Here is a 239,988-nt window from a genome sequence, read left to right on the forward strand (position 1 = left end):
GCAAGGGCTCTCTGGGTATGTATGGTGGGCTTGGTGTTAGGGTTAGAGGTAGGGTTGGATTCTGGGTTGGAGTCAGTATTTGAATGCATAGGGAAGTCTCTGTCGTGAATTGAAAGGGGTTCCTTTTGGCATGTACTGAGGGCTTTCTGAGGTGAGTAGATGGGCTTTCTGTGGAATTTAGAGAGTACTTAAAATGAAGTATAGTTAATAAAGAGAACTTTTAAAGGAGTCTTCTTTGTACTTGCTGAGGTGTGCAGGGAAGACTCTCTGAGCTGTGTAAAGACTGCTGTTGAGGTAAGTAGGGAGGGCTTTCTTTGATGTGAATGAATGTTACTTTGAGGTGTGTAGAGAGAACTCTGAGGTTGGTAGCTTGCTGTCTCTGATCTGTTTAGAGGAACTTCTATAAGGTCTTTAGAAGAGATCTTTGATGTGTGTCAGAGGTCTATGATGTTTTTGGGTGGTCCTTCCGAGATGATTTGGGAGGGGTCACTCAGCTGTTTAAAGAATGTGTACTGAGGAGAATAGAGTGGACTCAGTGAGTTGGTTCTGGAGGTCCTCTTTAGCTGAATAGTGAAAGTTCTGTAAGAGAAGTAGAAAAAACTGATGTAGAAGAGAGAACATTATGAAGTATGAAGGAGGAATCTATGTCATGTGTAGGTCAGACTTGCTGAGATGCATAGGGAAGACTCTCTGAGCTTTGTAGTGTAGGTTCTCTGAGGTGTATAGTGAGGGTTCATTTAAATGCTTAAGGATGGCATTCTGATGTGTGAATGAGGTCTCTCACAGTTTCATAGGGAGTTTTCTATTAGATATGCCAAGGGATTTGAGGGGTGTAAGTGGGCCTTATGTAAGTGGGCCTACTCAGTGTAGCGATGTTAACACAGTTGTGGAGGGAATACTCCCTGAAGTGAATAGTGAGATCTTTCTGATATGTATAGGGAGAACACACTGTGTTTTGATGGGAGCAATTTTTGAGGATAGCATAAAAAATCTCTGAAGTGTTTGTGAAGACTTTCAATGGAGAATGTTAGGGGCTGTCTTAGGTGTGTACATGCAGCACCCAGAGATGAGTAGGGAGAGTTTTGCATAGAAGTGAAATATATCTGTGTTGTGTTTGTAGCACTGGTGAGGTGTGTAGCATGGGCATTTCTGAGGTTTGAATTACATCTCTCTGGTGTTTATAGGGAGTGGTTTCTGGGATGTATATGGAGGGCTATCAGAGTTGTTTGGGTGTTGCTCAATGAAGTGTGGAGAAAGCATCCATAAACTGTGTATGGATGGCACTTTGGTGTGTAGGAATGGTTCTTGATGTAATTAGGTTGGGATTACTTAGATGTGTAGGGGAATGATTTCTGTGGTGTTTAAAACAGGTTATCATTGTTTTAGGGAAGATTTCTAATGTATATAGGGAGGGCCTTCTGAAAGGTGTAGGGGAGATTTATAAGGTTTGTCAGTGAATTCTTGCTACAAGAGGGATGGCTCACATAACTGAATAAGTAGGGCTTTTGCAGTGTATAGGAAAGACGTCTGAGGTTAATGGAAAGAGCTCTCTAAGATGTGTAGTGAGTACGCTCTGAGATGAGTAGAAATTCTCTCTGAGGTGTTTGAAGAGCACCACATAGAAGTATAGTTAGTAAAAATATCTTCCATAGGAATATAATTTGTACTCAGTAAGGTATATATGTATATCTACCTGAGGTTGTCTACACAAGTAGGTACTACTCTTGATATAATGATGTGATACATTGATGTTTATGGGCATAATATGATGTGTGTAGAGAGGGGTCTCTAAGATTGGTAGTGTGCAGCTGCTGTGCTGTGTAAGGAGGTGTGTATGAATTTTGTAAGAGGGCTATATAATGCTTGTCCTAGGGCTCCTTTTTGTGTGTGAGAGAGCCCCCTGAATTGAGTTGGGATGGCTCACAGAGTTGCACAGAATGTGTACACTGGAATTCAGTAAGCTGTGTTTGGAGGGCCATTTGAGGTGAGTAGTAAGAGTTTGGTGAGATGAGAAGGGAGAAAAACAAATTTAGAAGGCAGAGTACTATGAGATTAGGGTTAGGATAGGCCTAAGATTAGGGTTTAGGGTCAGGGTCAAGTCATTGTCAGTTTCAGGGTCAGGGAGGACTCTTTGGCATGTAGAGAGGACTTAGGTTTATGCTTAGGGTTAGGTTAGGTTCAGAGTAAGAGTCAGCATTTATGGTGTGTAGGGAAGGCCATGGCGAAGAGTCAAACTTGTTTTCTGAGTTGTGTATATTGAGGCCTCTGTGAGTTGAGTATACAGGCTCTTTGAGGTGTTTATAGAGGGTTTGCAAATAAGCATTTTTTCTTCTTCCAAAGAAGTATGGTTTTACTCACTGAGTTATGTAGAGACTTCTGTGATATGTGTAGGAATTGCTTTAGATTTGAGTATGGAGAGTACACTTTGTTGTATGAAGGTTAAACTGAGGTGTTTAGAGAAGTCTCTCTGAAGTTGGTAGCATGTGGCCTCGTAGTTGTGTTTTGTGGACTGTATTAGTTGTGCAGGATGGTTCTGCGATGTGTGTTGGAGAGCTAAAAGAAGTGTGTGTGTGAGGGTCCTTTCAGTTGAGTTTGGAGGGCTCACTCTGGTGTACAGATAGGGTGCAGTGAGATTAATAGAAAGGGTTTACTTAGTTGTATTTTTATGGGTTTTGTGTGAGTAGTGAGAGCTCTGTTAGATGAGTAAGGAGGACATAGAAGGGAGAGTCCCATGATGTTTGGAAGGGAGATCTATATGGTCTGAAGTTAGGAATCATGGAGATGAATAGGCTGGACTCTGAGCTTTGTCATGTATGTTAACTGAGGTGTGCAGAGAGGGTGAGTGGATATTCAGAAGGATAGCACTCTGATATGTGTTTGGAGGGCTCTAAGAGTGTGTGGGGAGGTCTATATTAGGTGGGCAGTTGGATCTATAAGGGGTGTAGGAGGCCTGTTTGGCATAGGAGAAATGGTATCTCAGTTATGTAGGGAGGGACTTCTACAGTGAATAGTGAGAACTCTGATATGAGTAGCAAGAATAAACTCAGGTGTGGTGAGAGGAATATTTGAGGATAGAAGAAATAACCTGTGAAGAGTATTGGTAGGACACTCAGAAGAGTATTTTGGGGTTCTTTTATGTTTGTATTTTTGACCCTTGGAGGTAAATATGGAGGGCTTTTTGGCTAGTTTTGATGGATACAAGAGATGTGCAGATAGGGTTCTTAAAGGTTTGTTGAAAGGGCATTCTGAGGTTTGTATAGGAGTCTCTCTGAGATTTGTAGGGAGGACTATTAAATGAGGTGTATAAGGTGGGTGATCATTGGTAAAAATTAAGAGATAACTGAGGTGTGCATTTGTGGACATCTGTGGTGAGAAAGAAGAGATCTCTGGGATAAATGAGTACAAATTGAAATTTGTACTCAATTTTATAGAATACATGAGGTGTGTAACAGGGCCCTCTAATAGTGAAATTATGCCATTCTGAGGTGTGTAGAGACATGGTGTGTGGTATACAGCAGCAATTTTCTGGTCCCAACATCGATACAGTGATTGATAAATAAAGTGTGCAGGAAATGTGTCTAAGGTGTGTATGGATGGCCCTATGGATTCTGTAGAAATGGCACTTGATATGAGTAGGTAGGGCTATGAACTGTGTGGAGAGGTGACTGCTATGTGTGTAGAAAGTGTTCAGTGAAGTGTGAAGGGAAGGTTCTCTGAGATTTCTAGTGCAGATAATTTGACGCATGTAGGGAGGCCTCTATTAAGTGTTCAGTAGGAATCTATGAGGGGTATATAAGGGTTTTTGTCTGCCTAGGAGTGCTCTCTGTTGTGTAGTTAGGGCCCTCAGAAATGAATAATGAAATTTATCTGATCTGACTAGGTAGAACACAACGAGGTGTAATGGGAGTGTTCTTTAAGTATAATAGGGGGAAATCCTACATTGTTCAGGGAGATCACTCAACAGTGTATCCAGAGTCTTCTCTGAGATGTGTCAGGCCAACCCTCAGAGGTGAGTAGAAAGGGCATTTTGGTGAGATTAAGTTGTATCCAAGTTGTTTAGTAAAGTGTGTTGTTATTTGTAGCGTGGGAATTCTGAGGTTTGAATTAACATCTCACTGCAATTTATAGGAAGTACTCTCTGGGTGTATAGGAAAGGCTTTCTGAGTTTTTAAAGTGTTGCTCAATAAAATGTGGAGGCAATGACCCTATATGGTATATGAATGGGAATTTGAGGTGTGTAGAAAAATTTCTTGGTATTAGTAGGGAGGCATTATTTAGACATGTATGGAAGTGAGTTTGAGGTGTGAAGGAAAGATTCTCTGAGGTGTTAAGTGGGTTCTCAATTTTATGTAGGGTGGGCTCTCTAATATGTAGAAAGGGCCCTCTGAAAGGTGTAGGAGGGCCTTATGAGGTTTGTAGGAAGGCTTATTGATGAGAGTGTAAGTGTTCACTGAAAAAAAGGGCTGAAAAAAGGGCTATTTTCTGTGTATAGGAAAAGTCTCTGTGTTGAGTCAAAAGTTTTCTCTGAGGTGTGTATTGCAGGTTCTCTGAGGTGAGTAGAAAGGCTCTCTTAGGTGTTTAGAGAAAACTCGCTAAGAAGTATAGTTACCAGGGCTTGTGAAGTACTAGTTTACACTCACTCAAATATGCAGTTATGTCTCTCTGAGGTGTGGAGGGAATGATGTAAGGTGGCACTCTTGAAGGATAGTATCACAGCTTGATCAACATCAAATTCAATTAGTCACAAATATGAGACACAAATATAAACACACATAGACAAATCTTTGAGGGTCTGGTGCTATCTAAGTGGGAATCTGAGTGGAGGGCTAGACTCTATTCACTTTCAATGGCCTGTCTTCTTTCATCTCTGGTCTTCTTGGTAAATATGACCAGAGTTGTTGGTCCCAACATTGATACAGTGCTTCCAATCTTGGAAAAGCCCCCTAAAAGGGACTGTTCTGAAAAAGAAGCATCCAAATGTGAGTAGACAATAAGAACTCATGGCTCTGGTCTTGCTATCTCAACACAAGTGAGCAGAATGGGAGTTTATCTGGAATGTGGTTGCCTAGCTACTAGAGTTCCAAGTTCAGTGTGTTCTACTGCCAAGGAAGTGAGGTCACTTCCTTGGGTACCCCATGCTCAGAGCCCTTTCTCAAACAAGATGGTTCTAATGACCCACTGTGATGCTGATTCCTCCCATCTTTCCTTGACATATACACAAGTGTTAAATGGTTACACCAAAACACCCTGGATCTTGTTCCCAGACTGTCCTGGGTGTAGCCAACTCACCTGGTTTGGAAAGACAGTTTGAATCAGACCCATTTCCTCCTTCTGGCCATGTGGGTGGTCCTAAAGAAGTAATTATGCCTTACTAGGCCTAAATACTTTTGTCATTTATTCCCTTGGGATTATTCTAGTGTAAGCTTTTGAAGTTGTCATCAGGTAAAGGCCATTTATATTTGCACTCCTTGGAAACCCTAATGTTTGAGCTATGTGTCTATAATGCACCAACATACAGAAAACACAACACAGAAAGGAGAGGAACAGAGGATGACATACAAATCTACCAATGTGAGTCCAACAGTGAAAGAGGGTAAATCATTTTCTACTTTGTCCTTGTTTCCACTCTGCCCCACTGGAAGTTTGTCATGACTGATTTTCAGAAATAGACTCCCTGTGCCATAGACCTTCCAATGGTGAAATTTAGAATTGTTTCAACATTTCTTCTCATTGTATGATGTGGGTACACTACAAGGGATCCCTGGCACCAGAGAATTCTATTGTCCAAAACCTGTAGCTTCCGAATCTATGTGAATCCACATCAGCTTCTGGTTTCAAAGAAAAATAAATCAGAAAGAGCCATGGTATTTTACTTCCAAAGTGTAATCATCAGAAGTCTCATTTCTCTGTCTCCATAGTTCCATAGCAGTGGCACTGCTTAAATTCCAGAGATTTTTTTGTAAAAGTTTGTGTGGCAGCAGGCAAAGTTCCAAGGACCCCGTTAACTATTAAGGAACTGCCATTTCTGTTTCCATTTCTAAATGCCTCACATAGATTAAAATACTTTGTTTATAAAATTCATGAACACAATTTTTATCAAGAATAAATAATGATGTGAAATTGCCAAAACTTTGTTCATTACCATGTTCATAACCATAGGAGTGAAATTCTCTTTCTCTGTTTCTTTAGGAAATGTCTGCATTGCTTCTTTCAATGTCATAGCAGGTCACTTATTTTGTGTGTATGTTGTTGAAGACAGTTTCTTTCTATTCTTTTAACTAAAATTTGGAAAGAAGATCCCAATAGAAGAACAAACAACCAACTCAGAAGACAATATTTCTCTCTGTGCCCTGTGCCTAGTTTTGAGTAAACACGAGAAGCTGATCTCCTTCTCTCCTGTTAAAAAACATAAAAAAATAGCAAACTATCTCAAAGACTTAGAACCATCTTGCTTGTGCATGCAGAACAAATTGGTTTTTATTACCTTTCCACAAAGATGAGACTCTGATGATAGACTACTGGCTAGGAAATACTTGAATATCAATACTTATATGTGCAAACACCCCTGAGGGAGGATACCTGTCCAGAGCCAGCAGGTCATGTGCCCTGTCTTGCTTCATGGTCACGCCCCCTGCCTCACCTCATGCTGAGCTAAGATGGCACCTGCAGGATGCTGGCGGGGTGTGCTTCTACCTGCACACACAACTGTCAGACTATACCAGGTGCATCAGACTAGATTGCATGGTGCTTCATGATTGGCCAACTACACTTCCTTATTCGAGTTCTGGCTCAAGACTAGTCTTGCCTTCGCATGTTTTCCCCTGATTGGTTTTTGTACTTTATATTAACTGTTTTTATTCCCCTAATAAATGAGACTTGATCAGGCTTTTGTCTTATCTCCATTTCTCGTGTCTCTTGTCTCTCCCAATCCCCACTCCCCCCTCCAGGTTCCCATTGTAGTCCTGCAGGTCGGGACAGATTCCCAGGGTAGGGCACTGCCGAATGCTTCTGTGTTCCTTAAAATTTACTGGGGAAATACAAATGGGGAGGATCAGCACAAGAAGGACCTGCGACAGTGAATGATGCTGAGTTTGGTAAGTACTTAGGCATCAGTGAATTTGAAAAATGGAAATAGCCCCTGTTTCTTAAACTGGTAATAATCAAAGTCATGGAAGTATATCCCCTCTTATCTCCTGTGCATTTTGAACATCACTCTGCTGGGTAGAATTTTGCAAAGTAATATGACAAAGGGAAAATAGAAAAGAAAATGATCAAGGAAGGTGTCAGTAGATTGTAAATGTAATGTCTGGGGACGCAATGGTGAATGATCCACAAAATCTCATTTCATATTAACAACCTAAGAATATTCTAATACTCACATAGACCAGACTCTCCTCTTGCCCTGTCCTCCATGAATCACTGATATCATTTTCTGCTCAGGAATCAGCTACAACCGGTTTCCTCCTTAGTAAAGATGGGATAATTCTTTTTCTCAATACACACCCTTAGATGGTGGGTCTTGAGATGCAAAATGTTTATTTGCAAAATTGTTATGAAAAAGAGAATTAAGAATTCCTTAGTCATTGATTGGCTTTGTCTAGGTTTCTGTCTTGCATAGACCTCCACACACACAGAACCTGAGTGGATCAATTCATGTACCTTAAAGGAGCTCTTCCTGTGCTGAGGATATTGCACATCCCATAGTGCAATGGCTTTGCAAAAGGGAAGATCGGGGTTCAAATCCCCAACACCATGGAATTGGGAAAAATAAAAAAAAAAAAACAAGAAAAAACACTTCTTTGTGTGCAAACATTGTATCATCTCAATTGTTTTCTTTTTCTTCTCTGTTACTCAATGGAATAAACACTTTTCAAGAACTAGCATTTTCAGCTACAGGCAATATCCATTAACTCCTTTCAGACTGGAGCTGCAATCAATGGGAGCAGTGCATCACCAGTTACCTGCATTGCTTCACAGTACGTGTTCCTTTACATCTTTCAACTCTCATTATTCAGACATTATATCTCAATCATGAGTATGCTGTGTCCATCATTTTCCAGCAAATTCTCCTGATAGGCAATGTACACCAGGTGCAGTGATACAAAATTCAAATTGACACCTCACTGGTGCTTGCCAATTTCGACGCTTTTTGAACACACTCCCAGATTCCCAATGAAGTTGACTTCCATACCAGAGCATTTGCCATGTGAACCACAAGGTCAACTGGAAAACCAACAAGTGAAGACAAAGGACAGTCGCCCCTGGTCCTGATTTCCTTGTCAGATTTATTTTGTGTTGTCTTTTTTATGACTTGATGAAACATGGTAGGAAATGACACTGAATCCATGTTAATTTGTGCTGATAGCATTCAGGAGGAATGGAAAATTTTTCACCTACTCTCCCAGTATTTTTGGAGCTCCAGTGTCAAAATTAACAGAGCACTTGTAGAGACTCTTGCTAATTTTGAGGGAAGTCCTCAATAGATGCACTGTAGAAGAGAAAAAAGCATATGTTTTTCTCACAATTTTCACGGATCTAGGAATTACTCATTTGGAATTGGTAGGGAACCAGGAAAAAAAAAAAAACACTAATTGCAAGAGCTCATACTGAAAGAAGGAACCCAGAGACAACAGGCAAGTTGAAGATTTGTGATGGATAGCAGCAGTCAAGAAATAAAAAGCATTTGACAATTTGCAAATGCCTGTGGTACAAGTTTCCTGCTCAGTAAGTCTGATACCACATTTGGATATTCTTGAACCACTCCTGTTTTGATGTTCAGTTTTGGGTCTTCACTTTTGCATTTTACACAGCTGTTTCTGTTTACATGTGTGATGTTGAGGTTCAGTCTTTATTTCGAGAGCTGAGTTCAGTGCTGCATATTCCAAATTCAACTCATTTTAATTGAAGTTCATGGGTGTAATGCTGTGTTTACAAGAAAGCCTTTTCTCCTGGTTCCTGTGCCAGAAAAAGTATGAATAAGCATATGTATAATCAACTGTCCCTTGAGAGCAACAAGAAAGAGCCATGATTTTCAAGGTCTTTGAGGTCCTTGCAAGGGGAATTAGGGTCTGTAATGATGGTTGCTTACAGAATAAACTGGCAGGTACTACCTCCTGTATTTGTAGAGTATGTTGAAAGTGAAGACATGTTTGGATTTTGAGGGTGAACGATGATGGCTGAATAGTTTTAGAGTGTCTCTTCATTGAAGTAGGCTTTCAGCACTAACAGCGTTCTGCTTAGTGTGCCAACAAAATGTCCTTGTTCTCCCTCTTTGAATATTCATCTTGGAAGCTTTTCATCATAGCCCTTTAAGCACAGTGCATTTTCCAATCTGGAGTTATGCCATGTGCTGCTATGTTACTCTTGCCATCAGCAGACTCTTCTATTATCCACTGGCTTGTATTCAGCATCCTCCTGGGGTTGCTATCAGGACTGCTGGAATGTTTCCAAAATGCCTTTTGCCAGCCTGGCACTAGTCTGGTGAAGAGAAAGAACACATGTGTGAACAAAGAGATTCCAGATATTTCTGCATCTCGAGGTGAGTTGAGGTGGTCCTGGAATTTCCCAGCAGGTAAATTTCTGAGTGCAGTTTAGTTTTAAGGCCACAGCCAAGGAGGTGTGGCCTTGCAGTTGTAGTGAGCACAGAATATCTCTCCTGGTATGTCAGCACCATCCTATCCTCCGTACAACATCCTGAGTGAATGACTCCCAGGACACAATATAAGCCTTCAGAAGATGCATCCACCTTCATCTTGAAGACCCACTTGCCAGGTTCAGCTGTCACCTGGCTGAACTTTCTCAGAAAAAAAGGAGGAACCCGCATGATTGGGTGTGAAGTGTCCCAAATCATAGATCACTTAACCCACCATGCTCACTGCATGCTCCACTGCCATGAGTTCTCAGCAGCCATCATTGGGTGCGGTTGCTAGGGCCCTAAGCTAATTTCCTGACTAGGATATTCCGGGTGTGCCCAGTCAAGGAGAAGTAGGTTAGAAAGGAAATAGTGCTGGAGCCAGTGCTCAGCTTGGTGATCCACGTGTCCCCAAGCACATCCACCCAAGCAGGCCCACTGGAACTGGTGCGGGATAACTGCCTGCTGTCATGTTACCTGGTGCAGCAAAAGGAGTATAGCAACACCTAGTGGACCTGAAGTTTAGTGTGAGCTGTCAGGCTTCAGAGGAGTTTCTTGTCCCACCTGGTCCTAGAGGAATCCATGGGCCATGGGGCTGTACTCTCCTGGCTGAAGAGGTTAGAATCACTTTTTGGAAAACTTCAGTTCCCTAGCACTTGCTCCCGTCTTCTTTCCTCCGACCATTGCAACTGAGCAGGTGCTTATTTTCAATCTTGGTCTCTGGCAGACAGGAGCGGAAGATTCTCTGTTTGCCATGGGAACCGTGACACCATCATGCTGTCACGCTTTCCTCTGTGACCTCAGGCGGATTCTGAGGTGTGGGCGCCATGTCACAGGAGCAACTCCTCAATCTCCATGTTGCTCAAGGCTCAGAAAAAACCTCTGGGGAGAGAAACCAACTGTTCTCCAACCAGAGCCGGAATCTCTTAGCCATTCACACCTGACCTTCCCGATGCCTGCCCTTTTCACCTGGATAGAAGAACGCTCCCATTTTTGCTCTCATATCACAGGAGCATTGGTTACCAAGTGAGTCGTTGCCCTGAATATAACTCTAAGCAACTGAATAATTGAGAAATCAGGGATATGAATTTCAGAGCTTATCTCATGGTAACAGATCTTGAGAGTAATAGCTACAAACATACCAAGAGGAAGATTGAAATTGGATTGAGGAATGTTTCCTTACTGCCAGTATATATGGCTCCTGAGAACCCAGACCCCAAGAGCCATCACCACTTGCCTGCTTTTAATTCCTGACATCGTCTGGTTTATTTGATGTGGCATTTCCTTGTTGAAGGAAACTGGCCTTTCCCAGATGAAACACCTTCCTCTACCTCACCCCTACGTGAGATAATAGGCAAGATCCAGAGCCAGCACTGCCTTGTGCATTTTGCAAAGCACAATCCTGGTTAGAATTTTCTAAAGTAAAATGCCAAAAAGAAAAAAAAAAAAAAAAAAAAAATAGATGAAGGATGGTGTCAGTAGATTGTGAATGTAATGACTGGGGTTGCAATGGCAAATGATCCCCCAAATCTCCCTTTGTTCTAATAACCTGAGCATATTCTAATAACCACATTGTCTTGCCTCTCCTCGTGCCATGTCCTCCATGGATCACTGATATCACTTTCTGCTCAGGGATCAGCTACAACTGTTTTCCTCCTTAACTAAAGATGGGATAATTCCCTCAGGACATACCATAGACTGTGGGTCTTGAGATACAAAAAGGTTTCTTACAAGATTGTTGAGAAGAGGAGAATTAAGAATTCCTTAGTCATTGATTGGCTTTGTCTAGGGTTGCTTCCCTGTCTAGAACTTCACAGACACAGAACCTGAGGTGATCAAGTCATGTAACTTATTGGAGCTGTTCCTGTGCTGAGGATATGGCCCATCCCATAGGGGGCTGGCTTTGCAAGCGGAAATGCGTGGTTCAAATCCCCAGCACCAAGGGATGGAAAAAACAAGAAAAAAAAAAAACTTCTGAGGGTGCAAACCTTCTATGATCTTGACCTTTTTCTTTTTCTACTCAATTATTCAACAGAATCAACACAGTTCAAGAACTACCAGTTACATGTGCAAGCTATTTCCATTGACTCCTTTCAGCCTGGAGCTGCACTCAAAGGCAGCACTGTATTCCCAGCTACTGCATTTCTTCTGTGTACATGTTCTTTCATATCTTTCAAGTCTCATTAGTTCAGACATTACATCTCACTCATGAGTATGCTATGACCACCTTTTTCCAGCAAATTCTCCTCATAGGCAAAGTGCACCAGGTTGTAGTGCCACAAAATTCAAATTGACACCTCACTGGCTCTTGCTCTTTTGAGACTCTTTTTACACACTCCCAGACTGCCAATGAAGGGGACTTCCACACCTGAGAATTTTGCATGTGAACCACAATATGAACTGGATACCCAACATGTGAAGACAAAGACAGCCACACCTGGCCCTGATTTTCTTGTCATTTTAATTCTGTATTGGCTTGCTTATGAGTTGATGAAAAATTGTAGGTTTCAAGTCTGAATCCTTGTTAGTTTGAGCTGATAGCACTCAGGAGAAAGGGGGAATTTACCACCTAGACTCCCACTATCATTGGAGCTCCAGTGTCAAAAGGAATGGAGCACTTGTAGAGACTCTTTAATTTTGATGGATGAACTCAATAGATGCACTGTAGAAGTGGGAAAAGCATATGTTGTTCTCATGTTTACCACTGATCTGGGGATTTTTGGATTGTGCTTTGTAGGGTAAAGGAAAAAAAATTCATTGCAAGAACTCACACCAAAAGAAGGAAACCAGAGACATTAGGTATGTTACAGGTTGGTAGTGGGTAGCAGCAAGTTAAAAAATAAAAAGCATTTGACAATTTTCACTTGACTGTGGTATAAGCTTCCTGCTCATTAAGTCCAATCCCACATTCGGATATTCTTGAAACACTCCTATTTTGATATTTAGTTTTGGGTCTTCACAATTACAGAACTATTTCTGTTTACATTTGTGATACTGTGGTGCAGACTCTATTTTGAGAGCTGGGTTCGGTGATTCATTTTCCAAACTCCACTCATTCAAGTCGTAGTTCATGGGTATATGTGCTGTGTTTTATAGAAAGCTTTTTCTCATGGTTCTTGTGCCATGAAAACTATAAATCAGCATGTGTATGATCAGCTGTCCCTTGAGAGCAACAGAAGGAGCCATAAGTTGTCAAAGACTTGAGGTCTTTGAAAGGGGAATTAGGTTCTGTAATGATGGTTGCTTGCAGAATGAACTGGCATGTACTACTTCCTGTATTTGTACACTATGTTGAACCTGAGAATTGTCGTGGAATTTGAGGTTAGACAATGATTCCTGAATCACTTTAGAATGTCTCCTCATTGAAGTAGGCTTTCAGCACCAAGAGTCTTCTGCTTTCGGTGCCAACAAAATGTTCTTGCTCTCCTTCTTTGAATATTCATCTTGGAAGCTTTTCATCATAGCTCTTTCAGCTCAGTGCATGTTGAATCTGGAGTTATGCCATGTGATGCTGTGTTCCTCATGCCACCAGCAGGCTCTTCTATCATCCACTGACTTGTAGTCGGCATCATCTTGGGGCTGTTAAGAGGACTGGTGGAAATTTTCCACAGGGTCTTGTGCCTGGCTGGCACTAGTCTGGTCAAGGGAAAGAACACATGTGTGAACACAGAGAGGCTCGATATTTCTGCATCTTGAGGTGACTTGAGGTGGCCCTGGAATTTCCCAGCAAGTAAATTTCTGAGTGCAGCTTAGTTATAAGGCCACAGCCAAGGAGGTGTGGCCTTGCATGTTTAGTGAGCACAGAATATTTGTCCTGGCATGTCAGCACCATCCTATCCTCCCTACAATATCCTGAGTGAATGATTCCAATGACTCCAAATGAGCCTTCAGAAGATGCATCCACCTTCACCTAGAATACCCACTTCCCAGGTTCCAGTTGTCACCTGGCTAAACTTTCTCAGAGAAAAGGAGCCACCTGCAAGATTTGGCATGAAGTGTCCCAATTCAAAGTTCACTTCAACCACCATGATCACTGCACGCTCTACTGCCATGAGCTCTCACCAGTCATCATTTGGTGTGGTTGCTAAGGCCCTGGGCTAGTTTCCTGACTAGGATATTCTGGGTGTGCCCAGTCCTGATGGAGCGAGGTTAGGAATGAAGTAGCGCTGGAGCCAGTGCTCAGCTTGGTGATCCACTGGTCCCCAAGCACACCTCCACCCAACGAGGCCCACTGGAACTGGCGAGGATAATTGCCTGCTGTCTTGATGTCCAGTGTGGCCAAATGAGTGCAGCGACATTTAGCGGACCTGAAGTTTAGTGTGAGCTATCAGGCTTTAGAGGAGTTTCTTGTTCTGCCTGGTCCTGGAGGGATCCACAGACCACAGGGCTGTGCTCTCCTGGCCGAACAGGTTAGAATCACATTTTGGAAAACCTCAGTTCTCTGGCACTTGCTCCCATCTTCTTTCCTCTGACCATTACAACTGAGCAGGTTCTTGTTTTCAATCTTGGTCTCTGGCAGACAGGAGTGGAAGCTTCTCCAGTCACCATGGGAACCGTGTCACCATCATGCTGTCACGCCTTTCCTCTGTGACCTCAGGCAGAATCTGCGGTGCAGGCACCACGTCATGGGAGCAACTTCTCAATCTCCATGTTGCTCAAGGCTCAGAAAAACCCTTTGGGGAGAGAAACCAACTATTCTCCAACCAGAGCCTGGAATCCCTGAGCCATTCACACCCGACCTTCCTGATGCCTGCCCTTTTTACCTGGATAGAGGAGTGATCCCATTTTTGCTCTCATGTCACAGGAACACTGGTTACCAAGTGAGTCATTGCCCTGAATATAACTGAAGGCAACTGAATCATTGAGAGATTGGGGATATGAATTTCAGAGCTTATCTCACGGTAACAAATCTTGAGTAATAGCTGCAAACATAACGAGAGGAAGATTGAAATTGGATGAGAAATGTTTCCTTTCTGCCAGTAAATATGGCTCCTGGGAACCCAAACCCCAAGAGCCATCACCACTTGACTTTGTCTGTTTATATTTCCTGACAACATCTGGTTCATTTGATGAGGCATTTCCTCATTGAAGTAAACTGGCCTTTCCCAGGAGAAACACCTTCCTATACCTCACCCCTACGTGAGATAAGAGGCAAGATCCAGCAACAGCATTGGCTTGTGCATTTTCACATCACTTTTCAGGTTAGAATTTTTGAAAGTAAAATGACAATAGGAAAAGTAAGAAAAAATAGAACAAGTAAGGTGTCAGTGAATTGTGAATGTAATGGCTAGGGATGCAACAGTGAATGATCCCCAACTTCTCCTTTCATGCTAACAAGATGAGCATATTCTAATTCCCACATAGGCCTGCCTCTCCTCATGCCCTGGCCTCCATGGATCACTGATATATTTTTCTGCTCAGATATCTGCTACAACCTGTTTCCTCCTTAAGTGAAGGTGGGATAATTTATTCCCACAGTACACACCCCTTGACTGTGTGTCTTGAAATGCACAAAAGGTTATTTTCAAGATTATTGTGAAAAGGAGAATTAAGAATTCCTTAGACATTGTTTGGTTTTGTCTAGGGTTTCTTCTCTGCAGAGAACTTCAAAGACACAGGATTTGAGTGGGTCAAGTCAGGTACCTTAAAGGAACTCTTCTTGTGCTGGGGATATAGTCCATCCCATAGAGCATTTGCTTTGCAGTTTAAAAGACTGGGGTTCAAATTCCCAGTATGATAGAATGGAAAAAAAAAGAAAGTCAAGGAACTACTAAGGATGCCAGCCTTCCATCATCATAACCTAGTTTTTTCCTCCACTGTTAATCAATGAAAACAACACTGTTCAACAAGTACCAATTTCACATGCAGCAATTTCCTTTGAAACCTTTCAGCAGGGAGCTGCACTCAAAGGGAGAATTGTATCCCCAGTCACCTTTGTTTCTTCAGAGTACTTGTTCCTTCACATCTATCAACTCTCATTAGTTCATGCATTACATCTCACTTATGAATATGCCAGGCACATATTTTTCTAGCAACTTCTCAAATAGGCAATGTGCATCATGTTGCAGTGGCAGGAACTTCAAAATGACACCTCACTGGCCCTTGGCAATATCGAGGACTTTTGGACACTGTCCCATACTGCCAATGAAGGGGATTTCCACACCTGAGCACTTTCCCTGTGAACCACAATATCAACTGGAAAACCAACAGGTGAACACAAAAGACAGCCACCTTTGGACCTGAGTTTCCTAGTCAATTTTACTTTGCATTGGCTTGCTTATGACTTGATGAAAAATGGTCAAATTTGGGGCTGAATTCATGTTACTTTTCTGCTGATAGCATTCTAGAGAAATGGGGGAATTTATGACCTATTCTCCCACTATCATTGGAGCTTCAGTGTCCAAAGAACTGAGCACTCGTATAGACTCTTGTTAATTTTGATGGATGTCCTCAAGAGATGCACTGTGAGGGTGGGTAAACATATGTTGTTCTCATGTTTACCACGGATTGAAAATTATTTGATTGTGCTTTGTAGGGTAAGAGATGACCAAAGGGCCATTCATTACAAGAACTCCCACCAAAAGAAATAATCCAGAGACATTAGGCCTGTGGCAGGTTGGTGGTGGGTAGAAGCAAGTCAAGAAATAAAAAGGAGGCCTGGGGATATAGCTCAGTTGGTAGAGTGCTTGTTTTGCAAGCACAAAGCCCTGGGTTCAAATCCCCACCCAGCACCATAAAAAAAATGAAATAAAAAGGATTTGACTATTTGCAAGTGCGTGTTGTACAATATTAATGCTCACCAAGTCTGATCCAACATTCTGATATTCCTTAAACACTCCTGTTTTGATATTCAGGTTTTGCCCATGTTGGGTCTTCACTTTTGCTTTTTAGCAGAGCTGTTTGTGTTTACATTTGTGATATTGTGGTGCAGTGTTTGTTTTGAGAGCTGGATTTGTACAGTATATTCCAAATTCAACTCATTTAAATTGTAGTTTGCAGGTAAAAGTGCTGTTTTAAAGAAAGCCTTTCCTCATGGTTCTTGTGCCAGAAAAACTACAAATAAGCATGTGGGCAATCAGCTGTCTCTTAAAAGCAACAAGAAAGAGCCACAAATTTGCAAGGGAATTGAGGTCCTTTCAAGCAGAATTAGGGCCCATAATAATGGTTGCTTACAGAATGAACAGGCAAGTACTACTTCCTGTATTTGTAGACTATGTTGAACCTGAAGAGGTGCCATGGAATTCGTGGGTAGACCATGAAGGCTGAGTAGTTCTAGAGTGTCTCTTCTACTGAAGTAGGCTTTCAGCACCAGCACCCTTTTGCTTTCTGTGCCCCAAAATGTCCTTACTCTCCCTCTTTGAATATTCAGCTTGGAAGCTTTGCACCATTGCTCTTTCTTCACGTTGCATGTTCCAATATAGTGTTATGCCCTGTGATGCTGTGCTCCTCATGCCATAAGCAGGCTCCTATATCATCAACTGGCTTGTAGCCTACATCCTCCTGGGGCTGGTAAGATGACTCATGTCAATATCACTCAGGGCCTTGTGCCAGGCAGACATTAGTCTGGATACAAAAATGAACAGTGTTGTGAACACAGATAGGCCAGACAATTCTTCATCTCTAGATGAGCATCACCTACCTGGAAATTCCCAGCATGTAAATTTCATGCAGCCTAGTTGTAAGGCAGCAGCCAAGGAGATGTAGCCTTGCAGGTCGAGTGAGCTCAGAACATCTCCCCTTGCATGTCAGAACTGTCCTGTCCTCCGTCCAACATGCTGAGTGAATGACTCACTTCTCTCCACATTAGCCTTCAGAGGAGCCACCCACCTTCACTTAGAAGACCCACTTTCCAGGTTCCAGCTGTCTCCTGTCCAAACTTTCTAGGAAAGGAGGGACAACCACTCAAATTGGGTTGAAATGTCCCAATTGAAATATCACCTATATCACCATGCTCACTGCATGCTCTACTGCCCTGAGCTCTCACAAGCCATCATTGAATGTGGTTTCTAGAGCCCTAGGCTAGTTTCCTGACTGGATGTGCCCAGTCCTTGAGGAGTAGTTTCAGAAGAAATTACCGGTTCAGCTGGTGATCAGCTTGGTGATCCATGTGCCCACAAGCACACCTTCACCCAATGTAACCTACTGGACCTGATGGAGGATAATTGCCTGCTGTCATGATGCCCATTGTGGCCAAACAAGAGCAGCGTCACCTAGCAAGCCTGGTCTTTAGTGCGAGCTGTCAGGCTTCAGAGGGTTTCTTTGTCCTGCCTGGACTGGAGAGATCCACCAACCATGGGGCTGTGCCCTGCACACTGCCTTCATTCTGGTCTCCTGGCTGATGAGGTTAGAATCACATTTCTTGGAAATTGCAGATCCTTGGCACTCGCTCCCTTCATCTTTCCTGTTACCATCAAAATGGTGCTGGTGCTTGTTTTCAATCTTTGTCTGAGGCAGCCAGGAGCTAATTGTCTCTGGTTGCCATGGGAACCATGATGCCATCATGCTGTTATGCCTTTCCTCTGTGACCTCATGTGGTATATTGGTGCAGGTGACATGTCACAGGAGCCACTCCTCACAATCCATGTGGCCCAAGGATGGAAAAATCCCTTGTAGATAGAAATCAAGTGTATCCTCCAACTGGAGCCTGGAATCCCAGAGCCATTCACACCTGAAAGGCCTGATGCCTGCCCCTTCCACCTGGTTTAGAGGAGCTCTCCCATATTTGGCTCTCATGTAACAGGAGCACTGGTAACCAAGTGAGACTTTGTTCTGAGTGGAATTGAATGCAACTGAATAATTGAGAAATCATAGATATGAATTTCAGCCCTTATCTCAATGTAATGAATCTTTAGAGTAATTGTTGCAAACATACCCAGTGGAAGATTGAAATTGGTTGAGGAATGTTTCTTTCTGCCAGCAAATATCTTGGCTAGGAACCCAGACACCAAGAACCATCACCACTTGCCTTTGCCTATTTATATTTCCTGACATCATCTGGCTAAGTTGCTGAGGCATTCCCTCATGGCAGGAAACTGGCCTTTCCCAGGAGTAACACCTTCCTCTACCTCACCCATCCCTGAGATGATAGGCAAGATCCACTACCAGAACTGGCTTGTGCATTTTGCACAGCACTCTCCTTGGTAGAATTTTTCAAAGTAAAATTACAAAGGAAAAGTAAGAAATACAAAGGTCGAGGAAGTTGTCAGTAGATTCTGAAGGTAATGACCAGGGATGCAATGGTGAATGATCCCCAACATCTCATTTCATAGTAACAACTTGAGCATATTCTAATTCCCACATAGACCTGCCTCTCCTCATGCCCTGGCCTCCAGATATCACTGATATAATTTTCTGCTCAGGGATCAGCTACAACCGGTTTCCTCCTTAAGTAAAGATGGGATAATTTTTTCCCTCAGGACCCACCCAGAGACTGTGGGACTTGACATGCAAAAATGGTTATTTGCAAGATTGTTGTAAAAGGGAGAATTAAGAATTCCTTAGACATTATTTGGCTTTGTCTAGGGTTGCTTCTCTGCAGAGAATTTCACAGACACAGAAACTGAGGAGATCAAGTCATGTATCTTAAAGCAGTTGTTTCTCTCATAGGGCACATACCTCGCATGTGGAAGGACAGGGTTTTGAATCTCCAGCACTGCAGGATGGGCGGGGAAACAAGACCAAAGACTTCTGAGCATGCAAACCTTCCATGCTCTCAACCTCTTTTTCCTCCTCTGTTAATCAATGGAATCAACACTGTTGAAGAAGTACCAGTTTCATATGCAAGCCATTTCCATTGCCACATTTGAGAAGGGATCTGCACTCAAAGGGAGCAGTGCTTCACCAGTGTTCTGAAGAGTACTGAAACCACACATCATTTCAACTCTCTTTAGTTCATATGTTACATCTCACTTATGAGTATGTTCTTGCTGATATTTCTTCTGCAACTTCCTGTACTAGGCAATATGCACCAGGTTACAGTGGCAGAAAATTCAAAATGACAACTGAACTGGTCCTTGGCAATTTTGAGACTTCTTGGACACACTCCCAGACTCTGCCAATGAAGGGGACTTGCACACCTGAGCACTTTCCATGTCAACCACAATGTCAACTGGAAAACTAACAGGTGAACACAAAAGACAGCTGCCCTTGGCCCTGGAGTTTTCTAGTCAGTTTTCCTTTGCATGGTCTTGCTTATGTCTTGATGAAAAATCTTAGGATTTGGGGCTGAATCCATGTTAGTTTCTGCTGAGAGCACTCGAGAGAAACGGGGGAATTTATGACTTACTCTCCCACTAACATTGGAGCTCCAATGTCAAAAGGTGTGGAGCGCTTGTATAGACTTGTTTATTTTGAAGGATGTCCTCAACAGATGTACTGTAGAAGTTGGTAAAGCATATGTTGTTCTCATGTTTACCATGAATCTGTGAATTACTGGATTGTGCTTTGTAGGGTAATAGATGACACAAGGAACCTACTTTACAAGAACTCACACCAAAAAAAAAAATAATAATAATAATAGACATTAGGCATGTGGCAGGATGGTAGTGTGTAGAAGCTAGGCAAGAAACAAAAATGATTTAACAACATGCAAATGCCTGTGGTACATTTTTCTGCTGAGTAAGTCTGATTCCACTTTGGAATATTCTTGAACCACTCCTCTTCTGATATTCAGGTTATGCCCATGTTGGGTCTTCACTTTTGCCTTTTAACAGAGCTGTTTGTGTTTACATTTGTGATATTGTGGTGCAGTCTTTATATAAAGAGCTCAGTTTAGGAATCCAAGATGGCGGTCTAGAGGGAGGCTGCCTTCCTTGTCGCTCCACAATGCGGGATTCAAGCAGAGGATATCTGTTTCTCAGTGAGGCAGTTTTTGCTGCTCATCGATCCCCTGCTCTTGACCCCATTTGTCTGCTGTGATCACCTGCAATTTGCCAGCATATTGACGCCTTTTTTGAGAGCAGATTGCTCACTGTCAGGCGTCTATCATCCGCCATTTGCCTGCCTCTCGCCTGTCCATTGCCTGCCTTACCCCTATCCATCACCCAACGCTCGAGGTTCACCTCCCGATCATCCGTCAGCTGCCAGCAGATTGACCACAGACCACCAGTGGAGAACCAGCTGCCTGCTGCTGCCTGGAAGTTCACTGTTACAGTACCTGCAGGTTTGATTACACGTGGCTGCCGCCATTTTGAGACAACAGCCAGGCCCTGTAGGACTCCTGGCCGGACTGACTGAGTCCCGTCTCCAGGATCCTTCAGCCCAACCGATCACGCCCTGCCTCTGTGGCCCTCACATTGACTGACTGCTCCCTGCCACCAGGACCCCCAGACCAACTGACTGTGCCCTATCACCGGGAACCCAGACCAACTGATTGCAACCAGCCTCCTGGATCCCACAACCACACCAAACACACCCGACCTCCAAGACCACTGCTGGACCAACTGCATCCTGTCTCCAGGACCTCCAGCTGACCATGTCCACCCCTGAGCTGCAGCTCCCCATTTGCCAACACATTTGGAAGCCAGAGCAGCCATCTTGGATAATCCTGGAAGCTGGAGCTCTGATCTTCGGGTGGGGCAAATTTCATCCTGAGACGCCTGCTGGAGGCTTGAAGCTCATTGTCAGGTACCTCTCATACATCAGGCTACTGAACACTGGGAGGTTCCATTAGTATATGACTATTATACAGTAGATTTTATTTTTTCTCCTTTTTTAAAAAATGTTTAAGTTTTTATTTCTTTACATTTCTTGCTTTCTTTTCCTTCTGTTTACCTGTTCCCTCAGAGTCGCTTTCTCCCTTATTTACTTGATGTTATTGTCCCCAAAGGGGCTATTTGGTCTAGGATTGCATAGTGTCTGATTTGGGCACTGCTAATATTGCTCTCCCTTAAAGAAAGGGTTTTGGAAACCTATAGGGCCACTATAAGCCTATAGGGGGAAATCTGCAATACCCCAGATCTGCAGTGCTAGAGGGGAAGATACATGAACAACATGAAAAAAACAAGGAAAGAAAATGATCCAAACAAATCTAGATTCTATAGTAATAGAATCCAATGACAGCATGTTAGAAGAAATGTCAGAAAAGGACTTCAGATTATACATGATTAAGATGATTAGTGAAGCAAAGGATGAGATAAGAGAGCAAATGCAGGCAATGAATGATAATACCAATAAGCTGAAAGAGCACCTGCAGGAAGCAAAAGATCATTTCAACAAAGAGATAGGGATTCTCAAAAAAAAAAAAAAAAAAAAAAACAAAAGGAAATCCTTGAAATGAAGGAGCCAATAAACCAAATAAAAAACTCAATGGAAAGCATCACCAACAGACTAGACCACATGGAAGACAGAACCTCAGACAATGAAGACAAAATATTTAATCTTGAAAATAAAGTGGCCCAAACAGAGAAGATGGTAAGAAATCATGAACAGAATCTCCAAGAACTATGGGACATCATGAAAAGACCAAATTTAAGAATTATTGGGATTGAGGAAGGCACAGAGATACAAACCAAATGAATGAACAACTTATTCAATGAAATAATAGCAGAAAATTTCCCAAATCTGAAGAATGAAATGGAAAATCAAATACAAGAGACTTACAGAACACCAAATGCACAGAATCACAACAGATCCACACCAAGGCACATTATAATGAAAATGCCTAACATTCAAAATAAAGATAGGATTTTGAAGGCTGCGAGAGAAAAGCATCAGATTACATATAGGGGGAGACCAATAAGGATAGCAGCATACTTCTCAACCCAGACTCTAAAAGCTAGAAGGGCCTGGAACAACATATTTCAAGCTCTGAAGGAACATGGTTGCCAACCAAGAATCCTATACCCAGCAAAACTAACCTTCAGATTTGAAGATGAAATAAAATCCTTCCATGATAAACAAAAGTTAAAAGAAATTACAAATAGAAAGCCTGCACTACAGAATGTTCTCAACAAAATATTCCATGAGGAGGAAATGAAAAACAACAATGGCGGTCAGCAAAGGGAGGAACTACCTTAGAGAAAAACCACTCAAAGGAGAAACCAAGCCAACTTAAAAACCAAAAATAAGCCAAATGACTGGGAATACAAATCATTTATCAATAATAACCCTGAACATTAATGGCCTAAACTCATCAATCAAAATACATAGACTGGCAGAATGGATTAAAAAGAAAGACCCAACAATATGCTGCCTGCAAGAGACTCATCTCATAGAAAAAGACATCCACAGACTAAAGGTGAAAGGATGGGAAAAAACCTACCACACACATGGACCCAGTAAAAAAGTGGGGGTTTCCATCCTTATATCAGATAAAGTGGACTTTTAGCCAAAGTTAGTTAGAAGGGATAAAAAAGGACAATTCATACTGCTTAAGGGAACCATAAATCAGGAAGACATAACGATAGTAAATATTTATGCCCCAAACAATGGTGCATCCCTGTACATCAAACAAATCCTTCTTAATTTCAAGAATCACATAGACTACAACACAATAATTCTGGGTGACTTTAACGCACTGCTCTCACCACTAGATAGATCTCCAAACAAAATCCAACCAAAGAAACCATAGAACTCAATAACACAATCAATACCCTAGACTTAATAGACATATATGGAATATTCCATCCATCAACGAGTGGATATACTTTCTTCTCAGCAGCACATGGAACCTTCTCGAAAATAGACCATATGTTATGCCACAAAGCAGCCCTTAGGAAATGCAAAAAAATAGAGATACTGCCTTGTGTTCTATCAGATCATAATGGACTGAGAATAGAAATCAATGACAAAGTAAAAAAAAGGAAATTATTCCAGCACTTGGAGACTGAATAATATGCTATTGAATGAAACATGGATAACAAAAAACATCAGGGAAGAGATTCAAAAAAGTCTTAGAGGTCAATGAGAATGATGATACAACATATCAAAATCTCTGGGGCACTATGAAAGCGGTACTAAGAGGAAAATTCATTGCATGGAGCACATTACAGAAAAGAATGAAAAGTCAACAATTAAATGACCTAACATTACAGCACAAAGCCCTGAGAAAAAGAAGAACAGAATAACAGTAAAAGTAGTAGAAGGCAGGAAATAATTAAAATCAGAGCTGAAATCAATGAAATTGAAACAAAAGAAACTATTCAAAAAATTGACATAACAAAAAGTTGGTTCTTTGAGAAAGTAAACAAAATAGATAAACCCTTAGCCACACTAACAAAGAGAAGGAGAGAGAAGACTCAAATTACTAAAATACATGATGCAAAAGGAAACATCACAACAGACACCACTGAGATACAGAATATAATGAGAAGCTACTTTGAAAATCTGTATTCCAACAAAATAGAAAGTACCGAAGACATTGACAAATTTCTAGAGACATATGCTCCTCCCAAACTGAACCAGGCAGACATACACGATTTAAGCAGATCAATATCAAGCAATGAAATGGAAGAAGCCATTAAAAATCTACCATCCAAGAAAATCCCAGGACCAGACGGATTCTCAGCTGAGTTCTACAAGACCTTCAAAGAAGAACTCATTCCAATACTTCTCAAAGTATTCCAGGAAATAGAAGAGGAGGGTACCCTACCAAACTCATTCTATGAAGCTAATATCACCCTCATACCCAAACCAGGAAAAGACACATCAAGGAAAGAAAATTTTAGACCAGTATTGTTGATGAATATAGATGGTAAGATCCTTAACAAAATATTGGCAAACCGTATCCAAAAACATTAAGAAAATTGTGCACCACGATCAAGTGGGGTTCATTGCTGGAATGCAAGAATGGTTTAACATCCATAAATCAATAAACGTAATCCATCATGTCACTAGACTTAAGGATAAGAATCATATGGTTATTTCAATTGATGCAGAAAAAGCATTTGACAATATACAACAGCACTTCATGCTGAAAACATTAGAAAAAATAGGGATAGTAGGAACATACCTCAACATTGTAAAGGTTATTTATGCTAAGCCCATGGCCAACATCTTTCTTAATGGAGAAAAACTGAAACCATTCCCTTTAAAAACAGTAACAAGACAGGGATGTCCTCTTTCACCACTTCTATTCAATATTGTCCTTGAAACTCTAGCCAGAGCAATTAGGCAGACTAAAGAAATTAAAGGGATATGAATAGGAAAAGAGGAACTTAAGCTGTCACTATTTGCGGATGACATGATTCTATATTTAAAGGATCCAAAAACCTCCTCCAGAAAATTTCTAGACCTCATCAATTAATTCAGTAAAATAGCAGGCTATAAAATCAACACACATAAATCTACAGCATTTTTATATGCAAGCGATGAAACAGCTGAAAGGGAAATGAGGAAAACAACTCCATTTGCAATAGCGTCAAAAAAAAAATACTTGGGTATCAATGTAACCAATGAGGTAAAAGATCTCTACAATGAAAACTACAAATATTGAAGAATGAAATTAAGGAAGACCTTAGAAGGTGGAAAGATCTCCCATGTTCTTGGATAGGCAGAATTAATATTGTCAAAATGGCCATACTACCAAAAGTGCTATACACATTCAATGTAATTCCAATTAAAATCCCAATGACGTACCTCACAGAAATAGAGCAAGCAATCATGAAATTCATCTGGAAGAATAAGAAACCCAGAATAGCTAAATCAATACTTAGCAGGAAGAATGAAACAGGGATATCGCAATACCAGAACTTCAACTATACTACACAGCAATAGTAACAAAAACAGCATAGTATTGGCAGCAAAATAGACAGGTAGATCAATGGTACAGAATAGAGGACATGGACACAAACCCAAATAAATACAATTTTCTAATACTAGACAAAGGTGCCAAAAATATGCAATGGAGAAAAGATAGCCTCTTCAACAAATGGTGCTGGGAAAACTGGAAATCCATATGCAACAGAATGAAACTAAACCCCTATCTCTCACCCTGCACAAAACTCAACTCACAATGGATCAAGGACCTTGAAATCAGACCAGAGACCCTGCATCTTATAGAGGAAAAAGTAGGTCCAAATCTTCACCTTGTTGGCTTAGGATCAGACTTCCTTAACAGGACTCCCATAGCACAAGAAATAAAAGCAAGAATCAATAATTGGGATAGATTCAAACTAAATAACTTTCTCTCAGCAAAGGAAACTATCAGCAATGCGATGAGAGGGCCTACAGATTGGGGGAATATCTTTGCCTCTCATACTTCATATAGAGCACTAATTTCCAGAATATATAAAGAACTCAAAAAACTCTACACCAAGAATACAAATAACCCAATCAACAAATGGGCTAAGGAAATGAACAGACACTTCACAGAAGAAGATGTACAAGCAATCAACAGATATATGAAAAAATGTTCAACATCTTTAGTAATAAGAGAAATGCAAATCAAAACTACCCTAAGATTCCATCTCACCCCAATTATAATGGCGATTATCAAGAACGCAAGCAACAATAGGTGTTGGAGAGGATGTGGGGAAAAAGGTACACTCATACATTGCTGGTGGGATTGCAAATTATTGCAGCCACTCTGGAAAGCAGTGTGGAGATTCCTTAGAAAACTTGGAATGGACCTACCATTTAACCCAGCTATCCCACTTCTTGGCCTATATCCAAAGTACTTATAATCAGCACACTACAGAGATACAGCCATATCAATGTTCATAGCGGCTCAATTCACAATAGCCAGACTATGGAACCAACCTAGATGCCCTTCAATTGATGAATGGATAAAGAAATTGTGGTATATATATATACAATGGAATATTACTCAGCTATAAAGAATAATAAAATTATGGCATTTGCAGGCAAATGGATGAAATTGGAGAATATCATGTTAAGTGAGATAAGCCAATCTCAAAAATCCAAAAGAGGAATGATCTCACTGATAAGCGGATGATGACACTTAATGGGGGTTGGGAGTGGGACAAGAATGGAGGAAGGAGGGACTGTATAGAGGGAAAAGAGAGGTGGGAGGGGTGGGGAGGAAGGAAAAAATAATGTAATGAATCAAACATCATTACTGTATGTAAATTTATGAATATGCAAATGGTATGCTGTTACTCCATGTACAAACAGAAACAACATGTATCCCATTTGTTTACAATAAAAATAAATTTAAAAAAAGAGAGCTCAGTTTATTGCTGCATATTCCAAATACAACTTGATCAAATTGTAGTTTGTGGGTGCAAGTGCTCACCTGTAAGGAAAGCCTTTCCTTATGGTTCTTGTGCCAGAAAAGATACGAATCAGCATATGTATAATCAGCTGTCCCTTGAGAGCAAAAAAAAGAGCCACAAATTTGCAAGGGCATTGAGGTCCTTGCAAGAAGAATTAGGGTCTAGAATGATGGTTGCTTATAGAATAAACTGGCAAGTACTACTTCCTTTATTTGTAGACTATGTTGAACCTGAGGACATGTCATGGAATTCGTGGGTAGACCATGAAAGCTGAGTAGTTCTAGAGTGTCTCTTCACTGAAGTAGGCTTTCAGCACCAGCACCCTTCTGCTTTCTGTGCCCACAAAATGTCCTTACTCTCCCTCTTTGAATATTCAGCTTGGAAGCTTTGCACCATTGCACTTTCTTCATGGTGCATGTTCCAATCTGGTGTTATGCCCTGTGATGCTGTGCTCCTCATGCCACCAGCAGTCTTCTATATCACTGCTCGTAATCTACATCCTCCTGGGGCTGGTAAGATGACTCATGTCAAAATCCCTCAGGGCCTCGTGCCAGGCAGGCACTAGACTGGTCACAAAAATGAACAGTTGTGTGAACAGAGATAGGCTAGACATTTCTGCATCTCGAGGTGAGTTGAGGTGTCCCTGGAAATTCCCAGCATGTAAATTTCATGCAGCCGAGTTGTAAGGTAGCAGCCAAGGAGGTGCAGCTTTACAGGTGGAGTGAGCACAGAACATCTCTCCTTGCTTTTCAGCATGATCCTGTCTGCAGAAGAACAAGCTGAGTGAATGACTCCCACATCTCCACATTAGCCATCAGAGGAGACACCCATCTTCACTTAGAAGACTCACTTTCCAGGTTCCAACTGTCTCCTGTCTGAACTTTCTAGGAAAGTAGGGGCAACTCTCTGCATTGAGTGTGTAGTGTCCCAATTGAAAGATTACCTACGCCACCATGATCAGAGCATGCTCCATGCCCTTGAGCTCTCAGCAGCCATCATTCCATGTGGTTGCTAGGGCCCTAGGCTAGTTTTCTGACTAGAAAATTCTGGGTGTGCCCAGTCCTTGTGGAGCAGATTTGGAAGGAAATATCGGTCCAGACAGTAATCAGTTTGGTGATCCACATGCCTCCAAGTACACTTCCACCCATCCTGGCCTACTGGACCTGATGGGGGATGTTGCCTGCTGTCATGATGCCCGGTGTGGCCAAATGAGAGCAGCGTCACCTAGCGGACCTGGAGTTTAGTGTGAGCTGTCAGAATTCAGACAGTTTCCTTGTACTGCCTGGACCTGGAGAGATCCACTGACCATGGGGCTGCACCTTGCACACTGCCTGGCTCCTTGTCTCATGGCTGACAAGGTTAGAATCACATTTCTTGAAAATCACAGGTCCCTTGCACTCACTCCAATTTTCTTTCCTTTGATCATCACAAGTGAGCTGGTGCTTGTTTTCAATCTTGGTCTGAAGCAGCCAGGAGTGGAAGCCTCTCTGGTTGCCATGGAAACCGTTATGCCATCTTGCTGTCATGCCTTTCCTCTGTGACCTCAGGCTGTATCTGTGGTGCACACACCATGTCACGGGAGCCACTCCTCAAATTCCATGTGGCCTAAGGCTCAAGAAAACTCTCTGGGGAGAGAAACCAATTGCATTCTTCAACTGGAGCCTGGAATCCCGGAGTCATTCAGACCCGATCTTCTGGATGCCTGCCCCATCCACCTGGATTACAGGAGCTCTCCCATCTTTGACTCTCATATTACAGGGGCACTGGTAAACAAGTGAGGGGTTGTTCTGACTGAAATTGAATGCTATTGAAATCAGGAATATGAATTTCAGCCCTTATCTCACTGTAATGAATCTTGAGAGTAAAAATTGCAAACATACCCAGCGGAAGATTGAAATTGGTTGAGGAATGTTTCTTTTCTGCCAGCAAATATTTCTCCTGGGAACCCACACACCGAGAGCCATCACCACTTGCCTTTGCCTGTTTATATTTCCTGACATTGTCTGGCTAAGTTGCTGAGGCATTCCCTCATTGAATAAAACTGGCCTTTCCCAGGAGTAACACCTTCCTCTACCTCACCCATACCCGAGATGATAGGCATAATGATTTCTCTGAGTGAGTCCCATTCTGGCTAATATGAGTATACCATCTCTGGCCTTACCTATGTATCAAACCAACACTATTGTGGACACTTGGAGAGATGTGGATACTTCATCTTTTAAAAATCCATAATAGTAGTTTGGTGCTGCCATGCAGACAGGTTCTTCACCAATTTCTGAAAACCAAAATCAATTAAAATACATGTCAATTTCCAAAACACTGAGGACCTCAAACTACCACTCATCATCCATCATTTCCACACCTTTTCACAAGAGTCTGAGTTCTTATGGGTGATGTAGGAGGTCCAGGATTTCTGACATGTTTCTGAGCAGCGCATGGGAAGCACATACATAAGTTGTTCAGATTCTTCTCTGATATGTCATTGGCTGCTGTCTTTTGACAAGAGAGAAAACCTCCTAGGACAATTGAATCAGGTGCAATCCATACATTCAAGGGACTTTGTAAAATACATCCAAGGATAATTTCTCATCATTATAGAGGACTTCTTTAGACCTTTTATGGAAGCATTCTAGACATACCTGAGGTCAGTGAAACTTTGGCTCTAGGGTTACTCAAAAAGTTTCCAAAACCTTTGAGCCCAATATGTGAGAACCCCTCTCAAAAAGACCTCCAACATTTCTAGTTTCTGTAGTCAAGCTACCACTTCTATGTTTTCTCTTTTTTCTCTGGGTTCTGCCATGAACCTCATCTCAACCCCCATTGCCCAGGATCTTCTGAGTCCTCTGGTTGAGCAACCCTCACACACAAGTGCTCTGCATCTGCTGGGTCTTCTTGATGATAGAACTTCTCCTAATATTGACCAGGCTTCTTTGTTAAAGCTATAAATTTCACCTAGCATATGCTTAGTCAGTCCCCTTTTGTTCTTGTTTGAGAGCTCCCCTCACCTAGTAGTGGTCAGTTTTTTCTGTTTATTTTTTTCTGAGTTCCCTAACCATTCTTTCTTCATTCCTCTCTGTGTCTTTTTAATGAGTGCCACTCACATTATTGTGCTCAATTTTTTCTCTATCCTATTCCAGGTTCCTCAATGTAATTCTTACTCAGTTTCCTCTTGGTACTTTGGTTGAGAGACATTCACTGACAGTGTTCCATCTTTTCTCAGTCCTGTCATTAATATTTTTTCAGACTACATTGCTAAAGGTCATCTTAGTCCTTTCCTGAGTGTCACTCAAACAAAATTTCTTCAGTTCCTGATAGCTGTCTCATCTCCAGGAAGTCCTATTTCTAGGCAATCCAGATAACAGGGAAAGAACTCCTGGTTTCTACCACAGTGTCATGCTTAAAATTTTCATTGGATTAAACTTTCACTTAAAATTTCTGCTTTTCCAACTGCATTGATTTAACACAGGAGAAAATGTTGAGGAATTGGAGAGTTGTCATTATCTGAACAGACTGCTTATGGTAAGTAACTGGATCCTCTTTCAGTCTGACTCTGAAATACTTCACTGGAAAACCAATGCAAGTCAACACCAAAGAAATTCTAATGAATTTTTAATTTCACATTTAAAATAATATTCTCAAAACCCTTAGTTGATTAGAAAGGCCCACAGTCTTCAAAGGTTGGTGCCATGGGAAAAATATTTAACTCTGCCTATGTAAGAAGGTAAAGCATAGTAGATGAACACTGAGCACACAATCTTCCAAATGGTCTGTGGTGTTCTAGAGAAAAGGAGAGGAAGGCACCTGTGGGAAAATTTATGTGCTCAGGACATAATTATATAAGGAGAATTTGGGGTTCATGCAAACCTGAACCCCAATCTTAGAAGCACAATTAATTCCTATTTTCTCCACACGGCCTCCTCCTCCTGGAATTTCCCTTTCAAAATTTCTAACCAGCAGATATCTAGGCAAAAATATGTCCCAGTGGAGGTGATGGATCTTTCCTATTATTTCAGTTACGTGGGTGGCTGAGGAAGTAGATACTCCAGGGCAAAGCCAGTTTTCCTAAATTAGGAAAGGCCTAATCAACTTAGAAAAATGATGTCTGTAAATATAAACATACAAACAGAAGTGGTGATGGCTCATGGCATCAGTGATCCCAGGAACAATATGCATTGGCAGAATAAAAAAATAGTGAAATTTAATTTTATACTCCCTGTGGTTGTATTTGCAACAAATCTTTTTACTAATCACTGCACTGAGCTTAGGTCTACAAAGTTACATCCACTGAACTCCCCATCATTCAAAATACTTCTACTGTAATTTTAAAAACCTTAGAAATGCCTAAGGTTTTTAACAGCAAACCTGTGAAATGAGAGTAGTAAAAGTCCAAAGGACTGGCATCCAGTAACTTGGGATTGAAGGGTAGGAGAGTTCACTTTGTTTTTCACCCCAGGGTGTGTTTCTAGGCCTGGGGCATCATGGGTTCATATGAGTGCCTCCTGTGACATCCTGGCTGCTCTGCAGATATCTCTTGATGTCACAGAAAGGCAGAATTCAGCATGATGTCACTGTTCCCATGGTTACCAGAAAATCTTCCCCTCCTAACTGCTTGAGACAATGATTCAAGTAAAGTGGCAGTTCAGCAGTGATGTTAACAGGGAAAAGGAAGGGGAAGAGTTCCAGAGTCTACTGCTTTCAACCAATGTGATCCTAACTTCTCCACCAAATTGCTGAAAAGCATGGTTATGTTGTTGGCTCAACCCTGCAGGCCTATGGGCAATCCAGATATGTCCAGGGCTATTCATCAACCTGAAGACTGACAGCCTGCACCAACCTGCAATCCCACTAGATAATGCTAAACACGTTTGGCCACACCAGACATTTTTGCCACATGGCCACCTTCTCCTGCTGCAGGCATATGACCACCAGGACAAGTTGACCTGGGAGGGTTGGATGGGTTCAGGAGGTCGTGAGGATCACTCAGCCTAGCACTGACCCCAGTGGCTTTGCCATCCCTGTCTGTTCCTCCCAGTCTGGGCTCCCATGGAATTTTTCCAGGTGACAGAACTGATGTAGGGCCAATCCAGAGAAAAGGAATGATGGCTGTTGACAGCTGAGGGCAGGGGAGCATCCAGTGCAACTCAGTGGATTCAGTGATGACTGAATTGGGAAACATCCACAAAATCTGGTGGGGTTCCCTTCATTTTCCTCAAGTGTCCAAACACATGAGAGCCAGACATTTGAAATTTGACCTGTAAGTGGAGGGTGGTTATCCCTGTGATACATTGTGAGAAGAGGGAGTGCATCATTGAGCACATGTAATGGAGGCAAGAAAACAGCTAGAAAGTGAGGAGAGATGTCCTGTGCACTCACCACCTGCCAGTTCACAATTGCTTTGATGCTGGTCCACAACTAGACTGCACTCTGAAATTCTCTTGATGAGAGTTTCTATGAGGCCCTTGAACTCACCTTTTTAGGGCAGAAATATTTGGCCAATGTGTCTTGATAGAAGTGTTCAACCTCTTGTGCTTACTATGCCAAGGGTCCTTTAAGCAGGCCCTGGGGATAGTAGACTACAGCCCAATACCCCAGAACCTGGCAAAAATATGCTCCTATAATGTGATGTTATGGATGTTAAAAGGGAATGATAGTGAGTTGATGAGCACAATTTTTCCAAGCATATCATCTTCTAACATGCATCATGATGAAAGAAAGGATTGTTACAAATATTAAAAGGTGAATATGTAAAAAGAGATGAGGTAAGAGTAGTGCGTGATGCACTAAAACACAGGATGGTTGGAGTACAGGAGTAGTTGGATGTACAACAACTAGAGTGTACAGATCCTTAAAAATTGTCAGTTTTAATTGTCTCCCCAAAAATACAAGGACATTTCCTCAGCTTCAAACTAGTATAGGAATGCAACAGGAAGAAACTGCAAGATCATTCAGTAAGCAAAGGTAATTACTGACAATAACCCAACTGTAAAGTATACAAATGATCTTGCAGATGCTTGCAAAAGACTGCTGTTTACACTTATGCTGATTTGGCTTTTCTGCCATAAGATCTCTGAGGAAAGGTTTTCCTTACTCCACAGAACTTACACACAACCACCTAAACTTAAGCAAAGAGACATTTGGAAGTTCAGTACTGAATGATGTTTCTTAAAGTAAAAAGCACACCTCAACCTCAGGGATGTAAAGAAAAAAAAAATCTCTGCTCAAGTACAAAAATAAAAATCCAAAATGGGCAAATCCTGAATATCAAAAGTAGAAAATTTTAAAGAGTAACTGAAGATGTGAAAGACATTAACTACCAGAAAAAAATGGAATGTAAAGCATTTTGTATAAAAATACAAAATCCATTTTTATTGGAATTTTCTTATATCCACCACAAACATGCCACATACTCATTCTCTCTGATTTTATCATTTATGTGAGTTATTTACAAAAAGTGTATTTTTTAAATTATTCCTTACCCTGCAAAGCACAATCAATATTCCAGAACCATGGTAGAGATGAGAACACCACAACCTTCACCCAAATCTACACAGCATGGCTCCTAAAAATCCACAAAGTCAATAAAAGTCTGTAAAATAGCTTCATTTATGAGTCTGGATCTTCAGTGATACAAGGAAACCAGTTTTTAAACTCACTGTGCCACCTGTTTGACATCAGCAGAAACTAAGAAATGTATTCAGCACCAATTTACTCAATTTTTAAAGGAATAATTTCTTCCCAATGCACAGAAAAACAGATTTAGAAAATGTAGTGCCAAAAAACAGCCGTTTGTGTCATCACCTACAAATATCAGAGCTGATATTTAGGTTGACCTGGATCTGGTCCAGGTAACAAATGCAATTTATTTTGATAGAGCCTGGGAGTGTTCCCCAGAATTCTACTGCTTCCCAAACATTATTGCAGTTGACAATTGGAATCATACCATTTAATAGAAGTGAGCACCTTCAATCTTTATGAACTTGCTAATTAAATTTCCACTTCAGCATTTTCCTGAGTATCATATAACCTATCAGCTTTTGATAGTTGTCTCATCATGAGTAATGCCTACTCTAAGGCAAACCTAGTCATGGAGGGCGCACTGCTGATTTATAAAACAGTGTTATGATGAAAACTCATTGTAATTAACTTTCATGTAAAAGTGATACTTTTCCAACTGTGTTCTATTCACTTGATTCAACAGGGGAGAAAATGTTGAGGAATTGAAGTACTTACATTATCTGAAGACACTGACTATGGTAGGTGACCAGATACTCTTCTGGTATGACCTGTGAAATGCTTGACAGAAAACAAAACCAAGACAAAGCCAAGCACAGTCCAAAGAATTTTTAATTTTATATTAAAATAATCCTTTCAGAATCCTTAGTTGTGTAAAAAGTCCCACTGTCATCATTCATTGGAATCAGAGTAATATTCATTCCTTTCTATTTAAGTAGAAAAATGGATTCAGCAGAATCTTTTGCCCTGCACAGAACAGGATTGCCCACAAGCCCCTGGGGCTGTGCCTCCAATATATACTGGCTCCTCTGCTCATGGATAGAGATGTGAGGATCACATTTGTTGAAAGCACTAGACTCTGTGTCTTGTCTTCCTCCTCTTCCCTCTTACCATAACTGCTGAGCCAGGACATGACTTGAATCATTGACCCCAGTGTCCAAGAGGGGAAGCTTCTCTGGTTGACATGATAATCATGATGGCATTGCTATGACTCTGCCTTTCTGAAATGTCAGGAAGTATCTGGAAAGCAGCCAGGATGTCTCAGCAGGCATGCATTTGGGCCCTTTTTGAGGCAGTTCAGAAACACCACCAAGGGTGAAAAACAAAATGCACTCTTACCTGAGCCTGGAATCTCCTTGCCCTTCAATCCCTAGTTGCTGGAAACAAGCCCTTTTGATTTTGATCATCTTACCTGTCTCTTCTTTTATTCCCATTTCACAGGATCATTGTTAAGAAACCAGGCAATTATTTGAGAAAGATAGAAACCAGGATAGCAAGATTTTGAATGATGGACAGTTCAATGGAAGTAACATTCTAGACCTAAGTTCTGTGCAATGATTCTTGAAAATATTTCTTGCAAAACAAACAATAGGGAGAATAAAAATTAGGTGTTGCACTTTTTATGCTGCATCATATATTGTACCTGGTGTTACTGATGCAGTAAGCCTTCACTGCTTCGCTTTTCATTTTTATATTTACAGACATCATCTGAGCAAGTAAAATAGGCCTTCCTTATTTAGAAAAACTGACTTTGCCCTGGAGTACCTACTTCCTCAGTCTTCACATTAATTGAAATAATTGGGATATTCCATAACATACACTGTGCTGTTTGTTTTGCTCAGATATCAACTGGTTACAAATTTTGAAAGGAAATTTCCAGGAGGAGAAGGCAGTGAGGGACAAGTAGAAATTGATTGTGGTTGAAAAGTCTTGGGGTTCAAGATTGCCTGAACCCTAAAATCTCCTTGAATAATAACATTCTTAGCACATAAGTTTTTACACATTTGTTGTTCTCTGACTTGCCCAGGCCACCACAGACCATTGGAAAAATTGTCTGCCCAGTGTTCAGTTATAACCATATTCCTCCTTAAATAGATGGTGTTGATTCTTTCCCCTTGAAACCAACACTTGATGACAGTGGGACTTTCCATGAAAATAAGGATTCTGAGATGATTATTTTAATGTGAAATTAAAAATTTAGGGGTTTTCAAGATGGCGGACTAGAGGATGGCTGCATTTCATGTTGCTCCAGGACTCAAGATTCAAAAGAGGAGATATTGAGAGACTTGGGACCAACTCAAAGCAGCCCAGTGAGTCTCTCCCATTGGGGAGGCATCCCGGATGGGATGGTAGTCCCAGAACGCAGGGAACTTTGTGAAGTAGAGCTGCCCGGCGAGACACCCCTCCCGGGGGCTGGAGCAGTGAACTGGGACAACTGGGAGTATCCTAGAGGAGGCCGCTCAGCACAGCGCTTGGACTCAGAGCAACCACTGGGGCTCTGGGAGGCTGCTCAGAGGAGGAGCTGCAAGGAGAGCTGTTTGGACTCATGGCAACCACTCCTGAACACTGGACCTTCCAGGAGACTGGGACCTTCCCAGAGGAGGAGGAGCACGGCGAGTCGCTTGGACTCAGAGCGACTTGCACCAGAACTACAGGTGGTTGCTAGAGGAGAAGCTGTGAAGAGAGCTATTTCGACTCACAGCGACTGCTACTGAACACCGGGGCCTGCCTTGAAGAGGAGGAGGAGGAGTGCGGTGGGTCATTTAGATTCAGAGTGATTGCACCAGAGCTACAGGTGGTTGTCAGAGGAGGAGCTGTGCAGTGAGCTTTTTGGACTCAGAGTGACCACTCCTGAACAGTGGGGTGCTGCCTGGAGGAGGAGCACGGTGGGCCACATGGTCTCAGAGTGGCCACACCAGAGCTCTGGGTGACTACCAGAGGAGGCATGCTTGGGCTCAGAATGACTCAGAGCCACCGCTTATGAACACCTGGGTGGCTACTCAGAGGAGGAGGAGGAGGAATGGGGCAGGTCACTTGGACTTGGAGTGACTGAACAGGGCTACAGGCAGTTAGCAGGAGGAGGAGGCATGCAGTGAGTTGCTTGGACTCCTAGTGACAGCTCCGGAACACCGGGTGTCTGTCCAGAGGAAGAGGCGTGTGGTGGGTCACTGGGATTCAGAGCGATTGTACAGGATCAAGGTGGCTGCTCAGAGGAGGGGCCACATAGTCAGGCGATTAGGTGCATAGCAGGGTTCCAGGACCTAGGAGGCTTCTTGGTGGAAGAGCCCCACAGAGACACACTTAGGGGCAGAGCAAAGGTTCCAGGACTGTGGGCAGATTCTCTGAGGAGAGGCAGCCTAAGGAGACTCGTCTGCAAAGGGTGAGGCTCCCAGTCCCAGGAGGAAGGTCCAGGCCCCTGAGAACATTGCAGAGTAAGGTAGCCCAGCCAAAGAAGTAGTTTTAGATTGAGGGGAACCTCTAAAAGGGGAACTGACCAGCAAGACCTCCCCACCGGTGAGTCTTCCCTGCGGGTGAGGTTTTCCCACAAGGACGGTAAAACAAGAGACACAGGCCCAAACAGGCCTTGCCTCAGCCCACAGCCTAGTTCCCCTTTGGATGACCATTGGTCAACAAGTGGAGGCACCACTGCCCACTAACAGGGAATATATTCCACCTGAAGGCCACCACCCCTAGAGAGGCAGCTTCCTTGTGGAGCACCACACTATCAACTTCCTCCAAGACTTCAGCCTACTGAAGGCTAAGAGGGGATATACTAGAAATATTCAGGGATATTATAAGTCAATAGAGGAAATCTGCAATATCTCAGTGATCCACTGATAACTGAACAATATGAGAAAACAAGGGGAAAAAAGGCCCCAAACAAATCTAGAGGTTACATCAATAAAACCCAATGACAGCATGGCAGAAGAAATGACAGAAAAGGAGTTCAGAATGTACATAGTTAAAATGATCAGGAAGCAAACGATGAGATGAAAGAGCAAATGCAGGCACTGAATGATGAGATGAAAGAGCAAATGCAGGCATTGAATGATCGCACCAAGCGAGAGTTAAAAGAGAAATACAGGAAGCAAAACACTATTTCAAAAAAGAGTTAGAGATATTGAAAAAAAAAACAAACAGAAATCCATGAAATGAAGGAAACAATAAACCAAATTAAGAACCCCATAGAAAGCATATTCAATAGGATAGAACACCTGGAAGACACAACCTGAGACATTGAAGACAAAATATTTAACCTTGAAAACAAAGTTGAACAAACAGATGGTAAGAAATGATAAACAAAAGCTACAAGAATTTACAAAAAGAAAACCAGCATTACAGAATATGCTCAGCAAAATATTCCATGATGAAGAGATGAAAAACAAAGTAGCAAATCAGCAAAGGGAGGAATTATCCTAAAGGAATTGTCAAATATAGGAGGAACCAAGTCGTGTCAAATCAATCAATCAATCAATCAATCAATCAATAAGTAAATAAATAAATAAAATAATAAAAGAACCAAATGACCGGGAATACAAATCATATCTCAATAATAACCCTGAATATTAATGGCCTGAATTCATTAATCAAAAGACGTAGACTGGCAGATTGGATTAAAAAGAAAGATCCAATAATATGTTGCCTGCAAGAGACTCACCTCATAGAAAAAAGATACCCATAGACTAAAGGTGAAAGAATGGGGAAAAACATACCATGCATATGGACTCAGCAAAAAAGCTGGAGTATTCATCCTCATTTCAGATAATGAGAACTTCAAGCCAAATTTACTCAGAAGGGATAAAGAAAGACATTTCATTCTGCTTAAGGGAAGCATAAATCAGCAAGATATAACAATCATAAACATCTATGCCCCAAACAGTGGCTCATCCATGTATGTCAAACAAATCTTTCTCAATTTCAGAAACCAAATAGACAATAACACAATAATACTAGGTGACTTTAACACGCCTCTCTCACCACTGGAGAGATATTACAAACAAAAGTTGAACAAAGAAACCATAGATCTCAATAACATAATCAATAATTTAAACTTATCAGACATTTATAGAGTATACCATCCAACCAAGAGCGAATACACTTTCTTCTCAGCAGCACATGGATCCTTCTCTAAAATAGACCATATTTTATGCAACAAAGCTAATGTAAGCAAATACAGGAAGATAGAGACACTACCATGTATTCAATCAGATCATAATGGATTGAAGTTAGAAATGAATGAAAGAATAAGAAACAGAAACTACTCCAACACCTGGAGATTAAACAATATGCTATTATATGATGAATGGATAACAGAAGATATTAGGAAGGAAATTAAAAAAATCTTAGGGGTAATTGAGAACAAAGAAACATCATATCAAATCTCTAGGACACTATGAAAGCAGTATTTAGAGGAGAATTTATTTCATGGAGCACATTTAATAAAAGAAGTAAAACTCAACAAATAAACGACCTAAAACTACAGCTCAAAGCCCTAGAAAAAGAAGAACAGAACAGAACCAAAACTAGAAGACAAGAAAGAGTTAAACTCAGAGCTGAAATCAACGAAATTGAAACAAAAGAAACAGTACAAAACATTGACAAAATAAATAGTTGGTTCTTTGAAAAAATAAACAAAATTGATAAACCTTTAGCCACACTAAAAAAGAGAAAAAAATAGAAAACCCAAACACTAAAATTTGGAATAAACAAGGAAATATGACAACAGACACGATTGAAATACAAAACATAATTAGAACCTATTTTGAAAATCTATACTCCAACAAAATAGAAAATTTCAAAGACATCTACAGGTTTCTAGAGATATATGAATTGCCTAAACTGTACAAAGAGGACACACACAATTTAAATAGACCAAATTCAAGTAATGAAATAGAAGAAGTCATCAAAAGCCTACCAACAAAGAAAAGTCTGGGACCAGATGGGTTCTCAGCCGAGTTCTAAAAAAAATTAAAGAAGAGCTCATTCCAATACTTCTCAAAGTATTCCATAAAATAGAAGAGGAGGAAACCCTCTTAAACTAATTCTATGAAGCCAATATCACCCTGATACCTAATCCAGACAGAGACAAATCGAGGAAAGAAAATTTCAGACCAATATCCTTAATGAACATCGATGCAAAAATTCTCAACAAAATTTTAGCAAATCGCATTCAAAAACATATTTAAAAGATAGTACACCATGATCAAGTGGGTTTCATCCCAGGGATGCAAGGTTAGTTCAACGTCAGGATACCAATAAATGTAATTCACCATAGCAATAGACTTAAAGTCAAGAACCACATGATTATTTCAACAGATGCAGTAAAAGCATTTCGTAAAATACAGCACCCCTTTATGCTCAAAACACAAGAGAAAATAGGGATAGTGGGAATAGTCTTTAACATTGTAAAGGCCGTCTATGCTAAGCCCATGGCTAATATCATTCTAAATGGTGAAAAACTGAAAACATTCCCCCTAAAAACTGGAACAAGGTAGGGATGCCCTCTTTCACCACTTCTATTCAATATCGTCCTTGAAACTCTAGCCAGAGCAATTCAACAGACCAATGAAATTAAAGGGAATTGGAATAGAAGAACTCAAACTATCCCTATTTGCCGATGATATGATTATATGCTTAGAGGAACCAGGAAATTCCACCAGAAAACTTTTAGAACTCATAAGTGAATTCAGTAAAGTAGTGGGATATAAGATCAATGCACAAAAATCTAATGCATTTTTATACATAAGTGATGAATCTTTGGAAAGAACAATTAGGAAAACTACCCCATTCACAATAGCCTCAAAAAAAATAAAATACTTGGGAATGAATCTCACAAAAGAGGTGAAAGACCTCTACAATGAGAACTACAGAACACTAAAGAAAGAAATTGGAGAAAACCTTAGAAGATGGAACGATCTCCCATGTTCTTGGATAGAAATAATTAATATTGTCAAAATGGCCACACTACCTAAAGTGCTATACAGATTCAATGCAATTCCAATTAAAATCCCAATGATGTACCTTACAGAAATAGAGCAAGCAATTTTGAAATTCATTTGGAAGAATAAGAAACCCAGAATAGTTAAAGCAATCCTTAGCAGAAAAAGTGAAGCAGGGGGTATCGCAATACCAGATCTTCAACTCTACTACAAAGCAATAGTAACCAAAATGCATGGTATTGGTAACAAATCAACAGGTAGATCAATGATACAGAATAGAGGACATGAACACAAACCCAAATAAATACAATTTTCTCATACTAGACAAAGGTGCCAAAAATATGCAATGGAGAAAAGATAGCCTCTTCAACAAATGGTGCTGGGAGAATTGGAAATCCATATGCAACAGAATGAAACTAAACTCATATCTCTCACCATGCAGGAAAGTAAACTCAAAATGGATTAAGGACCTCGGAATCAGACCAGAGACCCTGCAGATTATAGAAGAAAAAGTAGGTCCAAATCTTCACCTTGTTGGTCTAGGACCAGACTTCCTTAACAGGACTCCCATAGCACAAGAAATAAAAGCTAGAATCAACCACTGGGATAGATTCAAACTAAAAAGCTTTCTCTCAGCAATGGAAACTATCAGCAATGTGAATAAAGAGCCCACAGAGTGGGAGAAAATCTTTGCCAATCATACTTCAGATAGAGCACTAATCTCCAGAATCTATAAAGAACTCAAAAAACTCTACACCAAGAATACAAATAACCGAATAGACAAATGGGCTAAGAAAATGAATAGACACTTCACAGAAGATCTACAAGCAATCAACAAACATATGGAAAAATGTTCAATATCTCTAGTCATAAGATAAATGCAAATCAAAACCACCCTGATTCCATCTCACCCCAATTAGAATGGCAATTATCAAGAATACAAGCAACAATATGTGTTGGCGAGGATGTGGGGACAAAGGTACACTCATACATTGCTGGTGGGGCTGCAAATTAGTGCAGCTAGTCTGGAAAGTAGTGTGGAGATTCCTTAGAAAACTTGGAATGGATCCACCATTTGACCCAGCTATCGCACTCCTTGGGCTATACCCAAAGGACTTAAAATCAGCATACTACAGAGATACAGCCACATCAATGTTCATAGCTGCTCAATTCACCATAGCCATATTGTGAAACCAACCTAGATGTCCTTCAATTGTTGAATAGATAAAGAAACTGTGATATATATATATATATATATATATATATATACATGAATATTACTCAGCCATAAAGAATGATAAAATTATGGCATTTGCAGGCAAATGGATGAAATTGGAGAATATCATGCTAAGTGAGATAAGCCAATCAAAAAACCAAAGGATGAATGATATCACTAGTAAGTGGATGATGACACATAATGGGGGATGGGAGGGTTAAGTGTTAGGGTTAGAATTAGGGTTGGGGGGAGCAAGAATGGTGCAAGGAAGGACTCTATAGAGGGAAAAGAGTGGTGGGTGGGGTGGGGGGAAGGGAAAATATAACAGAATGAATCAAACAACATTACCCTATGTAAATTTATGATTACACAAATGGTATGCCTTTAAGCCATGTACAAACAGAGAAACAACATGTATCCCACTTGTTCACAATAAAAAAAAAATTATTAGAGTATGTTTGGTTTTATCTTGACTTGGTTTACAAGCCAAGAATTTTTTTTTCATTGCTGGGAATTGAACCTGGGGCCTTGTTTTGGCAAGGCAAACACTCTACCCACTGAGCTATATCCCCAGTCCCGAGAACATATTTTTGAAACAACTCACATTTAAAGAATAAGATCAGAGACAATGGGTATGTGATATTTTTGTAGGGGATATAAGATCATAACAATAAAAAAAGGATTTTGTGTTTTGGAAATGCATTAGATTCTGTTTTTTATGGTAGGTAAATTCTCTCACATCTTTTTTATTTTTAAATATTATCTGCTTTTGAAAATCAGGTTTTGCCCATTTGGGGGTTACATTTTTGTATTTTACATCTTGGACATTGTGTGGTGTTTGTGTGATAGTTAAGAAGGTTTGTGTGCACGTGGTGTGTGCTGTGTGTTTTGTCTCTCAATTCCAGGTATCTGGAATTACATAGTCCTCTGTTTGCCATGGGCAGTTTTCATGATGACATGATCCCTGTATGCACAGGAAAGCTGGGGACAGACAAGGAAGCCCTGAGCCTGACATATAAAAAGAGGCCCAAGCTTCCTCCACAGAATTCCAGTGACCAGATGGCAGTGGGCTGGTGGGACTAGTTCCCAGCAGAAGCCTGCCTACCTTTGCCCAGGGGAGAACAGGCTGGAAGCTCACTTCCTTCACTGTGGCAGCACCAGGAAAGCTGCCCGTGGCTGTGCTCATGCCATGCTCATGGACCCCAGAAGTCAGCTCATGTGGCACTGGGAAGGCCAAAAGGATGAAGACCATACCATGCACTCAGTGGTCATATTTGTAGTGTGTGGATTCTGAGGGTGAAAACTCTAAAATCAAGGCACAGGTGAGAAGGCTGAACTGGGTATTCAGGTTACTTGCTGCTAGACAGTGGCTCTGACAGAGGCCCTGCACAGACCAGAAGATGCTTTCCACATCCTCCCTCTCTTGGTCCACTCCTAAATCCTCCAAGCTAAAACAGAGGGCAGTCCTGGTCAAGGTGTCAGGAAGGCATCACTGGATCCTGTGCAGTCTGGGGGTTTCCTCAACAGTGTCTGGGGTAACACCTGTTCAAGAGAATGTTACTGACCTGGACAGGGCTACAGGGTCCCTTCTCTAGTCTGGTGGGGCAAGGTGTTCTCTACTGAAAGGAATTCATTCTTTCTTAATGTTTATTCTTGGTGTCCCATGGGTAGTCCCAGAACACCTACATGTTAGGATTATCACGGGGTTTGAAGAAGAGATGGGATCATGACTCCACACTGATGCTCAATCACCCACCTGCTCTGCATACTTCCCTGTGCCCTTTCCTATTACCTCCAAGGCCTGCAGTATTCTAGGGACCTTGACAGTGAGGGTGCCCTGACTGAGGGTGAGGCCCTGCCACTGCTCAGAGGAGAGACTGAGCCCCCATCCAGGTGGCAGGGTGGGCACTGTCCCAGAGATCAGGGCATCTTCCCAGGGGAAGCTAGGGAATGGAAAGAGCAGATGGAAAGTCATAGGCCTTGCCACAACCAAGAGGCCTCTTTTCCACTCCTTAGATCCACTCTCCCCCTGAAGTGGTGGCCTCATGCTTGGCCCTATGATGAAACCAGGGTACCAGATAGATAGCCCTGCACCTTCCTTGAAAACTGGGGATTGGTCAGACTGGGTGTCAGGAAAGCTTATTTATTGTCTCAGTATGGGTGTGCAAAGTGAAGTGAAGCCCAGCAGGACAGCCTGCAGGTCAGAGTGCTCACAGGCCACTTGTTCAAGCTTACTGAACCTGAAGGGTGCTAGTGGGAAGAGGAGCAACATAGGAGATGGGACCTGGTGGGGCTCAGGGCACTGAGGTGTGTCCTTAAGGAGGACTGTGGGACTTCAGTCTCATCCTGCTTTTCTCTTGCATTGCAGACAGGATGTGGGGAGTTGGCCCTGCTACACACTCATCCATGATGGACTGCCTCACCCCAGGACCCAAGAAGGCCTGGACTGAGGCCTCTAAAACTCAGAGTCAAAGCAAACCCTTTGTCCTGCAGACCTCTGTCATTTTGTTACCACTTGGGAAGTGGGCTCTCACCCTCCACAGCAACCTCTCTGTGTCCAGCACTTTCTGTCTCAGACACACAGTCAGGAAGCAGGAAAGGACCTTGGGGACTCTTGAAGATGGGTCATGCCCAATTTGTCCATCAACAGGAAAGAGGATGAGCCTCTGTGACACACTTATCATGAGCAGATGATTCAGCATCACAGAGCAGAGTGTGGACAGGCTCTCAATGGAGATGCATAGCAGTGAGCACACCCTGGTTCAAAGAAGTGCCCACTCCTGATTCTACTCATGGAAGTTTCCAGAAAGGAGAAGATGTGGGCTGGTGCTAGATTGTGAGAAGGAATTACCAGGCAGGGGCATCACTAGGACTTCAGGAGAGTGTTGCAGGGTGTATCCTAATAAAGGTCCAGGGTGCCCTTATTGGAGGGTTTTTCACTATTTCCCATTCCTGTCATAGTTTCTTCTCAGTGGTGAGAAGTAGAAGCCATGGTAGCATTGAGAGAATTGTCCAGAGATGAGGGAAGCAGGGATAGGGTTTTTGAGGGGCTGGGAGCTGGGACAGAGAAATGGGAGTTAGGCCTCTTTCTTGTGAGTGGCAGGAGCCCCCTCTGGAGGACCACCTGTAGCAGAGTTGGGCAGTGGCATGGTGAGAGGTGCCCTGCAATGGAATCAGGAGTGTGAAGGGAGGACAGAGAGCAAGTGACTGGAACTTTGGTCATGGCAATGGTATAGATTGCTGGACAGGAGTGAGTTTAGGTGTGTTAGAACCAGTCTACCTTTGGGAGATTATGGGGCTGTAGCACCAGAGGACTGCTTTTAAAGTCCAGTCCATTGGTAAGTAAGTGGGCTCAGAGAACAGCAGGCTTGCAACAGGAGAAAGTCAGATGTTTTGTAGAGTTGGTAGGGCTACAGGAAGGTGGGGAGGATCACGGGACCACTTGGGAGGACCTAGAGGACAAGGGGCAGATGAAAAGGCCAAATGGGGAGGGGAGAGGGCAGGGACTCAGAGGGCAGTAGAACCTGTTCAGCAGGGAGCCTGAAAAGAGAGGGAGGGAGTGGCAGTGAGGAGGGAGGAGCCAGGCAGGAGTGGGAGGAGAGGGAGGACATTCACCTTCACCGGCAGCTCTGTGCATCCTGAAAGAGAGAAGATGCCCAAGATTTGAACTAGACACATTCTCTGCAGGATTCCTGCTTCTCCAGACTGCCTGGCCTCCAAGATGTTGTGTCACTTCTAGTTTGCAGGAGAGACAGCACAGACTCCAAGAACATGAGAGCAGTTGACTGTCCAGGATGGGATCCTGGGTGGCCCACAGTGTATGCTGCTTGCCTCTGGGATATTCTTGTCCAGGAGGTGAGGCTGGAGTGTTAAGTGTGTGCAGCAGCTCTGGGATGGCCTGAGGACTCTGCTGTCCTGGAAGGGGCTGTGCTGTTGTGCATTGGAAGATTCAGGGCCTGCAGTATCTGGGATGATTTTTGAGCCTCATGCCTCATCTCCAGAGAGAGGGAGTATTCCCAACCCATGGACAGCCCCACTGCTTGATGTACCTTCAGCAGACTCAGGTGTGTTGAGTTTCTTATGGCACTACCCACATCCAGAGTCCTCTTGGCCTGTGCTCAGCAGTGGCAAGGGAAGAATGGCAAGGAAGCAGAGGAAAAGGGAGGGTTCCTGGGGTAGCTGACCTGAAGTCCTGCCCTAGAATTTGAGAGGCAATGCCACCCAAGCAGATGGAATGACTCAGAGATCAGAGGTGCATGTGAAGATGCTCCATGAATTGTTGGATGCTGCTGGGCATGCAGGGTGGAAGACTGTGGTGTGGCATGCTGCAGACACCCCTCCAGGGAGAGGGCTTTGCTGGGCCCAGAGCCTCAGGTGGCCTGTCCAGTGTCTGTGCTCATCACATCAACAATGTGCCACACAGGGTCACAGCAGAGCAACAAGCCCACATGGACTGGGCAACAGGGGGTCCAGGAATACACTTGCAACCCTCACAGATAGTGAGTCTGCAGCAGACCATCTCCATCAGAATTTTGGAGATGGTAATGCTGTGATTCTAGAACTGCAGACTTGTTCAGGACACTGTCCATGGGACAATGACACCCTATGAGGATTTGTGTGCATCAGATGTACTTCCCAAACCCTAGGAAGTATTTGCTGTGCTCTGATGAGACCCCACTTACACATAAGTGCATTATTATGTCCCCAGAAAGTTCAAAAACCAACTGGAGTTCACACAGTTAATAAGTGGCAGAGCTGGGTTGACCCAGGAATCCTGGATCTGGGTTTACATCTCCACATCATGATCAAGAAACCAGGATCTCGAGCATGCAGAAGAATGGGTGGGCCCTATGCCCTGGGTGGGGTATGGTAGGCTCTGCACCTGTGTGACTGAGGGCATGGGTCAGCAGTGAAGAAAGGGGTGGAGGCACAGAGACAAGCAAGAGGGACCCTGCCACACCAGAGGTGCTCTGAGCAAATCCAACAGCAAAGTGTGGAGGTGAGCATATGGGTGGAGGATCTTTGGGACTAAGTTGATGTACAGACAAACAGGCCTGGGCATCTCTCTTTGGTGTGGGCTTCCTGTCCTCAACATCCTGAAGACACAAGTGTGAGAAGGACAATCTTCGGGCAAGGACAGCAGCTAACTGGTCTATCTCTGACCCCTGGCTTCTTGCTTTCATCTGGTAAGAACCTGGGTTGACACCAGGGACCCTGGGCCTCTTGGATCACCTCCCCTTATCCAAAACCTTAGCTTCCACCCATCTGCAACATCCCTTTGTGGTGCCAGGTGATGTATTCCAGTTCCCCATGATAAAAACCAGGATGTCACTGGGCCTATTTTCTGTTTCACAACTGTGAACTGCTGCTGTACTGTGCAGATGATGTGGGGTGAAGCTAAGTTACACAAAGACAACAAGCAGAACTTGTGGACTGTTCACCATGATGAGTCCAACTCCTGTGTGGACTCCCTTACAGGAGTGTGCTGCTCCTCCTGGCAGACCCTGGTCATTCCCACAGCCCATAAACATGAAGAGGTGGTTGCAATTCCCTTTCTGGGAAGGCAGTGTGCCTCCTCCTGGTATACTGGAAGGACTCAGGGAGATAGGGTAGTGCTGGGAGCTGGTCTGGCCATCTGACCACCACTAAGCCTGCCTGCTGGCCAACGTCAAGGTTCCATTATATGGGGCACTCTGAGGCTGATCCCAAAAGTTTTTATGAGTACATCAGCACATGTCAGACTGGGTTGGGCTCTGAGGCCATCAGTGTTCCTATTGCAGGTGGTATCCAGAATGGTGGTGATTATCCCCACACAAAGCATATGTGAGCCCACAACACCAAGGAAGTCTGTATCTTCATAGACTTGAGGATTAAGTGCCCTGATTTGAGAGCAGATCTCACCCTGGGAGTGACCTGGCTTGTCACATTTCCCAGGTCCTGGAAATGGGGCCATTACTCCAATGGGCAACACTGGTAGTTGGGAAGAAAGACCAAATTCCTACTCTGCACCTGGAATATTGATTTGATAGACAGGAACATAACCCAGTCAGGTCACACAGGGTTGGTGGAAACTGAGTCCATTCCAGGGTCTTTTGTTCCAGCACCCAAGCCAAGGCTGCCCCTCACTCCTTTTTACCCTCTAGTTGTGGATGCCATATGTTCCTGGACTGATCATCAGCCTCTCACTGGCCAGGGGAAATAGCCTTACCAACTATGTTGCAGGAACTGAGTACATGGATTACACCAGACCACACATCTCTGTCAGTTGCATGCTCTAGGGCAGGGTCTGGATCTATGGGGTACTTGGTAAGGTGTGTGCACCCAGGGCTGAGGACTCCTGGCTAGTCATCATGAGGTCCAAATGGAACCCTGAGTGAAAGGAAAAAAAAAAAACCTTCAGTAGTGTAGACAGGGACTTCTTCACAGTCCTATGGCATGAAAAAGAATGCACCTCAGGTCCCAGTTAGCCTGGATAGTCTGGGCAGGACCCAGTGGTGTAGAACTGCCCAAGGTTATATAGAGGAAAAGCAGTGCTGTGGAATTCATTCTCAGTGCCCCCAAATTGGGTGGGGGTTCCTGGAGGGTCAGAGTGGGCTCACTGAAAGCCTCTATACTCAGGAGCAGGCAAGCCAACTTTTTCCTCTGGTCTCTGGAGGTGGACAGGATATGGCCAGTAGTGATCAACAGGGTCCCCTCACAACCTTTGGAATCCAGGTAAATTCCAGATGTGTTCATCATACATCCATGACTTTGGACCATAAATTTCATAGTCAGGAGTGAGCTGGGACCCTGGCCCCACACACCAGTCCTGGGGGCCCTGTGAAAATCAGCTGGCCTCACACAGGGCAGACATCTGCTATGCATACCCACCTACCTGCCTGTCCAGACCAGAGTTGAGAAGCCTACTTTGGTTGCTGCATCTGTTCCAGCTTGCAGGGCCAGCTGAGCCCATGTGGCCAGGGCCTCTGGTGAGTACGGCTTCCATGCAAGTTTCTGCATTGACCTAGGTGGACATATGTCCAGAATGACATGCATCTGCTGGCCAAGGGAGGAGCACTGCACAGAGAAGGTCTTGCTCAGAACCTCAGTTTCCTGACCTGGAGAGAGAGGGTGGTTTGCAGTGACTGTGACTGGTGGGCTCCCAGAACCATCAGTAGTCTGTTTGTCAGGTGGGCAGGTATGTGGGTGGCCAGGACCAGTTGGAGGGTTGGAGGACTTGGTACATTTGTTTTTCCAAACAGCAGGGTACATGCCTGTGGATAGATGACTGTGGAGTGGAAATTTTTATCCTTGAACCCAGGCACACCTCCCCAGCCATGGACCAAGGTGTCAAGAACTGCTTGGCATCACATAATCAATTGCACCTGCATTGTCTTGCCAGCCTTTTGTGTGATATTTCCTGAGTACCTGAGAAAGTGAGAACCTGCCTTCCTTGAGGGTGGGGACATATGATATGGGATAAAATTTGTATCTGGCACCAGGTCCTCAAGCAGCAGTTTGGGCCCAGGAAGATGCCTGTTTCCACTGAGATACTGAGATAGGCCATAACTGTTCACCAAACACTGTGACTGCTATGGCCCTGTACCCACCCTGCAACATGGAAACAGCAGGACTGTCTTCTTTCAGAGAGCCTCAGAAGATAGATGGATATTCTCTCAACTCCACACACTGCCTGGGAAATGCTGGACTCAGATTGCTCCCAAGAACATGAGCTACTCAAAAAGGAAGGCGGGGAAAAAAGATTAGCAAGTAGAAGCCCTGGTGGTGCACACAGGTGGGCCCTGATCTGGTTACAACTGGGTCATGCCTGGTGTAACACGTAACCGTGTTTGAATTCTGACATTGTCAAACACAAAGCCTTGACCTGATCACAACTGGGCCATGACGTAATCACACATTGGACTTAGCCTCAATTTGCCCTGACTCTGGTCACAAACTTGGTGCTGATCTGGTCACACACTGTATCCTGACCATCATCATACCCAAGGTCCTAGCTTTTGTCATACTCTGAGCCCTTACCAAGGTTACATAATGAGCTTGACCCTGGTCATACTCTAAGTATTGAACCTGTTCACATTCTTTTCATTCACCTGATCACATTTGGACCCTGACCTGGGCACAACTTGGTCCTCAGTTGGTCATACTCTATGCCCTGACCTGGTCAAGCAAAAGGCCCTGAGTTGTCACAACTAAGCCCTGTACTGGTCACAACAGAGTTCCACAGTGGACAGACACTGGGCCCTAACCCTGGTCACACACTATGCCCTTACCTTAGTCACATGCTGGACCCTGACTCTGGTCACATTCTCGGCCCTGATCCTTGTCACATTCTGGGTTTTGACCTAGGAAATACTCTGGGTCCTCATCTTAGTCACCCTCTGGATCCTGGTCCAGGTCACACTCTGGACACTGACCCTGTTCATCCTCTATGCTGTGGCTTTTGTTAAATTGTGGGCCTGGATCCAGGTTAAACAATTGGCCTTAACTATGGTCACCCTCTTGGCCCCAACCCTGGTCAAACACTGGGCCTGTACCTGGGTTAAATTCTGGGGCCTGACACTTGTCACCATTTTTCCTGGCATTGATCACACTCAGCACACTGACCATGGTCACACACTGGTCTCTGACATTTATAACACTCTATACACTGATAATGGTCACACTCTGTGACCCTGGTCACAATCTGTGCCCTGTTCCTAGTCACATTCTGTGTTCTGACCTTGGTCATACTCTAGGCTGTCATAAGGCTCACATACTGGACCCTGGCCCTGGTCACATTCTGGGCACTGGCCATGGTCACACTCTGGGCCTTAACCTTGTCACAATCTGGGCCTTTACCTTGGTCATACTCTGTCCCTGGCATTGGTCACATTCTGGGTCTTGGCTCTGGTCACATTCTGTATCCTTATCATGGTCACAATCTGCATCCTGGCCTTGGTCACACTATGGGCCCTGGCACTGTTCACCCTTGCTGCACTTCCCCTTGGGGTAGGAGATAGAAAAGGAAGCATCAGGAAGCCTGTCAAGTGGCCAGAGTGTGCTGAGAGTGTGGGAGTGCATTCCACAGGCCTCAATAATCAACTGTCTTGTCTCTTTCAGGTCCCCCAGGAGAGCAAGTGCTTGTCATGAAGTCCTTGCTTTAACATGCACTGGTGTCCACAGGAGCCTGGCTAACTCCAGAGCCCCCTATTGCTACACAGTTCTCTGTAACAGTGCCAAAAGACTCAGTATCACCTAGAGTGCTTACCCTCACAATCTGGGTGACTGTCTCAGCAGACAGTGGTGGGGCTCAAGCCAAGACATTCTCCAGAGTGCAGGACTAGGAGGCTGGAGTCAGGATCCCCTGGTGGCCAAAATGCTTTGTGGACTTGGTGTGGCACTATCACACTTCCAACAACAAGGGTTCCAGCAGAGGATGGACACCTATGTGGGACTTCCAGGACACTAGACAGAATGAGCAAGGTCATGGTCGATGTCCATGGTGCTGTGACTTCTCACCAGCTGAGATTGGGCCCCTCCAGTTCAGCCTCCAGGAGCCACACCAAAAGGTGGTACTGGTTGTAGATATGTTACCAAGCCAGTTGAGGCAGGAGCCTCTGGGGGTCCCAGCCAGTGCTCCTCTTGACTGATATTCTAGGACTCAAGAAGAGAGCAGTCTCAGAAAACATGGGCTATGACATCACATCAGGCGAGCATGATACTGGGTAGACACAAGTGCTGTGTGGCCAGCACTTGAGGGAGCTGGGGTGAGGTGGGATAGATAACATCAAGGATCACCACACCTTCCAGTGTCTGGGGAAGTTAGTCACTCACATGGGAATGGATGCATCCTAATTGTCATGGGGATGAGCTGGTGGCTTCAGAAGCAGCAGATTTTGCACATTCATCACTGACATCCCCTCCACACCATGCTGGACCTGCCCAACCCTACCAGAATCTCAGTTGCCAGTACTCCTTTACACACTGGATACAAAGATTCTGTTATAAGGAAAATAAGAGTTGGGCCTCACCTGGTGGAGAGACCCCTTCAGAGAGACTCTGATTCCTCCCTCCTTCTCCTTTGCAGGTGTGGTGATGCCTGGGCCACCTTGTCCACTCTCAGGTACCATTCATTCTTTATTCCACTGTGGCTACTACCCAGCAGGTCATGAAGGCACATTCATCACTGACATCCCCTCCACACCAGGCTGGACCCCACCAGAATCTCAGTTGCCAGTACTCCTTTACACACTGCATACAAAGATTCTGTTTGTATCCCCACCAGAATCTCAGTTGCCAGTACTCCTTTACACACTGGATACAAAGATTCTGTCTGCAGGTCATGAAGGCCCAGACAGCACCTACCTTGATCCCCGCAGTAGGGATTCCAGAGGTGCTGCCCAGAACAGCAGCCTAGGGAGGGAGTTATGGATGTCCCCCAGCCTGCCTGGTGTTCCCTAGCTTCTCACTGTTCCACCTCAACATACCTCCCCTCTTCCTCCTCTTGGGGATAAAAGGGAGCATAGCCTCTCCACTTGCTGCTACCCTGGGTGTAGCTTGGGGTCCTGCTGACACTGAGCACTTACCAGCATGTTGTTCCAAGCAATGTTGGGCTCTTTTGCAACAAGGCACTTCACTTCACCCATGCTGGGGACCTAGCCTGGGAAGATTGGAATCCCCAACCACCTCTCAAACCCAGTTGTCCCTCATCCAAGGACAGAACACAAGTTTGCCTTTGTTCCATCATTCTAGAGGTGGAATATCTATAAAAATTTAAATTGAGTAAGAAATATATCCCTTGTGATATATCCCTTGTGATGAATTCAAAATATCATTTGAGTTTTTATGTTTACAGAATTGGAAACTTCTTGGGTTAAAGGGACTTTCCAATGTTCAGTGCCTGGGGAGTAATGAGTGTCCAGCTCAGCCTTCTCCCAATATGCATTCCTCTTCTCCCCAAAAGCTGGGGGATTCTCTGGTGATGAGCACCAACCAGCAGGGCACTTCAGTATTTGTGAGCAATACTATCACTTGTGTCCAGTGTGCCCATAGGTGGTGAGAGCAGAAAGTCACCCCTAGTGCATAGACTGTGAGTGTTCAGGTCCCTGGCTTCATCCACGTGAATGTAGCTGCTTGGTGAGAATGGGTGGGCTCGCCTGTGTACTGGCGTCTGCTGAACTCACCTCCCAGGAGACAGGACTTTCTGGGCAGTTGAGACCAGATTCCTTCGGATGACTTCCCATTGTACCCAGCCAGAGGCAAAGTCCCATCTAATCTAGCCCCAGCAGGGAGTCAGAAGCCATGCCCAGGCTAAGAAACAGCCTGTAATGCATAATTCTCTCTGTCCTGGATTAGAAGTGGTCCTTGGTTATTCTTTCACCAGGTATGAGATCCCAGTAGCCTATGACCCAGCACTAAGTTCAGAGTAGGGGTCAGCAATTCATACAGAATGCTGTGGATTTATTTATCATAATCCTGTGGGCACATAGGGAGTGTCCAGGACTTGGGGGCTGAGCCAGTGGCATGATGACCTATTCTGGGATCAGCTAGGACTCTCTAGGAGACTGAGACTAACAATGGGCAGCATTTTTGGACACTATGTTTCAAGGGGTTTAGTCTCAGTGGTGTATTTAGGAGCCCAGCGAGGAGTTTCTGTCACTGATCTTGCTTTAGAACCACAGGAGAGAGGGACACAACCTCAAAAACTGCAAATTGTCTGCTACTACATGTGCAGGGCTATGTTTTCTGGACAGGTGCAGGTGAATCCAAAGTCACCCTATGCCCAGCAGGTCTGGTGACTGGCATCCTCTCCACATCCCACAAAGAAAATATAATATGCAAAGAGTAGCTGAGCAAATGAGAAACAGAAACAAATTAAACACTAGAAGTAAATCAAAATGGAAGGATTTAATACACATCTTTTTACATTACAATGGAAGGTAAACAGTCTCGACCCTTCAATTAAAAGAGCATGCTGGCAGAATGCACTAGAAAATAAGATCCAACTATATATTGTTTGCAAGAAATGCACTTTACAGGCAATGAGAGTCACAGGCTGAAAATGAAAGGATGGAAATTGATAGCATATGAAGGGAACCCCAAAGAAGCAAGAGTAACTACTGTCAAATCTGAGAAGCAGACCTCAAAGCAAAATTAAACAGAAGAGGCATGGAAGGTCAGTTCATACAATACAGGGAACAACTCAGGAAACGGATGTAATAATAAGAAGTATTTATGGCCCACAGGTGCAACTAGTTATCTAAAAGAGACACTGCTTGAATCAGAACCTGACAGACTGCAGTACAAAATCACTGGGCGATTTCACTACACTTCTCTCACCAATAGGTAGATCATCCTGAATAATACAGCAAAGACTCATTGAACCTGAAAAATATTTTAAATCAAGTGGATTTAACATACACTGATAGAATATTTTATTTAATAAGAGCTGAATACACTTTCTTCTCAGAAACTCAAGGAAATTTGTCCAAAATAGACCATATTTTAAGTCACAAGGAAATATTTAGAAAATATAAAAATACTGATGTAATATCTTGCATGTTGTCAAATCATAATGGTATGAAATTAGAATTTAACATTAACAAACACTTTGGAACACACTTTACACTAATCAGTGGGCAATATAAGAAATCAAAGAAGAAATTTTAAAATTCTTAGACTCAATTTAGACTACTTACACAACATATCAGTACCTCTGGTACACTCTGGGTGCAGTTCCAAAAGGAAATTTCATAGCCCTGAGTGTCTACATAAGAAATCAAAAAGGTTTTATATAAATTAGCTAATCTTACATTTCAAAGTCCTTGAAAAACAAAAACAAACCAGTCCAAATCCAACAGAAGGAAATAAATAAGATCAAACCAAAATCAATCAAATTGGGAATAAAAAATTAAAGAATTGATAAAACAAAGAGTTAATTTTTTTTGTTGAGATAGAATTGATAAGCTCTTCAACGATCTAACCAAAAGAAAATGAGAGAAGACAGGTGTCAATGAAAATAGAGATAGAAAAAGAGAAATGACCAAGAACATCAAAGAAACAAGGGAATCATTGGGGATTTTTTGTAAACTTATACTCCAAAACCTTGGAAAACCTAGGAGAAAAAGAACCATTTCTAGACACATAGAACCTGCCAGGAGTGAATCAAGAGGCAATAGAAATCTGAAGAAACCACCCAACACGCAATGTGAGAGAAGCAGTAATGAGAAGCCATTCAAGAAAGGAAAATCCAGGACCAGAAGGACTCTCACATGAATTCTACCAGAGCTTTGAAGAACTATTCACCATGCTCCTCAAATTATTTCCTTAACTAGCAAGGGTTGGGAGACTTCCAAATTAGTCTATGCAGCCAATGCCACACTCATATCCAAATCAAATAAGTAAATATCAAGGAAGGAAAATCATGGAACAATATTCCTAATAAAGTTAGGTGCAAAAGTCATTACTAAAGTATTAGCAAAGCACATTTAACAACATATTAAAAGTACTGTACACCATTACCAAGGTGGTTGGATCCCAAGGTTGCCAGGATGGTTCAACATAAAAAAATCAATAAATGCAATTCATCACATAAATAGAATTAAGAACAAAATTTCCATATTCACCTCAATAATATGCAGAGAAACACTTCAACCAATGTCAGCATTTATTTATGATAAAAACTATAAAAACCTAGGCATGAAGAAACTTCTTTCAACTAATTCAAAGCCAAACTCATAGTAAATGGGGAAAAACTGAAAGATTTTCTTTCAAATTCAGAACAAGACAAAAATTTCAAATCTCACCACTCCATTTAAATATAGTGTTAGGAATTCTATCCAGAACAAGTAGGCAAGGCAAGGAAAGAAAAGGAATAAAGATATGCAAGAAAGACATTAAATTACCACTGCTTGCCAAAGACTGCTGAAGCTAAAGATGAGAAAGTTCAGCATAGTATCCATTTTTAAAATCAACATACAAAAATTAACAGCTTTTCTGTCTACCAATAATGACTCTGCTGATAAAGAAAGTAGAAAAATGGTCACATTCACAGTTCATTCAAAAAAAGAAATGAAGGATCCACAAATGTCAGGTACAGGCTGCTGATCATTTCCCCATTTGGGAACACCCAGGTTATTCTCTAGCAAGAAACTCTGTGCACATATGAAGAATGTCTGTATCCAGATAAAATGGATCATGTGTCTGAGGTTTTTACTGAGAGAGAATCTCATAGAGGCATCATGCTACATGACACCCAGGATTGCTAAAACTTAGGCTTTCAATGATGAACCCAGACATCCATCAAGCATATCTGATATATGTGCACAGCAGTCCTAGCAGGCTGCAATGACCCAGTTCATTGGCCACGTGTACAAGTCATGACCATCAACTATAACCATCAGACCACTCTGAGGGCCATATTTACTGGGGTGACCAAAAGGTCAGTTCTGGTTCAAGTTTCCCTTGAAGACATGCAAGGATCACACAGGAAGACCTACTCAGGGAACATTTTCCTGAAGTTCCACATGTGCTATTTAGAACTCAACAGTGCCCATTAGATGGGGCATAGAGTGTGTAATTCTAACACAGATCAAGACCACATCTAGTCGTGGTTGAACTGAGATTTGATTTTTGGTGAGTTTATTCTCCCCTGTACTGTGCTGCCCTCACTAACAGCTACTGGGGTGAAGAGTATTCACAGACCACCCATCCACTGGTGTAAGCAAACCCCTACTTGGCTGAAAATTAGTCTGAGTCACCTCCCACTCTACTGGGGGCATACAAAGATATCTTTGCTCATTAATATCCTGCCTCCCCATGGCCTCTGTCTTTGTTCAGGTAGTTTCCCCAGGTGTGTGTCTATAAGTTTGTCATATCATTTACAGGTGTTACAATCCTCCTTCTTTTGCATAAAAGTGTTAAAAAGCAGTATATTCAGAGGGGTATGGAGCAACTTGTGCCAGGCATAGTTGCACACACCTTTGATCCCAGCCACTCACAAGGTGGAGGTAGGAGCATCACAAGTTTGAGGCAAGTGTAGGTAACTTATCAACATCCTGTCTCATAATAATATTCTAAGGAACAGCTCAGTGGTAGAGCAGTTACTGAGTATGTGTGAAATCTGGGTTCAATTTTCCCCACAAACACACACACAAAAAAATATTTTGGAAGTTTTAGACTTGAATTTCCTACTGGTATGACCTATTTTAAAAGTAAAACTGTGAAGAAATATGTTGCAAATTATCAGGGTTAGAAAACCCTGATATTTTAAGAAACCCTTAAAAAAAACAGAAGTTGTGATCAAATTTCAAATTATCAAGAAAAAACTTTATGCACAAAATTCTGTCAGGTAATATACTAAAGTCCCATATATTTATTACTCAGATTAAAGAGTTATACTCCATTATCAATTATGTTTCAATTAGATTTTATTAATTATCCATTTGTATCCCAAAAGATAAGCACTGTTCCATTTGTATCCTAAAAGAGAAGCAGTGTATAAAATTCACTAAAACTACCAGTATTTCATCTAGAGTAAAAGATCAGCCTGAACTTGGGATCCTCTTTCCTCAGGCTCCCTGGGGCTTTGATGAGAAGCATGTCCAGATGCTTTGATGAGGCCACCCTGTCTGCATCCCTTGATGACTGTGACATACCTCTAGCCCCAGCCTATAGTTGAAGACTGGTGGGCACACAGACAGCCTCCACAGTCTCCTAATTGGAGCCATTAACCTGCAACTCCCTTTGCCTGTGCCCACCCTTGATGGTTTAGGAAGGAAACCTCGCTGGTCAGGGTGGTTTCACCAAGGCAAGTAGTGGATTTATTTTTAGTGAAGTTTATTTAATATAATTTGAAATGTTAAATAAGAGGATTTGAAAAGACCTACTTGTTTGACCAAACTGTGACCTTTAAGTCAGTATGAGAGACTGAGAATTTTTTAAAAAGCCATGACTCTGCAGATGGTACAGACCTGTATTCCCTGAGCCCAGGGAGGCTGATGCAGGAGGATGCAAGTTTGAGTGTAGCCTCTGCAATGTCAAGAACTTGTGCCAAAATAAAATAAAAATAGGTCTGTCACTCAGCAGTAAAGATTCCTGAGTTCAATTTCAGTACAAATTGATTAATCAAATAAATTAAATAAATGTAAATCAAGTGAAGGACTTTCTGGAGCTGAATTGGAGGCAGTGCCACCAAAGAGAATGCTGAGCTCAAGGATGGGTGCAGGACTCTGGTGGGCCTAGGAGGATTTTAAGGACCTGTGATAGTTGAGGCAGGGAGCTGAGGCCTTGGGTAGGCATGGTGGATGTACATGCACTTGAGAAGCCTCACCAGAGTCTGGAAATGCAAAGGGGTTCTCAGGCAGGAGAGAAGATGCTGTTTTGAGCACTGGTTGTTGCAGAAGCTCCAGACACTCAAATGACTCCAGTGTGTGGTCTCCTGCCAGGGATACCCCTGTTTGCCAGAAGTTCAGGGGAGAGTGACACTGGGACAGGAGGAATCCCCTGGTGACCAAGGAGTCTTTCATGGCTCAAGACCTGGATGCTTGTCAGGAAGAAGTGCCTGGTAGCTATATGGACAGGCACAGAAGAGCACAACTGTCTGTCAGGTCTAGAGGGAGATTGATGGAGAATGATAAGTTGTGAGTAGCCTCTGGACTCTGGAGAGATAGAAGAATATGCTGAAAGCAGGTGCCCCTAAACCAGGTTCCAGGTTAAACCACAGGAATATTTGTGTGAAGCAAAAAGAACTGAGGGTATTTCTGTTTCCTGTGCATTGAGGGGTGCATTGGGGATTGACTTCTTGGCACTTTCTCTGTCCATCAGAAAGGTAAACCCCATTTCTACCAGTGCTGGATCCCCAGAAGGAAAGAATGGGAATGAGTGCATGTGGTCTTGCAGGGTCTTCTGTGAGTGGTGGCTTGCTCTGCAGGATAGCTCCATGTGGAGGTGGGTATATTTGGAGCTAGTCTTAGTGACCCCATTAAGAGGGTGCTCTGGGCCTCTGGGTGTTCCTCAGGGAGAGTTGTTAAATAGTCCAGAGCCTGCCTGCACCACTTGTGGATGGATTGCTGGCTTCACACACTCTGCTGTTGTGGACCGCATTGGCAGATAATGAGACCCTCACCAGAACTGAACTGAGGCAGGTTCCATGGCTTAGACATGCTAAATATGAGAGAAATAAGTTCTTCTCCTAGAGTCAGCTGCCCTGGGCAGTTCCTTGCAGAAATGCAGGACTGACCTGCAGGCATCTCACCTTCTTGCTCAGTTCTGCAAGACTGTAAACCAAGATCATGGCACTGGCAGTGTTCATGTCTAAACAGGGCCACTTTCTGTGTCCTGGAGAATCGTTCTGCTGTTTTTCACATGGCAGAGCCTGTGTTCCTTAGGCCTGTTTCATGAGAGCACCAATGCCACACAGAAGGTCTTTATCCACTGACCTAATCCATCTCAATGATCCTTGGAGTTTGACATTAAACATGGGGGAGGTTTCACAAGCATTAAGGCCACACAGTTCCTCCCAAAATACACATCCTTCTAAGACATGTTGAATACATTCATTCCTTTACAAGAGCCCCCAAAGTCTATGTTTGCAACTAAGTTCTTAGTCTCCAGTGAACATGTCCTTCACAGCAGGTTGAGGTCAGGTACCATTCATGCTGAGTCCACCTGGTCTCACTGTGTGAGTGCAGGGTCCCACCAAGCCTGTACTTCCAAAGCCAATGAGGAAAAGACTCTGGCAGTCATTTCTATTCAGAGAGGGAAATAGAAAAGCAGGAAGGCATTTTTTGCAAGCTCAAAACCCACCAGAGCATTGGGGATGAAGTTAAGGAATAATCCTTTCTGCTGGGCAGGGTGGTATACATCTGCAATTCCAGTGAGTTGGGAGGCTGAAGTAGGAGAATTGCAAGTGTGAGGTCAGCCCTGTCAAGTTAATGAGACCCTGTCAAAGGACCTGTACAAAGGACTGGGGATGCAGTTAAGTGGCAAAGCATATTTGGGTATTATCTTCAATAACAAAAACAATAAAAACCAACAAAAACATACAATGTTTGGTTTGACCTGCACCCATAATCCTTCAGGGCTGGACCCTCTTCCACACAGGGTGGATGTCAGTATCCTGTTCAGTACTGGCAGAGGTGGTAGCCCTAGCCATGTTGCTCTGTGCCTGAGCCATGCACTATGGGTGTTCTGCAGTGCCTCTCTGCCTAAGTCATGAGCAGTCCCAATCCAGGTTGGAATTGGACAACAGTGTCAGTGCTGGTTTGGGTAGTGTGGTACAGTTGTGCTTCTGTGGTTCAGCTAGTGGGACTCTGTGCTGGTCTTGCCCACAATGATTCTCTGCCCGGGCATCATAGCTTGTAGTCCAGGTGGGGTGACCAGTTATGCATAGAGCTGAGGAATAAGAGTGAGTGGAATCAGCTGGCAAGGGGATCTGGTAGCAGCTGCTGCTTGGGATCACTGTCCTCCAGGCCTGTGGTGGGAGGGGCAGCCTATCTCTGTCCAGGACCTTGGGACTACTCTTGTGTCATCCCAGGGTCACCTATCCTCATGTCCTTAAGAAATGGTCAACCACATTCTCCTTCTCTCCCAAGAACACTCTAATTCCTCTAAAGAATAGATAGAAAAATTTCCAATTTTTAGGATATGCTTGCTTGTGGGTAAAATTCTATCCCCTTTAAATGTCCTCTACTGGTTTATGAGAAGCACTCAGCAGTGCCAAACCAACCCTCAGCATCCTGCTCAGACATTTCTTCAGTTAACATTTCTCTCTTTGTTACCAGGTTATACCTGCCATGAAGCCCTGGGGTGGAGCAGTTGGATCAGTTCCTGGCTGTCCTGTAGGAAGGCTGGCCTTTCCTCCAGTGTCTATTTCCTCAATCCAGTCTCATGCCTGCCAAACTGGTCCCCTGAAGATCATTCCTGATGACAGAGGTGACCTGCAGCAGGTTGAGGCTTTCTGCAAGTCTTTTCTTCCTGATTGTGGACAGAGTTCACCAGAGGATGACCATGGTGCACTGTAGTCAGACTGAAGAACCTTCCCCTGTGCCTAGCTGTGGATCTCCTGTATTATGCTTTTAGCATAAGCTCTACTACATCCATTCAGAAGAAACCCACCCTCAATGTCTGATGAGCCTGGTGATTTGATGGAGTCCCAAGTGATGACTGGTTACCCTGACTTGCTTATTGTAAGACTCCTGGTAGGCCAAATAGTAAGAGTCCCTCTCATTTCTGGGGTTTACTGGTCATTGTGCTAGTAAGTTTCTGACTACTCTGATCAAAATGCCTATGAACAATGTAGACGAGTACAGTTTTATTTGTCTCCAGGTTTCAGAGGTTCAGACCATAGCTGGTCAACACCATTTCTCTGAGCCCAAGGTGACAGCATGGTTGCAGAAGCTCCTATCCAGCTGAGGAAAGCTTCTCAGCTCTGTGAAGTCAGTGATTTGGGAGATGAGAGTGGCTGGCCAAGGGGAGAAACTATAGTCCCAAGTTCTTTGCTCCTCTGACCTACTCCCTCCAGACACAGCCCTGCCTACAGTGACCACCTAGCAATCCATTCACTTATTAATCCATCAAGTGGATTAGTGTCCTAATTATTTCTGAGCTATTGTGATCTCATCACTTCACCCCTGAAGGTCCTACACAGTTCCACAGGTAAGGTTGGTGGCCACTTCATGTCCACACCATGCCAGTTATTTTCTACTCATAGACTCCACCTGTCCCTTGGCTACAGATCTGCTCATCCAGGCAGTATTGAGGAATGCATTCAATCTCTCTTTCTTCTGCAAACCTGGTATCAGGTCCCAGTATCTGTCATGCCCTGAATTGTCCATCTTGAGACACTTTAATACCTATCATTGATTATTTTCTCTTCCATTCCTGGTTGCCATTTCTCTTGGCACCAAAGCCTGAATCCAGGAAGCTCCACCACAAAGCCCTGTTTATTTTTCACTTTGAGAAATGGCCTTGCTAATTTGCTGATGCTGGTCTTGAACTGGCAATCCTCCTGCTCCAGCCTTCAGAGTCCCTGCACTGTTGTACTAGAATTTACCTAGCAAATGTCTGTGTGTAAAAATAAGCTTTCTCCAGCATTCACTACAGACATCCTTGGGTCCCTACCCTCTACTCAGCTTCAAACTCACCTCTACATTTCTCATGTTTCTACATCCAGTCCATGCCCAGTGCCAGATGTCTTAGTTCATTCAGACTTCCACAAAAAAAAAAAAAAAAAAAAAAAAAAAAAAAAAACCAGTTAACTCATAAACAACAGATATTCATGCCCAGTGTTCTGGAGGTTGGAGCCTAAGAACAAGGTACAGCAGGTAGGGAGTCTGTTCTCCTGACTGTGCCTCAACTGTGGTTGGGGCAGGGAACTCACTGGATCCTACTATGAGGCATTCAGTAAATGTCTTTCTCCTGACCTAGGACATTCCAAAGGTCCTCCTGATAACATTACATTGTGTTTGCAGTCTCAACATGAATTTGAGGCATCACACATTCAGAGTGTAATAGGGCAGGGGAGGGGTTCAGGTGGGGTGACCCAACCCCAACACTGTGTCAGATGGGTTGTGCTGCAAGGTCTCTCTGGGTTGAAGGGTATCTGATCCTGTTATCTAGTAAGAAATCAGTGCCTGCCAGCACCCCTATTTACTGAAAACATCTAGAAAACCACTCTGGTTGTGGGAATTCACAGAAGAGATTTTATTCAGCAGATGAGGAAGGTATATGCCCTGAAGTATGGATGAGAGAGAGAGAGAGAAAGAGACAGAGAAAAAGATAGAAAGAAAGAGAGAGGGAAAGAGAGAATTGCTGGGGTGGTATTCTCAATAAATGGAATCATATAGGCTAATAACAATGCCACTAATGACTGTTGAGAAATATTGTGGGCTAATGATCTAGGTTGTAAAATGGTTTGTGTGGGGGTGAAGAATAGTAACAGCAGCAAGATAGCAGGGAGAGATGACTACAGACTTGTTAACCCTTTGTCCCTTTATTGACCACAACTGAGCCTCTGAAGTTGCACACCCTGCTTCAGGAGGCTCTCTATGCCCTGCTGAAGTACAGAGGAGTGTCCACCAAGAGGCCAATGTGTTGAAGTTGGTCCCCAGTTGCTGGTGCTGTTGGGAGAGGTGGAACCCTTAAGAGGCAGGGCCTGGTGGGAGGAAACCAGAGCTTGGGTACCTGGGCCTGCCCATGTCTTTACATCTCAGCTGCCATGAGGGACTTAGGCCTCCTCTGCAACACATTCCCACCGTGATGTGCTCTGCTGCCACAGGCCAGAGCTGCAGGGTCAGTTATCCATGATTGAAACTTCTGAAATATTTTCTCCTGGTGAACAGTTCATCTCAGGAATTTATTCACAGCAATGGAAAGCAGACAGTCTTTAACCTGCAATAGTCTAAGTCCTAGCTAGTCCATTAAGGACCATAACCCACAAGAGAATACAGGAGCAGGACAAAGAGGCCTTGGAGGCCTCCTGCTGCAGGTCTTGATGCAGTAACCTCAACAGTGTGTTTGTGTGCTGGGGGGAATGCTGGGCACAGGACAGGGAGCAAGATTCCCAGGCAGTCTCCAAGCAGATGACTGTGATGCTCAGTTGTACTGGTTCAATGCTTATTCACAACTAAAACTGTCTTCTTTCCCTTCTTTTGTGGAAGGTACTTTTGGGCTTGCAGGAGATTTTGGTTTAACTATTTCTCAGCAGAGATGTTTGCTTCCAGGTTTGAGTAGGGCTTGGGATGGGGCTAGGTGCCTTCCTGTTGCCCAGACACCTTCATACTCCTATACACCTTCCTGGACCCTGTGCCCAGGGCCCCACCTCCAAGACTCCTGAAGGCTTCTCCTTCTACCTGGACACTCTGCCCCAGGACCCCACCTCCCAGAGTCATACAGATCTTCCTCCATTCTGGACACCATGCCCCAGATCCCCAACTTTTGTCCTTAATCAGAACCGTCCTCCTGCCTTGACCCTGTGCCCCTGGTCCCCAACTCCCAGATTCCTTAAGACCCCTCCTTATTCTTGTACCCTGTGCCCCACACTCCATCTCCCAGACTCCTTCAGAGTCTCCTCCTGCCTGGACCCTATGTCCCAGGTCTCTAATTCCCTGACACTTTCAGACCCCTCCTCCTGCCTGGACACTCTGAGACAGGTCCACAATTCCCAGAGTCTTTCAGAGCCCTCCACACCTGCCTGGTTCTCATTCACCTTGTCTCCATATGCCAGACCTGCTTTTTCTTTCCCTGTGCTCCTCTTCAGCTGAGCCTGAAGCCCTGTCATGGAAACTCTCCCATGTCTGGAGGCTCCTCACCAGGCCCCACCTGCATCCTCCTGGAGACCCAGAGATCCTGGGGCTGTTATTCACTGTGGAAGAGAAGAGTAAGTAAGAAATGGGCAACCTAGAGGGTCTGAGTGATGCCCAGGCTCCCTGCCGACCTGGGATGACCCAGTTATTTTTTCCAGAAACCTCTTTCCACTTCACACAGAGATTGCCTCACCTTTTCCTAGGAAGCAGCTCCCTGCCACTTGGCCCAAGGGGATTTCATTGAAAAGTAGGGAGGGTGCTGTCAGGGTTTCTGACTTGGTGGAGTTGGGGCCAGTGCTCCCCACCCCCCCTGCCTGATGTGGCATCTCAGAAAATGTCCAGAAGCTAACAGCCTCCCCTCCATGACCCCACCCATCCTGGACATTTGGCCAACAATGCCTGGAACTCTGCCTTTCCTGCACATGTAGGTCTGGCCTCCATAACCATGGTCAGATGGGAGGCAGTGAGAGACCGAGTGTGGAAGATGATCAGAGACTCCAAAGCACAAAAGAGTAGTTCTGGGACAAAATAGAGAGGGGAGTGTCCAGGAATGCACACTGCACCACCAGGCAGCATGCCCCCAGAACTCTTCTCATGAACATGGACATCAACAGGCTCGCTCATTGCTCGTGGTCACCTTCACACACATACTCACTGTTCATGCACACTGAACATGCACACTCCTTATACACTCCCCCACACACTATCCTCTTGCACACTGCACATACACACTCACCCCTCCACATAGACACTCACTCCTCATGCACTCTCCACATGGCACTCAATCCTCACACAGTTTCTCATGTATGCCTTACATGCACACTCACTCATCAGTGCTCTATATGCATACTAAATTCTCATTTATACCTCACATGCACTTTCCACATGCACACTCACACCTTATGCACTGTCCACATGGACACTCACTCTCCATGCATACGCCACATGAACACTCACTCCTCATGCATACTCCACATAGGAACTCACTCCATATGCACACTCCACATGCACACTCACTCCTCATACACATTCCATATGCACAATCACTCCTCATGCAAACTGCATGCAGACACATACTCTTAGTGCACAATCCATGTGTACACTCTCATACACATTACACATTCACACTCATTCCTCATAAATACTCTCGATGAACACTCATTCCACGTGCGTTCTCCACAGACACTCACTCTGCATGCATATTCCACAAGGATACACAACCCCTCAGGCACTATCCCCACACACACTCACTCCTCGTGCACACTCCACATGGACACTCATTCCTCACACACTATTTACATTCACATTCACACCAAATGTACTCTCCATGTGTACAAACCCTCCAAATTCACTGCCTAGCACATATGCACTCCACTTTTGCACACACCATCTGCACAGGGTCACCACAACAGTTTTGCACACAGTACACCCACGCTGCCCCAATATCTTTAGGCTGGAAAGCCTTGCAGCCAAGTGTGACACAATACTCAGTCCAGAAGAAAGCCAGGTCACCTCCTACAGAATGGGACTAGGTGTGAGTAGGCAGCACTGCTACCTGGTTGTGCACAGGTCCAGGTATAACAGTCACTGAAATCTAGGAAGAATGGAGTTTATTTCAATTGAAATCTGCCTATATTGCTGATTAGGTGATTGGATGGAAGATGGCCTGAGACCCTCCAGATGAGTGTGCCAGAGCACACCATGTGTCCCTTGGGTAGATGGATCCAACAATGTGGGAGGATTTGGGAAAGATTTTGAATTTCTGGATACCAGATAAGGGGTAGCAGTGCAGTCTCAGGACTGCTGGGCACAGACCCAGGCAGGAAGGTTTAGGTAGGCTTCTCAGAGACAACCACAGCCAGATGGTATCCTCTTCCCACCATTGGGTGTCCTGGAGGAATGACCCCACTGAGCTACAGACACAGTGCCATAATGAGGACCCTTGTACCTGTCAGTCCCACTGGACACCTGGCTCACTCACAATGCCTGGAACCCAGCTGGGACAACAACAGAAAAGCCAGACCTCCCACATGACTGCAGTGACTGCTCAGGGTGCTGACTCATTCAGGTTTCTGACTCATAGACAGTCCACCCCCAAACCAACAAAAACAACAAAACAAATATGTGTTACCATTTTGAGGACAACCTCATTTTCTCTAACAATTCTAAATTAACCCATTTTTTAGAGATCCTCCTATGTTATAATCTGAGCTATTAGGCACAACAACATAATAACATATGCAACAATTTTGTGAAGGGAGCGTCAGATCCAAATTATGCTGTGACTGGCTTTAAGAAGCTGAGATCACTGAGTCACAAGTATCAACTTAGAATCCTGCCTGCAAGTCTTCATAAAGGGCTTCAGTGCCCAGTCTGATGTGAATTTTCTTTCTTTCATTCTCTATTTCTAGAGAGGCAGCTCATTTAGGAAAGCAGATTCCTATTCAAAGGTGGAGTTGAGTTAAGTCATGGAATGGGAAACAATCCCCTAAGTAACTTCAATAACCAGAGCTTACAGTGAGGGTACAAAGGTCATGAGAGCCAAAAGCCTCTCTTCAGACAAAACAGATATATCATTTAAGTGGGCAAAACCAAAAAATAAATATACCAGTCAAACCCGCCAAACCCATAAGCATAAAAGGAAAAATGGAGGTAGCCATAGACATTCTGACTAAAGTAGCTCTGAAGTTATGGGCAGTGAGCTCAGGTGGGATCTGGGCAGCTGTTTCCTGGCAGTGGTGTGTTTGATGAGAAAGCCAAGGTCCCAGCTCTAGTAGAGCTTGGGGCAGTGAGTGTGCTGCTAAGTACATTCCTTCCTAGCCTGGCACAAGTCTCAGGAAGAAAAGCAGGGCTGTAGGTTGTTCAAACAAAAGAGACACCACACTCTAGGCAACCCCAGGAGCAGTCTCTGGACTTTTGAAAAGAAATCCTCACCTTATCACCAGATGGGGTTCCAGGAGGTTACCAGGAGGTAGAGGGGACTTCAACCTAGCCCTGTAGTTTATTGACATGCTGCAGAGAGGAATTTCAGGACCTGTTAGCAGAGACAGGGAATTATTCAGAAAGTCAAGGCAGAGTGCTGCAAAGTTTTGGTGGGAGATTTATTCAGAATAATTATGCAGTAAGCCTTCTCTCTCTCTGCTAGATGTTGCAGGGTTCTTGTGTGTCAGAGGAGCCTCTGATTTTAAATTCCAGACTCCAGGAAGTAGACCACCCTGGACCTGTCTATGGGAGGGAAGCAACCAGGCCACAGGTGTGACCCCTACATACCACCATCTGCCTTTGATGAGGGGTCACCCCACAACTATCCCTGAAGTGAAACTGATATGAAGGTTCCCATGATGGGTCTGGGTTAGGCTCCTGTAAGTGGCTGTGGGAGGAAACAGCTTTGTCAGGGATTCAAGGACAACAGGAAATCCCTCAATCTTGCAGAGTTGGGCACAGTCCTGGGTAGTGGGTCTGTAGCCCTGCTTAGTGTCTCCAGTTGGGACATCTGATCCTACTAGCCTAATTCTTGGTGCACATTAGGAGAGAAAGACATCTAGTGGTGCAGAACCCAGACAGATAAGCTTTTATGACCTACCAGTGTTGTTGTCCAACTGCAGAGGGGGCCCACCAGTGGGACAAATTGAGAGAGCCCACATCAGGGGACTCTAACTGCACACACTGGTCTCATTCCTTTGTGTGTCCCAAGACCACTGTGGGGAGTTTTGTGTGACCAGGCTGACCAGGCCACCTATGCCTAGAGATCCCTGTGGGGGGGAGTGGAAGGTGGGGTGGCAGCCATGTGAAACCCTGAAGCCATACTAGTGGGTGCTCAGTTCTCAGGATTCTGGGCTTGGCCCTTATCAAAATTGGGGAAATCCAGCTTCAACCTCAGGACACAATTGAGTATGAGTGTGTGTGATCTTAGACCCACTGTGCTTCCTGGTTGAGTATTACTCTTATGTCTTCTCCGACACCATTCTCTTATGAAGGAATGTCTCCTATTAAACAAAATGGGGGCTGAGTCTGGCAGACTGCCCCACTTATAATGCCAGCCACTCAGGAGACTGACACAGAAGGATCAAATTTGAAGCCACCCTGAGCAAATTACAGAGAGTCTGCCTCAATATAAAACACAAAGAGGGCTAGGGGTTTGCCCAGGAAAAGAGCACCCATGGTCCCAAACTGACAAAGGGGAGGAGCAGAAGGGGAGAAGGTCTTCAGGCAGGATCCAGGGCAAGTCTGCCCCTGGGACATGCAGAAATTATGAATTTTGTGCTTGAAGACTTGGCATTGGACAACACTGCCCACATAATTATCACCAGTCTCCCTGAAGTTCTTGGTAAGTCTCATGATCCCTCAGGGGAGGAGAAGCAAGGAGTGAGGAGGAAAGAACACCTGTGACACTCTGTACCAGGCACCCCTAGATGTGCTGCTTACCTGTAGTCACACAGGGTCCCACGGGCCCTTTATCTGTCTTTTCTAAAACTCCAGCCTGTGTTGTCATCTGTGTAGGAAATGGGTTGATGATAACAACATGCCCCACTCTGTAGCACTGGTGAGTCTTGGTGGGTCTGTCATGGAGGGACAGGCTTTGCCTGGTCACTGGTGACCCTGGATGAGGAGCCTCAGATACAAGAACATATTCAGGTCCTGTGGTGGACTTTCTTCCCATTTCTCAATCAGGTTCTCACAGAAGCCTGTGTGACTCCTGTTGTCAGTGTTCAAAGACATGGTACATCATGTCTGGGTGGGGTTCCAGCAGGGCCTGGCACCAAATAGTGTGCTCCTGCCAAGAAAAGTCTGGAGAGGAGAAGGTAAGAAGGGAATACCCAGGCTTCCATAGAGCTGAGCATGAGAAAACAAGAATTAGAAACCAGGCCTGTGGTTCCTAAGGAAAGGTGAGACAAAGAGGACCCTGGCTCCAGCATGCACTGGATAGGAAACTGAGGCTCTGTTACCCAGTCTCCACAATCACATTTTGACCTCAGTCCTCAACAGTGCCCAGTTACTCCTGGGACAAAAGCCCCAAACCAGAAATTCCTAAACTCAAGAACAACAGAATCAGAAACAGAACAGGAGCCAGACTCTTCAGACCTCTGACTGCAGCTAGTGGAGACAGATGTCATTAAGTCCAAGGAAATGCTACACTGCAGGACACAGCCAGTTCTGAGGGTCCCACATTCTAAAGTCTTGGTAGCAAACACAGCTGTGTCTTTTTCACTCTGTAGGCTATTATGACATCATAAACTGTATGGGAGTTAAGGAGAGAGGCTGCACAGGAAAAACCACAATACTGGACATTGTTCCCAGAATAACATGGGGAGAGGACACTAGGAATCAGAGGAGGCAGTGAAGATCCCATGAGGGTGCAGATCAGGACCAAGAACACATCAGAAGGGGGGACAACTGGAGAAGAGTGAGCTACATTTATGTGAGTACTAAGGTCATAAACTGTCCTGTGAGCCAGTTCCCCAGATCAGCAGTTCTGTCTTCTGTGGCCTGTGGTGGTGCACTCATCACCTAGGTGTTCTTAGTCTTCTTTGAGTCCTATTTTTGAACTCTTTTTGCACACCATTGCTCAGAGTCTCCTGTTTTCTTTGGGAGAATTCCCCACCGTGCTCAGGCTTTTTGAGTCTCTGTCCTTAATCTCCCTTTCGCACCATTGCTCAGGGTTTTTCTGAGGCATGTGGGTGAGTGCCTCTCTTCTAATGGTGCTCAGTTCCATCTGAGTTTTGTGGTTTGACACACTTTACCTACCAGTTCTCACTCTCCAATGAGTCCTGGGCAACCTAAATCCCTTGGTGAACTCTCTGGGCGAGCCCCTTTCTTGCTAATGTCAGTATACCATCTCAGTCCTTACCTGTATGTCCAGGTCAACAGGACTGTGGAAAGGTGCGAGATGAAGATACTTTCTCTTTCCAACCAACTCAATAGGCCTTTGGTGCTGCCATGCAGATAGGTTCCTCATCAGTCTTCATTAATACCTGAAAATGCCAGACAATTTTAATGGATGTCAATTTAAACAGTACTGAGGACCTCATTCCACCACTCATAGTCCATCTTTCCCACGTCATTGTTCAAGTGGTGGAGTTCTCATAAGTGATGTAGCATGCACATTATTCTTGTCATCTCTCTGAGAAGTGGATGGAAAGCATATATTTAAGTACTTTCAGGATCTTTTCTGATATTTCACTGTCTGCTCTCATTTGACAAGAGAAAACTTCCTAGGACATCTGGGTTAGTCACAATACACAACTTCAAGAAACAGTGTGAAATGTAACCAAGGACAATTTCCCATCATCATGGAGGACTTATTTGTGCTTTTAAAATAGGATCATCCCCACCCATCCCTTAGGATATTGATACATTGACTGAAGGACACTCTCAAAAAGGATCAAAAACCCTGACACCTGTAGGAGAGAAACCCTTTACCAAAAGAGCTGTCTCCTCTGGATTCTGTGTTCAAGGTCACCTCATCTAACTTGCCTGAGTCTTCTCTGTATTCGTCCCTAAAATTCCTCTTACACAATTATTCAAGGTCTTCTTAGTACACTGGGATAGTCCCCCTCTCCCACCAGTGCTCATTTCACTCTGGGTATTGTGGGTGGACACACTTCACCTACCACTCACTCTCCAATGAGCACTAGGAAACCTGTTTCACTTAGTGAACTCTCCAGGACAGCCTCTTTCCTGGTAATATCAGTACAACATCTCTGGAATTATCTGTGTGTCGAGGCCAATATTAATGTGGAAACTTGGAAAGATGTGAATACTTCCTCTTTCTAAATACCTCAATACTTCCTTGGTGCAGACAGGTTCCTCACCAATGCTTGAAAATGTCAGACAATTTTCATGGATGTCAATTTGTGAGGCGCTGAAGACCTTGTTCCACCACACATCATCCATCTTTTCCACACGATTCCTCCAGTATCTGAGGTCTTGTGGGTGATGTAGCATTCCCAGGATTTCTGACATCTTTAGGAACAGTGAAAGTAAAGCATATACTTAAATATTTTCAAGATCTTCTCTGATATGTCACAGGCTACTCTCTTTTGACAAGAGAAACCTTCCTAGGACATACGGGTCTGGCACAATGCACAACTTCAAGGGACAATGTGGAAAGTGACCAAGGACGATTTCCCATCATTATGGAGGACTTCTTTTGATCTTTTAACAACACAATTCCCACCATCCCTCAGGTCACTGAAACATTGTCCTGGGGGACACTCTCAAAAAGGATCCCCAAACTCAGACACCTGTAGGAAAGAAATCCTCTCCACAAATTGCTCTGTCTCCTCAGAATCATGTGGTCAAAGGTCCCTCATCTACCTTACCTCAGTCTTCTCTGGGTTGTGCTCTAAAACAATTTTCATCCCTTAATGTTCAGGGTCTCTCAGTACTCTGGGAGAGCACCCCTCTCCCACCAGTGCTCAGTTCTCTTTCTGTTCTGCCCTAAATCTTCCCTTGTCCACCATTGCACAGGGTCCTCTAAGCCTTGTGTGTGAGCACCCCTCTCCCACCAGGGCTAAATCCCCTCTGGGTTTATTTGTGCACTATCTTCAGTACCTGTGCTCCCTCTCCAATGAGCCTTAGAAAACCTGTTTCACTTGTTGAACTCTCTTGGTAAGCCCCTTTCTGATAATGTCAGTAAAATATCTCTGGCCTTATCTGCATGTCCAGCCCAACATTACTGTGGAAAATTGTAGAGACATTGATACCTCCTTTTTCAACAACCCCAATAGGCCTTTGGACCTTCCAATGCAGAGAGACTCCTCAACAATGCCTGAAAATCAAGGACAATTTCAAAGGATGTCAATTTATACAGCACGAAGGACCTCTTTCCAACATGAATTCTCCACCATTTCCTCACCATTCCTCAAGTGGCCAAGTTCTTATGGGTCACGTAGCATGCCCAAAATATCTGACATCTTTCAGAACAGTGGATGGAAACCATATATTTAAATATATTCAGGATCTTCTCTGATATGTCACTGTCTTCTCCCTTTTGAAGAAAGGATACCTTCAAGGACCTCTGGATAAGGCACAATGCATTCCTTCAAAGGACAGTGTGAATTGTGTCCATGGAGAATTTTCTATCATTATGCAGGAATTCTTCAGACCTTTGAAATATCACCACTGTCCCACCACCCCTGAAGTAACTAAGAACTTTTCTCCTGAAAGGCTCAAAGGCTGTGAGTCATCTTGATGAGCAACACTCTTCCACCACAATTCATCTCCTCTGGCTCCTACCTCACCTAACTTTTCTCAGGCTTCTCTGTGTCCTGTCCTAAATCTCCTCTCCACCATCATTGGTCAGGGTTGTCTGTGTCCTATAGGAGAGCTCATCTCTCCCAACAGAGCTCTGTTTTCTCTGGGTCTTCTCCTAAATCTCCCCTCACCCATCATTGCTTGGGGTACTCTGAATATTGGGGTGTGTCCCTCATTCACTCTTGCTTAGATTCCACCAGGTTCTATGGTGGTAGCCCCTCTCCTGGAAAGCTGTGCCATTTTAGGAGAAAGACTATCACCAAGAGGATCCAGTGGAATCAAAGCACTAGAGGGTGAGGGGCATTCACTCACAGGACTCAAAAAAACCTGAGCAATGTTGGATGAGGGGTGTTTTAGGATAGGACCCAAAGAAGACAGAGCACTGGTGGGAGAGGTGCTCTTCCCCAGATATCTGAGAATACCCTGATCAATGGTGGTTGAGAGAAGATTTAGGGTGACCTCAGTGACCTCAGAAATGGAAGGAATGGTCCCATATCAGAGCTCTAAAGAAGTCCTCAAAAATGATGAGAAGTTGTCCTTGGTCAAATTTTACACTGTCCCTTGAAGGTATGCATTGTGTCTGACTCAGAGTTTCTAAGACGTTCTTCTCATGAAAAAAGAGTGCAGACAATGACATACCAGAAACAATTCTAAAAAACTTAAATATGTGCTTTCCATCCACTGTTCAGAAAGATGTCAACAATCCTGGCCATGCATCATCACCTATAAGAAAAGAGTCACTTTAGCAATGGTATGAAAATTGTGGATGTTGAATTGTGGAACAAGGTGCTCAGTGCTGTGGAAATTGACATACATTACAATTGATCTGGGTTTTCAGGAATTGATGAGAGGTCTGTCTGCAAGGCATCACTAAAGGCCTACTGAGGTTGGAGGAGGAAACATCCTCATCTCTTCAAGTGTCCACAGTAATGTTGGCCCAGAAATACAGATAAGGCCAGAGATGGAGTAGTGACATTGGCTAGAATGGGGGCTAACACAGAAAATTTATTCAAAGAACAAGTTTGCCTAGGGCTCAGTGGAGAGTGACCACAGATGGCAGAAGGCTGCCTAAACCCAATACTCAGAAGGTACTGAACACTGGTTTTCAGGCATTAATGAGGAGTCTGTCTGCATGGCAGAACAAAAGGCCAATTGAACACTGGAAGCCTCCACATCTCTCCAAGTTTCCACAGAGTGTTGGTATGAACATGCAGATAAAAACAGAGAATGTGTACTCACTTTACCCTGAAAGGCACTTGCCCAGAGATTTTATTATGAGATCCAATTTCTGTAGAACCAGGTGGAGATTTATCACTGGTTGCAGAAGTGTGCCTATCAACATGCCCATAAGGAGCTGAGCACTGATAGGAGAGTGGCAGTTACCCACAGGGCTCAGATTTTCCTTAAAAAATGCTGCAGGATTGGATATTAAGGACAGGACACAGAGAAGAATGAGCAGTGGTAAGAGAGGGAAACTCACACACATGACTCAGAAGACCATGAATAATGGTGGGGTAGGTGAGGGTAAGACAGAACCCAGAAAAGGCTGAACAATGTTAGGCAATCTATGATCAATACAGGATCTGGAGGAGGTTGAGATAATATTGGCTGCAAGAACTAAGCACATGGCACAAAGGAGAATGGACACTTCTGTGAGGGGCAGTCACCCAGAGGACACAGAAGACACAGGGTACTGAAGGGTAAGGGGCAGTCCAAAACAATATTCAGAAAAAGAAAAGAATCTGTGTTTGTGGAACGCTTCCTAGAGGACTCAGATGACAAAAAGCAATGGTATGTGAAGGGAGATTAAAGACAGGATCCAGAGAAACCTAAGCACAGTCAGATGAGTGGTGTTCACCTACAGGACCCATCGTAGTCTGAGCAAGAATATCACTGGGGAACCTGGAACAAAACAAATAGAAAACAGAGCACTCAAAAGTGAGATGTGCTCACAAAAAGGACACTAGAGTAATGAGCAGGGAATGGTTAGGGAACTCCAATTAAAGGAATGAGTTTGTTGAACATAGCAGCTTAAACAAAGAAGACTGAGCTATGTCAGGAGAGGAGCTATTGCCAAGAGGACCCAGTGGAATCAGAGAACTAGTGGGTGATGGGCACTCACCCACAGGACTCAGAGTACCCTGAGTAATGTGAAATGAGGGGAGATTTAGGGCAAGACCTAGAGAAGATTGAGTACTGTTAAGAGAGGGGTGCACATCAAAAAGACTTAGAGACCCTTAGTAATGGTGTTTCAGTGGAGGTTTTGGTAGAACCTAGAGAAGGTAGAGCAAAGATAGAAGAGGCTTGCTTAACTACAGGATCCAGGAGATGTTGAGGTTTTTTGGAAGAGAGGTTGTAACCTGTAGTGTTCTGAATTTTTGGAAGTTTTGGAGATTATCCCTTTGGCCAAAGTTTTAGTGAAATCAGGTATCGTGCAAATCATCTCAATTTTGTAGAGAAATTTTACATCGATGTTCATTAAGGATATTGGTCTGAAATTTTCTTTCCTCAATTTATCTCTGCCTGGTTTAGGTATCAGGGTGATACTGGCTTCACAGAATGAGTTTGGGAGGGCTCCCTCCTCTTCTATTTCATGGAATACGTTGAGGAGTATTGGAATGAGCTCTTCTTTAAAGGTTTTGTAGAACTTGGCTGAGAACCCATCTGGTCCCGGACTTTTCTTTGTTGGTAGGCTTTTGATGACCTCTTCTATTTCATTGCTTGAAATTGGTTTATTTAAGTTTTATATATCCTCCTTGTTCAGTTTAGGTAATTCATATATCTCCAGAAACTTGTTGATATCTTCGAGGTTTTCTCTTGTTGGAGTATAGATTTTCACAATAGCTTCTAATTATGTTTTGTATTTCACTCATGTCTGTTGTGATATTTCCTTGTTCATTACGAATTTTAGTAATTTGAGTTTTCTCCCTCTTTCTCTTTGTTAGTGTGGCTAAGGGTTTATCAATTTTGTTTATTTTTTCAAGGAACCAACTACTTATTTTGTTAATTTTTTTGATTGTTTCTTTTGTTTCAATTTCGTTGGTTTCGGCTCTGATTTTAACTATTTCCTGTCTTCTACTACTTTTGGTGTTGGTCTGCTCTTCTTTTTCTAGGACTTTGAGCTATAGTGTTAAGTTGTTTATTTGTTGATTTCTACTTCTTTTGTTGAATGCACCCCATTAAATAAATCTTCTTCTAAGTACTGCTTTCATAGTGTCCCAGAGATTTTGATATGGTGTGTCTTTGTTCTCATTTACTTCTGAGATTTTTTTTTATTTCTCTCCTGATGTCTTCTGTTATCCATTCATCATATAGTAGTATATTATTTAATCTCCAGTTATTGGAATAGATTCTGTTCTTTATTCTGTCATTTATTTGTAATTTCAGTCTATTATGATCTGATAGAATACAAGGTAGTAACTCTATATTCTTGTATTTGCTAACAGTAGCTTTATGGCATAAAATATGGTCTATTTTAGAGAAGGAGCCATGTGCTGCTGAGAAGAAAGTGTATTTGTTCCTTTTTGGATGGTATATTCTATATATGTCCATTAAGTCTAAAGCGTTGATTGTGTTATTGAGATCTGTGGTTTCTTTATTCAATTTTTGTTTGGAGGATCTATCCAATGGTGAGAGAGGTGTGTTAAAATCTCCTATTTTATTGTGCTGTGGTCTTTTGATTTTTGGAATTAAGAAGGATTTGTTTGATGTACATGGATGAGCCAATGTTTGGGGCATTGATATTTATGATTGTTATGTCTTGCCTATTTATGTTTCCCTTAAGCAGTATGTAATGTCCTTCTTTATCCCTTCTGACTAGGTTTGGCTTGAAGTCCACATTATCTGAAATGAGGATGGATACTCCAGCTGTTTTGCTGTGTCCATGTGCCTGGTATGTTTTTTCCTATCCTTTCACCTTTAGTCTATGGGTATCTCTTTCTATGAGATGAATGTCTTGCATGCAGCATATTGTTGAATTTTTCTTTTTAATCCAATCAGCAAGTCTATGTCTTTTGATTGATGAGTTCAGGCCATAAACATTCAGAGATATTATTGTGATATGATTTGTATTTACAGTCATTTGACTCATTTTTCTTGTTTGACATGATTTGGTTTCTCCTTTATTTGATTATTTGCTAGGATCCAGCCCTAGCAAGATTCCATGGGTTCCACACTGGTAAATGGGGCACGGGAAGATAGTGCTGGCAATGGATGGAGAATGAAAGACAGGGATCTAGTTCTGGTGCAATCAATCCCACTTTTTTGGGAAAGGCCGGTTTATATACATTTTTCTTCAGGCTTTGATGACAGGCTTGTGACTAATAAAATCAAAGAAGTTTCCAAAATATGGACAGAAATTGTTTTTACTGAAAGATTATGAGAAAACAGTAACCTTACAGATTATCCTTACTTAATCACCAGGGCTTTCCATTGATGAAATAAGCTGGTCCATATCTAGTAGCTACTGTGGGAGGTGCTTTGTGCTTAGAACTTGGGGAAACATTGTTATCTATAAGATTCTGTGACCCAACAGGTTCTGGCTGTGCCAGTAAATTCAGTGTTTGGTTTTTAACATAATAAAAACATTCTTCTGTAGTGAGGTTAACATCACAGGGTTTCAACATGTGTTTTGTCTCCAAGATGTTTTTCTGGAAATTTTTAGAATTATGCCCGTCACTTCTAGCAAGATCGCCAGACTGAAGTGAGTAATATATTATTAGAAAGACTCCACAGAATAACATCCAAGCTAGGGAGGCATACATCTGACATGAATCCTTTTAGGATGATTCCTTGCCATCATACTTCAGTGGAACTCTGTCAAGCACTCTAAGGAGAGCCAGGTGCCCCTGCAGCTATTCCTTTAGGTTAGTTCCTCCCGTTGCTAATTTGCATCATTGTTTTTTATCTCGTCCTCATGAAATATTTTTCTGAGAATGTTCTGTAATGCCAGCTTTCTTTTTGTAAATTCCTTTAGCTTTTGTTTATCGTGGAAGGATCTTATTTCATCGTCAAATCTGAAAGTAAGTTTTGCTGGGTATAAGATTCTTGGTTGGCATCCATTTTCTTTCAGGGCTTGGTAAATGTTGTTCCAGGCCCTTCTAGCTTTTAGGATCTGGATTGAAAAATCTGCTGATATTCTTGTTGGTTTCCCCCGGAATGTAATTTGATTCTTTACTCTCGCGGCCTTTAAAATTCTGTCTTTACTTTGTATGTTAGGTATTTTCATAATAATGTGACTTGGTGTGGGTTTGTTGTAATTTTGTATATTTGGAGTCCTATGAGCCTCTTGTACTTGGTTTTCCATTTCATTCTTCAAATATGGGAAATTTTCTGATATTATTTCATTAACTAGATTGTTCATTCCTTTGGTTTGTTTCCCTAAGCCTTCCTCAATCTCAATAATTCTTAAATTTGGCCTTTTCAGGATATCCCAGAATTCTTGTAAATTCTGTTCATGATTTCTTACCATCTTCTCTGTTTGGTCAACTTTGTTTTCAATATTAAATATTTTGTCTTAAATGTCTGAGGTTCTGTTTTCCAGGTGTTCCATCTTATTGGTTATGCTTCCTATGGAGTTTTTAACTTGGTTTATTGTTTCCTTCATTTCAAGAATTTCTGTTTTTTTTTTTTTCAGTATCTCTAACTCTTTATTGAAATGACCTCTTGCTTTCTGTATTTGCTCTTTTAACTGTTGATTGGTGCGATCATTTAATGCCTGCATTTGCTCTTTTATCTCCTCCTTCAATTCCTGTATTTGCTCTTTCATCTCTTCGTTTGCTTCCCTGATTGTTTTAATTATGTACATTCTGATCTCCCTTCTGACATTTTTTCTGCTGTGCTGTCATTGAGTTTTATTGATATAGTATCTAGGTTTGTTTGGGAAATTTTCTTCCCTTGTTTTCTCATATTGGTCAGATGTCAGTGGGACTCTGAGATATTGCAGATTTCCTCTATTGGCTTATAGTGTCCCTGTAGATTTCCAGTATATCACCTCCCAGCCTTCAGTAGCCTGAAGTCTTGGAGGTACTTGATAATGCAGTGCTTCCAAAGAAAGCTGCCCCGAGCCTGCTACTGGTTCCAGGGCTTGGAACTGGCTCTGTGTGGAAAGGCTCTCACTGTGCGGTCTAATTCAAGAAGCTGGCCATGAATGGTCCTGCTGTCAGAGGGAGCAGGGATGCTTGGGGAAGTCCCTGGCTGCCCTCTCCTGGTCCTTGAAGCTGCCTGCGGGTCAGAGCTCTCTGCTGGCTCTGGGACTTGTGGCTGGCTCTGTGTAGTAAGGCTCTCAGTGTGCAGTCTTCTCTGAGCGGCCAGCCTTTAAAGGCATGTGCTGTTTGAGGGGGCAGGGCTGTTTGGGGAAGTCCCTGGCTGCCCTGTCCTCGTCCCTGAAGCTGCCTGCAGGCCAGAGTTCACTGCTGGCTCTGGACTTGGAGCTGGTTCTGTGCAGAAAGGCTTTCACTGGGGGACCTGCTCTGAGAAGCTGGCCTTGTGGGAGCAGTCCACCTCTGGAGGGAACAGGGCTACCTGGTGAAGACTCTGGCTGTCTGCCCTGCTCTGAGAAGCCACCCCTATACATGCTGCCACCTGGGCCAAGCTTCACCTCATGGGGAAGACTCACCTCGTCATTCTATTTTCATCTGAGTCTCTCCATGCCTCCCCTTCTTGAATCCTGGGTTCTGGAGTGACAGGAGATGGAGTCACACTCTAGTCCTCCATCTTGGATTGCCCTGAATAGGTTTTTCATTCCTTTGGTTTGTGTATCTGTGCCTTTCTCAATCCCGATAACTTATAAATTTGGTCTTTTAAAGATATTCCATAGTTTTGGATATTCCATTCACAATTTCTTATCATCTTTTCTGTTTGGTTAACATTATTTTCAATATTAAATTTTTATCTGAGGTTCTGTCTTCCAAGTGATTAGTTGGTGATGCTTTCCATTCAGGTTTTTACTTGGTTTATAATTTTCTGCATTTCAAGAATTTCTGTTTGGTTTGTTTTGAGTATCTCTATCTTTTTGTTGAAATGATCTTTTACCTCCTGCAGTTGCCCTTTCAACTGTTTATTAGAATGATTTTTCATTGCCCACATCTGCTTTCTTATCTCATTCTTTGCTTCATAAGTCATTTTAATTAAGTATATTCTGAACTTCTTCTCTACCCCATCAATATTGACATATGTACATTGAAGAATTGATATTGACAAATCAACATCAATCAATCTACCCTGATGTACAGATAATGATGAATCTACACCTTCGAGATTATATCAATGAATATATATTTTTGAGTCAATATTGACAAATCTAGACCCAAGGGTCGATACTAAAGAATCTACACTGATGAGTCAATGTTGATGGATATTTCCAGTTGAGTCAATTTCAATGAATCTATCCTGATGAGTTGATATGAAAAAATCTACATCAATGATTCAATATCAACAAATCTACAACAGAGTCAATATCAGGAAATCTACCCTACAGGTTGATATTAAAAAATCTGCCTGGCAGAGTCAATATTGATGAATGTATTCCAAGTGTTTGATACTGATGAAACTACATCTACTAATTGATATTGACAATTCAATATCTGGTGAATCAACACTGAGAGTTCAATACCAATGTATCTACACCAATAAGTTGATGTGGATGAGTCAACACCTATGGGTTAATGTCAATGAATCTACACCATCCAGTTGATGTCAATGAATCTAACCCACTGAATTGATATGGACAAATCTACACTGAAGAGTCAATATTGTTCAATCTACCCTGAAAGATAAATATCAAAGGATCAAAGAATCATCAATATCAATGAATCAACACGTACAGATGATATTGATGAATATACCTAATCAAGTCAATATCAATGAATCTAACCCAATGGATCAATATGGACAAAACTACAGAGACAATTCAATATTGATGAATATGCACTGAAGAACCAATATTGATGAATCTATCCCAATGTGTTGATATAGACAAATCAATTCTGACCATTCAATATTGACAAATCTATACTGAAGGGCCAATATTGATGAATCTATCAAAATGGGTCTATATCAATGAATATACTCAGAAGAGTTGATATTGAAGGATCTATCCCAATGGGTCTATATTGATGAATCTATATTGTTGAATTGATATTGACATATCAATATTGATAAATCTATCCTGATGTATTGATATCATTGAATCTATGCCAATGAGTGAATATCAAGGAATCTTTTCCATCGAGTTTACATTGACAAATTTAAGTAACAGGTTGATATCAACAAATCTACTCTAAGCATCAATATTGTTCAATCCATCCTAATAGGTCAATATTGACAAATTTACCCTGTTGAGTCTATATCAACCAATCTACTCTGAAGACTCAATATCTATGAACCTACCTCAAGAGGTCAATATTGAGGAAACTACCATGATGAATTAATATTGATGAATCTACCCCAATGTGTCATTATTGCTGAATCTACACCAAGTCAATTTTGACAAATCTAAACCATCAAATTTATATCAATGACTCAAACCATCCAAGTTGATATTGAGGAATCTATCAAGTTGGGTCAATAGGAACAAATATACACAGATGAATCAATATTGATGAATCCACACCAAAGGGTCTATATCAATAAATCTACACCAACTGGTAGATGTCAATAAATCTCACCTATGGATCCATATAAATGAATCTACTCTTAAGTGTGAATATCAATGAATCTACACTGATGGGTTGATATTGGTGAATCCCTCACATCAAATCAAAATGGACAATTCTACCCCTTAGAGTTCATATTGACAAATCTACCCCTTTGAATCAATATTGATCAATCTACCCTGAAGAGACAATATTAATGAATCTACCTAATAAGTGGATATGAATGAATATACCTGATGGGTGTATATCAATGAATCTACCCTGCTGGGTGGATACTGATGAATCAGCCTCGTAGGTTGATATCTATGAATCTACCCTGATGTGCTGAGATGGGCAAATCTACCCCACCTGGTCACTGTTGATGAATCTACATTGACCACTCAATATTATCTATGAATAACTCTGGATCTACATCTGAGTTCTACCTTTTGCTTATGACCTTGATCAGTTTCCACAACTGTTAATGGAGTAAATAACAGCCACTTACATGGTTTTAGAGTGGTTAAATGAGAGAAAACCACACATCATAATGCCTGGTACACAGGCATTATTTCTCATGAAACAAGGTTCATTATCCTCGACCTGGCCTGTTTCAAGGCAGATCTATGTCCTGAGTCCTGTCAGCTGTGAAAAGGGTCCCTGTACCTTGGCAGGGCCTGTGAGGTGAATGAAGTCCTCAGGAAGGGGCTGTCTAGGGAGTGGGAACCCCATTTTCCTGGGGAAAACTGAGCTCAACCCCCACAGCTCAGAAATTTCCTCTGGACTATGTGACCACTGAGTCCCTTTCTGTGCTCCTGAGTGTGGGAGAGCCCTTCCAAGCTGACAAATCCCCACTTGCTGACCACAGTGTGCAGAGAAGAAGCTGGAAGCCAGTGGCCCTGAGGTTGAGCCCTGTCCAGATCTCCACATGGAACCAGTGGAGCCCCTGACACGGCTGTCTACAGCAGGCCCCGAGGGAGGCAGCCGCCCGGAGCAGCCCTTCATTGTACTGGGGCAGGAGGAGTATGTGGAGCACCACTCTTCCATCATGCACAGCTGGTGAGGAGTCAGGGCCTCCAGGAAGTGCTGTGCAGCCTGGGTTCTCAGGCAGTGCATGTGAAGGTGTGGCAGCAGGAGGATGGCCCTTGAAGGGCAGTGGTCCTCCCACAGGATTGGAGGAGGGTTGGACCCACGCCTTCTGGGGGTCCTCTTAGAGCTGCCATTGCAGTGGTAAGTCTCTTCACCCTTCCTAATAATGTTGCTCTGAGGCTAGGAACAAAGTACTCTGCATTTTAGCCCCCAAGTCTCTTCAGTTATAATTTGCTTTATGTTTGTGTTTTTAGGAAAATATTTACCAAGTATACATTTTTACTTCCATATGTTTAAAAGCATGACTTTTCAAGAAAAACTCTCTGGCTGGGGAAATAGCTCAGCTGGTAAAAGTGCTTGCCCCACAAGCACAAGGCCCTGAGTTTTATCCCCAGTACCGCAAAAGAAAAAAAAATCCTCAAGGACCAAGATTTTCAGGGTGGAGGTGGGCTTCTTGTTTGGACAGCCCTGACATTCTGGGGCCCTTGAAGATAATGAGGCCAGGAGGCTGACATCAGCATTTCTCTCTTGTTCAGAGTGGACTGCTCAGAGAGGAGGGTCTCCAGCTTAGACATAGACAGGGTTATCAAAGTGTGGTCCTTCAACCCCATCATGCAGACCAAAGCATCTTCCATTTCCAAGTCACTGCTGCTCTCTCTGGAATGGGTCGCCAAACAGGATAGGCTGGTGCATGACACTTGGCCAACAGCACCTGCTCTGCAGTCCAAGTTGAACAATTCCCCAGGGCTCTTCACACTGCTGAGTTGAGGCAGTCAAGCCAGATCCCCTTCCTCCTCTCCATCACTGGGAATGCAGAGACCTCACATCCATGACTGGTCTGACAGGTTTATCTTTGCTGTGGCAGAGAAATTACTGGAGTAAGAATTGAAATGAGGCAACCTGGAGGACATGGAAGGCTTCCTCCTGTGCAAGCTGGTCTGCTCCAGGAGATGATCCAGCTTCCTGTCCTCTCCCACCTTCCTTGTTTTTAACCACACTCCCAGTATGCTCCCTCCTGCTGTGGAGAACCTTCCTGTCTAGGCCCCAAGGGCAGCAGTTGGTGCTGGTGAGGAGATGGTATTCATTATTGTGTCATCCATAGAAAGGTCCAAAGAGCAGTAGTTTCTTTTTCTCTCTGTACATTAATATTTCAGATGAGGTTTGTAGTTAAAGACAAAATTGGTTTACTCTTTTTCTTTCATTCCATTTCACAGGGATCATACTATGCAGGGGTCAGAGGCCTCTGCTGAGTTTGTGTAATTTTTGACAGCTGAAGGAATTATTCTCATGGGCCTAAAAACTCAGGGCTCTCCCTGAGCCATTTGCTAAGTGTATGTTGAGTTCACAATCTAGCTGGTATTTCTAGGGATAGCCTCAGACCTGGGCTGATTCTGGTGCTTTCTTCTGGTTGTATTTGTTATTATCATTGAAGATGTTCACCAACTATGTTACACATTCATGGAGGCAAGGATAGCCACTTTTATGTTTTTCTGGAGGCCTTTGGATACAGAATCAGAGCTGTATCCTTTTTAGAGCTCCCCTCTAAAAAGGCAAATGGGAATCACCCAGACCCCATGACTAGCCAGGACCAGTACAAAGAGAGATGGCCTGTGGGCTGGGAATGAGAAGGGACTGGAACAGCTGGGATTACAACCAGATAAAAGAAGATCAGTGGTCCCATGTAAGCAGACAGAATTTTTCCAGGCATGTCTTAGGAGACACAACTCTCCCATTCCACAGATGCTGCATCTGTCTTTTTTCTGGTGCTATAACAACCCCCACCCCCACAAAGGCTGGATCCTTTGTAAAGGTGACTGCATCTGCTCTACTCAGGTCAGGGCCCCCTTGACTGACTCACAACATGGCAGATGGCATTGTGGTAGGAGAGTGTGCCAGAGGAAGAAATTACATGGCAAGACAGAAAGCTCAGGCTGGTACAGGAGTCATGCCTTCTCTTTATAACAACTCTTCAAAGGGAGATCTAACTCACTGCCCCAGTGAACTAATCAATTTCCTCTAAACCTCACCTCTTAAAAGTCCCACCACCCCTCACATTGCCACACTGGGGACCAAGCCTCTAACACATGAGCACTCCAAAGACACAGTCAGACTATAGTCAAACCATAGCAGATAACTTTTATGGTTTTGCTTCTGTTCAAGGTTTAACTTTGTCATCTTAATTTGTAATTTTTAAGTGTGGTCCATTGTAGGCAAAATTCCCTCATTTGCCTGGATAAGAGCAGGAGGGTCTCATCCTGTGTATTCCATCACCTCACAGGAGTGGGCCTGGCCCCCTCTGGCAGTCTTCCCTGACTCCCATACTGTCCTTCTAACCCCCACTTTCTCATTCCAGCTCTTGCTGGACAGTGGCATGGGAACCATAAATCTATATGACACAGAAGCCAAGAAGAATCTCTGTGAGATCAACATCAATGATGATATGTCCAGTTGAACTAGAGGCCCCTTCCTCCTCACTGTCAAGGCCACAGCTTGCCAGTACATGCTCTGGGGGGGCCAGGTGTTTCCTGAGCCCAGTGTCCCACCTCCTGGAACAGGATCGGGCTCAGAGCGGAGACTTGTCCTCTCACTTGGGCAGATGATCATCTGACCCGGCCCACATGTATTGCAGAATCCTGTCTCTCCTGTGCAGGCCCAAAGGGACTTCTTTCATCTGTTCAGCTGCAGCTCTGTGTCTCACTTCTCAGGTGAACTCCTCAGCACCAGACATTGGCAGCAAGGGCATGAACCAGGTTCCAGGCAAGCTGCTACTGTGGGACACAAAGAGCATGAAGCAGCAGTTATGGACCTGCCATGGGGTGGGTCCTCCCCTCCTGTGCTGGGCAAACCAGGTGGAGGCATCCTGCCTGCACCCCTGCAGTGCTGGTGAGGCTCTGCCCCTCTCTTTGCTTTAGTCTCCTCAGATTGTTGATTTGTGAGAAAATATCTATGTTTTAAGTGTTGCAAATTAAGTTATTCTGGACAGATCATTAGTGACTGAAGTTATTCAGAATTGTGCCATAGATTCAGAAGTCACCCAGAACCTACTAGAGGGCCTTGTGGTTTATATTTTAGGAGAGGAGTCCTATTTGTGACTTCCTGTTAGAACTGTGTAAGAATTACAGTAGCAGCTGGCAGCAGTGAGGGCAGGTACATGCTTCCAAGAAGTGACAGCTGACAGCAAGGCTGAGCCAGCTCCCAGGTACTGGTACTGGCCTACCTCCCTGGAGCCAGGGACCTGCCCACCTCTGTTCCATCCAGCAGAACTGGCATGGAGAAAGGAGACACCACTAATCTTTAGTTTGATGAGATTTATTGTGTCCTCCATGTTTCTCTGTCTCTTGCCTTTTTCTTCTTCTTTCTCCCTCCCTGCCTCTCCTCCTCTCTCTCTCGCTCCTACCTTATCAGACAATTATAGCAAAGTTTTCTCTCATGCAGGAGACCATGTAGGGGAATGCCCGGATAACACTATATAAATCACAAGCTGTGCACACATGGCATGATTTTAGATAGCCAATCCTTGAGCCTGGCGTTAACACATCATAAGTCTCCAAGGAACTAGTAACAGCAAACAACCTTTAGGTACTCCCTCATTTTGCAGCCAGCACCCCTTGGCTCACTGCCAGGCACCATCTTGTCCAAGACAGAGAGCCAGCACCCTTTGGCACACTGCCAGGTGCCATCTTGTCCAAGACAGCCCTCAACATCTCCCCCTTTATTTTTATTAAAAGAAAAATACAGTGACTGTGCCTGTATTAGGTGCCCGAGTCAGACTTTATCCTTACCCGTCATTGGGAGTCAAAGAGCTGTTGGCATGCTTTGATCCCTGTCTTAGGTTAGTATAAAGTCTACCCTGTGCTTACCCATCTTTGACTACCAGCCCTGTAATTGGGAAAGCCAAATCTGTGGATCAGAGCCTTGGTCCATGGCCATAAGGGCTTGCCGTACCACTAAGGCTTGCTGTCTTTGATGACTCCTTTGAGAAAATAGATATCTGAGTAGCAATAATAAAAGCAAGAACAACAATCCCATCATAGCAATACTTTCCTTCCATTTTTTTTTTCCAAATTGTAATGCTGACTGTAAGAAACTAATGGCTTCTGGCATACCTGGGACCTTGACCCGAGTATTATTTACCACAAATATAGAATTTCTTAATAGGGTAGTCAAATTAGTAAACTCTTTAGTTCATGTCCCATTAAGCATGCTTCCAAGCTGTTTGGACAGATTTGCAGCAGCAGTAATATTTGAATAGAGTATAGGGGTAACACATAATGCTTGGGAATGTACTAGACAGCCTGTTTGTGCGGTAACAGTTAACATGTCCACTTGTTCTTGTAGTAAGTTCACTCTTTGGTTTAGAATCAGGATTCCTGTGCAAGATGTGCATTGATGTTTTCCTGGGCTGTCAATGCTTCGGTAGTGGCTCATGACAGGTTGTTGAGCACATGAGAAGTAGGAATAGCAGTTCCTAGGGCAAGCCCAGCAACAGTGGCAGCAGCCACAGCCATCACAGCAACAGTGATGGCTATAATAGCTAAGATTCCAAAATCTCTTTTGGCTCTCACCGGTAGGAAATTCCACTCACTATGATTTAAGGTCACTGGGACTGGAATAAATTTAGGAATCCTGGCAATCACAGCCAGAGGAAATAATGAAGCATTCCAACAACTAGATACATAACACTCTTGGTTAGTGCAGTTAAGGACCTCAGTATCATTATCATTGTTATCAGTAATGTTAATATTAAACTTAGAACTGTTAGACAGAATGAACACAAATGGAGATTTGACACATACAGGAGTAGGGGGGAAAGATTGATTAAAGGAAGTGAAATTGGCCTCGCATCTTCTATAACTATAAACAGGTGTATTACTTCCCTCTATATAGGCTTGCTTTTGACTGAACCTTAGTTGAATGAGAGAGAGACTGCCTCCCTGTATCATACTAAGTGGACTAATGTCCATACAAGCAGATGCGCCACAAAGAGACCACATGGAAAGAGGAGAACATTCATTGGTATGAAAATCAGTATCTACAGAGGCATACATATATGATGCCTTTGCCTTTGTCAACATTTCATTAACAGTTCTCCAATCTATGGCAAATGGCTCAAAGGAAAAGTAAGTAGTCACCTTATAAGCCATAACATCCCCATGACACCTATCCCATTTAATAGGTACAACATTGCCATAAGAATTTGGTGTACAAGTGGGACCCCATCTAGGCTGTTGTGTATAATTTACACTACCAATGGCCTTGGTTATATTTAAAGCAAGGGCATAAGGGTCCTTTCCATGCTGATACCCATAAGAAAATTTCCAATAGGAAGCAAGCTGCACACAGGGCAAGGCACCATTGGCAGTTTCTGAGGTGGCTAACCAGAGGAAGCAAAGACTACCTCTTAACTTGAAGTTTAGACTAGTAATAAGTGGCTTAACAGTGGAATCAGCTGGTAGGTAATGGATATCTAGAAGTTCTGTACTAGGAAATAATTGAGGGAAAACTTGTGCATCATGAGTAATAGGCAAGGGAATAGGCCATATGGATAGCAGTCCCCAGAATATATCCCCAAAAGTTTTAGGAAGAGTTAACAACAGCAGGCTTACCACCATCACCATCATTTTGTGTTTCAGTGCTAATTTCTTTCTTATGGATAGTTCTTACCAAATGCTCTAGGACCCAGATAGGTTGTTGTTGGTCCTGAGGAAAAACACAAACAGATCCTCACCCCAAAATTAATACTGGGTCAGGTCCTTTCCTGGATCCAGTCAAGATGTCTTTCCACAATGCTTGTGGATGGCCACCAGACTTTCCACTAAAATGTCTATCAGCTGCAGTACAAGTCATAGCATCCAAATTTAAAAATTTGAGGGTGTATAAAGCAAGGTTAAGTCTGTTCTTGGGAGGGGCTAATGCCCCTATTCCACCTTTTTGTTTAGTTAAGCAGACTTTCAATGTTTGATTAGCCCTTTCACGATAGCTTGTCCTTGTGGATTGTAAGGCAATCCTGTAGAAAAATAGATATTAAACTTTGAGAAAAACTGTTGAAATGAAGAAGTATATGCAGGCCCATTATCTATTTTAAATGATTTTGGCCTTCCCATAGTAGCAAAGGCTTGAAGGCAATGACTGATTACATCTTTTGTCTTTTCCCCTTTATGGGCAGTAGCAAATATATATACTGAGTAGGTATCTACAGTTACACGTACAAATCTTAGAGTACCAAATTCAGGGATATGGGTGACATCCATCTTTCACAGATGATTTGGAAGGAGTCCTCTAGGATTGACTCCAAAATGAGGAACAGATAAATGAGGCACACAGCCAGGACACTGTTTTACTATATTTCTGGCTTGTTCTTTTATAATGTCATATTTTATTTTGAGAGTAGTAGCATTGACATGAAAATCTTTATGGAAATTAATTGCTTCTTCTACAATATTAAACACATGAGGATCTCAAGTAGCTGAGTTTGTGGTAGAATTTTCTTGAGCAAAAGGCCCAGGTAAGCCTCAATGTGCTCTGATATGGCCTATATATAAAGGTTCTTTGCAGGCCCACAGAAGAGTTTGTATTTGATAAAAGCATTGTTGTATGGTAGATTGAGGACTAATGGGTCCAGCTGTCTCAAGTCATGGCATAAGCTGGGCAATATAGAGACTGTCAGTATAAATATTAAAAGTTTCTCAGGAAATATTTGTAAGGCAGTTATTACTGCTTTTAGTTCAGTTTTTTGAGCAGACTTATGAGAAGTAATAATAGTCTGTACTTTATCAGAAACTACTGTAGCTGTACCAGAGGAGGAGCCGTCTGTAAAGATTGTTTTTGATGCTGGGATAGGTTAAGCCTTAACACCCTGAGGGAAAATAACAGGATGTCTTTTGAAGAAGTTGACAATAGGTGAACTTGGCAAGTGATTATCAAATGTGGCCATGGTGGAACAATAGACAATTGCCCAATCTTTATTATTGTTAATTAGTATTTCAATCTGTTTTGCTGTATATGGGACAATAACTGTCTGAGGATGAAATTCAAAAACTCCTAGGGCCGTCTTAAGTCCTAATGTAACTAGATTTGCCACCATCACAGGATACGGGGAAACAACATTTTTGGGGGACACTGGCAAATGGATCCATATCAGGGGTCCAGTTTGCCACAATAGACCTGTAGGAGTATATTCGGAATCTAACACTATGAGGCTAAAAGGCAAGGATAGATCAACTCTATCACTGTGAACATTTCCTAAAGCTTGTTCTACTAACATTAAGGATTTTATACCTTCAGGAGTTAAATTTCTGGGGGATGTAGGGTCTGAATCTCCTTGGAGAATATCAAACAAAGGCTTAAGTTGACCAGTGGTGATTCCCAAATTTGGCCTTATCCAATTTATATCACCTAATAATTTTTGGAAATCATTTAGAGTCTTAAGCTTTTCCATGGCTACTTGAGTTTTTGTGGCCTAACACAGGTATCTAATATTTGATGTCCTAGAAAGGTAATAGGGCTGTGATTTTGCTCCTTTTCTGGGGCCACATGTAATCCCCATTTTCCTAGGGTTTCAATAATATTGTCAAATACCCTTAATAAAGTCTCCTCTCCCTATGAGCCAAAAGAATATCATCCATATAATGGAGACAATAAAGTTCTTTATAATTCTCTTTAATCTGTGATATAGCCTGGCCAACATATATTTGACACATCGTGGAACTATTTGTCATTCCCTGGGGAAGGACCACCCATTGGTATCTACTATTAGGCCCTTCATTATTCAAAGAAGGAATGGAAAAGGCAAATCGAGGGCTATCCTCAGGATGCACAGGAATGGAAAAGAAACAATCTTTTATGTCTATAGATATGATATGATAATGTTTTGGAATAGCAGCTATTGAGGGGAGAACCAGTTGCACCGGGCCCATAATTTGCATACTAGAACTTATGGCTCTCAGATCTTGCAAGAGTCGCCATTTTCCAGACTTCTTTTTTATGACAAAAATGGGTGTATTCCAAGGGGAAGTGGAAGGAATGATATGGTTTTCCTTTAATTGTTGACTTTTTCCTGGGCCGCCTCTATTTTTGCTTTAGAAAGGGGCCACTGGGGAACCCAGATAGGTTTATTGGATTTCCATGTTATCTTTAATGGTTCAGTGGCCCCTCTGGAAAACCCAGCCCCTTAGTCCCTGTTTGTCCTTTGGTTTGAATGGGGCAGGTAACACCTTGTAAATTTTTGCCTAGTCCTTTTCCTGTCTTCCAGCACTAGATTTAGTACCAATACTGATTCCAACATACTAATTGTAAATGGGGCCTGAGGACCGTACGTAACTACTGCTTCCTTAAATTTTTTTTACTGTTTTGAAATCTAGAGGTTGGTGGAATCTTTGCCCATTTTGGTCCTCTAGCATAGGGAAGAATTGTGGGACTGCTGAGGTTTCCTTAATGGGGGTTTCTTCTCCCTGTGGTAAAAAACCCATCTGATTTATAGCATGAGCTAACTCCTCCCAATGGTACCTTGGGGGATATAAGGAGCAGGCTGCTTGGGGGCTAGCTGCTGCCTCCAGGAAGATATTGGTGTTCCTTGCTGGCATAACTGGTGGGGGTGACCGTGTCCCTGATGCTCTTTCTAATTCCTCCCTGGTGAGCCCCACCTCCTCTTCTTCCTCTTTTTGAGAAGTTACACTTAGTTGTTCCTTTATCTCTTCCAGACACATATTTCCTTCTACTAAAGTTTTTATTCTGCCTTTCTCAGATGTTAGACATTCCTTAATAAGCTGCCACATGGAAAAAGTACCTCTAGGTAATTGGGATTGCTTTTCTGCTTTGATAAGATCCTCTTTATGATGTTCCCATTGTGGAATATGTAGGACTCCCTCTTCCAAAAACCAAGGACTAAACTTGGCCAGTGTGGTTACATACACTGTTACAGTAGATCATTTTATGGTAGTCCCATTAGCCTTAAGCACATCTTGTATGATTCTTATCATTTGATTTTTTGACACTTGTAACCCCATTCTGGAGTTATGTGACCTCCTTTATCGGGGTTATGTGATCTCCCTTTACCAGGGTTATGTGGCCTCCCTTTACTGGGGAGTTATATGACCTCCCTCTTATACATTCTGGCCAGAGATTTCTGGGAGGTTATCCTGCAGTTTTCCTGTAGCTTACCTTAAATTACTTACCTGGGAGGATGCAGAAGGAGAAAGAAAGCTCCCCATACGGGCCACCACGTTTTCTGTCCAGCGGAACCAACACGGAGAAAGGAGACACCACTAATCTTTAGTTTGATGAGATTTATTGTGTCCTCCCTGTTTCTCTATCTCCTGCCTTTTTCTTCTTCTTTCTCTCTCCCTGCCTCTCCTGCCCTCTCCCTGGCTCCTAGCTTATCAGCCAATTATAGCAAAGTTTTCTCTCATGCAGGAGAGCATGTAGGGGAATGCCAGCATAACACTATATAAATCACAAGCTGTCCATGTGTGGCATGATTATAGATAGCCAATCCTTGAGCCTGGCATTAACACATCATAAGTCTCCAAGGAACTAGTAACAGCAAACAACCTTTAGGTACTCCCTCATTTTGCAGTCAGCGCCCGTTGGCTCACTGCCAGGTGCCATCTTGTCCAAGACGGCCCTCAAAACACCACCCTATAATATTAACAGGTACCCACACTGTCACAGGATCCCTTGGGAGAGAAATGATGTTGAACTTATTTACTTAGAAAGCAGTGGTGTTTCTTATTAAAATTAATAGTTTCAGTACTTAGAAGTAATTTTTTTGTTTTGTTTTTCTGCAGTGCTAGGGACTGAACCCCGGGTGTTTGTTCATGCTAGGTGAGATTTGTACCACATAGCTACACTCCCAGCACTTTTGTTTATTATTTTTATTTTTTATTTTGAGACAGGGTCTTGCTAAGTTGTTGAGGCTAACCTTGAACTTGCTGTCCTCCTGCCTCAGCCTCCTGGCAGGCACCACTGTGCCCAGCTGTTAGCATGATTTTTTTTAATCCTATGTTCACTTGTGATTTTCAAATTTTTAATTAAATATTGTCTACATATAAAATAATATTGAAATCATAGGTGTATGGTTTATTGAGAGGAAAGGCAGTAAAATGAATGCCTAATTTAAAAGTAGAACATTAACAATACTCTTTGCCCTTTCCCAGTCTCCACCTTTCCTGCTTCCAGAGAGAAACTGTCTTGAATTTTGATTTGCCTTACATTTAAAAAATTAGTTTATCATATTAATATATATTCATAAGCAACACAGGCTTTGTTCTGTATGTTTTCTAACTTGATATGAATGGAATCATAGTATATGTATTTTTCTCAAACTTCTTATTCTACTTGAGAACTGATTCTCCTAACTCTGTGGTTTGGTTGTATGGCTTCCTTTGTGGAAAGATAAGTTTGTTGTCATGGAACAGGCCTTCCATTGTTGGCTATCTTCTCTCTTGGGCTGCCTTTAAGATCTTCTTACCTGATATCTGAATGTGGATTTTTAGATTTGAAGTTTTTTTTTTTTTTTTCCCTCTTCTTTCCTTAAGCTCCTGCTGGGGTTTGTTAGGTTTTTCTGAATCCAAGGATTTTATTAAATGTGGAAAATTCTTAGTCATTGCTTTTCAGGTTTAGAGATCTCTGCTTATCTCTTGCCTTCTGGAACTCTGGTCAGATGTGTTGGCACTTCTCTTTTGTTGCCCTTGCTGCATTCATAGCGTGAGTACACTCAGCTCTGTCCATTTGCTCACTCTCTAGTGTGCTGTGCCTGATCTTTTAGTAACCAATCTACTAGGATGCTAATTTCAGTTTCTGTGTTTCATTTTTGAAACACAGCTTCATTTTAAAAACCTACTTTGTCATGCTTGGAGTCTCCTATTCTTGCCCATTATTTGGATTCCTCCTTTTATTTTCTCAGATTTGTCACACCTCTGGTAACCTCATGTCTGAGGTCTCTGTGGACCTGATTCTTCTCTGCTGTTGCTGTGGCATTCACCCCTTTTGCCTTATTTTCCTGTGTCCTGTGAATTCCCACTGTAGCCTCATATTTCTGGGATCCTTATTCTTGAGAATATTTGAGACCTGGGGTGGAGATGCATTCACTTCTGCCAGGTTCCTGGGGACCCTACCAATTCCTGATAGCTTTAAAATAAATTCTCTGCTTGAGTTTTCACAGGCTATTTAGGGACTTAAGAATTTGGATTATAAATCCCTATCAGGGCAAATTTGTGGCTATGATTTGCAGAGAGGTGAGTTTTCTTATCCTGTTTTGTGAAGTAGGTTTTTTAGTTCATTCTAGCACTGAGGATAAATCTCTGAGTCCCAGCCATGTATGGAGATTTCTTCCAACCTGACCTTGGGTGGGTCTTACACTTGGAACTTCTGAGTGCTTGATGGCAATCAAAGTGAGAACTAGGGTCATATATATTTGATTGATTCCCCATAGTGAAAGCAAGTTTCAGAGTTCCCTTGTCCTCAGGAGTCTTGCCTTCCCCTCATTACTGGCATCAGAGGATGTCTTTATTTGCCTTGGGTCTGGCATGCTTTCTGCTGTCACCATGCCCTCTTTCTGCCTCAGTTTTGTCATCTGTAAAATAGGTAATAATCAATCTCCTGGGCTCTTCGTGGGGTTTGATGAGTAGAGTGGAAAAGGTAGTACCACAGGTGTCCTTCTCATAGCAAAATGACTCAGCTCACCCAGATGGATACATATTTGGAGCCAAGATATGATTTGGTGAGCTTGGTAATTGGTGGCCTTGTAACCAGCCATGGATGCATGGAGTTTGCTGAGGGACTAGGGACCGCTTCCCAGAGGTAAATAGGCCTGAGCTGAGTTCAAAGAAATTAAAAGGAAGCTACACCTCCCCCTGAAAAACATGATAAGGAAATGCCCCATGTAGATTCCCTTGGTGGAAGGGTATGACAAGAAATAGGAACAGCAACAGTGGTGGAAAGGGAGCTGGGTGGGCACAGGTGGGAGAAAGACTCACCTGTCATGTGCCTTCCTGTGACTTTGGGATTTTATCTACTAATTACCTGTGTTTGTCATTGAAAACAGTAACTATAAGATGAGTTCTTTTTATTTTTGAGATAGAGTCTTGCTGTGCTGCTCAGGCTGACCTCAAATTTTTGTGCTCAAGTGAGCATCCCTAGTAGTCAGGGCTTGATATGTGCACTCCTGTGCCCCAGCTTCAGTTCTTCATTTGAAAACTAGAGGAAGGAATTTTTAAGATACCACTTGACTTCTATATATCTGTTAGGATTCCCAGCGAAGAAGTGGTCACAGTCAAGTAGCCTGTTCATAGGGTGGGTTGGGGAATTATACACACCACAATAAACAAAGCTAGCTTTGTAACTTCACCATGCAGCGTCCAATTAATTGTACCTCTGAGAAACTGAAATAGATTTGGAATGTGTTCTCTGTGCTTTATTCCTAGTTGGGTTCAAATTCTTATAATAATGACAGTAGTTATTTACCTGCTTGAGAGACCAGAAATTCATGCAAAGCCACTTGCTGTCCCTTTACTCTCCTGGGCTCAGGCCAGAGTGAAAGAGAAGTGCTGGACTTTGACATGAGGTTGCTGTTTTTCTACATTTTCATTCTTTGAAAAATTGTGTCAGCAAGAGATGGGATTTTGGGGTGTCCTGTGGACCCCCACCCCTTTTCTGCCTCTGGAAAGAGTTTATTGAAGCTGTCAGAACTGTTGGTGGAGGGAGGCAGTTTACTCTGGGCAGGCCCTGGGCTTCCACCCAGGTTTGTGCTGGGCCTGCCCCCACTGAAAGAGCACTCTGGTTGTGCATTTTATTTGCAGTTTATCCAGTGGAACATCCACAAGAGTGGCCTGAAGGTGTCTGAGTACAGCCTCCTCTCTGATGCCATGGGCCCCTTTGTACTGTCTGGTTGCAGTGGCCAAAAACAGGTTCACGTACCCAGAGACCAACCCTTCACTTTTGACTCACAGGGCAATTATATGCTGATGTGCTGTGCCACAGGGGGAGTCACCTACAAGGTAATTGGCTGATGGGGTCACGGTGGGCAAGGGAGCACTTTCCTGGAAGTCTGGACTTGGCCGAGTGGATCATGGCCATCTGACACACCCTGTATGCCAGTGAAGAAGCCCTGGACACAAGGCAGAACCTGAAGTCCTCTAGCTGCAGGTTGGGCCTGGGCCTTAGTGCTGGTAGAGAAGGCGGGATGGGACAGAATATGAGGCATCTGTCATCCTGTCTTAACAAGAATATGACCTCCTAACCCCATTCCTAGGGAATAATAACCTATCATAGCAAACACTGTGGAGTAGCAAGAAGAGTTGGGGAGTGTTAGAAGGGGGGAGCATGCCCCCCACAGAAAATGAGCTGGGTGGTTAACTGTAGTTACTTTAAAGAGGCATGGACTTCTTATTTCATGGGAGGGCATGGGTGAAGTACATCACAGTCCACATTTGAGGCAAATTTGAGGGTGTTATAACAACATGAGTTATTCGTGTCATATGTGTTCCTCAGCTTACACATTTATTTAATTCTCAAGTTTGAGCTGCCATGTTTCATGTGCTTTCTTTGTATAAGTGCATGAAATTGCAAGAACCTTCCATTTTACTAGTATTATCTGGTAGACCTAGTGATGAGGATTTGTGTTTGGCCTTGTCAGGTTCCTAGTAAATTCAGTTCTTAGTCTCAGTGTTCATTCTTTTACCACCTGAGGGTGGTATTTAGTCTGTAGGCCTAAGAAGTCATACAAGGTAAAATATACTCAGCGTCTCTTGTTGCCACAGATAGGACAGTGGCTGTGTGGCAGGGTGGCAGGCCATGGACTCAGGACTGTGGAGTGTACCAGGGACATGTAAAAGCTGATCTCTGTTCACTTGGGCCTCACATTCAAATTAGAAAGAAACACTATGGGTGAAGGAACAGTGGTGTGGTGTTGAACAGTTCCAAGATGTGGAATCTGAGTGGGGACTGACTCCTCAGGGAAGACCCTGGGGAGGTGGCAGGCTGTAAGTTGGAGACTCTGGAAGGAGGGGGAGGAGGATTTGGGTAGACTGGGAAGAAGGCAGGCTGTGGACCCCATGTGGCAGCAGTGAGCAAGGAGTTCATGGCAGGGTAAGGGACGCTGCATATGGGGACAGAGGAGGTGCTGGGGTGGAAGTCAGGTGGCTTCTAGACAGACCTGCTGTGCACAGTGAAGTCAGGGTTCACTGTCAGCGAGGTACCTCTTTTCTACAAAGGATGGTTCTTTTGCTGTTTCTTGTCCTCTCCCTAAAAATTAGGTCCACAAGGTCTCATAATGGTGCATCTCTCAGTGGAGATACTCATGAAAAGCTTCCTGTTTCCAAGCCTCGTTTCATTCTCCAAAGGTTTAGTTGGTTTTTGGAGGATGGACTTGGCCCTCTGTGGGGATCTGTGTGGATGTGTATGAGTTTTATTTTTGATCATGCAGTCTTTTCATTTGCCCAAATGAACTTTGATGATTTGTAGTCAGACTCACTCTACAATTAATTAGTTGAAAGATTTCCCTGTGAAATTTTTGAAACACCAATACTGGCTTCCAGTTACTTAAGGACTCTACTGAACATCAAGTCCCAGTTTTATATTCTATAATTTAAGTTAATTGACATTTTTACAAATGCTTTCTCCATGATGGCTGAACACTTCACACCTCTTCTCTGTTCAGCAATGTTGAGTACTTCAGCTGCTCTGGTTTTCTGTTCTGTTAGTGGCTGACCTTCACACATCTGCCTGACTGCTGGAGAGTGGTGCTGGTGGGATGGAGGAGAGCTGCATTTACACATCCATCCAAGGCCTTCCTATGTCAGGGCCGTTCTGGATGCTGTAAGCTGGCCTTGCTGCAGGAGAGAGCTAGAACTTCCCTCCTTGGCTTTTGTCCCCTGATGGAAAGCCAAACTTATGTAAATAAGCAGATGCATGAGCAGATGTCAGCTAGTGACAAATGATGCTGTGAGAAAACACAGGTGGGTGCAGAAGGCACTGGCCCATGGCACATTCAAGGCAGCAGAGAAAGTGACATTTTTAAGGAGCTTTGCAGGGACGTTTTTTCCACATGAGGTAGACCAACTATAGTCAGGAAAGTGAGATGTTTTATGGTCCAGGAAGTTAATGGACTTTCTGGAAAGGTGGGTATGTGGCCTGAGCCACATCCTCAGATTTGGGTGACTGCCCCAGGCTCAAGACAGTTTGGCCACCAAAAGTGGATAAAATGGATGTGTTCATGAGTGAGGACTGCTGACAGTTCATTCTCTGTCCTGTCCTCTTATAGCTGGGTTGTGATTTGAAGTTTCTGGAGAGCTGCTTGAGCCTGGGTGGCCACAAGGCCCCTGGGGTCACTGAGGACTGGAGCACTGCCATGGACTATGGGACCTGCTTCACTGACTCCATGGATGGCAAGATCAAGCTGACCACACTCCTGGCCCATAAGCTCTGAAGGACCTGCCTTGAGCAACACCACAGAGCAGTATTGTCCTGAAGCTGAGGGAGAACAGGACACCCTCCTTCCAGGTCCCTGCCAGTGCGGCAGAGCTTCAGGCAAAGATGGTCCAGGGGACTCAGGACTATCCAGCTGCAGTGACTAGAACAGGAGTCACAGGGAGCAGGTGGCATGTTCTTCCCAGAGAACCAAGTTGTGGTCTGTGTAAAGGCATCTTCAGACTGTGGGAGGAGAGCCCAGGAAGGAGAAATGGTGATTGCTGCTGTGTTGGCAAGGAGAAATTGACAGTATTTTGTATATATTTGCTTATTTTTCTTTTTCTTTTTTTTTTTTAAGAATGCCTTGCAGTCACTTGGTGTCTCTTTCTAGGATGCATGTGTCACTTTTTCCCTGCCTTTTCTTCCCCACACCAGCTCTTACTTGCCTCACTAGCCATCTGTTCACCTGGGCTTTGTGGAACCACAGCATACTCTTCTGTTTTGTCTGGGCTCAAGGTGAGACCAGAGTGTCTCTGTCTTCCCTGAGAGATGGTGGCTTTTGTTACAGAAGCCTCTCCAGATGAGAGCAGGTACACAGGCCTCCACAGCTGGTGGCCCAGCTCCATCTGGTGGCTGCTGTTCCTAGCTCCTCATTTGGTTGCTCCTCTCATTCTTCCAACTTGATGCCCTTGAACTTAAACACTGCCAGCTGCCTTCACTGTGCTGGCAAATGGTGAGAGGGCCAGCTCCCTGAGCATGCTACTGGAAGGACACCTTGGTTTCAAGCCTGCCCACCTGAGGCTGAGCTGAACCTGGACCAGTGGTGACCATGCCCCAGCCTGGGCACCTTGAAGAGGAAGATCCTGTCACTATGGGAGCTGAGGCTGGGCAAGTGCAGAAGCCACCATGGATGGGTGGGCCTGGATCTGGGGCTCCCATGATTCTCAGGATGAACCATGTAGGGGTACCTGTTTCCACCAACTTCTTCAGAAAGTCAGTTTATAGCTTCTTTGGGCTCCAGTCCAGTTCTGGGGGCAGGGCTGGAATGACTTCTTTCTGCTGGGACTAAGGGGCAAGTAGGGAGGCCCATATGCATGTGGCTTGGTTACAAAAAGCAGCAGAGACTTCATGGTAAGTACTTGTCCTGTTTTACCCACTTCCACCCCTAAAGTAAAGAAAACCAAGACTTCTCCATTGCCACGTCCCCACCTTCAGCACTGAAACAGCCATCTGATCTGTCTCACCTCAGGATTCTGGGGGACAGTATAAAGGGTCTTGAATTTCATCTGAGAGTTCATAGTTCAGTTTTTACTCTCCTCATCTCAAAGTCCCTGTCTTAAGACCCTTTCTCTCAATACGGTCCCCACAACTTGCCAAAATGGTTTTAAGGAATACAGCAACACAACACACAAATCCCTGGTGCTCCTGCCCCCACCCCTTCCAGGAAGAGTGCTCATCCTCAAAGCCCATTGTAAGCTCAATCTCTCCTTTAAACACTCTGCTCATTTGCACCCAAGGACCCAAGGTTCCCTGTTCTGTTACCTTTTGTGAAGGCAGAATAAAAGAAAGTCATTGAGGCAGGCCCAACCTCAGTCCTGAACCCGCCCATCTGCCAGGTGCTGACCTCCTGGCTTGGCCTGTACTGAGGGCCCTGCAGGTGCATTTCCCCATCAGATTTTCTTCTGCCCTCTCCTCAGGTACCTGCCAGTGCTTCTGCACAAGCTTTGGGCCAAAACTCAGCCCCCTTAGTGTGATGTTCAAATACCTAGGAGCTCAACATTTGGGAGTACAGTATGTATACAATGTGGACTGACTAAATTCAGTCAATTAACATTACATGTAGCTCACACACACAAAAATACAATTTTATCTGTCAATTTAAAAATAAAAAAATTTAAAAAACCCAAGTGCTTCAGGTGTTGACTCCAGTGCCTGCTGATCTCACAGCCAGGTTCCTTGCCAGTCCAGGGCCTCTCCGTGCACCAAGACTCTTTATGGAGACCCATGGGACTCATTTTCCAGCTGATCACTGAGAGAAGTTTTAAGGAGAGAAATGTTCAGGGGGTAGTTATACTGAGCAAGTATTTTGTGTTCCTTTAGACACAAAGGGAAATGATGCTTTTCCACTCCAGCCTTTTAGGTTCGTGCTGGCTCACAGCCTGTAGGAGCCAGGACCCTTGAGGTCAGTGACTGATGCCTTAGCAGTGGCCAGGGAGAAGCCTTTACTCCCTGTGTTGGGTCCTGCAGAGCCTGGAGGCTGGCTTGGTTCAACCATGGTTAAGTTGATCCCTACAGTGGCTGGCCTTTTGGGGACCTGAAACCAGTGGCTTATGTTCTTATACCTGGATTTATTTAAAATTTCTACCCAGCCCACTTTCCTAGTATTGAGGATTAGCATTCACAAAGAGCCTGGGAGGCCCTCTGGAGAAACAAAAGCACCATAGGGGAAGAGAGAGCTCTTCCTGTTGCAGAGTGAAGGGGGCTCAGGCTCTGTGCAGCCTGTTTCTAATTAGTAACTATGCTGTTATTAGTTGATCAGCTGTAAATCGCATATCAATAACTGTCTCATTTCTCATTTGAGGACAGATGGTATCAGATCTGATCATTTTATCTCAAAATGCAGGGGAAGACCTCCCCTGGGACTACTTGCCTTCGTCTTTTCAGTCCTGTCTGATCTAGGAGCTTTTCAGGCCTCCTTTAGGCTATTTGAAGTCACAAGTGTGATTTTAACGGAGGTTATCTATAAATGGCAATCGCAGCGCTCAGCGTCGCTGAGTGCAGTTAACACACCTGGGCAGCTAGGTAGAGCCAATCTGAATATTAAACATTAGTAACTTCTACATTACTTTATGATCGTACCGTGAACAGAGACTTTGACTTCTCTCCCTGCACCTCTGGGATGCGTCGCCAGGTGGGGAGCACTGAACTTGTTTCCCGTGGGATCCTGGGAGGGGCTATCGAATGCAGAACCCCCTTCCCTTCGTCTAATTTCTGATCCCGGGCCCTGGGAATCAGCACTTTGACTTTGCAAAAGCTGAGGCAGCCTCTCCTGCTTCTGCTGGCAAGAAGCCAGGGCCGCGCTGGCTGCAGGGGGTGCCGCAGGCCTCTGCTCGCACTCCCTGGAGGGCTGGGGGCTGGAGGTCGGGAGTCGGAAGGGGCGGGCAGCGCGGACCTGACACAACCGTCCGGAATCCTCCTCCGGGACTCGCCCGGAGGCCAAGAAGGAGGCGCTAAGACCTCTGGACAGAGATCTGGCAGCGCAGCAAGGCAGCATAGGGCCTTGGCGTGCTCCTCCAGAGTAGGCCCGCTCTGCGGGGCCTACGCCTTCTGCGGATCGGAATGAGCTGCTCGCCAGCTCCCTGGTCTGGGCAGCCACCGTCCGCGTGGTGCAGAGCCCCTGCGTGTACCTTCCTGTGTGTTTGCACCGCCCAGTAGGGGCGAGCGCATGGGGTGGGTTCCCAAGAGTGAGATGAGAAGTGCTGGCAGACCCCTGTCATGCGGGGCCTCGGGTGAGATTTCTCTAAGGTCCACCAGGTGTGCCCCAGTGAGCAGTGAGCTGCACAGAACGTGCGTCCAGGGGACGCTGCCAACCTGAAGCAGGGTGGGCACAGGGCTGGCTGTCTGCAGGGCCTGACAGAGATCCTGGATGGCTGATCTTTTTGAGCCTGTGCAAATGAACTAGGTCTCAGTTCCTTGTTTGTAAAGTGAAATTAATGATATGCATCTCCCGGTCTCATTTCTGCATACAGAGAACGTGGCACTGGGCACTCTCTAGATGGCAGGAATGACTGCATCAACGTGCAAATTTCAACAGAAACTAAAGTACATTGGCCAAGGTCTGTCCCATAGCCTATAGATTAGGATGCTGGCCTGCTCATTTTTTTCTTAAATTGTAAACAGCCATTTTGGATGCACAATAAATTATCAAGTTATAATTTGGAGAGGGGTCTTATTCTTTGCTGACTACCCCTTTCTAGGCAAACTCTCAGTAAGATATTCTTAGGAATACTTGGGTTGATTCCTAAGTGGAAAGTGATGACATAGTCTCTCAGTCACAGCTCTTTCAAGGTGGGGACTGATCTTAAGGTGGGAGGGGCTCAGGTGAAATCAACTGGGGATAGGAAAAAGGGAACCCAAGTTAGATCAGAGGTTGGTGAAGGTGGGGAGATCTTTATTCTGCAAATCTGGGGAGCCAAGCAGTTAAACTTCCTGAGCTCTCTAGCAGTTAAAGTCTGACCAATCAGAAGAATCTGCATATTAGAGTTGGGAGGGTGTTGACCAATGAAGCCTTTCTGTGAATCAGAATTGTTCTTGTGACCCCCTCACTGTAGAGAAAGTGAGAAGCTGGACTTGGGGCAAATTTGAGAGAGATCATGGGAGATGTTTTGGGAATTGGCTGGACACCCTGAATTCAGTAGCACCTGGGTGCAGTGGGTCCATGAATGCAGGGACTACAGGGAAGTGCTTCTGGTTGGGTCGGTGGGGAGGTCTGTTTTTGGGTATTGGGGCAAGTCTCTGGGCTTGTCTCCCCAACCATCATCCTGCTTGCCACCAAACCTCCTATTGGACATGCTGAGAATGCCCCTGATTCTGGGGCCCTGGTGACCCTCTGAGTCACCTCCAGCCTGCCCAGGCTGACTGGAAGTGTTTTAGCTTAGAATTTACCAGACTTTGTTCTTTGTAGGCTTTAAAGATTGGTGCCCTTTTGGGAAAATGAGGCCTCTAAATCCTGGTGTGACAGGAGTAGGATTTGCTGTCCTGAATCAAGTCACTAAGCTCAGGTCCTGACTCCTTATTGGGGGAAACTACAGAGATGGAAACCTTAAAATCTGGGAGCAAAAAGAGGGTCCTTCCCTCCTGGATGACATCCCAGGTGGCTGAGAGGAGGGTGGTGCCAGTGAAGACCCCCAATAGGAGGAGAATGGCAGCAGGGTCAGTGGCAGCAGGGTAAGCCAACCTCTGGTCAGGGCACTCCTGGGGAAGCTCAGGAGGGAAGAGTGCCTCTTAGTGGCCTCAGGCCTGTGGAGTGGGCAGAGTGAGGTAGGTGGAATTTCCCTCCCAGTCTCTGGAGCTCTTAGGAAGGAAGCTGAGCAGTCCCCTCAGAGTGGGGTGCCCTCCTCTGGCCCTGTGTGGTTGAGGTCTCCAGTGCCAGAGCCTTAAATGTCAGCACACGTAGGGTGGGCTTGGGATACTAGCCAAGCTCCCCAAATGCCAGTTGTCAAAATATTAGTATCTACATTTACAACAGAAATTATAACTTCAAGTGGGCAAGCTCAATGGAGCCAGTCACTGGACTTCCTGAATGGTGCCTGCTTATCCTATGGACAGAGATTTGGGGACAGGTGGATGAACACCAAGAAGTAAGAAACTGTAGGTGGGTTAGTGAAATGATGGTAATGTTGGGGAGGAGGGTCTTCAGGGTGCTAGCATCATGCAGGAGGGGACATCTCTGCCACTCTTAGACAGGCCCAGGCCCTCAGAACACTCCCCTCTGGATCCTCCTTTTCTGCCCAGCCCCCCTTTGTGATTGTTGCAGGCATTTTAAATGTGTTCATGCCTTCCAGTCTATTTCAGTCATTTTGTCCTATAAGGCCTGTATCTATGCATGTCCACTATGTGTGTTTCAAGATGTGATTCTCAGGAGCTGGCCTTGTCCCCAGTTCCAGCTTCTTATTGTGAGTTAGTGGAGGGTATGAGGCCCTGTACTTGGCACTGGGTGACCAGGAGGAAGAAGTCATGTTTCTGCCCCAAGGAAGGTGCTGTTGTGTGCATCCCTGGTGGGAAGGCCAGGGATACAACTCTCCTGCTCTCATTTCCTTCTTCCTGTGAGCCTGGAGATCCTCTGTCCCCATTTGTGACTTCAAATCTTTGTTTCAGAACCCCTGCCATGAAGACTGTGTACTGCATGAATAAAGCAGAAATAATGGATGTAGCTCTGGGGATCCTGATTGAGGTAAAGTCAGCTGTGTCCCTTTCTGCTCTTATGACCAGAGACTTCATAGACAGAAACCAATCCAAGGTCCTTGGTCACTGTCAGGGATTCTGCTTTTGTTAGCTGGCTTCTTCCATATGTTCTTTCCCTTGTTTTTCCCTCAGCCATGCTGCCCCTGGCCTTCCCCATGTGGGGTGAGCCTTTGGGTCTATATACCTGGAACAGGTGTGTGTGAGAGACAGCATGCACCATGACTCTGTGTTGGTATGTGTCAGGGACACAAAATGTTCACCTGATTGTGTTCTCAGAAGGGTCTCAGTAGGCCAAGATACTTCTCAACTTCTACACCTCTCCTTAGCAGAATGCTGGGGAAGTCATTGGCTTCCTGAAGTAATAATCGGACCACTGTACAGTTGTATAGCACTTTGCAGCTTATCATGTGCTGTTTTACACAGTGTATTACCTCATTAATCCTCACAATAACACTTGGGGTTTATTAGTTCACATACTGTTACCCCAGAGAAGCTGGGACTCAGGGTTTCCTTAGTTCTGTGATGCAGCCTGGGCCCCTCCCATTCTCTCACCTTACATTCCTATTGGTTTCTTCTTTCTGCTCAGCTGTTCCTAACACCCCTGTTCACTGGTCTCCCAAGTTGGTTCTGATTGCTTAAGAACCTGAGGAGTTTGGGGAGGAGTCTGTGGGAGTGATGCCTGGCCTGGTCATGTACAGTTGCTTCTGGATCTGTCCCACCTCACCAATGGACATTGAGCCTGTCATTTCTTCTACTCCACAGTGCTGCACATAGGAAAAACCTTGGGAACTGTCACCTCTGGTGGATGATGATAAGCTGGAGCTCTCCCCCATCTGGTCCATATCTCCTCACACAAGTTCTGGGAGCAGCAGTGAGGAAGAGGATGATGGGAAATACAGGGCTGCCTGGGGCCTCAGCCCTTCCCAGGGGCTGGGGCCTTCTAGCACTACCTGCAGTAGCCCCAGGGAGGTGGAGGAGGAAGATGTGTTGAAATATGTCAGGGAGATATTTTTCAGCTAAAGATAAACTCTTCACTGGACTTTCTTCAGAGAGCTGCTGTGGGGGGCTGTAGCCTCCACCCCCACCCCAGGGTGCAGGTGTGGCTATCTGTGCTCCCAGCTTTGCTCCTCCCTGGGCCTGGCATCCTAGATCAGAAGCTCCAGGTGCCCTGGGCCTTCCTGCAGGGGCTGCTGTTTCCAGTGGGACAGTGAGAACTCAAAACAAGTTCCCATTAGAGTTTCTCCTCATCTGGCACAGAGGGTTGGAATCCCAATTGTCAGTTTTCAACATTCTAAAGAAAATGAGGCCACAGGATCCAGCTTTTAAGAACCAAAGAGACAATAATGTTCAAGGAAAAGCAAGGCTGCTGAATAACTGGTTCCCAGGCTTTCATCAGCATGATCTCTCCCCTTCAGAGGGGTGAGGGCCAGCCTCGAAGACACACAAGCTGCCCACAGTTCCCACTCCACCTGGGAGTGTGAGGCTTTCCATGCAGAGACTGGCAAGCCAGGCCGGCCTCCCTGAGCTGCCACCTCTCTTCTACCCGGCAGCTTCTACCTTTTCTTGGGAAGGTTTAAAGCAAGAATGGATTGGGAGCCCAGAGACACTAAGGACAAAAGATCACACCAGAGTCCATGTTTCTGCCTCTGTATTCAGTGTGGCTTTGGAAAGGCATAGAATGAGTACATCATTGCCATACAGGTTTTCCAACATACAGGTGCCAGAAATTCAGAGTTCTCCAATGCATGGGTTGTGGTGCTTCTCTCCTTTCCAGTTCTGAGTGGAGATGAGAGGGGACATAGCCTTTGTGGATCCATTTGGTCTAGTCCACCTTCTCTGGTCCAAGGATCTGGTGCATTCTGCCCCACCCTCCAGGGTCACAATGATAGAAGTGCATGCCCGCTGACCTCTGCTCTGTCCTTTGTGGATGGACCTTCCAAACCTCTAATTTTCTTTGTACCACGTGTGTTCTGTCTTTATTGGATCCCTTGGATCCTTGGATCCATTATTGGATCCATTTCTAGGCCATGGGGATGGAGTACTGGTGAGAAGCTCATTGCAGCAAGCCACTCATCACTGAGGAAGGAGTGAAGATCCTAACCAGAGCCTGAGGGACACTAGGTGCTCTTTCATAATGATCCTATTTGCTCCCATAAACCATCACTAGTTCAAGTTTGGCAGTCTTACAGATCAACCTGAAGATCTGGCTCCATACCCTCATGAAGCTAGAGGAAGAACTGCCCAGATGAGTTAAATAAAACAGGAATTCATGTGGCAATTATGCATGTGATTTTATGACATCCTCAGAAGTCCTAATGTAGAGACAATCCTACACTAAGAAGCCACAGGTGGCCCTGTCTTTACTGCCTTGGTCTCCTTGACACTGGGGTCCCACCTGCTCTGCAGAGTTCCATCTCCTGGAGCTCAAGAGCAGCATTAGCTATGAAAGAAGGTGGTGGAGGAGACATGCCAGCCTCTGGTTTTCTGACTCTTCTCTGAGCATAGTGAGAACTAGTCCTCATGATCACTTAGGCCTTTAGGTAGGTCTAACAGCTCTCCAGCTGGCACTTGTCCTTCTTGGCCCTTGGAGGGAACACAACCATGGCAATAAGTAAAAGAACACATAAAGTCTGGGCCAGACCAAAGCTAGGAAGCCAGGCCCCAGGAGAGAGAGGTTGACCCACCTCCATACATAGGAGAGGAAGAGGCCCAAGCCACCAGCTAGCAGCATGGAGGACACTGCCAATAAGCTCACTGCCAGCTGCCACTCCCCCTCATCACCATCATACTAGGTGAGGAGGAGAGTCAGGGGGACAAAGAGTGTGAGGACCAGGGCACCATACATACCAACCTGAGACACACCCCAGGCCTCCAGCTCAGGGAAGTGGAGACACTGGAGGGACCCCATGTCCTCATTCCACAGGCAGAAGTTCTAGAAGCCATTTCTCAGGTTGGGCAGGTCAGCAAGTTTGGCAGCCTTCCAGAGGAGAGCATAGAACAGCAGGGAGATGACCACAACCACCAGGATCATGATGTCCATGAAGAGCAGATGGTCGCCCTGCAGGGGCCTGGGGATGGCCAGCACTCCCCCGCTTTGCAGGGGACCTGAAGGGAAATCCCACCAGTGAGTGTCCAGCTCTCCCTCTGCTCACACCCTCCATCTTCACAGGCTCACAGTCTTTCTTTGGCAAACTTGTCCTAACCCACCCTACCAGGACAGGAAGTCCCAGGAAACCTACAGCCAGGACCCACTCATGAGTGATCATCTGCCCCTTGGGTTTGAGGTCAGGAGGAAAAGTCTCTTCCAGACTGCTGTGAAGGCCTGAAATGTCCCCACTGAAATGCCCTTCAGTTAAAGGATTTTCTACAGCCTAAATGCCAGAAGCTGTTGGAAGCACTCCTGAGGAAACTTCTCATCCTTACAGTGGGTGGGTTTAATAGTGGAGGACAAGGGTCACTGTCAGCAGGGTCCTGAAGGTGGAGGAAGGTATGGAAGAACTGTGGAGCCATGGCTCTCACTGTAGCTATAGTGGCAACCACCCAGAGAGCCATAAAAGCCACACATCAATTGAATCTGCCCTTCTGCACTTGGCATGGGCATTGGTGTATTTTGAAAGCTCTGAAACACTGGGATGTGAACCTAGGCCAAGGACCACTGCCAGCCTTTCTCTCTAATGTAACTTGCCTGTTTTGAGAACTCAGTACTGGGACATACATGATGTCACCTGCTAATGAAATTCCATGCCAGCACTCATTACTTTGAAAACATCTAAAATTTTTTTTCTGAAAACAACAGTGATATATACTAGTTCTAGGACATTTAGAAAATGTTTTAAAAGAAAAAAAAAAGCCCTTTTATCCCATCACACACATAGAACCAACCACTGTTAATATTTCAGTAATATTTTCCTATATGTTGATGTATTTTAAAATAACCATTGTGTTGAACATAACACTTTTTTCACTGAAAAGTCCGTGTTATGGAGTTAACAATTACACTAGCATTTGACAAGTCATCTACATTTTTCACCATTGTGATAGTGAAGATGCTTGTAGGAATCTTGTTTGGAATCTGATTTTTCCTTGGGTTAGATATCTAGAAGGGCCATCACAGTCAAGATAAGCACATCATAGTGATCCTGCAGCATCTTGCCAAATTGACCTGTTGGAACTTGCTAATTGCAGTCCTTCTAGGTGTATATAAAAGCACCCAGGGGCTGGGATTGTGGCTCAGTGGTAAGAGCGCTTACCTAGCATGTGTGAGGCACTGGGTGCATTTCTCAGCACCACATATGAGTAAGTTAAATAATGAAATAAAGGTTCATCAACAACTAAATAAGATTTTCAAAAAATAAAAAGTGCCCATTTCATTATACTCATTATTTGAAAAAAAAAAATTATTTCTACTATTTTGCTCAGAAGAGTGTATTCAAATTGGCCTCTGAAACAGTAGCCTGTATCCTGGGGCTTCATCTATGTCCATTTTCCACATAAGTAAACCAGCTTTTTACATCAAGAGTGGAGAGGGATGCATAGCTGCAATCTGTGTGATGCATGCACTGGAGACCAGATACCAACTGGTGCCCTGATACCTAGTGGTGCCCTGTGAGGCTTGCCAGGTGGGGTCCAGCAGTGAAGTGTGTGGTAGCCACTGGTGAACTGGGGAGGAACCCAGAGACCCTAGGGATCAGCTCCTCAGGGGCCTGTGGGGAGCAGCCCCCCCTTTCCCACAGCCACCTGATTCTATTTGACACATTAGTTCTGCAAAATCAGAAAGGGACCAAGTGGAACAAGGCTCACAGCAAGGGCAGCTGCATTCAAAGGACCTAGAAATGAGAATAGGGATTCATCAGACCATTGTAAAGAGAGAGACATGGTGGTGAGCAAGCCCTTGTCAGGACAGCAAGCACCTGAATCTGTGCTGCCTCCCCAGGTACTGGGCAGCCCTGAACAGCCTGCTCTGCTCCCAAATTGGAATGGAATCTCAATTGTCTGTTTTATTCAGTTTCCAATGTTCTACAGAAAATGAGGCCATGTAATCCAACTTTTAGGAACCAAAGAGACAATAATGTCCAAGGAATAGCATGGCTGCTGAGGAACTGTGGCTCCTAGGCTTTCATCAGCATGATCCCTCCCCATCAGTAGCCCTTGCCCCTCCAGCCAGCCTCAAGACATAACAGCTCCAGCCTGTGCCTTCCTTCCCTCCAGAACATTCCCAAGGTATTTTGCATGGTTTTTCATACTTAGCAAATTTAATAACAGCCTACACTTACATTTGTAATGGGTTTTGGTATTTGAGGAAGTGGATGGATTTCTAGGGTGGAGACCTGATCTACACTGCTGTGCTACAGAAAATAAAACCCATGAACAAAGCAGGATAGGAGATGGGGTACTGTTTAAATGTACCCTCCCATTTATCCGGTTTGAATCCTAGTTCAATTGAAACACCATTATCATCAAACATTTTTGACTTGAAGACAGAGCACAACTTAACAAAAATTTCATGGCTGTTCAGAAAAGAGTGTTTGTCAGCCACCTCACACTGCAGCTCCTGCCACAGGCAGGGAGCCTGTTTTTAACTTTTTATTTTTTTCCCCCAGTGGACTTTTAGAGGTTTCAGATGGAGAATGAAGCAAAATAAAACTGGAGCCAAGAAATGCAGGCGTGTGGAGGAGGTGGCTTGCTTCTCCTCCTCACCTCTGTATGTGTGCAGTCAAGTTCTGCTCCCATGGCCAGGGCTGGAGACTCTCTGCCATCTGCTTCCACTTAGAATTTAAAATTGCAGTCTTCCACTGAGCCGCAGCTCCTCTCTGTCCTCCATTGTCGCTTTGTGTGGCCCAGCATCTGCTCAGGCTGCATCTACCCTCAGCCACTCCCCAACTCCCAAAGTCCCACCTGACTGCCTCTCTAAAACCTTCTGTGCTTCCTGAGCATTCCTGGATGGTCTTCATCATGGACACAAGAGGAAAGAGGAACTTTTTTTTTTTTTTTTTTGGAATGAATGAATAAATGAAAATGTGCTTGGTGTCCTTGTATTTCACTGACATGTGTTATGTCCACATTGTAACCAGACAGTGGAGTTTCTTGAGTGAGATGCCATCTTCTTGTCCCACACATTCCCAGCACAGTACTGGGATGGTCCATTTGTGCTTCCTACTGGAAATATGCAGACTTTAGGAACCGGGTCCAGGCAGGTTAGAGGCTGGTCTTTTCCTAAACATTCACATGACAGTGTCAAGATACACAGTTGGAAACCTGTGACACTCACTGTTTTCCCTGCCCCAAAGTCCGTCCTTTTTTTTTTTTTTTTCATTTTTTAAACAATCCTGGTGATCATGTTCTCATGACGATGAGCTTTTTAATTCCTTTTAATGACCAGCCAGTGCTTCCTTCAAAGGGCAAAAGGGTAGACTGCTGAGTCATTGTAACCATTTTTAGATGAACATTTTCCTGTTTATAAGTAATACATGCCAGTTGCTGAAAACTAGAAAATATTTGAAAATGTAGAAAAAAGACTAAAACCCATCTGTAACTCATGGTCATAGAAATAGCCACTCTTGGCACTCTGTAAGGTTGTTTTATAAGTTAGGATCACATAAATATACGTTTGCATTCCACTTTGTGAACATCATTGTAAAATAAATGTTTCCATATATTCTAGAAATGTTTCCTAAATGACACTTTTAAGGGCTTCATATAGTGATATCAGAGCTTAAAGTGTTTATAAACTGTATTTTATACCATTATTTTATAATAATATAATGATATTGTGACTATGTGAATCAATTTATGCTCCCAGCAGCAGTGTAAGAGAATGCTTATCTGTTTTTTTAAATTTTTCTCCCAGCTTTATTTTTTTATTTTTTGTTCCAGAGTAATGGTGTCACTATTCTGTACCAGGCTGGCCTTGAACTCTTGGGCTCAAATTGTCATCCTGCCTCAGCCTCCCAAGAGCTAGAACTACAGGCATGTGCCATTGTCTGCAAGAATGCTTGTTCCCTAGAATTGCATATTCTTGAGTACTTTAGTCTTAGTGACAGATGACTTGTTATTTTCATTCAGAGTTAGTAAAGTTCAATATTTTCAAGTAATGACCACCTATATTTCTTCTTTTATGAAGGGTTATTCTTTTGCTGAATCTACACCAAGTCAATTTTGACAAATCTAAGCAGTCAAATTTATATCAATGACTCAAACCACTCAAGTTAATATTGAGGAATCTATCAAGTTGGGTTGATAGGATCAAATCTACTTAGATGAATCAATATTGATGAATCTACACCAAAGGGTCTATATCAATAAATCTACCCCAACTGGTAGATATCAATGAATCTCACCTATGGATCCATATAAATGAATCTACTCTTAAGTGTGAATATCAATGAATCTACACTGATGGGTTGATATTGGTGAATCCCTCACATCAAATCAAAATGGACAATTCTACCCCTTAGAGTTGATATTGACAAATCTACCCCTTTGAATCAATATTGATCAATCTACCCTGAAGAGACAATATTAATGAATCTACCTAATAAGTGGATATGAATGAATATACCTGATGGGTGGATATCAATGAATCTACCCTGCTGGGTGGATACTGATGAATCAGCCTCTATAGTTTGATATCTATGAATCTACCTTGATGTGCTGAGATGGGCAAATCTACCCCACCTGGTCACTGTTGATGAATCTACATTGACCACTCAATATTAATGAATCCACAAGTTGATATGGACACATCTACTTCAATGAGTTGATAATGATGAATCGATACCAAAGAGTTGATAACAATGAATACATACTGACTAGTTGATATTGATGAATCTACACCAAGGGACAATATCAACAAAACTACACCAACCAGTCGATATCAATAAATCTACCCAACTGGTCAATATTGATGACCTATACTGACCAATCAATATGGATGAATCTCTACCAATGAGTTGATATCAACGAACCCAAATTGATGAATCAATATTGACAAACTGATATCAACAAATCTACAGTGAAGTAATAAAATTGACAAATTTGCATTGATGGATCTACACAGATGTTTTGACGTGATGAATCTACACAGTTGAATCAATATCAATGAATCTACAATGATGTCACAAATTGATGAATCTACACAATTTGATATTAATGAAAGTACACTGGGTCAATACCAACAAATCTTCCCTGTTTATTCAAATTTGATGAATGTACAGTGATGAGTAAAAACTGATAATCTACACTGAAGCATCTACACCAATAGTCAATATCAAAAAATGTACACCAATGAACCAATGCAACAAATCTACCTCATCGAGGTGATATCAGTGAAAATACCCTGATGAGTAAATATTGAAATACCTATTCTAACAAGTTAATATTCATGAATCTATTCCAAAGTCAATATCGACAAATCTATACCAATGGCACAATATTGACAAATCTATCCCATCAAGTTGGTATCAAATAATCTACCCTGACCATTTGTAATTGAGGATTCAGCTTCTACAAGTTATTTATCAAAAGTAGCTCCTATATCTTGTGGAATGTTTAGGGTGATAGGAAGGTATTTTGCTCTAATAAGGACTCTTGTTGGATCTGTAGTGTAGTTTCAGGATTGAGAGTGATCATGAGGAAGATGAAGCCCTGACAAAAATTTTGGAACTTTTCTTTCCTCACCTAAGTTGAGGAAAGAAGCTAGAGATTGAATTAATACCCATCAGGCCTAAATGATTAAGTCTTCACAAATGTCTGTACAAGATGTGGTCACAGAGTTTTTGAATTGCTGTACACAAGCAAGCTTAAGGAGAGTGTTGCACCCCAACTCCATGTGGGCAGAGTCTGTTGCACTGGGGACCCTGCCAAGCCTCATCCTGTGAACCTTGTCATTTGACCATAATTTTGTCTTTTATAGAATGTCATCAAAGGTGGGCCATATAGCATCTTGTCTCTTCAGTTGATTTTATTGCACTTAACAGCACAATAGGTAGAATGCATCTGTATTTATTTGTAACTTTGTGATTTATTTCTTTCTATTGTGGATGGGTTGTGCATTCACCTGCAGAAAAGTGTTTGGATATTTTATCTAATCAGCATCATAGATCTGATGTGTATAATTGTGTGGTAGTTTTGGTTAGGCATGCTTTTTCAGAGCATGTTTCCAAATGCAGATTAATTATGGGCACAGAGTTGGGTCAGAGATTAAACTTGATTTGCCTTAGAAGGCACTGACACACCATCTTCAAAAGTGACTGCATAATGTGTCTTTCCAACAATGCCTGAAAATGCTGGTGTTCCATATCCTACTTTTTCAGTGTAATGACTTCTTAGAGTTTACCAGTGGTAATTGCAGTGCCAAGCTACTATTGTTTTAATTTATTATTTTCTAACATGATAAGATAGTGAGCTTCAATGAGTATAACTATTTTCTGATTCTTTACTTTCTTGTTCAGGTGTCTGGTCAGATATCTACTTTTGGACATTGGAGATTGAACCCAAGGATGAGTAGTCACTGAGTCACATCCCTAGCTCTTTCTTTGTTCTTGTTTTGGTATTTTTATTTGAGACAGTGTCTCCTTAAGGCTGGTCTCAAATTTGCAATCCTTCTGCCTCAGACTTTTGGGCAATTGGTATCATAGGTATGCAACACTTCAGTTGGAAAAAAATGTTAAATTTTTAAGTCCATGTTATCAGTATATTTCTTCTGTCCATTGGCCTTAGGTAGCATGTGTTAAAACTAACGACCAAGGGACAGATTTTCACTCTGTCTTAGAGAAATGATCCATTATGTGTGAGGCCATGTGTTTGATCCCCAGTACATGAACACACACACACACACACACGCACACACACACAACATTAAGTCTAAGATCACATTGATTTTTATGTTTTCCTTCTGGAATATATTTAGTTTTCTTAAATTTTAGTTTTGGAGTATAATGGGCTATTTTTGGTATGAGTTTTCTTTCATGCCTACATTCATTTCACTCAGTGTAATTTGCAAACACTTGGTGCACATATTGCATTTAAAAAATATCATGAAAATGGATTTCATTTGAACATAAATGCTACTTGTGCAGCATTCCATTACCAGAAAAGCATGTTGTGTAATTAGCAAAGTTAAAATAGTAGGCTTACAACTGTGGGTGAGGATGTTATATCAAGAGGTTTTTACTCCTCTCACTATTGGAAAGCAAAGAAAACTCACATGACAAGTCTTTAAAATATTCACAGTGTTGTATATGATGTGTCCCTATACATGTATGATAATATGGATGACTCACTTTGAACTTCTGAGAGCCACATTGTTCTGCAATCTACAGAAGCATCCACCTCTCTCCTGAAGATACTGTGTACCTCAGAGGGGATCTGGTTTCCATGCTTCAGGAAGTACTTCAGAGAGGAAATAAAGTTCAACTGGTTCCCCAAGTATGTGGTCAGCACCTGTGGCCCAAGCACATGGCCAGAATGGGGCTCTGTTACCAGTGCCACAGCATAGACTGGACACTCATGACTTCAGCTCTGAGTCATCATTAGAGTCCTCGGCTGTGGTGGGGCCACAGCTGGCTCTGTAGAAGGCCCATGAAGAAGAAGATACATCTTCAGGTGTTAGAGAATTTCCTCCTGTCCAGGACTGCTCCTAGTGAACCTCACCTGGGAGTAATCAGAGAGGTAAGAAACAGAGCACTGTCTGGAAACAAGAGTGCACATTCCCAGAAGACTCCACAAGAAACAAAAGGACCCAAACATGCCCAGTAACTGAAATAGTACAGGAGTTAGCCATTCAAACCATGAAAACATGATGGTCTATATCCTACTTCTCTGGAAGAATCCCATCAGAAATAAAGCAATTAATTGAATGGACCATTCCTAGTCAGACACAGGGTTCCATGCCACTTGGGGTTTTGTCCTTCAAATATGAACTGCAGTCTTGCACCTGAGACCAACCAAGTAGCTCCAAAGTCCCAGCATTTTTGTCAGAATTACCATACCCTGAGTGCACAGGTACAGATACAAGAACCCGAGAAGTGACAGATGTGGCCTGTACTGACTCACTGCACCTTGATAACCTGAGGCCAGAAGGTAATGTCTGTGGGCATTGTTTCCATGGGTTCTCAATTTTGGGCTTTCATTGACTGTCCTGGGTTCCATATTGTGTCTTTAAGCATTGCTTTTGCTTAATTAGGATTGCAACAGGGAAACTGTGGTCATGAATATATCATTAAATAATGTATTATTTTTTTTTCTAGGTGGGTCTAACGCCAAGGAAATCATTGTTTTAAAAATTTTTTTTCTTCTGTTTTTCTATTGAGAATTTGGCACATTACACTTTTGTCTTGGATGCTATAATAACACAGAGAATAGTAAAACCCTCGGAGCTTGGTGCCTCACTGATTAGAATTGGTGATGCTGTACTTTAAAGTGTAAAAGCCTGCTCTGGGCTGATTTGGTACAGATCCATACTGAGGATATTGGTAGAATTATGTATTGGAGTTAGGGGACAAGAATTCATGTAGGCTTTATTCATATACTTGTTCATGGGACTTATTTGTTAAGACAGTATTGAGTTTGAGGATGCTGTAGGACATTTGGGTGTAAGTATCCAGGCGGAGCTGGAAAGGAGAGTTTGGAGCTGATGAGAAGTTAGAGAGTCATGAACATGTGAGGGACAGTTAAAATCATGGAAGTGGATACAGTCACTCAGAGGGTGTGCAGCCCAGGGAACTATGGGGTGGGTTGTCAGGGAAGTTGTGGGATGAGTTGTTGAAAGACTGGTAGTTTGAAATTCTATGGTTCTCTGTGTATGATAGATGAGCTCAGGATAAAACAAGTAAAGTGATGCTCACAAGGGGTAGTTTTGGAGTATCCAAAACCAGATCAAGGGGGCATATAGAACTGAGGCTACGGATTCTGACATTTTTTTTCCCCTGAAACTGTGACTTTTGAATGAATATGCTGTTTTAAGGTAATGATTTGGTGGCAGTGCATAGATATGATGGAAAAGGGGAAATGGAGGAAGGTGGACTGGGTTAGGTAGGTGTGAGGATACCTTATCTAAAGTGATAGTGGTTGAGTACAGAAGGAATTGAAATGAGGGGATACCCAGGAGCATAAATTCCAGGAAGATTCAGAGGCCATGGCATTATGCATCATGGCAACTGAGACATGGGGTGGTGGACAGAGCCATGAGCACAGTGATCACACCTTGTTTTAAACTTGTTTGTAGCACCTGAAACATACTTGTACTCTCAGTGTTCATGGAGGGGATAAATGATACAGTTGACAAAAAATAAAGTTTAAGAAACAATGGATGAAGAAAGATGATGATGAGTTCAAGTTTGAATAAGGGCATTGGAAATGGAGAAGCCAGTGAAGGGTGAGGGGACAGTATGAGACACACTCAGATTTGTTCATGGATTCAGTCCATCAAGTATTGAGTTCTGAGTACTATAGGAGAATAAAGACTACAGAAAGTGGTAGCAGAAAGTTAAGTAAATTACCATAAAATGAGGTGGAGCATGCTCAAAGTTAAGGGAAAAAAGGGTTTATGCTGTGTTCTAAAGACACAACAGGGAGAGAAAGTCTGTCTAGTTGAGGAAGATGAGGAATACCTCCTTTGAGAAGATGGCATTTAGATGGGCAAAAGGAGGTAAGAGTAGGAAAGAGGGCATCGCAAGACTTGATCCTGTCAAAGGGTCATGAGCAAGGGCCCAGGTGGACACATACAGACAAGGCCAACTCACCTTGTTTGACCAACGTGTGGGATTTTAGTTGACTAAGTATTAAGTAGAAAATTAAGTGGAGATGAAAAGTGAGTTCCTGGTAGGAGGGTCCTTCCCTTTGCAAATAAATGCTCAGGTGCTTCCTTCCCTGACAGCCTGCAGGATCACGAGCTCCCTATGGCCACTTGTTTAAACAAGCATTATGGGTAGAGGAAGTGAAAGTGAAAGCATGAGTTTTGCTTGTGGCTCCTTTCTTTAGCACTTTCCCTCAGTCAGGCTTGCCTGCCTGGCTCCCCAAGCCCATGGGGAGAGGTTATAAAAGCTCACACTCTTCCAGAAATTACTCACTGCGGGATTTATAGGAATTTTCCTTTTAAAAGTAACCAAATAACTCTTTAAGGCTACAGGGTCCCTACGGAGAACAGAGATGTGTGGGAGGAGTGGGAGATGTCAATTCACAATGTTTATTTGCATACATTGTAGAAGGCATTTCAAACATATTGAGGAACGTAGTGGATTCTGAGGTATTTATCTCTTGGACAGCAATGTGCAGCTTCTATGTCCAGACAGTTGGAGGTACTGATTTTAGACAATGGAAATCTGAATCCTAACTCTTTAATTATTAACTCAAGGATTAGAGAGTAATAGGTGGGTATTTTTGATCTTGTTTGAGAGAAAGTTAGCTCTTTTGTGCTTTTGAAAACTGTCTTTTATTTTGATACTGAACATTGAACCCAGGACACTTTACCACTGAGAGCTACATCCCTTGTTCATTATTATTATTATTGTTATTATCATTATTATTATTAGTAGTAGTAGTAGTTGTTGTTGTAGTAGTAGTAGTGGAAGTATTGAGACAGGGTCTCACTAAATTGCTCAGGGTACTCCTAAATTTCAGAGGTTAGCATCAATCTTGTTATCCTTCTGCCTCAGCCTCCCAGGTTGCTGACATTACAGGCAAGTGCACCACCCTGCCAGACTGAGGACTATTTTCTTAGACTTTGAGAAGCCTTCATTGGTGGATGAACCAGGAGATCCTAAATACCCTGGTAATTAAATATTAATGTAACATACTGTGTTTGGAACCTGGCTCTGAAGTAACATGCAAATACTAGTTCTTGGGTCACGTGAACCTGTGAATTTGAGCCTGAAAGCACTGCTAATTCAGTTTTGTCCATCTGTTTCAGAGCATTAAGTACTTCTCAATATATAATTGAAGTTCTTATCCATAAATAGATGAAATGCAGTTAGTAATGTCCACTTTAATTACTGATTTATTTATTCATTCAAACACATTTAAAAAGCACTAGGTGTGAGTGTAGTTGCTATGACTTGTTCAACATCCTGTGTGGTGGACACTTCTACAGGGTTTAGATAGATCGTCCAATTTATTCTTCCCAGCAAATCTGTAATGTAGGTATGGTTTATTCTCCCCATTTTACAGATGTTGAAATTGAGGCTCAGAGAAGTTAGGTAGCTTTCCTGAGGTTTCCTAGCTGGTAAGTTTGGTTCTGAGCCTGGCACAACTCATGCTGAACAGTTAATTCTCAACAGTTAGGCCAGTGGTCCTGGCATACTTGCAAAACTGCCTTGCCTGAAACAAATGAGAAGCTTACTCAAAACATGTATTTACCCTAGTAACCTCATAGGTCATTAAATATGTAGGAAATGCCAGAGTCAAGGGATTTGGTATAAGCTTGTTTCCTTTCAGCATTTCATGTTCAAAGAGATTTAGATGTTTGTTTCTGTTCCATTGAGGAGAGCAGACATTTCATTTCATGTTTAAGCCCAAATGCTCTTGATAATTAATGAAATTGCTTAGACTAATTCTAGGGAAAAATAACATGTTGATGACCATAATGATGCAGTCCAAAATGCTGGCACTTTCACTGTGGTTCTTACAGAAAACACTGTATTGACAGCACAATGCACAGAGGGACTCCTAGTCACCAGAGCTGCAAAGCCATCCTGGCCTGGGGAGTTTGCCTCTGCTGAGAATAAAAGCCCAGCAGATTTAACAGGCAGAGAATCCTGTTTCTTGTCCTCTTTCTGGCTTGTGGTCCAGGTCTTCTGCTGCCTGCATGAAAGCAAATGCCAGAGTGGCACTCTCCTGAGAGACTCAGGAGTATTGAGTCTTCATCCAACCTGACAAAAATCACCACATATAGACTTCACCATTGCCAGGGTGCTGAATTTTGAAATCCAGAGTGAAATCTGAAAACAAGTTCAGAGCTATTTAAGAAGCTGCTACAGGGTATTTTAACAGCAGATTCTAAGCTATTACAGGGATGGTCAATAATGGAAGGTGCAAAGACATAATTTTAAAATGTGTATGTGTGCTTTGTGTGTTTATAACCTAAGTAGAGTGTCTACTGTAGAAAAACAATTCCAAAGAGAAAGAGAGAAAGAAAGAAAGAAAGAAAGAAAGAAAGAAAGAAAGAAAGAAAGAAAGAAAGAAAGTCCTTTCCTGAGATCCCATTTTGTCAGTAAACTAAACTTTCTTTAATTTTGGAGGGGGAGCAAGTTGAAGAGATATTTTGGACAGAAGTTGCTACAAATGAGTTTTCCACCAGAATATCAAAATGTTTTTCCATTATAAGTTGATAAGTATTAGTATAGAAGAGAAATGAGCTGTTTAAATTTTGCACAAATAAGTTGTGCAGGTTTACTAAGATGGTGGGGTTTGCTTCTTGGTCCACAGGAGGGAATGTAACATCTGTGCTGCTCTGTTGATCACACTAGAGTCAGGTGAACCTCTATCAAGAACTATCTTTGTCCTTTACTTCCAAGGCACCAAATGGATTGCTTCTGACCCCTAGTCCACTACTGGCTAGCTTACATTTTGGGAACAGATTTAGTCCTGTAGCTTCACTGAGTCCTGCATACTGAAAGAGTCAAATACTCTGTTCCAGGTGAGTGTTTGGAAATGAACTTGTAAACATATAACTTCTAAGGGACACCCATTCTCTCAATTCTGCAGAGACTTAAGATGGTGGCTTCTGTCTCATATTTGGTAAATATATTGATTTTAAAAAGGGTGTTCATATGGACAAGATTGCACACCCTTTTAGAGAAGACTTTTTTTGAGGCAGAAATGGTGTACATACGTCAACTGTCTCTAAGTGCAACAAGTAATTCTTGAAGTATTTTGTATATTTTAATTTGACTATGAAAACTGAAAATATTTTTAGGAAAGTATAAAACTTAAGAAGAAAACATGATCCAGTTACTCAAAGTACTGATTGATTCTAAATGAATTCAAAAGTAAAAATAGCAACACATTTCCTCTACTGGAATACAAAAGTCACCTGCATACTTCTAAATTATAATCAAATTCTTCTTTTTCTGTGATGAAAGAAAGAAAGAAAGAAAGAAAGAAAGAAAGAAAGAAAGAAAGAAAGAAAGAAAGAAAGAAAGAAAGAAAGAAAGAAAGAAAAAGCAGCCAGGGCATTGGATTAAAGAATAATAAAAACTTAGTTGCTTTACCTTGCAGAAACCTCTGAATTAGGAGAGCCTTATTATTCACTTACATGCTAGAATTTTGCAGTATTATCACTTTCTATCATGTGGATATTGATAATTTTTTTCTTTCATACCAAAAGAGTGTTCCTCACCCACCCATGTTGCTATTGTTTTGATATGTGGGTTTAGGAAGAAAAAATCCCAGGCACAGGAATGAAGCAGGTGTAGACACAGTGCAAACTCCCCCTGCCTGATTCTAGCCTTGTCTCATCCACCCTGCATCCTGTATCCCCAGCGTGGTTCAATTCAAGTTAGTTGAGGTTCTTTGGCTCCCATTATATTTATTATAATATATTTATTATTATTAAATAACTGTAGCACTTAGCATTTTGCTTGTTCATCTGGCAAACTTCAGTAGTCTGTGGGCCCTCAAGACTGCAACTGCATCCTGTTCCCCATGGTGTCTCCCAGTATCTAGCTTGTTGGCTGGAGTACAAATGATAAGAGAAATTATCAGTGACTCTCTAAATGAAAAGATGCCAAAGAATTCATAAAGAAATGTCAAGAAATGTAAGTGTTAAAAAAATCAAGTCTTAGCTTTTGAGTTGATCATTTTGCTTGTCAAAATTATATATGCCAAGTACCATCTCTGTGCCAGAAGCCTGATGTACACGATGAGATTTAGGGTTTCATTGGAAGAATGGTAAGCTAAAGTGATTCTAATTGCTATCTTGCTTCTCTGGCTTACTACTGGAGTTAGGGTGTCATGAAGTGACTATGTCCTTGGAGCAATTGGGTTTCTTTCTTTCCCCTGATTCTTATTCCTTTCACATAAAATCAAGCTTTTGTCACACACAAAAATACATTGATTTTTAAACATTTTAACATGGGCAGGAAAGCAAAAACTAGTAATTGCAAGTAAAATCAGCAATGAGCAAATCTAGTACTTTAAAAAAGCTTTAGCCTAGGAATCCTAATATTTGGTGAGGAGATTAAAGGCCTCATTGTCTGAAAGTCACAAGCCTTGAACAGGAGAATGCTGGAAATGAGTAGAGCAGAAAGGATTTATGTGATTCTGGGGCAGGTCCCAGAATTTCTGTGGAATTCAGCAAGTATTTGTAAACAATGAATGGCCTCTTTCCCCTCCTTATTGAAAATTCTGCCATATGAGTGAAATGTGTCTTGGTGACATCCTGGGAAATCCTTGGGGAATGACTGGAACTATGCTAATTTTCTCATCTAGTATTACCAACAATAAGTATTGTTCATGTTCATGGTTTTTCTATACATTATCTAGATCTCTGAGAGTTGGAATATTTACACCCAGTAGTTCTGAAAATTAGCATCCACTCAATTGGATGGTGTGTTAAAGATTTCTGAGTTCTTAGGTCTTAGTGTCTGACATAAATATTTCATTCAAGTGCCTAATAATGCTTTTGGTTCAGGGGTGATATTTTGAGAATGACTGAAGGCCAGTGGTTCCTAGTTTACATTTAGAAATCTGAAGAATAAATTGCATTGTATGTTGTGAGGGGAGTTGCTGGTGATTGACCCGGGCACTCCAACACTGAGTTCCATCCTCAGCCCTTTATATTTTGAGAGAGGGTCTTTTTAAGTTGCTGAGGTTGGCCTCAAAATTGTGATCCTCTTGTCCTAGACCTGAGTTACTAGGATTACAGTCCACTTCCACTTTACCTGGCTTTATTACTGAATTTAAAAGTACTTAATTTAGAGTTTCAATTTTAATTTCACCAAATAGACCTGTTTTTTCTCTTGGTGCCATTCAAAAGGCAGGATGCTCCCCCCCCCAAAAAAATAATACAACCCAGTCTGGATGGCTGACTTGTTATATGTTCTTGGACACTCTTTTTCTGATTGGATCATAAACTAAGGAAAAACACTTATGCACCTTTCAAAATATTATTACCCTTCCAATGATAAGGGTAGTTGAACATAGCAATTTTTAAAATGATAAATATGAAAACATGGTTAGAGAAAGAATTTCCTGAAACTAGACATTGCAATTGATGGATTTTCAGCATTCAGATAATGATTATGTCCCTTCCAAACTTATAAAAGTAATCTATCAAAATAATGAACCACTTTCACGTATACTATTAATGTACTGGCAAAGGAAATAAAACCAGGCTTATCCTACAACAAACTTTAAGTGATCCTGGCAGGTTTCCTGTTGTGATCTTTACAAAGGTAGGCTGGAATCCTGAGGGTGACAGCTGACAGAACTGAGAAGATTCTGCACATGATCATTCACACACATTCATTGTTCATTCATGTACAATTATTATAGCAGGCCATAGCATATATTAAAGAAATCCCAAATAGGAGAAAAGGCACTAACTCTTCTGGAAGAAGTATGCTTTCAAACTGAGATATATTTTAGTAAAGAGATAGATGTCAAAAACACTGTGCTAAGTGTTGAATGTCAAGGACCCAGAAATACAAATAAATAAATTGAAATGTGTTCTTCAATTGAATAATTCAGGTTTTTGAGCTTACATGTCTATACCATTCCAACTTTTTAAACAGATTTTTATCAAATTTGAAATGCACCCAGTAGGTTGAAATCCAGTGGAGCTAGTCAAATTTGCATTTGAGACTGGGTGCTGATATTTTTAGTTTGACAAATCTGAGCAGTAAATATTTTTAATACTCTGCAGTAGGGACTGTAAGAGATATACGACATGTGAATAACAGGAAAGTAAACAAAGTGAGCAGGAACTGAGGTTCTGAGTGGTTCTTTGCATCCAGGAACTGGGCAGATCCTGAGGAAGAAGTACCACCTGGTCTGAGCTGAGATAAGGGACAGGATTTTGATAGAGAGCAAAGTATATTTTAGGACTTAAAATACCTGCCCTGTTAGGATACGGAAAATATATTTAGGAAGAGACCTGGCAATAGATGCAGTCTGAAAAGGAGGAATGGGCCATGAATAGTTCCACCTTAATCTGCTTCAGACATGATATCCATGTGAATAAAGAACTCAATAGAAAGTGGAAGGATGAGCTGGGAATATAGCTTAGTTGGTAGAGTGCTTGAAAGGCACTGGGTTCAATCCCCAGCACCGCAAAAAAAAAAAAAAAAAAAAAAAAAAAAAAAAAAAGGAAGAAACAGGAAGATAGGAGAAAATTTTTACACTACTTCAAAAACTGGAGGGACAGTGGAGATAGGAATAAATTTGGAAGACATTTCATAGGCAAGATTGAGAAGAACTTCAGTTTGGTTTGAGGAATAAATAGGTAGTAAAAATGAGGAAGAGGCAACCGGACTAAATGACTATGAGACTGGCTATGTTTTAGGAAGAATAGCTAATATACATTCATGTCTTCCTGTGTGCCAGAGAGTCTGGGCCACTCATCATGTATATGTGTGCATAATTATCAAATACTGGCACAAATCTTGGATTCCTTTGTGAATTACCAAATTTTTTACCTGGAAAATCATGTCTCATGAAGGTTCATGCTTTCCTGTAATCAGAGTGACAAAAGCCTAATTATTTCTAATGGTTTGAGTATTTTCTTCAAAGATGGTCCCTAGTATCCAGCCTTTATTCAGTGTGTAAGTCTCACCTCTGTAGTAGGCTCTGCAGATAAAAAATATCAATAAAATGGAATCACTCTTTAGGACCTGTGTTCTTGAGAGTGGGTTATAGTGCCTCACAGCAGTTCATCTTATACTTTAAATTTTTTTTTATATAGCTTTTAGTTTTTTACAGACTGCATTTTGATTCATTGTACACAAATGGGGTACATCATTTTGTTTCTTGGTCTACACAATGTAGATTCATGCCATTCGTGTAATTATACATGAACATAGGCTAATGATGTTTGCCTCATTCCACCATTTTCATACCCCCTCCCTCTCTTTTCCTTCAATATATTCTACAGTTCCCCCATTCTTCTCTCATTCTCCACCCTCATTATATATCATTCTCCACTTATCAGGGAAAACATTTGGCCTTTGTTGTTTTGGGTTTGGCTTATTTTACTTAGCAAGATATTGTCCAATTCCATCCATTTATTCTCAAATGCCATAATATTTTTCATCTTTATGGCTGAATAGTATTGCATTGTGTATATATACTAGAGTTTCTTTATCCATTCATCTGTCAAAGGGCATGTGCTTTTTTAAAATAACAACTTTATTGAGGTGTGATCTTCCCACCGTGAAATTGACTTGTGAAGTGGTCTGTTCCAGCTGTAGTTTATTAGCACATCCAAACTGTTGAGCACGTACATCACTGCCTATCAGAAATTTTCCTTTACTCTGAAAGAAAACCCTGTTCCCACTTTTAGTCTTTCCCATTTACAACTTTTCTCTATCTACAGAAACCATGAGGCTTTGTCTCAATGATTTGTCCATTCTGAACATTTAATACAGAAGTAATATTTAGTGCATGGCCTTTTGAGAACATCCATGACCTGATGTCAGCCCTCTTTTTCTTTTCTTTTGCTTTTTGCTGGTCATCATTATACTTCACTTAGTCATTTCATTGGTCCATTTTCTGGCCTGAGTTCATTGGAGTAAAGAAAAGGCACTCTTTCCTTCAACAGTTATTTGTCAGATGCCTCCTTTATGTCACATTCCACAGGTTCCTGTTCTCACTAAATTCACAATCTGATAAAGGTACAATGAGAAACATGAGAAAAACACACACATGAATGTAATCAAATGGTCAGAGAAGCCCTGTCTAAGGATAAAATATTTATACCAAAATTTGAATGAGGACCCAGTGACACAAAGAGATGAGGCTAAACATTGGGCAAACCATTTGACGCTAATGTTTTCAGGAGTGTGGTGAGTTCCAAGGCCTGAAAGGAAGCCAGAGTGGCTGCATTGCTATTAAGAGGGTGTCCAGGGGAGAGGAGCAGGGCCATGATCACCTAGCTCTTTTTTTGTGAGAAACAGTTTTGGATTCTTCCAGGTGGAGTGCTATGATCTCATTTGGTTTAGGAAAATGTGGCTGCTCTTTGAATAATGAAATGCAAGAGTCAAATTGGAATATAATATTTGGAAATATTCTGCATACATCCTGTCCATTGGCACTGGCAGCCTTGGTTAAGATAGGGAAGAAGAAATGAACCAGAGTGGACACATCAAAAAGCTATGTCAAGGGGTCGCGTCAATGGTGCCAAACCCAGTGCCTGCGTGTCATGTCCAGTGCACTCGGAAACTGCGGACATGTTGGTGTCCAGCCCAACACTGTGCCTCTTCAATGTGGATGGGACCCTGACATTCCCCTGGCAGAAAATTACCAAAGAAATGGATGACTTTCTATAAAAATTGAGGCAGAAAATCAAAAGTGGAGTGGTAGGCAGGTTGGACTTTGAGAAAGTACAGGAGCAACTGGGAAATGATGTAGTTGAGAAATATGATTTTGTGTTTCCAGAAAATGGCTTGGTTGTGTACAAAGGTGGGAAACTAGTGTGTAAACAGAATATTCAAGGTCACCTGGGTGAGGCACAGATCCAAGAATTGATCAACTACTGCCTGAGCTACATTGCAAAAATTAAACTTCCCAAAAAAAGGGGTACTTTCATTGAATTCTGATACGGGATGTTGAATGTGTCCCCTGTTGGAAGAAGCTGTAGCTAGGAAGAATGCATTGAATTGTACAAGCTGGCAAAAAAAGAAAATATATAAGACAAACCTTTGAAGCAGATCTGCAGAAGGGGTTTGCAGGCAAAGGCCTCACGTTTTCCATAGGAGACCAGATCAGCTTTGACGTCTTTCCTGATGGATGGGACAAGAGATATTGCCTGAGACATGTGGAAAATGATGGTCATAAGACCATTTATTTCTTTGGAGATAAAACCATACTAGGTGGCAATGACCACGAGATCGTCATTGACCTGAGAACTATGGCATACACTGTGATGGCACCCGAGGACACATGCAGGATCTGTGAAGAGCTCTTCTGCTGAGGGAGGATGGGAGGGGGGTCCCTTGGTGCTGAAACCACAGCCCCTTCTCATATACCCACTCCCAGCCTGGCTGTCTGCACTGTCCAGTTGTGGAGTGGACACTGGCCACACTAGGCAGAAAGGTCACCCTCCACCCCCAGCAGGTTGTGCCCTTCTTCCTGTGCCAGAAGCATCCAGAAGGGAGGGGATAATACTCATCAAGAAAAGAATTTGTCCCCCATCCCCAGCCTACGACCTACCTCATACTGGCACATTGTCACTGTACACATGGGTTTTTGGAAACTTTGTCATTCAGGAATATTTCAGAAAGGAAAAGTGTGCCTAGGCTCACCCACTTTAAGAATCTTGAGAAACCATAACTGTTAGTGCTTTGGCCCCAGTATAGACACCAGAAGGGGATGTATGGTGATTAGAAAGGACAGCTATCCACACTGACCCCTGGGACAGCAGCTGGAAATTCCTCCTACATAATGTGCCCTCCTGAGCTGAGCAAGGGTGGTGCTGGGATGCTTCCTGTTTGTCAGCCCAGACCTCCAGTGGCCTGCCAGAGTGCTGGCCAAGACCAACTGACCCATGGGGTCTGCACTTGGGCTGGCTCAGCACTCAGGTGTCTGCATTCACTACACTGAACAGCCTAGCCACTCTCAGATGAGAGGCCTTGCCCTGGAGGTGGGGTCTGCTGCAGACCAGAGCAGCTCACTGGGGCTGGCATCAGACTTGACCAAGGGCACCCTCTCCTGATGGGACCTGGTTCCTCAGGCATCTGTACAGGAATGAGCAATGTCTGCAGTGTCTGCTTCTTCCTGTGCCTTCACTTGGGGGTGGAAGCTCTGTTGCCCTCTCCTCCTTTCCACCTTCTGGGACTGAAGGAAGCCCCATGCCTCCAGAGCACCAAGATTTCCCAGAACGGGTTCAGCATCTGAGCCTCTGGCATCTGCACCCCACCCCAGGGCTCAGCACTAGGTGAGCCCCATTGCATGGCATGGGGCAGGGCAGTGAGCCAGCAGCAGCTGCAGGCCTGCCCTAGGTCCCATGTGGGTGTGTTCTCAGCAACTTCAGAACCAGCCATCTTGTCATTTGCCTTTGCTGGATTTTGCAAATGGTACTGTAATGACCTTTCAAAATAAAGTGTAGCACATTAAAAAAATAAAAAAAAGGTATGCCAAAATGAGAATGGACAGGTCTTAAAGATGTGTTGAGTGTAAAGTGGATTCAGGGCCTAATTTGAGCTCTTTGGTATACATTTCTCTAAAGTTAAGAAATTTGGATTCAAATGGCTTTGAGACATATATGAAAACCCTACACAGAACGATTAACTGGACATTTACATACACACAGTCCTAGAGCTCACAGGAAAGCTGGGACTGGATAAGCAGACATGGGATTCATCACTGTGGAGGGAGTACTTGAAACCATGTTAGTGGACAAGCCCTTCTAGGAGGAGATTCTAGAGAGAAGAGATGCAAGCTTCAGTAATCTACATTCATAGAAGAACAGAGATAAGATGCTCAAGATGCACAAGAGTGCAACTGTGGAGAAAGTATCAGGAGAGCCTGGTGGCATGCAGCCACCAGGAAGCAGACTTTTCAACCAATTCCAGCTTTATTGAGCAGTCTTGAGTCAATAGAAAGTGAATTCATTATAAAAGACATGAATAAGAAGTCAACAAAATAGAGGTGGAGTTTGGGAGCCATGAGGAAATAAAATGAGAAGAGAGAAGGGAACTGGGGAGCCTGTCTTTATAGCATTCATTATCTTTGCGTAAAACCTGAACATAACAGACTCAGCTCCACAACCTTGTTGAGAAAACATCCAGCTCCACCCTCAGCAAACTTATAAATTGAAAAGCCCCCTGGGGAAAAGATCTGCTGTGAAATGATTAGAATGTTAAAATTAGACAACCATTGAAGCACTAGTTTATGCTTCACCCAGAATGAATTTTTATGTTTTAATGCTTGGTTTTATTGCTTGCTGATGGTATTGCACTGTTTTACCATGGAAAGTTATAAGTAAGGGTTTAATCTTAGAATTTTCTTACCTTTTGAGAACATGGATCTTTCTTTCTTCAGTCTAGATTTGCCCCTTATTAGAAGATATGAATTATTATATCTGAGAGATAATTTATGTCCTCTGGTGATATACACAATGTGTATATTTTATAGTTGGTGTCTATAACCTAATGCATGAACCAATTTCAAGAATGGTCTAAGCTGAGTTATTTTGGTGTTTAGAAAATCACCTTTATGAAGGCTGTGCTCATGATCTTTTGAACACCTCTCTTTCAATCTATGAAATCATTGAGAAGTCATTATTGAGCAATTTAGTAATCTAAGATATTATTAGCCTGTGCTTTGTAGAATTTGGAATTCTCTCTTCAAATCTATCATGCCAAGTACATTGAAAAACTAAGGCACTCTTAATTCTTCTATTACCTTTTATTTTATTATATTTTGTATTTTCTATTCCAATAGCTTCTCTTTTTTAATTTATTTTTATTTTAAACAAATGGGATACATCTTGATTCTCTGATTGTATATGAAGTAGATGCATACCATTTGTGTAATCATACATTTACATAGGGTAATGGTGTTTGATTCATTCTATTATTTTTCCCTCCCATCCAATCTTCCCACCCCTCTTTTCCCTCTATACAGTCCCTCCTTCCTCCATTCTTGCCTCCCTCCCACACCCCATTAAGAGAAATCATAACCTTGTTTGAAGCACTGAAAATGGGTTAAACTTACTGAGTTAAATTTCAGTTAAATTTAAAAAAATTATCTGTATTAATGAATATGAAACAGTACTCATGTTAATTAAATTTGAAGAGAAAGGAGGCATTGGTAACCTGCCTTTGGCTTATCTTTGATCCTTTATTGTGAGTGGACTGTCTAGTTATTTAGTGCTTGACATTCATCTATTACACTCTTTAAGAACTTCAATAAATTATAAATGCACTTAGTACAATTTAGTCATTTTTTGGCCTTGTGAAGAAATAAATAATTGTGACAGTCATGAAATTTTTGAGTAGTATCTATTGATTGAATTTAAAAAAAATAGAATTTCTGAATTGTTCATGGAAAATGTCCCTGATTTATTACAATTTTGTTATCTTACTATTCTTAACATCTTTAGAAATATATAACTAGTAAATATTCAAGAGTCAATGATGAAAATGATAGTTAAGAATGTGATTTTGAAAATCAGACTGCATGGGTTTGAATCCTGTCTCTGACACATCATGGCACATGACCTTGGGCAAATGACTCAGCCTCTCAGGATAAAATCTTCCATCCCTCTGAGGACAATACCTTTGTCCAGTGTCTCCAAACTGTATATACTACATCCATGTTATCAGGCTGTTGCAGTATCACATTTTTTTAATCAAATAAACTTGTTTTAATTAATAGTGGCCCAAAATGGATAGTGATGCAAAGGAGGCACCAGGGCATAAAATATTAAGAATGGATTAACTCCAGTACTCTGTGGAAACACTGAAGCTACCTAGGAAAAATCACTGGGGAGTGGTGTTAGTGTTCATGGTTTTAGATATCCATTGGGGATCTTGGAACATATCCCTGGGAATCAGGGGGAGAGTCTTCTATATTATTACTTTTTTGAGTATTTCCAACAAAGGTAGGGACAATGGTGGAAATAATCTGTTGTTAGTTCAAGCAACTCTAAGAAAGAAAAATTTCATTTTGTATATTTGATTACCCTCATGCCATCTGGATGTGTAAAAATTATTGCTATAATTCTTTTTTGAACAAGGGTCCAAATTCTTAATAACAGTATGTAGAAAGTAACTGATGAATTAGTACTGAAATTCTGTGAGATGAGTAGTAGCTTATGCAGGTTTTTAAAGATATTACCTGATCCAAGTACAGTGGTACACATCTATATTTCCTGTGCCTCAGGAGGCTGAGGCAGAAGGATCACAAGTTAATGGAAAATTCCTGGTATGTTCCTTGGTATTCTTGGTATGGAAAAGGGAATGAAAACCTTACCTTCTCTTTGCTTCCTTTCCTTGCCTTACACATTAACCTCAAAAGTGAAATGATTAATGTTTTGCCCTCTGTGTCCTCCACATGTGTCTCATGCTAGCATGATAAAGCTATGTAATCTACCTGTAAGTGTGAGTGACTGCACAGATGCACATGTATGCATCAGAAAACAACTACACCCATTTGATTTCACTTTGGACTTTTATAATTAGATGTGATAGTTTTAATTTGATAATTAAATAAATAATGTTGTTCCCATATTTTAAAACATATTACAGTGTAAAATTATCTGATTCTTGCTGTGTCTCGAGTAAAATAATATTGATTTTTAGTTTATGATTTGTACTGAAATTAAATTATCTCATATCAGAGAAATGAAAATCCATGCTTTTGTCTCAAATTAGAGTAGTTTCAGGTGGAGAATAAACAAGCTGAAACTTGTTTCTTACATACCCTTACCCCTTTTAACATTTTTACCTAAAGAAAATGTTTAATAAATAGGATTTATGCTTGGGATCTATCTCCTTTGTCTCCTGGTTTTGTTCCTTTACTGTGAATCATTTCTATTAGAAATTTCTGCTGGTATTGAAGGATACATATACCACCAAAAAGGATATGAAGAGGAAAGAAAGACTGTTTAGACCATATGTCTAGAGGTTGTGTGAGTGTAGGATCACCCACTCAGTCTAGTTCGTCCTAGATTGCCTCAGATTTTACAGTGAGTATTTTCTTAGTCCATGAGCAAACCAATGTGGTTAGTCAACTTGCCTGTTTATAGCTCCTGGGGGCAAAAACTTCCTTATTGTAATTGTGTCTTTACTACTGCTAAAGGTTCCACATCTTGAAGGGAATAGGGGAAGTAATAAAAATCTAAGATTAGCTAACTATCCTATAAAAGCTAGGCAAGGTCGACATATTTTGTGACTAGAACTAAATTTATTTTCAAAGCATTTATCTTAGTAATATATCATTATCACTACTAAAAGAACTTGCTGCTGATTCCATTTACAGAACATTATTGAAATATGCAAATTGCAGGTTACTGGGTATTAGTGAAGTAATGGAGTGTCGAAGTTGAGTGGACTATAGAAAGGCAGATCAAAGGAGCCTTGTGGCCATTAAAATTCTCTGCCTTGACTCTGTCACAGCAGCCTTCTGGTCAGGTGTTCAGTGTTGATTTTTCAAACTGTTAGAACTTCAGGAAATTGTGTAAGGGGACACAGAATCTGTGAATTATTATTACTTAAAACTGTTTGTCAATTTCCAGTTATTCAAGAGCTTAGAGAATGGTAATGGGTGGAGAAACATGACACCTGCTAACACTATTAGAAAACATTTTATTCCAAAAGGCTAGATGGTTCCTAAAATGGGACTCCTGTAGAAAATATATGTACCTGTTCTTTGGGGCAGGCAGTGTATTAAGAGCTTTAAGACCTTAGATGATTATTATGGTGACAGCACAGTCACTGCTTAATTCCTGTTTGATGCTGTGCACTCCAAGTTCAGCATATCACTATTTCAAAACTGCAGAGACTTCTGAATATTCCATAGGGATGTAATGCAACTCCCTCAAGCCCTGAAGTGCAGTGAAGTAAACAGGAATCCATAGTCAGTACAGTCTGGTAATGCAGAACCTGGGCTCAGACAACAAACCAGGGTTCACATCTCAGCTCCACCTCCTCTTGTTTGTATAATCTTTGGCAAATCAGTTATTAATTTGGGCTTCATTTCTTACATGTAGTATGAGATCAGAGAAATCAATTTTGTATCTATCATAGGGCTGTTATGAAGAATAAATGAGATATTGAAAGGATATCATAAGTGCTGTGCAGGTGCCAAATTTGCTGCTCTTATTACTGGAAGCATGTATAGTAGTGCTGCACAGAAACCAAGAGATAGATTTTATTTTGATTTCAATGATTGATTTTTAGAAAGCCTCTTAGCCTTCCATGACTTCATCTCCTTCTGCAAAATCTCAGTATGTCTGAGTAGGTGACAGGTGAACACCCTTCCAGTTTCAAATTTCCTGCATAATGAGGTGAATATTTTAGAGGCAAGAAAGGCATGGAAGAAATCACAGGCTACAGTCTCCCAGGCCTCAATTTAAATTTTGCCTCTGCCTCAGTTCTGAGCCATGCATTCCTCACTGCCCATTCATATCTTGTTCCCTGTGCTTTCCTACAAGAATGGGGTTGTGTTCTGAAAAGCATGTGGAAATCACAATTACTACTACTTTTCTACTTCTTTTGTTACTGCTACTTTTACTCTACTCAAACTACTGCCCAAGAGGCAAATTCACCAGTGTCCCCACCCTCTGCCTGTCTTCTGTTTCTCCATTTAAAATTTTATTGCAGTACATCACTGATTTGTTTACATCTTGACTGAGATTCTTTTCCAGTTCTATGAGCAGATTTGAGCAGTTGTGAAAGAGACCATGAAGCCTGCAGAAACTAGCTCTTTGCTATCTGGTTCTTTGAGGAATATGTTTGTTGACCCTTCATATAAGAAAATTATAACAGCTGTGTCCTTCAGCTTCCTGTTTTCCCTCTCACCTGTGAGGATTATATGGCCTGTGTTTCCCTCCTCCCTTTTCCTGCTTGGTTGTATTCAGTTGTTTATAGATGGTATTGGCATAAGATCTGCCATTTTGCTGCCACCATTATTATTTTCCCCACCATTATTTTACAACCTAGATAGTTATTAGCCCAGAAAATTCTACTACCTAAGAATAGCTCTCCAGCCATTCTCTCGGTCTCTCACCCTTGTGTGCAGACACTGCCTGTCTGCTTAATAAAATCTCTTGTGCGAGTTCCTGCATCAGGAATGGTTTCTGGGTGCTTTAATTTGTGCCATGATTTGGGTGGGCTCTTCTACTGCCACTTAGGTGAGTGGAATTCCATCTGTTGCCCAGACCCTCTGATGCTGGTCTCACCATCCATTCACCCTGACACTTGTTGCACATCCACCACCAGCTTCAGTTTGGTACATTTCCCATAGGTTAACTTTAACACCCCTCTGCTGACCTGAGATGTGACCATTGGTCATCCAGTGCCCTTGGGGCAGTTGAGGAGTGGGGGTTCCCCCAGCCACGACTTTTACAATTATGGTTGGCCTCCTTAGTTGACCTTATCTGATGGGTGGATCCCTGATTTTTATGATGGAGATTCCCTCTGTGGTTTGAGTCTCCACATTAGTTTTCCTCTCAAAATTTCTGCCACCAGATCCTTACCCCCTTGCCTTTTGCCTGGCACACACTGACAGGGGTGACAACTCCCATCATTGTGCTGCCTCCTCATCTCCACTCACTAGTCTGTGACCTCAGGTTGACTTAGATGCTAACCTGTCTATTTATGAGTCTCCAAAATGGGATCTGGGTCCCCAATCTGGCAGATTCACCCCTGAGGTGTCTACTGGATAATCTTAAACCTCTTCACCTGGCCTACAGCCACCAAAACTTATTCACTTTTGTAAAGGTATTTGGCCACAGGATCCTTCAGATAATCAATCAAAATGACCACTTAATGGCATACCAATTCTGTGAGTCTTTGCTCTTCCTGCAAACCTGAACACCTTCTTTTGGCTTCTTCTCCCCTCCTGATCCCTCCTCCTTCCCCAACTTTGACCCAGCTAATATTCTACTCCCATATTGTTCTCCTGCAGCAGAGTCCCCTCTGGCCCCTACTCCTCTGTCTCCTTTGCCCCTCTCTGTTTTGACTTCTGCTCTGTCTGCTCACTCCTCCTGCAATGAGTTCTTAAGCACATGTTTCAGCTTCCCAATGGGAGGTGGATGGTGTGGAGGGAGTGATCAGAGTTCATTTTACTTTCTCACTCTCTAATCTTTCTCAGATAGACAAGCAGCTAGGCACTTCACCTCCAACTCTGCAAAATTTATTATGAAATTTCAGTATCTTACCTAGTCTTATGATGTTAAATTTAAAAGATGCCTTTTTCTGTGTACTCTAGACTCGCAATCATGATTTCTGTTTACCTTTAAGGTACCAGATACTGGATCTCAATTTGCCTACAAAATGTTGCCTCAAGAATTTGGCAATAGACCTCACCTCTTCAGCCAAACCCAAGCTAAGATCTTTAAAAGTGTTAAAAATTCCTAGGCAGGCATTTCCCTTACAATGGAATGTAAGCTAGCAGACTCAGCAAGGGACCGAACTAAGACTGAAAGAAAAAAAAAATGTCAATTTTAAACCTCTGTACAGAAACACAGAAAAAGTATTTTAAGACTCTTTTTCTCCATCTCCCTCTCTTTATTTCTCTCTCCCTCTGTTCCCACTTCTGCCTGTCTTGTTCTCAGTCTCATACTATAATTAATGGCCATTAACATTTTTTCTTTAGGACTTTTGTTTTTCCTTAAATGGTATATTTTTCGAGCTCACAATTTTGATCTTCCATTCCTAGGTTAAGGATTTTCTGCTCAGGTCTATTTTTTATTCATCTCTAAAATTTATTTTTTAAAACATTTATAATATTGCAATAGAGATTAACCTACAAAAAAACTACAAGGCCTTTGTTTTGTTATGTGCATATTGTGTTGTCTGATATTGTGTTGTCTGTCTATATAGTGCATTAAAATATTATGCACCTGATATCAAAATTGACACAAGTAACGAGTACTCATATAATTAAAATTTAGAAAATGGATCCAAATACCTTTAATTTATGTGATTTTAAGAGGCTTAATTTAAATTGGGTGAACATATGAAGGTAAAATATCTTTAAAATTACTTAACAAACAAGTCTGTCTAGATGGTCAAACTAATAAAATGTTGGGGTTTATATAAAGTATAACCCATTGTTTTTAGGACTGTTATTCAACAGAAAAGAGATGGTAAATACTGTTCAATACACTTGTCGGATATTTTGGTTTTCCAGTAAAATAATTAGATTGGACACATTTGGGATTACTCCAATGTGTTTGTTAAGGACATTTGATTAATTTACCCAGGTAAAATGCTAACTTAAATATCATCGAGTATTTCTAACTCTTTAAATTGCATGGGGTAACATAGTAAATAAAAAGGGTTTATAGTTACTTTGTGTCATCACTGAAAACAAGGATACTAGGAGTTAAGTCCTGACAGGTATAATTCTATATACAAAGGGGATCCAAAGGTTCAACTGTGTTTCAATTAGAGTACTATAAATAACATAAAATACTTTATCTTATTAAAATGGAGTAGTTTATCTAAATTCAAGAATTTCATAAGAGATGTTTCAAAATGTGAACAAAAAGGAGTCAACAGATAAGAAAGAAAGTAAAAAATTTTAAGTATGGACATATATTTACTAGAAGAAAAAAATTTCTGGGTGAGAAAATCTCTGTGTGACAAAATACATGAGGGTCTAAGTAAGTGCTAAGGAAGTCTGTGTGTAAGTAAAGGACAAATTTGGCAAGTTTGATGCAACTAATTTGGTTAGATGTATGTGAGACAATCAGTTAAAACTATTTAGGGTTTTTCCCTAAGGTCAAATATTAATGGGTTAATATAAACCAATGTTAAATATGTATGTTAAAATCACAAGGATTTCTTAAAAACACTAATTTACTCTTAACATTGTGTCTGTTAAGTTTTATTCTTTAGAAAAATCGGTCCTAAAATGTAAGATTTATGCAATTATGGTTAAACAACTGCTGGATTATTATACTGCATTTCAAAGTCTAAATTTTTCTCTAAAAGCTAAACATCATTCACATAAAAATATCGAGGTAATTGTGGAATGGTCACTCTTATTTGTATATTAAATGTGTTCATATCTTCCAGGTATACACATCTTTAAAGCAGAAAATTTATAAAGCTGTTGTTCTCCAGTTTAAACTTCTCTGTAATGGTAGTTTTAAACTTATAAGAATAGTAAATTTATTGTGATCTTATTTATATCATTTAATATTCTATAGCAGGACCTGTTATCAATAGGGTATATAAAAAATTTATGTTACTTTTGACACTGAGATAAAAAATTTAAGTGTCAATGTATTTCTAAAAATTACCAAGAGCCTGATTTATTTCAAGGTTAATATTATGAAACATGAATACACAAAAAACATTTTGCCACACTAAAGGAAATTTAAAAGCTCTCTCAGCCTCTCCTTCCTATTTGTTTGGGATGTAATGTCATTATGTTAGTTAACGTTCATGTAGACTCTGGAAACAATATATGTAAACTTTGTAAAATGATGTGTAAAGAGGAAGCCATTATCATCTACAATACTAGAACACTTTACCTAAGATTTGTGAAGAACCCCATCTTATCTGAGATAAGGTTCTTCCTCCCACCTTACTATCAGTGTGTAGCTCCAAAATAACCAGACTTCAGCTCATTTAAAATTATATTGAAAAGATTGTTTTTATTGTAGAATTACTGTGATCTCAAATGGAATATACTACAGAGATCACCCAAAAATTCAATATACGAATTACTCAAACTAAATATTGTTAATTCCATTTTTTATTTTCCTTGTAAACTCTATAATTGTTGCCTGATTAATGTTTTCAAGAAATATTGCATCAAGAACAAAGAACCTAGAGATAATAAACCATCATCTATAGGACAGATAATGTGGATCCTAATTAAGTAAAAGGGGGTAAATGGCTGTAAAGTCATAAACATTGAAGTTAAAGCCCAGTACTCTTACTTTATGACTTGTGAGACTGACTTGCTCGATATTTAAGATCAAACTTAGTGATTGACATTAAAAAACAGGTGCCAAGAAAACCAGTATTTGACTCTTGCCCTTTGAGCCAGCCTGAATCCAGGGAAGGGGAGAACTTCTCTAAGGAGCTTTGTAACTCTGGGCAACATGACCTCCCAATCAGGGAGATTGATGTGACTACTAGAGGATTAAAAACCAGTCAGTGCACCTGCTGCAAAGAGAAGGGTCATTGAAAAGGGAGACATCCCCAGTTCTTCCAAAGGATTCCACTTCATCAAGGAGATCCTACCTAGCAAATGGCACTAAAGGAGTTAATAAGCTGCTCTCAAGTTCTCCATCAGTGTCCCCTGTGGGAACTCAGTTGACCCTTAACAGCAATAGGACAGAGTCTGTTTGACCATCTTGATCTTGAACACCTAGCAAAACAGTTAAAACCAAAATATAACCATTCCTGGGCATTTAAAAGAAGAAACGATAAACAAATGTATCTTAATATGTACACTTGTGTTAACCCAAAGAATAAGTAAGACTGGAGACTACAAAAGAGATTCTTAGGCAGTCCAGAGTGTCTGATAACTATCAAGAGAAAAAGCTAGAGTCAGAAAATTTTGGTTACTTAAAGGCCTAAAGATGTTTCTAAATAGGACCATGCCTGCTAAATTGCCTACAGAAGTTCCTACAAGATCAGATACAAAAGATCACCAACAAGTCAATCAATTGCTTCTCCTTCAAGACTGCCAGCCCCTGACACCCAAAGGCAATACCTGCAATTCATTATTGACAGCTCTGACTCCAAAAACTCTGCTCCCACCTTATGCACTCCCTAATTTTCTTTTTACAGGAATGAGACTCTACACCCCTAAACAACAGGAAGAAGCTACAGAAGAAGGACCATTGTCCCACCCCTGGTATCTCTAAAAACAAAAAGGGTTGAATATTGGCATCAGATCTGCCATTTTGCTGCCACCATTATTCTGCTCCTCCACACCAATTTAAAACCTAGATTGTTAGCCTGAGAACTTCCTAGTCAATCATTGGTTCAGATTGTTAGCCCTCAAATTTTATCATCAGTTGTTTGTCAGATTCTTATTAGCCCATGAAATTCCACTACATAAGAATAGTTCCCCTGCCATTTCTCTCTCTCTCTCCCTTGTTGTCAGTCACTCTGCCTGTTCACTTTATAAAATCTCTTGGTTGAGTTCCCACTTCAGGAGTGGTTTCTGGGTGCTTTCAGGTGGAATGCTTATAGATGTGTTAGCCCTTATAATATACACAACAAACAGAATGAATCACCAAATAATTACAATATTTTTAAATCAGTAAAGGTTTCATAGTATATTTCTGTTTGTAAAATATTCTTGAAATGATAAATTCATAAAAATAGAAAAGGCTTCATGGTGTCCGTGAGTAGTGTGTAGGGCAGCAGGAGAAAATAGGTGTGGCTCAGAAGTCAGCATGAGGTGTATTTGTGATGGAAAATATCTATACCTGAACTACATCATCTTTAATGTCACAGTGTAAACCCTGGGAGGATTCTATATAAAGTGAGCAAAGAATATCTCTCTTTTTCTTAACACAACTCCATATAAATCTACAATTGTTTAAAAATAAAATTACCCTAATTAAATAAATAAAACTTTAAATGATTGAACCATACTGAACCAATATACAAGTGATTATCATTCTAAAATTATCCAAATTTTTCTTAGAAGTCTGGTAAAACAAGCATAAAAAATGAAAAAGTGTAAACAATAATCACTGGAAGTACTTTCTAGATAGTTCATAAAAACTTCCAGGAACAAACTGGTTGTACATCCATGTTATTCTCAGTAAATATCATTTCCCTCAAGTTAATTATACATTTCAATACTGCTTCACAGTGCACAATGTTCACATGAGAAACACATGCACATTTATTGTCTATAATTTAATGAAGTTGAAATCATGTGTTCCTTTAGAAGTTCATGAGGAAAACAATAATATATACTTGAAAATGTTTAAACCTTAAAATTTTAAAGGAGCTTGTAATGATACAGGAAATTTTGTACAAAAGTTTTCCTTTAATTATGATTATTCCAAGAATAGCTGTGAATTATTCAATCCTCAGATTCCATTTTACAAATTGATTCAATTCTTTTCTCACAGACTAAGTCATTAAGCAAAAATCACAGATACATGAAATAAACTTTTTGTAAGTAATGTGAGAGTTAACTAGAAATAGAGCAATTTGCTTTCATGCAGTAAAACACAAAAGGAGGCATTTATGGAAACCTGAGGAGAAAAATGACTCCAAAACATAAGAAACACATTAATTTAAAAGTTATGTTGTCAAACTATCTGACCATAATTGAGTTCAGACCTTTAAAATGTTATCAAATGGAAATCACTGCCTGACTCACCTAAATCACCTTCACATGACACAGAAGAGAGATAATGCTAGCAACTTCCATCAAACCCAGAGTAAGCAGTTTCTTAGTGTGGCAGCAATTCAGGATACAGTTAATGAATATACTACAGTTAATTTTTCTAAAGCATCTAGCAGCAAAACAAGTTCACTCATGCATTTCCAAGACTCCACTGAAGAGAAGCATTAATATTTTTTTAAGAGTAAACTTCTGTGGAAGAAGATGCTGCCTGGCAGGCTTGGTAAAGTTTAGGTGGGAAATTCAGATTTAGGTTGGAAAGCTCTTGCACAAGAGACTGCATCTCCATTTTCAAAAGGTCATCTGAAATCAACAGATCCTCCTTCCTATTTTACTGCTTACCTCTGTTTTCTAAATAGATGTCAACAGAGGGAGAAACAGTGGACTGGCAAAGCTTCAGATACTCAACGTTTTACTCCATGGATTACACAACACCCATTGAAATTGGGAACCAGGTCTTGGGAGACATGGAGGACAGGAGGACTCTAGAGAGGACTGAAAGGGTGGGTCGCTGTGACTGGCCCTTGACATTTGAAGTTCACAAATATCAGTCATCCTTAGAAAACAAATCTGCAATGCTGAGACTCAGATACTAATCAACCCACCATTGATCAGAGTAATGGGATGGGTCTCTGGCATTCTTTGAAGGAGCAGAGTGTGGGGTCGCAGCTTCAAAGGTTTTTCTTGGATTTGATTAAAGAAAATAAAAGCAGCAACATGGCATGCACTCACTAGGTCAGTTTCCCTCTCACAGATGCCTCATGGATTAAAGGCACACCACATTAACCCACCTACAGCCTCCAGACCTAACGATGCTCCATCCTCAACTGGTGACTCCAAGGAAAAGGCAGGGACCCAGAAGCTCACGATGTTGCACCCTGGAACCCACCCCAGATGGATCCACCTTCCTACACCCACCCTATGCCACTCGGGTGGCACCCCAGCATATGACCACCACCCCTATTGACCATGCCTGGCCCACAAACAGGCCCATGCCCCCAGTGGTGCCAGTGTCAAGCACACACCAACTTTCCAAGAGCTCCCAAAACAATAGCAGTTGAAGCACCAGCAGTGCCCAACATCCACCACTGCCAGGGTGGAATTTTGCCACCCACCACTTCACCCCAGCATCCCAGGTTTTGGTGTCGGGTCATGGCAGGGAGGGTCCCTGAAACCTTCCCAGCCCACTACTTTGGGGTGGGCCATGCTGCATCAAACCACGGAGGGCCCTGTGCCCTGATGCCATAGTGGGCAGGAATGCAGCAGCTGCCCTGCAGGAGGTCGAGTTGCCTGGCCACTCCTGGTGGCCACCACCACCCTGCCACCCCCTGAACAGCACTGAGAAGAAAGAGTGCTGGCTCGTGGTCACCTCTCCCTGGGCAAGCAGCCAAAGTTCCAGATTTAGGGTCCTTTCCTGGTGCCATCTGTGCTGAAGCACATGGCCCAGAGAGGCGGCTCTTGCCTGGACTCGCCCTGTCCCACCAGCCTGCAATTTTGCACTAATCTGGCAGCTTCCCATGCAGGGCTTGGACCCTAGGGATCTGGGGCAGACAGTGCAAACAGCTGCATCTCAGTTCTCACTCAGGGTGGGGCTTGTGGGCCTGGCTTGCATGGACAGGGCACCCAGGTGCTGTGAGCCAGGTGGGACCCATGCAGGTAAGATAGGACAAGGAAATACTGCAGGTCTTGGACTCAGGGCATGCGGGTTTGCCCCTGCATGTACCCAGGGAACTGTGCTGCTCCCACCTGCAGTCTCTGTGCTTGGTAGTGACATGCCAAGTTTGTGTAACTGTTAATGAGAAATTAATGCAAATGATTTTTCATTCCTAGAAACAAGAGGCACCATGAGGCCCAACTCCACCTGTGGAGAGCAGTGACAGAGGATGGGAGAGCAGTGACTGAGATTGGGTATCTCTGATAACCTAACAGCTGTGGCATGCCCAGAGCCTGGGAATGGTTCTGTGCAAGGACACAGGATGCTTAGCTACTGTGGCAATGCCTTGCATGAACAGGCTCTGTACAAGACTCCTATCAGTTCTGACCTTGATCTCAGACACACAGTTCCAGGAAAGGAAGAAATTGTTATGCTAGACAACCACAAAATTTTACCAGCTCTGCTTCCCAGGTTTCTGCCTGCCTTATAGTAACATTTAACAATGGACTTTCTTGAGAGCTACACAAAGCTCATATCATTGCCCTTTCCAACTGTGGATTGCAACAACAGAAAAACTACATAGGATGTCCTAAATTCTGTAACTTTCCTGAATATAAATAATTTCATAGTCTTTAACCTGAGATAATGAGATATATATAAGTAAAGATTGCTGGAAAAACTCTTTAGATCTGCATCTCCATCAGAGAGCAGAGCCATTCAATAGCATATTATTTAATCTCCAAGTCTCGGAGTAATTTCTCTTTTTTAATTGTCATTGATTTCTACTCTCAATCCATTATGATCTGATAGAACACAAGGTAGTATGTCTATTTTTTTGCATTTCCTAAGGTCTGATTTGTGGCATAACACATGGTCTATTCTCTAGAAGGTTCCATGTGCTGCTGAGAAGAAAGTGTATCCGCTCGTTGATGGATGGAATGTTCTCTATATGTCTATTAAGTCTAGGTTATTGATTGTGTTATTGAGTTCTGTGGTTTCCTTGGTTGGATTTTGTTTGAAAGGTATATCTAGTGGTGACAGCAGTGGGTTAAAGTCGCCCAGAATTATTGTGTTGTGGTCTATGTGATGCTTGAAATTGAGAAGGATTTGTTTAATGTACAGGGATGCACCATTGTTTGGGGTATAAATATTTACTATCATTATGTCTTCCTGATTTATGGTTCCCTTAAGCAGTATGAAATGTCCTTCTTTATCCCTTCTGACTAACTTTGGCTTGAAGTCCACTTTATCTGAGATAAGGATGGAAACCCCTGCTTTTTTACTGAGTCCATGTGTGTGGTAGGTTTTTCCCCATCCTTTCACCATTAGTCTGTGGATGTCTTTTTCTATGAGATGAGTCTCTTGCAGGCAGCATATTGTTGGGTCTTTCTTTTTAATCCATTCTGCCAGTCTATGTCTTTTGATTGAGGAGTTTAAGCCATTAACGTTCAGGGTTATTATTGAGAAATGATTTGTATTCCCAGTCATTTGGCTTATTTTTGGTTTTTAAGTCGGCTTGGTTTCTCCTATGAGTGGTTTTTCTCTAAGGTAGTTCCTCCCTTTGCTGACCTCCATTGTTGTTTTTCATTTCCTCCTCATGAAATATTTTTGTTGAGAACATTCTGTAGTGCAGGCTTTCTATTTGTAAATTCTTTTTACTTTTGTTTATCATGGAAGGATTTTATTTCATCTTCAAATCTGAAGGTTAGTTTTGCTGGGTATAGAATTCTTGGTTGGCAACCATGTTCTTTCAGAGCTTGAAATATGTTAGTCCAGGCCCTTCTAGCTTTTAAAGTCTGGGTTGAGAAGTCAGCTGCTATCCGTATTGGTCTCCCCCTTTTGGTCATCTGATACTTTTCTCTCTCGGCCTTCAAAATCCTATATTTATTTTGAATGTTAGGCATTTTCATTATAATGTGCCTTGGTGTGGATCTGTTGTGATTCTGTGCATTTGGTGTTCTGTAAGCCTCTTGTATTTGATTTTCCATTTCATTCTTCAGGTTTGGGAAATTTTCTGATATTATTTCATTGAATAGGTTGTTCATTCTTTCAGTTCGTATCTCTGTGGCTTCCTCAATCCCAATAATTCTTAAATTTGGTCTTTTCATGATGTCTCATAGTTCTTGGAGGTTCTGTTCATGATTTCTTACCATCCACTCTCTTTGGGTGACTTTATATTCAAGATTAAATATTTTGTCTTCATTGTCTGAGGTTCTGTCTTCCAAGATGTCTAGTCTGTTGGTGATGCTTTCCATTGAGTTTTTTATTTGGTTTATTGTCTCCTTCATTTCAAGGATTTCCATTTGTTTTTTCTTTTTCTTTTTTTTTTTTAGAATCTCTCTTTTTTGAAATGATCTTTTGCTTCCTGCAGGTGATCTTTCAGCTTATTTGTATTGTCATTCATTGCCTGCATTTGCTCTCCTATCTCATCCTTTGCTTCATGAATCATCTTAATCATGTATAATCTGAAGTCGTTTTCTGATATTTCTTCTAACATACTTTCATTGGATTCTATTACTATAGAATCTAGATTTGTTTGGATCATTTTCTTCTCTTGTTTCTTCATGTTTTTCATGTATCTTCCCCTCTAGCAGTGCAGATCTGGGGTATTGCAGATTTCCCCCTAGAGGCTTATAGTGGCCCTATAGGTTTCCAAAACTTTTTCTTTAAGGGGAGATCAATATTAGCAGTGCCCAAATCAGACACTATGCAATCCCAGAGCAAATAGCCCCTATGGGGACAATAACAAAATTGTCATAATAAACAAAATGAGTTCAAATTTTATCTTCGGTTACAAAAAAAAAAAAAAAAAACAGGTTTACAGCAAGGTCTGCTGTTTCTAATGGAGAACAAAGAGGATGCAGAGGGATGTAGAATATAGCTGTTAGTGGGATAAGAAAGGAATATACAGAAGTTCTAGAAAATAGAAAGGGTGAGAGTGTAATCAAAAGAAATCAGATGTTAGCATGCATAAAAGGGAGAAAGAGACTCTGAGGGAACAGACAAACAAAATGAAAAGAAAGCAAGAAAGTAAAGAAATAAAAACTTAATTCTTTTTAAAAAAGTAGAAAGAAGAAAATCTGTAGTATTACTGTCATATACTAATGAAACTTCCCAGTGTTCAGTAGCCTGATGCATGAGAGGTACCTGACAATGAGCTTCAAACCTCCAGCAGGTGTCTCAGGATGGGATTTGCCCCACCTGATGATCGGAGCTACGCCTTCCAGGATTATCCAAGATGGCTGCTCTGGCTTCGAAATGTGTTGGCAAATGGGGAGCTGCATCTCAGGGGTGGACATGGTCAGCTGGAGGTCCTGGAGATGGGGTGCAGTTGGTCTGGCAGGGGTCCTGGGGGTCCAGTGTGTTTGGTGTATTTGTGGGATCCTGGATGCCAGGTACAATCAGTCGGTCTGGGTTCCTGGTGATAGGGTTCAGTCAGTTGGTCTGGGGGTCCTATCAGCAGGGAGCAGTCAGTTGATGTGCAGGACCCAGAGGCAGGGAGTGTTTGGCTGGGCTGAGGGATCCTGAAGATGGGGCTCAGTCAGTCCTGCCAGGGATCCTATGGGGCCTGGCTGTTGTCTCAAAATGGCAGCAGCCACGTGTAATCAAACCTGCAGGTACTGTGACAGTGAACTTCCTGGCGACAGCAGGCAGCTGGTGCTCCACTGGCGGTGTGCGGTCAGTCTGCTGGCAGCTGTCAGATGATCAGGAGTTGAACCTCGAGCTTTGGGTTATGGATAGGGGTAAGGTAGGCGATGGACAGGCGAGAGGCAGGTAAATGGCAGATGATAGATGCCTGACAGTGAGCAATCTACTCTCAAAAAAGGCGTCGATATGTTGGCAGATTGCAGGTCATCACAGCAGACAAATGGAGGAAACACCAGGGGATCGATAAGCAGCAAAAACTGCCTCACCGAGTAACAGATATCCTCTTCTTGAATCCGGCATTACGGAGTGACAAGGAACGCAGTCTTCCTCTTGTCAGCCGTCTTGGATCTCTCTGAATTGCTGTAATGGCTCACTGTGTTGTATTATGAAGATTCCCTGGGGTGAGTACACAGGCTCTCTGAGGTGATTAGGGAAGACTTCCAAAAAACCATACTGAGTACTCACTGAGGTCTGTAAGGATGTCTTTCTGAGGTGTGTAGGTACAGTTTTTCAGAGGTGTAGTGAGGCTATTCTTTGATGTGTCAGCAAGAAAATAAGATGTGTGTGCATAGGGTCCTCTGAGATTTGTAGGGAGTGGCCTCTGAGCTCTGTAGGCAGGGTAGTATTATGTGTGTCAGAGGGCTTCTTTACATATGTGGGAATGCCCCCTGAGATGAGTTGAAAGGATTCACAAAGGTGAATCAGGAAGGTACTCTGTAAAATGTAGAAAGGAGTCACTGAATTGTGTTTTAAGGGCCATTTGAGGTGATTAGTCAGAGATTTGTGAGATGAGTAGGGAGAAAAAACTGATAAATGAGGAAAGGCACTATTATGTTAGAGTTAGGGTCAGGATTTAGGGTCCGTTTCAGGTTCATGTTCAGTGTCAGTGTCAGGAGGGCTTCCTGGTATGTAAGAAGGGCTGAAGTTTAGGCTTAAACCAGGGTTAGTGTCAACCTCAGGGTCAGGTTCAGTGTTTGCATTTTATAGGGAAGGCCTCTGTGGTGAGTCAAAAGGGCTCTATAAAATGTATTTGAAGACTTTCCGTGATCAGTAGATAGACTCTCTGTGGTGCTTATACTGCACTTGCAAAGCATTTTAACTAGTGGAACTGGTTTGCAAAGGAATCTGATTTGTATAAACCGAGATATGTAAAGACATCCCTCTGAAGTATGTAGGAAATGCATTTTGAGGTAAGTAGAACCAACTTTCTTTGATGTCTAAGGAGGGTACTCTGAAATTATTTGGGAGGTGCTTTAGGTTGGTAGTATGTGACTGTGAAGGGGCGAATGTATGACATATGTAAGAGAACTCTACAAAATATGTTTGAGATCTCCTAATGGTGTGTGGGAGAATTTCCTGAGGTGAGCTTGGAGGGCTCACAGAGGTACATCGGGAGGGTGTCCTATGAATTGTAGAAAGGGCTAAATGAGTACTGTTTGGTGGTCCTTTTAAGGTAAGGCAAGAGAGCTCTGTGATATGAATAGGGAGAAAATACTGATGTAGAAGAGAAGTTTCTATGAGGTTAAGGTTGAGGTTAACATTAGATTCAGTAATGCATCAAAATCAGGGTCATTATCACTGTCAATGTCAGCAAGGACACTCTGTGGTATGTATGGTGGGCTTAGTGTAAGGGTCAGAGTTATGGTTGGGTCTGGGTTGGGGTCAGTATTTTGAATGCATAGTGAAGGCCTCTGTTGTGAATTTTAAGGGCTCCCTTAGGAATATATTGAGGGCTTTCTGAGGTTAGTTGATGGGATTTCTGAGGAATTTAGAGAGTACTTGAAAGAAGTGTAGTTAGTAAAGAGGGTTTTTAAAGGAATCTAATTTGTCCTTGCTGATTTGTGTCGGAAAGTCTCTCTGAGGTGTGTAGAGACTGCTGTTGAGGTAAGTAGGAAGGGCTTTCTTTGATGTGAATGAAGGTTACTTTGAGGTGTGTAGAGAGAACTCTGAGGTTGGTAGTTTGCAGTCTCTGGTCTGTTTAGAGGAACTTCTATGAAGTCCAGAGAAGACATCTTTGACATATGTCAGAGGTCTCTGTGACGTTTGTGGGTGGTCCTTCTGAGATGAGTTGGGAGGGGTCACTCAGTTGTATAAAGAATGTGTACTGAGATAAATAGAGAGGACTCAGTGAGTTGTTTCTGGAGGGCCTTTTTAGCTGAGTAGTGAGAGTTCTGTAAGAGAAGTAGGGAGGAAACCTTATGTAGAAGTGTGGACCTTATGAAGAGTGAAAGGGGGGTCTATGTCCCATGTAGGTCACACTTCCTGAGATGTGTAGGGAAGACACTATGAACTTTGTAATGTAGGTTCTCTGAGGTGTATGGTGGGGGATCATTTAAGTGCATAAGGATGGCATTCTGATGTGTTTATGAGGGCTCTCACAAGTGTGTAGGGAGTTTGCTATTAGATATGCCAAGGGATCTATGGGGGCATAAGTGGGTCTTAAGGCTGAGTAAAGATGTTAAAACAGCTGTGGAGGGAGGACCCCCTAAAGTGAATAGTCAGATCTCTCTGAAATGTGTCAGGAAAACACAGGGTGTTTACATGGGAGGGATTTTTGAGGATAGTATAAGAAATCTCTGAAGTGTTTGTGAGGGCTTTCAATGGAGAATAATGGGGGTTCTCTTAGGTGTGTATATGCAGCACCTAGAGATGAGTAGGGAGTGTTTTGGAAAGAAGTGAGATCTATCTGTGTTGTGTTTGTAGCACTGGTTGAGGTGTGTAGCATGAGCATTCTGAGGTTCGAATTAACATCTCTCTGGTGTTTCTAGGGAGTGTTTGCTGGGATTTATATGGAGGGCTATCTGAATTGTTTGGGTGTTGTGCAATAAAGTGTGGAGGAAGCATCCCTAAGCTGAGTATGGATGGCACTTTGAGGTATGTAGGAAGGGCTTTTAATGTGAGTAGGGTGGGATTACTTAAAAGTGTAGGGAAATGAGTTTGTGGTGTGTAGAAAATGTTCTCTGGGATGTTAGAACAGGTTCTCTTTTTGTAGGGAGGTCTCTCTGATGTATGTTGTATTGAGGGCCTTCTGAAAGGTGTAGGGGGATTTATAAGGTTTGTCAGTGAACTTCTTGCTATGAGAGGGAGGGCTCACATAACTGAATAAGTAGGGCTTTTGGAGTGTACAGGAAAGACTTCTGAGGTGAATGGAAATGGCTCTCTGAGATGTGTAGTGAAGGCTCTCTGAGGTAAGTAGAAATTCTCTCTGAGGTGTTTAAAGAGCACCACATAGAAGTATAGTTAGTACAAAGGTCTCATATAGTAATAATTTGTACTCAGTAACATATATATGGATGTTTACCTCAGATTGTCTACACAAGTAGGTACTACTCTTGATAAAAGATGGTTTCCATTGATGTTTATGGAGCATACTATGATGTGTGTAGAGAGGGGTCTCTAAGATGGTAGTGTGCAACTGCTGAGCTGTGTAAGATGTGTATGAATTGTGTAAAAAGGCTATATGATGCTTGTCCTAGGGCTCATTTTTGTGTGTGGGAGGACCCACTGAAATGAGTTGGGATGGCTCACAGAGTTTCACAGGGTGTATGCACTGGAATTATAGAAAGATCTCAGTGAGCTGAATTTGGAGGGCCATTTGAGGTGAGTAGTAAGAGTTTGGCAAGATGAGTAGAGAGGAAAAACTGGTGTAGAAGGGAGAGCACTATGAGGATAGGATTAAATTAGTCCTAGGCTTAGGGTTTAGGGTCAGTGTCAATTCATGTTCAGTTTTAGGGTCATGGAGGACCCTGTGGCAGGTAGGAAGAATTTAGGTTTATGCTTAGGGTTAGAGTTAGATTCAGAGTAAGAGTCAGTATTTATGGTTTACAGGGAAATTCATGGTGGAGAGTCAAAATTGTTCTTTGATGTGTGTATATTGAGGCCTCAGTGAGGTGAGTATATAGGCCCTTTGAGGTATGTATAGAGGGCTTGCAAAGAAACATTGTTTTTTCTTGCAAAGAAGTATGGCTGTACTCACTGAATTATGTATGGATTTCTCTGATGTGTGTAGGAACTGCTCTACATTTGAGTATGGAGAGTACACTTTGTTGTGTATGAAGGTTAAACTGAGGTATATAGAGAAGTCTCTCCGAAGTTGGTAGCATGTGGCCTCTGAGCTGTGTTTTGTGGATTTTATGAGATGTTCTGGATAGTTCTATGATTTGTTTTAGAGGGCTACAAGAAGTGTGTGTGAGGGTCCTTTCAGATGAGTTTGGAGGACTCACTCAAGCGTATGCATAGGGTGCACTGAGATGAGTAGAAAGGGGTCAGTTAGTTTTGTTTGTATGGTTTTTTGATGTGAGTAGTGAGAGCTCTGGTAGATGAGTAAGGGGGACAAATTGATGTAGAAGGGAGATTCCCATCAAGTTTGGAATGGGGATCTATATGGTCTGAAGTTAGGAATCATGGAGATGTGTAGGCTGGACTCTGAGATTTGCCATGTAGGTTAACTGAGGAGTGTAGTGAGGGCTAATTGAAATTCAGAGAGATAGTGCTCTGATGTGTGTTTGAAGGGCTCTCAGAGTTGTGTAGGGAGGTCTATATTAGGTGGGCAGTGGGATCTATGAGGGGTGTAGGAGGTCTGTTTTACATACTAGAAATGCTATCTCACTTAGGTAGGGAGGGATTTCTACAGTGAATAGCGAGATCTCTGATATGAGTAGTAGGAATAAATTCAGGTGTGGTGAGAGGAATATTTGAGGATAGAACAGAATTGTGAGGTGTTTTGGTAGGACACTCAGAAAAGTATCTTGAGGGTCCTTTTAGGTTTCTAGTTTTGGCACAGGGAGGTAAATATAGAGGGCTTTTTGGTTAGTTTTTAGGGCTACAAGAAATGTGTAGGTAGGGTTTTTAAAATTTGTTGAAAGGGCATTCTGAGGTTTGTATAAGAGCCTCTCTGAGATTTGTAGGGAGGACTATTGAATGAGGTGTATAAGGTGGGTGCTCATTGGTAAAAATTAAGAGTTAACTGAGGTGTATATTTTTGGATGTCTATGGTGAGTAAAGAGAGATCTCTGAGATAAATGAGGACAAACTGGTTTGAAAGGAGGGTTCTACAAGGTGTGTAACAGGGCCCACTTAACAGATAAATTATGGCATTCTGAGGTGTGTAGATGCATGGTGGGTGGTGTATAGCAATGGTTCTCTGGTCCTAACCTTGATACAGTGATTGATAAAAAATATGTGTAGGAAATGTTTCTAAGGTGTGTATGGATGGCCCTCTGAATTCTATAGAAAAGACACTTGATATGAGTAGGTAGGGCTCTGAGCTGTGTGGAGAGGTGATTGCTATATGTGTAGGAAGTGTTCACTGAAGTGTGAAGAGAAGGTTCTCTGAGATTTGTAGTGCAGATAATTTGAGGTGTGTACTGAGGCCTCTATCAAGTGTTCAGGAAGAACTTGTGAGGGTTAAGTAGAAGGGCTCTTGTCTGCATAGCAGTGCTTTTTGTTGTGTAGTTAGGGCCTTCAGAAATGAATAATAAAATCTATCTGGTATGACTAGGTAGAACACAATGAGATGTAATGGGAGTATTCTTTGAGTATAATAGGGGGAATCCCTACATTGGTTAGGAAGGCCACTCAAAAGTGTATCCAGGGTCTTTTCTGAATGTGTCAGGCCAACACTCAGGTGAGTAAAGAGTGGATTTTGGTGAGTAGTAAGTTGTATCTGAGTTGTGTTGTAGGGTGTGTTGTTGTTTGTAGCATGGGAATTCTGAGGATTGAATTAATATCTCACTGGAATTTATAGGTAGTATTCCCTGGGGTATATAGGAAAGGCTTTCTGAGTTGTATAAGCATAGCCCAATAAAGTGTGGAGGCATTGTCCCTATAGGATATATGAATGGGAATTTGAGGTGTGTAGAAAAAGCTCTCATCATTAGTAGGGAATCATTATTTAGTCATGTAGGAAAGTGAGTTTGAGGTGTGAAGGAAATATTCCCTGAGGTATTAAGTGAGTTCTCATTTTTATGTAGGGTGGGCTCTCTGACATGTAGGGAGGTTCCCTCTGAAGGGTGTAGGAGGGCTTTATGAGGTTTGTAGGAAGGGTTATTGATGAGAATGTAAGTGTTCACTTAAGTGAATAAAAGAGATATTTTTAGTGTATAGAAAAGATCTCTCTGGTGAGTCAAAAATTTTCTCTGAGGTGTGTATTGCAGACTCCCTGAGGTAATTAGAAAGGTTCTCTAAGATGTTGAGAGAAGACTTGCTAAGAAAAATAGTTACAAGGGCTTGTGAAGAACTAGTTTTTACTCACTCAAATATGTAGTTATGTCTCTCTGAGGTGTGGAGGGAATGATGTAAGGTGGCGCTCTTTTAAAGGATAGTATCACAACTTGATTAACATTGAATTCAATGAGTCACAAATATGAGAAACAAATATAAACACACAGACAAAATCTTTGAGGGTCTAGTGCTATCTAAATGGAATCTGAGTGAAGTACTAGACTCTACTCACTTCCAATGATCTGTTCTGTTTCACTTCTGGTCTTCTAGGTCCCAAAATTGATACAGTTCTTCCAATCTTGGAAAAGTCCCCTACTAGGGACTTTCCTGAGAAATAAGCATCCAAAGATGAGTAGACAACAAGAACTCATGGCTCTGGACTTTCTGTCTCAACACAAGAGAGCAGAATGTCAGTTTATCTGGAATGTGGGTGCCTAGCTACTAGGGTTCCAAGTTCTGTGTGTTCTACTGCCAAGGAGTGAGGTCACTTCCTTGAGGACTCCATACCCAAAGCCCTTTCTCACACAAAATGGTTCTAATGGCCCACTGAGATACAGGTTCCTCCTATCTTCCCTTAACATATACACAAGTGGACATGGTTACACCAACACACCCTGAATCTGGTCCCCAGACTGTACCAGGTGTAGCCAACTCACCTGATTTAGGGAGTCAGTTTGAATCAGATGCATTTTCTCCTTTTGGCCATGTGGGTAGTCCTAAAGAAGTCATTATGCCTTACAAGGCCTGAATACTTTTGCCATTTATTGCCATTGGATTATTCCAGTATATGCTTTTGAAGTTGTCATCAGGTGTATAAGGCCATGTATACACATACTCCTTGGGAACCCTAATGTTTGAATCATGTGCTGTAATGCACCAGCATACAGAAAACACAACAAAGGAAGGAGAGGTAAAAGGGATGCCATACAACTCTACCATGATGTGAGTCCAACAGTGAAAGTGGGGAAATAAAATTTTACCTTGTCCTTGTTTCCACTCTGCCCCCCTGGAAGTTTGTCATGACTGATTTTCAGAAGTAGACTCCCTCTGCCATAGACCTTCCAATGCTTCCTGTGAAATTTAAATTGTTTCAATATTTCTTCTCATTGTATGATATGGGTAATTACAAGGGATGATTGGCACCAGAGAATTCTATTGTCCAAAACTTGTAACTTCCCCCTCTAAATAAACCTACATGAGCATCTGGTTTCAAAGAAAAATAAATCAAAAGAGCCAATGATATTTCACTTCCAAGATGTAGTCATCAGAAGTCTCATTTCTTTGCATCCATAGTCCCACAGCAGTGGCACTGCTATAATTCCAGAGATTTTTTGGAATAGTTTGTGTGGCAGCAGGCAGAGTTCCAGGGACTTCATTAAATAGCAAGGAACTGGCTTTTTTTTTTCCATTTCTAAATGTCTCACGTAGATAAAAGTATTTTGGTTATAAAACTCATAAATGTAATTTTTGTCAAGAATAAATGATGGTGTGAAATTGCCAAAACTTTGTTCAATACCTTGATTATAACCATGGGAGTGTAATTCTCTTTCTGTATTTCTTTAGGGAATGTCTGCATTGTTTGCTTAAAGGTCACAGCAGGTCACTTCTTTTTGTGTGTGTTGTTGAAGAGAGTTTCTTTTAATTCTTCTAACTAAAATTTGGAAAGAAGTCCCCAGTAGAAGAACAAAGAACCAACTCAGAAGTCAATATTTATTTAATAGTTAAGTTTACTGGAGCAGAGAGAAGGACTGACAATTCAGATTTGAAAAATGGAAATAAACTAGGTAACCAGACTCTTCAGGGGATAGTCATTAATCTAATGCAGGTTCACTGAGTGCCCTGTGCCCACTTTTGAATGATACAAGAAGCTGATCTCCTTCTCTTCTATTAAGAAACATCAAAATACATCTTCTATTAAGAACAAAACATCTTCTATTAAGAAACAGCAAACCATCTCAAAGGCTCAAAACCATCTTGCTTGTGCAGACAGAACTAATTTGTTTCTCATTACCTTCCCACAAAGGTGAGAGTCTGATGATAGACCACTGGCTTGGAAAGACTTGAATATAAATACTCATATGCACAATCACCCGTGTCAGCAGGCTCCCAGGAGAGGGCATTGCTGAATGCTTCTGTGTTACTTAAAATTAACTGGGGAACAACAAATGAGGAGGATCATCACAAGGAAGACCTGCAACTCTGAATGGTGCTGAGTTTGGTAAGCCCTGAGGCACCAGTGAATTTTAAAACAGGAAGTAGTCCCTGTTTTTTAAGCTGGTAAAAATAAAAGTCATGGAGACCTCTCCCCTCTTATCTCCTGCTCCTCTGGGAATTCATCTTAAGATATTATGGTATTACATGATAATATTCTTTATCCACTAAATTTCTTCAGGATGGAGAAAGAGCCCTGTATGAGCTTTGGCAGGCCTGATAGGACCATAAAATGAGCAGAATTTCAGTCAGTTTCCAAGTCACTGTAAAAAACGTTTAAGTTAACAAGGTCAGCTAGTGATAATTTCTCTTCATTGACCACTCTTGGAAAATGCCTAAAAATTGATTTGCTGGGATTGTTGCTTAATTCTCCAAAACAGGAGAAAAAATAAATCACAGAAAAGGGGTGATGGATCCTGGGTTCCAGGGGGGTTTGACTCCATTTGAAACAGATTCACTGTCTTAACAATGAAGTCTCATAAACAAGTATACCAATAAAGCCTACTTGAGTGTTAGTTCCTTGCCTCCAATACATCTTTCTACCAATATCCTCAACATGGTTCTGTACTCAGTTGCCCCAGTGCTGACTTTCACACTCTGAAGCAAAGCATCACCAGATCCAAACACTGAGGCACCAAGTTCTGAGGGCTGTACTACTTCCTTTCTAAGAATAGAATCCAAGACAAAGGTGTAGTGTGCCAAATTCTCAATCGAAAAATCACAAGAATGTGCATTCTTTAAAATTATGATTTTTCTGAAAGCTAGACCAATGTAGACAAGATAAAAAATTTAAAGTGATATAACCACAGCTTCCCCCCCTGAAATCCAAATTAGGCAACTCCATTGATTAAAGCCACAGTGTGAAGCCCAGAACAATCTATGTCAGTGTCAGATTGAGACACCCTGGAAACACAGCTCACAGACTTTGTCCTCTGGTCTTGTGTTAGCAAGGAGTAGCAATGCAGTGCAGGCTACATATGTCCCTACTCATGTCCTTATATCTTCAGATGTGTACTCAGTATGGTGAAACTGACAAAGAGATCATGTAACTTAGGGGCCACCTGGTTTGTCTCAGGTGCAAGACTGCAACTCAGATCTGAAGGGTCAAATCCCAGGTGGTCAAATCCCTTGTGTATGACTGAGGGATGTTTCAATGCAGTGCCATTATTAGTGACATGTTCCTCCCAGGGAAGTGGGACAAAGATGCTGCTTTTTATGTGGCTTGATCAGCTGCCTTCTGAACTCTTTCAGTTACCAGGCATGTTTTTTCTCTAATGGAGCCTGTTGAGAACTTGCATCCTGGTTCCAATTACTGCTCTGTCTTACCTTCCTGCTCACTGCCAGTGAAGCTAAGAAGAACAGCCATAGTCATGAAAATTCTATAATGGAATGAATTCTATAATAGGACTACAATTCACAGGACAACTATTATATCACATTTGGATGGTGTAGTATTGGTATTATTATTAATAACTAAGGACAGATATTGCATTATCTTGAGGTGTTTTATTATGATATTATTTTTGCATAATAGAATACATAACAGCTATTATATTTGTTATGTTATCACACATCTCTTCTGTCAATATACAAAGTCTATAGAAGCTATTATGATAATATTAAATGCTATACCATGGATAATATAATAGTTTTAAAACCTCAGGCCCATTATTATATTAGCTGTACTTCCTATACTAAGAATAATACATTAATTTTAAAAGGAAGTTATCATATCAGTTTCATATGTTATAGTATGTATATCATTTTAGTATTAAAAGCCACAAATAAACCTCTAGGTAATATTTGGAAACTCAGGTATGCATGTCATCTTAGCATTAAAATCAACATGGTAGTTAGTACATTAATTTAATAACTCATAAAAATTATTTAATGACAAAATGCAGATATTTATTAACATAAGATTGCATAATATAAATATGCTAATGTTAAATGCTACAGAACACCTGTTTATGAGTTTTAGATGTTATATCAAGGATATTAAATGAAATTAATATCTACAAGTAAGTTATTATATTGGTTTCAGGGTTTATGAAAATGATGGCATATAGTAATATCAAAGGCTACAGGACATATATTTCATTGTATTTTTAGGTGAAAATATGGATATCATATTAGTATTTCAAGGTAGAGGGGAGCTAATATATTAAGTTTAGATGCTAGGCCATGAATAACACATTAGAGGCCACAGCACAGCTTCTGTATTCATTTTTGAATATTATATTAGTATTTGAGTACTCTGAATGGTTGTGACATTCATTTCTGATGTTGTAATGTCAGACAAATGATATTAATATTAAAGGACAAAGCAGCTCTTGTATAGTTTTCCATGCTATTGTATGCATGTACTGTTAAAAAAAGGACATGGAACAGCCATAATAGGAATATTGTATTATTATTGAAGTCTACAAGGGAGATATTATATGTGTTTTTGATAGTCACTATGGATATTATAATCATTTTTAAGGTCCCAGAGAATCTATTCTGGTAGTTTAATGTGGAATAGTAAGAAAATTTCTTTAGCACTAAAGACCACATGGCAGCTATTAGTTTTAGAGGGTACAACAAATTTATCACATTCATATTAAGGGTACCAAGCCAGGCAGTTATTTTGATAGGTTTAGATTTTATAGAATAGAAAGCATTTTAGTATGAACTGCCAGAGGCTAGGGATTACAGCAGTTTTAATGCTATAGTATGAATATAATGTCAGTATAGAAAGAACAAGGGAGGCCTGGGGATATAGCTAAGTTGGTCGAGTGCTTGCCTCACAAGCACAAGGCCCTTTGGTTCACAGCACACACACACACACACACAAAAAAAAAAGACAGGCAAAAGAAAGAACAAGGGACAGTTTAAAAAATAACAGAATAATTTTATAAAATTATTTTAATTTATTTATTTTTTATGTTTTTCTCAGGATTGAACCCAGTGCCTCACTTGTACTAGGCAAGTGCTTTAACAGTAAGCCACAAACCCAGCACCAAAGAATAGTTTTTATATGAGTCTAGGAGGCCACATATTCCATATTACATAAATTTGAAAGGACTCGGGGAAGCTATTAGTTTTGGATATAAAATGATTGATAATATGTTGTCATTAAAAGCCAAAGGACAGCTACTATATTAGTTATAAATTCTAATGTATGAATATTATGTTAATACTAAAGAACACAGTGAATAGTAAGGATATTATGTGAGTGTCAGCAGTCACATTAAGGGTATTAGTGTCTTCAGTCAGCGAGTGTATTATGTGAGGGTCAGGTTGCACAGTGAGGATAGTATGTTAGTGTCAGAGGTCAAGTATAAACACTATTTGAGTGTCAGAGGCCAGAGTGAGGAAATTTATGTGAGTTTCCTGTCAGAGTTATGATATTATGTGAATGTAAGTGGTCAAATGAGGTAGGTATTAGATTTTGCTTTGGTGAATATTCATGTGTGGAAAAGCATGATACTCATAATGATCTCAATCACATAAAATGTGATGTTGTGTATATATATACTCATGACCTGGAAAGCATGTCCAAGTAAGCTGCTTGCAAATTAATAACTTTGTTCTTTGCTTGTATTTTTTATTTTTTTCTGTAATTTGCACATTAACCTTTAAAAAATAAATGGTATTCATAAAAAAGTGGTCATGTGCGGATTGTATATAAATGTGAGAGTCCACAGGGCAAATACTTTGTGAGTATTTTAGGCCACAGTGAAGATATTATGTGAGTGTTAGAGGTCAAGGGAAAATATTATGTAAAAGGGACCAGAATGAGGATAAGTAAGTGTCTTAGACCACATAAGGATATTCTGTGTCAGTGGCTATAGTGAGGTAATTACCAGAGTGTCAGAGGCATCATGAAGGTATTATGTGAGTGTTGGTAGGCAGATTAAAGATATTACATGAATGTGAGCTTCCAGAGTGAAGACATTATGTGTCAGAGGCCATAGTGAGGGTAATATCTGGATTTCAGTGGCTACAGTGCAGACAGTGTGTCAAGGTTAGCGGTCAGAGTGAGAATATTATGTAAGAGCCTGAGGCCATATCAAGGATATTATATGAATGTCAGAGGCCAGATAAGGACTTTGTGTGAGTGTCAGATGTTATAATGAGGGTGTAATATGAGTTTAAGAGGTCACATGAAGAATATTTTATGTGTGTTAGAGACCAGAGGAAGAGTATTATGAGTCAGAGGTTACAGTATGGACATTATGTGCATGTAATTATTCATAGTGAGGATATTATGTGAATATCAGAGTCCAAAGTGAGGGTATTATGTGAGTGTGAGAGGTCACATGTTATTTTGTGAGCTTCAGATTCACAGTGAAGATATGATGTGAAAGTCAGAGGCCAAATTGAGGTTTATATGTGAATGTCAGAGGCCACAATCAGGGTTTTATGTGAAATTCAAGGTAACAGTGAGGGAATTTTTTGAGTCAGACCAAGGAAGATATTACGTGATTGCCATGGCAACAGTGAGTGTATTATATGAGTGTCAGAGGACACAGGAGATTATGTGAGATTCAAAGACCATAGTGAGGATATTTTGTATCAGAAGGCACAGTGAGTATTTTATATATTTAAGACCACTCTGATGACATTATATCAGTGTCAGAGGCCAGCCTATGTTATTGAATGTAAGGGGCCTCAGGGAAGATGCTCAATGAGTGACAGTAGTCACTGTGTCACATTGAGAATATTATGTGTCAGTGGTAAGAGTGATGATATTATGGGAGTGTCAGAGGCTACAGTTAGGGAATTATGTGAGTCTTATTGGCCACAGTGATGGTATTATATTAATATCAGAGGCCACATTGAGTATATTATGTAAATGTCAGAGGCCACTGTATGGTATTTTGTGAGTTTCAGAGGCCAGAGTGAGGGTATTAAATAAATATAAGAGGTTTAATTGTGTATATTATATAAGTGTCTGAGGCCACAGTAATGGTATTATAAGAGTGTCAGAACCAAATGAGGGTATTATGCGAGTGGCTACTTTCCCAGAAAGGATATTATATGAGTGTCAAAGGCTACAGTTGGGATATACTGTCAATCACAGGGATATCACTGTGGAAATTATGTGGATGTTAGTGACCACAGTGAGGATATTTTGTCACATCAGCAGGGGCCAGCATGAGGATATTATGAGTGTCCCACATTACACTGACTGTCTTGGACCATAGTGAGTGTATTATGTGAGCATTGGAGGTGACAATTATATTATGTGAGTGCATACTACCACATTGAAGGTATTTGGTGAGTAATAGAGACCACATTGAGGATATTATCTGATTGTCAAGTTAATAGTAATGGCATTTTGTGAGAGAGGCCAAATGAGGACATTATGTGAATATCAGGGGCAAGGTGAGTATATTAAGTGAGTGACAGAAGTCACAGTTAGAATATTATGTGAGTGTCAGAGGCCAGATTGAATTTATTATATGAATATCAGAGACCAAATGTGGATATTATATGAGTGTCAGAGGCTACATTACAAGCAGGATGTGAGTTTCTCAGGTCATAAAAAGGTATTATGTGTATGACAAGTCACATTGAATGTAATATGTGAGTACAGGAGGCCAATCTGTGGGTATTATGTGAGTATCACAGGTTAGAATAAGGATACTATGTCAATATCAGAGACCAAAATGATGACATTATGAGTGCAAGAATTCACAGAGAGGATATTACATTAGTTTCGGATATCACAATGAGGGTATTATGTCAATGTCAGAAGTCAAATTGAGAATATGTTATGTGTGTCAGAAGACCCAGTGATAATATTTATGTGAGTTTCAGAGGACACAGTGCAATATTATGTGAGTGATAGAGACCAGAGTGGTAGTAGTCTCTGTCTGAGGTCACAATGTGTACATTATATGACTTTTAGAGACTAGAATTGGGAATTTATGTGAGTGTCAGAGGGTACAGTGAAGGTATTATGTGATTGCCAGAGGTCACAATACCATTATTATGTCTCAGAGGTAGCATTGGTGATATTATGTGTCAGAGACCAATTAAGGATATAATGTCTCTATCAGAGGTCAAGTTGAGTGCATGAGTGTCTGAGATCACAGCGAGGTTATTATTTGAGTGTCAATGGTCAAAGTGAGAATATTACATTAGTGTCAGAGGTCAAGAGAGGATATTTTGTGAATGTCATAATTCAAATTGAGGGTATTACATAAGTAACAGATGTCCCAGTGAGGTTATATTGTGATTATAAGAGGTCACAGTGAGGACATTATGTGAGGGTCAGAGGTCATGTGAGGATATTATGTGACTATCAGACTCAGAGTGAGGATATCATGTGAGTGTTACATAACAAATGAGGATATTAGGTGAGTATCAGAGGCACCAGTGAAGATAAATGAAAGTGTCCAAAGTCATTTCAGAAAATAATGTGAGTGTCAAAGATCACAGTGAGGATATAATGTGAGTATGAGTGTCCACAGAGGTATTATGTCAGTTTCTAAAATAGAACAATGAGAATATTATTTGAGTGTCACAGGGCTCAGAAGTGTTATTATGCGAGAACCAGAGGACACATTGAGGGTATTGAGGGTATTCTGTGAGTGACTCAGGCCATGTAAGGATATTATGTGTGTGAGAGAGGTCACACTGAGGTTATTATGTGAGTTACAGAAGTCACACTGAGGATATTATTTCAGAGTTAGAGGCCAAAGGAGGGTATTATTTGTCTGTCAGAGACCACAGTGAGTATACTTTATGAGTGTCATAGAGCACAGTGAGGATAACAATAAGCATTAGAGGTCACAGTGAGGGTAATGAGCGAGTGTGAGATGTTAGATGAGGGTATCATGTCAGTGACAGAAGTCAATGGAGGACATTTGTGTCAGAAATCAGAGTGAGGGTATAATGTGTCAAATGTCACATTGAGGATAAGACATTAGTGTCAAAGGGCAAGTCGGGATATTTTTTAATGCCACAAGTGACAATGAGCTTATTTTGTGAGTGTGAGATGTCAGAGTGAGGGATAATGTTGAGTGTCAGAAGTCAAGTCAGGCTATTTTGTGACTATCAGAGTCACAGTGAAGATATTCTTTGAGTGTCACATGCCATAGGGAGGTAAAGTGAGTATCATAGGAAACAATAATTATATTATGTCAGTGCCAGTGGTCTCAGTGAGGTTGTTATGTCATTCTTAGGGTTTTATGTGGGTGTCAGAAAGCACTATGAGGAGATATGAGTATCAGTGAGTGAAAAATGTGAGGTTATTATGTCAGTTTCAGAGGCCACAGTAAAAGCACAATTGTATCTGAAGTCACACTGAAGGTATTTTTTGAGTGACAGAGGTCACAAGAAGGATATGTTTTCAGAGGTTACTACGGGGATTTTATGTGAGTCTAAGTGGCCATGTTGATGGTATAATGTGAGCTTCAGGGGTCACCATGTAGGTATTTGGTGAGCATAATTGGTGAAACAGAGGTTACTACCTGAGTGTCTGAGGTCACAGTTAGGTATTATATGAGTGACAGGGCAAATTGAGGATAATATTTGAGTGTCAGAAAATAAGGTGAAGGTGTTATGTGAGTGTCAGAGGCCATTTTGGGGGAGTCATGTGAGAGTCAGAAGTCACAGAAAGGATATTATATCAGAATCAGTGGTCACAGTGAGGTTATTATATGAGTGTCAGAGGTCACACTGAGACTCTTATAAGTGTCAGAGGATCCAGAGAGGTTATTATGTGAGTGCTTGAGACCACAGTGAGGGTATTATGTCAGCATCAGAAGTCACAATGATGTTATAATGTGAGAGTCATTAGTCATGATGAGGTTATTATGTAAGTATCATAGGCCACAGTGAGTGTATCTTGTGAGTGTCAGTGGTCACACATAGGATATAATCTGAGACCACATTGAATGTATTAAGTCAATGTGAAAGGTCACAGTAAGGGTAACATTTGAGTGTGAGAATTCACAATGGGTGTAATATACGTGTATCAGAGGTCACACAGAGTGTTACATGAGTGACACAGGAAAAGTGAGGATATTATGTGTCAGAAGATATAATGAGAAAATACATTCAACATCAGGCTCCCTAGTGTGGATATTTATTGACTGTAAAAGGTTATAATAAGGGTATTTTGTTAGAGTCACAAGCCAAGTGAGGACATTGTGTGAATGTCAGAGGCCACATAAAAATTATCATATAAACATCAGAGATCAAGTGAGGATATAATGTGCATCACAGGCAACAGTGAGGGTATTATGTGAGTATCAGAGGAGAGGCCAAATTGAAAATATTATTTGAGTGTCTGAGGTAATGTTCATATTATTAAATAAATGTAAAAGGATAAAATGGGATATTATGTCAGTGTCGTAGTACACAGTGAGGATAATAAATGAGTGTTCACTGTCACAGTGAGTACATTATGTTAGTTCAAGAGGCCATGCTAAAATACTATGTAGTGTCAGAGCCCAGAGAGTTATTGTAATAGTGTCAGAAGCCACTGTAATGCTATTACGTGAGTGTCAGAGACCAGAGTGAGGGATTTATATGAGTGCCACAAGCCACAGTGAGGATTTCATTGCAGTGTCAGATGCCCCAGGTAGGGTATTATTTGTCAGGGGTGTTGTGAGTGTATTATGTCAGTGTCTGAGGTCACTCTGAGATAATTATATGAACATCAGAAGCCACAGCAAGGATATGATGTAAATTAGAGGACACATTGAGGGTATTAGGTTTGTGTCTCAGGTCACAGTAAAGAAATAATGTGAGTTAGACATTGCACTGTGATGGTATTTTGTCAGTGTCAGAGGTCAGGATGAGCATGTCATGTGAATGTCGGAGAATACAGTAGGGTATTATTTGAGTGTCAGCAGTCAAGTGAAGATATTATTGAACTACATAGGATACAATGAGGGTATTTTGTGAGTGTCAGTGGCCACAGGAGACTACTCTATGTCTAAGATCATACTGACTATTCTGTTTTCATGTCAGGGGCCACAGTGAGGAAATTTTGTGTGTGACAGAGGACATGTGACAATAATATATGATTGCACAATGCCATAGTGAGAATTTTTTTTTTTTTTTTGTGATCAGAGTCCACAGTAAGGGTATTATGTGAGTGACAGAAGAACAGTAAGGATATTATGTCAGTATCAGAGGACAAGTGAGGATAATATGTGAATGCCAGAAGCCAAATGATGATACTATGGGAGTGTTTGAGTCACAGTGAGTAAATTATATAATGTCAGATGTCTAGTGAAAATATTGTGAAACTGCAAATTGAGGATATTTTGTAATTATCAGAGGGCAGAATGAAGGTATTATGTGATGGACAATACACACAGTTAAAGTATTAGGTGAGTGTCAGAATCCCCAATGAGAATATTCTGAGTGTCAGAGGCCACATTTTTGGTATTATTTGTCAAAGAGCATATGCAGGTGTTGTATTAGTATCTGAGGTTACACTGAGGGTATTATATGAGTGTGAAAATTCAGTGAGTGCATTTTTTGAGGATCATAGGTCACTTTAGGGTATTTTATCAGTGACAATGATTATACTTAGGGTATTATTTGAGTGACTGATGTCACACTGAGGGTATTATGTGAGTGTGGTCATACTGAGGTAATTATGTGTCAGAGGTCACAGAGTATATGTGACCTCTGTATATTCTTACAGAGGTCACTGTGAGAATATTATGTCAGTGTCAGAGGCCAAGATGCTGAGGGAGTTCAGCCAGCAGGAAGAGAGAGGATATTTTATGTTTAATAGGTCACTTTGATGGTTTTATATCAGAAGTTCCAGAATGGTAATATGTGAGTGTCAGAGATAACAGTGAGCAAATTTTATGATAGTCAGTGGCCACAGTGATTGTATTATGTGAATATAAAATTCATAATGATATCAGTGTCAGATGCCAACTGAGGATATTATATTAGTGTCATTGGCCACATTTAAGGTATTATGTAAGGTTAAAAGACTTAACTGAGTATAATATGTGTGTCAGAAGACACAATTTTGGTTTAATGTGAGTTTCTGAGGTCACAACGGGATATAATGTGTCAATGGTAACAATGAAAGAATTATGTAAGTGTCAGAGACTGATTGAGGACATTCTGTGTCAGAGGCTACAGCATGGTATTATATGAGTGTTTGATGTCACATTGAGTGTATTATGTGAGGAACTCATGTGACAGTGAGTGTAATATGTGAAAGACATTTTGTAAATGAGAAGATATTTTTTAAATGTCAGAGGCCATACTTAGGAAAAATTTCCAATCTCACGAGTTATTCTGAATAAATATATAGATGTACATGAACATTGTAATTATATTTGAGAGCATCAGAAGCCATAGTGAGTATATTTTGTCAATTGCAGGGACCATAATTATATTATGTGACTCTCAAGTTCACAGTGATGATATTGTGTGAATTTCTACATAAGAGTGAGGATATTTTATGAGAGTCAGAGGACAAGTGAGGGTATTACATCAATGTGAAAAGCCACAGTAGGTTATTATGTGAGTGTCAGAAGTCACATTGAGCATAATATGTGAAAGTGAGAGGCCCCAGTGAGGGCATTAGTTGATTGTCAGAAGTCAGTGAAAATGCTATGTGTGATAGACCATGATGAGGGTGTTATGTGAGTGTCAGAGGCCAAGTAAGGATATTATATGAATGTCAGAGGCCAGAGTAATGTAGCATATCAGTGTAAGAGGCCACAGTGAGGGTATTATGCGAGTGTAAGAGAGTAAAATGAGGGCATTATGTGAGTGAAACATGCCATGTCAGAATATTATGTGACTGTCAGAGGCCACATTGCTCAATTTTTTAAATTGAAAAAAAAATGTTTATTTTGAAAGATTGACTAGGAAGTTTAAGGCACATACATTTAAGGATTTTATGGATGCCCAGTACACAGTTGTCTTGCCCATGATGATGAGAGAAATGTATGTGGGGTAAGAAGAGGGAATAGAATCCAGAAGTACAACAGAAAATGCAACATGTAGGGACCAGGAGTCTTATATTCCTCCATGAAGCATAGGCCAATGGGAGGCAGGCCTGGTCCTCAGGTCTTGATATCAGGAATGGGCCACTTCCCCAAGGCTATTTTCTGAAAGACCATTTCACTTGCTAAGTCAAACTTAGACTGGTAACAAATATGCCCAAAGTCCTCCCAGCCATGTTGTGCCATGTCCCTCTGGGAGTCACAACTTGAGGTCAGTACACTCAGCAAATTGAGGTTTAATTTTGCAGCCATTCCTTCTGGGCACATTGGGCTAGGTGGTGAGTTTAATACTGGCACAGACTTTTTGGCATATCTGACATGGCCAACTGTCTCCTAAGATATTCTAACCAGTGCAAGTATTAGCCTTAATAAGAAATAATGACTGTAAGGGGACCAGGGCTCTAGTTTCATCCTAGTGGTAACAAGCAGCATATCAACATATGACCTTCAACAGTGCTGATAAAGGAACTTCCTTATTGAGTCCTGCTTAGGGGGTTCAGGCAGCAGAGAGAGAGAGAGAGAGAGAGAGAGAGAGAGAGAGAGAGAGAGAAAAGACTCATAGAACTGCAGCAGTGGCTGGCAGCATAGTCTGGCACACTTGAATTCCCTTACAATCCTAGAGGACCAGTAAGAAGCAAAACGTTCACTAGTGAATATTCACCCTGAATGATAAAATTGCTGAGGTCAGGGTCAGGGCTCAAAGCCCAGACAACATCGACATATTCAGACCCATGGGAATATTTATTTCGATTCTGGATATTTAGGGGAAAACCCTCAAGATTACCTGGATTCTGCAATATCCCATATCATTAATCTTGGCATGGCATAGTAAATGGGGAATGACAGGTTAGGCACACCTAGATGAGTGTATTAACATTAGTTCCAAGTGGCAGCTGTGCAGAGTTTGCAGGAGAGAGTTGGGTGTCCCAAGAAGCTCTGAGGCTCTAAGTGAGGACAATGAGTCTAATCAGGTCACATGTCTCTATATTTATGCACACCAACCCCACAAGTTTACTAGCAGCACTATAGTTGAATATGTTTGAGACCTTTTGCTCAACAAGTATATCTTCAGATGACACAGTAGTGCTCTCATCATACATGCAATTTTCTATTTTTTTTAACATTTGAGTATTTTCTGAATTCCTTAAACCACCATATTTTTAACTATCATTCTCAAGTCTGCAAAAGGGTTGTGGAACATTGTACCAATTGATTCAGCCATATGGTCCTCTTGAATATTAGGTTCCTCTAGTTTTTAGCTAGTATAAAAATAATCTGTAAAATTTAAAATCTTCAACTCATGTCCTTGAATAGTGGTCATTTCTTCTCCCCCAAGAACTGAATTCAAAGCAAGATTCTGCAGATGATGCCTGGCCTTGGTCTCACAGAGCGTGTGGACAGTGTATGTTTATGGAGTGCTCAGAGCAAAGACCCCAGACTGTTGGCTTCAGCGAAGGAAGTTTATTATCTCATATTCAGGAGGCTGGAAGCCTGGGGTGTCAGGGTTGATGTCTTCTGAGGCTTCCCTCCAAGATTCCTAGATGAATGCCCTCACATGGCCATGCACCTCTAGATGGATCTTCTCTTCTTATATGGACACCAGTACTCCTGATTAGGGTCATCCTGGGAACCTCTTTTTACCTGAATTTCTAAAGACCCTGTCTCCCAATATGGTCTTGTTCTGAGGACTGAGGACTTAGGCTTCCACATGGGGAGATTTGGAGAACACATTTTGTCGCCACCCACGGCAACAATTGCGTGGGTATTTATTGGAGGTGGACTGGAATACTGAGCTACTTCTACTATTTTTCTCTTTAGTGCACTGCTTTCTTGCTTGCTTGTTTATTCCCTAGCTTTGGGGAAGAAGAGGAGAGGAAGAGAAGATTTGAGAGAAAGATAGGCTTTGCTTATAGAGAAAGCTTTAGAGACTGACAGGCTTCTACGCTTATCAGAGATCTGTTTCTTCTTAGAGTTCTGCTTCTTCTTAGTGCTAGCTGCATCTTTTAGTTGCTTCATTCTTTTAGCTGCTACCTTCACCTTCTACCTACTGCCTGCTTATATACCCTCCAGGAGGTGGAGGGCGGGGCCATGCCAGTTGAGATCAGGTGAGGAGCCAGCTGCCTATCACAGCAAAGGTCAAAATGAGCAGGCCTGAGCAGGAGCACTTGGGAACACCTGTGTATGTGTTGTGTGCATGGACTTAATTGAATAGGGCCAATGATAAATCACCTGAGTGTGCTTATGTTAATTAACCTCCTCACTGCCAATGTAATCAAAACAAGCTCTGGCTGGCCGCCAGGCACCATCCCAGCACACCCCACACTGCACAGCCCCAACAACATTTCAGCCCATGGCAGATGGAAAGGGCATCTGGCTTCTTTGGTTTTAAGTCTCCAGGAAACTCTGACTACTGGGACTTTGGAGACTGTGGGACTCATTTGTTTCAGAGCTGGAAAAATGAGGCCCAGAAGGAGAGAAAATGACTCAGTCACAGGGCTGCTGTGCTCCAGGATCCAGGCCCCACCTAGGCTTCCCATGTATGTCAGTCTAAAAACCTTCCCAGGCAGCCACAAGACTGTTTCCTTCCTGGCCCAGCTGCCCATGCTCCACATGAAAAATCCAAACCCAAAACTACCAGAAGTCACTGTAGTTCCAAGAGGGAAGACAGAGTGTCACCTGAGGGCTTGAAGCTCACTGAAGCCTAGGCCTACAAGGGCTTCAGAGCAGCAGGGAGCTGGTGGCTCTTCAGCTGCAGGTTTCCAGGCAGCACCCACGGGGCTGGGGGTCCCCACATCTGCAGGTCCCCCCCAGTTTTTCCAGTTCCACCAAGGCACTTTCAGCCTCTCCTGGGTGCACAGTTTTCCAGGGGTCCCACCACACAGATGAAGCCACTGTCATCACGATTGTCATGGAAACTCAGGACTGGCAAGAATGTGATCACATCTCTGTCCTTCCAGTTCTGGTGTTGTTTTGGAAAATGTAGTTATTTTTTCACAAAATGTGTTGTTTATGATGACATTGAGTGGGTGGTTTATTATTATTGCATATTATTCATGGGTTTATTATCAATTATAATTGAATGTACCAATTTTTTAAAAAGTTTTAACACCAAACACAGTGAAATTCAACAGGTTGCCCATCAACAAAAGATCTTTGGGGTCCTCCTTCACTTCTAAGACTGTAAGGGGCACTAAAACCAAAGAGGTGGGCACTGAGTTCTGGAGCAGGGAATGAAGTTCACTGTTAAAACCAATGTTTTTCTTCCTCCTTTATAATACTGTATTTCTTTGCAGCTGGTTGATTTGTAGACCTTGTATAATTTCTCTTGGGCCCCAACAAAAAGGATTAGGCAGCGACCAATTTCCTAGAACCCAGGAGAACAGGGCATTGGGCTGCTCCTCTGCCCAGGAGGAGGGTGGTGGCCAGCAGCCCTGTGGCTTTTCCAATTTCACCTAGGGTAGAGGAGCATGGGAGGAATCACCCCATCATCCTGACCCTGACAGCCAAGCTGAGCTGGGACATGGTCCACTTGCAAAGCCATAGAGCAAAGCCCTGGGGACAAAGTCTTCTCCCTGGTCTGTGGTAGAACTCTTCTGCTGGGCTCTCTTGAACTCCTGGGGGACATTCTGAGAGGTTGTTCTATTTTTCTCTTAGTGAATTATAATCACGTGTAACAGCAGATTTCTTGTTACACATGTGTGCATGCACATGATGTGATGTGGTTCTCTTCAGGGCTCAGGGACATGAGGGTCTAACATAGACTTGTCTGTGGTGGGTGAGACCCAGGGCTCAGGGTTATGCCACATGCATCCAAAGATGGCGACTGGCAGAGAGCCACACAGCGTGCTGAATGCGCCTTGAGAAAAACAGGAAGTGTTTACCATTGGCTGTATGATAATTAGTTCAGCCGCCTAGCACGTGGACAGATATATCTTACATGTGTGCTTGAGCTCGTGATCGCTTGACCTTTAATAGGATTGGATGGACATATCTGGTAACAATTGCATATGCATGAGACTGCTTATTTATTGTGGGTGTTATCTGAATAAAGCAGAAGCTGCTTCATGAACCTCTGAAGTGTATATGTCGTTTGTCCCACTGGTTGGCGGCAAGCGACAAGTGGTGGCCCATATGGGGAGTGGTAATTGGCAGCCCATACCGGAAATGGTGAGTGCTCAGGTAAGTAAAAGACAGTTTTACTAGCGTAATTAACGAGAAGGTTTCCCTATTTGAGGAAACGGTGGCTTTAAGGTTTTAATGGAAGATTCCCCTAGAGAGGGAATGTAATGAAAGGCTGTCCCAAGAGATAGCAAAGGACATCCTTTAAGTAAATGAATATGTGAAAGGTGTTATTTGTGTTACCTTTTCTTGTTTCATTTCTGTTTGTTGTTGTTGTGGCAATATGGACATTAGTTCATTTGTGTCTGACTTCCAAAAAACCAAAATTTCAAGAATGGTTAAGAGAAGGGGAAAAAATATTAGAAACTGTAAAAGAAGATCAAGTCGAGCTTCTAAAAGAGAAAGCAGATGTTCAGACCTCTGTGCCTCTGCCAGAGCAGTATTAACTCCAGAGATGTGAGTACAACCAATACCAACTTCAGTTGTCAGCCCATTACCTAAAGGAACAGTGGAACTAGTTCTTGGGAGGAGTTCTGCTTTAAAAGGATTAAATATTGTCCCTGGAGTTATAGACCCTGATTTTATAGGAGAAATAAAAATCCTTGCTTCTTCACCAAGAGGTGTAGCAATAATAGCTCAGGGTGATTGCATAGCACAGTTGTTGGTCTTACCCAGTTGCCATGATCAATATCCATCAAAGAATATTATTAGGGGAAATAAAGGATTAGGTTCTACTGGCCAAAATATGGTCATGTTAGCATTGGATTTAAAAGATAGAACTATGACAAAGTTAGTAATAGAAAGCAAAAGTTTTGAGGGCTTATTAGATACTGGGGCTGACAAAAGTATTATCAAAATTACAGAATGGCCCAAAGCCTGGCCACTTCAACAGGCAGATCAGACTTTAAGGGGATTGGGTATGGCTTCCAATCCTAACAAAAGTGCAGCCATATTAAAATGGAACGTGGCTAACCAAAAGTTATGTTCTGATACTGCCCGATGTAATGCAGTTGTGGGCAATCCTCAATGGAATGTAAACATGCTGACAAGGGCCATATGAAGGGGAAGGTAATCAGATTAATTTCCACCCCAGTGTGTATCAACAAATTAACCCTCAACTTTTAATCTATCATTATATGGATGATATTTTGCTAGCTCATAAGGAAAAACCTGTCTGAGAGCAATGTTATAATTCCTTACTAAAGTCACTTGAAAGATGTGGCTTACATATTGCCATTGATAAAATACAAGTGACTGACACCCAAAACTTCCTGGGATCTATCATAAATGCAACTATGGTTAAACCCATAAAAATTACCATTCAGGCGGACAAACATAGAACTTTAAATGATTTTCAAAAACTTTTGGGTGATATTAATTGGATTAGACCTTACTTTTATTTACCCACCTCAAGTTTGGGCCCCCTGTTTGATATTCTTAAAGGTGATTCTGACCCCCTTTCTAAGCTGGTGCTTACCCCTAAGGCTCGAACAGCTCTCAAGCTTGTTGAAACAGCTATGGAAAAGATTCATCTTGATTGTATTGACCTAGCTAGGCCTTTATCATTCATTGTCTTGGCCACAAATAAGTTACCCACAGGAGTGATTTGGCAAAAGGGTCCTATTCTGTGGGTTCACATGAATTATGCCCGTAGCAAGTTCTTATCTTTGTTTACTGAATCTGTGGCAGAATTAATCCTTAAGGCGTTAAAAGTATCCCTTTCCACCTTTGGTATTCAACATGTCACAGGAATTCCCTATAATCCTACTGGACAAATCATTGTTGAGCGTGCCCATTTAATGCTTAAAAACATGCTTTATAAACAAAAAGGGGAAATAGGGGCATCATACAGATCCCCAAAAGACAAATTATCTGTTGCCTTGTTCATCTTAAATTTTTTAAATCTCAATTCTGAGGGCCGATCGGCTGCTGACCGTCATTCAGAGCCTAATTAAAAAATCTACCTCAAGTACTCTGAAAGGACATTCTATCAGGACAATGGAAAGGCCCAGATCCGGTATTAATCTGGACCCAAGAGAAAACATCTTGTGTTTTCTCACAGGATGCACAATCGCCAATTTGGGTGCCAGAGTGATTGGTCAAGGCCTCAACAGAGACCCCAAAACAGGAAGAAATTGAGGAGGCTTCTCCCGCTGATGGTATTGGTGATTTCTCACAAAGTTAATGGAGGAGACTCACGTGAATGATGGGGTATAGTAAAGACGTGGCCCTATCCTGTACCCCTTACCATCTCCTCTATTCTATATCCTCCTATTTTTTACAACAATTGGCCACATTTCTCCAGTCTACTGTTCAATGGGGAAAAAAATGTTTTTGGTTTTTGGCCGTGGGAGGTCTATTGTGTGTTGTATCTGTTCTGTGCATATAGTGTTTATACAAAATGCGTATACATCGCTGCAGAGAAACAGCCATTATTCGCCAAGCTCTCGTCACAATTGATGCTGGCTCATCCCCACAAGTCTCATTAAATGTGCTAAACCGGTAGTCAAAGATGGGTAAGATTCATGGGGAGCTCATACCGACCTAAGACAGGAAATGAGGGCTAGAGCCTCATTGTCCAATGATGGGTAAGAATGTTGCTCTGCCGTGGACAGACACGGCACGGTCTCTTTTATAAACAGAAAGGAGGAAATGTGGCAGGTGAGACCCTGGGCCCAGGGTTATGCCACATGCATCCAAAGATGGCAACTGGCAGAGAGCCAAACGGTGTGCTGAACGCGCCTTGAGAAAAACAGGAAGCATTTACCATTGGCTGTATGATAATTAGTTCAGCCGCCTAGCGCGTGGACAGATATATCTTACATGTGTGCTTGAGCTTGTGATCGCTTGACCTTTAATAGGATTGGATGGACATATCTGGTTACAATTGCATATGCATGAGACTGCTGATATATTGAGGGTGTTATCTGAAAAAAGCAGAAGCTGCTTCATGAACCTCTGAAGTGTACATGTCGTTTGTCCCGCTGCTCCGTGGCAAGCGGCACTTGTCTTTTTGGTCATTCAGCAACCTGGGCATTTGTCTTCCCCCTGCAGTGACCTGGTGACAGGAGGGAGGAGGTGAACTGTGGAGGACTGCATGCTTGGTGGGGCGACCCCAAGGCACTACCAGAGCTCACACTTACCAAGTGCCTCTTGGTGATGGTGTTGTTTCAGTCATTTGCTTCTTGGCTTTCTTAAGCCTCACAAACCCCAGGAAGCTGAGGAAGCAGCTGCTGTCATCACCCCCATTCTGTCTGATGAGAAAATGGAGGCACGGAGAAATGAAATTACAGTGCAAGGCCACACAGCAAGTGACCAGAGAAAGGGATCCCACTCCTGCACCAGGGCTGTCACCACTGTGTGTAGCGAGTATGATGTGATGCCCTTTTGCAGGGACCTCAGAGGAAGGATCAAATCTGGACCCAGAAGATGGGAGGGGACAGGGAATCCTACACACTCATGTTAATGAGAGAACTTGGCCTTGAATAAATGAGATGCAGATGGGAAGGGGTGATAGTGGGAAACAAGTGAGATGCAGGGTCAGATGGAGCATGAGGAAAGTCCAGGCATGAAGATCCTGGCTCATTTCCATGGGATTCCCTGGGGGCCCAGCCCAGGGTCTTGTAAGGGATTTCCAGCATTACCAAAGAGTGCCCTCACCATCTCCTGCTATCCTGGTATCCAGAACTTGGCTGAAGAGTCTGCATCTGTGGGGGAATGTTGAGGAATCTGCAATTTTCCCACTCATCCCCTGTCTCCAACCAAGCACAGAGGCATTCTCTGAAAGGCAAGAATGATGAAGAGCAAGGCAGACAGAGCCAGACCAGCCTGGGGAGTTGCCAGAGAAGGAAGCACCATGTCAGATGCTGCAGTGATGTGGACAGAAACCTGTTGCCATGGATGTATTCAAGACTGAGGCCAGAAGCTGAGAGGCCCAGGGGGCAGTGAGGACAGGTCCCCAAGGCTCACAGGCAAGGTCACATACCTAGGGGCAACAGGGTTTCCTCTGAAGACCTAGGGTTCTGACCACTTTCAGTAAGTCCCAGTGGCCTCTGTGTCCAGTGTTGGAATGGTTCTTCTGTGGTTTGGGAAAGTTTGCTCTCATTTTCCAGTGTTTCCACTGATGCTCCTAAGAACTGGCAAAGTCTGCTAGCAAAGCCCCTGGAATAGCTAACTTAGCTCAGCAGTGACCCCCAGTGTTGGCCCATAGGATACCATCTGTCTGCCTGGGTTGGGCCACCATGATGGGGTCCCATGCTCTTAGAGTCTGTGCTGGTCCCTGGCCCTGTACAGTGAGCTCCAAATCTGCACAGCCCCTGGTTCTGCCAACCAGGCTCTCCTGATGTTGGGCTATCACTCCAAAATACCAAGTATCAGAAAATCCCTCACAGCAAAGGGACTGGTAGAACACTGTGGACCCCCTAGCTCTTCATCTCCAATGAGTGGAAAGCAAACTGGCTCCCAGACATCCATCCACCAGGGAAAATTTATTTTTTTTTCTTGTTATGGGCAGAAAAATATTGAGCCTCAAAAACCATGATCAAAGGAAAGACACTTTACTGAACTTCTAAAGAAAAGAGGCCAAGTGTCCTTTCCTAGGGACACAAAATGAAGCCAATCTGAAAGAAATGTCCAGGGAACAATTTAGTATAGAATTAAGGTTATATTTCCATCCCAAGTGTTTATGATTTTATCATGATTTTTGAAAATTGAACAAAATGAAAATAATCATTCTCATCCATTGTCCATCTGTGTGTCCATTCATCCACTCAAACATCCAACCAAACATCCTACAGTTTTTTTCTTGAAGGCCAGTGAAGTGCCAGGCACCATGCTAGATCACTGAGGAGATACATTTGAGGCCCCAACCTTCTCTGTTGCAGCCTACAGAGAAGGGACTAATGAGCGATTACAAGTGTTTCAAGTGCACTGAGAAGAAGAGAGTTCAGGCGCCCCAGAGCACCTCATAAGTCAAGGGAGAAAAATGGAAAAAGGGAAGAACACTCACAGCAGAGTCATACTGAATGGATCCATACTTGGCTCAAACTCTCCACCTACCAATCCAATTAAAATACAGGAATATTCTGTGTCTCATTGCTGCATTGGAATATATAACTTAAGCCTATAATTAACTGAGTTTCTAAAAAATGCAACCCTGTGAAATCTTGGGCCCAAATTCTGTCTCTAGGGTCATTTACTATATCCCCTCTTAGTCACCAGACAAAGGCCATTGTCCCAAATGCAGTAATTTGGTCTTCAGTGTAATCTGAATTTGTGAGCCAATATGAATTGAGAATCAGAGTAAAGCTGATATTTATCCAAAGGGAGAAAAGTGCTTGCTGATGGCAGAAGAGAAAGACAACCAGAGCCACCAAAGAGGTCAGGAGAAACCTGAGGCAGAGGAGGTTTTTTGCTTATGACAATAACTCTTTCCTGCCAAGAAGGTTTGATGCCTTTTCTGTTAATTCTACCCCATTTTAAGATTTCCCTCTGGTTAAGAAAAATGGTCTCAAATGACTTCCAGAAATCATGAAAAACTGGCAGCCTATCAATGAGACAGGAGGCCCAGAGGCTCACATTGCCCAGGACACCAGCAGCCACGTGGGGGGCCTGTGTCATCTGACATGCCCAGCTAGGGGCAAGGAGAGGTGAACTGCCACATCCCCTGTGGGGTCTCCTTCATTGTGCACAGTGACAGATCCCACCACAGGGCCCAGTGCTGGTCCCTGGGCTGTGGCTTGGGAGCTGGTTTTGCCCTTGGTCAACACTGGTCACCTTCCTGGGGCACACTGTGGGGATCCAGTTCTTGGCCAGCTCCAGATAGCATGGGCCCAGGAACTGGGTCAGCATCACCGCCAGTCCACATGCTCAGGGTCACCATATCCCCTGGCATGCATGCATGAGGACCTTGTAGGCCTGCACATGCAGGCCGGAAGACATGGAAGCCACTGACGGAGGGGTGATGGCTGACACCATTATATTATATTATTTCATTATATTATATTCTTTATATTATATTTATATTTAAAATATATTACCAGGTAATATATTTATTATTACCTGGTAAAAGGGTCTGTAAGGCTCTCCTGGAGTCCAAGGGCCCCATGTATCCTGCACAGTATAGAAAGTGCCCCTACATGGTGACCAAGAGACTGTACCACAATGTGACCTAAGTGACCACCACTTGGACAGAGCTCTGCTTCCAAAAAGGCACAGCTGTCTCTTTCCTATAGGAATCTGGGTCTTTTTAATTCCTGACCTCTAGCCACTTATCGTAAAGGTCAAGAATAGGACATCTCCTCTAAACTCACAGGGAAGAAAGAAGAGAGCAAGCAAGATGTTGCAGGACTCAGCAGCACTGCTCTTGGGCCAGCCCTGGGGCTCAAGGATGATTCCCTTAGAAGAAAGAAGAGGAGGCAGGAGGGGGAAGGATGGAAAATACAAGGGCGGAGCAGAAGAGAAAAAAATAAATGCTTACATGGCCTCTGGAAACCACAGGGTAGGCAGTATCAGAGGAGTGGAGGGGATGGAGATGGAGGGCCAGCAGAGAGGGCCGTAGTCATGTGGGGACCGCTGTGCATTTCTAGGAGCCATGTGAGAAGAATAGAGAGGACTAGTCATTCTGTGATGAGAAAAGGAGAGGGGGAGGCAGGGAGGGGAGGACAGCAAAGGGAACCAGGGGCCAGGATGGGGAGGGAAGGACTGGAATTGAACTGTCTTCACATCCAGCTGCCCATAGCATGAATGTCTTGCTTGGGGTTCACCAATGGCCCTGCATTCCAGGAGGAGCCCATTGCAGTCTGGTTGAGACAGAACCTGAGCCACCTGTGAGGAACTTGCATTTAGACCCTAGAAGGCACACAGCACCAACCTGTCATCCTCTCATCCCATCCAGTTTGCCCCAAATTACAGAGGATGGTGTTGCCCAAACAAGTATCACATTTAGAACTGGACTCCATGTTTGGAGCCTGAGTTTGGAGCTTCCTCTACTGTGCCCTTCACAGAGGTGGGAGAACTACCAGGGGAACCCCCTGGCTTTCCTCCCATCAAGGCAGTGGAGGCCAAGCCTCTTCTCCTGGTATCCTCCATTCAGACTCCTTTAGAGAGGTACAGTGGAATGCAGGGTAAGGAGAAAAAGTGCTTGGCTTCTAAAATGTGGGCAGGAGAGGAAGCAGGGGCTCTCACCCCTCCCCAGACATTCATACCCAGGACCCAGGGTCTAAGTGACTTTGTCCAGCCAATGGAGGGCTGGGAAAAAATGGAGAGAACAAGCCTGGGACAAGAACAGCAAAGCAGTCTAGCAGGCTGAAGCCAGTCAGGATAAGTTCTGACTGAGCCATTACATTTAAAATTGAATGTGACAAACTGACAAATGACTGCTGGGTGACCTGAGGTCCTGCCATGTGCTCGCCCTCTGCCTGCTGTCTCGGCCTCAATTTCCTGGCCTTGATTCCTCCCACCATAGGCTACTGCAGTGTTCCAGAAGTTTCCTCCCAGTCACGTTGGTCCTGAAGGAGGAATCTTGGTGGAAACTCTCACCTACGTCTCTAAGGAGAACTCTCAGTGTGAGGTTGGCTCCGTGTACTTTCCTTGAAGAAAAATTTGGGTTAATCTAACTTAATACAATAAAAATATCTGATGATTAAAGAACTCTTTTTACTTCAAAATCCTAACTTTGTCGGTGACATTAAATCTTGGAGTGTTAGAACCAAAAATAGAACTGGCTGGTCTTAAGTCCCAGGAATGCCCAGAGAGATTCAATGCATTCCTCCAGGTCCCACAGTGAGTGAGCAGCACCTGAGATGAATTGGGGCTTTCACCTCACAGTGGGGTAAGTAGTTCATGCATAATTTTTCTGAAATTATGACTTTCTGGAGCCATAAAGACCCAGGGAGTTTGCTAAAAATACCCAGACATAACCATCACCCCAGTGCAGAGGCCAGGATGCCATAGTCTGGAAGGCTCCTTCCAACTCTGTGCTTCCCCTGAAAGAAGCAGCTGCTCCTGTGAAGATGGACACCAATGTGGCTGAAGCAGCTGCCTAACGAAGGGCAGCCAGGCTGGTGATGCCCACCCGCCGGCAGTTCCTCGCCTTTGGGTTTTTATTGTGGCTGCTCTGTTTCCTTCTGCCTGATGAAAGGTCAGTTCCTGTTTGTTCTCTAATACATGGGCAACCAAGGGCCAGCAGGGGGATCGATGAACCCTCCCAGCCACTAGGACTCATTCCAGTCAATGGCCCACTGTGGGGTTTCTCCTTTGAACATTTCCACCTCCACCACATACAGATGTGCCCTGACCAACTCTCCCCAGCAGCCTCCTGCCCTTCCTGGTTTAACTGCTGCTCAGGGTTGATCTTGCTTCCCTCAATGAGCTGCATTTTTGGCTACAGCTTTGAACTGCTGGGAATGCAATTGCTTTTCAATTGGAACCAACGACCAGTGTAGGCTTGGGTTTCAAGCTGGCCTCCCAGTGTCAGATTGTGTCCTGGAGTCGGGAGAGAGTGGCTTCATCAGCCCCTTTCCAGCTTGGATTCCCAGGGAAGCTCCATTGGCATCTGGAGAGGCCACTGGCCTTCAAAGCTGAACTTCCATTCTCTGCCTCCAGAAAATAAAAACTTGTCATTCATGGGGACTGGCAAACAGTGGCTCATGCAGAAGGTCCTCTTCTCCTAGCCCAAAGAAGTTCTGCAAGCATGGAATAAACCAGAAGCTCGGACAGAAGGAAGCAGAAAAACCAACAAGCTATCAGCTTGTAGAATTTCCACCAATGCCACAGGACAGGACGTCCTGCCCTTTCAAAGGGAAATGTCTGGGAGAAGGCATCCTTGGGCTTGTGTCACAGAGGGGGACAAATCTTCAAGGAGCCCAGCGTACAGCTTCTCTGCTGTCAAGCAATTACTGGAATTAAGCTTATTAATACCACAGTGCATCTCATCCACAGGGTGTGCTAAAAGCCCATGCATGATCAGAAGTCAGCACTGGGGCTTCCCAAACAATCTCTCCTCTGCATTCCTTTGATTTGACTAATCTTAACTGAGCATAGGAAGAACAGGCAACTGGAGGTCCAACCTCCACATTGAAATGCAGGTGAAGTAACTGGCACAACAGGAAGTCACTAATCCAACATGTCCCAAGGGCTGTTTCCATACACACACACACACACACACACACACACACATTTTAGATGGGGCACCTTGCTACCCTGGAGTTAGCTAGAGAGCAGCATGCCATGAGAAAGCATCAACCTCAGGGCAAGTCCATGGTTTCCCTGCTGGCTCACCCTAATAAGACCTGGATTCCTTGCCTCCAATTGCAGTCTTCTGGCTGGAGAAACCTCCATTCAACCTCCCTGCACATTGCTGATGCAGAGTGATGTTTCCAAGAACAACGGGCCTCTCGGGCCTGAACACTGCTGACCACTTCCACCCGGAGACAGTATGGGGACAGGCACCCAAACTGTGAGAGGGCGGTGGGTGTGGAGATCCCACAAACTCATTTCCAGGGCTTGCACCAGGGCCCTCTCCTCCAGCTAAGGTAGCCTTTTTGGTGCCCAGCGCACTCTCCCTCTGCTTTGGGCCAGACTCCTCCTGCTAGACTTCCAGCTCTCCAGGTTTTTCCTACCCCAGAGCTTTTTATTCTGCAAGATCAGTGACCTTGGGGCATCCTGGGTTATTCTGCACAGTCATCTGCCTCTTCTTTTTATTTCCTTTAGCACTTCAATGGCACTGGATAATATACAGTCTCTCTTTTCCCAGGAGTTTAATGGATTAATGTCAATGAGCAGCAAGGGCTTGGTGTCTGGCTGCTCTTGGCCCCGGGAGTCTTCCTCATCTAGCAATCCCTTATTTTACATTTCTTTGCCCTGGGCATTGTGCTTGGGCACCGGGAAGCAGAGGAGGACCACAGAGATTCAAGAAAGGAGCAGGACATGGTGAAGACACTTGTAAACTATGGAGAAAACAGACAAACCAGTGGAGAGGTATTTATGATACAACAGCTTCAAACCAAATAGGAGTGGGGGAGAGTGTTGGGCTCGGGGTAATGATGGCTCCCTTGAAACCAGGCCCTTGAGGTGACATGAATTGGATATGGTCCACCATGAGATGGGCATTGAGGGCCCACCCAGGGCAGAAGCCAGGTCTTCTGGTGAAGGGGGAAACTGGACTCCATCTGGTTTATAAAGAGGAGCCAGGAGCAAGATTCCATGGGATTGAGTGATGACTTCTCTGTGGTCAGGCAAAGGGGGTCAAGGGTAGAGGTGGTGGGAGAGCTGTAGTGGCCAGAATAGAGTAGAACAGAGAGTGAGCAAAGGCCCAGAGGCCATGTGGAAACTGGCCCAGGCTGTTTTATTTTTTTAATTTTATTTTGAGACAGGGTCTTGGTACATGGCTTAGTGTCTTGTCATGTTTTTGAGACTGGCTTTGAACTTGTGTTCCTCATGCCTCAGCCTCCTGAGTAGCTGGGATGACAGATGTGCACCACCATGTTCACCTCCCAGGTGTCTTGATTGTGACTGAATGTCCAGTCAAGGACAGGGAGGGCTTCCACTTCCTAAGCAGTGGGACCACAGGACCACACTCTGACCAGCTTGCATTCACCCTGAGCCACCCCATGGTGGGGGCCCTGGTCCTTCTGGGTGAGGTCTTCACTGCATCCCTCTTTAGCAGCCTGACAGGATCTTTTGCTGATGTTGTTGTTTTCCTCTTTCTTGGAGAAGGTTGTGTTCCGGAGCATTTTACAGTGTCCAAGGCTTTTTCCCTCAGAGGACTTCATATTTTGTCCAATATTATCAGTTTATACTGTGATTAGAGAAGGATGTTGGTAAAATCTTTGCTTTTTAAGATCAGCCAGAATTTTCCTTTTGGAAGGTTTTAGAGATCTAAAAACACATGTCTTCATTAATTAAGCATGTTATTAGTTCACTGTGTACTGTAGAATGGATGAATAAATGTTTTTTGAATATGTTTAAACCTGACTATAATTCTACCAGCTCTATAACTTTCTCTCCTTGTCTCTCTCCCTGTTTCTTGAGTTTCTCAGTTTTCCATGTATGAAGAAAAGCAGACTAAGTCTACTTTCTCCCTCCAATTCTGATTCTCATAATGTCTGGTGCTTAGGTCCTTCCTTTATGTCCATGGCGACTTGCTCATTTGTCCCCTCCAGTTCTGACCACACACAAGGGACCACTGTGACTCCAGGCCTCCTCTTTTAGGCCTTCTGGTGCCTTGCCACCTTTCAAAATCTTGCAAACTCTGAATCCATGGTCTCCACTATCAAGTCTAAGCCCAAGATTCCAATGACAGGGCACCAGTGCACTTCTGAAATGTAGACAGCAAGGGTCCAGGAGGACATCAGTAAGAAGACTTAGGGAACATTCTCTGAGGGCTCAATACCTCTCAATGTGCAAAACCAGTACAAAAACAGGCTAAAGAACTACAAAAACACTTCTCAAAAGAAGACAGAGTGGCCACCATGGAAAGCTCAACTTTACTGATCATCAGAGAAACACAAGGCAGAACAAGAACCAGGTGTCATCTTGCCCTAGTTAGCATGGCCCTCAGAAAGAAGACTTACCAAAGGTTGCAAGTATGTTGCAGAAAGGGACCCCTCCTACTCTGGTGGGGAGAGGCAGCCATGACTGAGGCCCGTGTCCCATGAACCCCCCTGGGTAGATCCACAGAGGAGCTGAGCTCTTCATTTCGAACCTCCTGGCCCCTCTGCAGTTACTGTAGCACCCTTCCCAATAGCCAAAATACACAACCAGGCCAGGCAGCCTTTGGCAGAGAAAGGGATGAAGGAAATGTGTACATAGACACAGAAGAGCTCTGCTCAGCTGCACAGGGAATTACAACCATCTGTGTCACCGCAGCATCCCTGAGGCAATGCAGAGCATCATGCTGAGTGAACCAGGCTGGACATCAGCAGACAGGGAAGCCAGCAAGCCAACCCTGCAGGAACATGGAACGATGTGGTGGTCACCAGAGGAGGGGAGCAGAGGGAGTCAGGCAAGACTGTGAGGGACTCCTGCTGGGTGCTGGGAGAGGAAGCTCATGAATCAAGGGCACCATGTCTGCATATGGGGACGTCCTGGGGAATCCCACACACTTCCTTCCAGGTTATATTTCCCTTTCTTATTGAGTGCCAACAGCCTTTTTGGGGGAATGGGTGGAATGCCCTCCCCGTCTTACTGAAAATCTGCAAATGACTTCCTAACTTTCCATATGTTTCTGGTTAACCATCATTCAGACACTCTTATGAGCTCTTAGGACTTTATTCTTGGGTTATGAAGTGTTTTCCCAGGCTTTAGATACTTTTTTGTTTGTTCATTTACTTTCTTGGTTTCACTGATGAAACTCTTTTAGTGCCTCAGGTTGCATAATGACTGTTCTTGATGAGTTCCTTTGTACAAGGCTGTGGCTGAGAAGAAGGCTTTGTGGGAAGGGGCCACTTACTCCTGACCACTAAGTGACAGGGTAGCTGTGCCTTGTACCCCTCTGAGAACCTCTTCCAGGTCCACCACACATTCCCCTCATACTGCTGTGGCCTTCTGAGTGAATCTATCTTATCATCATGTACAGACCTAGGTAACATTGACAGGAGGCCACTGGTTCAGACTGAGTGCTCATACCAGGCCCAACAGGCCAAACCTCAAGGGAGTCACTCATGCTGAGGTCCCAGGCAACCAAACTGAAACTACCTGGCCTTCTTAGAAATCAGGAAAAGGGAGAGGGAGATAACAGCCATATCCCCAAGCAGGCCAGTTGGAAGGTGACAGGAGGAAGGACAATTTCACAGAAGACCTCACTGCCAAGAGCTGTCCGCACAGGCCTTCTGACTGCCAGGGCTAAGCTTGCCATCTAGTAGCCTGACCACATGCAGCAGCATATTTGTAATGGAGCGGTCACATCTGCACAGATGAGTTGTCATCCACAAACACTGAAACTGGCTGCCTTTCCACCATGACTTATGTTAATACCTGATCTTGATCTTAGACCGTCTCCCTTAGGCTGGATGAGTCTCTCTTCTCCCAGAATGCCATCTCTTCTGTCTCCCAGGGATGATTTTGACTCCTGTGCCCTTGAGTCCTCTGTATCCCCAGATCACATCTGGGCAACTCTGGATTACTGTGCTCAACACACCTCCTTATGATCATCACTACCTTCTTTTTCTACTTCGAGAACAGGATTTATGACTCATTCAGCTTTATGTATCCAGGACCTGGTACCTGACTGTGAAACCTAGTGGGTGCTCTGGCCCTTAGTCCTCTGTAGCTTCTAGCTACAGACTCACCTTGAGCTAGAAAAATATATATCTGTAACTTGCATCTATACTGAACAGGGATAGACTTCTTTTTGTCAGTCTGTAAAAAATACAGTTTAGCAATTTTTCACACAGCATTTGCATTGTAACACATATTACTAGCAATCCAGAGATGATTTAGATGTGCTTGGATTATATGAAAATCCCCTGCCTTTTAATATAAGGATCTTAAAAGCATCCAAGGATTTTGGCAGCCAAAGTGGTCTTGGGACCAACTACCCACTGACACCAAAAGACAACCGTGTTGCATGAATGAGCAAGAGACCCCATAAACACACCATAGGCCATTGCTACATCTCCAGGATGTTAAGTACATGAGTAATGCAGGAGCCCAGGCTGAGGGTGAAGCTGCACACAGCTTTTCTGGGACCACTGAATCAGTCTTCTCCAAGCAGCTCTGGTGTTGCTTCTAAAAGGAAACCCCAGCATTCCTGTCCATTGACAGGTGTGGTTACCAGTGGGTCTGCCATGTGCCTGACTGAGCAAAAAGGACAGGGGCTATTGTGCACCTCACCTGCTCTCCACCACATAGGAAGGGCCATGGTATTGCCTGAGCAGCACAGGGGCAGAGGGCCCTGGAGAGAGAGGGACTAGAAGAGGACACAGGAGCCAGGTTCATGTCCCTACAGGTGTGAGGATGGAGAGTTGGGGATGGCAGGGGAATGCATCACTGTGGTCCATTGTCAGAAGGAATTTTGAGCAGAAGAGTACTTGAACTTGAACTTAGGTTAGGTGCTCTGATGAGTAGAACCAGCACTCCCATGCGAAGTCATGGGGATGCTGACTCAGCACTACAATGACAGGCATTAGTCTGCTCCACACTCTGGTAAACTAGTCTAGAGCTGTCTCTGTCTAGTCTGGCTCCTCCACTTGGGAGCACCATGGCTCAGCTTCTTGGACCATGTTCAGGTGAAGACAATAATATCACTAGCTCAAGGGTGCCTTTAAGAGGGAAGTAGGGCACTGAGCACCTAGCAGGGCACCCAGCTGATGATCAGTCCCCTACAAGCCTAGTCATCAAAATTGAGGACTATTTTCAGGGTGCAGGCAGTCCAGGGGCCCCACACAGATGACAAACATCCTGCTGCTGGCAAAAGTCAAGCTCAGGCTGCTTACAGTGAGCTCAGACAGGTCACTGTTTACTACCAGGAATCTGGGTCCTTCCCAACAGCGCTCTGCAGCTGAGGCAGGAGCCTGAAGATGCTGGATTGCCATGTCCTGTCTCTGGGCTGCAGGCTTTCAGCTCTGCCCATGAGCTGCACAGAGGGAGACCCAGAAGCAACACTTAATCTATGTGCAGGAACCACCTTGAAAAGACAACCCGGAGCCAATGACAGGTCCATTCTAATTGAAAATGTTCCAATTCCCCATACATTAGCAATTTCTTCAAAGTCAAAGTATTGGGCATAAAATTTTGTTTTCTTCTTTTATTGCTATACTGAGAATTGAGCCCACAGAAGCTCTACTGCTGAGCTACACACCTAGCCCTCTTTAAAAATTATTATTATTTTTTTTTTTATTTTGAGGTAGGGTCTTGCTAAGCCCAGGCTGGCCTAAAACATACAATCCTCCTGCCTCAGCCTCTGGAGTCACTGGAGAAACAGGGGTGTGGCCCTGGCACCTGATTCAAAGATGCAAATTATATTCCCAAACTTCCAGTCTGTGTTGGGGAGTATGTGGGGACTGGGAGCCACCTCTCCAGCAATAACCCCTCAGAATGGAATCTATAGCCTTCTCTCAGCACAGACTGAGGATAAAAGTAGCTAAAATGTTGACTCCAAGAGAGAGAAATATATGTGTAAAAATAGCATGAAATAGCCTCAGTGGTCTCTGCAGATACAGAGCTTGGGTGGAAAATAATCTGCACATCTTTTAAAGAGTTAGGGATGCTCACAAAATTCCTTCCTGAAACAATCATGAGTTTAGGACAAGAAAGAACTCAGCAGAGATGGTCCCCAGAAAGGTCAGGAGGCACACGGATTTGCTTAGCAAGTGTGGAGGGATCTGGCAAGACAGCCTGGTGGGTCGGCTGGAGGAAATCTATCTACAAGTTCAGCCAGGCCTGCCGCCCACCCCACCACCACAGAGGTAAGAGAAGCGAGGCTTTCACCACACCCTGAGGCCCCTGCCTCCCTTGGCTGGGCTCTTCTAGTTCTCTTTCCTCTCTATCTCCCTGCCCTGCCCTTTCCCCTGCCGTCCTCTCTCTCTTGAGCCGCCAGCTCCCCTGATCTCTGTGGATCCCTGCACCCCACTCAGATGTTTCTCACAGCTTCTTCCTCCAGGTGCCACCAGCTTCACCCACCAAGGTCAAAGGACCAAGCTCTGGATCAGCCTGTTCTGCTGATTACCTGCCTGTGTGCCTCAGTTTCCCCTCCACAGGGAGGGAAAAAGCAAGGGCTCCTCATGGCAGGGCTCCACAGGCACACAGCTTGGCATGTGGTGAGCCATTGGTGGCAGTGCCACTGTGAGGATCCATCCCAGCACTGTTCTTACCTGGCTGGGCCCCTGCCCCACCTGTCCCCATGTGCCCTCTGGGTCCCCATCTCAGTATGCAGGTTCCCAGGGCTCTCCTGGTCTAAATCAGTGTTTCTCCACCTCCCTGGGTCCTCACCCCAGCAGTATCTGTGAGCTTTTTCCTTCCTGTTCACCATCCTCCCATGGAGCTTTGACACCAGGGGTCTGTTGTGTATCTGTGTGTGTTCTGTGGAGGACTTGCACCACTCTAATACCTGAGACCTTTCAACAGCACCCCAGGACCAAGGGTTCACCCCTTGGAAGCCATAGGGCCCCTTGGAGAATTCATGGTCCCCATCAGTGTTTCTCAAACCAAAGTGTCCATGTGCTTCTAACCTCACCCTGGGCACAAGTGGCAATGTCTGAGGATTTTTTTGGGTTGTCACAAATTGGTAGGTGGGTGGGGCACAGCAGGCATCTAGTGGGCAGAAGCTATGGATCCTGCTAAACACAACACACAGGATGCCTGACCCCCATAAATGAGGAGTCATCCCCTGGAAATGTGAAGAGTGTCTAGGCCAGAATTCTGCTCCAGTGGAGGACCACTTGGAGCTCCCCAGGTCTCAACCCAGGCAGATACCTCTAGTGGTTGGAGGTTCATCTAGCCTGGCTGGCTCCTGGGGCTGTTCCAGCAGGAGGGGGATCTCCTGCTGTCATGCAGGATGAAGCAGAGGCAGAAAAGACCAAGGTCCTGCACATCAGCCAGGGCCACACTTGACAGATGCAAAGCTTGCAGACCCAGGGAGCCCATTTCCTGATTACTTCTGCCCAGTGGTCATCCTTCAGAGAGGACTCTGCATGGTCTGAGGACAACACCAGGCTTTCATGAGAGAACACAACCCTTCACAGAGTTCCCTCAGGCTCTGCAGGGCCTTTGGCCAGCCTGTCCCCCTCTGTGTCCTGAGCTAGGTGGGACCATGTGACTCCCCATGGAATTATCTCCAAGGATGCCTCGGAAGGTCTCCAAGGCTCATGGTGCTCTCTGAGATCCACGAGACCTGGCCCCTTCCCCCTTGCCAGCCTTATTCCTCCCAGCCTGCAGTGGGCACACTGCTCAGCCAGACAGGCCTTCCCTGGATCCTGGAACTTGGCCAACCTGCTTATTTTCAGACTCCAGGACCCCATGCACCCTGCACTTTCTCTGGAATGCTCCTGCCTAGAAGATCCTGGCTCTCTCCTTCCTCTTCAGGACATGCTTCAGCATCACGCCTGGTGGGGTCATCCCTGACCACCACGAACCCAGCCCACCCCCAAGTACCGCTTTTTCCTTGTGGCCCTCCCTGCTTCTCCTACAGACCTTTTCTCCCGAGTTGTTCGGCCACTTCACATGTTTAGTGACTTAATTCCTGTTATAGTCAGTTTTTTCATGACTGTGACTAAAAGACCTCCCAAGAACAATTTTACAGGAGGAAGAGATGATTTGGGGGCTCACAGTTTCAGAGTTCTCAGTCCATAGAAGGCTGATTCCATTCCTTGGGACCTGAATTGAGGCAGAACATCATGGTGGAAGGGGTATGGTAGAGGGAAACAGCTCAAGGCATCAAACCAGGAAGCAGAGACAGACTAAGCTCAGCTCACCAAATATATACCCCAAAGTCACACCCCCAATAACCCTCCTCCTCTGGCCTGCAGTTACTACTCAGTCCCTGCCAGGGGATGATTTCACTGATTGAGTTAAGGATGTTATAACCCAATCAAATTACCTCTGACACTTCTTGCATTGTCTCACACATGAGATTTAGGGGACACTTAATCTATATCATAACACTGAACCCTCAGTCAGACCATCATCTCTTTAACGTTAGAGACCTCCAATGGCCTAGGCCTTATAGATGGCCAATATGCTCAATAAATACTTGTCAACTTCTGAACTCTGCATATTTACATACAGTTTTCTTAGCCTCAAAGTCCACATTAGAATACTCTTAGGGAGTTGGCTGAGTTGTACCTCCTATACCTTTTGATCTTATATCTAAGTTGGATATGGATAGAAAGTCACCCAAAGAAACCCCAATAACACACTGGAAACAAAAAATGGCCACTGAGTCCAGATAAGAGAGACAACAAACACATATGCACACAGGATGGGAGCACTGCCCTCGTCCTTGATGACCAAGGAGCCCACTCTCATCTGTGGCTTGTCAAGGACACACTCAGCTTCTCTGAACAAATCAGTCCATGTGATCAGAGTTGAGGCTCTTTGGAATGTGGGCAGTCCCCAGCTTCCGAATGAGAATGCCACATCTCTCCTCACTGTATAATGAAATGGTGGTGCTTTCCCTGTTGTGGCAGGGTATAGGAGAACTTGAGAAAAGGTGAAGGTCAAGGTCAGTCAGATGAGATATCTGAGGACCCAGCATCCAGTGGGAAGAATCAGAAGGCTGGAGGCAGAAGGCAGAAGTCACACACTGCCAGGTAAAACAGACCTTCTTCAGCACATGCTGCAGAGGGTCCTGAAGGGGGCCAACCCACCACCTTGGATGGGAAGCCTCTGTTCTCTGGGGCACTCCATGTCATGCAGGGTGCTAATGACATTGCCTTGCCTCACAGCAGTGCCTCTGTGCTTCTCCTAAGTCTCCCAACTGAGGCCCAGCACTCCTGGGTCAGAGAGGTCATCCTTACTGGAGTGGTTTCCCAGGGATGCAGCACACAGAGTGCCACAAACTGGGGACCTGAAAATGACAGGACCAAGGCCCTCCTGCCTCCAGAAGGTAGGAGTTGAAAATAAAGATGGCAGCAGCACCAAGCTTCCTCTAAAACACAGGGGACAATTCTTACTTGTGCCCTCCCTGTCTCCTGGTGGCGGCCAGCAGTTTTTGGTGCCCCTTGGCATATAGACGAATCATTCTGATCTGTCCCTTTTCACATAGCCTTCTCCCCAGATCTGTGTCTTCCTCTCTTCTTATCAGGACACCACTCCCCCTGGATGAAGACCAGTCCTAGGGACCTCAAGTTAACTTGATTACTGCAGCAGGCACTATATTCATCCCCAAGTTTGAGGACTTCAGCCTGAATTTTCTGGGAGCACACTCCAATCTCTGTCTCAATTTCTAACACACAGGGAATATATCAAAATGGTGGCTTGCTGTGGGTAATTTTTCTGTCACAGAACTTATGTTAGAATACTGACAAGTTCCCTCCAGCTCATCTCATTCCTCCATCATCTGGTTCTCAAGAACTCCTGCCTGTTCCCTCCTGCCTGCATGCAGATCTTCTCCCTTCTTGACTCATGATACCCTGGGTCTTAAAGCAGCAGAGAAACATCAGAGTACTATCCTGCCCTCCAGGGCAAACCCCAGGACTGCCCAGGGCCCTCAGTCTTAGCCAGTCTGCCCCAGCCTGTCTCAGCAGCAAAACCCAGGGAAACAGTTTGTGTTACATTATTTCCCTCCTCAGAGTGTTATGATAATTACAAAGAGACAAAAAACCCTCTTGTCATGAGGTGACCTTTGGGACTGGCTTGTGACCTCATGCACATACAGGCTGTCATGCTTTGTCACTTGCACAATGCCTGACAGAGTGAAGACCTTTGTGGGTTGGATGACCACCAGCAAGACTTTTGGGCCAGACATTTTCATGAAGGCCAAGAATGACCTTCTGTCTTGTTTCCCATATTTCTGTCATGCTTGGAGTAATATTCCAAAGCTTGAAGACATTGGCAACATTCTTTCATTGCAACTTAAGATAGAGCTTATTGCAAATGTTCACTAAACTATTCACACTGGGCAAGTTCATGATTTAATATAGATATTAAGATTTATAAAGGTAATATAAAACAGAAAATTTAGAAAAGAAACTTTTAAAAATCCATAATTTTTCAATTGTTAAGCTATCATTATCACGATTTTTGTGTATAACTTTATATTGGGCCTTACAGTAGATATATGATTTTGTATCACCATTTCTTACTTTTATGTTGCTACAGTCACAAGTTTCAATGATAAAAATATACATCAAATATTCTATTATAATTTACTTAAAATTAAGGTTAGATTTAGATCAAAATTAATGTTGAAATTCATGTCAGTTTAGTTGCAAATAAAGCCATTATGAATATATTAGTGTAGATAATTGCTTCACAGTTTTAATTTTCTTGGCAGAAGAGTTATTAAAATTATAAGGTCAGGGACATGACATAACATCTTGATAAATATTGACATTTATCAGTAAGAATTTATACATGTCATTAGTGTAAGTGGACTTGACAGATGTTCCCCATTTTCAAAGGCCAGGGGAGATTTGTCGGTCCTTTCATTTGCCATTTGTTTCCACATTTGTTCCTCATTTTTGAAAGCAGTAAGTGATTCTGGACTTGTACTCCGCATTTCATTTTTGTTTCTTGAGTACACTCAGTCTTTCCTTTCTATGCAGAATGTTGAGACTGATGTGTTTTAGAGCTGTTCTCTGCAGCATGTGGGGAGAGCTGGGGATAGTGGAGGTGGTGTCAATAGGCACTACACTGAAAAGAGAAGAATAGGGCCAAGGGATGACAAAAGGAGCAGGCTGGCCTCACTGACAGTTTAGGAATACTTCACAAGTGACATACAATGTGACAGTAGAGTAAACTGAATTCAGCACAAGGGTAATTGACAAAATTTTTAAAAGTTAGATTGATGTAACCTTATGAAAAGCCAAGGTACAGAATAGAGGACATGGACACAAACCCAAATGCATACAATTTTCTCATACTAGACAAAGGTGCCAAAAATATGCAATGGAGAAAAAAGAGCCTCTTCAACAAATGGTGCTGGGAAAACTGGAAATCCATATGCAACACAATGAAACTAAACCCCTATCTCTCACCCTGCACAAAAATCAACTCACAATGAATCAAGGATCTTGAAATCAGACAGGAGACCATGCATCTTATAGAAGAAAAAGTAGGTCCAAATCTTCACCTTGTTGGCTTAGGATCAGATTTCCTTAACAGGACTCCCATAGCACAAGAAACAAAAGCAAGAATCAACAACTGGGATAGATTCAAACTAAAAAGCTTTCTCTCAGCAAAGGAAACTATCAGTAATGTGAAGAGAGAGCCTAAAGAGTGGGTGAATATCTTTGCCACTCATACTTCAGATAGAGTGCTAATTTTCAGAATATATAAAGAACTCAAAAAACTCTACACTAAGAATACAAATAATCCAATCAACAAATGGGCTAAGAATATGAACGGACACTTCACAGAATATCTACAAGCAATCAACAGATATATGAAAAAATGTTCACCATCTCTAGTAATAAGAGAAATGCAAATCAAAACTACCCTAAGATTCCATCTCACCCCAATTAGAATGGCGATTATCAAGAACATAAGCAACAATAAGTGTTGGAGAGGATGTGGGGTAAAAGGTACACTCATACATTGTTGGTGGGGTTGCAAATTAGTGCAGCCACTCTGGAAAGCAGTATGAAGATTCCTCAGAAAGCTTGGAATGGAACCACCATTTGACCCAGCTATCCCACTCCTTGGCCTATACCCAAAGGACTTAATATCAGCATACTACAGACATACAGCCACATCAATGTTTATAGCTGCTCAGTTCACAATAGACAGACTGTGGAACCAACCTAGATGTCCTTCAATTGATGAATGGATAAAGAAACTGTGGTACATATATAATTTGCAATATTACTCAGCTATAAAGGATAATAAAATGGCATTTGCTGGCAAATGGATGAAACTGGAGAATATCATGCTAAGTGAGATAAGCCAATCTCAAAAATCCAAAAGACTAATGATCTCACTGATAAGCAGATGATGACACATAATGGAGGGTGGGAGGGGGGCAAGAATGGAGGAAGGAGGAACTGTATAGCAGGAAAAGAGGGTTGGGGATGGGTGGGGGGAAGGAAAAGTAACATAATGAATCAAACCTCATTACCCTATGTGAATGTATGATTACATAAATGGTATACTGTTACTCCATGTACAAACAGAAACAACATGTATCCCATTTGTGTAAAATAAAAATAAATAAAAAAAAAGAAAAACCAAGAACATTGTCAATGCTCTGGTATGGAATCCAAATTTGCCCTGAGTTGGGAACTGGCTGGATCATATAATGCCTGCACCCTTCTGGTCATGGAGATGAGGCCTGGAGAGACTGGTGGGACCACAGGAGCCCTTATGGCTCCTGAAGGTGAGTGTCCTCCCTCTGCTTCTGTGCTACTTCATGGGCAGCAGTGAAGGCCCAGCACATTATCTTCATTCTCTCTGGTTGGTAGGTTAAATTGTACAGAGAACACAATAACAGAAAGTCCATTAGTCACTTATTGAATTATCCAGAATCATTAAAATGTGTGATGAAGCAAACAGAGCTGTGAAGCCCTAAGAAAGATGAAGGAATACCTACACTCTTAAGTTATGCACTCAACCCAGGTTTCTGCTTCCTGGAAAAAGAAGGCCACAGATCTGTGCACCTTTTGTTCTGTTGCCACAGGTATGGCAGAAAAGTGCCTGCAAACTATTTAGAAGCCAGCACAGGGCAGGACTAATTTACTGAATGGTGCCTGCTGCTCAGAAAGAGAGATCAGCTTTCTGTAGTGCAGCAGGGGCCCAAGAAGCCAGCATGACCACAGCCACAAGGAGGATGTGAGCATCACCTGCCACTGGGGCAGCAAGGAACGTGGCATACATCTGGGTGAGGAGTGACACTGCACTTAGTCTTCAGGTCATAGGGCCACTGAGTCCCCAACCCTTGTTCCAGAATGTAAAGTGTTCTCTTTGTGGCTGTTTTTTAAAGTCCATTTGCCAAGAAAAGTCTTCCAAATCTCAGAATTAACATTATAAACTTTCTACCCATAAATTTGTTTTCTGTTATTTACAAGTGGATATTTCTCACTGAAATGATTTGCAATCACATGTTCCAGGAAGGTGGAAGAAGTTGCATATCCATCCACTATCCTTCAATCACCAGTTCTGATTTCCTTGAGTTCAATGAGCTGCTTGAGACAGAATTTTAAAAGAAGCAGCAGATATTCCCTCCCCTATGTCATTATTGATTTCCTCTGTGGTCCTGAGGCCTGGAGAGTTCTTGGTCACTGGCCAGCTGTTGCCCTTTTGATTTTCTCTATGGGTTGAAAGCAGATTCCTTGGAAGTCCTTCCCACCATCTTTCTAAGATTCACAGTTGTTCTAGAAACCCACCCAGGGCCTTTTCTTCTCCCTAGTTACAGATTTCTTCAGACTTGTGTTTGGATAAAAAGTGACTAAATCTTCTAATCGTCTGGAAGTAAATATGGATAAGATCCAGTGGGAGCATAGAGCAATGAGCCATTCTTGATGAGCTCTTCAGTCTGATGGGAAGGAGAGTAAGTGGCCCTTACTTTTAACCTCAGCATTGAGTCAACCCCTGGGTGTCCTCCTGTTTTGAATATGTTTAGCAGGATTCCTCATATTATAGTACAATGGACCATGTTGAAGCCACCCTGCATAGTTGAAGCCTACTCACATGTGTACTGAGTCCTAATTGTGCATGGAAGGGTGAGACCCTGACTCACTGTGCTGGTGCTGCACTTGCAGGAGGTGCCAATTCCTCCATCCCTCACAGGACACATTTCCAGTCTCCTTTCTTCTCAGTAGTTCTCTCTTCTCAGAGGATTTTTAATGCCCCAGGATTGTGTGGTGCAAGATTGCATCTGGGTTGGTAGTGATAGAACCTCTCTGCCAGAAATTGATATTCTTGTCCCCAGGTAGCATATTTGGATCATGGAGTGATTCATTCAGTCTTGTCCATCAGAGTTGGAGAAAAATTCTAAGATCTGAGTTCTTGGAAAGCCCACGTTGCCCCTTATCTAGTTAGGACAAAAATGATTTTAGTTCTTCTAAAAATCATTTTCACTCTAGAATTCTAGATGTGTTTAATTTTTTTTTTAAAGTTGAGGGTGATAATTGTTGATCAACTGTTTGTTGCTATGGTTCTTCTTGATTCTAATCTCAGTGGTTGGTATAATAATTAAAACCATCTAACTGTCTAACTGAAGAATGTTGTCTGAGCCAGATGTCTTTGGAGATAGAATGGACCATTTATTCACTCTAATGGAGCATAATATTCCCAATTATTAAAACATACTGTATTGCAGTAGAAGCTTTTAGAAGGGAATTAGGGGGTGATGATATGAACAACATTTAGAAGCAGGACTATGTTTCACCTCTTGGACATTATAGTTAACTTGCACTGAACCATAGTGTTCAGTGTGCACAAAACTCTTTTCAAATCAATGATGGCCTTATGTACACTGCATTTGGATTTGTGGTGGACAAGATGCTAAAAAGCAACAATCCTAGGCAAGTAGCAAAACCTCAGTAGGACGTGTTATTCATCTTCACACATGTTTATTCTAGAGTTCAGAGAATTAAGTTCTAATAAAGAATTTATTAATAATAAAGTTGCATCTTAGTCAGTCTTACAGTATAAAACTTAGACTTTTAACTTGTGTCTATGGTAGACTTTCCCTTTTTTCTAGGACAGAGAATTATTTTCTAAAAATGATGAATCATTGTTTTAGGAAGAACTAAAACTATTGGAAGTCAGTTTGAAATATATGATTAAGATTTTGTGTGCTCATGAGATTGTTAGTCTTCACAAATGACTTATACTTACAATTTTTAGAAATTAAGCATGTTACATATTAAGATAACTGCTCTAACAAAATCTTAGTGTGTGTTTTTAGAATTACTTTTGCATTTCAATTTCTGTACAAATATTGAAATTTCAGTTATGTTGTAAAATGAGTAAAATTAGGTGCAGGAATGTCTTATGCATTATGTTTAGAAAATATGACATTTGGACTTTAAAAGTATTGTATTATTCTTATGTTTATAGTATATAAAAATATTCCAGGGACCCTGCATCTAATAGAAGAAAAAGTAGGTCCAGATCTTCAACATGTCAGCTTAGGACCAGACTTCCTCAACAGGACCCCCATAGCACAAGAAATAAAAGCAAGAATCAATAACTGGGATAGATTCAAACTAAAAAGCTTTCTCTCAGCAAAGGAAACTATCAGCAATACGAAGAAAGAGCCTACAGAGTGGGAGAAAATCTTTGCCAATCACACTTCAGGTAGAGCACTAATCTACAGAATCTATAAAGAACTCAAAAACTCTACACCAAGAATGCAAATAATCCAATCGACAAATGGGCTAAGGAAATGAATAGACACTTCACAGAAGAAGATGTACAAGCAATCAACAAACATATGGAAAAATGTTCAACATCTCTAGTAATAAGAGAAATGCAAATCAAAACCACCCTAAGATTCCATCTCACCCCAATTAGAATGGCGATTATCAAGAATACAAGCAACAACAGGTGTTGGTGAGGATGTGGGAAGAAAGGGACACTCATACATTGCTGGTGGGGCTGCAAATTAGTGCAGCCACTCTGGAAAGCAGTGTGGAGATTCCTTGGAAAACTTGGAATGGAACCACCATTTGATCCAGCTATCCCACTCCTTGGCCTATACCCAAAGGACTTAAAATCAGCATACTACAGAGATACAGCCACATCAATGTTCATAGCGGCTCAATTCACCATAGCCAGATTGTGGAACCAACCTAGATGTCCTTCAATTGATGAATGGATAAAGAAACTGTGGTATATATATACAATGGAATATTACTCAGCCATAAAGAATGATAAAATTATGGCATTTGCAGGCAAATGGATGAAATTGGAGAATATCATGCTAAGTGAGATAAGCCAATCTCACAAAACCAAAGGTCGAATGATATCGCTAATAAGTGGGTGAGGACACATAATGGGGGAAGGGAGGGGTTAGTGTTAGGGTAAGAGCTAGGGTTAGGGAAGGGGGCAAGAATGGAGGAAGGAAGGTCTGTATAGAGGGAAAAGAGGGGTGGGCGGGGTGGAGGGAAGGGAAAAAATAACAGAATGCATCAAACAACAATACCCTATGTAAATTTATGATTACACAAATGGTATGCCTTTACGTCATGTACAAACAGAGAAACAACATGTATCCCATTTGTTTACAATAAAAAAAATAGTACTTGAATGGAACATGAAGATCTAATGCTACATATGCATGTAGTCCTAATTTTGAGTGAGAGATCCCGTTGAGGGCCATCTTGGACAAGATGGCACCTGGCAGTGAGCCAAAGGGCAATGGATACCAAAATAAGGAAGTACCCAAAAATGTTGCTTGCTTACTAGTTCCTTGGAGACTTATGACATGTTAACGCCAGGCTCTAGGATTGGCTATCTAATATCATGCCGCGTGTGGACAGCTCGTGATTCTTATAGTGCTATGCTGACATTCCTCTGCATGCTGTCCTGCATGAGAGAAAGCTTTGCTATAATTGGCTGATAAACTAGGAGCCTGGGGGAGAAGAGTGAGAGAGAGGGTAGATGAAGGGAGATAGTGGGAGAACAAAGGAGGCAGAAAAACAGGGAGGATGCAATAAATCTTGTAAAATAAAGATTGGTGGTGTTGCCTTTCTCCGCACCAGTTCCACTGGATGGAGCAAGATCCAAAAATACAAATGTTGAAAACCTTAAAAGTATCATCAGTTTGAATTTTCCCTTTCAGGATCACCTTTATACCTTAATTCTATTGCAGAGAACCCCAGATATCTGAGACATTAATAAGCTATAAATATTCTAATGTTCTGTTATGTGTGTTGGAACAGGGGATTGAATCCAGGGTTGCCCCATCACTGCATCCCCAGCCTTTGTATTTTATTTTCAGACAGTTTGGGCTTGAATTTGTGATCTGTGCCTCAGGCTCCTGCACCCAGCACCTCAGGACTCACTGAGCTCCAAATCTCTTTAGCTGCTTGTGAGTAGTGCATAGATCAGTGTTTGGCAGGCACTGTTGGCTGTGGCTCTGCTCTATAGTCCCATGCTGGGCCTGTCCTGTCTGGGTATGGACTTCATTGAGGACAGGAACCAGGGAGTCAGCATCTCTGGACCAGAAGATGGAGAAATGGAATGGGTTTTAGCAGTACTGTCAATCTTGTGGACAATGTGTTCTTTCAGCTCACACAGGTCAACTTGCTAGTTCCTTGTGTCACTTAAATATATTAAATGGTACCTTGTTAACTCTCAATCTGCTCCCAATTCCTTGGTTCTCCTGATAATTTTGCCATACTTCATTACTGAATGTTTGCTGCTAGATTCTAAACTAGAATGTGCTTCCTAGGCAATCAAGTGTGTGTGTGCTAGTTTGCTTCTGTTGCTGTGACAATGTACCACAGGTTGAGTGGCTAAAACAGGGGTATTTGCTGCCTCATTGCTGAAGGAGTTCAACATTAAGGTCTGGAGGTGGAGCATGTGCCAAACTCCCCTCCTGGGCTTCTAGACTGCAGTCTTCCTGCTTGCTCCTGTGTCCCTCCATCTATATGTAACTCGTGTCCAGACTTCTTTTTGTAAGGACAGCAGTTGTATTGAACTCAGCCCCCTAATGACCTCTATTCTGCCATGATGGTGTGCAAATTTCAGGGTGCTAAGTCACACCACACTTAACTGGTGTGGATAAAGAGAGGATGTTCAACAGACCACTTAAATTTGCCTAATATAAGCCTCAATTTCCTAGAGGCTTAAATTAGTTTAAGCTATTTAAGTTTCTCTAATTTGGAATCTTAGTAAATTTTCTGACTTAAATCCTTCCCTTGGAATCAATAGTAAATGGAGGGCATTATGTGGAAGTTATCTGATAGTCACCTGCCTTTCCCTCCTCTGGATATAGATCTTTTCAGGTCACCCACACAGAAAATGTCATGTTTGTGTATGGCTTCCTGGAAGTCTCAGCTCTGGAGTATAAATTTCCAGCTATGATCATGGATTTTAAAAAAGACAGAAAATAATAGCAACTCTAAGTTAATGTTCTTTACTATACAAAACATAGTTGTAGGGCTGGGGATATAGCTCAGTTGGTAGAGTGCTTACCTTGTAAGCACAAGAACCTGGGTTCAATCCCCAGTACCACAAAAAGAAAGGTAGTTGTGATGAAATACTTTATGATTTTATTATACCATCCATCCATTCATTCATCTAGTCAACAAGCAGTGTATGTCCCTGTTGCTATAGTTGTGGATGCAGTTTAGCAGGACTAGAAATGATGACTAAAGTGCACACACACTAATTTTTATTGCATGTTGTCTGTCTCTCCCTCTCTCAAAAAAAAAATTCAGTTGATTTTAGGTTGGTTAAAACAGTTATAGTTTGTAGCCTTCTTTTTTAAATTTATTTTTTTAATGTAAACAAATGGGATACATATTGTTTCTGTTTGTACATGGGGTAACAGCATACCATTTGCATATTCATAAATTTACATAGAGTAATGATGTTTGATTCATTCCATTATTTTTTTCCTTCCCCGCCACCCCTCCCACCTCTCTTTTCCCTCTATACAGTCACTCCTTCCTCCATTCTTGTCCCACTCCCACCCCCATTAAGTGTCATCATCCGCTTATCAGTGAAATCATTCCTCTTTTGGATTTTTGACATTGGCTTATCTCACTTAACATGATATTCTCCAATTTCATCCATTTGCCTGCAAATGCCATAATTTTATTATTCTTTATAGCTGAGTAATATTCCATTGTATATATATACCACAGTTTCTTTATCCATTCATTAATTGAAGGGCATCTAGGTTGGTTCCACAATCTGTCTATTGTGAATTGAGCTACTATGAACATTGATGTGGCTGTATCTCTGTAGTGTGCTGATTTTAAGTCCTTTGGGTATAGGGTGAGGAGTGGGATAGCTGGGTCAAATGGTAGGTCCATTCGAAGTTTTCTAAGGAATCTCCACACTGCTTTCCAGAGTGGCTGCACTAATTTGCAGTCCCACCAGCAATGTATGAGTGTACCTTTTTCCATACAACCTCTCCAACACCTATTGTTGCTTGTGTTCTTGACAATCACCATTCTAATTGGGTGAGATGGAATCTTAGTGCAGTTTTGATTTGCATTTCTCTTATTACTAAAGATGTTGAACATTTTTTCACATATCTGTTGATTGCTTGTACATCTTCTGTGAAGTGTCTGTACATTTCCTTAGCCCATTTGTTGATTGAATTATTTATATTCTTAGTGTAGAGTTTTTTGTGTTCTTTATATATTCTGGAAATTAGTGCTCTTTCTGAAGTATGAGAGGCAAAGATATTCTCCCACTCTGTAGGCTCTCTCTTCGCATTGCTGATAGTTTCCTTTGCTGAGAGAAAGCTATTTAGTTTGAATCTATCCCAGTTATTGATTCTTGCTTTTATTTCCTGTGCTATGGGAGTCCTGCTAAGGAAGTCTGATCCTAAGCCAACAAGGTGAAGATTTGGACCTACTTTTGCTTCTATAACATGCGGGGTCTCTGGTCTGATTTCAAGGTCCTTGATCCATTGTGAGTTGATTTTTGTGCAGGGTGAGTGATAGGGATTTAGTTTCATTCTGTTGCATATGGTTTTCCAGTTTTCCCAGCACCATTTGTTGAAGAGGCTATCTTTTCTCCATTGCATATTTTTGGCACCTTTGTCTAGCATTAGAAAATTGTATTAATTTGGGTTTGTGTCCGTGTCCTCTGTTCTGTACCATTGATCGACCTGTCTATTTTGGTACCAATACCATGCCGTTTTTGTTACTCTTGCTTTGTAGTATAGTTGAAGTTCTGGTATTGCGATAACCCCTGTTTCATTCTTCCTGCTAAAGATTGCTTTTGCTATTCTGGGTTTCTTATTCTTCCAGATGAATTTCATGATTGCTTGCTCTATTTCTGTGTGGTATGTCATTGAGATTTTATTTGGAATTGCATTGAATCTGTATAGCACTTTTGGTAGTGTGGCCATTTTGACAATATTAATTCTGCCTATCCAAGAACATGGGAGATCTTTCCATCTTCTAAGGTCTTCCTTAATTTCTTTCTTCAGTGTTTTGTAGTTTTCATTGTAGAGATCTTTTACCTCTTTGGTTAGATTGATACCCAAGTATTTTTTTTTTTTTTGAGGCTATTGGAAATGGAGTTGTTTTCCTCATTTCCCTTTCAGCTGTTTCATCGCTTGCCTATAAAAATGCTGTAGATTTATGCGTGTTGATTTTATAGCCTGCTATTTTGCTGAATTCATTGATGAGGTCTAGAAGTTTTCTGGAGGAGGTTTTTGGATCCTCTAAATATAGAATCATGTCATCCGCAAATACTGACAGCTTAAGTTCCTCTTTTCCTATTCGTATCCCTTTAATTTCTTTAGTCTCCCTAATTGCTCTGGCTGGAGTTTCGAGGACAATGTTGAATAGAAGTGGTGAAAGAGGACATCCCTGTCTTGTTCCAATTTTTAAAGGGAATGGTTTCAGTTTTTCTCCATTAAGAATGACGTTGGCCATGAGCTTAGCATAAATAGCCTTTACAATGTTCAGGTATGTTCCTACTATCCCTATTTTTTCTTGTGTTTTCAGCATGAAGGGGTGTTGTATATTGTCAAATGCTTTTTCTGCGTCAATTGAAATAACCATATGATTCTTATCCTTAAGTCTATTGACATGATGGATTACGTTGATTGATTTATGGTAGTTAAACCATCCTTGCATTCCAGGAATGAACCCAACTTGATCATGGTGCACAATTTTCTTAATGTGGTTTTGGATACAGTTTGCCAATATTTTCTTAAGGATCTTAGCATCTAGATTCATCAACGATATTGGTCTAACATTTTCTTTCCTTAATGTGTCTTTTCCTGGTTTGGGTATGAGGGTGATATTAGCTTCATAGAATGAGTTTGGTGGAGTACCCTCCTTTTCTATTTCCTGGAATACTTTGAGAAGTATTGGAATGAGTTCTTCTTTGAAGGTCTTGTAGAACTTGGCTGAGAATCCGTCTGGTCCTGGGCTTTTCTTGGATGGTAGATTTTTAATGGCTTCTTCTATTTCATGGCTTGATATTGATATGTTTAAATCATGTATGTCCTCCTGGTTCAGTTTGGGTGGAGCATATGTCTCTAGAAATTTGTTAATGTCTTCGGTACTTTCTATTTTGTTGGAATACAGATTTTCAAAGTAGCTTCTCATTATGTTCTCTATCTCAGTGGTGTCTGCTGTGATATTTCCTTCTGCATCATGTATTTTAGTAATTTGAGTCTTCTCTCTTCTTCTCTTTGTTAGTGTGGCTAAGGATGTGTTTTGTTTACTTTCTCAAAGAACCAACTTTTTGTTATGTGAATTTTTTGAATAGTTTCTTTTGTTTCAACTTCATTGATTTCAGCTCTGATTTTAATTATTTCCTGTCTTCTACTACTTTTGCTGTTATTCTGTTCTTCTTTTTCTAGGGCTTTGAGCTGTAATGTTAGGTCATTTAATTGTTGACTTTTTATTCTTTTCTGGAATGCGCTCCATGCAATGAATTTTCCTCTTAGTACCGCTTTCATAGTGTCCCAGAGATTTTGATATGTAGTATCATCATTCTTATTGACCTCTGAGAATTTTTTAATCTCCTCCCTTATGTTTTTTGTTATCCATGTTTCATTCAATAACATATTATTTAGTCTCCAAGTGTTGGAGTAATTTCCTTTTTTTACTTTGTCATTGATTTCTACTCTCAGTCCATTATGATCTGATAGAACACAAGGCAATATGACTATCTTTTTGCATTTCCTAAGGGTTGCTTTGTGACGTAACATATGGTCTATTTTTGAGAAGGTTTCATGTGCTGCTGAGAAGAAAGGGTATCCGCTCGTTGATGGATGGAATATTCTATATATGTCTATTAAGTCTAGGTTATTGATTGTGTTATTGAGTTCTATGGTTTCTTTGGTTAGATTTTGTTTGGAAGATCTATCTAGTGGTGACAGCGGTGGATTAAAGTCGCCCAGAATTATTGTGATGTGGTCTATGTGATTCTTGAAATTGAGAAGGATTTGTTTGACTTACAGGGATGCACCATTTTGGGGGGCATAAATATTTACTATCGTTATGTCTTCCTGATTTATGGTTCCCTTAAGCAGTATGAAATGTCCTTCTTTATCCCTTCTGACTAACTTTGGCTTGAAGTCCACTTTATCTGATATAAGGATGGAAACCCCTGCTTTTTTACTGGGTCCATGTGCATGGTAGGTTTTTCCCATCCTTTCACCATTAGTCTGTGGATGTCTTTTTCTATGAGATAAGTCTCTTGCAGGCAGCATATTGTTGGGTCTTCCTTTTTAATCCATTCTGCCAGTCTATGTGTTTTGATTGGTGAGTTTAGGCCATTAACGTTCATGGTTATTATTGAGAAATGATTTGTATTCCCAGTCATTTGGCTTATTTTTGTTTTTTAAGTTGGCTTGGTTTCTCCTTTGAGTGGTTTTTCTCTAAGGTAGTTCCTCCCTTTGCTGACCTCCATTGTTGTTTTTCATTTCCTCCTCATGGAATATTTTGTTGAGAACATTCTGTAGTGCAGTCTTTCTATTTGTAAATTCTTTTAACTTTTGTTTATCATGGAAGGATTTTATTTCATCTTCAAATCTGAAGGTTAGTTTTGCTTGGTATGGGATTCTTGGTTGGCAACAATATTCTTTCAGAGCTTGAAATATTTTGGTCCAGGCCCTTCTAGCTTTTAGAGTCTGGGTTGAGAAGTCAGCTGCTATCCATATTGGTCTCCCCCTATATGTAATCTGATGTTTTTCTCTCGCGGCCTTCAAAATCTTATGTTTATTTTGAATGTTAGGCATTTTCATTATAATGTGCCTTGGTGTGGATCTGTTGTGAATCTATGCATTTGGTGTTCTGTAAGCCTCTTGTATTTGATTTTCCATTTCATTCTTCAGGTTTGGGAAATTTTCTGATATTATTTCTTTGAATAGGTGGTTCATTCCTTTGGTTTGTATCTCTGTGCCTTCCTCAATCCCAATAATTCTTAAATTTGGTTTTTTCATGATGTCTCATAGTTCTTGGAGGTTCTGTTCATGATTTATTACCGTCTTCTCTGTTTGGGCGAATTCATTTTCAAGATTAAATATTTTGTCTTCATTGTCTGAGGTTCTGTCTTCCAAGTGGTCTAGTCTGTTTGTGATGCTTTCCATTGAATTTTTTATTTCGTTTATTGTCTCCTTCATTTCAAGGATTTCCGTTTGGTTTTTTTTGAGAATCTCTATCTCTTTTTTGAAATGATCTTTTGCTTCCTGCAGGTGCTCTTTCATCTTATTGGTATTATCATTCATTGCCTGCATTTGCTCTCTTATCTCATCCTTTGCTTCGCAAATCATCTTAATCATGTATAATCTGATGTCCTTTTCTGACACATCTTCTAACATACTTTCATTGGATTCTATGACTATAGAATCTAGATTTGTTTGGATCATTTTCTTCCCTTGTTTTTTCATGTTGTTCATGTATCTTCCCCTCTAGTGCTGCAGATGTGGGGTATTGCAGATTTCCCCCTATAGGCTTATAGTGGTCCTATAGGTGTCCAACCCCTTTTTTTTAAGGGGAGATCAATATTAACAGTACCCAAATCAGACACTATGCAATCCTATATCAAATAGCCCCTTTGGGGACAATAACATCATGTAAATAAGGGAGAACTTGACTCTGAGGGAACAGGTAAACAGAAGGAAAAGAAAGCAAGAAATGTAAAGAAATAAAAACATATTTTTTTAAAAAGGAGAAAAAAGAAAATCTACTGTATAACAGTTATATACTAATGAAACCTCCTGATGTATGAGAGGTTCCTGAAAATGGGCTCCAAGCCTCCAACAGGCTTTGCAAGATGTGATTTGCCCCACCTGAAGATCGGAGCTACGGCTTCCAGGGTTATCCAAGATGGCTGCTCTGGCTTCCAAATGTGTTGGCAAATGGGGAGCTGAAGCTCAGGGGTGGACGTGATCAGCTGGAGGTCCTGGAGACAGGATGCAGTTCGTCCAGCAGTTGTCCTGGAAGTCAGGTGTGTTTGGTGTGGTTGTGGGATCCAGGAGGCCGGGTGCAATCAGTTGGTCTTGGTTCCCGGTGATAGGGCACAGTCAGTTGGTCTGGGGGTCCTGGCATCAGGGAGCAGTCAGTTGATGTAAGGGCCCCAGAGGCAGGGAGTGATCGTTCGGGCTGAGGGATCCTGGAGTCGGGACTCAGTCACTCCAGCCAGGGGTCCTACAGGGCCTGGCTGTTGTCTCAAAATGGCGGCAGCCACATGTAATCAAACCTGCAGGTACTGTAACAGTGAACTTCCATGCAGCAGCAGGCAGCTGGTTCTCCACTGGTGGTCTGCAGTCAATCTGCTGGCAGCTGTCCGATGATTGAGAGGTGAACCTCGAGCGTTGGGTGATGGATAGGGGCAAGGCAGGGAATGGGCAGGTGAGAGGCAGGCAAATGGCGGATGACAAATGCCTGACAGTGAGCAATCTGCCCTCAGAAAACGTGTCAATATGTTGGCAGATTGCAGGTGATCACAGCAGACAAATGGGGTATAGAGCAGGGGACTGATAAGCAGCAAAAACTGCCTCACCGAGAAACAGATATCCTCTGCTTGAATCCGGCATTGTGGAGCGACAAGGAACTCAGCCTCCCTCTAGACTGCCATCTTGGATCTCCAGTAAAGCATTTTAGTTTGTAGCCTTTTAAGCTTTGGATCATTTGCTTATTTTGCCTTTTCTAATACCTTTGAATCATGACTTAGGTTTTCCTGCCAGAGTATTGGTTGGAGAAAATGAGAAGCAAGGATAAATATAGCTTTACATCCATGGCCAGTGGGAGCACTCTGTGGTGATGAATAGACCAATGAGGATGCTGTAGTGGTTTGCTGACAGCTGGGCCATTAATTAAGGAGAAACCTGGTTGTGGGGCAGGTAATGGATGAGCAATGGTAGGTCTTCTACTCTCAATCCACTGAGTCACTCCTCACCTGTTATTAGTAACTATCATGCAATCAAGAATACTAGTAATGTGCTGAATTTCTTGAGAATTATAAAGTGATATGAAGTAGAATCTAGTTAAATTGTCTATTTTCTCTCAAGAAACTACATTATACCACATAGGAAATGTGAGTTTTTAGCTAAAACAGAAATCGAATAACTGATTGCTTCTTATGCTGCTCCCTCAGTCACTGATGTACGGTTCCACACTGACTCCTTTTGGGAGACTCTGGTTCTTGTAGTTATAGTTGGTTCTTCTGTTCTGAGAGGTCCTGGAGGTCCTGAACTGAGTTAATCAAAGCTGACGCTGGCACCTGCCTCCCTGTTGGTGCTGTGCTCCTCCTGGTTGTCTTATTTTGCAGCCTATTTTGTGCCTTTATTCTATTTTTTTGCATTTTGCATTTCTGTGCTTTTTTGTCAATGCTTCACTCTTGAAGTGAGTGCCATGCTGCACTACTGTGTGGCATCCCTTAGTTCAAAAAGACCCTGAAGGGCCTCAAGGAGCACACATATGCTAGACAAGCCTCACTAGAGGGGGGGGGGTTGCTGTGAGGATAGCATGGTAGATGGGGATAGCCCCTTTTCATAGATAGGAAAACCAGAGCAGAGGTCTCAACTGCAGGCAGACCACTCCTGGGTAGACCTCTCCACTGCTCAGGCTCTACATGTCTCTGCTCTTGTCCATCAGCCATGGACAGTACCTAAGTAGGTCAAAGAATGTGGGCACTTAGAGGGCTGGGCAGTGTGACCTGGTGTGTGTGAGCTCCTTAGCTGCATGGATTACTAATATGTACTTAATTTTATGTCTATGTGTTTTCTCAATACTGGTCAATTCAAGCTGGAATATATTTTATTTTAAAATATTAATATTTTTAAATTAAAGCTCAAATAATTTTTATAAATTTTAAATCCAGAGCTTTATTTTTAATTTTTTGTTTTGTTTTGTTACTCAGATACTGCTCTTCTCCTCACTGCCAAAATTTAAATCCAGGTGCAGTTCCGGTTGTCTTCTGGTCAATGGGCATATTGTATGTGATATAGATTGTCAATTTCAAGATATGAGAAGGTAGTCAGAAGTAGGAAGATTCTGCATCAGATGCTGAGGTGAATTTGATCAAGGAGCCATGTGTGTGCAGTGATTTACTATAAACTTTCTTTTCTTTCTGTATTTGTATTGCTCCTTCCTACATTTGAAAAAAAAAAATCTTCCTGCCTTATGTTTCCAGTTTATTCCCTTACTTCAAATTAACCATTAACTTAAATGGTATTGCTGTTTAAGTGGGATGCAGTGACGCACACCTGTAATCTCAGGGACTAGGAGGTCAAGGCAGGAGAAACATGGGTTAGAGGCCATCCTGGGTAACTCAGGGAGACATTGTCTCAAAATAAATCCAATAAAACAGGGCTGGGGATGTGACTCAGTGGTAGATGACCCCTGGGTTTAATACCCAGTACCCATGGGGGAAAAAAGTTAGAAAAGACTACCATATGAACTAGAAGTCCCACTTTGGGATCTCAGAGAAGTGTTTGCACCCTGTATTCACTGCCGTATTATATACAGTAGCCAAGACACATAGACAACCTAGACATCCACAGGTAGATTAATGGATAAAGAAAGCATGGTACACCTGTGAAAACACACACACACACACACACAAACACAGAAGGAAATCCTGCCATGTGTGACATCATGAATAGACCTGGAGGGCATTGTGCTGCAGGGAATAAGCCAGGATTTGCAGAAGAAATTCTGTGTAGTTTTACTGATGTGAGATATCTAACATGATCAAATTTATAAAAGCAGAAAACAGAATGGTAGTTGTCAGGGCTGGGGGAAAGGAAAAGGAAGTGTTTCTCAGTGGGTATAGAGTTTTTATGACACAGGATGAGTAAATTCTAGATATCTTCTGTAGAACACAGTTTTCTAGTTAACAGTACAGGATGGTATACTTTGAAACAGGTGAGGAGGATTGCTCTCATGTGTTCTTACTAAACCAAAGTACATGGGAAGCTATTTGTGGGTAGTGGGTGAATTCAGTGCTTAGGCCCTGAACCTCAACTCACAGGTAGGTACAGATGTCCAGAATAAGCAAGGTTTTTTTTTTTATATCAATTGCATTTCAATAAAGCATTTTATATGTGAGTTTAGGTGGAAATATAATCTAGATTAAATGGACATAGTTTAGTAAACCTCGATATTTCTATAAAAACTGTTTCTTAAAAAAGCATTATATGACCTTTTTGATCTGAGTAATTTTTATGACACATGAAACTTCAATGACATGAGTAGCTTCTAATAATTGTAAAGACCCTATCACCAAAGTAGCCTTTATGAGTTCTGTAGCCAATATGGAAATGCAGCCTTTATAACCAAATAAATATCTCTGATCTGCATAGGCCCTATGACCTGCATAGCCTCTGTGTCTTATGTACTTTTATGAAATTATTTGAGTTTATGGCTTGAGTAGCCCAAATGACCTAGTTAGCCTCTATAATCTTAGGATCCTCTTTGATTTGTGTAGCTTCTATGATCAAGAAGACACTTTGGCCAGCCTTGGTGCTATTACCTGTGTTGTCTGAATAATATTAGTAACCCTGATCACCTGTTTCCTCTAAGTTCTGTGTAGCTCGGATGACCTACATAGTTTAGGTGTCCTGAGTATCCTGTATAAACTGTATAACTTTTATGTCCTGAGTAGTCTAACTCAACTGAGTAAAACCCATGATCTGCATATACTCAAGGGATGGAATAGTCTATATGACCTTTATTTCCTGAATGGTCTATATGACCTGTGTAGCTTCTGTGACCAACTATATCAATGGTCTGAATTACCTGTCTTACCAGAATACATTCTATGAACTGAGTAGACTAAATACTCTACATATTTTCTATAGACTGAATAGTCTCTAACACCTGTGTAGCCTCTATGACCTGTGTAGCCTCAATGGCCCAAATAGTGATTATGACCATAGTAACTTCTATGATCACTGTGGACTCTAAGACATGTGTAGCCCCCTATGACCTGCATAAATCTTATGGCCTAAGTAGTTTTACATGAGTGCATAGCCTTTGTGACCTGAGTATATTGTGATTAAGTAGGCTCTGTCACCAGCATAAACTGTCAAAAACATTTTAAAGTCTCTGAACCTTTGTAGACTCTGTGGCCTGTGTAGTTTATATGTCCTGATTAGCCTTTATAGCCTAGGTAGCCTGTATGACCTGAATAGCCTTTATGACCTCTTTGGCCTCAAAAGCCCCTATGATCTGAGTAACCTCTTGAGACTGGGTTGTCTTTATGTATGTAATAAGTTCTGTGAACTGCATAGCATATATGGTTTTCACAACATCTATTTCTGGAATATATGTCTGTTCTCAGTAACCTCTCTGGCCTGTATAACATCTATGAACTGTGTATCTTCCATGATTTTCATATTATTTATGACTTTAGTACTCTATCTGGCCTATGAATTATAAAGCATTTATGGCATGATAAGCCTCTTATACCTGTGTTTCATCTATGTACTTAGTATCTTCTGAAAATTGAATAGAATGTATGACCACCATAACCAATATTTACCTCATAACCTCTAAGACCTGTGTAGACTCTATGACCTGTGTAACATCTATGAGCAATGTAACATATAGGAACTCTATTTCTTTCATGACCTCCATAAATTCTATGGCCTGGGCAGCTACCATGAACAATACCACCTTTGTCTTGAATAGCCTCTATGAGCTGCAAAGCATCCATGAATTCTGGTGTTTCTATGGCACAAGTAAGCTCTATGGCCTGAGTAGCCTTTATGGTCTAAGAACCCTCTTTGGCCTTCATAGCCTGAGTTGTCTCTATAAACTGCATAGCTTCTATCAACTGAGTAGCAACTAATTCTGCTTAGCTTTTGTGACATAGTAACCTGTATGATCAGGGTACCCTGTAGGACCTGCATTATCTTCATGGCTTGAACATCTTAAATGATGTGTGTAATCTCTATGTTCTTAGTGTCCTCAATGATCTTAGCAGCTCCTATGATCTTTATAAGGTCTATGATGTGTTTAGGCTCTGGATCCACTGTATCCTCTATAGGTCAAGTAGGTAGCTTCCATGGTCTGAATACACTGTATGATTTAAATAACCATTATAGTCTATGCAGAATCTATGATCTCTGTAGACTTTATGACCAAAGTAAACTATATGTAATAATTGGCTTCTGTCTTCTGTGTAACTTCTCTGACCTAGATATCCTTTATCACCTGATTATTTCTATGACTACTACAGACTCTATGACCTAAGTAGCCTTTATGGCCTCGGTAGATGAAGTAACCTCTGAAGCCTTATGACCTCAGTAACATAAATGGCCTTAGTAGTCCCAATGACCTGCAAAGATTTGTGTTGCCTCTATGATGTCAATAGTCCCTATGGTCTTTTTAGCCTCTATGTCTTGAGTAACCTATATGACCTGCATATCCTCTTCTATCTTGTGCAGCCATTTTGTCTTGTGTGGCCTCTATGGCCTTATAGTTATGTTCATAGCTTCTATGACCTGAATATCCTATAGGACCTTAACATATATGATATACTTACCCTATGTGCCCTGAGTAGCTTCTATGAGCATTGTAGCCTCCATGACCTATGTAACTTCTATTACCTACATATCTGCAATGATTTTATAGCCTTTATTGCCTGCGTAACCATTACTACTTGCACAGAATCTATGAACCTCATAGCCTTCATGATCTAAATAGTTATAATTCTTCAGTAGCCACCATGATTTTGAAGGCTTTATGTTCTGAGTACCTTTGGTAAACTGTGTGGTCTCTATGGCTGTATTACTCTCTATTACCTATGTAGTTCCATGACTTGCATAGTTTCTGTAGCCTGTGCCACTTATTATGACCTGGTAATTTCTATGATCTCTTTGTCCTGTATGGGATGAATAGTATAGTTGATCTACTTAACCTCTATGACCTTCATAGACTAAATAAGCTTAGTATATTCTATGACCTCAGTAGCCTCTGTTACCAGCATAACCTATATGCTTCAGTATCCTCCATGAACAATGGAGCCTTTGTGGCCTATGTAGGCTTAATGGTTTGAGTAGTTTAAATGACCTGCACAGTCTCTATGATCTTAGTGGCCCACATGACCTTAGCTCCTATTACTTGATGAACTTCTAAAATATATGGACTCTGTGACAAAGAATTCTCTGTGTCTTCTGTAGCTCTATGGGCTTAGTGGCTATGACCTCTGTATCATCTTTGGCTTGGTTATCATTTTTAGCCTATGAAGACTTTTATGACTTTTTAAGAATTTTTCTGTGTAGATACTATGATATGATTCACCACTATTGCCTGTGTCCCATCTATGATCTGAGTAGTCTTTATGACTGCTATAACCTCTATTACCTGCATAGAATTCATGGATTATTTAGCCTCTATGTCTCTATCAGCCTCTATGACATGCAGAGACTTTATAACCTGTGTAGGTATGAACAGTCAATATGACAACAGAATTCACTGTGATCTTGAAGTCTCTATGGCCTGAATAGTCACCATAAACTTCATAGATTCTATGAACTACATAGCTTATATGGCCTGAGTATTCGATTCCTCATGGCCTGCATATTCTCTATTACCTGCATAAGCTCTATGGCCTCAATAGCTTCAGGTACATATATAGCCCCTTTGGCTTGATGAAACTTTTATCCTAAGCACTCTCTATGACTGTAATAGCCTTAATAAACTTCATAGCTTCTGTGACTTCTTATGTCTCTGGTAAAATTGGTCTCTATGCCCTTGAATAGCTTATATAGTCTGGGTAACATCTTTGGATTATATTACCTCTATGATCTGGGTTGCCTCTGTAAACTGTGTAGCCTCTTTACACTGCTTATTCTCTATCAACTGAGCAACATCAATGGCCTGTGTATCCTTTGTGAAATAGTAGCCTCTAACCAGTACACCCTCTATGACCTGTGTAATCATTATGGTCACAGCAACATAAATTACCTATGTAGCATAATGGCCTTAGTTGTCTGAATGACCTTTGTAACCCCTATGACCTGCATATCCTCTATGATTTGTAGCCTTTAGGCCCATGTATTCTTTTTGACCTGAGCATACCCTTTATAACCCAAGTAGCCTCTTTTACCTGCACACACTGAATAATCTCTGCAGCCTTCATAACCTAAGTATACTCTATGGCCTCTGTAGCCTTTATGGTTTGAGTAGATCCTCTGGTCTACAATGTCTCTATGACCTGAGTAGATGCTAGAACTTGCATAGCCTCTATGACACGCATAGCCTTTGTCACCTTAGCAACTTCTATGACCTCTGTGGCCTTTATGGTCTCAATAGCTTAAATAACCTGCATAGTCTCTATGCCCTTATTATTAGCCTAAATACCCTTATTTGTCCTGATGACATGTACATTCTATAACTTGCATTGTTTCTGAGTTTTGTAGATTTAATATCCTGAGTAGTTTCAATGGCCTGAATAGTATCTACAGCTTTAGTAACCTCTAAGGTCTGAATTGCCTCTATCAACTGTGTAACCTGTAAAACCTATGAAGCCTCATTGCCTGAGTAATTATATGAACAATGTAGCATATATAATCTGAGTAGCATTTATTGCTCATGTACCTTCTATACCTGAGTAGCTTCATGGAACTGAGTAACATCTATGAGTAGCATAACATCTATGAAATATGTAGCCTCTATAGCCCATATAGTCTCAATTCTTGATGTATCTGGTATCATTGAATAGGCTCTGTCTTGAATAACTTCTATGACCTCTGTAACTTCCATGAACTTCTACAATCTATGTATCCCTTATGGTCTATTGAGACTCTAGGTCTCACTGATCATGTATGGTCTGAGTAGTCTATATTGACTGTGTATCCTTAATACTGATTACCCTTTGTAAACTGGATAGCCTCTATGAGTAACATATATCAATTACCTCAGAGTCTCCAACTGTATCCTCTTTGACTTGAATGTTTTTATGACCTGTAGAGCCTCTTTGTCCTAAGTAGCCTTTATGGCTAACATACCCTTTCTTGCTTGAGTAATCTTTATGATCTGTACAACCTCTTTGACCTAACTAACCTCTGTGACTTATGACTCTTCTATGGCCTGTGTAGCCCTTATGACCTGTGTAGCTTCTATGATATAAATCACCTGAACAACTTTTGTTGACCACTTACCCTCTATATGTGAGTAGCCTCTTCAACCTGAGCATTTTCTACTGCTAACACAAAAACTCTGACCTGCATAAACTCTATGACTTGCAACATTGTTATGGTCTCAGATTTTCTCAATTACCCATGTATTCTGTATGGCCTTAGTAGCTTTAATGTCCTGTATGACATCTATGACTTCTGTATCTTTCATGACATTTGTATCCTTCATAAAATATATAACCTACTTGGCCTGGGTATCCTTTGTAGCAGCATAGCTTTAATGGCCTGAGTAGTCTAAAAGACTTTATAAACCCCATGCATTTATACCATATGAAGATTCAACCTAATAAGAGATTGTTTATCAGAAAAATCAAAAGAAACGGTCAATTATCTGACTAGTCATTTCAACAAAAGATAAAAATTCCAAAGTGTATATGAAAATATGCTTCACCATTAATGATTAAATGAAAATTAAAATCACAGTGTAGGGATATGGTTTAAGTTCAGTGGTAAACAATGAAACAATGTGTCTGGTGTTTGTAAGACCCTTGTTTCAACTTTAAGTGTCACGTATATTTTAAAGAAAGACTAAAATGTGTTACAGATATTCAATGATTTAAAGTAACTGATAAGAGTTGTAAGGAGAAGAGTGTACCAGAAAAAAGGAATATAGAAGGTCACTTTCCAGCTTACTCCATGGCATGAAACCAAGAAAGCAGACAGGCAGTTTCACAGCAAGGGTGGTGAAAAGTGGGAGGCCCTGCCGGGAATTAATTCTGGACATTTAAAGGTGATCACTGACTCAAGAGTTTGATATAATATAGAAGAAATCCTCAATGCCAGTGAGTCACTGCTAGTGTCAGCAGAACCTTGTGGAGCAATCCCCTCATAAAAAAAAGAAAGGATAAGTCAATTAAAGGAATCACATTTTAAGAGGCCTGAGGTGTATCTGGGTACAGAGAGATTAGAGATCTGAGCTACTGCCAGGCTAAACTGAAAAGTGTGCTGCTCAATATGCTTGTGTGAGAAAGAATTCTCATCTCTCCTGGTTGGGTGCAGAGGACAGAAAAAGGAATCATTTGGCTACTGTAGCATGGATACCAGCAGATAGGGAAAACAAATCCTAACAAATTCTCCTTAGCCCAAAATACAAGCATGTCAAACCCACACTGCATGACATAGAGTGTGCCTATGTCACCAGGAGAAAATCAAGTGTGTTGAGGGGTTTTCCCCAGGGTGTACATGTTGCAGAAACACATTTAACTGCTCCCTTCTCCCCAGACTGGCTATTTGAAGGAACATCTCAGAGATACATACCAGATCAGGAATTTAACAAAGGTCTGAGGTTGATTGAGTTTGGATACTGAATCCAATACCAGAAAACACAAGTTCTCTGGGTGACACAGTGGACCATTGGCTTCTACATCCCAAGAGTGGAAGACAAGGGATCTCCCTGGTGGGGGCAGTCTTCCAGCATGGACTAACAACAGCTTAGCTCGGGAAAATTACTGATTTAAAATCTTCAGAACAAAAGTAATTCAATGAAACCCTGGAGCCTACTTAAACTTAAAGCCTGCCTCCAAGTTCTCTGCTTATGTAGTTTCCTCTCAAACTCAGGAAACCACACATCACATATCTGGAAAAGGAAGCACAGAATCTTTCAAACTACTACCAAGGAAACAATTCTTTAACTTTTCACTGAGATTATTTTTTAATTCATTTTCCTTTTCTCTGTTCAATTGTGATATGAAGAGTTGATAAATACATACATATTCATACTGGTTTCTTTTTGCTATTTACTAGCATTTTTGAAGGCAGTTATTTTTTCATAACCAGAACTTTGAAGAATAGGATATTGTATTAGCATAGATCATTTCCATTCTGGTATTCTTTTATGTTTATTTTTTACAATGTTTATTTTATAATTTTTTCTCTCAGCTCTATTCCTTGATTTTATTTCTCTCTTTTCTTTTGCTTACAATCAATCTCTATTATACTCCTCTCTTTCACTCTTCCTTTAAATTTTAAATTTTATTTTCTCTTCTCCAAATTCATCACAACCTATATTGCTTCTTTTCTATCTTTGTTCAGCACTTGATATTATAAATACTTGCTTAAACATACGGCTTTTACTATGAGCAATAACTGAATGTATCATTTCTGTTTATGTGAAATTTAAAATTGTAGATGCCATAGCAAGAATTATTTGGTTCAATGTGTTAAATTATTTACATTGACTATTGTTATCATGTCTCCTCCTAAATTTTGAGGTACTGAAAACATTCAGGGACACTAAAAGACTACGTGGTAGAAACTCTCCTGCCACAAATCTGTAATGTTAGGTGGATACACACACAAACATCCTGAAAAAGCAATGGACAAAATTACCCCAAAGAAACCAAAATATTTCAGTAAATGTATCCATCAACACTGGAAGAAACATCATTAAGAATGCTCACAGTTAAACTGCCCTGTGAGGTAAATGATGATGTAAGGAGTGAAATCAGAGACAAAATACAGTAAGTGAAACTCATTTAAATAAAGACAGAGATTTTGAGAAAAATAAAGTAGAACTTCTTAATAGAAGAAATCAAGAAACCACACCATTGTAAAATATACAACAGAATAGACCAGTTGGAAAAAGAGTTTCAGGCAAAGAAAACAAAATACATAATGTTAAAAACAAAGTTGACTATGAAGAAAAGATGCTTAACAAACAATGAAAAAGATTTCCAAGAAAGATTAAATGTCATGAAACATGAAAATAACAAAACTAAATGTTTATAGGGATTGATGAAGGCTCAGAGATAAAAACCAAAAGAGTGTATGATATTTTTCAATGAAAAAATATCAGAAAATTTCCCAAACCTTAAGAATAATATGGAAAATAAAATACAGGAGGGTTTCATGACCCTAAGTATACAAAAGAACAACATAAAAGCACAAAAGCATATTATTATTAAATTACTAACATGCATAATAAAGATAAAAAATTAAAGGCTCCTATAGAAAAACAGTTTACATTTAGGGAAAAACCAATACAAATCTCAGCTGTTTTTCTTAATACACACCATAAAGTCTAGGAAGTCTTAAAATAATATACACCAAGTTGTGAAAGAAAAAAGATGTCATTCAAGAATAATAAACCCCCAAAAATTAAGCTTCATAATTGATTATGAAATGAAAACTTTCAAATATAAAAAAGTTAATAGAGTTAAGAATTGGAAAGCCTGCACTACAAAACATCCTCAATAAAATATATCATGAAGAAGAAATGAAAAGTGAAAACCAGTGAAGTGCGGAACTACACTAGAATAATCAAGTAAGAAACTAGTTTAAATGAAAACCAGAAAAATATTAAAATGACAGAGCTTAAAAATTATTTCTCAATAATAACTTTGAATGTAAATGGCTTAAACTCATCATTACAAACACATAGACTTGCAGGTTGGATTAACAAACAAGACCCAACAATATGCTGTCTCTAAGAGACCCACCTCACATAGGAAAGACATTCACAGACTGGAGGTTAAAGGATGGGAAAAACATGACATTTACATGGATGTTGTAAAGAAGCAGGAGTATCTATACTCATATCAGATAAACTGGAATTCAAGTCAAAGATAATCAGAAGGCATGAAGAAGGACATTTCATATTGCTTAAGGGAATTATATATCAATAAGACATAACTATCATAAATAGTTATGTCTCAAAAAATGGATCATATACATAATCAAGCCAAACCTTCTCATGTTTAAAAATCAAATACACTACTGCAGAATAATACTGGTTATCCTAAACACACCTCTGTCCTTACTGGAGAGAACCTTTAAACAAAAACTAAATACAGTTTAGTTTATTTACTTCTATAGAGCTAAAAAAATGTGATTAATTACTTAGACTTAACTCATATATATATATAGAATATTTAATTCATGAATGATTGAACACAGTATCTTTTCAGCTGCACATGGATCCTTCTCTAAAATAGACCACATCTTAGGCCAAAAATAACCTCTTAGGAAACAGAAAAATAGAGATAATACCTTGCATTCTATTAGACCAGAATGAAATAAAATTAGAAATCAGTGATAAAACAGAAACTAATCTAACACCTGAAGAATAAATAATATGCTATGGCATGATCAGTGGCTATCTGAAGAAATCAGAAATGAAATGAAAATGTGCTTACAGGAAATGAGAATAGCAACACAACCTATCAAAATTTCTATCAAAATCTGAATGTGGTTATAACATAAAAATTTTAATGCATTAAGCTCATTCATTAAAAGATAGAATGTCATCAAAGAAATAGCCTAGTTTTACAACTCAAAGCCCTCAATAAGAAGAAAAATTAATGCCAAAGTTACAAAAGTCAGGAAATAATTAAAATCAGATCAGAAATCAATGAAATTGAAACAAAAACAGTAAAAAAATTAAAAATCAACAAAATGTTTTTTATTTGAGAAAATAAATAAAATTCACAAATTCTTAGTCTTGCTAATTAAAAGATAGGAAAACCCTAATGAATTCATGATAAAAAAGGAAATATCACCACAGACACTACCAAAATAGAAACAGTAATAAGAAACAATTTTGAAAATCTGTATTCCAATACAATATAAAGTCTTGAACACATCAAAAAATTACTACAGATATATGACCTACTCAAATTGAATTAGGAAGACAGAAAAATTAAACAGATGAAATTAAAACAATGAAAATGAAGGTGTCATCAAAAGCTTAACTGTTTATAGCAGCTCAAGTCACATTAGCTGGACTATGGAATCAACCTAGGTGTCCTTCAACTGATGAATGAATAAAGAAAATGTGTGCATATTTACATTTGTATATATATAATAATGTTTGTATATACACATGAGGAATGTCACTCAGCTTTAAAAAAGAATAAAATTATTCCATTGCTGGAGATGGACAATATCATACTAAGTGAAATAGGTCAAATTAAAAGACCAATAGCCTAATGTTTCCTCTGATATGTGGATGCTAAATCAAAATAAGTGGGGGCTGCTAGGGGAGAACAAATATATTTTAGATTAGGTAAAAGGGAGTGAATCAATGGAAAATGGTATGGGAATAGGAAAGGTAGTAGAGTGAGCTAGACATTATTACCTTATGTGATCTTAACAATATGTAAAATCAGAAAAATAAGAAATTATAGTCCATTTATATACAATTTATCAAAATGCATAAAAGCAGTCTATCATCATGGGTAACTAATTAAAATACATTTAATACATTAAATACATTTAATTTTTTAAAAAGCCTAACAACAAAGAAAAGCCCAGGACCAGATGAATTCTCAGTCAAGTTCTACCAGACATTCAAAGAAGAACTAACACCAATCCTCCTAAAATTTTTCCATGAAATTGAAAAGGAAGGAAGCCTTCCAAACTACATTCTATGAATATAGATTATCCTGATTAAAAAAATAACAACAAAGACACAGCAAGGAAAACAAACTTCAGACCATTATACCTGATATCTATAGATGAAAAACTTCTTAATAAAATATCAGTAAATTGCATATAAAAACATACTAAATAAATTGTGCAACATAATCAAGTGGGGTCACCTCAGGGATGCAAGGTTGATTCAACATATGGAAATACAAAATATAATTTATCACATCAATAGACTCAAGGGGAAGAATCACATGTTATCTCAGTAGATGCAGAAATAACATTTGACAAATACAGTATACATTCACGTTCAAAATAGATAAACTAGGGAAAGTAGGTAAATATCTCAACATTGTAGAAGCTAAATAAGCTACAACCAATACTATCATCATTCTAAGTGGAAAGTGATTTGAAAGCATTCCCTCTAAAAACTGGAAAAATACAGGGATGCCATAGACAAAGAAAGAAATTTAAAGGAACATGAATAGGAAAAGAGCTCATAATATCTCTATTTGTTGATAACAAGATTCTATATTTAGAATACTCAAGGAACTCCACCAGAAAACTTTTGGAACTCATAAACAAATTCATCATATTAGCAGGATATAAAATTAGCACCAATAAATCAATTTCATTTTCATACATCGATGATGAATCAGCTCCAAGAGAAATTAGGAAAACTATACCATGTACAATAACCTCAAAAATTTAAATACTTGGGAATCAATATACAAAAGAAGTGAAAGACATCTACAATGAAAACTACAGAACCCTAATGGAAGAAATTGCAGAGGATTTTGGAAGGTGAAAATTTCTCCCAAGTCCTTGGATAGGCAGAATTAATAATGTCAAAATGGTCATACTACCAATAGTTCTATACAGATTGAATGCAATTCCTATTAAAATTCCATTGATGTTCATCATCAAAATAGAAAAGGCAGTCATTCAATTCATTTGGAATAAATAAAAGCATCAGAATAGCCAAAGCTATCCTTAGCAGGAAAATTGAAGATGGAGGCATCACAATATACCAGACCTTAAATTATACTGCGGACCTATAGTAACAAAGACAACATGGTATGGGCACAAAAACAGACACAAAGACCAATGGAACAGAATAGAATTCACAGAGAATAACCCACACAAATACAGTTATCTCATAATAGACATATTGTTGAAAGATAACTTTTTCAAAAATGGTGATGGAAAAACTGGAAATCCATATGTAGTTCAATGAAATCAAACCCCTATCCCTCACCCTGCACAAAACTCAACTCAAAGTGTGTCAAGGACCTATGCATTACATCAGAGATCTTATGCCTACTGGAAGACAATATAGTCCCAACACTTCATCATGTCAGATTAGGAAACAACTTCCTCAACAAGATGCCAAAATTGCCAGAACTAAAATCACAAATCAAGAGATGGATGGGATCAAATTAAAAAATTTCTTCACAGAAAAGGAAATGATCAAGAACTTGAAGGGAGAGTCTACAGAGAGAAAATCTTTGCCACATGCATCTCAGAGTATTAATATCCACTATATAAAAAGAATGCAAAAAAATTAACACCACAAAAAACAAATAATTCATGAATGGTCAAAGGAACTCAATAAGCATCTCACAGAAGAAATATGGTCAACAAATATATATAAAAAATGTTCAACATCTGTAGCACTTAGAAAAATGCAAAATTAAAACTACAGTGAGATTCCCTTTTGCTCTAATCAGAATCGCTTTTATAAAGAATACAAATAAAAAGAAATATTTATGAGGATGGAGAGAAATGGTTCATTCAAAATTGATGGTGGCACTACAAATTGGTGCAACCACTCTGCAAAGAAGTATGGAGATTCCTGAGAAAAATTGGAATGCATACACCATTCCAATATCCTCCTCCTTGGTACTGACCTAAGTTACTTAAAATCAGCATACTAGAGTAACACTACTAAGTCAAGTCAATGTTTATAGAAACTCAATTCACAAGGTGCCCTTCTACAAATATATAGATAAATAAAAAGTGGTATATATATACAAAATGGAATATTACTCAGCATTGAAGGAGAATGAAATTATTTCACTTACTTTTAATGAATGAGACTACCATGATAAGTGAAATAATTCAATCCCCAAAAAACAAGGTCAAATGTTCTCTTTTATATGTGGGTGCTAACCCACCATAAGGGAGAGCAGGCTACAATTTCATCTGATAGATAAAGGAGATTGAAGGGAAGGGAGTAGGCTGGGATAAGGAGACAGTAGACTGAATCAGTCATAAATTTTCCATGTTCATCTGTAAATACATAACCACTGAAACTACACGTCACATAGAAATGTAAGATAGGATACTAATTAGAATGTTATACTCCATGTATGTATAATGTGTCAAAATACACTCTAGTATCATGTGTATCTGAAAGGAACAAAAAAAAGTGTTGTGAGGAGGTAGAGTACATGAAATCCTACCAACTCCTAAGAATGTAAAGGTTTACAGCCATTGTCAGAAATCCTTGTGATATCAATGAGATGGACATTAAATGTAGTTATTGCTCACAAATATATATATACACATATGTATATATATATATTTTTTATTTTAAACAAAATGTAAATATGTTTTTTCTGTACATGGAGTAACAGCATACCATTTGCATTGTCATACATTTACATAGGATAATGATGTTTGATTCATTCTGTTATTTTTTTCTTCACCCCCACCCCTCCCACCACTCTTTTTGCTCTATACAGTCCCTCCATCCTCCATTCTTGCCCCACTCCCACCCCCAATTATGTGTCATCATCTGCTTATCAGTGAAATCATTCACCTTTTGGAATTTTGAGATTGGCTTTTATCACTTAGCATGATATTCTCCAGTTTTATCGATTTGCCTGCAAATACCATAATTTTATTATTCTTTATAGCTGAGTAATATTCCATTGTATATATATATATATATACATATACATTATATATGTATATATATATATATACATATACATTATATATATATATATCACAGTTTCTTTATCCATTCACCAATTGAAGCACATCTAGGTTGGTTCCACAGTCTGTCTATTGTGAATTGAGCAGCTATGAACATTGATGTGGCTGTATGTCTGTAGTATGCTGATTTTAAGTACTTTGGATATAGGCCAAGGAGTGGGATAGCTGGATCAAATGGTGGGTTCATTCCAAATTTTCTAAGGAGTCTCCACACTGCTTTCCAGAGTGACTGCACTAATTTGCAGCCCCACCATCAATGTATGATTGTACCTTTTTCTCCACATCCTCTGTAACACTTATTGTTGCTTGTATTCTTGATAATCACCATTCTAATTGGGGTGAGATGGAATCTTAGTGTAGTTTTGATTGGCATTTCTCTTATTACTAAAGATGGTGAACATTTTTCCATATGTTTGTTGATTGCTTGTAGATCTTCTTCTGTGAAGCATCTGTTCATATCCTTAGCCCATTTGATGATTAGGGTATTTGTATTCTTCATGTAGAATTTTTTGAGTTCTTTATATATTCTGGAAATTAGTGCTCTATCTGAAGTATGAGTGGCAAAGATATTCTCCCACTCTGTACGCAATCTCTTCGCATTGCTGATAGTTTCGTTTGCTGAGAGAAAGCTATTTAGTTTGAATCTATCCCAGTTATTGATTCTTGTTTTTATTTCTTGTGCTATCGGAGTCCTGTTAAGGAATTCTTATCCTAAGCCAAGAAGGTGAAGATTTGGACCTACTTTTTCATCTACAAGATGCAAAGTCTCTGGTCTGATTCCAAGGTCCTTGATCTATTGTGAGTTGATTTTTGTGCAGGGTGAGAGATAGGGATTTAGTTTCATTGTGTTGCATATGAATTTCCAGTTTTCCCAGCACCATTTGTTGAAGAGGCTATTTCTCCATTGCATATTTTTGGCACCTTTGTCTAGTATGAGAAAATTGTATGCATTTGGGTTTGTGTCCATGTCCTCTATTGTGTACCATTAATCTACCTGTCTATTTTAGTGCCAATACCATGCCATTTTTGTTGCTATTGCTTTGTAGTATAGTTGAATTTCTGGCATTGTGATACCCCCTGCTTCATTCTTTCTGCTAAGGATTGTTTTAGCTATTCTGGGTTTCTTGTTCTTCCAGACAAATTCACAATTTAATTATTTGGCATATATACAGTTTGAAAGCCTCTGTGAATTCACCATGAAAATAATGTTTGCAGCAGCATTATGTGCAAACTGAAAAAAGCAATTATATATTAATAATGAAATTTTAAATAAAATTGACTCCATTACTGATATTTTTTATATTATTTATAGTTGTAGATTGACACAGTAATTTATTTTATTCATTTATTTTTATTTGGTGCAAGAGATTAATTCTAGTATTTCAAATATGCTATGAAAGCACTATATCACTGAGCTACACCCTCAAGTCCATCACCTTTATGATAGTGAGTGCATGACATGAGTTCCTTCTTAACCTGGCTTAACCCATTCATTTTCCTCAAATTTTACCTAAGTATTTTTTTTTAAGAATAATGATGATTGATCAGTTAATAATCTCAGATTGTTCCTTTAAAATCCTCTTGTGCTTCAATACTCATACCAATGCAGAGTTTAAATTTGTGTAAAGAAACTGTTAACAATTTACTCATGACATTGAACACCTTGGTAATACAGGTAATGTTTATAATTGGTTTTGATGAGTAAATCTGGTTATTATTAAATTTATGTTAATAAACATAACCTTAAAATAATATTTATGAATTATTTTCAAACTTTAGAGGGATTAAGGAGAAAGAAATGTAAGTAATTGCACTTTTGTTCACAAAAGTGTACTTTGCTGTTATGTCACACATCATTCCTATAAAGAAATACACAGATTAAGCTAACTTTACCAATAGAAATTTAATTTTGCTCACAGCTTTGAAGATTCTACAGCCCTATTCCTTCTTCACCTCATATCCATTAAGGATTCTCTTGGCAGTATTGAATCAAGTTAGATTGCAATCATGGGAACACAGATGGAATTTAGAAGTCACAGAACCATTTGCAAAGCCAAAGAGACTGAGTATAGGAAGGCCCAAGATTTTACAAGAACTCTCATGAAAGCTTAACAAGAGTCCCTGAAAAACAACTTATTTATTTATGAAGAATATAGTCATTATGACCTAAGAACCTAGCACTAATCCTCGTCTTTGAAATCTTCCAAATCTTCCCACATCACCACACTTAGTATCAAGGCCTTACAGGAAACATTGGGGAATAAACTTAACATTTGCAAACCATAGAATTTTTGCAATTATCTTCTAAGTTTCTTATTTCTATCACAATACAAAATATTTTGTTTCTTCTTCAATAAACACAAATTCAAACTATTTTCAATATCACTCAAAAGAACATATGCACTGGGTGCCACAATGCATGAATATAATTCCAATAGAAGCAGGGTGATCATAAATTTGAGGTCAGCTCAAGCAAATTAGCAAGAGCTGGTATGAAAGTTTTAAATGATAAAAAAATTATGAGAACATGGTTTAATTTTAGAGTGCCACTAAGTACAATCCCTAATATGAAAATAGAAACTGTACAAATCCAAAATCCCTCTAAGACTTCAGGCAAGGTATTTTCTATATATGTGGTTGTGCGCATGTGTACATACCAGGATAAACATGAGTAAAATTAAACATTCCTATTCAAAAGAGGAGAAAGAGGAATGCAGAAAGAGGAACCAGTTCAATGAAAGAGTGAAGGCCAAAATGTAGATATTAAATCATAAATCTCCAACTCTGGGGGTTTTGTACACTGTGGTAAGAGATGGGCTCTCACGGCCTTTGCTGTTCTCATAGGCTACATTTTGATGTGAATCTTGGAATGACACACACTGCAATGCTGTTTTTAGCAGTCTCCACAGCAGTTCCATACTCACAGCTCCATTACACACTGCTTCCTCATGGTCTCTTTTCAGGAAGACTGGCCTTCTGAAAAACTACTTCCTGGACTCCCAGGATTTTCTCTGAAATATCAGTGGAAGCAGTCATGACCTTATAATATCATGTATGTGTATTCAGTAGAGTTCCAACTGGATTCAAGGTCTGCCACTGGCACACTATTTCCCTGGGTCTGCTTAATCCACAGCAGCACTTGTGGCAATAGAGCCTGCAGAGAGCATCACTGAAAAGCAGAAGGGAAAATTCTAATGTAATCCTTCATAAGGAGGCTGTGGATTGTGCCTCACCATCTTCCCTGGAATGATTTTGTCCTGAGTGATCTCTAGGCATATGATGCGGGGGGATAGGACTGAATATTTCTGAGAGCTTTAAGATATTTTTCTCACTCTCAATATTTATTACAAAATTCACTTTTTTTACATACTCACTTTTATTGACCCTAATTTCTTTTTATCAAGTAGTTTTCTGTGACAATTTGATACTCCATTTCTTCATTTATTCCTTTACTGTTACAAATTTTCCAAACAATTGCACTTTGCTAATAAATATCACATTAAATTTGAAAGTCATCATTAATACTGATTGCACAGCCTACATTTTTTGTCTTGAATATATCACCAAATAAATTAATCCATTATTTTTAAATTTAGTTTTTCACAATACTTCATTGCATGAACAAAATACACCTAAGTTATTTGCCATAGTATAACAAGACAGACATTAGACCAATTTCCTATAAAACCATCCCATAAGAGTTTTGGCCAAAAGCACTTGCACAAATTAAGGCATTAAAATGTCAGCTAATTTTCTCAAATGAATACTTTTTACATATATTTTAAGGTCATGAACTATATTCACAAAGCTGTGCTTTCACCAGCTTTATTTTCAGCATCAACTCTGGAAAAAATATCAAGCTACAGAAGCTGTGATAGAATGAAAAGAAGCCATAGAGCTAGAGGCATTTATATTATTAGATTCAGTACTCAAAGAACTGGAGACCAGTAAACAAGTATTTCTGGCTGCAAATCAGAAGCTAGAATAAACTCTTCAGACACAGCAGAGAGCCCATGACAGCACATTATCATTTATCCTGTCTGTAGCCAAGGTTAGTTTTGCACCTGGTCATTCCTGCTAGACTGAACTTGATTGATGAAGTTAAAACAAGTCTAGGACCAATCATGTCAGCTTCTGTGTAAATTGAGTCAGCTACACAAAAACTGCAGAGGAGTCATGGCAAAAATGGGTCCATCCAGGTGTGCAGTTGAGCTACATTTGGCAAGACATTTAAAGTCATCTCCTGAGACCCACACAGGACCTTCTCCAGTGCCAAAGTAGGCCTATTTTTCTCTCCCTGTGATAATGTCTTTTATTTCTGATTTTTCTGTTCTGTTTCTTAAGTACTCCAGTCAAAAAGTTAGAAATGTAGTAATTTTAAGTTGTGCAATTCAGGGATATTAAGCCTATTCACAGTGCAATGTAGTCATAACCACTGTTTGGATAAATCTAATCACTACAAACTGATAACCTGTTCCCATTAGAGAGTCACCCTGAACTCCATGCACAGCACCCTAAAAAAATGCACCTGGATTTCCTTCCTTTGCCCAGAAACTCCTCATGAGCATATCTGATAATCCCTCTGTCTTCCCCCACAGTACTAAAGTCCCCTGTCATGCAAACAGGATCTATGTAATCAACTAAATCATGACCTATGGCATTATCCTGAAGAAGTGATACTTACCAACAGAAAGACAATAAGGTATGGGATAAGCTTAATGATCCAGCATGAGTCAGCTTGATTTGAGATTAGCAAAGTTATTGACTCAGTGGTTCCCAGCATGGAGCAACAACAGGGCTGCACTCTTCAGGGTCTAGAGGACTGTTGGCTAGGCATGTAGTGTACCAGATCATATAGGCAACTTCTGTTTGCCTTTTTTTCCAGAATACCAGGCTCTGGTTTCACCTAAACCTCTCTTGCTGAGGAATATACACCTACTAGGAAAAAGGCAACTCTGATTTCTGTGGGACACTGGTTGTCAGAGTTGCCATCTGTGATATGAAAACAAGAAGATACATTGACCTTGACCAAAGTACTGCAAAAGTACTAAGGATACTAATTGTCCCAGGTTATATCCTCTGTAAAATCCATTTTACCTTCCTGTTGAAGTGGCCACAATTTTTGCCCCTGTTCCTCCATGGAACACAATTATAGAGTTCTGACCGCTTAAAGATGATGTTCCTGGATGACTTCTAAGCCTCAGTGTGGACCCCATGACCATGGAAGATCTCAATTCCAGTATTCTGACTAGCTCAAGGATAGCCACTATATCAATATCAGGGAATATTGATGGTATGTTCAGTGTGCCCTTTCCTGAATTTTCCAGGTTTTTAATACATAGATCCATGTGTACTTTGTCAAGGGTTATTTTATTGCCAGCAGAAGTTTAAGTCATACCGATACCTTCACAGCATGCCTATCCTGGTGCCAGAATCCCCACCCACACCCATCTTCTCTGGAAACTAGGGAATGTCTGAGGTCAGACCCTCTTCTGTAGTTTCCACCATGTCTGTGACCACCATACATATGCACATTGGTTTCTGGGTGCTCTAAAGCAAGGATAATCTGCTGCCATCCATACAGAAGATGATGAGGGCTGCCTTCTGTGAAAGCACAGATGGAGTTAGACAAAAGTTGGCAACATCCTCATAAATTGGGAGGTAGGATTATTTTCTTGGTCCCAGAACTCACTTTTCTCTGTGTGCACATGAAGCCAGCATACCACTGAGGAGGTTCTTAGGTCATTCATTTTATGGGGGCATCAAAGATGTGAATCAACTGTGCTGACCCACATTGATTGCCCTTTGTCACCTCTGAGCTTTTCCAGGAAAATCAAAAAAGAATCAGGGTCAAGGGTTGACTTACTATCTCCAGATGTGGATGAGGTTCCTACTACATGCTTTTCTGATACCTGAGGCTTGGCTACTTAGGAAACTGCAGGAGAAAATCCACACTGTTCAGGAGCTCATGAAAAGTGAGTTGGCAAGGACTGGCTCTGGTTACATGGCTACCAGAGTTCCAAGTTCTGTTTCATCCATTACCAAGGAAATGAGATCACTTTCTTTGTTACCTCCATATGAACCTCTTCCTCAAATAAGACCAGCCCAAGTCCAGTCTTAGAAGCTGACTGCTTCCCTCTTGTCATGAGATGTACAAATGAAGAGAGACCAATACACACTGACACATCATTCCCAGTAAGTATAGGCAGAACACTCACTTCTGTGAGATGGAGTTAGCTTCATAAATTTTCCTTCCCTTTTCCTGGCTTGATCTTCAACAAGTCATTGTATTTCTCAGGGCCTACACAAGTGCCCCATCTATTCCCTTGGAATTATTCTAGCATCTTCTGAGGAGGCTATCAAGTGTATATACCCATAAATGCCTTTATTATGTGAGAAGTTCTAAGGCAGCAGTCATGTGTAACTAATAAAAAATAAGAGCTATAATAAGACAGGTGAAGTAAATGACACACAGCACAACACAGACATCAGTCCCACAGAGAGATCTAGGGAGAATGATTTTTCTCTTTTAAGCACTTCCCCAGGAAGACTGAAGTGACAGATTCAGAGATTATCCCACTGGGGCATAGAACATTCAGCTTTTACAATAAGGTTTAGAATTAGCTCAATTGCTTTTAGTGTATGTGATGGTAGCTCCACAAGGGCTCCCAGCAACCTCAGTCTTCTAGTGTTCAAGTCTTCAGTTCCCACTCATCTAGGTGTGTTGCATTTAGTTTCTAATTTTTAAGAATAAAAATTTGGCAAAAGTCATGGGTATCTCTTCAAAGGTTGAATTTTTGAAAATCTGAATTCTGTCTACATCCTTACTTCTATCCTCTTTCTCTTTATTCTCCCTGTATGGTATCAATCTGTTATGAACTCTATGGTAGATGGTTACAGGAGCAAAGATTGAGCAGTGTCCTGTACAAGACACAAAATACACTGAAACTCACCACACTGGTTTCTGACAATAACCTATGAATAAGCTCAGAAGCAGATTCTACCAGCTGACACTCTTAATAGGCTACAGCCTCAGACTTTCAAAGGACTTGTAGACAGATACAACAACTATGCACAACTGGATCTGGTGCTCAGAATTGACTTCGACTTTGACTATGGATGTTAACAATTTGTCAGTGTCATGCTATCACAAACAGTGAAAATTAATGGAATCTGTAGACTCCAGGATATTCCTGCTTGCTCTCTGCTTTTCCCTGTCTCTTTCTAGGCACACTAGCATACTTTTCAAGTTCCTACCTGAAAAAAATTCACTTTGCCTTGCAGTATCAGCAGGGCTGAGTCTTCCCTGAAACACTACTCCCAGAACTGACCATGAATGACTGATTGTTGTCATTATGGTTTCAAATGTTACTTCACTGCAAGTGATTCCACCCTCACTACAGTGTTAGATTGTTTCCTAGTTAGAGCACTGGTTCTTTTCTTTAATACTCATGCACCTTGAACTTCTGTGCATTTTAATCTGCAGACCAGAAGCTAGTGAATGGCACGACCCATGGTTCTTTTTTTCAGAGTTGCACCAAATCTCAAAATATCCCTTTCCTAGGCATGTCCTGTGACATAGTGCTGATAAAAGGATTGGGACTACATTAGATTCCTTCCCTGCTGCAGAATAATTCACATGCTCTACAGGATGCTATCAATAAGAGGTTACATTGGATTGGGAAGCAGAGAATATATAAAATGACCCTGGGGGCTCATCCCTGCTTTGTTGAACATTTGGCAAGTTCTGATTATGAGGCAGTCAGTGCCAACACTGCAACTCAGGCAGAAAATTTAGAATCAGAATGCCCATCTCTGTGTGGGTGTTCCAAGCATATAGAGAGACCAGGAAAAAAAGGAGTCAGGAGTAAGTTCTAGGTGTTAATAAGGGATATCAGAGTCTCCGTTGCCCCTTCTTACAGTCTAAGGACCCCAGGTTTTCAGTTCACTAAGGAGGTCTCCTCACTCCAGTCAAGTCAATATTATCATCCTCATTTCCAAATCAGGACTCCATGGTTCCAAAATATACAGTGTCTTCCCTGGAATCTAGAAGAGAGGTGAAATGCTCTACCATTCTATTTTTTAGTCATGTTTCCAGTGCTATAATACCAGGCTGCTTTATCAGAAGGACCTCCAAAAATGACACAGAATCTTCCAAGGACCTTGGATAGAGAACTGAGAGCACCAGGAACTGCTAAACCAGGAGATATAAAAGGACATCAGAAATTCCTTTAACCCTCTTATATTCTATTGACCCTGAGTGCCCAGTTTACTCAGAAGGGTTCCTCAACCCAACCAGAGCTAGTACCCCAGTGCCACTGCCAAATGATGATATAGCTCTGAGTATTATAGAGACTATGCGATTCATAGGTCCTACTAAGACCATTCAGGTTTTTAACACCAAAGAGTTTAGGAAGGTCATTTAGACTACACAAAACACAAAGACTACTTAGTTCTGAGGGACTCTACAAGTCATAGGGGGCTACTCTTGCAAATTATTCTAATTTTTAGAGCAGGAATTTGAGCCTTCTGAGTAGAAATAGCCTCTTCAAAAAAAGGGGATATCACCCTACTTCCTGGTGGTCAAATCAGTGGTCACATAACCTCACAATGTATTACCTTCATAGCCTAAAAGACTTTAACAGTCCCTATGACCTGCGTTGACTCTATAACCTAGGTAGCCTTTATGGTCTGAGTACATAAATGACCTTCAAAATTGATATGTCCTTTCCATCTATGTCCTGAGTAATTTCTATGACCTGCAAACTTTCTATTATCTGAGTGGAAACTATGACCTGTAAAACCTCTAAAACCTCTGTAGCCTCTATGGCCTGAGTAGCCCCCTATGATTTGCATAGTTCCTCTGAACTAATAGTCTTTGTGTTTTGTGTAGTCTAACTGACCTGCCTAAATTTATTGGTGTTAAAAACTGAATGGTCTAGTAGGACCTGTAATTGCCTAGTCTCTATGATCTGCAGAGCCTCTATTTTCTAAGATACCTTGATACACAAATAGACCTATGAAATGTGTAACATCTTTGTCCTAAATAGACCTGTGCTTGCATGCCCTCCATGACATGAGTAACTTTTCTGAACACAAAGTAAGTCCCTGTGACCAGCATAAAATCTCTGGACCTCAGCAACTTCTATGACCTGCATAGACTATGATCCTGATTATCCTCTGTGATTTTCACAGCCTCTAAAACACTTTATGGCCTGAGTAGCCTAATGAACTCTGTAGCCGCATTACCCAGTAGACATTATAAACTTTTGTAGTCTCTATTGTCTAAACAGTTTGTATGAACCTGCATAGCTTGTATTACCAACATAGATCTCTGACCTGCTTATTATCTATGGCTTCCAAAGTCTCTATGGCCCTGAGTATTTTTTATGGCATTTGTATTAAGATCTATGGTGTATCTCTAAGACCCTATATTAACTATTATGACCTGAGTAGAATTTTCACCTGCATAGCCACTATGATCTGCGCAGCCTATATTACCTGAGTAGCCTCTATAACTGTGTAACACACAAATCTTCTGCAATGACCTGACTAGCATTAATGGACCTGTGTAGCCTCTATAACCTGAGTAGCATTGTTAGCTGTTAAGTTCCTATTACCTGACTGCCTGTGGCCTAAGTAATCTAATTGATTTCAATAGTCTCTAAGACCTCAGCACTTCCACTATGATATTTGTAGTCTTCTCTGACCTGAGTAGCCTCTATGAATTCATTTAGATGTTTTATTTGAACTGCATAGCTTCTATGAATATAATTATCTTCTATCTCCTAAGTATTCTCTATTGCCTGTGCATTTTCTATGTTCTGAGTAGGCTCTATGACCTACATAGTCCCTACGTCCTCTATAGCCTCTATGACCTGAGTAATCTTTGAGAATTGAGTAGCTACTATTACCTGTATTTCTCTATTTTCTCATACCATCTAGGACCTACATTAATGTTATGAATGTGTAGCCTTTTCCAGTATGGCATGCACAGTTGCTATGACCTACATAGCCTTTTGGCATGAGGAACCTAATTACATCAATAAACTCCATATCTCAGTATCCACTATGTCCTTCATAGTCTCTATGACCCAAATAGGATTCATTACTTGTGTAGCATCTGTGGTCTGTGTAACCCCTAAGGCCTACATAGCCACTATATCTTGAGTAGACTCTATGTCTTTCTTTAAAAAGTATTTTAATTGTCAATGAATCTCTTTTTATTTATTTATGTGTGGTACTGAATACCACACCCAGGGCCTCACACCTGCCAGGTAAACACTCTACCACTCAGCCACAAGTCCATTCACAAGACTCTGTATCTTGCACTCTCTATGAGCTTATTCCATATCACTTGTGTAGACTCTGTAATCTCTGGTCTCTATGATCTACATGGGTTCAATGGTCTTAGTTGTCTCTATGACAAATACAGCTTTTAATAACTGATTAGAAATTGACTTGAGTTTCTTCTCTGAAACCAATCTCCCAGCATCAGGTACTAGGGTTATCTGGGACAGCCTGGAAAACTGCAGATATTGATGCTGGATCCTGAGAGTTAAAATGTCTTTGGATGATGTCCAAGGAGGGCCTCGGAAGGGGAGAAAAAACTTGAGCTCAACCCTACAGGTTCTTGATTTACACCACAGAAAGGAATTTTAGGGTGCCTCAAAATGACCCAGTTAAAGGTTGATTTATGAAAGGAATAAGATTTATTCAGGAAAGCAAAACACAGAGCAGAAGATACACTCAAAGGCAGAAGGAATGTGGGTGCTTGACAATGAGATGAACTTTTGAGGTCTCAGTCCCTCTTTTAATAGAAATCTTGTAAATATTGGACATTAGAAACTTAAAGGGGTAGAACCGGGCTAATGAGCTTGATTCTTTTGATTGTGGGTGTGCAAAGCACCATAGTGGCCTGGTCCTTCTCAGACTCTTCAGGTTGGTGTGACCTATTTGAAAAAGATCATTTGACTGAACCCACAAATCTCTGTCACTATTTAATAGGATTTACCATATTCTAAAATTTAGCAGACTTTTTAAGAATACATATATGGATACTCATACATTACTGATGGGACTATAAATTGGTGAAACCACTCTGGACAGCAGTGTGGAAATTCCTTAAAAAATTTGAAATAGAATCAGCCAGTTATTCCACTCCTTGGTATAAACCCAAAGAACTAAAATCAGTCTCTTACACTGACACAGCCACTTCAATATATATAGCAGTTCAATTCACCATAGCTAAGCTGTGGAACCAACCTACATATTCTTCAACAGGTAAATGGGTAAAGAAAATGTAAAAATACACAATGAAATATAAATTATAAAGAAGAATAAAATTATGGCATTTGCTGGTAAATGGATGGAATAAGTCAATCTCCCAGGAAAAGAAGGCTGAATGTTCTCTCAAATAGGTGGATGCTAAAATAAAATAAGTGGGGGAAAGAGGGAGAATAACAATTCATTGGATTAAACAAAGGAGAATAGAGGGAAGGGAGAAAAGAGAAAATGGTTAGGAATAGGAAAGGCAGTAGACACAACTAATCAGACACAACTTTCCTATGTTCATATATGAGTATACGACCAGTGGATCTCCACAACATGCTCAACAACAAGAATGGAATCCTAATTAGAAAAGTCATACTTTATCAATACATAACATGTCAAAATACACTCTGCTGTTATGTATATCTAAAAAGAATGATTAAAAAAAGAATATAGAGTTGGGGAAAAAAGGGTTGGGGAGTGAAGGTGAGGGCAGATATGAAGTTTCAAAATTTAAAGCTACAATCTCCCTTTCATTCCCTGTTGATTTTTTCTGCCTATCCTTATTTATTCTACCCTACCTCAACATCAGACATGATTTAATCTGCTGAATGTATCAAATGTTCCACATGACATACATGCCAAACATCATTTAGAGAAGAAAGCTTTTTAAAACAAGGAGTTTCTATCATTAAAAAATATTTTGAAAACAATTGAAAAACATTCTCTATGTTAAAGTCACCTCTCAATTATATCCACACTGGATTATGCCATCAGAATAAAATCCACTAATTATCCACCAGGATGCACCAAAGTGATCATGGATTGTATGTGTGCAAGATTTGTTTTTGAATTGAATGTTTGGATTTTTTTTTTTTTTTTTTTTGTTAAAGGGAAGCTTTTATGAAACCTTGGGAATACTGAATGGTAATCTTTCTTTATATTCAAGACAGCATACCAGCATTTTTCTATAAGAATACATATCAAGATATGCTTTTAAATGCATTAAAAGTGTAGCTAATGTGTTAACTTAAGTGAAAGAGTGGAGGATACAAATGTTGTGAATGATTGAAAATATTATGAGATTGAATTACTTAATATTGGAGAGCTGCTTTACATTAGTTTAGATTTCAATATTATTTGAAAAGCTCCTTTTATAAGAAAATATTTCCCATAGTGTGAGCCTGACTTTAATGATTGGTGATGTGGGAATGAGTGTGTGTAGGTATATATGTGATTCAACAAGCTTTGACATCTTACTTTTAGTGTATGTAACATTTTGCCCATATCAGATGAATATTAAGCCCTGGTATTGTATGCACTTAATGCTGAGCTAAGTAGATCAGTTTTCTTCTCTGATGATTTAAACTATTAAGGAACAAAAAGCATTATTTGCACCAAGAAATTAGTTTTATTACTTCAATGGTCTTCTTCATGTGCTTCCCTAAATGCATCTGCACTTATTATTATTAATGCAGTGGTGATTTACCATAGGGGTGCTTTTCCATGGAGCTACATCCACAGTTCTTGTTTAGAATCAGCATTTCACAGTTTGCCCAGGCTGGTGGAACTTGGGCAGCCCTTCCTCAGAAATCACTGGATTACACCCTTGCACCCCAAATTCTAGGTTATTACTTGTGTGTATTTTAAGTGCATTTCTCAGAAGGGGAACACCTTCAGGCACAAAATTATAAAAATGTAACTGTGTATTTATCTTTATGCCTGTTCTCTTTAGAAGCAACTTTAGAAGAAGTTTCCAGGCATGAGTGAACTCAGAGGGAACCAAAATTTTAAGATATTAAACACTCCCTCTGAAATTAAGGCCAAAACCCTGATAACATGATTTTCTGTAGGATTCGAAACAGCCGCTTTTTAAGTACAGTTCCAAATCACCTTAACTTCTGAACTTCCTCATGTTGAGCACAAAGTTTTATCCTGCAGAGGGCCAGGCAATTAGAGACTGACAAGTTTTTGGCTAACTGAATCCGCATATGTATGTTTTGGCCTTTTTCATTTGCCTCCTTGTATAAAAGTTTCCTCACTTTCAAGTTCTACAAAGATGATGATTTGAGACAAAAAATTTCACTAGCTTCTTCAAAAGCTGGCTTTCAACAACATTTTCTGGTCAACATTAGTATTTGTGGAGTGTTATGAAGAATGAAGCTCAATCTCTGCCATGTGGGGTAACATTGCTTTGGAGCACTGACCTCCAGGTCAGCCCTTCCTAGTCCAGGAGCACTGCCAACTGACTCCTGCACCTGTCATGTGTCTTGACAAATGAGCATGTGGAATAAAGTCTGTTGGGTACCCATGTCTGAATGTCTTATTTGCGTGTTATACATTCAGATTTTGTGGTGTCTGTGTTGTGTGTCGTGTGAGTTGCCACACACCTGTGTGCTCTGTGTTTGTGGTAAAGCTGTGTTCCTCTGCAAGGGCCTTCAAGATTTGTCAGTGTTGTGCCCCTATGCTGTGTGTGTGAGTTCAAGAGCTTCTACACTGACAAACAGAAGTGCCTGAATGAGACACACCTGTGGTTGTCCATGTGTGCTTTGGAGTATGTGTGTATTGGACTGGTGGCTGAGGACATGTGTATGCAGGTGTGCTTCCTTATAGGTCAGTGTCAGCTGGGCCCCACCTCTGATCCATAGGGTGTCTCTACACTAACCCTAACCATAATTCTGATCTGGGTGAGTCTATTTGTGTTTTTCATGCAGGCATGTTGTGACAGCAATCATACCATGACTCTGCTCACCAGCACTTCCTCAGACTCTACAACCATGCTCTCAGTTATTCCTTCCTCTGCATTTCTCTTCTTGAGCCCCTACCTCAGGATCACCCTTCCTGGGTTATACCACATCTGACACTCATTAAGTGGTGATTAACCACTTAATAAAGGAATAGGATTGCTCAAGGATGGTGGAGCAGGGTTGAGGCCAACCCTGCTCTTCTCCAGGTTGTCTGTCACTCTGTATTGCTGTCCCTGGGATATTCATGACCTTCTCTGACTGCCAGGGCTGGGGGAGGTAGAGGAACAATAGTTCTGGCTTCAGCTGGTGGAGGGTCCTGCAAGGGGGGAATGGGAACAGAGATGGAGCCAGACTGAGACCAGCATCAAGATCACCTCATGGTTCTGAGAAAATACTATGACATTAGTCAGCTGTGTCCCTTCCAGGTTAGGCCATCTGGCTGAGGAGTATAGTAACACAACTCCCCTCTCACTGATGCCTTCAGCCTGCATTTCTATGTATTTTCTATTCCAGTGACCCTCAGGTTTGTTTTTTGATGCTGTTCAGAGTTCTTGTATATTCTGATCATGTTTTTCTCCTTTATCACATACTAAATATCTGAGTTCACAACCACATCTTCAAGACTTGAAATTCCATTTTTTTAATAAGGTAATTTTTGGTTACACTTTCAAGTGATTTTAATTTCATTCTTGTGTCTTGTTTCAAGGTGTCTGGTTATTTTCTTTTCAATAGCACTTTATTGAAAGAGTATTTCATCTCCTGTATTTGCTCTCTTAATTTGTTCCTTAAATCTACTTTTGGTTGATTAAATATGTTATAATCACTTTTATTATTCCTTCCCTAGAATTTCATCTCCTCCATGTTTGTGGGTTCTTTATTGGGGGGGGGGTTGCCTGTTTCTCATGTTTTCAGAGGTCTAACTTGACATCTATTGTTGGATGCCTCTCCCTCTTTATATGCATGCTTTTGTGGGTTGCTATCTATTTTTTTCCCAAAATTTTTTTATGTTTCTGCTGTATGCATAGGTGACCAGGAGTGGGGCCTGAGTTCCTCTCTATTTCTTCTGACTTGGTGCCAGTTTGCTGCTTTGAAGTTTTCTCTCTCCTATTCTATATTAAGTATTATTGAGGCTCAATGAGGCTAGTGTGTAAGTGGAATGAGACTTACTGTTTCTGGTTTAATTAAAATGTGTCTCATCAACATAATCTCTTCTATGTGAAATTGAAGTTACATTCCATTCCTCTTACAGAAAGGGTGAATAAGGACTTGCAATAATACTACCAACATATGTGCAACCCTAAAATAAATGTGTGGCATGTACTTTGATATCTGTAAACAAATTCTTACCTGTAGAGGGATTGTGAGGTAAAGATTTAATATTAGTGACAACAATAAGCAACCATGGACTATATCAGCATTAACAAGCAGACTGATATGTGGTCTCTGTATTAATAATTAAAACATGAATGGGTAGAAATTACACAAACTTATAATTCTATATATTATAGTGGAATTATAGTTCTCAAGTGAAGAGAAAGAAAACACAGTAGAAGGGTAAGAGAATGTTCAAAATAATTTGAAATTGAATAGAGGAGAAACAGGAGATAGTGAGCTGAGGATGGCTTTTAAGATGGATGAGTAAAAGAATAACTAATAATAGTCAAATAAAAAAGAAAATACAGGAAAGAGAGTGTAAAAAGTATAATAAGAGGAAAGAAGCCAGGTACATGGGCTGGGGATATGGCTCAGTTGATAGGGTGCCTTCCTTGCAAGCACAAGGCCCTGTGTTCAATCCAAGCACTGAAAAAAAAATAAAATAAAAAAAAAAAAACCAAGGTACATACAAAGTAAAAGGTCAAAAGAAACGAAAACTAAATAATAAGTGTTTGGAAATTCTTAAGTTCCATGTTTTTATAGTTCTTCACAAACTGCCATTATTGTGACCAAGAGCCAAAGCTGATTTAGTAGCTCTCGGTTTCCTATCTCCTAGTGTGGATGGGAAAGACTAGGAAGTGTGTAGGGCATTCCTCCAGTGGAGAAATTTGGTCTTGATTGAATCTTTGAACTCTACAGGTGGGTATTTGTGATTTGGTCCCCAGCACATTGTTGCTGGAAGTTGCCAATCTCTGCTGGATGGCTAGGATTCTGAGACCTCCTGAAATTTCCACTTAGGGTGAGAGTCCCAAACTTGATAGGCTTCAGAGAACTTATTTCCATGGTTGTGGATTTCCCTGGGATAGGATCTGGAGTACAGACTGCAACAGACTGTTCTTCTCTGATGCTCATATGGAATGCCAGTCACAAAGGCATCTCCTACTCCTCAGTCTCCCCAGCCTGCATTTCGCTGGGTACAGTCATTTCTGCATATATTCAGTCATGCTTGTCTAGAAATACTCTTGGTCCCACAGCAGGTGACTGCCTGGTCACTATGGCACTTTCTGTATGGTTTCCCAATCTGCAGCCTATGCTCACTACCATGCAGCTACTCAGAAATGGTTCCTACTGCCACAAGACCTATTTGGGTTTAGCTCTCTGTCCTTTGCCAATTGGTTTTGTACACTTTTCACTCAACAACTCCCTCCACCATATTTTTGGTTAATTAATGTCAGGCTCCCTCTCTATTTCACAGGTTCCGCCAGGACAATTGTATTTGCTATACTTTCCTTTTTCTTTGTGTGTCCCTCTTCCTCTCAGCAGTGGGTTGGCTGCACCACCACCAGCTAACTTCTTGTGTCTCAACATATTATTTCTTATATAGGTTCAAAGTTTTTGACTTTCTGTGCCTCGGTGATTATTTTGCTGTACAATACTGAATTTCAGTGATTGCCCTTGTTGCTCATCTTGCGGAGGAGCACACTTTCCATTTTTCATACTTTGAGCTGAGGAACTGATGAGAACTGCAACTTCCTGTTTGCTGCCGATCTTAGAACCTCTCAACACTCTTTTATTTATTCATCTATGACCAATAATCTGAACTTCTCCTTCTTATCGAAGAGAGTGAAGATGGTTTGGTTGTTACAGTATTCATGGAACAGCAGCTATAGGCCATTCACTTGTAAGACAGAATTTGGCAACTGGATGTTTTTTCAGCAAGGTGAGATAGGTCCTTAAGCCACTGTCTGGTGAAGAGCAGCAGAGATAAGGTAACATTTTGGAAGAGGGGAAGAATAATATGGCACTTTCCAGAGGGGACACCACTGCAAAGAAAGGAATGTGTTGGTACTGAATGGAATGAGAAGAGATCGACTAGATTCTGGTCCACAAAGAACAATGCCCACCATATGTGGAGTTTCAACTTTATCTCAAATGTTCTGAGAAGCCAGTAATATGAAAAGTAGCCTATGAGATAACCATTAGATTTTTCTTGTGGATTAACAAACTAGTGAAAGTTTAGCAGGTGATAGAAGGAGTCAGGCAGAAATCAGGGGATTATGAAGCCACTTGAAGACATAACAAGGCAAAAACATGAGAGAAGGGTCCTAAGAAATGGTGGGAATCCCAGATGCCAGGATGCCCAAGGCAACATAAACAGTTCTAAAAGGCCCACCTTCGTGCATAATTTATAAACAAGTGTGGACAAGGGATCTGTATCCTTGAGTCTTCTTTTCTGCTGTGCAATAGTCCACTTCCTCACATTTACCAGACTCTCTTGGGTGTGCTCCTTGTTGAACTGATTACTCCAGGTTCCTTGAAGTAAACAACATTCACAAGAACCGGATTACTTGCTGCATCTACTGAACTCTGAACATTATGTAAATGAGGAATTACTGAACCAGTGAGGTAACAGCCTGCTGATGAGTGCATCAGAGATGATGTATACACACTTGAAGAGACAGGTACAGAACACAGGACTCTACTGTCTTCTAAGCAAGTATTTGTGCTTAAAATAAAGAAACATTCCAGCATCACAATAAACAAACAAGGCAAAAACAAGAAACAAAACCTTTAAAAGTTCTGGAAAGGAAAATACAATAATTTGAATAAGTACATACACAAATGATTAGATATTAATAAGTGCAGGGCTGAATTCATGACACATGGGATAAAAATGATTTGTGACTCTAACTTAAGAAAATAAGAAATTAATTTTAAAAATGATGCATGATTGCTTATAAATTTAGATTAAAAATGTGGGGAGGTATATTTATCCTGCTTTACTAGTACACAATATGTACATGTATCAAAACATTGTGTGGCATCCATAAAATGTATCATTTTTGTGTTTTTATCATTGGTGTCTCACTCTGGACTGAATGAGGGTCAAACTGCAAGTGCTACAATAGTCACAGACATGGAACGTGGGTGAAAAATGAGTGCTTCTGCTCCAGCCTTGTCACTGAAGCTCGCTGCAGTGCTGACAACAGTGTAAATCAGTGCTGTTCAAAACAGTGTGTGTGTCCATAGACCCTAAAATTTATCCAGTGAATCTGGAAACTGAAGGTTCATTGTAATTAGTTACATTGGAATTTAAATATATATATATATATATATATATACACACACACACACACACACACAATATATATATATAGATATATATATATATATACTATATATATATATATATATAATATAGATTATTATTGTTACCACAGTTTGAGGTCTAAGTTTGGGATGGTGAGCAACTCTTAAATCCTCCAGGCTTCATTTAGCATAATATTACCTATATCCATCCATTTACCTGCAAATGCCATAATTTTATACTGATCCATAATAGAGGGAGAGGAAATGAATGGTAGAACATTGGATTAGTTAGAGGGTAGAGAAGTGGCAGTGGAGTGGAAAATATGATGGAATAAAATTGACATCATTACCTAGGTACTTGTTTGAGCACACGAATGGTATGACTACATCATGTAAACCCAGAGAAATGAATAGTTGGGCTCCATTCATGTACAATGAATTCAAATGCATTCTGCTGTCTTGTATAACAATTAGAGCAAATAAAATAAATAAACAAATAAATAAATAAATAATAGAAAGAGGGGAGAAATTTTCCAGGCTTGGCATGTGGCCCAGAGGTATAGCATGTGCCTAGCATTGGTGGAACATGGGTTCATTCCCAGCACCACAAAGAATTTGAACTATGGTTACAGTTTTAATTTCTGAGAACTATTTTTCACTATATGATTTCATATTTCTCATTCGTTATCACTTATAATCTATAATGCACACAAGTGTTATGAAAACAAGTTCTTCAATTTATTAGCTGAGTCCCCTTAAGAGGTGACTACTCTTTTTTTTTTCTTTATTGTAAACAAATGGGATACATGTTGTATCTCTGTTTGTACATGGCATAAAGGCATACCATTTGTGTAAACATAAATTTACATAGAGTAATGTTTGTTTCATTCATTCTGTTATTTTTCCTTTCCCCCACCCCTCCCACCCCTCTTTACCCTCTATACAGTACTTCCTTCCTCCATACTTGCCCCCCTCACTAACCCTAACTCTAACCCTAACACTAACCTTCCCTCCCCCCATTATGTGTCATCGTCCACTTATAGCGATATCATTCATCCTTTGGCTTTTTGAGATTGGCTTATCTCACTTAGCATGATATTCTCCAATTTACATCCATTTGCCTGCAAATGCCATAATTTTATCATTCTTTATGGCTGAGTAATATTCCATTGTATATATATACCACAGTTTCCTTTATCCATTCATCAATTGAAGGACATCTAGGTTGGTTCCAGCAATCTGGCTATGGTGAATTGAGCCGCTATGAACATTGATGTGGCTGTATCTCTGTAGTATGCTGATTTTAAAGTCCTTTGGGTATAGGCCAAGGAGTGGGATAGCTGGGTCAATGGAGGGTCCATTCCAAGTTTCTAAGGAAGTCTCCACACTGCTTTCCAGAGTGGCTGCACTAATTTGCAGCCCCACCAGCAATGTATGAGTGTACCTTTCTCCCCACATCCTCGCCAACACCTGTTGTTGCTCGTATTCTTGATAATCGCCATTCTAATTGGGGTGAGATGGAATCTTAGGGTGGTTTTGATTTGCATTTCTCTTATTACTAGAGATGTTGAACATTTTTCCATATAGTTGTTGATTGCTTGTAGATCTTCTTCTGTGAAGTGTCTATTCATTTCCTTAGCCCATTTGTCGACTGGATTATTTGAATTCTTGGAGTAAGAGTTTTTTGAGTTCTTTATAGATTCTGGAGATTAGTGCTCTATCTGAAGTATGATTGGCAAAGATATTCTCCCACTCTGTAGGCTCTTTCTTCGCATTGCTGATAGTTTCCTTTGCTGAGAGAAAGCTTTTTAGTTTGAATCTTTCCCAGTGGTTGATTCTAGCTTTTATTTCTTGTGCTATGGGAGTCCTGTTAAGGAATCTGATCCTAGACCAACAAGGTGAAGATTTGGACCTACTTTTTCTTCTATAATCTGCAGGGTCTCTGGTCTGATTCCGAGGACCTTAATCCATTTTGAGTTTAGTTTCGTGCATGGTGAGAGATATGGGTTTAGTTTCATTCTGTTGCATATGGATTTCCAATTCTCCCAGCACCATTTGTTGAAGAGGCTATCTTTTCTCCATTGCATATTTTGGCACCTTTGTCTAGTATGAGAAAATTGTATTTATTTGGGGTTTGTGTCCGTGTCCTCTATTCTGTACCATTGATCTACCTTTCTATTTTGGTACCAATACCATGCCATTTTTGTTACTATTGCTTTGTAGTAGAGTTGAAGATCTGGTATTGCAATACCCCCTGTTTCACTCTTCCTGCTAAGGATTGCTTTAGCTACTCTGGTTTTCTTATTCTTCCAGTGAATTTCATAATTGCTTGCTCTATTTCTGTAAGGTACGTCATTGGGATTTTAATTGGAATTGCATTGATTTGTATAGCACTTTTAGGTAGTATGGCCATTTTGACAATATTAATTCTTCCTATCCAAGAACATGGAAGATCTTTCCATCTTCTAAGGTGTTCTTTAATTTCTTTCTTTAGTGTTGTATAGTTCTCATTGTAGAGGTCTTTCACCTCTTTTGTGAGATTGATTCCCAAGTATTTTATTTTTTCCAGGCTATTGTGAATGGGGTAGTTTTCCTAATTTCTCTTTCTGAAGATTCATCACTTATGTATAAAATGCGTTGGATTTGATGAAACCCACTTGATCATGGTGCACTATCTTTTTAATATGTTTTTATATGTGATTTGCTAAAATTTTGTTGAGAATTTTTGCGTTGAAGTTCAGTAAGGATATTGGTCTGAAATTTTCTTTCCTTGATGAGTCTCTGTCTGGATTTAGGTAATCAGTGTGATATTGGCTTCATAGAATGAGTTTGGGAGGGTTCCCTCCTCTTCTATTTTATGGAATACTTGAGAAGTATTGGAATGAGCTCTTCTTTAAAAGTTTTGTAGAACTCGGCTGAGATACCCATCTGGTCCCGGACTTTTCTTTATTGGTAAGCTTTTGATGACTTCTTCTATTTCAGTACTTGAAATTAGGTCTATTTAAATTGTTTATGTCCTCCTCAGTTCAGTTTAGGCAATTCATATGTCTCTGGAAACCTGTTGATGTCGTCGAACTTTTCTATTTTGTTGGAGTATAGATTTCATAATTGCTTCTAATTATGGTTTGTATTTCAATCCTGTCTGTTGTGATATTTCCTTGTTCATTCCGAATTGTAGTGATTTGGTTTTCTCTCGTCTTCTCTTGGTTAGTGTGGCTAAAGGTTAATCAATTTTGTTTATTTTTTCGAGGAACCAACTATTTATTTTGTCAATTTTTGTATTATTTCTTTTGTTTCAATTTCATTGATTTCAGCTCTGAGTTTAACTATTTACTGTCTTCTACTACTTTTGGTGCTGTTCTCTTCTTCTTTTTCTATGACTTTGAACTATAGTATTAGGTCATTTATTTGTTGAGTTTTACTTCTTTTATTAAATGCGCTCCATGAAATAAATTTCCCTCTAAGTACTGCTTTCATAGTGTCCCAGAGATTTTCATATGATGTTTCTTTGTTCTCATTTACCTCTAAGAATTTTTTTAATTTCCTTCTAATATCTTCTGTTATCCATTCATCATATAATAGCATATTGTTTAATCTCCAAGATGTTGGAATAGTTTCTGTGTTTTACTCTTTCATTTATTTCTAACCTTCAATACATTATGATCTGATAGAATACATGGTAGTGTCTCTATCTTCTTGTATTTGCTAACATTAGCTTTGTGGCATAATATATGGTCTATTTTAGAGAAGGATCCATGTGCTGCTGAGAAGAAAGTGTATTTGCTCTTGGTTGAGATGGTATATTCTATAAATGTCCGTTAAGTCTAAATTATTGATTGTGTTATTGAGATCTATGTTTTCTTTGTTCAATTTTTGTCTGGAAGATCTGTCCAGTGGTGAGAGAGGCGTGTTAAAATCACCTAGTATTATTGTGTTATGGTCTATTTGGTTTCTGAAATTGAGAAGGGATTTGTTTGACATACATGGATGAGCCACTGTTTGGGGCATAGATGTTTATGATTGTTATATCTTGCTGATTTATGCTTCCCTTAAGCAGTATGAAATGACCTTCTTATCCTTCT

The 239,988-nt window shown here is 41.5% G+C and overlaps 1 protein-coding gene, 1 long non-coding RNA gene and 3 pseudogenes across 5 annotated transcripts; 3 read left to right on the plus strand and 2 right to left on the minus strand.

Moving 5' to 3' along the window:
* Nucleotides 1–4,895: 4,895 nt before the first annotated feature.
* On the minus strand, nt 4,896–172,623 carry LOC306652831. Its single transcript, XR_013761557.1, has 3 exons — nt 170,819–172,623; nt 170,298–170,412; nt 4,896–4,953 (listed from the first exon to the last, which is right to left on the minus strand). It is a non-coding gene; the product is annotated as an uncharacterized lncRNA (long non-coding RNA).
* LOC306652833 (WD repeat-containing protein 91-like) lies at nt 45,921–84,645 on the plus strand (annotated as a pseudogene). The gene is made up of 5 exons: nt 45,921–46,013; nt 81,513–81,703; nt 82,270–82,420; nt 84,087–84,175; nt 84,363–84,645. The product of its transcript is annotated as a WD repeat-containing protein 91-like (transcript).
* On the plus strand, nt 100,437–105,088 carry LOC306652816 (cell cycle regulator of non-homologous end joining-like). The gene is made up of 4 exons (XM_079125494.1): nt 100,437–100,569; nt 101,823–102,085; nt 103,016–103,103; nt 103,877–105,088. The coding sequence occupies exons 2-4, from the start codon at nt 101,952–101,954 to the stop codon at nt 104,120–104,122; spliced, it is 468 nt and encodes a 155-aa protein (XP_078981620.1). The 5' UTR covers nt 100,437–100,569; nt 101,823–101,951; the 3' UTR covers nt 104,123–105,088.
* On the minus strand, nt 105,316–124,178 carry LOC306652834 (transmembrane protein 140-like; annotated as a pseudogene). The gene is made up of 2 exons: nt 124,070–124,178; nt 105,316–106,246 (listed from the first exon to the last, which is right to left on the minus strand). The product of its transcript is annotated as a transmembrane protein 140-like (transcript).
* LOC306652835 (phosphomannomutase 2-like) lies at nt 124,408–125,225 on the plus strand (annotated as a pseudogene). The gene has a single exon. The product of its transcript is annotated as a phosphomannomutase 2-like (transcript).
* Nucleotides 172,624–239,988: the final 67,365 nt, after the last annotated feature.

The sequence above is a fragment of the Sciurus vulgaris genome (genome assembly GCF_902686455.1).
Source record: "Sciurus vulgaris genome assembly, contig: HiC_scaffold_611_arrow_ctg1, whole genome shotgun sequence".
Lineage (NCBI taxonomy): Eukaryota > Metazoa > Chordata > Mammalia > Rodentia > Sciuridae > Sciurus > Sciurus vulgaris.

Bases quoted from the DNA above. Each gene is read 5' to 3' on its own strand.
- LOC306652816 (XM_079125494.1), top strand. From the start codon at position 101,952: ATGGAAACCTTAAAATCTGGGAGCAAAAAGAGGGTCCTTCCCTCCTGG. The intron at 102,086-103,015 runs GTAAGCCAACCT...TCTTTGTTTCAG, and splicing joins GCAGGGTCAGTGGCAGCAGG to AACCCCTGCCATGAAGACTG. The intron at 103,104-103,876 runs GTGTCCCTTTCT...TGCTGCACATAG, and splicing joins TGATTGAGGTAAAGTCAGCT to GAAAAACCTTGGGAACTGTC.